The 288358-nt window shown below is 40.6% G+C and overlaps 7 protein-coding genes and 2 long non-coding RNA genes across 32 annotated transcripts in view; 3 read left to right on the plus strand and 6 right to left on the minus strand.

The window, feature by feature from the left end:
- Positions 1-5008: 5008 nt before the first annotated feature.
- NPNT (nephronectin) lies at positions 5009-54515 on the minus strand. Of its 5 annotated transcripts, XM_065836548.2 has the most exons (13): positions 54272-54514; positions 52784-52884; positions 43654-43704; positions 36340-36432; positions 29572-29691; positions 28647-28766; positions 23934-24068; positions 22576-22698; positions 20264-20665; positions 13146-13241; positions 12681-12779; positions 9231-9487; positions 5009-6967 (listed from the first exon to the last, which is right to left on the minus strand). In XM_065836548.2, exons 1-13 carry the CDS (start codon positions 54340-54342, stop codon positions 6872-6874), a joined length of 1764 nt encoding a protein of 587 aa, XP_065692620.2. In that variant the 5' UTR covers positions 54343-54514; the 3' UTR covers positions 5009-6871. The 5 variants fall into 5 exon arrangements, with proteins under 5 accessions (XP_065692620.2, XP_071664326.1, XP_065692621.2 ...); XM_071808225.1 differs by lacking the exon at positions 29572-29691 and having other exon boundaries at positions 54272-54515; XM_065836549.2 differs by lacking the exon at positions 43654-43704 and having other exon boundaries at positions 54272-54512.
- A 1817-nt stretch (positions 54516-56332) lies between these two features.
- LOC139827852 (uncharacterized) lies at positions 56333-59653 on the minus strand. Its single transcript, XR_011738930.1, has 3 exons — positions 59065-59653; positions 58349-58521; positions 56333-56401 (listed from the first exon to the last, which is right to left on the minus strand). It is a non-coding gene; the product is annotated as an uncharacterized lncRNA (long non-coding RNA).
- A 10151-nt stretch (positions 59654-69804) lies between these two features.
- GSTCD (glutathione S-transferase C-terminal domain containing) lies at positions 69805-116134 on the minus strand. 9 transcript variants are annotated; one of them, XM_071808219.1, is made up of 13 exons: positions 115918-116005; positions 114281-114432; positions 110498-110929; positions 108250-108708; positions 102470-102724; positions 101651-101744; positions 83088-83203; positions 82826-82870; positions 82291-82419; positions 80141-80274; positions 78427-78457; positions 74191-74296; positions 69805-70869 (listed from the first exon to the last, which is right to left on the minus strand). In XM_071808219.1, the coding sequence occupies exons 3-13, from the start codon at positions 110906-110908 to the stop codon at positions 70733-70735; spliced, it is 1917 nt and encodes a 638-aa protein (XP_071664320.1). In that variant the 5' UTR covers positions 110909-110929; positions 114281-114432; positions 115918-116005; the 3' UTR covers positions 69805-70732. The 9 variants fall into 9 exon arrangements, with proteins under 9 accessions (XP_071664320.1, XP_071664322.1, XP_071664317.1 ...); XM_071808221.1 differs by having other exon boundaries at positions 74227-74296; positions 114281-114466; positions 115918-116001; XM_071808216.1 differs by having other exon boundaries at positions 114281-114466; positions 115918-116001.
- Positions 116135-116171: 37 nt separating this feature from the next.
- INTS12 (integrator complex subunit 12) lies at positions 116172-161773 on the plus strand. Of its 12 annotated transcripts, XR_011738927.1 has the most exons (16): positions 116172-116205; positions 119254-119439; positions 122271-122434; positions 124382-124534; positions 125074-125261; positions 127705-127864; positions 129184-129342; positions 130941-131629; positions 132076-134426; positions 136027-136133; positions 136516-136710; positions 142507-142577; positions 142880-143334; positions 144251-144405; positions 153268-153411; positions 155969-161773. XR_011738927.1 is itself a non-coding variant. In XM_065836550.2 (8 exons), exons 3-8 carry the CDS (start codon positions 122279-122281, stop codon positions 131520-131522), a joined length of 1398 nt encoding a protein of 465 aa, XP_065692622.1. In that variant the 5' UTR covers positions 116172-116205; positions 119254-119439; positions 122271-122278; the 3' UTR covers positions 131523-131910. The 12 variants fall into 12 exon arrangements, 1 of the variants encoding a protein (XP_065692622.1); XR_011738922.1 differs by having other exon boundaries at positions 136516-142990; positions 143261-143334; XR_011738926.1 differs by having other exon boundaries at positions 136516-142577.
- Positions 139995-149783, minus strand: LOC136101286 (rho guanine nucleotide exchange factor 38). The gene is made up of 8 exons (XM_071808367.1): positions 149606-149783; positions 148957-149090; positions 146149-146268; positions 144197-144397; positions 142423-142563; positions 141371-141569; positions 140934-141193; positions 139995-140180 (listed from the first exon to the last, which is right to left on the minus strand). Exons 1-8 carry the CDS (start codon positions 149781-149783, stop codon positions 139995-139997), a joined length of 1419 nt encoding a protein of 472 aa, XP_071664468.1.
- Positions 156938-173180, minus strand: LOC139827851 (rho guanine nucleotide exchange factor 38-like). Its single transcript, XM_071808230.1, has 4 exons — positions 172985-173180; positions 163647-163837; positions 161348-161471; positions 156938-157089 (listed from the first exon to the last, which is right to left on the minus strand). Exons 1-4 carry the CDS (start codon positions 173178-173180, stop codon positions 156938-156940), a joined length of 663 nt encoding a protein of 220 aa, XP_071664331.1.
- Positions 173181-182997: 9817 nt separating this feature from the next.
- PPA2 (inorganic pyrophosphatase 2) lies at positions 182998-217193 on the plus strand. Its single transcript, XM_065836639.2, has 12 exons — positions 182998-183238; positions 184907-184971; positions 186650-186694; positions 195562-195615; positions 197550-197669; positions 199340-199426; positions 200642-200768; positions 208420-208547; positions 210300-210385; positions 211501-211570; positions 215943-215982; positions 217015-217193. Exons 1-12 carry the CDS (start codon positions 183013-183015, stop codon positions 217041-217043), a joined length of 1077 nt encoding a protein of 358 aa, XP_065692711.2. The 5' UTR covers positions 182998-183012; the 3' UTR covers positions 217044-217193.
- A 3-nt stretch (positions 217194-217196) lies between these two features.
- LOC139827853 (uncharacterized) lies at positions 217197-257051 on the plus strand. The gene is made up of 3 exons (XR_011738934.1): positions 217197-217376; positions 217879-218009; positions 256967-257051. It is a non-coding gene; the product is annotated as an uncharacterized lncRNA (long non-coding RNA).
- The window catches only part of TET2 (tet methylcytosine dioxygenase 2), a 72741-nt gene continuing 31622 nt past the window's right edge, over positions 247240-288358 (minus strand). Inside the window, exons 2-10 of the mRNA XM_065837868.2 lie at positions 268427-271811; positions 266128-266218; positions 262547-262640; positions 261226-261434; positions 260275-260425; positions 258047-258136; positions 255378-255515; positions 253283-253643; positions 247240-252007 (exon numbers count right to left, since the gene is read on the minus strand). Of these exons, the coding sequence (XP_065693940.2) occupies positions 250599-252007; positions 253283-253643; positions 255378-255515; positions 258047-258136; positions 260275-260425; positions 261226-261434; positions 262547-262640; positions 266128-266218; positions 268427-271811 (5928 nt within the window). The 3' untranslated portion in view covers positions 247240-250598. The remainder of the gene's footprint in view (positions 252008-253282; positions 253644-255377; positions 255516-258046; positions 258137-260274; positions 260426-261225; positions 261435-262546; positions 262641-266127; positions 266219-268426; positions 271812-288358) is intronic.

Here is a 288358-nt window from a genome sequence, read left to right on the forward strand (position 1 = left end):
CATCCATCTCCAAAGCGCGCACACGTACCACGGGCAAGATAAAGAAATGCTCCAGTTCTCAGTTTGCAACCATAACTACTTACTGCTCCATCTGTTGTGCTTAGGAACAAGGCCAGCACCGCTCTCTTGCTGTGGGCCGGGGGTAGCAGTCAGGATCCCAGCCGCCAGCTATTACTGGAACCAGAGGGAGGCGGCTTGAAGGTTTGCATTCTGCAGGTAAAAGTGCTGGTATTTCAAGTGCAGTGCTTGTAAAATTACTGGTAGACCTGTTGAAGAGCTTTTGACAGGTCGGTGTCACTGTGGGCTCTGCTGGAAACTGCAGCAGAACTGGGATGTGCTGAAATGTGGGGCTGTAAGAGCTCGTTCTCCCCATGTCTCGCCTGATGCTGCCCTGGTTTAGTGTTGGTGCAAACACACTCTGCGAAAGACTTTGAATGTTGGTAGCAGTTGTTTGGAACCTTGTAGAGCGGTTTGCGTAGGAAATAGGAACAACACGTTGTCCTGAGGTAGGAAGAAAAAAAGCTGTAGCACAAAGTAGAATATGGTGGAGAAGGGAGGGATGTTGCATTTCAGATATTTAATGTAGTCAAGAGAGTTTGTTTTCAGTACAGGGGAAATGGGATTTTACACAGCAGTTGTTACTTGGAGTAAGAACTCCATTTACTAGATCCGCTTCAAATGCTGCTTTGATGTTACTGGAGCACATGCAGCTTTTGCAGTGAGTTTCCCAACTGGTTGGCAAAGAACAAGGGAAATGCCTGTTAAAAATTAACTAAAACTGAGATAAATCGCCTAGGAGCAGCCCGGGCAGCGCGGTGACTCCATCAGCGCCTGGTCCGCTTGCTTGTCCCATGGCTGCCCGAGTTCCTTTGTAACACGTGTTTGGTTTTCTCGGCTTTCTGCACAGCGGCCTTTCTACATGGCCTGCTCAGCAACTCCTTCAGGAGAGAGTCAGATGTGTTTCTTAGAGCAGCTAAGAGGGTTCGTTTTAATCAGAAGCAAGGTGTTTTGTGTGGTGTTAATGAAGGACCTGATCTGCCACAGAAACCAATGGCAGCTGGGTCCAAAGTGTCTTCAGCGTGTCTCGCCTGACACGGTGGCAAAAGGGCAGAGCCAGAGGTCCAGGCTTCTGGAAGTTATAGACAAATTAAACTTGTTTCTAAGCTTCCCCATTTAGTAATGCTGGATAATGGAGGCTTTTAATTGTGCTGCTGCTTTTAACCATCTGCTGTTGTAGGTTAAGCTAGGGGAGGGCTCATTTGTGTAGTCCATATACGTCCCCTCAGGGACTTGTTGCCCATCACTGAGATGTGACGCGTGGGTTGTCCGTGTGGGGTGTCAGGATGCGGCCATCATTCCAAGGATGTTCTTAATAACAAGGTTTGAAAATCACCCTCACGTATTATTTTGCCTGCCCCAAGATTACCTTGGGGTTGGAGATGCTGTGTTCCCACCTGTCCCAGGCTGTCCAGCCACTGCAAAACTCACCAGCTGAAGCATGTCAATGCATTTCAGGGCCAGAAATAGAGTCCAGCTGTTCTGCAGTCCCATACTGGTGAGTGCAGCTGCAGGATCATTTGCATTCCCCTTTTATGCCTCCTGCGGTTTCACCAGTAGTTGCCTTTTGAAGGGTCATAGTTCAGATGTGTTTGCCACATGCTCAGCACATTGCCCTGTTTGAGTGTTTTGTGCAGTTTGCTACCTGCAGAACGCAGCGGATTCCAGCTGGAGCAGCTGGTGCAGATCGTGGTAGGGAGTGGATCCTGCTGAGGGTCCCTCGGTAGGAAGTTTGAATTTGCTCAATGTCTTTATTGGCACAGCTCATACCTCTGACAAAACTTGAGAGACAAATGAAGAGAGTTGCCCATGTTGGGACCAGCCGGTCCAGCCAGTCGTGCAGAGTTAATCATTGGTTCTGTGTTGCGATGCCAAACACACTCTTTGGACTGAGTGGCATCCCGGGATGGGGTGACTGGATGGAAGATGAGGAACAGTGTTAGAAAGAGCCTGAGCAAGGGTCTGTGGGCCTGGAGCTCTGTGGCTGAGCCGTATTTGAACCCAGACAATTTGTGTCGAGCTCTCTAACCACTGTGTAAGCTGATCAAATGCCGTATGGTGGTGAAGGCATCCCTCGATGCACTGTGTCCTTTCTCTGCCTGTTTTTCATATTAAGGAAATATTTTTCAAGCCCCAGTCACGTATCTTTATTTGGCAAACAAATTACTCCAATAAAAGCTGGCGGAGTAGCTCACAGTGGGTTTCCCAACAAGCGTGAGAGTGCGCCAGGGCTGCTCGCTAATACACAGCTGAGGTCTCCCAACACCCCACAAAACTGCCTGGGGCACCTTGTGGGTAATTAAACATCACTGGGTTTTGGTAATAGAGTTCAGCCAATGAAAATATGTTTTTATAAGCTAGATAGAACGAGTGGCATATGACAGGAGTGTGACTGAATTGCTGACAGCGTAGTGACACCTCTAACTGTGCAATGAAGGTGCCTGGTTTCTCTGTCAGTTGGTGTGCACTGCAGGGTTGTGGGGTTTCGTATTAGTGAGCAGTTTCAGCATCTTCAAGCCCTGTTTATACACTCCAAGGCACAATCACTAAGGGGATCTCCTAGACTATTAACAAGAGTTATGCATATTTGGTATTTAAGAGAGAACACTAAATGCCCTGTCTGGACATAGAAACTTTGAAGAGCCTCATGGGATCACAACTTCTCCTGTCCTCTGGCTGGGCCAAGAAACTGAGGTGAGATGACATTTCCTGAGCTAACTCAGAACTTCAGAGGGATGGAATTCACAGTGTCTCTCTTGGACACCATTCTGGATCCTACTAATCCAATGTCTTGCCTTTAGACAGCCTTCCTGTTGTCGTCTTCATTTAAAAGCATAACTGGACTGTTGAAATGCACGACAAAGAGAAACCTGGAAGAAGAGGACTGAATAGAAGGTAAAAAGTCACAGAGCAGAAGGTTAACAAAAATCACTGGCAAAGTGCTGCAGTACCTTGTGCTCAGAGGACAGCGGGACCTCTGTGTCGCAGAGAGGAGCGTCCTTGTTCTGTGTGTTAGATCGATACTTGGCTTCCGTGCTCAAACACTCAATGCTGGCCTCAGGCTATTGGGTGCCATACGCAGGCGTGTGCCCACAGACAGTATATGCAATGACACGTAATGTTTCTGGGTCCGGAGATGCTGTTTGCTCTGGGGATGAGGTGTCTGTGAGACCTGCAGGAGGTGGTTCGGTGGCAGTGGAGCCTTGTTCCTGGGTCTTGGGGGATCCTTTAATATCCAGATTACAGGGAAACAGTAAAGTGGCAAAAATCTGCCACTATAGAATGAGGTTAAATATTACTAAGAGTAAAGACAGAATTTGTTAATTCTTAAAAGCTTTTGGGAAACAATCTGAGGAAAGGTGATGACGTAGTGCCTGCTTTGTAGAGCAGGGAATTATTTGTGTCTTTATCCAGAAAATTCAAGTCCATTTTGCTTCATTGTTTGACATGTTCTCTCTGCTCTTTCAAACCACTACTGGAACTTACCGCTGAAATGTCTCTTATTTCTTTCTGAAGTCGCAGGTTTACACCAATGCATCACTTAACCATTTTTTATTTGTGTGGAAGAATCAAAAGTCATAAAACCTTGTGTGACTACAGGACAGCACGGTAAAACAGCAGGTGAGAAACTGATTTAAGTACCAGGAAAACTTGGATAATGCGGTGTTTGAGATATAGATCTATATACATAAATTTGCATGGGATTTAACGGGGCGTCAGTGGACATTTGATGGCTCATCTTTCAACATTCACAAGTAAAATTTTAGAGGCAGACAGCTATAGTTCATCCTGTTGCATGTCTTTAAATGTGCTGTTCACAATGCAAAGCTTCATCTGAAGTCTCTGATTTTTGCAGTCTTTGAGACAACAACAGTGCCTCAGGTGCAGGAACAACCTGTAACAGGGTGTACAGAGAGATCGGAGGTGGGTGCTCCTCTTGTGTCTTTTCCCTGGAGGACAGAGTAGGGTGATGGAGGCTGCTGTCACCATCATTCTTCTGCTCAGGGTTGTCCTCCCATAACTAATCAGGCTCTTATCAGGGTGGTTATGGTAATCTCCAACTATTAATATATTAAAACCAAATGTTTTGACCTTTTAATATATTAAAACCTGCAGTTTTGACCTTCCAATTTATTGCAGGAAAGCCAGCGCAGCTTTTCTCCAGAACAAAGAAGCTTTATTGAAAGCCCTCCCTAGTGACTTAATGCGGTGGTGCTGATGGGAGGTGAGGTGACTGCATGGAACGGAACCTGGAAACAAAACCTCGTGTCGGTCCCTTCCGCTCTACTCACTTTGATAAATGCAGTAAGTGCACGCTGCCATTGCCACAGTATGTAATCTATGAAGAATCTTTATTTTCTGTCTTTTGGGGGGAAAAAACTTTAATGTGTCTTTTAAAAACATGAAATTCCAAGCTGGCAAGAGGTTATACAGTACAGTTGATTGATGTTTTCCTGTTAATTCAGTGTAATTCATTCTGCTTGCCAAAGAACTTAAGCTCTTCCAGGTTTGCATAGGTAGGAGAGAGATGTCTGCTTGAACCAGGGAGTCTCCACCTTAGGAAGCTGTAGTGATATGTGGTAAAGACATCTTCGTCCACTGGAGACCAAAATGTGTTCATCTTGAGAGGTGCCAAAGAGTGTAATGAATGGTGCAGGTTGGGCCGTGTGTGGAACTAACGGGAGCTGCTGCTTCCTGTAAAATGGACATTTTATATTGCAGAAGCTCTTAAATTACCTGTGAAACTCTTCTTAAAGCAGGGTTGAAAGTTGTCATTCTTCCTTTTGAGTACTACATACAGTGCTCTTGTCATGCGACAGGGAAGTGTACTTTTATGTTTAAATCTGGTAACAAGAGCTACTTCACTTTGATTGAACTGTCATCTTTGGTTCCTTTCACTGCATCAAAAATGACACTTGTGTTCCAGAAATGAAAACAAGATTCCAATTAGTAGCAAGTAACAGCCTCCTTTACTGCTTACTTTAAAATAAGGACAAGGTATTTCAATTATTCACAAATATTTCTGACATATTACAAAGTAACGTAAGAGAAAAAGATCACGATCATATTTGAAGCAAAATAGTTTAAAACTGTTTACAAATGCATTGTTTTTTCCTTTTCAAAATGTTTAATACAGTTTTGCAGGAGACTGTCTGTTTGGTCAAATATTAACTTTGCTACACACAGTGTGCTTTGTCCTGGGGGCCAAATTGGAAGAGTATTTCAAAACAGAATTTTGTCAGAAACAGGGGTTTGGAAGGTGACTTCTAATGGGCTTGTGATTTCATTTCTGTGGACTTCAAGCAAGGCTTAACATGATTGTTTTTTAATGATGGCTTTATAACATGATATGAATCTGACGTTTAGTTTACAGTAAGTATTTAAAAGATCTGAGACTTATTTCTTATATATATACATTTTTGAAGCTTTAAGGCTGTAGCACTAACAACATTTTATCAGTCTCTTGTCATTTTACTGAATTTTACAATTTGTCCAATTTAGAACTGTTAGCAGCAGTGGTGATTGATAATGTTCCTCGTTTAAAAAAAATCACCAACCAAACAGAAGAATTCCCTGGGAAACTGCACTCCACATGCATTAGATACATAACTAAAGAATTAGTCCAAAGTTCTGATAAATAGTTCCAGCTAGAGATGAGAGTTGTTCTAAAGAATGAAATGTTTATTATATACAGGAGGGTTGGCCGGAATAGGGACATCTGACAGAGCACTCGGGGCATTTCACGGTGGGGATTGTCCGTACAGCACTGACACAGCTGCCCCGTTTGCTCATGCGCAGGTTTGTACCGATGGCGGGAGGGAGCGTTCCTGGTGGTGCCACCAGGAGTCAAATTGTCTTCTCCAGGCTGCTCCGTCCTCGGCTGAACCAGGAGCTTTTGGCAGGACCGAGAGCCTCCGAGCTACATACAAACTCGTACAGCGTTAGCAGACGCCAGTTTACAGCAGGTAAGGGTTTGGTCTTTTGCCTTCAGCGTATTACAGCGTGAAAAACTGCACCAGCGTTTTTCAATGAGCACCATTAACGTACTTTGGTAGCGCATCTATTGGCACGACCAGCGGATCAAAGGATGTGCTGAACTCCTGTCTTGTACAATAAGCAAGCACAGCTGCCCCTTACCTCTCAACTCTAAATATTAAAACCATAAATACGTTACTAACCATACACATATACACAGAACACAGCAGGAGCAATATTACAGGATGCAGGGCCTACTCTATAGAACAGCTTTTTGTTAATACAGATAATAATAATACAGTTAATACACCAAAATAAATGCTATTTAATATGAAGCAAACCCTTCTTCAGAGGCCAATGACAAGAAGCCAAAGCACAGGTCCAGGCTTCTGTTAACCTGAGGTGACTCAGAAGCTGGATCAATGCCACTGGCTGTCACATCTAATCAATGGAAGAGTAGCACTTAGAGGAAGATAACGACTATCAGCTAACTCTCAAACTTTCTGAGCTGGAGCTTGCTGTTGCCAGCATTTGTAATTCTCCCTTTTTCACAAGAGCTCTTGGTGTGAGCACTCACCGGGCTTAACAGGGGCTGAAGTTATTACACACAAAATATGATTTCGGGCTAAGGATTGATAGAAACAACCAGCACAGGATTGGAGTTCCTGAATCCTGGGAGGTGCTCTCCATGTTTTTCAGTGACGTTGCAGTGAGATTGCCCTTGGCAGACCACTGGGAAATTGCCACTCTCCAACTTGTTTTTCATGCCGTTCTGTTTCCAAGAGTGGTGGGGATAGCACGAGAAGGGCGAGAGAAGACTCTGCTGGTCCAGTCTTTGCTATTGCTCCTCAGAGCAGCGTCCTCTCCTCAAGATCACATCGTCTAGTCCAATATCCCCAGTTCTTCCTTTCCCTTTTTCCCCTTTGAAAATAACCTGGGAAGAGAAACAGAATGATTTGAGTGCAAAAATAAAGTACAATGGAAGCAGCTTTGAGAGAGATCTCAACAGTAAGGAAGCAAAAGCAGAAGAAAGCTCAGGCAATTTTAACTGACTCCCAAAAACCTATTTATAATGGCTGGTTTGTTTTGGTTTTTATTTCTATTTCTGATCCTTTCCCTTCTGCACTTTGGCAGGATCTTTGTGAAGAACCAGCAGTTCGGGACAGAGTTGCTCCAGTTGCACCATCTGCTGAGGTGAGATGGTCTTCCACATAAGAGGATCTCGGGTATTTACTATATATCATCTCTGCACTGTTTTCATCGTCCCTCATGCCAAACACTTCAAATCCCCTGGATTCTGAAAAATGTTGTCTAATAGAGGGGCTTGCTATTGCTAAAGCACCTTGCAGCTGCCTTCCTTGTGTGAACTAGAAACACCCGTCTTTTATTTGACAAATTCGGGCTCCTGCAGACTCATGGTCATCTGTGGATGCTTTGGCTCCTCGCAAAAGGGCAGTGGAGGTTTGGGCCTGGATCTGAGCAGATCATTAGCAGTGCAGGTTTAGCCTGAGTAGGAGAAATTCAGCAGACTTAAATCTTGAGTAGGACTGGAGCATAAATCAGAGGTGATATACAGAAACACCTCCCATAAATCACAACTGCTCACCCGTGCTACGGCTGTCGATTCAGAAGCCTGAGCTGTTTAATATGGTTGCTGGTTTTGACCATAGCTTAGAAATTACTCCAAGCTTACAGCAAAATGTTGTAAGAGTCTGCTGTTATCACTGAGCTGGAGTTAATACAGATTCATAGATCACAATTTCAAATGTGTAGTTAAACGTAATCTGGATGCTGTCTGAAAGCACACTTTTAAATAAGGAGTAGGAATGGAGGAAGTCAGATAAACTATATTGAATAAATGAATTCTTTCTTTTTTTTTTTTTTTTTTTAGAAATGAGTGATTTGGGGATATATTTTAGAAATAATTTATACAGAGCTAATTCACTAGAAGGTGTGAAGCAGCTCTGGTGTGTGGTTCTGGGTGGCAAGTCCTGCTGACAGTGCTGAGGGGCCGAGAGAGGCAGGGAAAGCACAGAGGGAACTGCTGGTCTTGCCTGGGGTCTCTAGAACTCATTTCCTTTTCTGCCAGACAAGAAATGAGTGATACACACATTTAATGAACTGCTCTGTGAGGTGAGACAGACCTGAGGATTGCCACAAGTGTTAAACTAGGCAAAAAAGGGTAAGAGTGTGGCAAATATATTGTTCACTTATCAATTTCCATGTTCTTCATCTGACATTCATTTACAGCTAACAGAAGATCAGGCATCTCTGTTACTATTCTGCGGCAAAGCTTTCAAAAAATTATCTGTGGTAATTACAGCCTTAATATTAATGTTAGCACTATATACTGTGTGTGTTGGAGCTTGCTCCCACCATGAACATGATGATGTGTGAGCTTTTTAGAACACCTGATCTATTTCTCAGCGCACAACAGGCCCTGAAGCAGCCAAGCCCCTTCCTTCAGATCTGAAACAGAAACCACCTTCAAAGCCTTCGCTTTGAAGAGGATGAAGAAAAATGCTGAGCTTCTCATATCAGTCTGTCACCCAATTTTTCTAACGTTTCCAGGTATTAAAAGATTCTCCATCATGGCACTACAGACAGATTGCACTAAATCATTTTGTGTTATTGGCATAGTTAGGTCATCATTTGCCTTCTTGGCCAGATCAGCCGCAGGTATGCACAAAACCACGTGAGACTGCACATGCAACCTCCCCACATTGCCGAGAAAATTACTTCTTTTCAGTATCTTTGCCCTGGTTTAAGCCAGTTATTAATCCACAGGGAACAATTCCTCCTATTTCATGACACTGTGTTATTTAAAACATTGTTTATGAGGAATCTTGATACAGGCTTTCTGGAAATCCATGTACAGTAAGCCACTGTCCATCAGACTGCTCTTTCCGCCATGGTGATCCCCTTAAAACAGGCTCTACGAGGTATCTCAGTACATGGTGTTCTGGTTTTTCCTGTGTGTCTATTGCTGTAGGTAGGATTCTTTTGGCATAAAACTAATTTGAGAAAATGCACAGTGACTCTCTTGTCCTTAATGTGACTCTATTGGCAGGGAACAAAGCAGTAAAACACAGGCTGAAATCAGAGCCAGAAGACAAACAGACCCGTGCTACACCAGCTAAAGTGCCTTCAGCTTCTCACAGAAAAAGACACACGACAGGACACGCATCAGTACTTACACTCTTGATGCCCAGTCCTCGTAAAGTTATGTGTGTCTGTCTCCAGCCGTGCCCACCATTTCTTCCCCAGACGGCTGGTCCGTGAGCTCCGTTTTTCCTTACGAAGACGTGGAGGGCACCGGAATGCCGCCCGGGCACCTTGTGCCTAAAGGACAAGCACAAGTCGCCAGCCTGAGCCACGGGACCCAGCGGCAGGATCAGATGTGCAACTCCTCCTTCTCGGCCTTTGGGCTCAGAGATGGTGAGATACTGTCCCCCTGCAAAAGAAAAACTGTTAGTAGAATTTAAAAAAAAACCAACCTATGTTGCGAGACCAAATGCAGTAAAAAATACAAAAAGGCTCCACAAGGTCCAGCGAGTCTTAAATAAGGCAGATAGAACATGAACCAGAACTGATGCTTCTGCCTCCTGCAGAGTAAGATTGACCGAGCTGCTCTTCTCTTCACATTAGTACAGGTTAGGTCTTGCCCATCTAATTTCTTTTTACAAAGCCAATAATATGTATTTTGAAAATGAACATTTCAAGTATTCCTTCATTTCTGACAAGCCCTTGGTGACTTTAAACCCACAGTGACATTAAAGCTACTGTGGATATTCCTGCACTTTGTGAGCTGCAGTTTTTGCTGTGGGGCAGATGAATGAGAACACCAGCAGCAATGTTACCGTGTAACTGAGCTCTCCCTTTCCTTTGGGAACTGTGCTCATGGGTTAAGTCTCCAAGCGTGTCCATTTGCAAACACAGCCTTTTCATTTAACTATAATTTAAATTTTTAATCTGGAATAGCTACAGAAAGCTGGAAACATGATGGTTTCTAAATGGCTGTTAACTTGATACACTCCCTGAATTCTTCTCTACCAGCAGTAATTTGTCAGTGAGCACACAGACTTAATTCGAGACCCTGGGATTATTTCAGATCATGTATGAAGCAAAGATGCCTTCATAAAAACACCCAGAACATGGAAAGTAGAGGATCTAAGGTATGGCAAGATCCATTAAACCTTAAACAAAAAATAAAGGCATATGCTTCCATAAGAAGTCCCACACCCCCTTTCACAGAGGCAATAAATGAGACTTCACATCTTGGAGAAAACCCACACCTGTAGTTTTTCAGTTGTAGTTTTCATTAGAACTTTTGCAAGGCTGATGATAACTTTAAAATTTGAAATGACTAAAGGACAGAGGGTTCACTTTTTAAAAAATAATTTAACTCTGAACCTAAGAATCTTTTTTTTTTTTTACAAGATCAATTATTTTTAATTAAAAAAAAAAAAAATCTAATTTTAATTAATTTAAGATAAAGGTGGTATTTAGGCTCCTTAGTTGAAACCAGTGACGGGGGTTTCTAATGTTGTTGACATACACAGTCTTTACTGAATAACGGAATCAAACAATAGTTTTTCATTTAAATGGTTGCTCTGCGCTTTCTCAAACTAGAGCTTTATTTTTTGAAAGCTTCTTTCTGGAAGCCACAATTATTTCCCTCAAAAGCTGTGAGATTTCATGACAATGCAATCTGTGGTCGCACACAGAAAAGGAAAGCAAACCTTGCCTCCCGTTCACTCTTCTCCGTGGGCTTGGAAGCTCTTTGGTCTCAATGAGACTGAACAAAGCAAAGCACTGCGCTGCTGTTGGGGGCCATGGGTCTGCACCTGGGCATGAGCTGGGATCCCCCTGCCCAAGGACCTGGTTTTGTTGATGCATTGTTTTTGCATCATGCTAAAATAAGCACGCTAGAGTTTCAATAACTGCGCCTGTTTGTTGCAGATACAACTATATCACTACAAAATTACTGACTTATTAAGTGCATCTGTTGCGGATCGTTCCAGTGACTGAATCCAATCAATAAGAAACAGATTTAGGTGAGCACAAAGCCAACGTATCTGCAGGCAACGGTCCCCTCAGATCAGCATTTTCTGCATGCAAGATAAGCTCATAAGGCTTCAACACAGCACCTCTCAAAAGGCACATTCTGATAAAACCAATAAATAGCAAACTTGGAAAGCTGAAAGCAAACACTCAATAACAAGCTGTGAAAATAAATCCTTGCACCAAGGTATTCCAGACAGGAGGGAGTGGGTGGGTGACTTCAAGGGACTAGTTTTCACAGGTTATGTCAACAGCAGCAGAATGTACACAGGAAACAAAAAGCTGAGATTGTCACTGATGAGGAGAATAAAAAAGTCTTTAAAAATTTTAAAAAAATATCATAGTTCTGGAAGTTAATATGTATTAACAACAATTTTTGAGTACAGATAAAATTATTTGAGTGACTTACTTTCTCGGTTTTAAATCCGTTGTTTCCAAAAGCGGTTTGAATTAGGTGTGATCTTTGTTGAAGTGCCCGTCTGCAAGCAGGAGACAGCTGCCTGTTCTCTCACCTGCCAGAGGACCCAGCTCTGCCCTCCGAGTCATTCACGGGGTGTTTGAAGTGTTGTAAGGAGCATAGGAAATACCAGGGCCTGCACTGAGCCAGCTGCACAGCCTGGCAAAGGTGCCAGGTCACCGCTGCGGTGGCACAGGACCCACATTGATGACAGGGTGGTGCATAAGGAAAATGACTCGCAGTGCCCTCACCTTCCCTCAACTTATTTTACGGCCTGAGAGCGCGTTTCCTTCCCCTCGCACAATGGGACCATTGTGCACTTCAAAGGCTGCTCCCCTGGGTGTGAAGTAATCCCGTGTTACCGGGAGCCACAGACGTGTGTCTGATCCCCGGCGCTGTGGGGTGCGTGGGAGCACCCAAAACCCCTCGGTGCCATATGCTAAAATCTTGAGGGGACTGGGCACAGCTGGGGTTCAGTGCCGATGCTGGTCTGCCTGCCTGTATGGGGGGCTAGTGCACATTCCCCAGTCTCATATTCCCTGCAAGGTCACTTTTCACCATCCCAGACCCATCCACTTTGAGAAGTCTCTGCATGCCACCACCTAACTTGTCATCCTTCCAGTTACTTAACAGGTTCCCTATATACAGGTTGCTGTAACTTAGAGCAGAACTCAATAAAACCAAATGGAGAGGTTAAACTAGAACATTGTATTCGGCAGCAGAACAAAGACTATTGCCAGCACTTTCAATAATTTTGCTAGTAATACGGAACTAATTATGTTTGTATGGTGGTTTGAAAAATAAGCTTTGTTTCCCCAGAAAGAAAAGCTATTGTCTAGTCCACATTTTTGTTCTTTCTGATTGAAGACAGATAATATTTTACTGAATACATTTACTGCTCCTTCACAGACATTCCTATTGTAAAGACACCAGCTCTGATAAAAGTGCAAACTCTCAATTGCTCTTTCAAACTGGGAATTCTCACTTTATACACACAGGAGGGGTGGGTGTGAAATATATGCTGGAACCAACGGGAACAGAAGCTGTGTAAATTCATCATGGCATCATCAACCCCAAACTGGCTGGTTCTTCAAGTACAGGATGCGATCGCACACAGGTCGCTTACCTGACGCATCTCTCACTGGTTCCCAGTGCAAGTCGTCGTCTTTGTCCTTCATCCATCCGCACAGTCCGCTGTCGAAATCACAGCTGTGCACCAGCACTCCTGGGCAGAACAGGTCAAAACAAATAAAGTGATGATTTGGATCGTTCTATTTGGGGAACTACAGCAGTTTCCCTGCTGGCTGACACTGGGAAAAAAGATGAAAATTAAATGCAGCAGGAGCACTAGGAAAAGAACCTACAAAAATACTAAATAAAAGGGATGCTAATGTCACTGTTAACAATTCACACTATTTTTGTGCTAATCTGTTAGGGAACAAAATTATAAAGGTTCACTTATGTTGTTTTTTTTCTTTTTACAAAGCATCATTTAAACATGAGATGCAGGAGTCCTGTAAAAATGTATAAAACCCCAAAAACCTCAACGAGTCCTAAACCCTGAGCCCTGAACAGGAGATGTGATCTTTACCTGGGTCATCGTTTGCTTCAAATTCATCAGCGGTAATCCCCCTTTCGATTTCAAGTATTTCAAACAGGTTATTGCTCACTCCGGGCTGCCGTGGAACTGTGAGAAAAGCAGGTTTTCAGAAATAAATGAAATAAAGGTAGTTAGTGACCTACTGCCTTATCTTGAATAAAAAATCCCAGCAGAACAGCTCTGGGTGTTGTGCATCTCATGGACAATTCAATATATTGTATTTGACATGACGATTCATAAACTTTATGCCTATGTGATTTAGGATTTACGGTGTAATGTTTATCCGAGCTCTGTAAAAGGTGATTCCAAATCTGCTAAAGCGTCTTCAAATCAAAGCTCTTTTTTAACCAAGAGAAGGAAAAAAGCTTGAAGCACAGTATTCCCCTCCAAATGCACTGTAAAAGGTAGCGGTTTCTCAATAAAATGAAGCCACATTAAAGTCCTTGTGCAAACTTGCTGATCCCCTCACCTTCCCCAGATGTTTTGGGTGAACCTCCAGAGCAGGCAGCTGTCCGGGAAATTCATCTTTTAGAGACAGGTCTAACACATAATTCCTACCAGTAGTAATGTGTTTCAAACGTGTCCTTCGATGCTATAGACACCTCTGACACCTACAGGATCCGTAAGGGCCTTATCTGTTAAAAACTTATCACGTTTTCCATTTGCGGTGCTAAAAAAAGAATCTTAATGTCTCTACAGCCTCCTTGGGCAAGTGAGAACAAGAAGAACGGCGATGACTTCCAATTCTAAACCAACATAAAGGACTGTGGTTTTCAATAGATCAAATCAACGGTAAGGAGGAGCTTTTCTTGCACCACGACAAGGTGGAAACAGCACTGCTGGAGCCAGAAAATGAAAAATAAGAATAATGTAGCTCCCTGCTTTTTGGAATAAGCAGCCTGATAAGAGGTCGACCAAATGCTAATGTATTTTTAAAGTAATATTTTTTTTATAATAAAAATAAATAAATAAAAAGCTTGATCTGTAGGAACTGATTGACTCTTTAATATTACAGTATATTTTTTTAACCTTTTTTTAAATTTCAATAGTTTGTAAATTTTGGGTTATATTTGCAGTGTAGGATATTAATGCGCAAACAGCCTTAAGACTTTACGCTGGCTTGGGCAGTAGAGGCCTGTTAATTGTTAAGGATACATTGTAATAATACTTTTGCTGCTTTGTTTAATCTGGTTTGTTTGTGGGTTTTTTTGCGTATGTGATTAGAATTTGGAGATTTACCATGAAAGCAGCCTTACGGATGTGTGCAGGCCAGGCCATCTAGGCCAATACTCACCTTGCAGTACATTTCTGTACAAATGCTACATTTAAATATCTTCTTAGACTGCACTGAAAATTAAAGTTTAAATATTTGCCTATAGCTAAATCTCTACAATAAAATATTTCCTCAAAACGTTTCTCTAAACACTGTTATTATGAACTTGTAGCAGAGCGTGTTTTAAAACCACTCACTGCAGGGCTCAGACCTAATTAGAGGAATGTGCACTTAATATGAAACAAGAGATGCAGGACTCTAAATAGGATCCATGTGTACACTTCTTTTTGCTACATTGACTAATAACGTTGAGTGGCGATCGTGGGAGAAAGTATTTGGCACAATTATTTTCGGCAAGCTTTCCAAGCCCTTTCTGTGTACTTTATATAGCGTATCAGTGTGCTTTTCACTTAACTTCAATGATTCGATAAAGCTTGTTAAATATAAACTTGGCTGCTGCTTCTTGGAGAATTTTATAAGCTCTGAGGGAGCCAATACATCAACAGCACCATATTCTCAAAAGTTCATGGGCCAAGTTCTTCATAGATGTGTGAATATGGGGGGTACACACTCAATAACTGTGTAAGACTGATGCCTTTTCAGCTTTTTAATCCTTTAGGAAAACAGCAGGACTTTTTTTTTCACTTACTTGCTAATTGCTGAGTTGCAGAGTATAAGAGATGGTGTGTACCTATGTCAAGTTATTTGCAATTACAGAATAATCACTATTTTGCTGTACAAAACCAAAACAAAACCTTGACTGCAGCTTCATGTTATTAATAACTGTTAATAACTGTTAGTAACTTACTATTAATAATAAAGTCTTCTGCCTTACAACACGCACTGCATTCTTGTACACTCCGTTCCACACATTAATCGTGACCAAGTTCCTGTTCGTTAAAAACAACACCCAAAAACCCCCAAAGATTTTTTTTACTAAATAGTTACAATTCAAAGTTGTTCAATTCAACTTCCAAAGAAACCCCCGCAAGTGATGAGGTCTCCTGCAAAACTAGCAGAACATCGCTAAAAGGAAGGGGAGTCCCAAGGTCGGTCAGACTTTGTAAACAAGAATAAGTGGTGTTTTCCTCCAGGGAAGACTTTGATATGCGCTGGGCTAAAATGAAGAGGTTCACTTCACCCTTTTATCTGGACACCAGCACTATCCATTACATGTTGCCTAAAACTGCACAAATTCAAATTCTGCAGTGAGAATTATTTCAAGAAGGGCTTTCCTGGGCTGTCCCCCGCCCAGAGCAAAACTTGCATGAGAGGGGAGCGATGGTGCTGGTGTGCGATCACTCCCATCTTGCCTTTCTCGGGCAGTTACAAGGCTCATGAGCCTGGACCTAAATCAAACACCTTCCCAGAAGACTTTCTGAAAAGTAACCTGCTGGCTTTTCTATGAGCAGAGGTGCGGGTGCCAGCCGAGTTTCTGGGAGGCACAGCTCACGTGGGGAGTCTGCAGAACCTGCAAACCAGATCTGGGACAAAAACAGCTGAAAGATCAATGGTGGGTGTGATTTGTAAGACTCCTGATGATTCAGCTGCACAGCACAAACAGGAACAAAGCCTATCTTAAATGCTTCAATATTAAGGCAAATACATTTTAATAGGTGGCAAAACGGTGCAGATGGATGAAATGCTACTGTAAAATGATGCTACTCTAATGATGTTAAGGAACAGAACCCACACTCTGCTTGTAGCATTTCCCCTTTTTCAACAGCTTCAAGGATCGCAGAGCTGCATTTACTGCCCTAAGGACTTTTCAGGCATTCAAAAAGGGGAGCAGAAAGAATCAAGTTTTAATCCAATCTTTAATTTTTTTAATAGCTGTTATAAGAAAAGTCTCCTAATTCCAATCTTTTCAGCTGGCTAAGAAAGAAAATTGCTAAACTATCTTTTAATACAGATAAAGGGTTTTGTTCTTGCTCTGCTGATATGCAGTATTATGCTTTTAATGCTTATTACCCCGATCCTGATGGCAGCAGAAATGTATAGTCCTATTGAGAAGTACATTCTATTTGTTAGAGACTTTATGCATCTGAGTAACCAGAAAAGATTCTTCTGTACTTCACCATAGTTTCTATCAGTCCTGAAACAGTTAAATATTAAGCCATCACTGCATTCCTCCCTCATTGCCATCCCCCCCATATCCATATCAGGAGAAGATTATCCTTGGTGCCAGATTCCACTGTCTGCATCTGACTAAGTGGTTCAAAGGCCAAGTGTAGGAATTCCTTTTAAAAAGATATTCTTTTTTTGCTGTTGTTCTCTGAAAAAGCAGCTCCCCAAAGAGTCACTGCAGCCATTTTTAAAAAGGGGGTAAAGCATCTAAAGAAAAGCAACAACTCGATACCTTTTCAAAATTGCAAAGGTATTTAAATAACATTATCAGCATGATTATCATCTGCACTCTGTCAGCACTGAACAGACCGATTTCACCAGCCCTCAGCTGATTTCAAGCTGAGCACCACATTCAAGAGTGCTCCAAAGTGAAAGCTTAGGACAAGTTTAGTCAGCACGCGGGACGGCAGGTCAAATAACGAGAGAAAACAGCAACAAGTCACCATGGGTAAGCTCAGGAAAAGGTTAAGTAATCAAAACTTAAAACTGGAGGGATGATCTGGACCTATCTTAGACCACCAGTGTGTTTAAAGGGTTTGGTGTAGTGCACTAGGACATCTATCAGTGTCCAACGCACCCGCTGCCCCTTCGCCATGGTTCCCTGACAGAGGTACCACCTGTGCACACGGCTGAGCAAAGCAGCATTTACTGCTGTGCTGCGTGGACAAAGTCCGGCTAAAGCTTCAGAGCCGGAGGGAGAAAGAAGGGAGGAAAAAGTCCATGCATCACAAGATACCCTAGTTTTAAAACATAACTTTAAATATTGAGGTCTTCAGCAGATGCTAAGGGCTGGAAGATCAGGATTGCCAGTGGTTGCTTGCTACAGTGCCCTCAGTGCTGGGTTTTGCCCGTCCTTGTGTGATAAAGACCACCCTTCCGTGACTCTTTGGGACACAACAGCCCTTAGTGACACACAGAGGAGACACCATAACTCTTCTGAAGACTTTACAAAACTGAAGTTAAGTCCTGCTTCATGATCTGAGTGGATCTAACATCAATCTCCTCCTCTGTTTTCCAAGACAATGAGTGTTATAAGGTGCCTGAATTGCCGCCTGCATTCTCCCATGGGAAACATAAAGGGAGCAAGAGCGAGGCTTTCTCTTCTCTTTTCAGGCAGGCGCATGGGGACCACAGTGCAAATTAATTTTTGAGCTTCTTTGCTGCCTCAACTGGAGAAGCAGATGATGTGGGGAAATGAACCTAAAGAGGCTCAGTATAAGCCAAACAAAATTAGCTCATATCCACAACCCAGGAAGACTGCAAAGACATCTGATGCAGGTGAGATTAAAACAGCAACAGTTTTAAAGAAGCTGGAGGAATTAGCTGCCAAAGCCCCTTCCCTGAGGAAATACAGAGGCAAGTGAAAAACCCACAAATGTTTTTGGGGTGAGGGAGGTTTGATACATAACAGAGAAGGAGGACATCAGAGGTTAGCTAGATGTTACTAGTTATTTCAGTTTACAATTCTGTATTGACTTAACGCCGTGGTTGTTAACACCGTGTTTGGCTGTGAGGAACGTTTTAAGAGGCCCTGGCTGGAAGCGTTGCCATCCTGAGCTTGTTGTGGTGCCTGAACCCCTCGTGTGATGGCAGCTGGGATGACTGAGTATCTCTGCACTGGCCTCAGAAGTGCAGGTCTCAGAGCAGGCGAGGACAAGCTGCGTGATGCCCTGCACATCCCATTGTGGTAATGTATAATATGTGGCTATAACTTTTCTACCTGCTTTTCTAGATGTCCCACATGAAGAAATGTAACTTCTCCCCTTCCCCACAAACTCCTCCAGTAACAGGATTCCATAGGTGAAGCAACACCTTCCTCTACAAGCAATGCTTTCCTTGACAAGGTAGCATATTCTTCCAGAACATAACTGGTTTGCACCCAACTGTAGTTTCCAAATCCTAAACAAATGCTTCTGCACACTCATTCATTAAACATATCTAGACAGAGAGAAGGTGGGAGGGGACACCAGTGTCCACTACCTACATGATACTTTCAAAGTAGTCATGAAAGAAAGAAAGGAGATGATCTCAGCTTCATTAAGGGTCACACTACCAGCACCATGGAAATTCCTACCATCTAGAGCACAGGTGGAGTGTGCCTTCAGTCACAGATATGTCACACACATATGTACATCAAGTATAACTTTAGTAGGGAATAGTAGAAGTAATACGGCATTAAAGACACCTATCTATTGACTTGATCTGGCAGCTGATCTAAATAGCTGATAAACACTTAGCAGAGATCAACTTTTTCTGTGCTTGTTGGATGTACCATAAGGTAAGATAACAGTCAGAAAACACTTTTACTTTCCTGCTTTCTAAACCCCTAGATCTGAAGCATATGTATTGAAAGCATTAGCTTCAATATCAGGCCTCTGGGGACAACATAGAAAGACTATTTGTAAATAATAAGCTTTACAGGGATGATTGTTACACAAGATGCCTGGGAAGCACAATGTTGAAGTCTAGAATAATTTCCACAGAACTCCATATTTTTAACTATTGGTTCCCATTATATGAAATTTTGGGAGAGTTTACTATATTTATTTTTAGAATTTTACGTAACAATGCTTTTATATTTTTAATTGGCTACAGATTGTTTCAAAAATAACCTTGAAAAAGCCCACATCGCACTCCTCTGAGCAGTACCAGGATGTATCTTCCCAAATTCTAAGTCAGCTTTTGTCTCCACTTTAAATCTATCAAACTGTCAGTGACAGAAAAAACATCAACAGGGAAAACAACTATTTCACTGTGTAATGATCTAAGAGAACACAGCCCAAGGAGTCACCACGCAGATGACAAAGCAACCGGAAAAAATCTCCCACGTTGCTTGTTGACCTGCTCAGAGACAGCAAACTCATCCTCTTCCTACATTGCTCCAGCAATTTTATTGTACGGAAAGCTGAAGGAGAAGGGCTGATCCAGCACACCCTCCCCGTCTCTAAAATTAGCGGCAGAACTAAAGATTAAATCGAGTGTTGAGTATTTCTTGGCAGACACGGGTAACTCTGCGTGTGCCAGTAATGCCTTCTGTGGTATGCACTAAAGCTGGTGTAGAATTGGTGCTGCAGCTTTCAGAGCAGCTTTTAAAATGACACGTGTTCATGCTATGAGAAACTTTGCTATCTTCAGCTTTTCATGTATCCGTTTTCATAGAAGCAGTCTATAAAATTAGCCCGTTATTTTTAGGTAATTTTCCTATTGCTTAGTCATAAACATCCAAGACTATTTGAATTCATACAATAAGGTGACGTAACAGAGTCTTTAGGTAATGAGACATGGTCCTGTTTCTTACCATTCTTTAAGGAAATATGCTAAAGTGACTCTCAACTCCATGAATTTGAATCCATTATCTTTTTATCAGTTATGTTGCATTTCAATGTTTTTCAATAAAATGCCTTTCATTCTCCAAAACTTTTGTCTGAAAGCATAATTAGGCTAAGCATTTATACAGGACAACACACTCACAAATAACTTCAGGAAGAAAAACCGACATCTTTGCTTGAATTGATCCAGAACTTCCTCCCCACATTTTTTTAGGTCATAAAATCAATTATTTTTGCAGCTTTACCATATGAACACTTTCAGTTTCATGTCTTTGTTCCTACTGATAAAGTGTTATAAAAGCCCCAAACAGTAAAGTGCAAGCTTTCACCTCACTGCATCCAGAATTCTGATAAACGAAAGAATACGTAAAATTACTTACTGAACACATCTCCTCGGGGTTTCTGAGGATCTACCTGGATCCTGTTGTCATCTGCAATTCCTTGGGAAGATGTAGTTTCAACAGGAACATGTGAAGGCTCTTCAGTTGTCATCAGAGGAGTTCTTTCTGGTGGTAGCGTGGGTCTTAACGTTGTAGGTTGAGGTGGTGTTGGCGGTGCAGGCCTTGTCACTGGCTTTGTTGTCACCGGCCTTCTTGTCATTGGCATGTACCTAGTGGTTGGCCTTGGCGTTAGTCGACTTGTTGGCTCGGGTGTAGGACGAGTTGTTGGCCTGGGTGTAGGACGAGTTGTTGGCCTGGGTGTAGGTCGAGTTGTTGGCCTGGGTGTAGGTCGAGTCGTTGGTGCAGGTGTAGGTCGAGTCGTTGGCCTGGTCACCGGCCTTTCTGTAACAATAGCAGGTACATATGATGGTCTGAGGGGTTGCCTTGTGCTTCCAACATCAGGAATCCTATTGGCTATACCACTGTCTCCCTTAGGGAGCGTGCTGTTGCCCTTGAATGTATGATATGGACCAGATGGTTCAATCATAACATTAGGAATAACTGCAAAGAGCATCAAAATGGGACCCAAATGGGCATCTGACTCTGTCACTCTATCTTAATAGATTTCATTATGACATGCAGAGTCTTTGCTGAAATAACTTCTTCTAAATGTTTCCACTAATTAGAAACATACTATAGCACCAGCACTGCTGAATTATCACATCCCTTTAGATAGTACTTCTCATTACAGCAGTTTAGAGTTGATTTAGAACGACTGAAGAGACTTCCATCCCCACCTCCTCCAAGCATCAACTCCCTTTCAGAGGGGGTAAAACTTACCAAAAGCACTGTTAGTAAAAAAGAATGGACAGGAAGATGTGTGTTAAGCAGCTCTCTAAACTGGACAAGTTTGCACTCAGGAGCAGAGGCGAGTTTAGTAAGACTCAAGTGTTACAAAGGGATGGGGCAGATACTTTTGTCTTCAGAAAGTTATCTTTCAGACCTCTCCACTTCTTCTAAACTTTCCTCCCTGTCAAAAAGCATTAAGCATTTTGCAGAGATTGAACCTAAGCCAATACCCTTCATTTAGATCTTTACCTTTGCTAAACACCAGGAAACTAAGTAAATGGCACTTTTTTAGCCTTCACAAAAAGGAGAAGGTGAACTGAGCACCACCTACACCACAGTGACAGTGCCTACAGTACCACCTGCCCCAATATTTCATAAGAAAGGGCAACAAACCTAAACTTGGTTTCACAAGGGGAGTTTCTGGAGACATGAAATGCAACATCTGCTTTGTTATTTATAACTTTCTATTTGTTAATAAGCCTTTTATATCTCACTGGAGATCTTAAAAGCGCCAATAAGAACTCTAGTCACATATTTTGTGTACAAGTGTTTCAAGTCTAACACACTGCTAAGATGAAGAACTACTGTTTGTTAAACAATGAATTGTTTGATGACAGCAGGTAAGAAGGTTCTCTCTCTGGCCACCTGTTTATTACTATTCTTTTGAATTCCCTGTGGTTTTTATATTGTGGTACAGTTAAATATAAAAGGCACCTTAGGCCTGCGTCTCAGTAACGCATGTGAAGTGCGTCCACATAGAATTGCAGGAACTCAGGTTGTGAAAGATGACCTTAGCTACATCACCTTACCACGACAGCTACAGCCAAAGGACCAGTCCGCAGTGGTACTGCTCTTCAAAGAGATCAGTGAGTCACCAAAGACCAAAACCCACCCAAGAACACAGGGTCCGCAAAAAGACACAGCAGATGTCACAGAGCTGCACCATCCCGAAGGATGTCAAATGTCCCATGGCCTATTCTGTACCAAGGGGGATGGCTGCTTCTCCCAAGAGAGGTGAGGAAGGGAACTCTCCAGCAGGGAATTCCTCCAGGGAAATCTTCCCTCTGGGCTCTGCTCACATCTGGGGAGCACTGAGGAGCAGATGGGGTGAGCTGCTGAAACAGGTCAGTGGCGGAGTGTAAATAATAACAGGGTATGAGTAATGTGTGCTGTCTGACCAGACCTACCCTGCTCACTCAGCTGTTCTCATCAGGAAGCAATCTCTAGAATGAAGCTGTGAGCAGGGAGAGGTGAATTTCTTTCTAATTATGAAAATGTCTATGGGAAAGGTATTTTTACCAAGGCATGCTAAGACTCAGAAAATTCTAACTACATTCCCTGGTCTCTTATTAAGTATTAAAAATAATTAGGAGAAACTGAGCTTGATAGTGCTGTAGCTCAAAATTTACAACATGGGACACATTTACTTTCAGAATTCCTTTTTTAAAAGGAGCATTACATACGTATGCAGTTTGTTCCATTGTCTCTGTATCCGTCTTTACACTTGCATTTGTAAGATCCTGGTGTATTGTAACATCGTGAAAAACTGCCACACTGATGGTAGCCAAGGGAACATTCATCAATATCTGCAACAGAAAGTTACATAAAGAAAACCATTTACATCAAAGAAACTTGACTTCCTGCTTATCCCTGCAAAACACGAACAGCAGCATGGCCATTAGGAAAATATTATTAAATCTGAAATACTGAATAAAACTGAATGACTAATGGGAAAAGGAAGACAGTCACAAATTCATGTGTTGATACAAATGTCAGGGTAAAAGGGACTATTGTGCAACCCTGGTATTGCTCGGCTTACACCTTAACATCAGCTCCAATAACGTGCTGTGGGCAGGTTGCAGTTGAGATCATGAAGATCAGAATTTTAATAACCTCTTCTTAAAGGTGACTTGATAAGTAAAACTGAGTGTAGGAATAAGAGTGTTCTTAATCACACAGATATTAAACTGTTTTTTCATAAAATGCTTTCTCTATTATGCATCTGTAGAAATATTTCTACATCAAGTAGAAACTGCTTCAAATATCTTACATGGCATTTCCATGTTTGTTGTTAGTGATGCAAGCAGAAATCTCCAAATTCCAGCACTCTGCCTAGAGATTTCTCCCCAAAATATACACTTAAACAAACATAAAACAAAGCCTCATTATCTCCACATGATCCTTTCCTCAGTGAATGGATCATAACCAGTTGAGGTCCTGGGAAACTAAGCCAGTGGGATGTGGGAACACCTTTGTTGAAGGGCATAAACCAGTCTCATGTCCAGACAAGGACAGGTTATTTCCCAACCCCAGCCTTTTCCCCATCTGTCTTCAGGGGAAGGAAAGCTGGGCAGCCTGGGTTGGAAGGAGCTGGGCTGTGCTCTAGCCACATTTTCTTATCTTATGTTGGGGCATGCTATGGAGCACAGCTGCATTACAGCTCACACATCACCTGAGCTCATACACAGCCCCAAACCTACAACTGCCTGTGCACAGTGAAACCTGTGGGGACAAAGGCTTTGGAAGGGACTTCCTGGGGTCATCAGCTCTGCTCTCCCACTGGCTTCCACAGAAGAACCAGTTACAAGAATGGGAGTCAAATATATGCTTTCTTTTTCACAGTCTATTTCTGTAATCCACTCTTTCCTAAAATACAGATGCAGTGCAACCTAAAACAACCTGCTTCAACATTTCAGCCATAATAAGCAAAACACTCTTCTTTAAACCATTAATTTCACGTTAGAATATGCAGCTCTATTACATGCATGTATAATCACAGAATTCTATGATGCTATGCCCATAAGAATTAAGTCGTAATTACCATAGCATTGGTATTTGCCTCCAATGTACATTAGATCAAAGCCTTTATGACACCTGCAAATGTAGCTTCCAAAAGTATTGACACAGTGCCTAAATCGTGGACAGATAACTCTCCCAGTAGCACATTCATCAATATCTGTGGAAACAAAAGAACTGTATTATTCTTAAAAGCAGTAAAAAATATAATCTATACCATCTAAATTAAACTGTTTTCACACAACAAAAAATCAAAGAAGAATAGCTGAAGTGTTTTTGATAAGGTCCTTTTTGGCTACGAGCTGGTCAGGCAGCAGTAATACCTGAGCACTTCTTGTTGTGCCATCTCAGTTCAGCTCTTGGTCACACAGCCCAGTTTTTGTACCTCCTGTGCCAGAAGGCTTTACAAATACTGTGGGTGACACAAGAGACACAGGCATAATGAGGATTGCTACTACATTTGGAACGCCTCCTCTATGCTCCTGCCATCCTGGTACCCTTTCCCTTGGAAAGGAGAGGTTCTCTAATTCCCCACAGAATACACAACAGCTTCAAGACATCAAAATCCCTAAAACTGTAACAGTATTTGTCCAAAGAAAAGCTATTTTGTGTTTTTGTATAACTACTTTGTTCCACCAAGCCCTACCTGGTTATGAAGACAGTACCTAGATGCACAGGCAAGGAATAATAAAAACCACTCCAGTAATTCTTCTTCTGAAACGTCTGAAATATTGTTCCTGTAGCACAGGTTATACGTGCATATTCAAAGTACATCTTCCTGCAGCAGGAAGCGGGTTTGATTTGTTTGGTTTGTTTTTAATCTCAGGTGTCCCTAATCCACGACGTGCACAATGAACCTATCAGGAAATGTTCATCTGTTCAGGACTTGCTCTAAACAGGGAGTTCAAGTTAATGCCGGGGTGCAGTATTTGTGGGTCACCTATACAAGCTAGTTACCATAGGCCAAATGCTTCTGGAATATCCGCTCTTTGCAATCTCTTACCCTGTAGTGCTTGCGCTGTAGCTGACCCCTCTTTCATGGGGTTACCTAAGTGATCTTAAAATACACCTGAGATACACGGCTCTCATTTGCCCCGCCATGGCCTCCCAGCAGAACCTGAAGCCGTGCTTCAGTAAGCAACATCCAGGCAAGGACAGAGAAATGGGAAGACACTGGTGATGCACGGCAAATGTCTGGCACTCCTCATCTCTCAGAAGATGCTGTTCTTCATGCCGACTAACATGAAGACTAACAAGTCAAGCAGAGGCCCAGGGAGCAGCTGATGCTCACCCAGGGCTGCTTTCACTGTCTGGGAAACTCTGAGAAGAGGTCAGGCTGGTACACGAAAGCCACTTGTGCTGCCACTCTCTCTGTAGCACTTGGAAACCGAGCTGAAGTCTGCTGAGTGCTTGAACCCTAATTCTTCACTGAGGCAGAGACCTGCCGTGCATGGCTGCCTCTGACGCACGCTGCTGCTGCTGTTTGCTAGTTATCTATGGGCCACAGCTCAAGCCTTTGCTCTGCAGCTCTCTCAGGCTCTCGATCTACGGGAAAGCAAGATTTTGCTCTCCAAACAATTCTTTTCCCAAAAGGAGCACTTCAGGTGCAGGTGTCAAGAGTGCAAAACAAAGCTGAGTGATTCATGCCCTGCTGCTTGTGAACAAGGCAGAGAGAAGCCTGAGTCTCGCTCAGGACAGAAAGAACGTTACCACAAACCTGCTGGTAGCTTCAAAATTCTTCAAGCTGTGTTTCCCACAGCCAAAAGGAGTGAGCTAAAGCCATGGATGACTGGCTAATGGGCTCTCCCAGTAGCTCCTGCTGGCACTGTCCTACCCTGCATGAAGAATGACTGAGGACAGCAAGGACCCAGCCCCTGAGCTCCCACACTCCTGGCCTGTCAGACTGCTCCAAAAGAACGGCCCTGCTTTCCTCTGGGCTGTGAGCACCTGTACGATGCCATGGTAAAGGCCTGAATGAGAAGCAAATGAGACCAACACTGGGCATCTCTCCACGTGCCTGAAACCCCCTATAAATCTGCCTCTTGGTTTGAATCTATCATTAGTCAGGCTTTGAGTACCTTATTAACAGTTTTATAAATTCTGCTGTGTTCCTTACTAGTATTTAATTTACAAGCTGCAATTTTCTACCCTTTATTAAAATATTATTTCAAAGCTGCAAATTTCAGGCTCTTGATTACTATGAGTTGGTTGGGGTTCTTTTTGTTATTATTATCCTTAAACCACAACTTCAAACAGCAATTCAGTAAGAAAAATAATAGCTACTGAATATACCTCATCGTGCCATGGATTATGTTCTTTAAAACCTAATATAGCTTGTCCCACCTTTCCCTCTGTACATACTCAGGTGTTCACAAATTCTCATAAGGCAAAAAGTACGTCAGATGATGAGAACACTGTAGTGGTATCGCTTAATTTTCTAGGCAATTACACATTCTAAAGATAAAGACTTCGCACTGGGGCAGCACATTAGGCAGACGGCACCCAACATGTCTGATGCACGGTGGTCAACAGAGAAGCACAATTACACAATAATTACAAAGCCTCTCTCTTGCTCTATGAACACATTACCATTTTAAGCACTAACTATGGGATTCATTTAAAAATAGTATGATATTTAAGTTTACAAGGCCCTATTTTCAAGTTTCTACACACAATCAAAACAACCATAATTTCTTTTACAGTGAAAATAATTGTTTTTAGTCCTCAAATAATTTAAGACCTTCTTAAGCCAAAATGTATTTAATTATAGGAAAATCCCAACGCCAAAAGCTGGCAGCACTGATTTATTGATTTAAGAGCCATTAATCAATCAGTTAGTTAATTAATCCATATTTTCACTGAATACTTTGCTGAATTTTTTTTCAATTTGTTGTTATTTAGTTGATATGATTTACCTTCATGGCCAAATTGTTTGGTGGCTCTCTACTGATTCTCTAGAAGGAACATTTTACCAAGAGAATGATCAGCACGGGTTAAACCAAGAATAGAATAATGCCTAGAGGAATTTCCACCTGGGCTAAAAATAAGCTTTACATTCCCAGCTGTCTTTCAAACTCTCCTCAAACAAGGATTTAATGAGCTGCAGCCAATGCACACTTTTAAACATCATCTCCACTTCTATTTGTACCGCAGCAATATCCAGACCCTTGCTGGAGCTGACAACCTCCCCAACAGTGATGGGCTTGTACAGGTGCGAGGAAAAGGCACAAGCATAGCCCCAAATTACTTCAATTCTTGGAGGTATTTACTGGTTTTAGTACAACTCAAACTTGATAGAGAAATAACACAAACAGTGTGCGTGTTGCTATCACTTCTTACAAAAAAGGGGAGTAGATCATGTTACGGCCCACAAAGGGCAGACACCGCTTGCTGTGACTGCTTTCTCTGTATTGTACAAAGCCGCTCTGACATTTTTGTGGAAAATCTTTAAAATAGGCTATGAGATCAACCTGGATGATGCACACCCAATTGAAATGTGGTACACAATTCTTCACATTTCTGGGCAAAAAAACCAGTTCTTTGAAAACTGCACTGAAGAACTTACAGTGCTCCATCTAACTGGTTTGAGCGCTAGCCTTCGGCATTAAAAGTGCACTTTGTTTATTTCAATGTATCAAGTTTGCCTGAATAGAAAAATGCACGCTAAGAGAATCTTGCAAGTATTTTTCTAGCCAATTTCTATACTTGGTATAACTTTCTTGAATTTGTACTTAAAATCACTCAGCTCACTATGGCATTGCACAAGTCTCTTCCAAAGATCTGTCCGCCCTAATGTCCACAGCATGATTAATTACAATTCAATCCCTTCGGCATGTGACAACGTTTTTTTTCCTCCTGTTCTTTTGTATACATAGATGTCCCAGTTGTGCACTTCAGAAAGCTCCTCACATCAGAAGATCTAGAATCTGTCTCTTGCTCTGCCAACAAATTCTTGGTCAGCATGTGTCAGCCACTTAGAGAACCATCTCCCCTGTGAACAGCCATGATACCCAAAGGGAGGATCAGGGCATCCAGATTCTTTTACATTCTTTCAGTGCAAGTGTTGTTACTGGTTATGGAACTGCAGCACTGCATAGGATATAAATAATAAAATCACTGGAGCATCACGTCCATTCAGGATGTATGGTTAATGACTAATGAAATCACACGTCACACTGTTCTTGAGACCATACTAGAGTGTGGCACAGTACAGTCTGATTAACCATAAGCACCTTTTCCATGTTCACAAACGTGAGAAAAAAACATTTCACTGTTATACAGTCTAAATTCCTGAGTTTATTTTAACCTGGAGTTTTCACAGCATGGAAGAAAGTAGCTTCAATCCCATTAATACTGGGAGCATGCACAGAAGACCTTCACCTTGTCCCAATATAATCTCAGCAATTTGCACAAATTACCTCTTCACCCCCTCAGCCTACACATCACCTTGCTGGGTTTGAGGGAGAGCTGACCTTCCCATTCCTTTATTTACATAGGCAGGTATTTTGGAGTCTCCATTAGCAATAGTATAAAATGACCCAGTACCAGGAGGAAAACACCAGTGACCTCTGACACAGACCACTTGAGAGCCCCTGAGCAACAATGCCTATCCCAATTCTCATTAGTAACACCTTCAAACTACATGTATGACACACTCTAAATACATCTGATAAACTCTCTTGAACTGCCTCCAGGATAAGGATAAAAAAAAAAAAAGAATTTGCATTGGATCACCTACCTATGCAAGTCCTGCCATCGGGCCCCAGCTGGAGACCCGGAGAAGGGCAGCGGCAGCGGACTTCACCTTTCAGTACATCGCAGCCGTACTGACAGTTTGCCATGGAGCAAGAAAGGGCATCTAGGGAAAAATAATTGAACATATTTAGATAAGGACTCTGATCAGTACCAGAAGATGACTGAAAATTTGGAAGAATTAAGATGTCATATAATTACGATAAAAGTGGAAAAACACTTGTTGAATTTGACAAGTATTCAGGCTTTAAAAAGCACAGTAATTATTTTTTTTTTCCCACAAATTGCATCTCTAAGAAAAAAAGAAAGACAACCATCATAATTGTAGCAAGTTCTGTCAGGGAATGCAGCCCCTATGAGGAATGTAAAGCCCAGTATGTACTATAAACCCTCCTGGACAACACTGCCATTTTAAAACAGAACCATCTCGAACTAAAGGTAATTCCTTTTCCCTTCTCTCTGTCCACTTCTCTCCAAATATCCACTTTTATGGGGGCAAGTAGGAACCTGATCTCCAGGGAGACGACAGCACAATTTTATACCAGTCAAACAACCAACATCTGCAGCTTTAATGATTTTACATTCGTAAGGATATTAACAGAGCAGAACCGCAGGTGTCTTGCTGCAACGCAAACCTCAAGCACTTGTCCTGGAAGGCCAATTAACAGTGATTTACAGCACTGAAGAATGCTTTTGGGGAAACTTGTAATAGAACTAATAAAAACCAAAATATTTGCTCTTGTTTTGTTCAGCCTGCTTTCACTAGAAAAAAAGCACTCATCTTATGCAACTGCCTGATTTCCATCAAGATTAATCTTTTACTTTGGAACTCATTTCATAAAAGTTTCCCAGGGAAACCCAAGCAGGATTTTGAGGATTTTGAAATAAGCAAGCAACAACCCTTGCCGTACTTGAGCACGTTCCATCTGGCATAAGCATGTAGCCGTTCAGACAGTAGCACTTGTAGCTGCCGTAGGTATTCATACACCGGTGTTTGCACGGTCGCGGCTTTAGTCCACACTCATTTAGATCTGAAATGAAGGGCACAAGGGAAGCGGGTGGGAAGAGAAAATATATAAAGTGGAAAAGCTGCTAGTTCAAGTGCCTGGAGAAAGAAGGAAAAATATGGCAATTAGCTTTTTATATGCAGTTCAGCTGATAGCAAGTGTCCATGAAGAAGCCCCTCTGCCAAGTGGAATGTTTTCCTGCGTTTCACAGATATCCTTTCAGAAAGGACAGTATTAGCATTAGGTTAAGTGCCAACAGCAGTTTCGTTAGGGAAGGCACAAGCTCAGTCTGCCAGCATCTCGCCACTATTCACACTTATGCTGTGTCCAGGAGCAGCCAGGACTCTGGAGGAGGGAGAAAGCAAATGTCACTGCCGCAATCACTATCAGTGACTCTGACAGCGACTCAGTGATTCACTATCATGCTTCAAAATTAGTCGCAAAGGAAGGTAGGAAAGCTGATGCTAACCTGCTCAAAACAATCTCACAGAGAAAGTGTATTTCTTAGCATCTAGAAAATAGTGAGAAAAAGTATCTAATGTCAGTAATATTTGTCAAGGACTAGCCATGAAGGCTAGTACTTCAGATTTACAATCTAATACAGAATTCATGACTGAAACTGAGAATATTCAACCCACAATTTTCATATTAGTAGACAAGGCTTCTAACAAGAAGTAAAGACTGACTGAGGAATTCCTTCAGAATTCTCTTTCAAGAATACGTGTTGGTTTTATCTGGGTAAAGCAGAATAATTTGTCACTTAGTTATTTGCATACAGATGAGTAAAGATGACAACAAAGGTGGAAATAAATAAATTTATTCACAAATCAAGTCAGCAAGTACTTCAATAACTGAGTTACTGACCCTCATCTCTAATACTGCACAATGCTGTCTGTTACAGTGAGAGAGTCACAATTATTTCATTAGAACAGAGAGACAAATATACTTCTGTATATTTGAATGAAGTCAGTAATTCATTGATCACTCAAGACATTGCAAGTAGAAACCTTAAAAAGTTCTGTGTTGTAAATGGTGTGAGATAAAGTTATGCTCACTGTGGAGAAGTTAGAGAAAACATTGTTTCTAGACAGCTACACCTGGAATTCTTCAAATTCCTAGGATTTGGATTTCAAATTATCTTGAAACATTGTAATCACTTACAAGGTCACCATTCTTCATCTTATTTTCAGGCCAAAGTGTTTTCAAATTACATTCTAAAATGGAGATGTGTTTTCCCTTTCATTATGACTGATACAATGCAAAGTAATCAAGAGAAAATAAATGTATCAGACTACAAGTCACCGATGCAATCCAAAACCAGCCACAAGGATTTTGCCAGTGCCTGTAATGAGCACCCTGGTAAGCCACTGCTGTTCCTGAGAGCTCCCAAAAGTGTTTATGTGTTGTAACATTTATTATGTTCTGATCTACTTCGTTCCCATCTCCATGGAGCCAAGGAAGAATGAGCATCATGCAGATGGGTATTTGCCTGTCCTCACAACCCTTCCCCTGACTGTTGGATCTGACCTTTCCTACTTCATTTTCCAAGGTCTCGGGAAAAGTAGTGGGTCTAGGGATAAGAATTCTTCCTGCTCCCCTGTACAAATAGGTAGGTCCTAACAGACATTATAGCTGCATGAACGTATTTATTACACATGCAACATGTGTTAAATAAGTCATTGCTAAGTTCAAAAACTCTGTTAGAGTTGATTTCAATTCATAAAACTATCCCCACAGAGCCCACACTAGTGACCATTCTGAGATTTACGGACAAAAATCATTCTGAAGTAAGAGAAAGGAAAGGCTTGTAAGTCTAAAATATCTGTATTCTTTCTCTTCTGTACAAAAAGCATCACTTCACAAAACAAATGCATAACAGAGCTAAGGATAAAATACTTCACTAGAGGAAGGGAGAGAATGAGGAAAGGTAATGCTGAAATTGAGCTGACAAGGCAGGATTTGAACAGTGCCTGTGTTAACTCCTATTGCTTACATCCCACTGCACTTCCGCCCCTAAGTTTAGATACTCTTGAAGACTTTACCCTTAAGAACTGTCTCACACTTATTTCCAGAGCTACAACCACAGATCTAAGGTTGAAAGCAATAAGAGTTTATGACTGTTCTCAACTTACCATCCTGCACAAAGTATGGATTATATTATGAGCCTTAAATAATTAGATCTTTCTATAGGACTCCAAGTACTACACCACCATTCGGTATGAAATATTCTTAGTACAGAAATGAAAGCTCTGGCACTGACAAATAGACACCTGTTAGTAACATACTCTGAGAATAACCTGGTATTAAAAAGAAGGTGCAACAACTGTATTAGCATATCACATCACACGCTTTCTGTTTGTGGAATTTCGACTAAATTATTTCTATGGTTTTTGCTTCATTCTGTTTCTGCCTGCCTGTGAACAAATGCTGTCACATCAGCTTTTGACTCCTTTGATTCACATCTTAAAAAAACATACTGAAAGTAAAATGTCTGTGCCTTGGAAAAAAACATCATGTTTAACCTTGGCTAACGTAACAGAAAGCTAAGGTCAGCGGAAACAGGTTGTTAGCACAACTCTACTTAAACCTAAGCCTCACATGTCATGGGTTTTCACTTTTGCCTTGGAAATTAGCTATTAAGAGAAAGATGTTTTTAATCTTAGGGACTCAGAAGGAATGCTACTGTTTAAGAAAATGAGTCCTAGCAGTGCTGTGGCTGCTTAGGAGAGAAGCCAGCCTGCAAATAGGTGAAGTGTGTTAGAGCGTACGCTCAGCTCATCTTTCTTCCCCAAAATGCAACTTCTCTTTGTCTCCTTTTCCCCCCGTGCAGACAGATACACACTTGGAAACTGCACGACAAGTTCCGCTTGGTTTCCTGGGAGGCACATCGTGTGGTTACTGGCAGGTCCCACAGGCTCCTCATAAAGCCTGCATGGATCTGCTATCAGCGTTCCTGCTCTGCCGCACTACAAGGCGGAACAGCGTGAAGAGCCTGGATGGACTGCACGCAGACTGGGGGAGCATGGAAACGTTCCTGCTACTCAGATACTCCACCTGCTTCTGTGTTTCTTCTTCCTTAAGCAAGGTCTATTTTTCCAAGAACAACCTGAGGCTAACGTTAGCAGTCAAAAAGTCAGCTATAGCAACACGCCTCTTGAACAAATGCTGGCTTAAAAAACACCAGGTTACTTATCATCAATTGTGTATTTCAAGCACTATCTACAAGGACGTCTCAGTATAAATGTCTATGCATCAAAAGAGGAAATAAGAAAACAGCATAAGTTTTCTCTTAGAGTAAGTGAGAGCTAAAATATATAAACTCAAAGGGTAATAAAAACAACACGTTCAGATCCTTTTTCTTTTTAATAAAATATCATAATTTCTTTTAGTCACTTATAATCTCACACTGGAATTTAAAATATATAGCCCAACAGATTGAAAAGTTTAACAAATCCTTTTAAATTTTTTTGTGGGAATGCCTACTCATTGTTCTGCACTTGACAATGTAATTGTTCAGCCCATGTTGCCTACAAATGTCAGCGTAAAAGCAGCACTCTTAATTTCAAACTAACATAAGACAGTACTGTACATAAAAACAGACTGACAACTTTGGGTGCTATGGAAAGCAAGTCCATATATAAGCGCCAACTGCTGAGCACAAGTATTTCGTTTTTAAAGAAATGAAATTGAAATGTGAATGGAATGGAATGAAAGAATGACAGTGTTATACTGGCAAATTTGGATGCGACTTCTTTGACTGCTGCACAGCATCACACATGATTCTGAATAATGACCAACTTTAGCATGCACTTAACAATTGGGCACTCTTAGGAGGATGCAGTACACTCTGTTATTTTCTTTAATTAGCTTCTGCAGAAGACTCCAGCACTCAAACCTTTCCAGCCTTTTTCTGCCTATTAGCTAAGGTGGATCAGGCAGCATAGAGGTCAAATATTCAATACCAAATTTACTCAGACTTCGAAAACAGAGACAGGGATTAGAAACCAAGACAAAAATGAAACTGTTGTCACCATACTATAAACAGTAGATCAGCTTCCATTTCCAGCAACTATCATCACACTACCATGTCAAACTTCATTATGAGAGGTTTTTATCACTCTCAGAGAGCTTTGTTCACAATACTTAGTCTGATTAATCAACAGCTGCCAAATGCAAAAGTTAACAACCCTCATTTTCTTGAACTTCCAACTTTATGTAAATCACAGTTTTGTCTTTATTTAACCTGATAAGCTATTTCTATCATCCTCACTTTACAAAGGAACTCAGAAACAAATAAAAAGTGCACGCCCTGAAAGAAGAGCAGAGGAAAGAAACAAAAGCAAATTACGACCATGAGTACAGTGGACTGCCAAGCCTTTTCAGAATCCAGACACGCAGCATCAAGGAAAGACAATCAGACTTTTGCTCTGCATGCTAATGGCACTGGCAGGTTCAGCCTTCACATCACAGCCATTTGTTATTAACCTCCAACCCCTTTGCAAGAAATTGTATTACTGTTTCATGCTGTGCAGGTAGAAGGAGCACGCCACCTGAAATACTGGACTCTCTCAGCCCTTGATGCTATATTTCTTGCATGATGATCCATGGGGTGGTATAGAAGTGCTTCACTGCTCTGACCACATGGACTTGTATAGAGTTGCTCATCTTCACAGGATGGGAAGAAGGCATAATAAAAAGGAAATGACCAGATCTTTGTAATATGCATTACTTCATCATTAAATATATATATACATATGTATATAGTGCTGACAAAAGTTGCGTTACCAAAAGAGAAAATAGGAAACTTTGCAACATGTTCCTGGAATAAACAGGTTAAGAGGACAGTAAGTTTCAGAAAAGTGTTGCGACATTTCCCAGCTGCATATGCTTTAGATTGCTACCAAAAATCACAGGTTTGCAACTATTCATATTGTCTGTGAACAGACATCTTATTGAAGGGCAGGTATCAATTTTCTGATGAACATATTTTGAAAGAAGTATTAGTTCTGTCATTATCACTACAAATTAGAGAGCTGGTACAGGGTATTTTCTTTCAAGTTGCTCAGCTTTTTTTCTTGACTGTTTACAGCTGCAAATGTGGAATCAAAAACTAGAAAGGAAACACTAAAACCGCTCAGAAGATTTGAAGGCTGTGAGGGGAGTACATGGTTAGCTCTTGTCCAAAGTCACTGCAATTCAGTTGCTGCTGATAGCAACATAGTAAAAGAGTACCAGATAATCCTGAAGTGTGAATGACCCAAAGCAAGGTCTAGATCGCCACAGCTGCTGCAGTGCCACTGGAAAAGGACACATATCTAGGCATCATCAGACAGTCTGGGTTCAACAATTCTGCTGTGAGGCCAGGTTCTTGTGTTGGATTGGTCCCTGGAATACACTCAATCCACAAAGCCCATGAAACGATGAGATGTAAAGCCGGTTTATCAATGCTTGTACTCTAAGAACACCTTTCACCAAGAACCTGAGCATACTTTACAGCCCAGCACCATTCACACATCCTAGAAAGACTCTGTCTCTGCAGGAGAACTCCAACATTTCTTCTGTCAACACTATTACTTTCTGTTATTATTAATCATTATTCTAGAAGAGAAATGAGAAAGATGGCCCATGGACTGAACAGGATACGTGCTATATTAAGGTATAACAACACAGGCCACACTTATCCTGTGTAATTTGAACTTCCTCCCAGTAGACTCTGCATCCACTATGCACATTCAGGTCTCATCCTAACACGTAATCAGCACCTGGCAAGAACACACACCCTGATCCCAGGAACACCCCCAGGGTCTCACCATATAATAGAACAGATATAAGCTGTAGCAACCTGAGCTGGGACACATTGGAGACACCACAGTCAGCAGCCAGCCCAGAAATCTCACGCACATCTGCTGTGGCAACTTTGCCACCAATACCATGCAAGAATATTTGAGCAACACCACCTAAAAGGCTTCCTTTAATCCTTTATCACCACAATTTTTTCCTTCCTTAGCATTGAGTGGAAAGTGAATATTTTAGTTTAAGACTGCAGCCTCCAGCAATCTGCACAGCATTCTTTTGATATTGTTAAAGTAATCAGTACACAGAATAATTATTACATATACACATAACTGTCAGTTCACTGCAATGTCATCTGAAAAAGTTCCAGACTGACCAAAGCAGGTGTAGAATAATAAAATAATAACAACTCTAGCTTTAAAATGTCTGCCCAGAGTAAAAGGAAAAGGAGACAGGGTAATGTGAGAGATGACAGAATAAATGGACTTAAAACTGAAAAATACAACATTCATTTCCACATCAGTTCGGGAAGGATTAGTAAATCTGAATATAAATACGTATCTATTTTTAAAGAAAATAATTCACTCTAACATGAACATGTCAAAAGAAGGTTAGCAAACATCACGGTGCATCTTTGAACAACAAAGTTCTAAATTTTCTATCATACTTCCTCAGTGCTCCAAAAACTTATTAACTTTTTCTGTAGGCTGAGACAACTGGAAAAGAACACAGTCTTATTGAGATACCTTTGTATGTGAATATGTCTTGGGCATCAAAATCTAACAAATCACATATTACAACTCTATTTATGATCTTTATACCATCACACGTTCTGTGATTTCAAGAAGAAATTCTCTTTCTTGGACTTGACTGTCTTACCTTGGTTGCAGGTTTTTCCAGTGTATCCCGGGTGGCACTTGCACTTGTTTGGCCCAACACATTCGCCGTGTTTGCATCCTGGCTGGCATATAGCTGCAAATAGATGAATAGTCGTTATCCTTCCACTCCATCCACAGCTAACAGTGCTTTACTTTGAAATAAATGGCAACGACCTAACAAACAGTACCGTTTATGTTCCTCCCTCCAGCATCATTACTGGCTTCAAATAGCACTGTTCAAACATCAGGTGCACTTGCAAAAGTAAACACCACCCCAATTCATGTGGGAAGAGTGAGATACTCGTTAGCAGTCTATTTTTGCACACCACTACGTTGTGCTGTTTCTGGGATATGAAACCCTCTTAACACCTAATCAGTAAGCTGGCGCTGTGCCTTCACTTGCTGTATCTGTGCATGTATGTACTACCATTCATGCCACTGAGCTGGGTAAAAGCGAAATACACCCCAGCTATATGGAAAATGCATACATCCATGTCACAGGCGACATACAAACAAAGTCATCGTTCAGTCACTGGCAGGCAGTAGCACAAATCTGTGCATTCACAGTTCTCCTCTATAAAGCAACGCTCTTTACCTGCTTATTAAGCAATGCTTTGCCTGAATCTCTCCCTTTTGGGCGATTGGATTCTAGCACAGGAATGACTTTTTTTTCTTTTGGATGAAAAAAGGACAAGAGTAAAAGTAAAAGCAGCACTGACTGTTACATGCTGCTTTAGCACTGCACACATCCAAGCCACTTCTACCCAGAACATTCCAAGCATTTATTACTCAGTCTGCTGTACAGAGCCAATCTCAGAATGTGAACTTGATGGTCTGTTCTGCTTCCAGAGTCACATTTGCCAGGTAATTTCTAATTCTCCAAATGAAGCATAAATACAGAACTCCAATAAGTAATAGATAGGAAGCTGGTTTTTGGTACTTCTCTCAATGGAATACCAATAAAATTCATAACACTAACTTAAAACTTCAATAATAGAATAAGCATTGCTTTTGAATAGAAGAATTCATGCACAAATGTATTTCTACTGATGTAGGATTAGCTAACAAGAACTTTCAGAGCACAACAAATCCTGCAAAAGTCTGGAAACCACTTTAAAGCTGAAAATTTTAAACAACTTTTCCAAGTCTTTTTTATTAGAAATGTCTTTCTATTAGTAAACATATTGTTTCAACCTACTGGAAAATTAAACTATTTACTATGCTCTAAAATGTTGTTTATCATTGTATGAGAAACTGCAGACACAAAATTCTACTGTTCAAGCAAGACTGGCAGAACTTGAATACTCTAATCAGGATTTACTATTTACCCTGGCTTTAAGTTCATTTTTTAAACAGTATCATTTGGAATCCGCAAACCAACTAACTAGATCCAGCTGCAATATTAATGAATCTGACAACAGGCTGTATCATAAAACTGGATACATTAAGGATGTAATTTAACCGAAATCTGTCAGAAGGCACTCAAAAATGTGGCTTGCATTCCAGCCAAGCTCTTCAACAGGGCTGAATAAACAAAATCAAAACAGAAACAATAAATTTGTTTTGGTTGTGGAAGAACTATGCTAATACACCTCTGATGTTCTAAAATCTTTTCCATAAGATTGAAAGCATCAAGAATCACCAGTTCCCACAAATGCATCTACAGAAGAAACTTAGTGTAGGACGAGTTTGTTCCAGTTTTAGGACTACATTTGTCCCTCATTATCAGGGTATTTTTTTGTTTAAACATTCACATACATATATACATGGTCAGTGATTTCCTCTGAGAGCATCATACCTTGTTTGAAATCTACAGCACTGCTCTCGATGGGATCATCCTAACACAACGGTGCAGCCCCCTTCTGACAAATGTCTTAAGGAATATCTTAAAAGGCAACAGAGAAGGATGTTTCTAGTTGAAGTTCGGGTTTTTTTTTCCAATAAACACTGTCCAGCAACAAAGAAATGGGATTCAGATTCAGAAACATCTCTTTGTTAAAGCATTAGGGAAAGGGGCTACTTAGACTACTAAAATGTATGTTTCAAAATGCACGCCCTTGGGTAACAGACAGATTTGACAGAAAAACAACTGATATGTCACTAAAACCTTCTAGAACATTGTACTTGAACACAATTACTGTAGTCATAAACAGAAAAAGATCTTTTGGTAAGAGCTCATTTAGACACTGACACTCACATCTTCCTGACGTCATAGACCCAAGACTAATTAGAGGTGATGGCAGCAAAATGAAGACGATGAAGACCAACTTCATGACTTTGAAGACACTGGGGAAAAAGATGTGATCTGAACTACAGTACAGAAACAGGAATGACTAGAAATATGTTTTTGAAAGATTCCATGAAGTTTCAACAGCACTTTAAAGAAAATCCATATTGTGGAGTGGGACAGTGTTAGGTAATAACGCTTTAAAAAACACAAAGCACCATGGGATCAGCTTTGTGTGAAGCGTTAAAGTCCAGTAGTTGAACCTGTGGCAACTTTAGTTTAGCTGACTTTTTCGAAGCCTTGGTCCCTCCCTCAATTGCACAGACTGTAAATTAGCAGCAGCTCAGACAGAAAAAAAAGACCTCACACTTGAAGATGAAAAGCCTCATTAAATTCAGTAACAAAATAAATGAGATTTAAATTTCATTTAGAAATGAACATGTTCCTCTAATTCAGAATGTCAAATACGTTTGTATTAGGAATCAGATGTTTTGCTTAATTCTCTCAGTTAACCAAGTAGGTCAGATATTGTACTATTATAGACAATAAATTATGTATTAGCGTTTGTTTAAAACAAATATCATACAATTGTCTACATATATGAAACATGTAACATAGGCCATGTTATTAAATCAAGCAGTTGGATCTGTGGGATCTTCAAGAGATCATCTAGTCCAACATATCTCAAACTTAGCTCCATATTATGCAGTTTTTAATGTCTTGTATGACATACAAGTAACTCCTAATCTAGTTTACATCCTAGTCTCAAGATACAATTACGAAATGCACTTAAATCACATGACAGATATCTCTCTCTTGTTTTTAAATGTCTTAGTTAAAGGAGATCTCAGCCCCTCAGCAGCGTGCAGCTCAAAAATCTCTGCTACCATAAGGAAAGTTAGCAAACCCCTATCCATAAGGTCAAAGCATCATACAATGCCTTATTTGCACATTAAACAGGTATCTGAAAACCTACGTCTGCTGCCAAATAATGTACTTGAAGAAATCCTGTTTATTAGAGTACATTCTGTGCACTTTGGCTACTTAAGTATTACACATCTTATTTATGCACAGCTGCTGAAATTCAATACAATGTTACAACTGAGGGATCTCTATACGCAGGAGAAAAGTGCTTTAGAGCAAGCGCCACAACATCTGTAACTCAGTCACCACCACAGATCCATTCCACAGCATCTCCTCTCAGGAACGAAGCCACTCATCAAGCCATTTGTAGAGTCTGAAAAGGTTGCCAAAAGAGGCAAAAAACTTCCTACGCTTTATAATAGTAATTGCTTTAAACAGGAGTTGAAGATTCACTGCTACAGACAAGCTTGCCACTAAAAACAAAACTGCTAACTTCTTGTTGAATCAATCTCAACAAAGACCTACTATTTGTCCAAGGATTTCTCTCTGGAAGCATTAAGCTGGCACTCCCGTTGGGTAGTAATGTGGACTGAGACAGAAAGAAATCCTAAGCGCAGCTATCTTCACAATTAGCCAACTGCCGCTTATTTATCTAGGCCATAGAATAAACTACAACTAAACTTTCCATTTCACTTTGTTGCCCAGTTCATTCAAGAGGTATTAGAAATAAACTCTGATCTCATGATTATTCATTTTAGTTTGTTCATTTTTTTTGGAGGGGCAGATGTGAAGACTTGCTCTGTCTGGGTTCCCACCAACTTCAGAGTCAAGGAAGGTATTCTTACAGCTTTTTATTTACCCATAAATCTATTTTAAAGTTTGGCAAAAACTACCTTTCCCTCAAAAACAAGACGATAAATACCACATTTAAATCTCACCTAAATTTCAGGGCAAATTCTATTTCTTGTAAAAATAATAAAAGGAACTGAAACATGAGTGAGTGGTTTGAGTTCAGGGTTGGTTTTTTCTTTCTTTTAAGGTGTGGGAGAAAAGGAGAAGGAATTCCTAGTGAAATGCACATGCTGTCAGCACGTGTTATGCTCCTGTGAAAGCCAGAAGCCACCCATCTTCTCAGTCACTAATGCTGTATGAGCCTGACTCAACCATTCTGAACTGTTATTTTTTAATTGCTGCATAAACGCAATAAATTAAAAACACATTCATTCAATTTATTATGGGTCTATAATGTCAGGTTTTTTTAATTTCATCTGTATTTTCTCCCTGCACACAGTTCCCTTTGCGAGTCCCTCTCCAGTTTTGTCAGTTCCCCTGCACCAAGTTGCCCACCTTTTGAGGACAGGGGTGACCACCACATGCTGTCCCCTCTATTCTTTCTCATTTACAATTTTCATGTTAATGACTTATTACTTGATTATCAAGCACTGTTTTGTGGAGTCCAAACCAGACGGTTGTACTGCCTGGTTCCTACCTGCCTAACTCCTCCTCTTCATTTGTGGCAAACAATGGAAATCCCTGAGCTTTCCTGGTGGAGTATCTCTATCAATTTAACTCTTATTGGGTTTTCTAACACTCCTAGCTGCATCTTCCATCAAAACAGCCTTGGATATAATTTTGTGTATAATTCTTAAATTATTTTTATCTGGTTTTCCACGTCCTTTCTGTTCCTTAATAGTTTTTTCTTATCCCTTGCATCTTTTTTCTTGTGTAATGCCCACAAGACTCTCTCATTGACAGAAGTTGCCCTTTGATTGTTCTTTCTGCATCCCTCCATTCAAATCTGCCTGAAAATGACAGACTGCTGATGTTCAACCTGTCCTTGAACTTCTATTTTCACCTCTCCAAAGGCTAAAAACATGCATAAGAATACCAGCATCTGAAAGAAACTATGCCGGCCACATGCTTAAGTGGCCTTGCTTCTGCCCTCTCTTCCCAAGTTACACATAGCCCCTTATTTATTCTGACTCTGAATCACAGCTCCTTAAAATTCTGTTTGCCCAAACACAGAAATTAATTCGTGCTTCAACCCAGAGGTGATTACATACTAGTCAGCCTCACAAACCTCTACTGGATCACCTTACATTGCTGAATACACAGCAGACTCCCAATCTTAAGATAACTACGTACGTTCCCAAGTGTCAACTTTATAAGAAGACTTGCGTGTTGGTGAAACAAGCTCTCGTCTATGCTTTGTCCTTCACCTGGAACCGGTGGTTTTTCCTGTGGTATTAACAGACCACAACGTCAAGATCTGTACTTCAGCTCACATCTATTTCTATTTACTTTTCTGCAATTCTTTGCAAATTATGTAATTGTATAAACACACACTCTGGAAAACAAATCTGCCTTATTCAGAGTAATTTTGATCTAGGACCTAAAGGTATGAGCTAACTTGTAAAATAAATCACTGCAGCTCTTTCAGAGTTACACATTTCTGTTTTGTTCAACTACATACAAATGCAGGAGAATGCATAAAACTTAACCTACCACAGTTACCAGTAGGTGGTAAAAACATGTCATGCCTGTAACTCACATTACAGAACTACTTCTGAAGAAATAACTTTGCTTCCCAAATTAAGTATGTTAGCAGCCACAACATATATCTCTGCAGAGCTTAATAAGCCTGACTAGGGCAACTGGGTATTAATTCTCAGATAATTTCATATGCAAAACATTCCTTATCCTATTTTTCGAAAGATAATAAATGTCCTTGACCAACTTCTGTTAACTAGAGACTGATAATGTCATCAGATAAAATGTTAGGATCTAATGCCTGAATATTTTTTCACAAATTATTTGCACTTATTTGTAACAAACGTCAAAATACATGCTTAAGCTTCTGTGTAAAACGTAAGTTCCATTAAGTAAGTGGCTCCTAATTTTTCATGCGCAACCACTACATTTGCCTGGGTAAATCAGTTACTCAGTTTGCACATATGATTCCAGTAACAGCACATTAACATGACAAACCGCAGCCAGTGTGGGCTATTCATTGCAGTGAATTCTTCGCTTGCCTACGACTGCTGCCAAATGCATTTCTAAACCGCGTACACAAATCCAGACCCTGGTTCATGAATGCCTTGCTATTCAGAACAGCACTTAAAAGCACGCACAACTTAAGTATGAGTAACACTGACATCAACAGGATTTCAGGAAGTCAGTGAAAGTTAATCTAACCCTTTTGCACTCAAATACTGTTTCAATATCAGTGAAAATTTGATCCAACACAAGGCAAAATTAGAAAAGCAAGAAATATTTCATGCTCTGTCAAGCTTTTCATGATTGCAGTTCAAGTGGCTCATGATAATTAGTGAAAGAATGGTGCTTTATCATCTCAAACGCCTCTTCGTTACCTGAATCTTTCTGTGTGTCTACTGAATTCCAGCAGGTAGGAGCAGGCGAGCAGGAGTGTGCCTATGTGTGGTGGCAGAAAATAAACTGGGCCCTATTGCTGTTTTGTTTAATAGAATTTTAATTTTAATAGAATTTAAAACTCACTGGCTTCAGCAGAGTAACTTGTGTGTCACGGTAGCAAAGCCGACTTTCACAGAGAGGTGAACAGCTGCTTGCTCTGCTCCCGTTTCTGAAGACTGGTGCTCCAGCCACAGGGATAAGCAAACAAGGCACATCAATTCCTGAGCAGCAGCAGAGGACAGCCCTGGGTACCACTGTAAACTAGTGCTGATTTTATTTTGCTCTAACGTACCAGGTTGTACACTGCTGGAAAGTTTCCCTGTTGTGGGAATGACAACCTATACTGGAGGTGCAAAGCAGGCAATGGGGGGCAATAAGTGCTTCAGCCACCCCAAAGTAACCTCCCACCACACATGATTCAATGCTGGGAAAGCAGATTAGGCCTCCTAAGTCTGACAGCTTGTAAATATGATGCTGGGAGTATAAACAATTCACAGGAAGGAAAAATATTGCCTGGGGCTTGAGGGTTAAGAAAAAGAGTGAAAAGGGAAAAGTGCAACAGTTTAGAAATTAAGTACCTCATCAAGTAAGCGACTGGCATAAAACAGCCCTGTTAATCTCCTTCACCCCTCATCTTCCCCAAATCAAATGTTTAAAAAAGGAAAAAAAAAGAAAAGCACATCTACATCTTCTTGTCACGTATTATAGTTTTCACATAAACTCACGACTTAGAGGGCATAACTCCAAGTCATAACCTTGTCAAAATTATTTCAAGAAATATGTTCAGCTAACCTTTGGGTTGGCACCTTAGGCTGGCTATTCTCTGCCTTAAGACGTAGAAAGCTGCAAAACAAATATCCAAAAAAAGAAATTCCAGCTTTTTTTTTTCTGTAAGGAGGATGGACTTGGCTGGGGTTTTTATCAACTTGTTACATTCCTGGAGTCTTACACACATTGAACATTCAGAGCCTTTCTGAAATAAAACAAAATTCTGGTACACATTTAAAAATGGAAATACCTTACATCAGTATTTCATTATGAGCTTTAACCAACACATTCTGATACGTAAGAATAATTCAATATAATGACGTGATGCTATTCTTATTCAATCAGTTAAGGAGCTACACTTTGTCATGTTTCATATGGTATGTAGTTGTAAAAATTCTCACGTTTCATGGTTTAGGTTCAACGCTTCTATCAACAGAACATAAATGCTATTCTTAAAGAGACAGTATCCTTCCATTATAATATAGGTGGATTTTTTAAGGCTGCATCTCCACAGAGCAAACGTAAAGGTTTAACATCTGGATGCTAATTTGAGAGTAATTAAATTACACCCATTTATAAGTACCCAAACATGTGCAATCAATAAACACACAGGCATATAAATTTACAGGTCATTTTTATAATGTTTAAATTTTGAATGTCATCTAAATTAAAACTAATGCTTAGAGACCTTTTTAGCTCTTACTACCATATGAAACTAGATATGCTACCAAAGTTAAATAAGATGGAAATACAGATTAATGTTTCAGGCTTATTTTAAATCAATTTAACTGCCAATAAAAATCATGTTAGCAGCATAGCTTGTTAGGCTACATAGCCTTATTATAAAAGACTGGGACTTAAGCAACAGCAGCTCTTTGTATTTTGAGTACTATGTGACCTACACTTAAGGGTGTACTATGACTGGAACTTACATTGGTTTAAACCAGTTTTAACCAGAAAGTCCTTTAGCATTTATTACAGTGGAGGAGGCTCCCCAAGCTGTCACTGGTCTTTGAGAAAAGCTCCAAATACGAATATACTATGGTTGTAAATGGTCAAATCACATTACTGTTGGGATTTCCTTGGTAAAAAATGTACTGCAAAACTACTATTCTATGTATATAGTACAGGAGGGATGCAGTGGAGAAGTAAAAAAGGATACTGTATCTTTAACGTAGTAAAGTCATAACTGCTTTAAAAGCATAAAGCTTCTAAATTGAAAAAAAATAACCAAACTGAATAAAAATAGCAAAACCTCATTTTTTTCTTGCAGAGCAGTATTAAAGCAGTATTGCAATTCTGTATAAAAGGTCTTTTCTTTGAAAAGTACCAGGGATGCACAAAGTTATCACCCATTTTATAAGTAGTGGACTTGATGCATATCAGTATTAATTAAACACTGCCAACACAATGCATTAATACAAATTGTATTCCTGCAACCACAAATTCAGTTACAAAACTCTTATTGACTTTAAGGAGGTTCTACTAGTGGGTCAGCCCCCTGGGAACCAGTATTTTCATGGCTCATTATTGACAAAATAATGGTTTATTTTTGTGCATCCAGGACTATACAGAATTGCCACTTCCACTGAAAGCATTGTTATGTGCAAGAAACAGAAGCCCCAAGCAGCTCATGGCCTCTTCTCCCATTGATGTACAAGATGATTTATATGGGTAAACTCCCATCAACGTTATCACTGGTTATACAAAATCTCCCACTGGGCATCAATGAGAGCACAGCCCCCTTTCCCCCCAGCTCCCGCCACCTCGTACCTCTGAAAACAGATTGCACAGTACAGATACACAGTCTTTAAGCTCATTAGGACAGAAGCAGCAGCACAGACAGTGTAAGTTTCTTCACAACTGTTGTAAGAAGGCAGCAGCATGCACAGTCCCCAGCAAAGCATTTGGTTATGCAGCTGCTACACCAGCTTGTACAAGTGCCCCTTTCTCTCTTGTTGGTCCTCTTAAGAACCTCTCAAAATACTACGCTTTGTACTAGGTTTAACTAAATCTAAATGCTAACCTCACATCCTTCAATTAAAGTTTTTAATGATGCAATGCTAAGGAGAGATGTAAACTGATGGCTTGACTTACACTTCTGCTAACGGGTTATGTTACTGTATAACTTCTTGACGGCTCTGTCCTTGGGCTTTTAAGCCAATTGTCATGGGTTTGGTGTAAGGTGGTGAGAAACTACTTTGCTGACTTACTCTAGTGTTGCTCTCTAAGCAGAACAACTTGAACCTCAGCATAAGGAGATAACCAGATGGAGTTACAACAGTTGAACACTGAAAGAGTGCACTCATCTTCACAACTCCTCAAGACAGACTTTATAGACTTTGTTATCATTTAAGGAGAATTTAACATGGAAATGAGTGAAGTAATCAAATAACATCACTGCTTGTAAACTCCATGATCACTGGGATTTTATTCCTGTTCAGCATCTTTTCTGTTGGTCAAACTTTCTGTCCACCAGACAAAATTGCAAAGTATTCCTGCTGACTGCCGAAGTCATGCAGACTCATGCCAACAGGGGATTTGATGGTAGATCTGCATCCACTTCTAGAAGCTGCAGATCCAACCTTCTGTTTTGTACCTATGTGTACACAGCAAAAGGAACCATTTTTGCCATCACCTCTAGCAAAGGAGTTGTCCAAACTGTAATGCAGAATAGGAACTGAAGCCGGTTTATACTGTTTTTCTTAAAAAAAAATAAAAAAAAAAACCACAACAAAAACCAACTTGCTTAACCTTTTAAATTATGTTTAAGTAATATCTTCTTCTATAGCTCTTTGCTGTTAAACTGCAGCTGAAATTCTGAAGCAAAAGGCAGCCTACATCTTTAGTGTGCCTTGACTACATACAACAAGCATACAAATCAATTACAAACGGACATACAGCCAAGTACAAAGCAGGTGTATCTTGTTCACGGAAGACACAAGCACATGGAAACCATTTTTATGGCTTTTGAAAGAACTACAGAGATATCTGTAAGCTAGCTTAGCTAAAAGCAAGGCAGGCAGACCATTAGTTCTAAAATAACATCCAGGGAACCAAGACCGGTTACTGGCAAAAATGTCCACAAAGATCTATTTTTCAGATAACCCCTAGCATGGCCTGTTGGAAACCAAATGGAAGAACTTCCACTTCCATACTGAAGAACAAAAAGCATCACACTACTTCTCACATAAGTCTCTGCAGGAAATGAGTGCATCTCTTATCCCATATTTTAGTTTTCTGATACGCTAACCAGGTTCCAGAGCTCAGTATGTGAGTATATATTCACAGCTGATTTCTGTACACGGTGAGAGTCAGTCAGCAGTGGTTTCAAGGACTTTCCTGCTGCTTGGTCTACCTCTGACCTAGCAGAGACTTGGACAACGAGGCCCAGATTACCCTTTCCTTGAGAAACGCTCAGAAAGACAGTATCCCTGCAAAATAATGTCACATCATGTTAGGGAGATGAGACAACAGGCTTCAGCAGGTCTCCTAGACTACAGTAGCTACAATACAGGAGGGGACACGACAGTTTTCTATTCTGCAGCTAACATTTCTCATCCAGCTCAAAGAACTGAGCTCCAGCCCTACCACTGCTGGACATTTGCTTCCCCCAGGCATTTCAAATCATGAAAATTAATGCTGAACAACACACTAAAAAGAAAAAAAAGTCAAATCAACTTTCTAATGCTATTTTTTTTCTGCTAGCACGTGGAAAAGTGTGTTTGTGCAAGAAACATGCCACCATGCATGTCCTGACTTGTTTTTCCCTGTATGCTTTAAAACCTACTGAAAGGGTTCTGGGTTAGGACAACACACTCAGTAGCACAGATACAGTTGCCTTATAATGCAAAAGGAGTTATGAATTAAAAATGTGCTGTTGATATCTGCTCTCACCAAAAATGTTCTGTCACAAGAAGGCAAAACCTCCTACTATGAGAAGAAATCCAGAAGAAACTCTTTCTACCCTCTCACTTTTGTTCTGCGTTATAGTTTTGCTGTGTCCACAATAATAACATAAAAATGCAAGAAAACAGCCCTATTTTTACACACACTTCATCAGGTACTTTATCAACATACCATTTTTCACAGAAGTAGGTTTTTGTATAATTATTCCCACTTAAGCTACTACTCTAGCTACTAATTATTATGGTGTAAGTAAATCCCACAGTTTGGGCAACAAAATGGGATTTCTGGACTAATTTCAACTGGGATATTTAACATCTAACTTTAAAGTACTGGTGTTGTGAGTCCATCAGTGTAAAGGATCAGTTCTGCCAATGATGAGGTGACTTCATATGATCTAAGAGTTATTGTTTAAACACCACTGCTGCTGCTTTCAAAACGAGCCCTTCTGTACACCAGGTTTTACCAATAAACCTGGTCTACATACCAGATCAAAACCTCAGAAATTTAACATTAGTGATGGAATAAATCCACCCTTCCAGATCTAGATTAGCCCACTAAATAAGTATGGATAGATTTTCAATTTAAGAGATTTGGAAATGTTAATGAATTTGAGTTACATCTGTTCAGCCTCTTTGAAAAGATGGGTATATTTGTAACAATCGCAAAATGGATCTAGTTGCCTTAACATGGATCTCACTTTGGTGTTTACAGCCTGAAAGGAAGAAAGAAAATTCAACCTGTTTCAAAGTTCTTGATTATTTCAGTTGGAGAGACACCTTCTAAGTGCATTTGCTGGAATTGGAAAGGGCATTTGTGGAGGTGCTTTCACGTCACTGAAGAGAGAGTACTGATACCAGCTGAGATGTTAGAGCTGACACTGGCAGGCTTTGGAAGCAAGTTACAGCTACATGCACTTCCTTACGTGTACAAGTCTTGATTGGTGTAAGTTATTAACTGGAGACAGAGGATGTTTTAAAGGAAGAGTATAAATTAAAGGAGGGGTCTGATTTCAACTTCTTCCTACACACTTATAAGAGTGAAAAAGACAGTGGAGTTATGCTGACTTGCGTTACTAAACAGCAGTAAGCACAATTATGCTCTCTGTGCACTCCTTTGTCAGTTCAAGGGACACAAAAGGAATTACTCCACACTTCACAAAAGCAAGTTTAGCTAACACAGTTCAGTTTCCATCTGCATCTCTGTGGATGGATTATAGATCGAAGATCAGGAGCACTGAGTTACCAAAGCTTAATGAGTTAGAGTTGTCAGCTGTCCCACAATCCTTCCCCATTGGAGCTGACTTAGGCTTAAACCTCTGTCATAATTAAACCATTGCCTTAAATTGCACAGTTGGCTTAAGCTAACATTTTTTTCTCAATAGCTGTGGGCAGAAGGCATGCCCAGGCATGTTTGATGGAGCAGCTCAGCTGGACACCAGAAAATGTATCCAGGTATGTTAGTGATTACTTGCCCATAACTCACAGAATCATAGAATCATTTAGGTTGGAAAAGACCTTTAAGATCATCGAGTCCAACTGTAAACCTAACATGTGCCAAGTCCTCCACTAAACCATGTCCCTAAGTGCCACATCTACACACCTTTTAAATACCGCCAGGATGGTGACTCAACCACTGCCTTGGGCAGCCAGTTCCAACGCCTGACAACCCTCTGGGTGAAAAATTTTTTCCTAATATCCAATCTAAACCTTCCCTGATATAACCTGAGGCCATTTCCTCTTGTCCCACCACTTGTTACCTGGGAGCAGAGCCCAACCCCTCCATGCTCCAACCTCCTTCCAGGCAGTTGCAGACAGCGATCAGGTCTCCCCTCAGCTCCTGTTCTCAGGCTGAACAGCCCCAGCTCCCTCAGCCGCTCCTCATCACACCTGTGCTCCAGACCCTCACCAGCTCCGTTTCCTCCTCCGCACTCTCTCCAGCACCTCAATGTCTTTGTTGTAGTGAGGGGCCCAAAACTGAACACAGTATTTGAGATGCAGCATCCCCAATGCTGAGTACAAGGGGATGATCACTTCCCTGGTCCTGCTGGGCACACTATTCCTGATACAAGCCAGGATGCTGTTGGCCTTCTTGGTCACCTGGGCACACTGCTGGCTCATGTTCAGCCAGCTGTCAATCAACACCCCCAGGTGCTTTTCCACCAGGCAGCTTTCCAGCCACTCTTTCCCAAGCTTATAGCATTGCAGGGGGTGGTTGTGACCTGTTACTTGGCATCAAACAATTGGCCTCAGCCCAATGATCCAGCCAGTACAGATCCCTCTGTATGACCGTCCTACCCTCCAGCAGATCAACAGTCCTACTCAGCTTGATGTCATCTGCAAACTTGCTGAGGGCGCACTCAATCCCCTCATCCAGATCATTGATATCACAAGATATTAAACAGAACTGGCTCACCATGGTTCAGAGCTCTCCACAAACTGGGATAACCCTGCCACATATTGGAGCCTATATTCTTGCTACACTCTGGCTCCAGCGTGGCTCTCACCTTACATTTGTTGTCAGAAAGATAAATTCAGAGATCATCAGTGCCTACGTAATAAACCATGCATGAGTAAGCAGGCGAAAGTCCAAAGGTGCTGTAGTACTTGCAAGCATACCAAGGATGGCTCAAACTAGTTTGAGAAAAGCAGTTCAAGCTCACTAATAAAGAGCTCAGTGTTATTGCCTGAATATTTATAGCTTCTTTTTTGAACTCATTTGTAAATTGGGTCTCACTACTAATCTTTAAGCAGGACTCTATACTTGTTTTCATTGTACAAATACAATTTATTCTAGAAACAAAAGAGAGAAAGTCTGACATGTATTTATACCACTCACTTCAGGGACAGGACTAAGAAGTTTGCCTTTCTCTATAGAGGAACCAAGAGAAATAATTGTGTGCATGGCTTTTTGGAAATTTTTCAGGGATATTCCTTTGTACAGTAAAACACTCAAGTTTTCCTTTGAGGCCAGGAATGCTGCCTTCTGTGCCAGGCTAATCCTTCATACCAAATGCCACATTCCCAAGGTGGAGAGCTAACTACAGATCTTCTATTTGGCTGCGAGCACTACAAAGATTCACTTTCATTTAGTGTACTCTCCCACTCTGTGATATGACTGGAATTTTCACCACCCACAACTGGGGCAGATTTTCTTGCTCTATTTTGCTAAGAGTTTGATTTTGAAAACTAGAAGGAGCTGCTAAGTTTTTAATGAGGCGTTCACCCAAATATCTGTGACTCTTCTGAATCAGCAATTCAAAAATTATCAGTGTGAAAAGAATGGGGGAAAAATGCATTTAGACATCTAAGTGATAATGGTATTCTTTTGAAAGTCTGGTCCCAGCTATTGGAGATGACCACAGAAAATCCATCTCTGCACTTCTTGGAAATGTGCATGGAGAACAAATCTGAGAATAAGGTGCAGTAGAACGAAGTGGGAATTCAGCTGGCTTTAGCCTTAGAAGAGGATGTATGGGATCTGAAAACGCTGGCACTACAATTCAACTTATTGACAAAATTCAAAGAGTAAAAAATTTTAAAAATACTTTCTGTGTATTGTGGATCTTGTTTTCAACTTTTAATTATTAATCTTTTGATAGTATCACTTTATCCTGTGCCTGTCTCCCAAGATCACAAAAATGCAAACCCAAATCAGACTTGGTGACAGTGAGAAACTGAAGGACAGATTTAACTGAAATTGACTTCCACCTAAACGTAAGCTGAAATTCACTGTCACAACACAGGAGACAACTTGTCTAAGAAGAGGGTCACTGTGAGCCTCTTCTACTGTTTCGGACTTTTTTAGTTTTGTTCTTACATTTGGTTGGGGGCAAGGGATGTTTGTTTTTGTTTGGTTTGGTTTTTGTTTGTTTGTATTTGGTTTTGTTTTAAACAATGTGAATTATTGATACTTACCAGTTAAGCCTTTAAATGCTCGATGATTTTCAAATAAAAAAATCTATGAAAGATGGACATAGATTCTATCACCTCTGGAGTAGCCTCAGTCAGCCTATTTCACATTCTCCTTCCTTCTCTATAAACACTCATCCCAGGGAAAGAACTACTTATTACCAACTACAGCCCTAAAAATCAAAATGATTCACAGTATGGCCGAAGAGATATCAACCTGAGAACTCTGCATCAAAAAACAGTACCAGGGATGTTATGTTCCAGAAATACTTTACATAGCTTTTTTACTAGTCATCTTATATACCTACTAAACATTGTGGGTTTTCAATACACTTGGGAAGGAAGAAGCCAGTCTTGCTGTTTACAGATTTGAACAAAACCTTTGCTGAGAGTCTACAGTTGGATTGCAATGCTACTTCTATCTTTTACCTAATATCTGCCACCTATAGTCACAGCCCTGAACACCAATGAACTTATAGTATTTAATATCTGCTTTGCATTAAAAATGACTTGGCAGAAAATTATCTAGTTTGCAGATATCTGCATTGAAATGTTAAATGATAAATAAATAAGAGAACCAATATTCATAGGTTAACTCCTGCAAAAGCTTGGGAGATATCACTCATGTATGCACTGTTAAGCACATGAGCAAGTGTTCCCAGTATCAAAGGCTGTAATTTTAACAAGCTGAGGTCCCTGTGACACTCCTAACAACTTTAACTTCTACACAGTGCTAGCTGCTGCCACCACAGAATACCTTTTGAAGCTGCAGTTAATGATGAAGACTTATCTCCTTGGTTATTCTGCAATTATATCAAAGATTCTAGATAGATGTGAGAATAGATGTGAGATGTTTCCTTTCACGTGTGACCCACTAAAAGGATGCTGTCAGGTGTATTTGTACCCTTAGTTTGAGGTTACTGAAAGAATGTTTGAACACCAACTGGGACATTTCCATCAGCTTTCTAAGTGAAATGTCAATAATTTGTGTTTCCTTCACAGACGCAAACGTTCTTGCCTTATAGTGCTTGTAACATGACACAGGGTAGTGTTACATCAAGCTATTAGACCACAGCACGAAATGAAGCAAAAAACAAACAGAAATTCCCAAATTCTCATTGCCCTAACTAAATTTTACCTTGCTTGATTGCAATACTTTTTAGTACTGTTCATGAAAGACAGAATTTTAACCTGACAACATCCTTTTAATGAATTCAGACTCACACGTGCAAAAGCCCTGCATTGTGAGGATGCGTGTGAACACGCGAAAGATGTGACTAGGTGTGTACAAGCCTTTACTACAAGTGACTAGAAGCCCCAGCAGCAATGATACTCACGTTGGCATTGCCCCCAGGACAACCGGGCCCAGCCCCAGCAGCAGTCAATTCTACTCCCAAACCGACACAGTCCTGGGGAGAAGACCATTTGTCTGGGCCACCTGAAAAAGACAATTTAAAAAAATCTGGTAAAACACTTTGGAATTAGATAAAATTGTTCTAGATTAAGAAAAACAAAAGACAAAAACCAGCAAAAACCTCGTCTGCATGGAGATCTATATAATTTTTTTTGAAAACAGTAACTCTTCTAAGGTGAGTCTATAATATTTTGATCATTAGTATTGTGTGTAATTCAGAAAATGTAAATTACTATAGGCAAAGAGGAAAAAGATATTTAGAGTAACTTTGTAAAGCTTAAAATAGACATGCTTTGCTATATGCTCACTGCTGCCACTCTCAGGCTATTACTGAATAATTTCAGAAATCTGAATCACAGAATTTATAACACAGAATAAACCACCATCGTAAAGTTTCAGCTTTGGTTTACTTCACAATATATGGCCAAATTTTCTCACTGAAACGTTAAAGAAAATAAGTCAAAACAAAAGCTTCCTGAGGTGTTAAACAGGAATACAAAAGGAGAGACGTATTCTTCCCTTGTCCAAGGAAAAGACACCACAGCCTCAAGCAATTACAAAGCATTGGCATAAATCATTAAATATTTTTCAATAACAAACTGAAATTCATGTGAACAAATTCTGAAATTAAATCCTTGGAGAGGGGATCATGTTGGCTGATTGATCCGCACACAGAACTGCTACTGTCCACTCAAGCAGTATCCATGAAGTGATCTCCACGGTGCCTCACAGCCGCTCGCTACACCTGACACGGCTCCGCACGACGCACACGCTCTCCAAGCGTTCATTTTCACCCTGATTCATGTCAAAACTTGAGCCGCAATCTTCGCCATATTCTGTTTCAAGTGCCTCGAGGCGTCAATAAATTAATTTTACTCTTACAGCACGCAAAGTGCTTTGTTTTTAATTCTTGCAGGACGCAAGCCTGCCAGAGCAATAAACTTTTTATACCTTAGCCCGTATTTAGGTTGCCGAGCAACGCGCGGCACCGGCTGTGAGCGGGCCAAAGACGGGGGGACGGGGAGCAGAAAGTCCGTCCCGGGGAGCCCTGGGAGCGGCACCGGGTTTCCCCGGCCGCACATCTCCACCTGCAGCCGCCCGCCGGACGGGGCCCTCAGCCCGCCGGCCGTGCCCACGGGCGCTTCTTCTCGGCTGCGGGGGCGGGAGCACCGAGACAAGTCCCGCCGAGGGCTCCGGGCGCCTGTAACGAGCCCCCCGCCGCCATTTCGCGCCCCGGCGCTCTAGTGTCAGTTCGGAGCCCGAGGGCCGTTTGCAGCCGGCGGAGCCCGCTGCCCTCCCGGGGGACAGCCCCGGCCCCTCCGCTCTCCCCGCGGCGTCTCCGACCTGCCCGAGGAAACACCAGCTTCCCTGCCCGGTCCCCGACCATCGGCCCGCGGGAGCCGGCGCCTACCTTCTGTCAAACTCCCCGGCCGCCCCCAGGGAGAGGCAGGACGCCAGGAGCAGCCGCAGGGAGAGCTCCATGGCCGGCGGGGCGGGCTGGCCGCCCAGGGAGCCCGGGCTGGGCAGCAGCGGCGGAGGTGCCCCCCACCGCGCCCTGCAAGGCGGACTGCGGGGCGGGAGGCTCGGGCTGCCGCCGACGCCGGCTGAGCTGCGACGGCTCCGGAGCGGCGGCGGCGAACCCCAGTGTGTCTGCCCGCCCGCCTGGCGGAGGAGGCGCCGCACGGGGAGCGGCCGCGCCGCCCGTCCCCGGCAGGGGCGCCCGCCGCACCGGGACACCTGGCGTGGGAGCCCCAGCTCCTCCTGACAGGGGCCGGGCGAGCTGTAGGAAACAAAAACCGAAGCCTGAAGACACCAAGAAGGGTGGGCTTTGTTTTTATGAGCTTTTCCAGCTTGAACTGCACGAAGTTTGCTCTCTGCACCTCTAAAGCCAAGAGTGTTAAGATTTGGCTTTTTTTTTTTGCCAACCAAACTTCTCCCAGAATCAAGCTTTTTGAAACAATTACAAGATGCGGTGTTTTGTTTTGTTTTTTTGGCTCACACACTCCTATCAATAGCTCTCAGACGTTGGCATGTGTGACATAAGGTGTCATAGCCCTCATCCAGAAGAAAAAAGCAACAAGTTTAAACATTTATCTGTGGAGTGACATCCTAGCACAACTACCAAGAGTGACAACCGCATCTGTACACCACATCAACATGGCAAAACACAGCAGTTATTTTTGTGTCGTTTCTATGATCTGCACCTCTTGGGACTTACTGAGGGACACTTGAAATAACAGCTTGTCACCAATTTAAGGTCAGAACTGATCTGAGATCCCTCTGATTACAGACAGATGGGGCCAAAAACTTGGACTAGGTCACAGCATTGGTTTTGATTTGTAGCTAAATCGAGGCTAAAGCTCATCAGCTGTTCTTACAAGGGTCTGGCTGCAGCCTAGAAGCAGAAAACAAAGATCAACTGGGCTATGTTGTAACACAAAGCCAAACCCTTTATAGAGCATTTGAATGCCAAATATAATTTCAGCCTTCAGATTTGAGCTGGTAGTTCTGTATAGAGCATTTTTCCATGTTCAGAACACTTCACAGATAATTCCAGCAACCCTACACAAAGGTGCACAAGATGCAAATTGCGCCATTGAGCTTTTGAAAATTATATCCTTCCCCAGAGTGGTTTTACCACTTTCTGCTCAAGTTTGCAGCAGAAAGCCCCCATCAATACTCCTTCCTCTTCTTTCTGTCATCTTTTCAGGCCCATGCGTTCCCTTTGCTTTCTGTCCACAGCCTCAACCAGACACAAACTGTAAAGCTACAAGGTGATGATTTTGCAAGGTACTCGTTACTGATGCGTTGATAACAAGCAAACCCCCTTAGAGGACTCAGACAGATACAAAAACTGCACAGAGGACCAAACTCAGTTCCCTTCATTCACATGAGAAGCTGACAGTCAGACAACAACACAGTGGCATTTGGGAAAGACAGGAGAGCATCTGGCTCCAATTAGATTCTTCCTGAAATATAGAGCTGATTTCCAGCTCTTGACTGATTGATCACATTTTTTTCTCACTTGGGTGCATGATGTGGAATAACAGACCTTGCAGGATGAAGTGGCAGTCAAGATTTTGTGGGCAAAGGGGGATAAATCCTGCTTGTGATAACCACAGGGATTTCTTTCTGCTAACATCTGCCTGCATCTTTCCAACTACTAGAAAAAGTGTCCACAAATTACACGGCAGCCAAGTTCAGGACAGGTGCCAAAGGCAACATTTGAACTTCCCTGTGAGTAACAGTCTAGGGCAACCTGACACTTTCCCAGTGATGTCCAAAGGGACATGTCATAAAATCAATTCCTTTCATGCAATGCTGCATAGTGGTACTTACATACACAACTTTAAAGCACATGCTACTCCTTTAAAGCATGCATACTCACAAACGATAGTAAGATCATTTAATGTCTCCAGACTGCACTGAGTATTTAAGATTTCCTCAGCAGCGTGTTTGGCACTCTCATACCTTAATATTAGTGTGCTGGCCTGATGTGGTGCCTGCTCCAATTAAGACTGTCTGCTCTTGGAAGATCAGCCTGAAAAAACAAGTTAACCAGCCGCTGAAAGATCACGTATTGCACTTCTGTACCCATCAATGGGACTGAACATCCAGTCATTTGTTAATTCATTTATTTTGGCAATGCTTTATCAATGCCAATGGAGTTTTCTTAATGATGTAGTTTCTCATATCCAGGATACTAGAACGATTACTGAGTGAGCTGGCAAAGAACCAAACCTCTTGACATTTCAAGGTGCATAAAGCTGTCTTCCACACCCCACTGCTGTGTGGGTGTGCATCAAGGTAATATAAAGAAGATGGAGATGTGCTAGAAGTATCACCAGGAGCACTTTTGTGCCTTATGTTTTGTGAAGCAGTATGAAAGCCTGACAAATGGTGAAACCCCAGGGTGGGCTGACCTGATGTTCAGCAAGACATTAGCAGTAAAAGTCCAGTAGCAATAGATCACGCACTTGGGTGGATGACATATACCCAGCTACCACAGAATGACAGAATGTCAGGGATTGGAAGGGACCTCAAAAGATCAGCTAGCCCAATCCCCCTGCCGGAGCAGGAACACCTCAATGAGGCTACACAAGAAGGTGTCCAGGTGGGTTTTGAGTGTCTCCAGAGAAGGAGACTCCACAGCCTCCCTAGGCAGCCTGTTCCAGTGTTCTGCTACCCTTGCTGAGAAGAAGTTTCTTCTCAAATTTAAGTGGAACCTCTTGTGTTCCAGTTTGAACCCATTACCCCTTGTCCTATCATTGGTTGTCACCGAGAAGAGTCTGGCTCCATCCTCATGACACTCACCCCTCATATATCTGTAAACATTAATGAGGTCACCCCTCAGTCTCCTCCAAGCTAAAGATCCCCAGCTCCCTCAGCCTTTCCTCACACAGGAGATGCTCCACTTCCTTCAGCATCTTCGTTGCCCTGTGCTGGACTCTCTCCAGCAGTTCCCTGTCCTTCTGGAACTGAGGGGCCCAAAACTAGACCCAATATTCCAGATGGGGTCTCACCAGGGCAGAGTAGAGGGGAAGGAAAACCTCTCTCGACCTACTAACCACTCCCCTTCTAATACACCCCAGGATGCCACTGGCCTTCCTGGTCACAGTAGTGAGGCTTTTTGCTGCAGATCAGCAATAGTGAAGCAGAAATAAAGAGAAAGACATAGTATTTTGAACAGCAACACTGTACTCTTGTGTATGAAGAAGTCAAAACACATGCAGCAATTGCTACTAGGAAGGTAAATTTTGCCTGAAAAGGTGTTTATTTTATGCAAGCATAGGGATCCTTCCCACCATGCTTATTTTACTCTCCTCCATTCCCCCATAGAAACCTTTATGTACCTTGCACAAAAGAAGCCACACTATCAGCCATGACCCTAATTTCAGACTTTCAGTCTCATGGATATATTGAACACAGGCTGAGACCCTTTTGTGAAAATCCAGACTCTAGTCTTGTTAAGATACTCTGTGTTGAGAGCAGAGGACAAGTTTAAAATACTTGCAGTTGCCTGTGCTCATTAGGTTCTGAACTATCTAGAATTTCCCAAAGGAGGAAGCCCTAGGTATCTATTATATTGCTGTATTCTACACCGTAAGTCATAAAGACACATCTGACTACACATAAAACTGAATTTTGCGATAAGGCGGCAGAGAGCGAAGAAATGCTCTAAAGAAGGGGGCGTGCCAATTCTGCTGCAAGGAGAGTAACAGTGGTGATGACAACTGCTGCTTCTGGGATGGCAAGTGTGATGAGAGTGGCGTCTGGCACACTACAGTTATACAATGCAGACGGGAATGTGTTGGAAATACCACTCAGTACAGTACCTGTATTTTTCAAAAAACCCAATACAGGGCAGCATTAAACTCCATTAAAGAACCAATGTCATAAGCAATATATATAACAGGTAATACATGTAATATCAACTAAAAAAGCATGTAAACAACAGGAAACCCCGTTCTAATGAAATGAAGCTTACATATAGTTTTCTCAAGTGAAATGAACTTTTCTTGTCTGTGTGGGATCTGCTCCTCTTGAACAATACTGCTTATTCACTTGGGGTAGGTTGTGCCTGGCAGTCCCAGGGTTCAAAACTTCAGCTGTAGGGCTAAATACAGGTTTCTGATACACTCTTTGTGGTTATAACCATTCCTGAGGGGGAAAAAACACAGAACAAAAACAGTTTCTGGAATACTCTCATTGACTGGACAGGCAATACTAAGAAAAATGTGCTGAGAAGACTGTATGCTGGACTGACAGATACTGGTAGAGATGGCAGACAGGACAGAAATCACACAGAAATTACTTTAAAATTTGTCTTAATTCAGTGGAATCAGGCAATACTGTTTGTAACTGTCCCATTTACATAAGCAGAAATTAACGAACAGAAAATTATTTTCCCGCAAATCAAATAATCTGTCATCAAACCAAAAATACAACTCCTGTTTTCCAATTTCATACTTAAACCACAAATCCATCCTTCCTCCCTTCTGAGTATTTCACCCTCATTGAGGCTAAGCAAGTTAACCACAAATAGCACACTATCCCAAGTCACTAAATCACACTATGACAAGTGTAAAAACCACTTGATTTGTAGTTACTGGTAAGCATGATCATATTCTGCATTTGTGATGCTAATGCAACGTGCACTTCTTGCAAAATGGAACAGAAGAAAAGAATCCAAGTCCAAATTACCTATGAGACTTTCAATGTCATTACTCTTCCCCTGGGGCTATGCAGTTCAGCTCTTCAACCAACTTTGCATATGGGAGATTTAAAAGTAGTATTTACTGAGTAAATATCTCCATCACACGTTAGGTAACAACCTCTGTCAGTCCCATGCTAGTAGGAAAACTGCAAGGTATCAAGAAAATCCAGCAATTCAGTCAGCTTAATCAGTCTTTTTAATCCACCTCTCTCTTTGTAGACCTACTTGAAAGGGTAGGAAAAACATCCAAACTATAAAACACTGTAGTATCAAATTATCTTCTGTACAGATAACACTGTGCTCTGGAAATACTAGTTCAAAATCTTCCAAATGCTTTTTCTGCATCAGGTCCACTGAATTAATTTGCCTTTTGCAATAAGCTTTTTTCCTCGCACACTTGATCCTTCTCTAAAAGCTACAAGTGGTATTTGTGTTGAAGTTTCCTGCATTTCATTACACTGTGAAGAATTTATTTTCCCTTATAAATAAACAATAATTTTCCCTTTGAAGCCCAGTAAAATTCCAAATTCCCTTTTGCATATGTCTTTTAAAATTATTTCTAACTGTCCACGTTATCCATTTTTGTACCAAAGGTGGATATGGGGGATATGAATGATAATCCCCCAAATTTAACATTACTCTGTTCATTAGGGAATCAGTCTACTTGGCCTTACTTGGAATACAATCACTATATGCAGAAAAATCTGCAAGCGATGCAAAAGACATCGTCAGGAGGATGGTGAGGGACAGCACAGCCAGCTTCAAAAAATGGTGCCAAACTGCCTGCACTAATCGCAGCCTTAGACATCCTGCACCTCTCGGTGATGCTGGCCATGAAGGGGATGCAACTGTTGGAAAACATGGGCTTGAGAAATTTCTTTGTGGACAAGACCAGAAATGACATGGCATCGATCCCTGCTGCAGACAAGCAACAGGGTTGAACTGGCGTGAATTCTGCATGTGAGTGAAACAATTGGGAATGCCTTTGTAGATGGAGCAGGAAAGCATGCACACAGCCCCTGAGGCTGTCTGCAAAAGGGAGAAAGAGAAGAAAGCTTTAGGAATCTGTTGAATGAATGACCGACAAACTTTTATGCAGTCAATATGATTGTCAGCACTGACTAGAATGCCCACACCACCACATTAGCATCATTATCTACTCGAGGTTGTTTCAATCAGTTAGTTCTCATTATTCAGTGCTCTAGTTCAGTCAGCCTTTGGGAAAGCCTCACATCAAACTAGCTGGGTTTGGTGAAAAGGAAGTAGGACTAAGTTTCCTAAGGAGCCTGGCATAGTCATGGTCCCGTATGAGCGTTTTCCATTTAATCTTTGTAAGGTCCTAGTGTTCCAATAATACACTGAGTCCAATACAACTCCTATAGCTTTATGGGGTGTGTTTTGCAGATTGTACTACAGCTCTTCATGTCCGGTCTTACACCATGCAGCCAATATCTGATGGTGTCTCCTCTCCTCTGGAGACCAGACACTTAAACACAAGAAAAACGTTCTATACATCACTAATACACTGTCACCTAAAGTACCATCATCTCCAGGGGCTTCATGCACTTAGCAGTCAGAGTGAAGAGACCAAAACCAATGCACAAACAAGACATTTAGCCTGACTGGAAATTACCAAAGAAATATTAATTATATGGTAAGAAAATACACATATTGGGCAACACTCAGAATCAACAGTATACCGTCTCCTTCATGGGCAAAAAGTGCATAAAAGTCTTTGTTCAACAATCTTAAAGGCTGATGACAGATTATTTAAAAAAATAAATCACAAAGCAAAAATCAAATCACCAGATAACTATCTATAACTAAAAGAAAATACACATAAAACAAAACAGGAAAAGAGTCCCATATGTCATACAGAAGATAACTATACAGAAAAGCTGTTACGAATCAAAAAGCCACAAGTACGTGAGCTGAAACCAAACTTAACATCACATTTTCTGCTGTAAGTCTAACAAAAGAAAAAGGCAACATTAACAGAAGAGAACTCCATGAAGATGTTCTTGACCACAGTTCTAATGTAAACCGATTTGAATCAAGCAGGCCAACTGTTCTGTATATTACCTGAAATAATTATCAACTTCACATAAGTTTTCTTTTCCATGAGCCCAGACTGCAAGCTAGGACTTCTTGGGCTATGTAAGCATTTTAACATATAAGAACAGCCATAAATCGGCCTGAAAAGTTACCAAAATTGTCTTTAGCACAAAAGAAGAAAATAATCTACTGCAGCACAGATTCAGTTGTTTCTGCTCATGAAATATACTCCTTACAGCAAGAAATACAGCGGGAGATGCAGAACCAGAAGGAAATGATTTACAGTAGCATAAGATATCGGTATGGACTACCCCACTGTTTTTGTAACTTTGTTTTTCCCCATGCCTTGGGCTCATTGCCAATATCAGACAAAGAAAAAAACAGGAGGTTCATATATTAATACAGGTATGCTGTAATTTATAAATTATAAAAATGACTTTCCAGAGAGAAATTATCAAGTATTACTTTAACATAATCCTTTGGATTTTTTTTTCTTATTGAACCTGAAAGGTTACACAAATTCTGAGAAATGGAGAATAAATCAACTGAAAATATACCCATCACTCGGGGTCCTGGTTTTTCCCTGTTTCATTTGGTTTCAGGTGCTGTAACTTTGCTCACTTGAGCTGAGCTACAGCTGTGTAATGAGATGTATCCTCTGCTACTGATTGCTGATAAATTGACATAGAACTACTTATATAAATGAGTTTAAGTCGCAGTTCTCAAAGGGAAAATGGGTTTGTCTAATTGACTGAATTCCTTAATTAATTTCAATCTTGTTTTGACATACAGAAAACTCCTAGTACGTTCTGAGATACCAAGGGGGACTAGTAGGCAAGAAAACCTACCGTGCATGCTCTGAGGGTGAGTTTTCATATAGTTATTTTGTTGACTCAGCTCCACTGTTCAACTCTATGTAACTGCAATCTCTGAAAGAACTTGTGGACAGCTGAGTATTTCTATCACTGTTTCATAGAATCACAGAACAGTTGAGGTTAGAAGGGATCTCTGTAGATCATCTGGTCCAAGCCCTCTCTTCAAGCAGGGTCACCTACAGCTGGTTGTCCAGGACCATGTCTAGGCAGCTTTTGAATAGCTCCAAGGATGGAGACTCCACAAGGGTGGAAAACCCAATGCCAGTGCTCAGCCACCCTCACAGTGAAAAAGCATTTCCTGAAGTTCAGATGGAATCTTCTGTGCTTCACTTTGTGTCCATTGTCTCGTCAATAAAGTTTTTGTTATAAGTCAAAACCAAAAAAGATCTGATAGAGGTATAGTGTGGTAATAGTTGAATGAAGCACACGACTGGTATGACGATTATCGCACAGCTGGCTGCTTGTGAGCCTTTCAATGCCTTTCAGCATCACAGATTTTGTTTGTGGTTTTCATTAGGTAGGATTTGAGAGACTAAAACGTGCATGAAATTCATGTCTTCAGAATACATTGTGAGAGATAAGAGAATGGAAAAGATTTAAGATGGGTTTAAGTCCTCAGTATGAAAGGAAATGAAGCAGTTCCAGGGTTATCTACAGGGTTTGGTAGACAGTTACTCATTCTTCTACATTCTGCTAAAAAATGCAGGAACATTTAATTTTACTTTGTACTATATTCTTCTTGAAGATTGAAAAACAGTAAGGTAGTCCAAATAACACTTCTAAAGACTTCTAGGGGTTTTCAAGGATATCTTTTGAGAGGAGACAATAAATTTGGGATTCAGTTTTAAAATGCAATTTGACACAGACCTGAACTGATGAAATAAACCTGATGAAATAAAACTGATGAAAAAAAAAAACTGAAATAAAACTGATGAAATAAACTGATGAAATAAAATGAATTTTCCTGAACTGCAACTTTTATAAGGTAGAGAAATACAATCGTTCCAGCTGAGATGAACTGGGTGCACCAAACTAGAAGCTTTTTCTATCAGTGATGAAGATGCTCTGAAGAAGGAAAAATGAGAAAATTTCAGGAATAGAAACCAAATTGTAACGGTTAGCATGAAAGGAGAGGGGAAACCTAAGAAAGAGACTGGAACAAATCTGTCGACGATTATAAAAACTGGTTTGCAGACCATATCAAAATGTCCTAGGACAAATGGAAAACAGTCCAAATTTTAAAGGGCCCTGTAGAGCTTTAAACAGCACAATCCACAGGTAATAGAATTAATGACAAAATTAATGAACAGTTCTATGGACAGACAGAAGATGCAACTAGGAAAGTTGGTTCCTGTCACATTCAGAAACTGAATTCTACTCCTGTCTTTTTAGTTCTAATACATAAATAACCATGAGAGAGAACTATGCTTGGTCAAATAGGGAAAGTATTAGAGTTGAAAAGAGATGGGAAAGTGTCAATAAAAAGCTTTAGCTTCTTTCAAGAACTATAGCCTGAACTATTCTGAAATATTTTGCAATAATATGAATAGTGTAAAAGCTGCACCTTTAAACTGACACACTGTCAGCTCTCAAAGACAGAGAGAAGCTATCCAGATAAATGAGGTGTCATTTCTCCTTTCAGTGCAGTTAAAGAATGTCAACTTCCCATCAGAAAATTAGACTGTCAAGCTTGCACAGTACTTGGTTTCTACTTTTACTGAAACTAAAGGCAATGATCATGTAAAGAAAAGGGAATACATTTTAAACAAGTTAAATCAGGAAGCAAAGGAAGTCCACTTAAACGATCAGTTTTGCTCGTACTGTAAATGACATTAACGATGCTAACCTCTAGTTCCTGGGTCCCAGAAGTTTATGATTTGGGGATTCAAACCAACAAATATTTGAAGACAAACCTAGTTATAATGAACTTTTACTTAGTCTATGAATCATATCCCCAACATTAACAGCATTACTGACATGAATAAAATATTAGATGTGCACACTTGTCGAGCAACTCTCTACATTACACACAGCCTCAAAGAAGACTCCACCACTGTGCACTAGGGACATGTTTCATCAAGGAGAGAGGTTATAGAAATGTAGAGTTCTCCTGTGTGTCAAAGCCTGACTGATTTTCTCACTCTTCACACCGTGACAGCAAAACAGGTTCTGGAGTATAGCTTAGAATTAAACTAGCATCTCCTGGCATTTGCTGCTCTGAGTAGTTTTTTCCTGCTTGGCTCATGAGTGAAACCTTCAGCTTTTATTTTCTTGGTTCAAATCAAATACTGAGTAAAGAAAGGTATTTTCTACTCTTTCTCAATGTGTGGAACGTACATACAATCGGGAGAGCCAGAGAGCACTCATAGAAAACCTGCTGTGCTTCATGTAAGGCATGAGTCTAGGGTATTTGATCACCCAGGAATAAAGTGTTACTGTTCAAAAACAGCTAGACAGCAATAGCTTAAAAACTTTGTCTTGCTACTTTCTGCACTTCATTGACTCTTCCCTGTAGAAAAAGGTAGGTAGTCAGTCATTGAAACTTTGCACATGTGTATGGTTACATTTTCATGGTTAACATGACATTTGGAAAGACAGTAACATTCTTCAAGATCAGATGCACAAGACCGACTATCCTGAAAGATTTTAAAACTATACTTTCTAGTGATCTCTACACAGAGCAGCAAATTCAGAATAAGGATGGCAGACACAGAATGGTGCTGTGTGTTATCCTCAGAGCTTGAATGCTCCCACTTCTTTCAGACAAAGTGCTAAAATCAAATTAATTAGATGATTTATGTCCATCAGGTTGACAGTATACGTGTCAATGGTATTTATTCTTTTAACAGCAGCTATTGTGTATACTACTAATATATAGATATCCTACAAATGTAAGATTATCAAGAGCTAAAAACAACTGCAGTTGCATAATCTCTCAGTAAGGATTATTAAGCTGGAACATGTTTAACTTTAGAGGGCTTTTTGGTATTTATTACAAAGCATATAAAAGTAATCCAATTGTAATAGATTCATAAACTAACCGAAAGTTTCAAATTGCATAATTGCTTTAAATAACTTTTAAAAGGATTTTCTTTTCCAGACTCATATTACACTTTGAACATGAAATGTTACTCCAACATGGATGAGGTATCTATTTATAACCTAATGTTTGGTTGTAATGGTCAAATGCAAAAAAGAGGAATTGAATGTTTACTTTAGCCTTGATTTTCATCCAATACTTTGCGTAATTTACCCTGAAATTCTAATTATATCCCTCTATACAAGCACTGCAAATATGAAAACTGAGAGAAAAATCTACTTGGTAGAGCTTTTTTTCCTCTTCTTTTTCCAAAGTAAAGAGATGCTTGCGGTCAAATTACTTAATGAAAAGAATTCAGTGTGTCAGCGATCATCCCAACAAAGAAAACATGTCCATTTACAGTATTGTTTAACTATTTCTATAGTCGGTGACCACATGAAACGGGTATTTGAATAGGAACATGCCAGATGAATAAAAACAACCTTCATGGGTGCCAAACATTAGCTATTTCTACAAAGCCAGCCAAAAGCATGCAAAAGCAATGTGCAAAATTACACACACCTACTATAACCACCAGCTTCTTAGGCAACAGGAGTAGTCTATAGCTGATGTGATTTTGTTTAAGAAAGCAACGTCAATAAAATACACGAGGAGTTATTACCAGCCCATTATGTCACCATCCAAATTTATATTGTACCGCAGCCATGTATATGCATTATAACTCAGGAACTGCAACACTGCAGGGGTATGAAAATGGGTATCTATTCATGAAAGAAATCTACAGTTTATGCTGAAGTACCTAAAAAAATCATGTCAGCTGGACAAAAACCATAATAACCAGAAGCTGTGCAGTTCAACAGCCTTTTAGTGGTCAAAGAATAGAAGTTAATTTTCAGAAGGCAGCCAGTGCAGACCTCAATTAAAGGAAGGCGCCTGGAATTTGCAACAGTGAATCAGAACTTTGATTCTTCTGGTTGCCAACAGCGGTCCAGACTGGAGGCCTCTGAGAAAGGAGTGATTATGTTTTCAGTGAACAGCAGTTGGCTCGAAGTTCTTGGCTTAGGTTCTAAAACATGAGGCTTCCATCCCCCGTCATCCTTCCCTACCATCTATTTTAACTATGGATAACTTCATTATCCTTATTTTAAAAACCCCTATTTAAAACCTGGCTCAGTGATAGTTTGTCATGGGGAATTCCATTGTCTCAATATAGATGCCACATAAAACCATGCGTGTTATAAACAAGATCACTTACCTTTAAGCTTACCAACTTATTGGCACCCCTAGAGTTCTACAGGAAGTTGGTTACATTATCCCAGACCACCACTTTTGTATTTTCTTTGCAAAATAATTTGATTCTTTGTATACAAGCTATTAAAATCACCTATATTATTTTCTTCACCTTATGCTTGTGTTTTAATACATATTTTTATAGACTAAATCCAACCAAATAGTAGGTCAGTTTGTCATAAAAACACACAGAAACAGCTCTTACAACTATCAATTCAAACAGCCATAGATAACCCAGAAATGCTCCACAGTCCAGGAAATACCAGATGAAAAACCTCTCTACAAACAAATGGGAGGGGTAAGGAAACTAAGTTGCTAAAGGGAGTGAGTTCCACAGCTGGAGTATCTCAAATAACCATCCGCCATTCAATTCACCCTTCCCTAGTTACACCCCCTGGTCTTCTCCACACGCCTGCACCAAAAGTACCCTGGCTGTCTTGAAAATATTGGGCTAAAACATCTGATAAAAGTCAGATGTGCCTCAGCAGAGTGGTTATTATGTGGTTTCTTGTTCTTTTTTTTTTTTTTAAATGAGTGAAGTTAATTTTAGACTTGTCATGTTTATTCAATAGGGGAGAAAAGTGTATGCATTTCCTCCATGTTTAACATTTCCCATCATATCACAACCTTTCTCCTCCACTTAGGTGCTGCTTTCTAATCCGAGCCCACAGCAGTAGATAGGACACATCTGAGAGGACTGGGAGAGGTGGCTGGTATGATCATGAGGCTTCTCTTTATTGTCTTTGAGAAGTTGCAAAGCCCAGGTAGGTTCACCAATGATTTCTGAAAGGACAACACAGGGAACTATATGCAGGTCACCCTCCCTTCCATCCCCCGGAAAATAACGGAGCAAGGCCTCTTGGAACGCCTCCAACCTGCTAAGTCTATGATTTTCATCTAATTTTGTAGCCTCCTAATAAAAAGAGGTATCGCCTCCCCACACAAGCGCTAAAGCTACAAACGTTCTCTCTCCTTTTTCTTATGTGCAACATCACTTTAGGAACATTTGTTCTAGCACGTTAATCCCTAATCATGCCAAAATGACACATCTGTAACTGGAGTCATGCTGAGGCCTTTGACATGCTACCGTTTGGGGATGAACAAAATGACAGAAATCCAAGGAAAAACCACCAAAAGTGAGAAACGCATCAAAAGTTGGGCAACAAGACAATGCTGGAGATAAGGGAAAGCTAATGTTTGAGTTTTCTGTTCTATGGCACAGATGAATTTACCGTTGTATTGTTTACCTTTGATATGTATTTTCCTATTTATTACTTTCATTTAACAGAGCTGCTTTTCTTTTGTCTCCTGTGTCCGTGACTGGACAATTGCATTTCTCTTGAATATAAACTTATATTGCCATAACTGAAGGTGTTTGAGCTACAACACAGTTGTAGTTGCAACAGTTCAAAGTACAGTTACCTACTCTATCTTCATAAATTCAAAAATATATTCCTTACAAAAGCCTCCAAATTCTCATTATCATATGGAATGACATGTTACAACACTCAATGTAGCAAATGCAATCAAATACAAATAAAAATGTTAAAAATTACCACAATCACAGAATAAAGGGCATGTTAAGTACACTGGCATGTTATTTTAAATTGACAATTTAACACTCAGAAAAAGCCGTTAGCGGTTAAAAATATGTATGGAATGCTGTTCCAACACATGCAAGGTAAAGATGTGGGTTCGAAAACTAGTACTGGAGAGGGGAAGTAAGAAAATGGGGAGCTGTAATAGCACACAAATAGGAAGATAAAACGGCAACCACTTAGAACTGACAAAAGTATTAGAATTTCAATGCAAACTAAGTTTTTTGATGAAGTGTACAAAAACGCTAAAAACAGTTTCTGAAATTAGACTTTGGCATATGAAGTGAATATAGCTAAGGATAAATGCCTTTTTTCTGTATGCTATATCTATTTCTAACCCTTTTGCAACTAGCAAGTTTTTTGCAGCTATCCAATTTCATGATCACATACACAGCATCCTAATTACTATTTTAGTTTTCATATGTGTAAGATTCTGTGACTTCACCACTCATTTAATTGCACTCTGATTCTGAAAGCAGACAGAACAGAGATCTTTTTTTTCTGAGCTTCGAGAAATTTAACTCAATCCTCACCAACACACCAACACCATTAATGTGGATGAATGGATTCCAAACTCAAAAACACATCCAGCAAAAAGAAGGAATAATTAAAAAAAAAAAAGCTGTATCAGGAGTAATATGATCAGCAATAAATTATTTCTATACTCCAATGTACTTGCTGTGAACTAAGCAAACACAGGTGGCAGAGAAGTACATAGGTACAGCAGATCTAAAAAGGGGAGCAAATGATATTACATCAGCATGATGTCACCACATCAGCAGCATCTTTCAACCTTCAGATTTGTTAAGTGGGAAACAGTAACGGTTCTTTTCTGCAGGTGGTTTATCTATGCATTTTGATCAGTGGATAACGTAAATGTTTTACAAGATTTTTACGGTGAATCTAATAAAATTGGGTTGCAATACATCTTACATATGGTTGTCCCATATATAGGTGCAGAATTTTACAACCTGCTGATGAAATGCTTCCTTAGTGCTGAAACAATTGAGTCTCCACCGCAAGCATGTTTCTGTGGGTGGGGGACACGCGTGGCACAGCTCTCTGGGCTGTCACTGCATTGTTACGCTTTGGTACTTACATACGCCATGACCCGTCCCTACTTACGTACCCATGACTTGTATGTCCGCTCCACTCAGCAACTACCAGCTGTATCTCCCTGGGAAAATACAAAGGGCTCACTCCAGGTATTTTTTGTTCTAGCTCTGCATTCCATACCCATTTTCCATTCTTCTGCATGCATGTCTACTGTAGCAACCTAGAGAATTCCAGAAGACACATTTTATCACTCCAGACATAGCATCTGGAGTTCTAAATAAAGTATTTTAACATGAGTAATGATCAGAATTGACATACTGCTATCTTAGACCCTGAGTTATCTTTGAGCAAGTATGAGAAAATCCTGGAGGTAATTGGTATTGCTTCATATTTTATATTTAATATATAGTCTCCCAACCTCCAGTTACTCCTGTAACTATAAAAAGTTGCAGAAAAGGTACTCTGTCATTATCTAAAGGTATGTATTCATAGCTACATGCTCACCTTCGTGCTTCCAACTAAGTGTGCAGCCTCCCTTCAGTCTTCACATTTAGACGCTTTAGAGATAAGTTTAATGAAGAACAAAATATTTCAGAATCCTTCCTTTTCCTTCAATACCTATTCTTTGTAATTCTGTTTCCCACATGCACACGTTGATACTGACCACAATTCAGATATATTTAAATTAATCCATGGCAGAATTCATAAATATATCAAACTCATAAGCATGCAGTAAAAATCTCATGAGGAGCTCTTTTCCATTGTGTTAGTGTCAAAAGATGATTTTAAACTAGGGTAGAAAACTGCCTACTATTCAGAGCACAGAAGAATATTTATTTTTGTTTTACAGTAACATGACTATGGCTGATCCTTTCAAATGCTTCCACAACTGCAACATGGCTCAAATTTTAAACTGAATATAAAATCAATGAAGACAACGCACAGAGACACATGAACTGTCCTTAAAAATTTCTTCTGACATCACGTTTCTTAAGAATGTGAAGCAACACACTTCCATTAGCAGCGGTGGCAGTGAAGTATCCATTTGCTGACATCGTACTAGCTCCCATTATCTGGTCAATGGATAATTAGAGGTTTGCTTTCTTTAACTAAAGACACTTTCAAATGCTTTGTTACAGAGTCCTTGTGTAATATTTAAAGAGAATTTTTAAGTCTTTTAAAAAGATTGGTAAGTTAGAATACATTTTTGGTATGCAGAATGATGCCCGAAGTATTCTGATGAACTTTGAGTAAAAATCACCTTCCTCCAGTAGTGTGGTATTCTTCAGCAAAGCCAAGCCACCACCTGTTGCACAGCCTTCTTCACTAACGCCTTAAATTTTATCTTTTCTGATGTGCATTGTTGGCTGATAACGGCTCTGCTTAGGAAGGCAAATGCAGTTTTGATCATGAATGCAATGTGAAAGCAGCCAAGACAGCACTTTCCCTTCAATAAGACCAACTCTTTTCTAAACCTTCACAGACAGATGACTCCATGCGCAGTCATTAGATCCAGAAACTCCTCAGTAGAACCAAAAGCTGCCTAATGACACATTACAAGTACAGTTTGTGATGCTCCACATGCAGTTCACTTTCTAAGCCTTTTTGTGCTGCTTCCTTTTCCAAACACAATGGCTTCAAGATGCGTGATGTCTGGTTCCCAGCTGTGCTTGTATCTGCCAAACGTCATTATACACTGAAGATTTATGTTCATCTTCAAATCAAATGCAAGTTTCACACTCTACATAGGGATGCCCACAAGCATATTGTTCTTTGGAGAACAACTCTCTGGCTCCATAGATATAACCTGCACAGAGTAGTTGTGTTCTTCTGCAGCCCATGCCCGATCCAGATCCACAAGCCCCATACACTGCTTTCCTAAAACAAGAGCAAAGGAGAGCATGGAAACTCTTAAAATGTAAAACCATTATCAGAAAAAAGTGCACTTTAATATTCAATGTTGGGAAAACACTTCAGTAATTCATTTAAAAAATAAGTTCCAAATCCACTTAAAAAAAAACCCTATCTTATCTGTTTTATTTCAAATACAGAGTCATTAATAGTTCTGAATCACATCTGTGACTTGTAACCCTCATTTAGCAAAGATCCTGAAAACAGTTATTAACTCTTTATATATGGAGAATCATAATAGGCACAACTACTTTTAAATATTCCCAAAACACAGAAAAATCCATGTAAAATGTAAAAGGCACAGAAAGTAAAAAAAATGCCTAGTTTATCCCTTGGCCTTCTGAATTGCCAAACTTCTACTCCCTTTAGAACCATAACTGTTTTCTTCCTGTACTTTAATCTAAAATTTGATTCAACATCAATAAAAGACTAAAATACCAAACAGTGATTCAGTGTAATTGGTTTGAGACATATGAATGGTAACTGCTTATAAATACTAAATTACTAATGAAAACTAGTCTTATCTCAGATTTATCTGAAGAAAAAATGGGAAGGATAAATTCAAGAGGTTTTTTTGCTTAGAAGTTTGTGTTATGATGCAGCCATGCCAAGATGATGAGGTCATTGTCTTTACATATTTACTCATTATAATAATTATGTTCTGAAATACAGAATTGATTTATCAGATGGTATTTTCAGCAGGTTGAAACTCTCTTGCAAGGAAGATTTAGCACTTCCCCAAAATGTTTTACCACTCACAGTCATGAACAAGGTACAATCCTGGATCAGTCTCAAAGCCAATGATTTTACCTCTTCCTGATAGAACTGTATAGATAAATATATTTGGGGGTCTAAGTATCTTCTCCTTCTCAGCTGAATTCCTTAGTTACAAAAGAAATGCACTATTTTGACTTCACCAATGCTACGACGTTTGGACTCTTGGTAGTCTGGAATTTGACTGGGGTAGCAATGGGGTAGGAGACAATTTAGAAATAAAATAATAAAGTTGAACCTGAAAAAGAAATTTCCAACTCAGTCTCGTATGGATTTGTATGTTGCAGGGAGAAATCACCAGTTTATATAACCAAACAAGGTGGATCTCTGTAAATTACTTCTTGTGGCACTATTCTACATTCGTAATTTCATAGAAAATCACATGTAGACACTCCTGCCACTGATGGCAATATAATTATATACAAAGTGTACACTCTAAAGGGATGTTGGGAGCGTCACATTTGGGGCCTGGTTCCACAGGTTCTCTCAGTAAGACACTGCGAAATACATCGAGCAGTTCTGTGATCAGACAGAATAAGTCAGGTGGGCTGTAGCAATGTTCACAACACCATTCAATGTTTGCACTCAGGTCCCACTGCTGCATCTAGCGGATAAAACACACACGTCCAGTGAAAATGGGAAACAGAATTTTGTTCATTTAAGAAGGAATTGCTGTGTGTGGTGGAACTGGGTCCAGCTGTGTATTTTTACATTCACAGATACTATAGGAATCGGTGAGAACTCCTTCAACAAACATATTGTTTCAGCCACGACAGTCACGGACAGAATGCTGAACTTCAGCGCTTTCAGGGGCTTACAGGCAATGAAACAAAATGATTTGTCACTTCGCTGAAGCTGCATAAATTCAGGGGTAATTGCTAAAATACAATTTACAATACAATCCTAAAATCTTCAAAAAGTAGCAGAATGAGTCATTTTGCCACCATTTACAACAGGGAAAATAAAGTCTCCATCTGTTCAAGAATATTTTCATTAAATGAAATCTACACAGTTTTCTCAATATCTCATCATGCATTGCACAGAATGAAATATATAATAATAATAATAATAAAAAAATCTCACCATGGCTGTAGCATTGATCTGATTAAATCTACAATTATTTGCAAGCAAAACCTAAAAGTACCCCAACAAGATTCCCGTACCACAAGCACCAAAGCTGAAACAGAACACTGAAACGGAAATGATCTTCATGGAAATGATCTTCATCGAAACAGATTCGCATTAACAGAACTTAAAGAAAAAATAACATTCCTTAAACCAGAAAAAGTAATGGTGTAGGAGAAGGGAGAGGAATAAGATTTTTGTTGGTTTATTTTTGTCGGAGTAAAGCACATGAACAGTTAAATTTGTGAAAACAATTGCAGTTTCAGAGACAAAGAACAGGTAAAAGTTACAGTCTTTCAGAAAAGATTTTTGGGTCTTTTTCCAGTTTTCAGTCCACCTGGCAAGAAGCAGGAGACAAGGTGGGGTGGTACACTGGGAACTGAACACTGCCCCTTTTACATTTCTTTTTCAAATACTATGATGATAGCTAATGAGCCAATACATTTATTATAAAATAGACAGTTATCTCAGAATCGATTACTTTCTTTCTGTGTACTGAGCATAGGAAATACTTTAAATTCTTCAAATGAAGTATTTTAAAAACTTTGATTATTTGCTACTGCTTCTTTCATATACTTTCTAAGTGTTTTTTGCAAACCAAAATTGCACAGTTATACCATGACAGTTTGCAGCCCCTTCTCTCTTTTCTCACCTGAAAGTTTGTTCATAGCTTCCATCAGAACATTAATACAAAAGGGTATAATATGCTCCTGTCTGGTAAGTCAAAGAATACTAGAATATTGCACATAATGAAGAAATCACTTATTCCAAATATTCGAAGTGGCATGTAATTTGCTGTCCTTGTGAGTAACTAATTTCCCACTATCTTAATGATAACTTCTTGCATTTCTTTTCCTCAGAAATCACTAACACTAATAAGGGCTAAGCCAAACTGTGTTCTTGGCAAAGTCTTCAGATTATAAATATTATTCATTGTTAAAAAAAAAAATCACAGAAAACCTGTGTTTTTCTAAAAATGATTGTGATGATTCTAATAATAATAATGTGGGCCAAATAGGTTTGTATGCTCTCAAACCAGCCTGTACCAAAGCTGGTCCAGCCTCTGCAATTTAGCCTGATTGTTTCCAGCTGCCATTAGATTTTGCCCTTCAAAGAGAGCTACAGCAAACAATTACAAGCAGGACAAAGGCTGCATGCTGAAAATTACTATTACAGATAGCCTGTGCTTTTAATGTAAGATAAACTGGCAACAGCAGGATTTTAGTGAACTTTACAAAGACTTCATTATTTTCAGAGAATGGTGGAAGAAAAAAAACAGGTGAAGCAACAAAACCCAGCAAAATGCAAACCCTCTATCTCGTATTGATAATTCTGAAAGAAGAAAAGCGTTTCTACACAGAACAGAATAGTAAGAGGTAAATTCATGACCGAGATAGTTTACACAACAGCTACAGAAATTCATACCAATTAGCCTGCGTTCAGGTGGAAGCTGAACAGCTGTCTGATCTGCAAATCTGCAAAGGATCATGTGCTCCTAGAAAGAAAAAAAGAAATTTGGTCCAGTAGCATTTCCCTCTTCCAAATAAAGTAAGAAAAAACTTAATTAAATGTTTAGAAGTATCAAAAATGCTATCATGTTGAAGACTCTATTTCTAGAAAAATTATTTGTGGGCAAATCCTAAATTTTGATACTGCTGTGGCTTGTAAATTTGCGTGTACATCAAGTGTTTGCAACCACAACCACATTTCTACAAATGAGTGCTTCTTGCTGAATTTTCTCTAATTCTCTGCAGCGGTTGAATTGGATGCAATGTATACACATAGTGTTCTTCAAAGACTTGGTGCAAACTAATTTTGCTTTCTATTCCCAATGAGCAATAGGCATTTCTTTTAGCACAGCCAACATGGGGCAGCATCTCTGCACCAATAAGCAGATGAGACAAAATTCTTAAATGGGTGATTTGAACTGTGGTACATTGCTCCCAAGCAGTGAGTTTGAATCCCAGAAGAATCACCTTGTGGGTCAAAATTCTTCTGCTCTGCCAAATCCATTCAGCCTCAACCCAAAAGATCCCAAAGGCAAAATGGATTGTGGCGGCAAAATACACCTGGCTGCGAATAGGAAAACTTCCCACATCAAAATAAGCACAATTCACTTTCAAACTATCCCTGCTCCACTTAAAAGTTTCTGCAGAGGCTTCTACAGAAGCTGCTGTTGATTTCTCCCTGTCTTGTCAGCCAAGGTGGGGTGCAAGCAGGCAGAATCCCATCCCCATTTGCCTTCAAACACCCCCTGTGCTATCAGAATGGCTCCTCAAGGCCCGGCCAAGCCAAGGAACGCAAGTTAGCCAGATGGTGAAAGAAAACGCCTCGAAGGTATAGCACTGAAATTAATGCTCTGATGACAGCTGTGCTCTTTGGGACAGCTGCAATATTAAGTACAGGATAGAGGAAATCAGAACCATTTTAGAACTGTACAACATTCCCAAGTCTCCTATAATGTCATGGGGAGAAAATAGAAACAGACAACAGCAAAAAGTGTTCTGCTAAGCAAAGCTTCCAGAGCTATAGTTCTCAAAAAAAAAAAAAAAGACATGTGTCTTGCATCAAAAAGAAAACTCAGGGTTTTTTTTTCTTTTCCTTTAATTCTTGCCTGATATAGAATAATGATTTTAAAGGTTTGGTTCCTTTAACAGATGGAGAGATGAACTTCACCTAAGGATATTTCAGCTTCCTTCAGTATCCTCAATTAATGATACTTACTCTAGCTTTTTATTAGGGGGACATAAACATCCAGAAGTCTTCGTTTCACACACACACAAAAAAAAAAATGAATGAAATCCCATCTTCATATTAAATCAAGATGGTAACTCCCTCCACAGTACAATCCATCCAATCCATAAATTTAATAGATACCTGACCACAAAAAAGTTTGCCCAAATATTATAAAATAAAATATTATCACTAGCTGGTACTCAGATATTACCCATTTAAATAAATCTACCATATGTTAAGGCACGGCTATTTGTTCCCTAGTATAGCTCATTCACATGAAGGTTCGCAGCTCACAGCTCCATAAGAAATACGCAAGCAAAATGAGAATATTTATAGCATGTTTAGGACTTAGACATGTTACACCTGGCCAGTTCAGTTCAAATATGGTTATTTTTGTAGTACAAAAGAGCTGAAAACATTAAACCCAGATCTGACTACTGGAGAATGGAGGAGGAATGTGGCTGCTGTTGGGTGAGAAGAGGGAGTGACAGGCAGCTTGGGGAGAAAAAGAGGGATGCGGAGGAGAGGAAGGGGATCCGTGTTAGCACAGACCCCCTCAGCAGCCTTCAGACACCCAACACAACCCAGCTTTTTGCAACATCAGGTCTCAGCTCATCCGACTAGAGCAGAGCCAAGGTAAAACCTGCACTGACTCTAATGCCTTGGCTTCCTACAGAGATGATCTAAAAAGTTAAACTAAGAGCTTAAGTTATGACTACATCATTTCCCCATGACACAGTCGTTAAATTGTCACATTCCCTGTTGGCAGAAATAAGAAGCAAAGCATTTCTAAGATCATGAAGATAATAATTATAAACTGACCAAACTTTGTATGTGCATAAACAGTTAACTGATCTACTAGAACACGGGCGCCTTCAATTCCTATTAAGTTTTCTAAGCTGTACATGCAAAGTTATTCAGTTTTACTTTCCAGTTCTCCTATAGGGAAAGTGTCTTGACAAAGAGTCTCAAAATGTGTCGTGGTAGAAATCTACGGCTATCATAACCTCATTCTTTGCAGCTATAAACTAATGAATTACAGCATAATGTCCTCATCAAAAAAGGTTTGGAATTGCCAGACTCCTGGATGTCTTTTTAGATCTCACTAAAATGAAAGATAAGAGAAATGAATTTAAAACAGGAACTGGAGGGGGGTGACACAGACAAAGTCTGGCTAACACATGGCAGCTTTGGCTACTAGCCAATAACCTGTAACAATTTATTAATATGAAATATAAAAATATATATAGCTAGAAGTATAACAAAAGTTATTTATAACTAGGATTATTTGAGGCACCAACCAGCCTAGACCACTTGTATAGACTCTTACATTATTAAGAGCAGCAATATTTTTTAGCATTGCCCTTGGCCCCTGTGCCCTTCTGCAACACAAATAATAAAATGCTGGAATTTCTATAGTGTTGACACACCTTGTGATTTAAGCCTCCATGGATCAGCAGATTGAGAAAAAAACCCACTGAGCTTTAATGAGATTATACACACTATCCTATCTAAGCATCTCTGGCTTTATAATTGTCACCATCTCCCTCTGTACTGTCAACAGGTCTACTTTAAAGAATACGTTAGTAAATGAACTTCTTCTGAACTGAAACTCCAGTTCTTCATGATTACGCATCCGAAACATATAAATGTCTTGAAAAGAACACTAATCAAGGGAAAAGATAACGGCAGGTCCAAATCCACCGTGCTGCTTTTATCATCTCAATCTATGGCCACTTATTTCCATGTAAATTAGCAAAGTGTACATAAACCAGACTGTCATGAAGGTAAGATTAGTGTATTACCAGATAACTGAACTTCCCTGTGTAAGATGGCTGGAAACTTTCTGATTTTTTTTAACATCCTCTTACTTGAAGATTAAAAAGGATCATGTCCATTTTCCTGCTACATCTTTGCTATGCTCACTGTCCCAAAAAAAACATTTGGATATTAGAAATACCATCTCTCATACTACCTTACAAAGGATTATTCTGCATATCCAAAACGTATTTCTACATTGCAAACACCAAGGCCCTTCTCTAGGATTTGACATGTAAACCTGGTGAAGTTTCTATATAGTCTTGCTCCTCTGAAATGGAGACATTTTCTTTCCATACCACAGTAAGGGCATCTAATCTTCAATTTTCGGGCTGCTTATCACTAACTAGTTGAAAAGCACGAGACAAAGCTTAACAGATCGGTAGTTGTCTGCTGTCCACCTCTCTGCTCTGGTCCTTCTTCACTCCCGTTACCTGTTATCTTCATTCTCTCAGATCCACATGCCTCGGTGATTCTTTATCCCACTTTTGTCTTTTTTTGCAGACTATCTCCACCCAGACCCTGGCTCCCCAGGGTCAAAACACACTTGTGTATTATTGAAATAATTTTGAGTAATGTTTTTTAAGAAATACTGTATGAAATTCTTGCTGTTGAGTATAAATTCTTCCTATTCATTATGTCCAATCTTCTAGACATAAATTAGTGGGAGAAATCTAATGTTTATTAGAAAACAATTTCTGTAAAAGCAATAATTTTACCTAAAAAATGATGAGACATTCCCATAGTATAAACAGTTGTATTTAAGACCTAAATAAATTGGTATCCTGTAATTGATAACTGATAAATGTTCCAGTATCTTAGGAATACCTCATAAATGATGATAGAGTTATTTTGTGGAGAAACAATTTAATTTTATTGAAGAATAAAAGCCTTAAAAATAGACAGGGGAGAGAAAGAAACACAATAACATCAGTGCTACTAATGAACATTTCACGTAACACAAGCTCATCCTTGCAATTAAAAGGCAACCACTTATTTGATAAGACTACTGATGAAATGCAGGAAAGTGCACATAACCCTCTCCCCATGCCCCCCCCTCTTTTTACATACCTTGTAGGACAATATTTCTTTGAACTGATGACTGAAAAATAAAATAGACCAGTTCAATTAATATCTAAAAAGCAGAGGTGGGAAACAGAGCAATCATTACATACTTGAACACATCTTAAACAAAACAGCAATATCTGTATCCTACGGAAGGCATTCAAAGAAAACCAGAAACCATTACAGTTCCAGCTCGCTACAAAAGGAAAAGTGCATTTGGTGTTGTTTTTTTTCTTTCCTACTGTATTATTCATAAAAATTCTCTCTTTAAACCATTATAAACGTTAGCACAGATTTACTGGCATTTCCACATTGTCACATAAATACTTTACATTACATGTAAAGAACCTCTAGACATGTGTATATTTTGTTTGCATCACAGAAGTAAAGTCCCTCTAGAATGGAAAGGAGTATAGAACACAGGCAATATGGGGTATGGGCAGGTTATCATGTTTTATGATCATATCAAATAAGGAAAAATAAAAAAATGAAACCCTAAAACGTAGCTCAAGTTGATAATTTTCTACATAGTCCTATGATGTCCCATTCAAAATTCTGGCAAACACAAAACCATAATTTACGATCTTGCAGCATCTGGAGCAACAAAGTTTTCTAACATAGTAAGCATTTCTGGTTTTCGTGATTTATGAACATAACTGGTCAAAAGTTAAACAGTATTCAGTCAATTTTAAAACAAGTCAGAGAAAAGCTATATGCCTGCTAACTTTAGAAGGCTGAAATTTTTATTGTCTCTGCCTTAAGAATACTAATTTGTTTTAGTGTGTTGTAAGAGAAACAAAAAAGGGACACACAAAAAGGGATGGAAGAATCAAATTGACTAAGAAACACTGTTAGTGCAAAGTTTATCAAACTGACAAATTCTAAATATTTGCTTGCCAGGCACTTCTCTGAGAGCACACTTCAATATTACAGGAAAACACAAAAAATATTTAACATGAATGCATAAGATTTTTTTTAGATTTGTTGATTCCTTTCAAGCCAGCAAGTTTCAGTTTCTTATTTAAGCAAATATATACCTAAGAGAATGTTGTAATTTCTAGTATAATGAAATCTGATTCATCTTGGACATTCAAAATGACACTCTATGCTTACCATCATTTTATTTATATCAAAGGCATTAAAATTCTTAAGCCTAAAAATACATAAGTATCTCCAACACGACAGATGAAGAAGAATACAAAATATCTACACAGACAAATGAAAAAGTATTTAAAATATGAACTGAAATACGGGAGAGCTTGTCTACTTGGGAATAAATCAGAGCGTTTCACAAGCAGTGAACTGTGGTATAAAGCAGACCCATTTCTTTAAGCTGATTGCTTACATCTTTCTCCAACATTAAAATGTCAATTCCCCTTCTTACAGTAATTTTCATGAGTTTTCTATTAACTTTGTGATTTCAAGGTAAAAGGTCGGCATATTACATAGATTCCCACATACTGTATCTACTATGTTGATGGTGTAAAGTCTTCTGAACTATGAACAGATAAATCCAGAAGAAAAATAACCCAGGAATTACCAGTCTGTCTCCCTTTCAGGACAGGATTGCAAAGAGAAACACGAAGAAACAGTTGCATCATAATTGTGAACCAACTGAGCCTAGACATTGCAATGATCTTCAATTGATTAACTCTACAATCTCAGTATTTTCTTCATTTAAGTTGATACTTTAAAGCTTATCTTGTTAGCTTTAGTTTACCTTTGTGGATATTTAAACTTCACTGTGTTCTGAATGAAGCCATAACAACAGGGGGAGATGACAAAGGCTGCCCGTGCCTTGATGCAGTGTTCAATCACCATGTCTGTTGCCACACCACATGCATGCAAAGCCACCTGAGTGTCAAAAACAAACAGGCAAATTCTTTATAGCAATATTCTAAATATAATCCCCTTGCAGCATTTTTTGGTTGACTGAGTTACTTAAATATACGAGGAAGTTTTTGCAATGAAAGCTGTTATGCCAAAGGCCTAGTCCTTAATTCCTCAGTTTTTCATTCCTCTCCTTCATACCTGAGGAAAATTTATGGTCCATTCTGTTAACAAGGGAACCATCAACACTGAACAAGGGTCATTCACCAAAAGAACTCAAAAGGTAGGTACACTGCATTGTGATAACAAATAAATTAAAAATGAAGTTCCAGAAAAATATTAAAAGAAAAACTACCGTGGAGATTAGTTGTGAGGGCAAAGAATCATGGACTCCACACAATCCAATGTGAATTTAAGCGAAGCCGTTTATCACTTGTTATAACTCTCCTTAAATATCTTTTGACCTGTCCATATGCTGTCCACACATCAGAAGGTTGCTTGTAATTGGTCAATAGCTACTGTTCACGCACCGGAAACTTATGGGTGATTGGATTATACAATTCTGCACAAGCTCTATTATTAAACAAAACGTATCTATATTCTAGCTGACTTGCTGACTCTTTTCTTCACTAGACAGTCTTTCTTTTGTTTTACTCAAGGTTGTACAGAGTCACATAAGACAGGTGGGCTGCTCGACTCTTGCTGTCTTGCTGGATACATAGGCCTCAGAGGCCTGTTCAGTCCAATTCCATACAATGTCCATTAACTTCAAGAAAATCACTCAAATCTCCCACAATTAGTCAAAAGTTCTCGTCAAGCAAAAAAGACTTAGAAATACAAAGAACTACTTCAAAACTGGATTTTGACTTAGCAGTAAGAGAAGTAACAGATGCACCTGAAGACCACATTTAAAGGACAACCTTTACCCATAAACTTTGATCATTTGATCATAAGGTGTTGAGTAAAAACTTCAGAAGACAAACACTGCGGGGGAAAAGCATCAAATACAACTTGCCCTCCTGTTTGTTTTTTTTTTCCCCCCCTCCTTATTCTTTTATTTCTTTTTCTTAGTGATGTGCTTTCAAACTAAAACTAGAATGTCATTCAAACACAACAGCTTGTTGTGCAAGCACTGATGTGTGTTTGGCCAACACACAGAGTGCACCCCAATTCTTTATGTTCTTCTCCAGAAAGGCAAGTTATTGCTGTACTCAATATATCGCAAGGAAAGGCAAGCAGCTCTCTCCTCTCAATACTTGCTCAAAGAATAGGCCTGGTGCATACACACTGCTGTATGTTTTCATTAAACTAAGGGCATTTTTGAAGCACATTTTTCATTTTAGGCAGCGGTGTGGATTTGTAAATCTGTGTTGTTTTCTTTGCTTTTTGTTCACTGTAAATTTAGAAAAAAAGGTTTAAAACTGCAAAGGGTTCAAAGTTGTTTTTTCAAGGTACAGCAACTGGAAGATAAAACCTTTGCTCTCAGATATAGATTAAAGCAAAGACTTTCTTTGCAGACTGCTTGATGTAAGCTCAACTGAGCAATCATTAATCATCAACTGAACTATCATGGTTACAAATATTTCTGTCTCAAGCAGAACATTTAAAATTAATAAGAAACTAAATTCACAATTAAAGTTTTCTGCTCATATGAATTTAACAACAACAACAAAAACTACTTTAACACTAGAAATAGATTCTTAATATCGCAGCTATTAGGTTATCATGGAATATAATTATAGTTACTTCCTCATCTACCCCACTTTTTCCTCAACATGGTCAGGCAGCATTCATATTTTTGTATTTGATGAGAGCAGACACTTCTTTCTTCACTCATGTAATACAAAAGCCATGCCAATTCGCAACAAATCAGAAATAGAAAACTTAATACAGATTAATATAAGAAAGGAGCTTCTCGTTGCATCAAAAATACCTGTCTGTAAGGACATACAGAGTATTCTTCTCCCTGATACTTTACTTGTATTAAGAATAATTAACCAGACGCTGAAGTTTTGAAGTGGAAAAGTTATAATCACTTACCCCAATGTTAAAAGTCCCATTAAAATAGTCTAAATTTGCTTGAATGAACCAAATGTTGTTTAAACCTAGTTCATCACTTCTGTCTTTAGCACGGACCAGAGACAACTCCTTATTTTCTATGAGCACCACCTAGATTTCATACATAGGAGAAAGTAAGGCAAAATAATACCGAGAAATCAAAGTACAACATAGTCAATAAGCACAAAAATGTGTAGCTTAGTTGATAAAACTTCTAAGTTACTTGTGGCAGATCTTCAAAATGATTAGCAGGAAATCCAGCAGCAATGGAAAACATTTAATACTTGCCCATATCAATCAGTTTGCAAATATTGTATATTTTCCTATAACTTATGTTTTCTCAGGAAAGCACCACACACATTTGGGATTATGCTAATAATGTGCATGTTTCGAATCTAAGTGCCCTGCTGAGCCAAGTGTGTCTTCATATTTATTCTCACTACACACACACACCTTTTAAAGATTATTATCAGAGACCAAAAGCTCATACCATCTATAATTTTTATTTAGAATTTACCTGACAGGATGGCATCATGTGAGCAAGAACAATTCCAACGTGACCCTGCAAAAACAAAAAAAACAAAATCTGAGTTACTTTCCAGTGTCCTGTGTTGTTGACTCATTACATGATAAGCATTCCCTAACCAGTGATAGAACCTTTGAAAGCAGCTAAAATTACAGCATTTATACTTTGGCTTTGCTTTGTGGCAGCAACCATCTAGAACTGCAAAGATGAAAGCTGAAAGAAATTACATAATATAAATTAAAATATACATTACCCCTCCACTGCAAAAATCCACAATCACATCTCCAGGCTTAGCAAGCTTTGTCACCGCTGCTACCAAATTGTTCAATTGTTGCTGCTTCCTCAGAGCTCGGTCTCTAGACATCTTTCCTGGGGGTGACAGAGAAAAATGATCAAGTAGTGATCAGCAGTTCTCAACACTGATATTTTCAAATGGGCAACAGCAAAGCATTGCAAATGAAATTCATGGCTGAGACTAAAAACCTTTGGGCATCCAAAATCTACTTTGAGCTAAATTCACAAATATTTGGTAGAGCTTTCTCTGTACCTTCAGCATATTTAAAAATTTACTTTCCACTTGTTGCTGTTAATGTATCTTCAGGAATAGACTCGTATAAAATTAACATAATCAAATTGGTGTAAGTTCTAACCTGATGATATTCCAAACCTATGAATCACGCCCAGGAACAGAACTCAGATCCGTTCACAGTAAGGCTGCCAAAATAAATCCTTATTTACTCTATCTATACTTTATACTTAAGCATCTTGTTTTTAAAAGTTGTACTCTTTCTCCTGTCAATTTTCAGTTTTCACAATAAGCAGCCCTCTTTATTTAAATGACTGTATGTGCAAGGAGGTACTTCTCAAAGCAATTACTCTTGTGTAGCAAAGCCTGGCTTTCCATCACATCTGTAACACAACCAGAAAGGGGAAAACTACTAATTTCTTTCAAATATGCTTGGAAAAGTCCAGCATACAGTTGCTTCAGATATAAGGAACAGGTTAGTCAGCATTTACATATTTGTAAAGATGTATTTTGTCTCAGTGGGGCTAACAGAACGCTAATGGATCCATTTAATATTCTTTTTGTTTGTTCAGGAAGCAGAGTTTGACACAGATATTGACTGTAAAAATATTCCTGAGCTCATCCTTACTGTAAGAAAAAAGGTACTGATCTCTCTTAAATCAGTTTTCGTGAAGGTTTAAGTGTACCAAACAATCCTAATGTTCTTTGAAATATTACCATATTTCCTACTTGGAGCACCATTTTTTTATTTGACTCTAAGCACGCTCCAGTTTTGTACTAAATTCATTAACTTTGTCTATCAAAAATAATTTTTCCTAGTACTGAGAAGTAGTTTAGAATAAAATCTACAAATTAGCGAAGTTCCCTGGTTACTAAAACAGTCATTCAAATCATCATCAATTGCATCTATTATACAGTTTACTGTTTAAATCTCTATCATGAAAATGTACTATTCTGTATTATATTTTATTCTAAATAACATTTCAAGCAGACACACAACTCCTGATCAGAACTGGATAAAATTTCAGGTTCAGCTAATACCAGAAAATTGGGCTTTCCAAAAGCACAACAGAGGCATAAACAGTTTTTGGGTTGACGGAATGCAGTATGGACTTGCCCTTTGAACCACATATGTGTATATATATATATATATTTAACCTATATATATTGAAGTATTACATTTTAAGTAAAAACAGTGTAGATATTAAACATTAGTTAATATAATATAGGTACACTAGAAGTATGCCAGTGTCTCATTGTTTTTCAGCCTGGGCTTCCTGCATTGGCTTAATATGATCTCCTCTTAAAACAGTTTTCCCATTGATTTAATTTCAAAAGTAACTCAGTTTGGTCAAAGGAAAAAAAAAAAATCTAGCTCTATTTCCCTTCTTCTGCATCAGAATTTTAATGCATTAATCCTATCACAAAATATCCTACTTTATCACAGACATAAGCAACAGAGCAAGATTTGCAAAAATACCGTTAGCACTTCAGGTATAAAAATCCCTTTCTCTCACACACACTATCTTGGTGTAGTCTACAAAGGTCAGATTGCTATGAAAATGGACCTCTGACAACCTAAGTAGGAATTTGGACTGCTTACTTTCTTGTATTAGAAGATTCGGTTTTGAATTGCTCATCTTCAAAATTCATCTTCTGAATATTCAACAAAAAGCAATGCAGACACAAAGAGCTAACCATTTTTACACATCTAATCTAGTATTTACACTATTTATAAAAAATTTATAATTCAATTATGAAGCCTCTATATGCACTCAAATTAACCACTGTTATCCACTAGTATGTACTTGTTAGAACCATGCTCATCTAAGTTTTTCACATTATAATATTGCCAGTAGCAAAATCTTTAGTATAACCATGTATAACCAACCACCTCTCTGAAAACACAACATTAGTTCCAAAATTCTGAGCTATAACACAGTTAAGCTAATTGCAATGTCTGTGCATCTTTCTCATTCTCAAGCCTTTGAGATTCATATTTTCAAGCTATTTTTCCAAAATCCCAGAGTCTAGGGAATTATTTTGTTTTCAAATAAAAGCAGGCAATACTATTCAATCATGGGATTTCAAGGAAGATATCAAACATTCTTACTGCCTGTAATGCTAAATATCTTGCTGAAAGAGCAGGTGCTGGAGCAAACACAGCACAGCAGACAGGTTTGCAACAGCTTTACAGCAGCGTCAGTCCGTTTGCCTTTATCTTCCACCCCTTATGTGCTCAAACCCATCTCTCACTTATAGAAAAGTGTTTGAGTAAGATGTGAGGAGGGACACACATCAATACAAACCTTAAAAAGTGAAAGACGGCAAAACTTTGGGGGAAGAATAAAGGCAAAAGGAAAAGCAACCTCTGCTGTGCTAATGTGGAAAAAGGTCTCCAACCCCAAGAGTTGTGCTGCTTTACCTATGCAAAATATTCTACCAAATGTCAGCAACTTACTGGCTTGAGAGGTAGGGACTGCTCACTTTCTGCAAGATTCCTTCCAATGAAGACATCACTGCCTGACAACAAAACAAGAAGCATATGGTTTCTTGCCTCTCACAAGCCTAATACACAGACTGACAGCTACTGGCTTGTGGGGAAAGAGGAACAGCTAATTCCTGCTAAACGCAGTGCTCACCAGGGCCTAAGTGCAGTTATCTCTTGCAGAAACAGGTGACCTCCTTCCCCAGCATGAACCAGAGACGGGCTGCTGTTGAGGTCAGAAGGAGGGCCAGAAGCCCTGTCTTTCATGCTCGGAGCAGTTCAGCAGGATCTTACCTCCAGGGGACCAACTCTTGGTAGCTGAGAGGCAGCCTGTTCACAGCACACGCAGAACACAGCCAATTTCACTTCCTGAGTTCCCTGTGCTGAATAGCTATACCTAGACTTTTAAGGAAAGGAGCTAACGGGGTCTATACAATAAGGTGTAGTCACCAGTAGTCACCAGGAAAGACCAAAAGACACCTTCTGATATATATAATCTCATTCATTCTCACCAGCCTCAAAATAAGCAAAAAAAAAAATTAAATTTTAGGTATAGTAATAATTTGGATTATTCCTGTCTCTGATTTGCTTATCAATAAGAGTGAGAAAGACTGAACTAATAATTCAGAAAGAGGAAAAGCTGGCTTAGAAGACAGACATGATTCATTTGGCCCTGAACAGCTGGCAGCAGGACAAACAACAGTACTTACAGCTTCACTTTACACATACCCTGATGAAAAGGAATTTCATCCTACATTTCAAACATTACAAAAATTAAATTCCGCACTGCAAAGGGTTTGATGACTGATAATTCACTGACATTTTAATAGGCAAATAACCACATCATTTCAGAATGGCTGGATATGACTTCCAAAACCAGGCATTCTGACTAAGGTTACAGATTTCTACCTTGTCTGATCTACACTGCAATTATCATACACTGTAGCGCGATCCTCGACAAATTAGGAGTTCATGAAAATTTCAGTCAATTCAATCAATGTTACCATATAAAATGAGTCTATCTGGTATACATGTGGTTTATGTTAGTTAAAAGTGCTGAAAAAACATTCCAGAGTTCATAGGAAATATAGGAATTACAAACTCCATCATAAGGTTTTAATTCAGTAATAGTAACTGCTTTATGACTTAACTGTTTTCCTTTCATTTCTTATTTTTTCTAATTAAATTTCTTAGCAAAATTGGGAGGTGGGGAGGCATCAAAATGAACTGCAGTTTAGCTAGTCTGCATAATTAATTCCCTGGAATACCTAGCTAAGTAGGATGTTTTCTATACAGTTTTGAAGCGAGCCACCGGCTTTGGCTAAGCACTCTTTGAATCTCTAAAGCTGAAGGTCAGTATCTGCATCTGCCAGCTTACCAGTCTCCCACTGACGATCATTATTTAAGTTTGTATAACCTCAAGAATTGCATGATATTCACTTTTATTATAAGAAGTACGTATGACAGATTTTGCAGCAGCGCAACACAGCCAAGTACAGTTACACAGTATTAATTTCTTATGTTTATCGTGTTCTGGGTAACCAATTTGGGTCAGAATCAACATGTTCTTTAGTATTCTTGGCTTTGCCTTTGAGGAGCTCGGTAACTACGTAAAACCAGACCACTTGCTAAGCAACTTCAACATTTACTACTAAGAAAAAAACAAACAAGTTTCACAACAAATGTATTCCTAGCCAACTGGTATTCCCACCACCTTTAGAGATGTAATAGATATGTTATTTATCCACACAAACAGAATCAGGGCATTTTGTTGAATGCCCCTGTTCAACCTGCTCCTTTTCATTGTTGTCATTAATGCAAATCAACCACTCAAATCCAGAATAAATATCTGCTTTTTTCCTTTAATAAAAAAATTAGTGTGATCATTTGGATCACACTTCATAACAATAGTCACCCATTACAAGCAAATGCTACTTTACTGTACAAGTTATGACGGAAAGATTGCAAAGTTAAAAAATCCTGCCATAAAAAGAAGTTTTTCATGATGGGTCAGAAAACATGCAACATGCAAACAACAACATTATATATCAAGTTTATAAAATGTAATTAAATTTCAACATGTTTTAGCACATTTCTGAAGGACTACACATAAGGGGAAATGCCCCTCAGATAACACAGAAGTGTCAGCTTTTGCTATACAGCATTTATTCACAAATAAATGCATTCCAAGAAGACTTTCAGAACAAATATAAAATATCGATTAGAGACAATTCAGATGTATCAATTCAGAAAGCTGCCTAAAGATAGAAAAGATTTTAATTCCGGCTAATGCAATGTAAAATCAGCACAGAAACACTGCTGAAAACCTAACTACAAACATACATGCCCTTGACAAAAGAGCAAGAGGGTTTTTCTTTACTGATTTTATTAGGAATAGAAGTACTCAAGCTTGCAGAGATTGTCACAGGTTAACTCATCTTCCTGAAATCCAACACAGAGGCAAAAATTGAGTTTCCATGACAATGAATATATACAATTCGTACTTGTGATCTAATCAATGGTTCTAATAACAATAAGAGCTCCTCTTACTTGTGTCTTAAGCAGCTTTTTGCTGGGTGGCCTTTTGTATTATTCTTACACAGTTTATGAAAGCAAATAGTCAAGAAAACCCATAAATCTCTTCAACCACTTTGAAACAGAGATCAGGATTTAAATGGAAAAAAAAAATAGTCGATGAAACTGCGGGCACCAGCCCAGTACTCTACGTTTTACATGTAAAGAATATTAGGCAACAAAGACTTGATTCATTTGGCCTTTCCATAGCAAGCAACTCCAAACAGCTGGCAGCAGGACAAACAGCTGTAGTTTCAGCTTAACTTTACACGTCACTTCTCTTTACTGTACAATCTATCAGCATCCTTAGGGTCATCTAACTAAACAGTAAGGTCATCCATAAACGTATCCACTACATGAAAACTCTGCATTAATTAATTTAGAGGATTAAATGTAGATAGTATCTTCCTGCTCCTCATGTCAACACAGAGGGCTTTACAAAAGGGAAAACGGTGCATTTCTCTCCCTCATCTCCCCAGTATATTTTAATTACTGTAATATACTTGGACAAAATGAGACATGCAGCTTTGAGGGGTTGGAAATAGATGGAAAATTTGAGTAGGATGGACTGAAGTCATTCAAACAGCTTGCTGAATTCCCATAAATATTTCAGAAATTGATCTGAAGCCAACAAAAATGACAAATTATTAATAATTTTCCAAAAATTTAATCAGTTCAGTCAACTAAACAAAGACTCAGGCTAAAGAAACATCTGCCTTCAAAACTTAAAAAGGAAATATACATCCTACTAATTGCCAGAAAGCAGGTTAATTGAAACATCTGCCTTAATGAAAAATACGTGAGTAAGCACAAGAAAATAGTAAAAACATGAGGTAGTTCAAGAGTAGTATAGAACATAAACTTAAGACTTTCAAACAACAGGCAGATGTTTGCATGGAGTTGTGTAAAAAATGATCTTATATAAAAAAACCAGCCAAACAAATCATCACAGTAATGCTTTTTTGGATAAGACCTCTGGAGATATTGTGGTACAAGTTCCTATTCCAATCAGAGCTATGTCAAGCCTTGGTCAGGTCTTGCCAGGTCTTTAAAAACCCCAAGCGTGCAAATACCATAGGTCCCTTAGTAACCCATTTAAATGCCATATCACAGTATCACAGTATGTTTGGGATTGGAAGGGACCTCAAAAGATCATCTAGTCCAATCCCCCTGCTGGAGCAGGAACACCTAGGAGAGGTCGCACAGGAAGGTGTCCAGGTGGGCTTTGAATGTCTCCAGGGAAGGAGACTCCACAACCTCCCTGGGCAGCCTGGTCCAGTGTCTGTCACCCTCACTGAGAAGAAGTTCTTTCTCAAATTTAAGTGGAACCTCTTGTGTTCCAGCTTGATCCCATTGCCCCTTGTCCTATCATTGTTTGCCACTGAGAAGAGCCTGGCTCCATCCTCGTGGCACTCAACCTTTATATATTTATTAAACATTAATAAGGTCACCCCTCAGTCTCCTCTTCTCCAAAATAGAGACACCCAGCTCCCGCAGCCTTTCTTCATAAGGGAGGTGTTCCACTCCCTTAATCATCCTTGTTGCCCTGCGCTGGACCCTCTCCAGCAGTTCCCTGTCCTTCTTGAACTGAGGGGCCCAGAACTGGACATAATATTCCAGATGGGGTCTCACCAGGGCGGAGTAGAGGGGAAGGAGGACCTCTCTCGATCTACTGACCACCCCCCTTGTAATACACCCGAGGATGCCATATGCAACAATCATCTCTTAGAATTCTTTTTCCTTCCCCAACATCATCTGTGGACAGAGTTGTGGTGCTGGAAAGCATGTGGATACTTTTAGTGTATTATCATCATTTAATGCTGATGCAAAAATTGACCTAATAGGTGCCCAAGTATCTGTGGCTATAGAGCTCTTCAGCACCTAATAAATTGTAATAGGGGATGTCCAGCACGGAAGAAAATGAATAGTTTCTATGCTTTATAGCAATACGTTTCTGAGAAACATGCCAGTGCATCTGCTAAACAATACCTCAGCTAATAGTTCTTAAAGATAAAATCTATTCTAACATACATAAACATACATATTTCTGATAAGCGACTGTAGGAATGCTTTGCATCATTTACAAATGAAGACACTAAAAAAATCACTACATAGAAGTAGAAAAGATGTTATTTTTGAAGTTATTTAACTTATCAAAACATATGGATAACACACAAAAGTTAAGCGACTTTAGCATCACTTCCTCCTTAAAATGTCTTCCTTTATATATAGAGTAAAATTATTAAGTTTTTATTTTCTCAGACAAGCAATCACAGTCATCGCATATTGATGAAAAAACAGTAATTATACTACTGCTCATTACTCTTCTAACCAAGGAATATTTGCTGTCGCCGTCTAACAGACGGCCAAATTAAATCAAATGGGAAATTAATGCAGTATGGAGCACTTGACTATGCAGCATATTTGTAATAACAAAACCGAAATAACAGGTTAAATAGTCTTAAAATGTATTTATTTAGCTTTGCGTATATTGCATAGTAGCAGAGGATGGTCCAGACTCCTTTCAGTGGTGCCGAAAGACAGGATGAGGGGCAGTGGGCACAGACTGAAACACAGGAGGTTCCATCTGAATATGAGGAGAAACTTCTTTCCTCTGAGGGTGATGGAGCCCTGGACCAGGCTGCCCAGAGAGGCTGTGGAGTCTCCTTCTCTGGAGACATTCAAACCCACCTGGACACCTTCCTGTGTGATCTGCTCTGGTGAACCTGCTCTAGCAGGTGGATTGGACTGGATGATTTCCAGAGGTCCCTTCCAACCCCAACCAGTCTGTGATATCTAACTGAATCACCTTAACGAACAACATAAAACTAAAACTGTGATTATACTGAAGCTCTTGTCACTCAGTTTTCACCTAAAGAATACTCCTACACTTAAACAAACTACACACATGGTTGCAGCAAGGAAGAATAAGCTCTACGAGTCACCGTAAAAATTAAATTTATTTTTTTTAAAAAAGGAAGTTTCCTTATATTTTCTTAACTACCTTAAGGAACTACTGGTTTTTAAGCAAGTATTTCCCTATAGTATTTATTAAAACGATGAACAACTTATGCAAAAAAAGTTCTGTATTCATAAAACACCTTGAACTAGATATGAGATATTGCCTAATTATTAGGGATTAACTTATCCTTGCAGGACCTCCATAAAAAATATAGCACAAAATCTGCTCACGTCCCTGATAATAAAATCATAAGCAGATATGTTTGTATAGACCCGCACATTTCAAACTTGACACAAAACCAGATGAAGTTGAATCTACAAACCATCAGTCTGTTCTGCAGAAAGTCACTGCAGGAATTTTCAGCCCTCCCATCCACCATTCCCACAGCTACAAAACTTTAAACAAAATTTCTGATGTTATGGCTCGCATAGGAGTTCAACATTCATAATCTCTGCCATATGTTTTACTTGCTCCCTAAAAGCAAGAATCAACTGTGGCTGTAATCTTAATGCCACAGTTAAAAACATAGAGATGTAAAGTGCATGGATTAGCCATGAAACTAGAGAAAAAACAGAGGACTCAAATATAGAAAGAACAATCTAACCTTTGTATACAAAGCAATTAAGATCCAAAATGTCAAGAAAGCTTGACTGAAGGTATGATTTATTTTCTGCATCACATCTTACTTAATGTCATCCAAAATAAGTTACAGAGGACTTATAAATCCAATGTGCATCAAGTGGGATCACAACTGGGCCAAGCATCCGGTAACGAGCACAAGCAGAGGAATGTCAAATACGTGCTGCAGATAAGATGGAAAGTAATCCATTTGGCAGATGGTTTTTTAATAGCATAGGACATAGGATTAAGAACTGTTCTGTCTCCACTCCAATTTTATTTTTTGGTTTTTGCTTTGTTTTGTTTTTAGAGAAACAGATTAGTTAAGAAATCATTTCCAATCTTTCAAATACAGATGAGAGCATAGTGAAGAGATTATGGTAATGCTTCACAAAAATTGTACAGCAATAGATTCCGCTCAAAAATAGAATACAGGGACACTAACAATCCTGAAATATTGCTATATACCCATTTATGCTGGCTTTCATATTTTTGATCAGGTAAACTGAGAGAAACCACATGAAAAAAATATTAGAAAATGGAGATACCCACAACTCTTTACTGAGTTCTACATCCTTATATTTTCTTCCTTGGGAAATTACTCTGGAAACAAACCAAGTGAAATCAAAGTACAATTCAATATATGGAAGAAATGGCAATCAGACTCTTCTAGGAAGAACAAGGGACATATTCTCCAGACAGCAGGTTCTTCTGGGACAAGGACTCTAACTATGGGCACATATACCATAAAGCACAAGAAAGGATTCTAGGTCAGGTGGAAGCTAAACAAGTTACTAAATCATGCTTCAGTGCTACTACTACCAGACCAAAAATGCTGCTTCCTTGTATTGCAGAGTGTTGTTTCGGTATCAGCTTGAGGGCTCAAATAACACTTCTAATTCTGCACACCCTCCACTTTGTTTGTTTTTTACATTCAACTTGTACTGAAAAGCTTTAATTTAGATAACATTTTCTCTATCTATAGCACTGTTTGCAAGCCAAGTCAGGTTTCAGGTGTCCTTTCACTGTTAGCATAGTAGTATCTAGGCACAAGTTCCAAATCGTGTGCTAATTTGTCACAAATACAGTAGCACGCCAGCGTCTAATTCAGAGCAGACTTGTACTGCAAAGAGAGCTGGCAGGGAAACCACTGCTTCTGTTGAGAAACTTAAGTACTACAGGAATACAAACAACAGAAAAGTCCCTGACCTTAGACCTCTGCAGACCAACAGATGCCTACTATGATTAGAAAACTCAAAATAAGCAAATATTCACAAACTGGAAGTGAAGAAGTCACAGCAAAGCCACTCCTGACTAAGGTCACGGTGACAGGCCTGAGGCAGCCTCTCTTATTTACCTGGATTGTTCTGCAGCATCCTACTGCTCTTTTCTTTATAAAGTCATGCGTTCAGGAAGACACATAGCACCAGAACAAACAATATAGAACTAAATAAATATAACTAAACAAACATTTTTCAGTGTTAGCATTGTTGCTTCATCCCTTTTTCCATTTTGCTAACTATAACAGTAAGCTTTTTCAAGGTCTAGAGGACACTCTTCACAGCAGACTACTAACAACAAAGAAATGGTTTAACTTCTCACTGCAGAACAAACTTTGCTTTTCCTCTCACATCAAGAAGAAAAAGTTTCCCGATTTCAGAATCAAAAGAATTCATTTCCATTCAACAAGTAACATCAACACCTGTGAAGAGGCATCTTTGGTGAACGACAGACTTCAGGCAAACTGTTAACTCCTGTTTCTGAAAATAAAAGTTCTCCATTCTTCACACTACTAAGTGCACCTATTTAAAAAAAAACATCCACCACAGGATCTAGCCAGAGAATTTGAAAATGTACTCACCAAAAAGAAAGAAACATGTTGACAGAATGTGGAGGAATATAGATACTGCAACAACCTCTAAAGAGCATTGTAAGGAAAAAAACAAATCAATTCACACTTAGATTTATAGAAATAATATGAAACTTGTTAAAAATAAAAACAATACCTCTGCCTATTACAGTTGACAAGTTCAAAAGAATACAAGTCAAAACAAGCCCAAACCATCAATTTAAAATATGAAAAACATTTAGAAATTTATCCATCTGACTGTCAAATTTGTCATTGAAGTCCACAAAACTTCTCTTGTGCAGCAAGTCAGGTTTCTCCAGCTTACCTATGTATATTTGATATCCTGGTTCATTTTCCAAGTTACTGCTTCTGAACAAAGATTTAATTACATTCCTTCCCCTGTATGAGGGAAAATGAGCTACAAACAGCAAACCCCTGTTCACAATATTGAAACACGCATTTTGAGAAGAGGCAACACATACACAAGCAGTTTCTGTTGATGATACAGAAATATAAGAATGATATAGATAGATAAATAAAACTTCAAGCAAAATATACCTAACATTAGTATAATGGCAAGGTAAGGCACGATTCAAGGTATTACACCTACAAATTGCCTTATTTCTTGCACAAAATAAGCCTGTCATGCTGCAAGTAACAGCACCATGTTTTTTTCTTGAGATCTTGGCCAGTTAAGTTTCATTGAACTTCCACTGAAACATGTGAACCCACCTGGGATGCAGCACAAAATGCCAGCTTGTGAAAGTCCATGACATACACCAATATTTCCCAAAGACCTTAACTGATGAAGGATACAGAAAGGAAAATACAGCCTAGAACCACTTGCAACCTGAGCTAACTTTTAGTGCAGCCTTCAAAATACCAGGTACAAAGTCTAGGATAGTAAGGAGTGTTTGTATAAACCAGAAGTTTAGGACTGCGGGGGTTTTTTTGCAAGAACATTTAAGCAGATTTAAGAGCACTTCACCAATTAGAAAATTTCAGGTAGAGAGTGCTGATGGAATGACTAAATGAATACTATCAACTGGTCTACTCACAAGCAATTTAAACATCAACACAAAGACCAACAACCCCACGATGGATCTGCAAAAGTTTTAAATTAACCTCGTTGGCACAAACTGAAATGAAAGTGTCATATTTCTCTCTGTTACCTCTGGATTTTCAGATTAGCGTTCCACAAGAACAGGGGACAAATTTTATTGCTTCAGGTTAGATTTGACTGACTTTAATATTGAGATTGTTCTCCAATTTTTCTTCACTTAACAAGATAGTTCTACAAACAGCTGAATTTCCTACTTACCTTTGCTCTTCTATACTTTAAAAGTTTCTAAAGGATGTGAATTCCTGTGATGTGAATATTCCTATGGTAAGATGCCAGAAATTTGACATGAGACATACACCAAAAATTAACTTTTCAGAAGCTATTCCAGGCCATCTGGAGAAGATGCATTTCAAATACAAAATGATTAATACCATCTTCTCAAAAACACTAAACATACAGTCGTGTGGCCTTTCCTTCATGCAACTAATAGCTCTGAAAGTATCAGGCTACTCAGAACAGCTTATGAATCACTCAAAATAATTTTACTGATTTTGTTGTTGTTGTTTTTCCTTCTTACACTATTAAGGTTTGTGGGGGTTTTTTCTTAAACACAGCAGCGCTGTCTTCCTTGAAACTTCCTTGTAACTCCTGACCACAACTGTGGCCTAAGAACTCACTTTTGGGAAGAGCTGAAATGAAACTTCTGACCTTATCCAATGTGGAATTGTACCCAAAGCAAGTAATACATTGATGGTTCTTAACATGGAAATCTAAAAAGCACTGAAAGTGTAGATGGCAACCGTAAGTAACTTCGGCAGAAAAAATCCCCATCTCTTGTTTTGTCACAAATTATTTATGGATTGCAAACAAAATCTGTACCTGAAATTTGCAACAAAGATTGGGGGATGGAAAGCGAAGGTCTATGCAGCGACTTGTACAATGCTGACCTTTAAGAGTTCACACAACACCTGTTTCTAGCAGAAACATCAGTTTCAAAGTATGTTTTATATACATAAGCCTATTGTATTGCCTGGATGAAATACGTTGCAATTCATAAACTCTTTATAAAATGTCAATAAAGAGCTTACACAAATTCACTAGTGCTGCACAAAACTTGACAGTATCTCAACAGTGCTATGTTTTTTACATTACAAAGAAGCAGTTCCATCTCCTCAATGTGCAAAACTAACACTGCAAAATAAGGTGGTTCAAAACATGTTTGTCTATGTTTCTGAAGGAAAATTTAATAACCACAAAATAAACCTCCAGTTTATTTATTATGATCATTTATGAATTTATATGAAACCTCAGCAATCACAAACTCTGGAAACAAGCAGTAGTCTTAAAAATAACTCCTTAAAGACAGTCAATACGAAGTAGGATAGAATAGAGTTGCAGTAATGCAGTAAAATAAGAAACTCTGAACTAAGAACGCAGGTTGAATTAATTTTCACAAATAATCTACAAATAATCTAATGGGTTCTCCAAAGACTATTACAAAAAAGACAATGCAAATCATTTTTGAGGTATTTCAACTTCCAGCTAATCTCTCCTACTTCCCTCCCAAATCAATAACAAAGTTTTTAAAGACCCTATTCCCAGGGAAAAAAAAAAAAAAAAAAAAAGAGTGAATGTCAGTAAACCTGAGTGAGAACAACATATAAACTTCTTCAATACATTTGCAGTACTTCGTTACCAAGGAAGAGGAGAAATCAGGCACAATTTCAGTTGTTCTCTGGGCTGCAGTTTTTTCTGTGCTCAAGCACAGAAACAATACTTTCCTCCTCATGTTTAGCTAATCTTCTGACCTTAACTTCTCTGTAAGTTCCCAGTGCCTACATTTCCTTTTTTGAAAGAAAGATTATACCAGGAAAAGAAGTTGTGAGAGGTTCAATTAACAGAGAGAATATTTTTTTTTACTTGTCTGTGGGGAACATTTTCAAACATTTACATAGGCTAGACAGCTCTTTCACATTCTGTCTACTGACCTCCCCTCCTAATGAAGAAAGTCACACATTCTCATGTGCTCAGAGTGCTGCTACAAAAAAAAGAAAAACAAATTACTGGTTTTTAATCGATCACTTGCACAATTCTTGTCATGTTGTTATATACGTGCCAGGGAAAAAATCCTAGAAATTTCTACTGAGCTCCTCATTCTCTTACAAATATCTTTCCAGCATTTTCCTTTATTCCAACGAATATAAAACTCCAGCAGAAGTTGACCTGATAACTTTCCAACACTCCCTGATGAGCTGTTACCTCTTTTCTTAGACTTGAGAACATTGAAGGCAGACAACATAACTCTGCTACATGTTTATATAGCACCTAGCACAATGGACTCTGCAATTACTGCTATAAGGTCCTCCTCCAACCCAATGAATATGTCAACTGTTAAACCACCAATTAATTTGAAGGAAGAAATTGTTTCAAATCACATTTTCCAATAGATGGTCTCAAATTTGGGGATTAGATGTTATTGAGCTGAGAACTGCTCCATAAAAAGCATTTTTATCCTTAGTTGCAGAGCTCGGCTCCATCCATCCAGGTAGAGTTTCTTATCCAAGCAGATTTTGCTGCCCTCTTGTGGCTTACGAAGATTTTAGGTTCCAAAAGGCACACACACACACCAGTTGCACTGCAAAACAGCAAAGAGAACTCCGATTCTGCTCAAGCAGTTCACATTTTTGTCTTGAAAGACAGATTGCACAACTCCGTATTACACTTTGAAGAAAGTAAAAGAGCCAAAATGCTGGGTAACAAAGGTCTCCTGGTGCCTTTGCTTGAAAAAGCTTAGGCTTTGTAGCAGAAATACAATGATCAGTCACAATCACTTAACAGTTAAGCTGATAAATTTAAAACTCAGCTGTCCCTCAGTTACAATGTGTAGAAAACAACGCTGTGACCTATGAAAATACTAAAGGAAAACAAACAAACAAAAAAAAACCCCTACCTTTAAATGCTTGCACTACATGGTTGCACTACATAGCTATATGAATTATGAATCCCCATCCTCTCAGCTATGGCAAAGGGATGACATATGAAATAGCAAAAGGACACAAGCTGTACAGTGGTTACATCCTAACATCAGTGTAGTTGGGTTTCAAGTCTAATGAGAAAACCTACAGAACAGTCTTCAAATAAGCACTGAAGAAATTCTACAGCAAGAAATACCAGAATACTGAAGTTCTCTCTTTTAAAGATAATGCTGGTGCTACAAAAGATCAATTTGAATTATACAGCAACCAGAATACTAAGATATTAGTATATTCTGGAAAAAAAATTTGGAAGACTTATGCCATCAACAATTTAAGTTTTTATTCAACAGCATATTCAGAGTATCTGGAGACAAAGGCATTAACTCCCCCTCTTCCTAGATATTTGTAACTAATACAAATAGGCTAATCCATATGGAATTCATTACTACAACATTTGAATGAAATATTTAGAAAGTTAAAGCAGATCTTTAAAAAAGGGAAATATTGGCCCCAATGAAGCATTATGCTTACGTGGAAACAGGACAAGATCTCTTTGCATATCTTTACAAGTTTTTAGATGGAATCCGAAGGTTCTTACAGGAATTCATATTCCAAAACCAGGCACATCACGACAAAAGCATGCTGAAAATCAGGTACACACAGATTTAAATCAGTTTAAATCTGCTTAATCAAGAACATGCTTTATTTTAACTGTCAGAACTCAGACGACTGTGAATTTACAAATGCAAATCATTAAGAATTGCCTTCAGTTCCAAAATTATACATCCCTAAAACATTTCAACTGGCAAATTGCAGCATTTAATTTTAATTCTTTAGATATGTTCAGTAAACAAACGCAAACCACAATGGGACTAAAAAAAGCCTCCACTGCACTTTATATACTGTGTTCTGTAACTCAGATCTCTCAGAAGTCTAATAAACTCATAATCAACACGGACTTCTGAATTGTGAAACCATATCTCTAGGGATATTCAATAAGAAGGGCTAAGGCTTCAGTAAGTCCCTGAGGATTTACACTTATTCCACAAATCAAGACACTAACACAAAGGTGACACTTTGCACTATGCATAGTAGCAATATGGAAAGTCCATCAATCACTCCCACCATAATAATTTCTTACAGAACAGACCAAACACCAATGAGAATATGTCCTAATGGAATCAAAATGTAGCTGTTTGAACGTGGTATTATTCTTTCTAGTATGATTTTCAATACAATATGCTAGCAAATGTTGTTTTTTCTTTGCAGCTTTTGAATATTTTAGAGGCTGTTACGCACGTTATTTAGATTAAAACATCACTTAAAATAATGCAACAGACTCCAAGCAAACATAAATGTACTGAACTTCCGTGCTTCAGAATGCAGATGCCTTGTTTTCATAAGGCATACAAAACGTCTCTGTTTTCAAAAAGTATTCACTTCAGTTGAACATCACATCAAAAATCATTATTACATACTAATTTAACTTAGTAATATAAAGACTTTGCCTCCTGTCCCCAACTAGGCATCTTAAAAATATAAAATAATGCATTCCCTTTGTTCAGTTCGGTAACCAAGACAATCACAAAAGAAAAATGGAGGGAGAACACAGTAATAGTAGGAACAGCGTATACTGCCATGGACAAGTTACCTGGTTCGGTGGCATGCATGATGTATGGTTTCCAGCTACACATACAGAATTTTTGTCTAAAAATTACTAATTCCATTCAAACTTCCATCAAAACTGTCCTCAGGCCAACTATGCAACACTATATCCCAGAACAATCAAAATATCTGAATAAGTTGCATATGAAATCTAAAGTTTTGCAAGAATCCTCTTTTTAATATAAGCCACATAAAAGAGTGAAACTGCATTAATAGCTTCCCTTTTCTTATACTTGCCACCTCAATTACCAATGTTGCCTACATTCTCTGTGTAACTGAATATCACTTACTTCTCAAGTATTTATTAAGAATATGAGGCAACCTGGCTCCATGGCGATCGCAGATTTTCTAGAACTTGAATTGCAAAATACAATACAAACATAAACATAGTTTAAACTTTTAAATGAGTGCAGCAAAACCATAAGTTTAAGGACAAGTTAATGAGAAGCAGCTTCAGTTGAGTTTCCTTTGGATTGTTAACCATGTGGCTTGCAGGCAAAGAGCTGTCTGATATGGAAAAATCAGTTGAAGAAGAAGGATGAGTTCCTGCTTCAGGATGCTCAAGATCCCAAAATAGGATACAAAACTCTTAAAAAAACTTCAAAGTCTTTCAAAAAGTTCTGACAGGTTTGGAAGGGAAATAGAGAACTTTAAAGTGCTTCTTTTAACTCTTTTTTTTTTTATATATATATAGAATAAATGACTGCCTGGATCTCATTTTAGAAACACTGTTGTTTTTAACATGTAAAGTAAAATGCATAATTTACATCTCTTCATTAGCAAATTAATAAAATATCAGATTCCCTAAAACAGCTTTGATTTTTAAGCATCATGTATTCTCATCTCAGAAAACATCTCTTAAGTCCAAAATATTCCAAAGGTAATACCAATATAAAAAGCAGAAGAAGATAAAAATAACTGTGACCTATCTTCACAAAACAATCCTAGAAGCAACTTGGATATATTGAATCAATCTCAACAACTATTTCAAATCAAGTAACTCTCCATCTAATACAGCATTTATTCCACTTTATTCCACAAACTTTTAAACTGGTTAAAATATAATGACATAATTTAATGCTGTTTTCCTTCAATGTTGTAAAAATATAAATGCAGCAACCATTAAAACATCAGTAATCTCTAATCCTGTGAAGTTAGAGAATGGTTCATAGTCATTTGCTATGAAGGTAAAATGCAAGAAATCAACATTCTGGACAAACTACAGGGAACTCAGTGGGAAGCGAGGCTTTTCAGCGGTTGATGGATCAAATCAAGAATCTCGTGCTAGCTCATGGATGTCTCCTCCTTCCTTTCATTAAAACTTTGTATATAATAAATGAGAGCTGAAGAATTTTCAGCATTTTCTTCTGCTGAGAGGCCACACTACCTTACTCTTTCACTTAATATCAGTTCTGGAAGCTGAAGCTAACACTGATCCTCCAGGATTGGTGTCTGGTGTACCACTAAGGCTGCTTAACCAAAACATCAGTTAGTTCCACAGAACTGCAACATTATGTTCTGTATTACTGATGCAGTAAATAATACGGTAAAATCAGTTTTTTCTTTGTAGAACTATAGCCACTAGGAAACACACTGCCCTGCAATCCAGCAAAGCAAACAACCCTTACAGGGCAGGGAACTCTGCCACAAAAGGGAAGACTCACTCATATGTAGCTACCAAACTTTGCTAATGAATGTTATTTTCAACAGAATAAAATCAGCTGCTGCTGCTTTGGGAGACACAGTCCAAATACAACATTCATGCCGATCATATTAACATCATGTAGTCAGAATTTACTGTTCTAGATATCAAAAAAGTTTAGGAAAGTAGGAAACAGTGGGGGAAAAATGGTTCAGGAATTGAGAACAAGCTTTTATTCCCAGTTTGGTCAACAGCTGTTGATGAGCTGAGGGAAGTCATCTCACCATGCGTCCCAAACAGACTGAATTTTAAAACAGACTTAAAACTGCTTACCTGTTTTAGAGAGCTCTGAAAAATACATTTAAAAGTTACATATTTTCCTATGAAAGAGTTAAGCAACTACACCAGATGAAGGTACTGTTGAATACATACACACGTACATAAGAAGTCTTACCTTCTCCAGGATTGACTGCAGATGGTAGACTGGTCCAGTCTAGGGTCCAGCTGGGACATGGATGAGGAGAAAACTTTGCTTCAACACCATTTTCCTATGTGAAAGGGAGAGGGAAAGAGAAAATAAGGCCCTGATGCTTTTCCCACTGAAGCTGGTAGTGAAATTCCCGCTGAATTTAACAGCATCAGATCAAACTGTGCACATTTTCAGTCTAATTGAAATAGGCACTTGACTCTACATTTTATGGGATTCAAATTGTGTATTTCTCTCATTTTCACAGGAAAGACCTGTTAATTTTCTTTAGGAAACTCATAAAACTCATTCATAGAAAGATGTCAGCTGCTAAGCAAAAAATATTATGAGTTATGGAACATGATGGAGAGTTTTATTTAATAAAACTCATTAGGGTTCTCAAAGATTCAAAGCTGTAATCAAGCAGAGAAATAAAAACAACCAAACCACAACACCACACAGAAACAATAATGAAGCTAAACATAAAAGCAACAGTTTCTGACATCCTTTGTATAAATATCTTCAAAAGAGGAATCAAATATTGCAATTCAAACAAAAAGTTACTTTGATTATCCATAATTATTAATAGGGGTTCCAGCAGTCCTATCTTCACTCAATTCCTGAATCAATCAAACAGAACAAAAAAGTAAAATCACTTCTAAGTCAATGAATATCAGACAGGAAAGTCAAAGGTATTAAATCGTTCAAGGCTGTCAGACTTAGCTTCTGCAATTCTAGTAAATTTCATCTACTCCAAATCAAGCAGAATATCATTACTAAAAATATCTCATTAAAAAGTTTACTTACCATTAACTTAGTCATAGTTGGCCTTGGACCACCTATAAAATGGCTATCTTCATTCTCCTCTTCTAATTCATCAGGAACAGAAGAGAATTCTTGTAGCTGTTCCTTTGGAGCAGATGTCAAATCCGGAAGCTGGAGAAGCTCCATATTGCATTTGCCAGCAGCTTTCTTTACTCCAGGTACTTCTTGAACTCTTCGATACCAACTGGATATCAGAGGCAAATTTACCAGATTTTTGCCTTGGTTTTTGCTGGAAACCTAAAAAAATAAAATGGAAAGGTTGCTTGCTACTGTAAATTTCTTCCTACAAGCCACAAGGCGGCATGAACTACAGAAATTAGCTTGGTTCCGTGCTGAGAAATGTTCACTCAGAGCATGAGGCTAATGCAAAAAGCTGGCTAGTTAAGAGCTCAGGCCTGCAAGGGAACTGCCAGTTGGCCATTTAGAATTTATCTGCAATTCCTATTTGCTTAACAGGCTAAAAAGGTTACATGACCAATTTTAATCATTATTTCAGTCAGTAACAGGAAAACACAACTGAAGTAACATTCTGAATCATCTGCTATTTCCTAACAAGAGGATGATTCATTTTGGTTGGTAAAAGCACACACAGCAAAAAAAAAAGGCAACACAAAAATCCCCCACCCAAACAGTAATTTGCAATGAATGCTGAACTCTAAGCAAGACATAGTGGTACCTGAATGCTCTTCTTCTCCAGAGGCACCCTGCTGCCCTTAAAGCTCATCCACTGACAGCTGTTTAGCTGGTAACTGCAAGTCTGGAATACCTTTGACTATGTAGCAAAACAGGCACAAGCATACTTTGTCCCTGGTCTGTATTGAAGTCTTTGCACTATATCTGTCACTTTTTTTTTACTAGCACTGAATCCAAAGCTTTTTTAAAAATCATATATTTATTCAAACTTTTTTACTATCTTAACTTCATATTTTTATACAAAAATGGTAATTAGTATTTTTCTTTTCTGAATTAAGTATATATGATGGTGAGATGAAGTGTCCTCCAATAGGTTCCCAAATGTTTTAGAACAATGAAGATCATCCTCTAACAGGAGAGGCTGCAAAATCTCCATCCTTACAGACACTCAAAATCTGACTGGACACAACCCTGCTCTGAGCAAGAGAGGTAGACAAGAAGATCTCCAGAGGTGCCCTCCAACCCCAACTACTCCAACCTTGAGTATTCTGTGCTGTCAGGCCTGCTTTAATCAGAAAATTAAAAATCATGATTACAGGAAACAGCAGAAGAGGCCATGCATAAGCAGTGCTCCTCCACACATCTGTCCTCAGTGTGGAAACAGAAATTGGTAAAGAACACCTGAAATGACACCAAATTTCAAGCATTTCTTGCATGCTGTGTTTATAATGTTCTTAGGCTAATCACAAATAATTATTAATAGCTAAAGGAGCAAAAGGAGGATCAACTGTGTAATTTTAGTATCTAATTCAATATCCTAATAGTAACACAGGCATAAATACATTAATTCAGTTACGGAAGAAGTCTTTTGGAAAGCAATTCTAAGAGGCACTGTTACACTTGCTAACAAGTGTTTTAAATGTATTTTTAAAAGTTAATAGCGGTTTCTCCCAGATGGAGAACAAAGCTTTTGTTATTCTTCTATTAATTTTAAACAGCTACAACTAATAGAAAGCATAACTAAGCTAACCTCAGAAAGATAACAGAAATGGAATGAGGTAATGAAAAACAATTCTTCAGCTTCATTATCTTACTTTTGGTAATTATAATTACAATAAATATGAGGAGACCTGACTAGCTGATTGTATGATACCTTCCAGATACATAACCATTGAAGACTTCATTATTATTCACACTCATAGAACAAAGTGGAAGTGCAACTATAATGATTATTTTAAACACAACGAAGCAAGTCCAGTTATGTAAATTATAAATAACATTTTAACACAGAATTAAACTCTGGCACTTCCATCCACAAGAGTAGTTTCAAGCCTCTGCCTGCAAGAAGCTTTAAGATACCAATTACTCAATCTTGATGATAACTGTAGGAGTTAATGTATAAATGCTTAGAAAACAATCATTCACCAGAGAACAGAAATAAGGCAACATTATTGCAGAGGTCTTATGATTTAGGTAAAAATGAAATGGAATGCCAGTTTTCTAGGACAATCCTTGGTGTGAGCTAACACAAATATATTACTCAATATATAGTTCATAAGCTGCAGACCACCAGGGCTCAAGGGTCACACGTGAAAAGCAAATAAATACAGCATTCTCAGCTGCTCACGGTACATCTAACAGAACCATTTCAATTGGATTGCTGAAATCAATTAAGCATCTGATCCAAGAATCTTCTCATGCCTAGCACCAGTAAATCAAACATTACTGTAAAAAGTTATGCCCTTTTTATTTAAAAAGGCCTTGGAAAAATAAAGAATACTGAAATACGTTAAAGGTTTTTAAATAGTACAAAAGTATTTTTGTCTTACTACTTTTGTTTAGTATCATCCATACGGAAGTTGCTGTTAATACTAAATTATGTAATTTGCAAAAAAAACCCAAACAAAAAAACAACCAAAACAAAAACACAACACCAAACAAACAACAAAGCAGAGATGAATTAATAACCATTACTGTAAAATAACTCATCATCTTAATTCAAAGGTAGCCACATAAACCTACTTCTGGACTCCTATACTGCTACCATCATGCAAAAATCCATTGAGGATGTTAATCTTGGTTAAAGAAGTGATAAATTGGACATTTGTCACATATTAATGTTCTCTGGTAATCTTGATTTTACAGATTGTTTCTCTGAATCTGACTGACAGCATCTTCTCCAGGAGTTCCATTTGTTTTCAAACACCGTAAGGCAAATTCGGCAAACCAACTTGCAAACTTGAAATGCAAATACCAACTTCAGTCAGAGATCTTCCTGACATCAGCTTAGATATCCATCTCATAGAGTAACTGCAGGAATATCAGTAGTCGACAAAATTGTATCATTTTACTGTCATGGGAAATAGAGGCACAGTTGTAATTTCCTTAATTCTTTTCTGTGTATACATCCTCATAAAACTAAGTACACAGATCGTGCTGAGCAAGACTCTCACAGTCTTACCACAGCAGCTCTTCCACCTGAAAACTGGTTTTGAAGCTGAGCTCAAGTCACTTGCACTACTAAGCCCTACCTCTTTCCAGAGGTCAGAAAAGTAGAGGGAGAAAAGAGTGGCCTGGGGAGGGTTAAAAGAGAAAAGTAAATAAAAATCAAATTGCACGGCTTTATTAGGCTCAAAAATATTCTGATATACTTTCCTAATTCCACTGTTTAGATATTTGTACAACAGTTACTAGAGACGTGCTATAAAAAACAACCAAGACACACACACATGGAATCTCCTTCTCAGGCCCAGATAAATTTTGTAAAAAGTGAGAGGTTCACCACAAAAGATTCAATACTCAGGTAAATAAGGTTCTGCCCTACAATAGGGGTGAAATGAGCTTTTAACAGATCATCGATCTAAAGGTACAGAGATATGAGTATTTTACTGATTCAAATTACAGTCAAGTTGACACAACCAACAGCCTGGCAAACAGAATCCTGGAGCACAGGAACTGCTAAAATCAGCTTTGCCACTTGCGACAGTGTTTTTATAACAACATTCTCTGTTAGGGAGCAAAGATTTATTCCCCATTTCTACACATTCCATGTGGTGCCCTGACTGCCAGCTGTGTCAGTGGTTTTCCTGTTTTATCTAGGTGAAACTCCTGGAAGGTTTCAAATTCCTCCATATAGAGACTGGGAGATCTTTTGCAATTTCGAAACACATCACAAGATGCAAAATAGTCCTATGCTCAAAATGAAATTTGCTTATACCCACTATATACAGTGTCAATATTACTTTGCTAGCATACATCGTATTTTCCTCATTGTGCTGAGAAAACCTCTTGAAAAAAACAAGGACTAAGACAATTGAATACAGCCCATTGGTGTTTGTCCAGGATCGGGAATATGCTAGGTTGACTGCAAAGAAAAAGAAAGACAAAGGCACCTTTGAATAGACCACACTCTCGGCATTTCTAAAATACTTGCACAATCCGATAGGAAACTACTCAAATCCCCTAAAGTATGGACTTTCTATCAGTATTTTATTGAACCATCCAGTTAACACAGATTCTATTACACACACACAAAAAAAAAAAAGCCAATCTCATAGGACTACAAGGAGAATCGTAACTTAATCATAACTTTTCAGCTATAAACTTAACTCCAAGAGCTTCGAGCAAGGTAACCTTTTCCAAGGAACTTCTTTTACTGCAGTAAACAAAGGACCTTCCACAAACTGTGGAAAACAGTTTAGTAGCAACAAGACTATGAATAACAAAACTACAGATTATTGAAGTTTCAGGTGCTGAACCACATCCCAAAGAAGCTGGTGCCCTGGACACAACCCTTCATTTCTAAGCAGGGTCACAGCAATCAGTCCTTGCTTGAAGAAGAATATAGACTAAGATTTGGAAAAACAAAACTTGCACAGAAGAATAAAAGATTTGCTGATATGTAGGTGTTACGCTGTCTTAGACACACATCTTTATCTACATATATGCAACTAAACTGGCTTATTTTGATAAAAAGCCAGGCTGGCTTCATAGGTATGTTTCCTCCCAAAGCATATTCATTCTAGGAACTAGAAGAAAACAATAGCAAAGATTAAGAACAATTAACCTATTTTGAGGAGAAATAAGCACATTGGAAATCATAACACACTGTCCATTTAGGAGAAATATTTGTAAACAAAAAAATATTCACAAGACAACCTCAAGAAATTACATAGCAGTAGCATAAACAAACAAGCTTTTGGAACTCTCCCCAGTCAATTCTTCAGGTCTTGTATGGGTAAGGAAAGCCAAGTATTTACACCTCTATGAAGCCACCACTGTCCCTGAATCTCTCTTTATTCACTGCCTCCCTAAAAGGCATCCTTACTTTCTTAGAAGCTACTTGTTTTCTTTTAGGCATATCTGTCCATGTCCAGATAAAGTCACATAAAGTTTAAAATCTTTCCTGAAAATAATTCCAATCCAGATAATATCCATGTAGTAAAAGTGCAACAAACTAGGTAGGAATTCATTTTGCCTTGTCCCTTAGTACAAGGAAACAAAAATTAAAATAGGCTCACACTTACCTACTTTTGCTTTATGCATATTAGGATGTCCTTTTTAATGTGTCCATTTTAAGTATTTTCATGAAGGAACTTTCTAGGCAATTTGGTAACAAAAATATTTCAGCATAACGTTTTAACAGTTAACAATATTTACTGAGTATTTATATGCTATGCGTTTAAAAGTAATTTGGGTGATCTCACCAATCCCTGTTTTTGTCTGTACAAAACCAAAGACTAATATTCTGTTTCAGTTTAAGTTCACATCACTAGCATCACAATACACAGGGTGTTTCAAAAAGATGGACCCGATTTCAAAGCAGTGTATTTCACAATGGCAACATGTTACAATTACACAAAAATTTACAAACAGTTTAATGAGGTATCTAGCAGTAAAAATTTGAAACTCTATGCCCTACCCTTTCAAGGGGTAAGAGTTTCATTCATGAGTGGTTCATGGTTGCAGAGAGATAGGGTTCATCTTTTTGAAACATCCTGTATGCTGCTTTGAAATTGGGTCCATCTTTGGAACACCCTGTGTTCTAAATTAACATATCTTGCAGCTTTCCAGTTCTTAAAAAAAAATACATACACACTACTTAATATTTGAAGAACTTGTCATCTTACCAAGAACTGATGGATGCATGGCAACAGCACTATATCTGCCAAGGTAAAATAAAGCCCTTCTGCAAAAACGTGGTCCAAAAGTGGAAGGTCAGAGGTTTTTGTTCTCCTGATGTGCGGTGCCTCCCTGTTGACTGCATCCGATACTTCCTTGTCAAGTAGCTTGGAGAAAGCGATGCTTAGTTCCAAACTTGGGAGTTCATGCATTTCCACTGGTTTTCCTTCCTCTGATGCTGCTGCTTTACCAAGTAAAGGCACCGCAGCCTTGGCAACTGCCTTCTGCTGCTGAAGTTTTTGCCTTCGAATTTTGTCATCATTATGTACTCGGACAGGTTCTCCAAGCTTCGTTTCAAGCTGTAAAATGTCAGGAGGAACAGCCTGACAGTGCTCAGGAGATGCCGCCAAAAATTCTTCAACAGCCAGAGGTATGCTAATCTCACAAAGCCTGGTCCACTGGCTAACCTGTCAGATAAATTTATATAATTAATGTCTCTACGAAAAGAGAAACAAAATCCATGGTACCATTCTGTCCCCTTTAAGTGAAGAAATTCCAGCTTTAAATACATTCTTCGATAATCTCAGAAGCTCAGATATTCTGTATTAGTTTTGCAATAGCAGAATTAGGAAGCTAAGTCTTACATATAACAGAATGAACAGTTATATAGTATAGTATATTTTTATTCCTTATTATTGGCATAAGATTAGGGTGGCTGAGTACCTCATAAGAAGCAAAGCTGTGATCAATTTGTGTATGCGATCTCTACCAAGTGCTGGTAATAAAACCAGAATACAGCAAACAGATTTTGAGCACATTTATTTTACAGAAATGTATTATTAGTGTTCTTTTAGCATACAACATAGATGAACTTTAGTCCAACCAAACAGCACCTCAAAAAAGATTACTTATCTTTTTCATGTTCTTATCCCTGTCCTCTTTTTCTTACTGTCTGTACTTAAAGATTTTAAATTTTTTAAACTCTTGTATTTTCCTATTCAGTTTACTCACTTTGCAGTCATCTCAAATACAGAATCAAGTTTTCCAGATGTTCCAAGAAGAAATTACAACCAGAGGTTCCTGGACGATGTCAGGGACAATTTCTTCATGCTAGTGCTCGATGGTCTAATACAGGGATATGCTTCCCCAGCTCTGCTGCTCACCAAGAGATGACCCAGCTTGGAAGCACAGTAACCAATGGCAGCCATGGATGTAGTGATGACATGGTAGACTCCATGTAGTGGAGTTCAACCTCCTGAGAGCAGTGAGGGAGCCAAGTCTAGATGGATGAGCTGCCAGATGAGTAAACTGCTATGTGATAAATGGGTTGAAATAAACTCAAATGGTAGTAATGGTTAATGGCTCACACTCTACCTGAAGGTCAGTTAGAAGTGGAGCTCTTTAGATGTCTATGCTGAGGCTTATCCTGTCTAATTTACCAATGACCTGGGGTGGGACATGGCATCCACTCACATCAAGGATGTCAGTGAGTTAAGCAGAGCCGTCAACAAACTCCAAGAAAGAGCTGCCACTCAGAGGGACCTGCACAGGCTAGAGAACAGGTCAACAGGAACTGCCATGTAACTCAATAAAACATCCTGCACCTAGGCTGGACTAAACACCACTAATGGCACAGGCTAGGGACTGACTACCTGGCCAGGTAACAGCTCTGCTAAAAAGACCCTGGACATCCTGGTGTGCATAAGCTAAACATAAGCCAGCAGTGCACCCTGGCAGTGATAAAGGCTAACAGTATCTGGTGCTCTTGAAATCACCGAATGGTTTGGGTTGTAAAGGATCTTAGAGATCATCTAGTTCCAACCCCCTGCCATGGGCAGGGACACCTTCCACTAGACCAGGTTGCTCAAAGCCCAGTCCAGCCTGGCCTGGAACATCTCCAGGGATGGGGCACACAGAGCTTCTCTGGGCAGCCATCAGGTACTCCTTAGTTCACTTTAAACTGCAAGAACTGTACTTGATAACTCATTGAAACTACACTGCTAGACATGAAACAAAGAACTGACCTATTTTTTTAAGATTCTTTTTGTGCTGCCAAAAAGTAGTATCTTTAAAAATAAATATTTTTCATGTTTATATCAAAACGCTGATACTTCTTCATTGAGAAAATTTCTTTTTCGAAGTAAATTAAGTTTCTTACCAAAATAACTTAGTTTACATCAATATTAAAAGTCTACTTTAGAGTATTTAATGCTTATTAAAAACCCTAATGTCTCTAAGAGAAAGAGATGTACTCACTTCAGCACAGGCTTTTAAGCAGGTCTTCTTAAAGCCTAAGAGTTCCAAAACATCCTTTTTAGATGGATCTGCCTCGTATGTTTTCTGTATTATATGCCTTAAGACAACAGAAAGCCCAGCTCGGCAGAACTTGCCATCTTTCACAACAACAGCAGGTAAACAGCAGCTCTGCACAACCACTGGAAGCTGATGTCTGGAGATTAAATGGACCTCCAGATCAACAAGGAAGTTTTTTGTCACAAGCTGATCATCTGGATCTTCACCACTTGGCACTAAGAAAATTTTGAATAATTTGCAGTCACAGTAGGATAGCAAAAACAGTGAAACAGATGTATGAAGAGGGAAGATAGTATCTCTGTACTGATGAGAAAAATCCAAATATAAATGTTCTTCAGCAACACTATCTTTCATCTTCCTCCTGAACTGACGTTCCTGAAATAGAAATCGGAACACAACATTCATAAAAGAATACAGAATTTAGAACAAAAAAGGTTTGAAATAGTGCTCCCACTACTATCTGATAAAACTGATTTTAACATAAGACACTATTACAGACATCCTGTCTGAATAATTGGACTGCAGGCCCTTCTTGAGAGAAGAGTTCCATATATACATTATTTTTGTCACATAGAAATCACTGACAGGGAAATGATCAGAGTACTTTTTTTTTTAATTTTAGCACGTTTCTCACATAAAACAAAACATACAAAACCAAAAGAAAATATTTGTTCTTAGTTTTTTTAGTGTATCAACACTTTATAGCAAGGCTTTTTTTTTTAATCAATTTCCTACAACATTAACCACGTATTATTGAAAAAAAAACAAGTTCCTGAGCACATATCTACAACAGTAAGTTTCCTAATGCACACATTTGTCTTTCTGTCACTGTTACAAGGCATACATTAGGGTATTTAGGCCATGGGAAATAATACTGGTTTCCATATTAAAAATTAATCTAGACCCTGATGAGATACTAACTGAAGGTCAAGAAGATGTGTAAGTAAAAAAACCAAAAACCATTCATTTCAAGAATGCTACATGAACACCTTCAAACACATCTTCTTTAAAGCGGTTAAATACAACAGTAGCATAGCTGAAATTGATGTCTTCTCATTATATTAAAAGCTTATATTCATTTTCCTCATAATTGGCTGAAAATTACATTTTTCCTATTAAACTATTCCACACTGGTTTAAGATAAAACAATGATGCAATAATTTTTCTGCTCCATCACTCAAAAAAATTGACCATTAACCTATAAATCACAAGTCATATTGAAAAGCTTTAGACACTAGATGGCACTCTTAAAACAATCATTATAGTAGAAAACTTTATTATAATATGAGAAAGAAAATCGAATGTTGCTAAGAAAGGCCAGTACTGTTTTTTATATACATACATACATATACACTAAATACAAATGACATTAAAACAGCATCAGTCTTTCAAATAACTGTCTAGATTAATAAGGTCTCTGTACAGTTACATGAATATGATGTAATTATTTTAAAAGCAAAAAAGGTTTTCATTTGATAGATCTAGATTATTGATTTTTTTTTTTAATTGTAGATGTGTATATCAAATTTACTATTTTATATCATCCATTACTGGGGCAAATCAATTGTCTAAAAAGAGGCAGTAGAAGAATAAAATCAAGTCCACCTGACATTAAAGATCATAACAATGTTTGTTATAGTGAAATATTTTTAAATCATTACATGACTTTGAGAACAAGAGTGGCTCAACGTAATAGTACTGGTGCTTTTCTTTAATTAATACACCTGCCATATAGTTCCTAAAAACTAATTTTTTTAATAAATCTTGACATCATATAAGCTGAGACAGATTCAATACCATAAGTACAGCTCTGTGGAAAAGTTATATAACAAAGATGCCATTGAGGAGATTAGTCAAGAGTTAGTCTTACCTGCTAAATCCATAGTTACTAGTACTAACTATAGTACTTCTTTCAATATTAAATAGTACCTTCATATGCATTTGGGTTGTTTTTATTTTCCAAAGGAACCATCTTTTCCTAGCCACTCTAGCTACTCAGACATACACATTCACCTTAAATATCACTTCACCACTGAATTTTTTCTTCTGGTTGACCTTACTGGACGTAATCAGCTTTTTTGCTCATTATCACGCTGTGTAGAACTGCTAAATATTTAGGTAAATTCTGAAGAGGTTTCTGTCTCCAAAGTATATTATTGTGTAGTTTCCATCTGTTAAACACCTGTTCTGACAAATTATTCCAAATCCATCACTCAGGACTGCACAAGTAAAACATTAACCTTTTCACCACACTGGCACTCTCAATAGGTACACCAGCCCTTGCCCATTTTCATCCAGAGTAGCAGCTCTGAAGCACTGTTTCCCCACACAGGATAATAAATCATTAGACTAAAATAAAAAATAAATATTTGAAAAATGCCCAAATAGAGGTACTACTTAATTAGGTAACTGATTAAAATTACAAATATAGCCTGCCATGAAAACTGGCAGATGAAAGAGTGAACACCATCAATGTGAATTCTCCTCCAATCTGTTGAACCAATCTATTTCTACCCAGTAGCAATGAGTAATAGATAGCAGCTGTCAGTCATTTCCACAGACAGTAACTGATTGAAAATAATGACTTTTTGGTTATTGGTCTGCTCTGTATTCAACCTAGTAAATGCCACATCTGACAATGCTATCCTATTAATCCATCTGTCTCTTTGAAGCTTGAAATTCAACTTGAAATTTGTCTGGTTAAGCACAACTATTCTTACTCTCATGTATACAACTATCACATACATAAGTCACCAAACCAGATAAACCAATACTAGGATCTTGCCGAAACAGAATAAGCAGATGTTGTCCACAGCTTCACACTCCATTCTCTTGACAGGGTCAGAGAACAGAAATATGCATGCAGCCCACTTCATTTAGTTCATAGTATCTTAATTAAAGTCACTCCTCTCAGTCATTTTTAAGTAAGGCTCTGGATTTTAGACTGAAGCAAAGGTATACTCTCCCTACATGGGAAGACTAAGGAAAAATCCAAATATATAAGTTATGGTCAATATTAGAGAATTTCCTTTTTAAGAACTCACAAAAACAGAGACTGTATTAATACAGAAATAATAAATCATTACAGTTAGCAACTCTGAACCAAATAAAAACAAACTGCAAATTGTTAATTTTTTAAAATTGTGCAAGCAACTAATACCTTACACTTAGCAGAACAAACTCCAGAGGAGGAGGTAACTCCAACTCTTATCACAAAAACACAAATGTCTCATTTCTTTGGTTTTCAGGGAGATTTAAGAACGTTGCACATTTCACAAGATCAGGTCTTAAATCTGAGAATAGGTACTCACACCACAAATGATTTCCAGACCCTGGCAAAGCAACCTGTCATTTCATTATAAGACAGTGATTCATTTTGGTTCATACAGGCAACCAGATCTCTCTCAACTACGGATCCTGATAGTGTTCATGGTACCTGACTTGAAGGTGTCTTTGCAATACACTACCCCATTATTTTCAAATATAGTTCTAAATTCTTCTCAGATACTACACTACTACTAGTTCTCCTGACAAAGTCCCTTTCTCTTCTCAAATTTGCAGTGCTGGAACACTGAAATTGGTTTCCCAGAATCATACACCCTGTTCTGCTACTGATATGGTCAATTTAGATCTGAGTTATTAAACTTACTCTGTGGAGTGGAACAAATTCTATTCTTTATTACGGTGCATTTAAGACAATAATATTTTTCTGTTTTCGTAACTAACCTCCAAAGGATTAACAGATGAGCTTCACTCAGCAGGAAAACAAAAGGAATGTTGTACTTTAAGCTCCTGTTTGCATCCTCCAGCTGGTTCTCTCCTTTGCTATGCCCAGCGTGGTGGTCCAGGGACACGTCTTCTTTACCATTGCCAAAGAACTTGCATTTAAATTCCAAGGAAGCCCAAACAAATCTGTTAAATTATGTGTCTTTGAATTCATGATAGTTCAGGCTCAAATACCAAACTAAATCATTACTATCAATGACATAAAAGTTAATGGTTCAACAAAATAAAACATAGGCTATGAAGAACAGAAGCCAAACTTAAGAAAGACAGCACATTAGAATTCACTTATTGCAGAAAATAATAGCACTGACTTTAAATTTCTTTGCAAACCTACTACATAAAACATCTACTCCAAGCTTCTCTCAGCAGTTTGTCAGCCCAGAAAAATGGGATCTGATAGTCAACACTGAAACCTTCTGCATATTTATTTATTCCAAAAAAAAAAGCTTAGCCATAGAATCATAGCATGTCCTGAGCTTGAAAGGACCCAGAAGGATCATTGAGTCCAACTCCTGTCCCTCCATATGAAAACCCCACATTCACACCACATGTCTGAGGATGCCATCCAGACTCTTCTTGAACACCGTCAGACTTAGGGCCATGACACCTCCCTGGGGAGCCTGTTCCAGTGTCCAGCACCCTCTGGGTGAAGAACCTTTTCCTGATGTCTAACGACACAAAGGCTGCAAATCACAGAATGTCAGGGACTGGAAGGGACCTCTAAAGCTCACCCAGTGCAATCCCCCCACCGGAGCAGGAACACCCAGATGAGGTTACACAGGAAGATGTCCAGGCGGGTTTGAATGTCTGCAGAGAAGGAGACTCCACAACCTCCCTGGGCAGCCTGGTTCAGTGTCTGGCACACTCACTGAGAATAAGTTTCTTCTCATTTTTAAGTGGAACCTCCTGTATTCCAGTTTATACCCATTGCCCCTTGTCCTATCGTTGGTTGTCACCGAGAAGAGCCTGGCTCCATCCTCATGACACTCACCCTTTACATACTTAGAAACATTACTGAGGTCACCCCCTCCGTCTTCTCTTCTCCAAGCTCAAGGACCCCAGCTCCCTCAGCCTTTCCTCACACGGGAGATGCTCCACTCCATCATCTTCGTTGCCCTGCGCTGGACTCTCTCCAGCAGTTCCCTGTCCTTCTGGAACTGAGGGGCCCAGAACTGGACACAATATTCCAGACGCGGTCTCACCAGGACAGAGTAGAGGGGAAGAACCTCTCTCGACCTATGTTTTTGCCGCCATCGACTACAAGTCGTATTCACCGATAAACACCTCAGCAAGCAGTTTCCAGCCAACTCTGCTTCACAGAAGAGAGAACTAACGGCAAAGAGGAGTGAGGACGGGCGGGCAGGAGGCTCAAATACGGGACTGCGCAGGGGGGCGGCCAAGCCCCAGCGTTCTCAGCCGGGGAGGACGCCGGGCCACCCCCTGAGCTGCCCGCTCCCCCTCAGGCAGCCCCTGCGAGCGCCGCCCCCTTCCCGCGCCGCACTAACAGCCACGGGCGCCGCGAGACAGCTCCCAACCGCCCCGTCCCCCGCGCGAGGCGGGCGCCAACGGCCGCTTACCCGCCCCGCCCGCCGCGCTCTCCTGGTCCTGCCCAGCACCGGCACCGCCACTTCCGCCCCGTCCCCGGCCTTTCCTGCGCGCTTGCTAGGCCGGGCCCCGCCCCGGTTCCGCACGTTTCTCCCCGCCAACAGCGCCTGTCCGGAACCGCCGCCTCCGGGACTCGGTTGCGTGGGGGAACCGGTGAGGCGGCGGACCCGGCTCCGGGCGGGGAGGGTGGAGGTGGCTGTGGCTGTGGCTGTGGCTGTGGCTGTCCCTGTCCCTGTCCCTGTCCACCTTCTTTCTCTCTGGTAAGAGCACGGTGGGTGTTTCCGCAGGGGCCGAGGAAGAGGGGAGCTGTTTCCCCCAGTTCTGGGGCGAGCGCTGTGTCTCCCTGTCGTGTGGGGAGGGCCCGGGCGGAGGTGGCTGCGTTGGCCCTGTGGGTGTTGCGGTTCCTCCTGCAGATGTCTAAAGGGAGGGATCCTCCTGGCTCTTGAGAAAACCGGCCGGGAGGGTCCCCGGAGCCGTTCCGGGCGTTGCCGGGGCGGGAGCAGCTGCTGGGGGGCAGCGTGTCCGGTGGGCGGTTCGCCCCTGAGGACGTTGGGCCGCCCGGAGCTGCCCAAGGCGGGAGGCGCCGGGTCCTCGCGCTGGTCTCCGGTGTGAGAGAAAGTCGAGAGAGGTTCTCCTGCCCCTCTGCTCTGCCCTGGTGAGACGGCATCTGGAATATTGTGTCCAGTTCTGGGCCCCTCAGTTCCAGAAGGACAGGGAACTGCTGGAGAGAGTCCAGCGCAGGGCAACGAAGATGAAGGGAGTGGAGCATCTTCCGTGTGAGGAAAGGCTGAGGGAGCTGGGGCTCTTGAGCCTGGAGAAGAGGAGACTGAGGGGGTGACCTCAGTAATGTTTCTAAATATGTAAAGGGTGAGTGTCCTGAGGATGGGGACAACCAATGATAGGACAAGGGACAATGGGTATAAACTGGAACACAAGAGGTTCCACTTAAAAATGAGAAGAAACTTATTCTCAGTGAGTGTGCCAGACACTGGACCAGGCTGTCCAGGGAGGTTGTGGAGTTTCCTTCTCTGCAGACATTCAAACCCGCCTGGACACCTTCCTGTGGAACCTCAGCTGGGTGTTCCTGCTCCAGTGTGGGAATTGGACTGGATGATCTTTTGAGGTCCCTTCCAGTCTCTGACATTCTGTGATTCTGTGAGAGACTCAGTTTTGGTGCTGTAATGAGGTGGGGGTGATAACAGGAAAAAAGCACCCCTAGACCTAATGTAGCAAGACCAGGCATAATGTAAAAGAAACTGAACAGAGAAACAACGACATGAGGCAAACTGGGATGTCCTTGGCTTGCAAGCTTGGGAAGCAGAATATTCCGCCAAATGAAGAAAGAGCTACATGACTTTTGCTAGGTAGCAGCATAAAATGACAACATGTATGCTCAAGAAATTAGGCCAAGAAGCCAACACTGGGCGGGGCACCGGTCTGTGGAGACCCCTGATGAAGACTCTCAAATACCAGAGATGGACTACTGGTGAAGGGTGGGGTTATGGAAATAATTTATGTTTACAGCATTAACTAAGTGGTAGGGACAAATGAATGTGCAATAGGTGTATGTAATAAATACCAAGAATCATGCGTATGCTCGATTAGTGGCACGCTGTGATAGAATGCTGGTTTTTAACACTTTCAACACAGTGTTAAAGAGTCTTTTTGCTGACTTTTCGGTATCATTTTCTGGCGACCCAGATGGGACTCGAACCCAGTTTTTGGTGCTGTAATGAGGCGGGGAGTTCCACTCCTCCCTTGCAATAGGGACTGGCACCAGGTGCAGCTCCAGAACAGAGTCAGCACTTGCCTGCAGGTAGGTATAGAAATTCAGAAGGAACAGGCCCAGCAAATAGAAGTGATGTATGTGCAATACAGGATATGTAAGTTTCAACCATAGTATAGGATATTTTTAGATTAAAGTATGGTGGTGTTTCAGATTAGAGGCTTTTTCTTTATCAGGGAGAAATTTGTGGAATATATGATGCAAAGGATCAGGTTGTGGCTTTGCTGTAGCTAATTCAGAAACTCACTTTTAACTAAAGTTTGGCTCTTCCACCAAGAAATCACCGGGAGGATGATATCTAGGGAATTTGTAAACCTGATAGATTTCAGTAGGCATTAAATTAGGGAAAGGTGAAAACAGTAATGGAGATATAATCACTTTACTAGTGACTTAAACCAGCGAACAGTGACATCTGTTTGAACACCATCTTCAGGTCTGTTTTTGCAGAATATTGACACTTGGTGGTAGCAGGCTTTAGCGAATCTCGATTGCATAGGTGTAATTATCTCATTTATTTGAATAAATGTTTTTTTAATCAAACTAATGTTTGTGGCAATACAACTGATTAATAAAATTGTTCCAATTAATACAGTTGTTCAGACTATCTAAGTGTGTGAATTTTGAAGTGTCCCTCATGGGAGATAACTAAGAAATTTTATTGTCATGAATCAAGTCCTGATTAAGATACTAAAACAAAAGCTGAAAATGGAAGTTCAGTTTTTCCTACTTTTAAGATTTTCCTTAATGTATTATATCAAGATTTACAATAAATCTGAAAGTGATCTGGAAAAGGCATTGGTAAGTAAGCAAAATCTGCCACTATCACTGTTATTAGATTAGTCAAGAAAAGAGAGAATCTTGAGCTACAGAGGAATCCAAAGGCGGGGAAAAAAGGTGAATTGATAATATGGTTGAGTAATTATTAGTTGTTAATGAACACAGTGTAGTGCATTGGAAGGAATTTTGTGCTACTGATTCACATTACTGGGGTTTAAGTTAACTGCTGAAGATGTTGAAGATAGCCGAAAAGGATATGTGACTGAAAGTCCTTTTACTCATTGGTGTCAATGAAAAATACAAGTATTGCTGAGTTTATAAAAATGGGTTTGATAATAGCGTTGCAATATAAATTAAACGTGCTGTTCCTTGGAAAAATATCTTCAGTTGTACACGTCTCAGAAAATTATAGAAACAGGAATTCAGAAACAAGTTGATTAAAATACAGTCATACCTGAAAATCTAATGTAAGTAAATCCATTTAACTGAAACTGATGGTGAATAAGATAATACATTCATAGGCATGCAAAATAGTTGCTGACAAATAAAAGAAAAGGGCTCTGACACACAGGAAATCAGTATTAAGTCTATTAAACTAGAAGACCACATATTCTGTATAGTGCTCAATTAAGTTTGTATGTATGTGGCAGAAGACAATAGTATGCTCAAGAAAGAGACAAAAAGAGACCAAAATTCTTAGGCATTTTAAGACAACCCACTAATTAACTTTTTTTTTTCCCAACAGGGATTTAAGCCACTCAGAGTAGTCCATATTGGAGGTTACTCGATGATTACCCACTATAGGATTTTTAGTATCGTCTCATGTGCTTCAAAGAGTTTTGTTGCCTCGTATTTGGTCCTGTCTACCTATCAGCAAGCAGTTCTTACACAAGAGTGAAGAGGTGTCAAAAAGAGACATAAGTCGAGAAAGGTACTTTCTGGGCTGGGCTGATGGGTTAGTGCTGAGTTGCCAGAGGCTGCACTTGAGTTCCTGTGTGTGCGCTCCTTCCAGTTATTGCTTAGTGCAAAACCAGTTCTGCGCTGGGTTCAAGTTTTATAACACAGCCCTCTCATCTCACAGCTGCGTTGTGAACAGCTACATAAAATGATGGTGTCATGCTGACTTTTTTCCTATTTGTTTTTGCTAAACAACATTTGAATTATTTTGTGTAGGAAGATCCCCCTTCAACAAGGAAGTCAAGGAGTGCTCTTGTGCAGAATAACCTATGGCGTCATCATTAAACCACTGCACTATTCTTGCTCCAAGGCTATCAAGTTGTTATATGCTGACTTCACCCCCAGAAGAACATGAATGAACCAGAAAAACATGAATGAATGTAATTGGGTCTCAGGTTTATATAATAAGTATCAAACCACTGTTCTGATCTGTAAACATCTGGAAAAGGCCACTACCAAAAGCAGCAATGTGCTTTTGGGACCAGGCCAGTTATTGGTATTAGCCTGTTTGATAGTTGTGTTATTGTAGTCTAGTAAGGAGAGCATATTTATCAATCTACTTTATTTAGATTATGCTATTTTTAAGACAATATATGCCCAAACTGAGCATACTTGAATTGTTTAATAAGTCCAGTTCCCTCCCTTCTCATGAAAAATTTCTTGTGATATGTTAGCTGTAACTGCAGTAGGCTGTGAAACTAGTTTATTCTTGAGAACAGAGAAAAAATTGCTGCAATTTCATACACAAATAAAAAAGTAAATACAGAGAACCCTTTTGAAATTTGGATTTTAACAGTTCCTTTACAATGGATATCTTTAAAAAAAATAGAGCTAGTCGTAAATCCAGGGATTGTTACCTTCAGAAAGATGAAAATGGAGTTAGTATGCTTACATTTGTTCTCTAAATACTACAGACATCCTGAGTTGTTTGCTAATGACTGTTGAGGCTACCCATTCTTTATGTACACAAGTATATATTCCTAAAAGAAGCCTCAGAAAAGAACCTGAAGGATTGTTATAGCAAGAAATCACTCCAAATTTTTGAAATTGGTGGTTTAATTCTGCTGTTTTCATTAAACAGAGGGTTTAGCAGAGTCCTAATTTAAGATTAAATGGTACTGAAACTTGGAAGGCATATTCACAGAACAAAGAAATAGAAGAGACAACCTACCCACAGAACTCAGAAACAGCCTGAAAATTTATCAGGGATAGATGCATAAAAGAAAAGAGGGTGTGTGCTTTCGACATACATTAAATTCACTTTCTGTAAACGTGAGAGACTGATTTGGCTGGATGGGGCTTGCACCACAGTCTCTGCTTGATCAGTGAAAAAGCAGAGTAACTGATGTGTGGTACTTACTAGCAGAAGTTCTGTGGCCACCAGAGAATGATTTGACAAGTAGCAAAGATTAAGGAAGAGGCTCTTTAAGAGGATTCTTAACTCTCTGCTGGGTCCATTGATAAAAATCCCTATGAAGTCTACTGTATGTCAAACGCCTTGATGATCTTAGTTGAGCAATTCTCTGGTGTCTCGTGAAAGCTCAGCATGAGATAAAGGTTCCTGGAGACTTCTAGGCAAGTGTTGAGGGAGCAGGCTGCCACTGCTGGTGTTTTGGCCAGAGAGGTAAAAGTTCACCATGTTGAATATCAAAAGGAATTAATCAGACAAAACCCTGAAAGCGCCAGCCGTAAAAGCTGTCCAGGCAGTGCTTTTGAGCAGAACTGATAAAAGCCTTTTCAAGAATGTCTTCTAGATTGCTGTATTAAAAAAAAAAGTCCTGATGTGTTTCAAGTGAGATTTGAAGGGATTATTATGAATACCACTTCTCATCCATTTTGGAAAAGAGCAGGAAACTTCCCTTTCTATGTTATTTCTTAAATTATTACTTGTTAATCACTGTTCAGGCTAGGCAGATATCTATCTTTGTAGGGACAACTTCTGATGTAAATGCGATTTCTTAGAGCTTTTGTTAAAGAAATTAACAGAGAAGGCTTTGAGGTGCAGGATTGTATTGCTGTGAAACAGACCTTTTTTAAACTCACTCTACCCTTTTCCTCACCTTATTCCTTCTACAATGACACTGTGGCCTCTTAGAGTTCTGGATAGTCATTACTTGACATGAAAACCTAGACTATCACAAGGAGCCTTTGATAAATCACTATCTGAGTTATAAATTTGCTCACTCTTTCAGCTAAATTTAAAAATGGACAACATATTTTTTTCAGGTTTTTGAGATATATATATAAATATATATAGTTGTATACTAGATGGTTTATATTTCTTTAATTGTATGTTACAAAGGGCTGTTCTTTTCAAAGTTTCAAAAGATAATTTTTCTACAATAAGAGTTTTTCTTTGTTGTTCTTAAATGACCAATGAGATAGAAATCACTGTATGTGCAAATTATATGAAGAAGAAGGGTACTAATTGCTTTTCCTGAAGTTTATGCTTATTTGGCATATTTTTCGATATTCTGTATGTATGGAATATTTGTTCCATTTATGTAAGCATAATTAGCCTAGTTTTTGAACATCAGATATGCCAAAGAGCAGATTTGACAGCATTTCAGATGTAGAGCCACATTCCAGTTCTATAGCTCTGAAGTTCACAATCGCTCATCTTCTAATGATGATAATTAATTCACATATTATCCTTGCTGTGACTTAATGTAATTTCATTTAAAAAAAAAAACAAAAAAAAAAAAAAAAAACAAAAACAACATTCTGTGAGATAGTTAGCCATATGCTGTTTATGTTCCACATTAATGTAGTTTTCATTGGTTTTGGTTTTTTTTACCTCCAAAGATAACACTATGGCTGCTACAGTGAACTTAGAGCTTGATCCCATTTTTTTGAAAGCCCTTGGCTTCTTGCATTCGAAGAGTAAGGACTCTGCTGAAAAGCTGAAAGCGCTTCTTGATGAGTCTTTGGCCAGAGGAACTGACTCAAGTTATCGTCCATCTCAGAAGGTATTGGTGTTAAAGAGCATGGGTTATTTTTTTATGCCTTTTTAAATCTCCTGCTATTCCTTATTCATCTTTTAGAGCTGAAAAGTTAAAAGAGAATCAGAAATCGAGGAAAAAGAATAAGTAATTATGGAATGTCCATATTCATAATTCTTCTTTTATGCAACATAATCCGATTAATTGAAGTTAATGGAAAAAAAATGTCTTTACTGTGGTGATGTGCCAAGACCTGTAAAAGAGATATTCAACGCTGTATTGCAAGTGTCACGACTTTGTAATAGTACTTTTTGTATTCACTTTTGTATTGGTTTGGGCATTTTTCTTAGTAAGCTATCATACATGCTATCTAAGACAAACCCAAAATTATGGATTTCTCCAGTTACAATCAGAGCAAAAAGGTCTTTAAAATGCACATTATTTTCCCCACAGATAAATATGAAACAAAACAAGGTATTTACTCATAAAGCTGTATCTCTCTTTTTGAAGTTCTGTTGATGAATTTGTACAAGAATGAAAAACACCAAATGGTTTAAAGCAGAAATGATTTGCAGGCAGAAACCATTGCCATCCAATAGACAAACTTTTTTTTTTCCCATCTTCTGAAAATTGCTGAAACACCTGCTAGAGAGAATATTTGAATCGGAGACATCCTTATAGTGTTATATACTGCCATATGGATAATGAGGTGGCATTTTCTCCTAGGATGCCTAGAAGTCAGCCTGGTGTGTTTTAATGATGGTCCATACGCTGACACATTAGTAATACCTAATTTGTATGTGTTTCCAAATAACTAAAAGGCACTATTACTGCTACTGTATGAGTGATGTTTTTAGTGTCCTTTCTGTTCGAATTGTTAGCTCCCTTAAACCTAAACTGCAGTTCCCTCTAACACAGGTCTCAAAACTCTCAGGGGCACTCTATGTCAGAGGTCAAAGAAGCATTAGTTTGTAGTTTAAAGAGGAAGCAGGGAGCTAAATAATAGTACAAAGAGGCTTGAGCAGCCAGTTCTACTAAACAGTTTGGCTGGTAGTCGCCTGCCCTCAGGTGAGACTGAGACTGAGGTTCAGGCCAGAGGAGGAAATCTTTTGTTCCTTTCTTTTCAGTGTGTCTCCAGTATCAGCTGGACTTTGCATCCCAGTAGTGGAAAAAAGTACAAGAATTCCTTCCCTTGCATTCTTAGAAAACAGGATTAATTTGTGATTTTCCATGAAATGCAAGAACAGAATAAGGAGTACAGGATTACCACAGTCAGGCAGATGAGGAGATCAGCAAACTTGGGAGATCTAAAGCTTAGGGCTCAAGACCCGACCCAGCATTCAGCAGAGAATTGCCCCTTCTTACCAGGCTGGGCAGGCGGTACCTTCCTAATGCACATTGCTGTGGTTAATCACTCATTTACAGACTCACTTGTTTATTATCCAATGCTGACACTAACGCATCATTAATAAGAACTACTGATTTCTGTTGAGATCTAAATGTTATTAATCTGATAGGTGAGTATAGACTGAGATTAAGTGGGGATCAATAGCTTTCTCAATGAGGGAATGAAGTATTGATATCTAGTGACGTAAGTGTCAATTTATGTTTTCATCTGATATTGAATTTTGTCTTCAGAACTATCTGAAAATGTGTTCATTGCCTCTTTGAGTTTTAAAAGCAGAAAAGTTATCTTTTTTAATTAATGTTCCAAAGAGCATCTGTAGTTGGAAAAAGAGCACCTTCTCCTCTAGCAGGTCAGTGATAAGGGGAAGTTTAAATAATTGACTGCAGCTTAAACACACTAATTTGTCAATGTGATGTGAAAATATTTTAGAAATTATTTTTTTAAAATGTATGTATAGGTGATCAAAGCTGTATGACATTTTGTTTGCCTAACCTGTCACCTAACTAATTGTAAACTAGGAATTAACTCAAGTGTGGGGTTTGCCTTCAATTCTTGTCTATTTTTAGGAAGTAGAGCAACCAAAAGTATCTGTTACCAAACCTATTTCCAATAAGCAAGAGGCTAAAGCTGCTTCTAGTTTGCCTTCTGGCAACAACAATGGCAAGCCCACTGCATCAGAAAAGGTGAAAAAAGAAACAGAAAAGAGACCTGCTGAGAAAGTAAGTAATTTTTGTTCTCTAATGAAATAACTTGGTTAATAAACTTGAAGATGTTTTAGACAAAAGGCCTCCTTTTAACTTGTGTGGGTCAGCTCATCTAATTGGGCATAGCCTGTGAACTGCGTTATCCAACCATGTTGCCATTTTGGCAATCCAACAAAAGTCTTGCTATAATTCTTCTGTGAATGTTTTCCCTGGTCATTGCAGAGGGATTGGACTTGATGACCTTTAAAGGTCTTTTCCAACCCAAACCACTCTGTGATTCTATATTTTAAATATCCTGATAACAGGAGGTTACAAAAATGGAGCAAACTGAAACGTAGGATTCCCAAGCTTTTTCAAGGATTTTGATGCGAAGTACAAAAAGTGAACTTGAGCTTCTAGTTCATAAATGTTTTGAAGAAAATTTGTTGCGTTTGTTCTGTGTAAAGTACACCTTCTTATACTAATTAATCTCATTGTTCCAGTCATTTTCTCATTTTAATAATATCCATTAGCTTTTTGCAATTTCACATTCTCTGTGTGTATGTGTGTAATAGATCAAAGGGGATAGCACTGAAGGAGCTGATGCACCAAAGAAGCCCAGACTAGAGAAGCAAGAGGCTCGTTCGTCTCCCATCACAGTTCAGACAAGCAAGGATTTATCCATGCCTGATTTATCTAGCTTTGAGGAAACCAGTGCTGATGACTTTGCTATGGAAATGGGATTAGCCTGTGTTGTTTGCAGGTAAGTCAACATTGCTTCACTGCAATTGTGTAGCTACGTTTCTTTTTTTCTGTGTACCTATTAAGTTAATGCTTCCTGTAGTTTTTATCTTGGAAATCACTTAAGCACATAAAGAAATAGTAATACCTGCAAGCATCCTTCATGAATAAGAATTGCTTCGTGAAAATGGAACTTTTAATGAGAAAACCAACTTTTCTTCAGGAAGGGTCAAATGACAAATGAAAAACTAGACAAGGTACAAAAACCTATCATGACAAGTACAGATGACAATGCTAATGACAAGCATTTATAAAAAATAAAACCAGTTCTATAGTGGAAACATTTTTAGTGGCATTATTATGAGATCTATATGTGTTGATCCTCTTTTTGTAATCATTTGACATTAGTTTACACATAAGCATATTTTTCCAGTTGATAGCGTAAATGTGTCTTGCAGTCAAGACAGGTTCTTTTTCCTTTTCACTAAGGACTCAAAAACTGGATCTTAGTAACATTTTGCTAACAATACATTTAGTGTTAACAGAAGTTAAAATATACTTTTGGAGGCATCCAATCACTCAAATCAGGATTTGGTTTCACACATGATTTCTGCCCTTATAAGTACCAACTGCTGCCAAAAGGAGCAGTTTGGCTCTCCCAATTGTACATCTTTCCCTGTCCTGTTCAGAGGGTGTTCATAGCCAAAGGTTTTATATTTATATTACTTAAGAAGCCACATTAACAACAAGAACCCAGCTGTGGGTTCACAAATGCAAAAAAGTGCATTTGAATATTAGCTGTTCATTTTTTATGGATTTAAGAACTAGAGACATTAATGGTTTCTTCAAGATTTGCTAAGTGTCAAATGTATTTTTAAAGTGATTGGGAGTATTGAACATTGATGCCTATTATGTTTTTCTTGTTCTTTTATATCAAGTTAGGCTTAAGGAGAGAAGGAGTATTAAAATAACTTCACCCTCTCCAATAGCTGCAGATCTTAGAAAAACAAGACTCACTGGTTATGAAGCTTCTCAGTTATATGAAGAAGAAAAACCATGTGTAGTTTGCAGATGAAAACTCTGGGGAAAAAATCTTTTAAAAAGTCTGATTTTGAAAGAATAATTTAGTGTTTAAGAATACTTTTTTGTTTTCTGAAGGTTAAGAAGTCATTGGGTTTGTTTCTTCGTTGTCATACGATTTAAAAATAAGTCTGGTTTAACTTGTTTCTGTGCATGAAGAGTTTGTGGTTTTTTAATCAATCTGGGATTGTTCTTCGCCCTTTTAAAACAGGGTGAGTCTCCTCCCTTGAGACAGGGGGTTGAAACATCACTGCTTTGTTCTGACCCAGTTTATTTAGGAATAGGAAACAAACAAAACAGCTTTTGAAATATCCTGCGTCTAAAATAATGGGTCCTGGAATTTCAGAAGGGTTTCTCCCTCTGTTTTTAAATAGCCCATGTAAAAGAGAAATATTTATTAGAAAATGTCCTAGCATCCATATGGACAATATCCACAGACTTCATTTTCCTGTTATGTGAAGAAATAAGTTATTACCTTTCGCCACCCGTCTACAAATAGAGTTTCCATGGTTACCTGGGTACCTGCTCCTTGGGGATATGAGCAAAAGCAGCTTAGCAATTAAATAGCCTGATCTGTCATCTGAAATAAAAAATCATTAGGAAAATGGTATTTGGCTAATTCACAGACATACTCCCAGTCGTGTGTATCACTAATTTGTCATTTATACAGCATGATTACTTCTACCAGAGGCCCACACAAAATTAAGTCCTCATCACCAACTTACATGTTTGCTTCAAGGTAGTATTGCACAGTTAATCCTTTCTATTTCATCTTGCCATGATTCTGGTATTAGCTCAAATTCCAAGTGTCTGGTTGTGTAGTAGGGCCCAAAAGAATGGCTAATAAAACATCTTTCTGTAGTATACAGCTAGGATGATGCTGCTTTTAGATCCTGTAGCAGAAAGCGCTCTTACAGGCCTGTTATTGAGAAATTGTTTGTTCTTGAACTGAATTGCTCTTACAGCAAATTTATTCAAATGTAGACCAGACTTTTATATGCTAATATAATGAGGAAGTCATAATTTGGTATACAGCAAGGTATCTATAAAATACCCAGGTAAAGCAAAGCAGGTGAGACTTTAAATTTCTAATACAAAAATCAAACAGGGCAATCAGAAGTGTCATATATACACATTTAATAATCCAGAGGTTTTAGATTTTCTTGAGATAACTTGCCTTTAAAAAAATACAAAAATTCTAAAATATCTGTTAGAAAGAACTCATACAGGAAGAAAAGGCAGATGTTCGTTTGACACAGGTAGAAAATATACGTGAAAGCAAAAATATTTTTAGTTTTCATCTTAAGCCTCACAAAATTTGCAACAATTGGTTAATCCTTTAAGTGCTTTCTCTCCTAATCTGTTCTTAACTGTTTGCTCTGCAGGCAAATGACAGTTATTTCTGGGAATCAGCTAGTGGAGTGTCAGGAGTGCCATAATCTCTACCACCAGGATTGCCATAAACCTCAGGTGACAGACAAGGAAGTGAATGATCCTCGACTTGTATGGTATTGTGCCCGCTGTACCAGGCAGATGAAGAGAATGGTAGGAGTCAGTTTTTTGTCTTATATGAGCACTATTTGAATCCAGCAAGCTATTTCTAATATGTAGATTATTTCGTAGGTCTCAGAAATCTTTGGAAGCATGTTGGAGAACAATTTTTCTCAGCAGTGCTTTTCTTGCTACAGCTGTGTTTTTTAATGTAGCATCTCAAAGAGTACTCTGTAATGTGCTGTTTAAACAATACTTTTTAAAAAACGGAAATTGAGTGAAAAAGAATAAAATAGGATTATTTTCTGCTTGGTAGGCAGCAGTTGAAAACTTATTTCAGGTGATTAAGTTTTAGTACGTGTCTACCAAATAGCCCTACAGTTTTAGTTTTCATCTTTGGACATGAGTAGTTGTTTTCCTGTAAGAACAGACCGCAAATTTCAGTCCAAATCTGAAGTGCTGAGTGTTCTCAGACTTGACAATGAACTGATAGTAGCATATTCCAGAAAAAAAAAAAAGTTCCTTTAGTTTGATTGATCTGCGTGTTAATTTCTTGACTAAACAGACTCATTGTTCCTGATCCCACAGGAATCCCACTCAGCTCATTGTAAGAAACAAACATCAGAGTAAGAAAGCATCTTTGGGTGCATGAAACACTAACCATTAATTTGCACAACTTTAGTTCTGACATTTTAAAATCAAACCCTTTTATACAACAGAAAATGTGTTCTGTTTTGGAACTGTTCTATGATAACTTAGCAAATTGTTATCTGTTGAAATGGCTCTACTAAGAAACAGGAAAAGAAGGCAATGTAAGATCCTGGCCTAGGAGTTATCTTCACTGACTGAAGTACATGATTATTCTGATGATCATCAGGCCTTGAACTCAGAGGAGTGTTTGCTTGAGGTCAGTTATTGCACAGGATAGCCATTGCAGCCATTCAACGTTTCCCTTCAATAATGCCTTTTCCTTTTTTTGTTTCGACATAAATTCTACCATTTTATCTACCACTACTTAGCAGATTCCTGCAGCCTGCATCCCAGTACTGCTGGATTATGGTCCTGTCTTCCTCCAGTTCACCTGTCTTTGCCTTATTTCTTTGAAGGCCCAGTGCTTTCCCATTCCCTAAGTGTTAATACTGCTGCTCTATCCACGCTGAAATAGCAAGTCCTATTCAATATGCTTTTTGGCTGGACTCTGTCCCTAGTACCATACTCAGCACTACCTCCACATCCCCTGTTACCTTATTTCTCAGACACTGTTCAGCTTGAAATTGTAAAGGCTAGATTGCAATCTGATAATGCTCATGTTGACAGTCAGGGCAGTCAATATTTTAACTAGTTTGGGGCATTCCTTTCTACCACTTACACAGGCTCAGAAGACACAAAAACCACCTCAAAAACCAGCTCCTGCAGTTGTTTCAGTTGCACCAGCTGTGAAGGATCCATTGGTGAAGAAGCCAGAAATTAAGTTAAAACCTGAGAACCCACCAACAACTTTTCTAGCATTTAAGAGGACAACAGAGGTCAAGGTAAAGTAGCTTAAATTTTCCAGAGTAAGAGTTTATATTCTGCTGCATAGATAATAATTTTTTTCTATTAGACCAATCTTTGCTTACAAGAACCATGAATGAAAATAGTCTGCTATACTATGTGTCCTCAGTAGTACTATGGCATAGTGGGTTTGCATTAACACTAAAAGAGTGGGAAGTAAAACCTTAGTTCAACTGAGTCCCTAAAGCATCCAGCTCTTCACTATATTTTTATTACAAAGAAGATAATAGAATTTACTGTAGGGATTTTTTTAAATGGTATTTTATACAAGTAGAAATCCTCATAATTGTATAGATGATATGATTTGCTCTCTGTGGTCAAGTAACATATACGTGTTTTGGTAGTTAGAAGGCTTGTCCCCACGGTAACAGGGAAGCTCTAGCTGACACTGTGAGAGGTTTCTCCTTCTCATATGTTACCCCATGTTTCTGATTCTCAAAATTATTTAATAAATATTGTCACTAGTTGGTCAAAGGTGGTAAACCAGAAGCAGCATAATAAATAACGAAGTAGTCTAACAAAGCATGACCCTAACCTAGGAAAGCATATCTGTAACTCAGAGTCAAAGTAATTTTTCATGTACTCAAAGTTATGCCTGCCGTTTTTCTGTCTGGATGCAAACCATCATGAATAATATTATATGATGGCTATTGCTCAAGCATTTACACTTAACTTTTTTCACCTCAGCAGAGTTATTTATTCCTATGTGCCTAGTGGGTTGTAAAAGTGATGCCTGATTTCATCCATCATCTTTACTGTTTAGAAACAGTCTGGATATATATGGAAAGGGTATTACTTGAATAGAGGATTTTGATTTCTGTTTTGACTCTGGCGTTTGGTGTAACTCTTTTAATAATTTCATGTGTATGTTATCCTCAGCTGAAAACTTGGGATGATGGGGTTTGAGGTGTGGGAACTGAAGTTAATGTGTACCACTTTGCAGGCAAAGAAAACTATGTTTGTGAGAGGTTTGTCTTTTGCACTGCCAGAAAGGGAAAAATAAAGGAAAGAAGTCAGTGACTTTAATTTTCTGTGGTACAGGCTGCTAGAAACCAAGAGGGGGAAAGGGAAGGGAAGAATAGGATAAAGTTTAGATGCACCCACTTTAACCAAAATACTGCAATAAATGCAATAACTGGGTGCTTAGGGTCTGATTTTTGTCTGAGCATCTGTCATCTTGTTAAGAAGTGACACCAAGTGATGACACTAAACAATAAAAGGTGGTGGGTTGCTTTCTGTTTTTATACTTCACAAATTTGGGCTTTTTGTAGTTATTACAGTTAAACCAATTTTTAGAGTTTACAGGGGTTTGCAATGCCATATGATAGCTTATTAGCTCTATAGAAAAAAGGGATAAGAGGTAACCCTGGTTTTATGTGACTGGGAAATTAAAAGGTGTCTGCACCTGGCATCCTTTCCTTTTCTTGTTAATACTTTTAACTGTAGTGATTAGTGATTAAATATTGCCCACTGGGTGTTCCTGGGAAAATAACTGAAACAGAGGCTGAATGTATTCCTGCTGCAATGTGTTACACAAGTAGATACTACTAAATAAGAATGCTGTATTTACTTTTAGACCTCAGCAGCAGTGTCTGGGAACTCAGCCAGTACAAGTGTTTCCTCTTCAGCAACCAGTGGCCTTACAGGATGGGCTGCTTTTGCGGCCAAAACCTCCTCTGCCAACCCATCGACTGCCAAAATGGGATCAACAGCACAGAGCACCAGTGGGAAACCTGCAGCTTCTTCAAATAACCAAAAACCTGTAGGTTTGTCGGGGCTGGCAACTTCCAAACCAGGACTAGGGGCAAAAATGGCACCTGCCAACAACAGCACGAGCCCTGTTCAGCCAAAACCTCCTCCACCTCTGACACTGGGGAAACCCACTCTTAGCCGGTCGGTGAGCAGCGACAATGTCAGCAAAGCAGGTCTTCCCAGCCCCAGCAGTGCGGTGCCGACCACCAGCAGCCAGGTGAGCGGTGGGAATGGCAGCACTGGGACCGCAGGTAACAGTGGGGGCAGCGCGAGCAAAACTGTGGCAGATACTGGGAATCAATCGACCTCCCTGAAAGGCCCGACTTCTCAGGAATCTCAGCTCAATGCTATGAAAAGGTTACAAATGGTGAAGAAGAAGGCTGCTCAAAAGAAACTCAAGAAGTAGTATGGCTGCTTGCTAAATATTTTGGTTGCGTTCTGTTAAATAGCAGCGTTGGTGATTTTCTTAAAGAACGTCCCCTCGTTACTGGACTGAAATGGTGGTTAAACCAGGTAAGCCAAAACCTATGTTATACAGGAGGTCAAACTTTGATGAGCCTAGTATTCTTTCTGACTTGACAAATCTGTTAATTGAATATGTTGGAGGAATTCACTATTATGTGCTCCTGTTTTTCAGCTCGAAGCACTGGAAGTTGAGATTGTAAAAGTTGGGTATTTTAGAGTTAAAAAAAAAAAAAAAAACACAACAGATTTATGTGGACATTTAACAAATTGAACGTATGGAAACTGTCATTCTTAAATGTTATTAATAAAGGTATTATTAATCTGGGAAATCATTTCTGCTTTTCTTTCACGCCATTTTCCAGTACTTAGAATGCTTCACCTGTTGAGTGTTGTCTGTGTTGTGCAGAATTAATGAAGTTATCCCAAATTAACTGTTAAACAACATATTCTATTTAAAGTGAGAATTTTAACTGGCCTGGTTTGTTTTTATACAGTGAGAAACTTCATGGATTATGGTGGTGATGATGGTGTTGTAATTCTCTGTGACAAAAAAGAGCATTGGCAAAAGATAAGTAGCCCCTAAACTGTAAAAAGAGCAGAAGAGAGCCACAACAGGATTTTCTTAATCTGTAAAGGACCTTAATATTGTCCTGTTGAATATGAATGGAAAATAGGTGGTAGGCAGTGTATATTTACTTAAAAGCACAGTCCGATTGAACTGTGTTGCCTTGATGTGAGAGAGGAAGAAACAGAAGAAAAGGAATTGTCCGAGGTGTCAGTAAGTTAGCTTCCTTTCTGGCATACCTGAAACACATAAGCCTTTTTAATCAGCTAAGTATTCCATGCTTTTAAGTATTGCTACAAAATTCACAAGCCTTGCATGTGTCAAAGTAGTATTGCCTGCCAACCTGTCTTAGAAAATGAAGCCTCTAGTCTCTTAACTGTTCTACCGTAGCCTGTATGATTATTATTTAAAATCACTGCTTTCTCACACAAGAAAGGAGCAAAGGGAGAAATCTCTGGAGTAGTTAGTGACAGTGTTGGTCACCATTTAACACTTTGTCTAGCTCTGTCAGCTACTTTGTAAATGACCGAGCGGGTGTTGTTTCTTTTTTAAAAATACACGTTAGAACCTTTTCCAACAATTTCTGTAGATGTATACATCTACTTCTGTTTATAAGTGCGTGTCTTCCTTCATGATATTTAAAGTAGCAAACGAGTTGTGTATATTCTAAAAGTTCAACTTCTTTCCCCTTTCTCCCCGTGATTTGTGTTTCATAGGAAAGACTCTGCTCAGGCGTGCTTTCCCAAATCTGCTGGAAGACCCCATATTTGAATCTACCAGCAAGTGTTGCAGAACAGAGTCACTATGCACTGTGTCGATGTGTATTAACACTAAGACTTGTGGCAAGCTCCCTGCTGGCCTGCCTAGAGTGTCTGAAGGTACAGGGCCTAGGCCTGGAGTTTGGGAGGCCAAAGCATTACGATCTGCATTGGTAATAGTCCACTGTCCCTCCCATAGCATTCATGGGACAAAGGGTTGGTTTGCTTTGGGCAGTAGGCAGAGGTATTCAGAAACTATTTTCCTTTCTCCTCAGCTCTTTTCCCCTCTACTAGTTCCTTCGTGGATTTGCAAGTGTCTGAAATAGTAATATATGGTATGTTAGCCTTTAAAATATGTAAAAAATATCTGTACTAGCATGGACTTCTAAATAGAAGAGGTTGTTGAGAGATTTGAGTATATTCCTTTAGCCCTTCATGAAAATGAGGGTTCATATTTTGCATTCATAAAGAATAATGAAAAAATAGGGTTTTTTTTAACACTGCATAGGAAAAGTTTTCTCTTTATGCTGGCTGTTGTATCCCACATGGGAGCTGCCATATCTGTGCTTACATATCTGTGTTGCATTGTTACTTGGTGTCTCAGTTCCAGGAGCAAATGAAGGAAATGCCATGAGATTATTGCATGAGAGAAGCTGTGCAGGGGCAGTTGCATCCAGCCAGCAGCAGAGTCCAAGATGACTTGTATCCTCATGGTATCTTGGGTCTTTCTTCCTAGCTGCTAATAATTCTACAAACTTGGAGGGCATGGAGGGAGGAAGAGGAATTTGTCTCTGTGTGTGGGTATTTTTCAAGCCGAATAAGTTAAGTTCCTGCTTCCAGGGCCTTGGGTGGGATCAGTTTTGTCTCTCTTCATTTCCATAGAATCATTTTGGTTGGACGAGACCCTCAGGATCATCGAGTCCAACCACAACCTAACCTAACTCTGGCAATAAACCATGTCCCTAAGAACCTCATCTAAATGCCTTTTAAAGACCTCCAGGGAGATTTTGCAGACGAAAGTCCCTTTCACCACACAGCCCCAGCACAGTCTTGTGCTCAGCCCATCTGCTGTTGCAAAGGAGGTTTGTAAACACCGTGACTGCCTCTCAGGAGCTCCCTATGGAGACATTTGTGGCTTTTTCGTGACTAGACCCAGCTCTCACACCCACAAGCCTCCATTCAGCTATTTCTGCATACCCTGCTGGATTCTCTTACACTCCTTCAAACTTGTCCCAGCCATGTGCAGGTTACTCTTAATTCTTTATCCACCACAACTAAGACAGGTAGTTGAGGAAATCGGGTCTTCCAGCTCTCCACTCACACCCCATTTGACAGCTTGTGCTCCCTCTGTTCATCCCAGCCACTCCAGGTTTTGTTCAACTCTCAAGAACTGGCTCAGGCTGAGCACTGGAAAAGGCTCTTGAGTCTTGCTGTCTGTGACCAGCACTCAGCAATCCTCTCTCCATTCCTTCCGTGGCAAGGGGAACATCTCTAAACAAGTAAACATTTCAGACTTTCATAGGTAGGTGAAAGCTACAGCTTTTCTTAGTCATTTTGTATTTTTAAACACGTGTGAAACTGATACATGCAGCTATTTTCCATACCTCTTTTCCATAATTAAGGTTTAGGCTAAGGTTCCTTAAACATCCAAAGGAACAGTTTCATTTACTCAGGATTGCCTTAGCTACCTGGAGAATTTACATACTTTTTCAACTATTATTTCCTGTGGAGGAAAGCAGCAAAGGTTTTGTCTTTATTGTGCCTGCAGCTTCCAGGGCAATTTTAAAGTAACAGCATGGGGAGGAAGAATCCTGAATTTTTATTGCTTTTCGATCAGCCTATCCTTCTTCCTATCTAGCACAGGTTTTTAATAGTGGTATAGCAGGAAAAGACGCTGAAGCAGTTTCCATTAGCAGATAGAAAGCATATTTTCTTCCTAAATGTTAATCAGAAAAATGTTGCTTACTCTATAAAGCAGAGTGTGAAGATAGATTCTTCTAATGGCTGGAGTGCTCCTAAGTAAAGCGTTCACTCTAGTAGTAAAACCTTTTCCCACAGGAAGGTTCAGTAAACTGGCTACCTCTGTCTTGCCTCTGAATATACATACAGTTTTGCTTGTGAGAGTTCAGGAGCTGACATCTGAACTGTGCGTTTTACTTCAGGTACCACGTATAGGGTGAACAAAAGCTGGAAAAATTGATCTTTGTTTTTAAGTTGTGAAAGCTAGTGCCATTTAGAATACCTCTGAGACCTAATTCAAGTGTATCCTGTTTTTATATCTATAACTCTGGCATGGCTTGACTGTAGGTTAACTTCTATTCATTTAGCATAAAAAAATATGTTGTACCTTTTACGCATGCCGATCTTCTCCCTCTAACAAGACCAAGTCTTGCTGGACTTGCTGATATCACTATGTTAGCGAAATCTGCAGTAGAGCTGCAATTTGTATTGGCAAAATGCTTTCTTCCACAGGAACTTCCCCAGCTTCCTAAATGAAATATAAAATCTCCTTCTTTTGGTATAAAAATGTCAGTTAGGATTGTGATTCTTTGAAGTATTATATCAGGAAGGATTTATAGCATAGACCTGGTCTTTTAAATCAAGTGTTTAGCTTGAATATGTAAGATAGGCACTGCTGAAAAATTGAGTAGATTGAAGGGAACATTTGCTTTCTGCTTTGAAGTTATAGTTAGGATGGAATTAACAACTGTATTTCCAGGAAAGGAGCCTGTTCTACAGTATTGTTGGACTGAATTTGCACGTCAGGTTGAGGAATCTGGTGTAGGGCAGAAATAAGGAAGGCTTTTCTGAATTTTGAGTAGTATACCTCATATTTAGAAAAAATAACTGGAAAATAGTCCTGTGGTTTTTCTATCCCCAAAGCAAATGGCTCTGTGATTTAATATTACGTAGCTTTCCTTATCCATGTTATAAATTGGTATGATAATATTTTACTTCCACTTAAATATGGTGTCATAGATGCCCGAATTCTGACACCATAAGTAATGTCAAATGCTAAGTTACTCTGGTTCCATGAGTGCTTCTTCTGGCCAGATTTGGGGATGCTGGTGATATCTGGGTCTAAGGAAAGTTCTAATGCAAAGTTCTGTGATTTATTTTAGTAACACAAGCTTTTATCTATGACAACTCATGACAGACCTCTGGCTGGACACAACAGTAAATAATTGTCACACGACCTCAGGAGCAGCTAGAAAAGAACAGAACTAAGGTGACACTTGGAAACTTGGAGTGTATTTTGAAGCTTGCTCAGTATTTTGATAATCTTTGACAAGTTCTAATATGTTAATAGATAAGATAATGTGCATATTGGAAATGCAGGGTTTTACCTGAGGCAACTGTCTATTTCTTCTGCTCTGCTAATTTTGCAGTGACAGAAGGCAGATCTTGGATTCCACATAAAGCTCTTTGCTGCTGGAAAAATTCTTGTTAAAAAAAATCAAAACAAAACATATCTTTACAAAAATAGATTTTTATTGTTACAATAATTTAAAAGATTTTTCACCATTTCTGAACAAACAATATTGTAAGAGGAATTATCAGTAATAGATCTACAGGCACAAGGATTGTCATGGCTGTGTTTCCCATTGCAGGTGTTAGGTTTGCTTCACTTATCTGCATTTTTGCAAGCTATCCTAAAATGACAGCAGAAGTATACTTTAGTCTTTGAAGGAGGTAATTACTCAGTGAAGCTTCCGAAGATGACAAGTCAGGAAGGAATAATTCTTCATTCTGTGTGGACCCAATCTCAGAAGTACTTGCACGTTTTTGTTGTCACAATGGTTCAAGTAAGTAAAACGCACATTCGAATAAATGCAAGATCATTCCATTAAACCACGGCCTGTCCCTGCTTCAAAATAAATTAATTTTGTCATTAATTAGAATAAGAAAAACTCTTAGAAAAGTGTAACCTTCTCTACATTAAAGAAACAGTTGCAGAAACATTGCATATTCTTGGGAATTTCTGGAGACCCAACATAGCTCAGTTTCTAATATTTAAAGCACTATTTTAAAAATATGTCTGAGCAAGTCTAATATGAATTGGTCTAAATTTCTTTAATGTAGGAAGGCTTTAGATTCAAAGAGCATCTCTTAATTTTCTGCAACTGTAGTTTGCATTCATCTATTTACAAGAAAACGTTTGCAATGCATCTGTAATATCAAATGATAGCAGCTAAAACTTTGGATCTCTGAAAGGAAGCAAACCAATCCACCTGGGTACCTCATAAAGTACTTTTCATGGATCCCAAGTTGCAAGGATGTAATAAAGTAATATAAATTATCCCGTAATATAAAAATTATTATAGGTCCTAGCTATACACTGTGATTTCATATGGCCTACCAGAAGTTCCCAAATCCCACAGAAGTTCAATGGAATTTAGGTGACCAACTCCAGTAGATTTCATCCTTCATTTGTGTTACTTCAGGATACCTAGTGAATATTTTGGAGAACAGCATATGATTGCACTTAGAGACACATTCACAGAGCCTGATTTTTCATGGGCAATGTACTAACACTCAAAATCAGAGCTCTCCCAGTGACTCAAAGCCAAGTTCTCAGAACTAAGACTTCAGAAAGCTCTTTTTTTTCCTGACTCTTGCCCTTAGTTAATTTCTACTGTCTGAAATACAAAACTTCATCATTGTGCTTAAATGACTGCATTAAGCCTATTAAGTACAATTCAGTCATTTCTAAAACTGTTTCAGGTATGGCAAAATGTAGATCATCTCCAAATAAAATGCTCTAAATTATAAGAGAAAAGCTTCTTGTGTGCATCTTCCCCATAATCTTAAAATATTAAAGCCAAAGCAGTGCTAACTTAGTAGGGTAGAATGAATTGCAGTCTTTCAGTCTATTATTCTGATAGTCCATTTCCAAAGCTTTATTTTCTTCATTTAACTAAAGGCAAAGTTTTCTGTAAAAATGGCTACATCCAGCAATAAAATGGATGGAAACCTTTTTCACTTGCTATGGAAACAGCAAGGTTTAAGTGCATGAGGTGATGTACAGTTAGGCAAAATAACGCACTATCTATTATTACTGCTTATTGGATTGCAGTGGCTCACAGAGTTTCACATACCAGTTTCTGGATGCCAATCTCGGAGAACTGGAAAAGTTTCTCTATCATATGATTTAATCCAGAACAAATTTCAGGTTCTCAGCTCTGTGATCTACTGCATTAATCTTCCAAGGCAGACTGAGAACTTTCATTACCTTTTTAAGAAAATCATATGAAAATGTGGGACACTAAAGAAAAAGAAACTAGGTTCATTAGTGTAGCAAAACTATTTTTTGCATTGACTGCCCTAGCTTTTCTCGTCTTTTCTTTGCTGACAGGTAATTTCCTATTACATCTTGGTAAGGGTTTTGAATAATTTCATTGTCATACCCTGTACTTTGACTATAGGAAGTAGAAACTTACACAAAAGCTTTAGAACAAATTCTGTATACCCTTGGCCAGCAAAACCCGCCCGTGCCCCTAATTCTAGTAGCATTGTAATTTTAATGGTCAGTTGCTAATGAGCAATTACACAGGAATACAGAAAATACCAGACGGGCATTTACCTTTAGTTACGCTGCCTGCTGTAGGCGTAGTCATTTTTTTGTTTCCTTTTTGTGATGTTTAGCACAAGACGGTCCTCATTCATCACTAGAGGACCTGGGCATTACTGTGTTCAAATAAATTGCAATGAAGGCTCAGTTATCAATGATGGTAATGATACGTTTTTAGATCGCTGTTCAGTCTAGCTCAAGTGTAGGGCACCAGCCCGACCTAAGGGTCACTGCAGTTAGTGAACCTAAAGTAGTACTACTTGACATTCAGATCCTTCCTTGGGATTTTTTGTTTTGTATGCTCATTGAGGATGCAATGTGAACTGTAATAATTTGTTAGAATAACCTTGGCCATTTTAAAAATACTTTAGCAAAATGCAGGCCTTTTGACTCTGAATTCTGCAAACAATAAATCATCTCATTGATATTCTTCACTGTTCAATCTAATGTCAGACACTGAGAATGCAAATTGATTATTTTTATATTTTTTTTTCACCCTGGAAGAGAAATTTTGATCCATCTTAAGTCGTAACTTATTCACTAGACACTGTGATTCCTGTATCTGACCTAAGGAGTCAGGCAGTAAATAGTCATTGAAAGGCACTGCTTCACCTTACTCCGCCCCCACCTCTGCAAATCTTAATAAATTTGCCAAGTCTTTTAACACGGGTTTCATTTCACTAGACTGATCTTGTGCTATAAAGCAGTTAGTGTGGAGACGTATGTGGAATTTCAAACCTGAGGTGCATTCATATTGCTATAAAATGTCTCCTACTGTATGAAGTAGTTGTGTAATTAAAAAAACCCCAAACAACTAACTTCTATATTTCACAGTACCTGTTTCTTCTGCCCCCTCTTCCCCTTGCCCTATTTCCATACCTTCTTCCCTGGAACTAGCCGCTCTTACCACCAAATTTGATATGTTTAAAGTTGAAATGTTCCCTACAAAAATGAAACCCTTTTTCTTTTCCCACTCCAATAATCTCTGCTGGAAAAAAAAGTTCATTACAGGAGTGTCCAAGGATAAAAATAGGCAAACAAAAAGCTCAAGTTTTAAGATGTTTCTATGTTCATTGAGATAAGGGTTCAGGAACAATTCAGCTTGAACTACAAAATCCCTGAAGACTGTGTTTTTCCTTTTTTTGAGGCTAATTCTCTTCATCCTGAATATTATTTGCTAAGTATCATAGAAGAAAAACATAATTTTAGCTGTGACTTGTACTTGTAGGTTGATTTTTGATGTAGGACTCTTTGACAAAAGAGAAAATGATGGGGTAGTAGAAAAGCAACCTCTTCAAGATGTTAATCAGCATCAGTCTTCCTGTTAAATATTTCCTCCCTCGGGTCTTGAAAAGGTGATGGCTTTTGGAGGACAAAGGTTCTCAATATCATCTGTGTGCTGTACCAGATACTGTGGCTTCTGTCAATCACTTGTGAGTTTACCTTGCTTGCTACAAACCACAATAGATGATTATTCTGTCTGCTTCAGCAAAACTGTCTCAATGGGCCTTTGTGTTCCTAAGCGTATGTCATCTTCCCGAGATAATTAGATGGTACATATCCTTTCTGACCTTTTGCTTCTGCTAGCCACCATTCTTTATTGCCACTCAGGTCAGAAAACCGAAGTATCCTAACCTTCTGGTACTCCTGAAGACTGAGTTCTTGATCATTTCTTGCTTGAAATGCGTAAACGGCATAGAAGGTCTGAAAAAGGAAAGCCACAAACCTCAAAATCTTAATTCAGAAATGTAGTCACATCATGCCCTGTCGTTGTGTATTAGTGTGAATTCTACATACAGAAAAATTGTAATAATGTATACAAACCAGTGCATAACTGCATTGTCTGTAATTGCTGGGCAAACTACAATGACCAGGACCAAAATAAAAAGTAAAACTGAAGGATCTAGGGAATTCTGCAGGGGGAGGAATGAACCAAGCTCCAAATCCTCATCACTTTACTACACTAGTAAGGTTTTCAGCTCACACCAGGTGCCTGTTTCTGTCACACCAAGCAGCCTTGGACTGGTCAGAGATTTTTCCAGCAACGTTTCCTCAGGGAGAACCACCTTTCCTAAAGCTCCTGTACTGAAATGTAGTATACAGGTCAGTTCTGTGCCTTGCTGATCAGCATTGCCACATCTTTCTCATCAACAGTAAGTGGAAAATCTCCCAAATCGAGCTATTTTGCAGGTTCCTGTTTCATAGGAGAACCCTGAGGTGTCATACGTAGTGTGGGGTAATGCAATGGTGTGTGCGACTCACAGTTTAACTGGTAGTTTTCCTACCTTGTAGCTATCTAGGAAGACAAAGAGCAGAGGATAATGAGTTCCCATGTCATACTAACAGATTAGTGTATCTTCTACAGTGTAAAAGGAAAGCGTTTAATTTATAAGCAGTATAGTTCTAGATCTGAAACAGGAAAAACAAGAAGACAGGCACAGTGTGTATTATACTTACATGCTGATCATCCATATCCTGAAAAACATCAGTCTCTGTGCCATTAGTTGTGGGGTTTTCACACAATTGAAAAGATGAGCCGCTGTCACTCTTCTTGTGCCCCGGACTACTTGTGCTGCTGTCAGCAGAGGGCCGTGAAGAGACAAAGAGGCTGATATTATCAAAATCGTCATCACCGAAGCCGTTTTCTGCTATGTCCTTCTGCGCTTTGGCTGGATTGTAAGGCCTCAGGAAAGAGGAATACACATACCCTTTATGGACTAGACACAAGAATAAAAAGAGAGAAAATAAACAGCAAAATACTGCTAAAACCATTTCAAAACCAACCATGTTATGCAGTTGTCAGTATGACAGAGGCAAACAGATGGGGCCAGAGTGACAAGAAATCAATATCCCAAAGGGAAGCTGCTATTGGGATGTTTGTGCGGAGAACTTACTCCCTGTGTCAACAAGCCATCTGCTTGTACTTCCGAAGGGGTCCTTCTGCTCCACAGCAGCCACCAGTTCCCCTTCGTGCAAATCAATATCGAATTCCTGTGTGGCGTTGCACTTGCGCTTAGCTTGGTATAGCGATTCTGTGCTGTACGTAGACAATAGTTTGGACCTATGGCTTTCTGTTTGATGTGGGGATTCGAGCTGGAAAGCAAAAAAAGCATTCATTGGGAATGATGCGGAGGCCGTTTCTAAAGCAACACGGATGCATAAACACCAGCATGGGCTGCATGTGGCAACTGACCCAACATTTTTACATATACATCAAAGAGTGACTTACACAGCTGTATGTAACCAAATCTCCTCTGCATATGCAGCAAGAACCTGTCCAACTACTATATTAATCGGTGGACAACAAAGGGCAGATTTTAAAGAAATGTAGGAACTTCACTAATGAAGCATCTCTTTTTCTGCTGCCCTCCAAGTACCTGTGTTCACTATGAGAGCTGTCATTTGCTTAATTGTTTTTCTATAGCAATGATCTTTGAATTCATACATAGTACAACAAAAACAAAACAAAAATCCAGAAATCGGCTGAGGTGTCGTAAAGTCACATGTAAACTGGATATTCTCAGTCTTCTGCTGTGGGGGTATATGTGTGTATATGTACATGTGTATATGTGTGTAAACACTAGTACACGCAGCCACAGCTGAGGGTGGGAAACAAAATGTTCTGAATTAGAAGACTAAGACAGACTGTAAGAGTATTTAAGAAAAGCGATCGAAGTTTACATATACAGCCTTAGACTTAACATGTGCTTAAAGACCTAAGGATAATCAGAGATAATTTCAAGTGTATTTTCGAGATAATAACATGAAAAGAGAGTGAAAAATCTTCAGAAGTTACCAGTCAACAGAACAGCTCCGTTCCAACAACCCAATTCACAGCTCCAATGAAGAGACCAAGCCCAAACCTCCAGGTGGCATAAAAATGGGTTTGTTTCAGAAGTGATCAAAAGATGATGCTTCCTACATGATTTGGATGTGTGGTACTCACTGGAGAAGGGACAGGTTTCTTTTTATCCCAGCTCAATTTTCTCTCAATAAAGGTTGCACTGCTGTTTTCTTTTACAAAATTCAGCTTCTGAACCTTCTCCATCAACTGGTTCTGTACTTCACAGATGCTTGAGGAAGACAGCTGCAAACACAAAGGTGGGTTAGATCTCATAAACAAGATAGTAAGGAGATTTGAGAGTGCAGATTTGGTTTAATGGGCTGAATGCTAGGAGTCAAGAAATCTGACAAGTTATTGCTATCTTCTGTAAAGCCCTCATTGTGCTAGGTACGAGTTGGAAAGAACAGTACTTGCTTAAAGAAAGTTTCTAGTGATTGCTATTAGATTTAAAACATTGCAAGTTAAATAATTGAAAAATATTCTAAACAGTGATGAAAATGATCAGCCTTGCACTCAGGCTACTCAGCCACCTGCTTTCACAAACAAATGTGCATTTCAGGAGCTACAGGAGTGGCCAATGTGCTGTAAGGCTTGGAGCAGCTTACCCTACAGCCCTGTGTTTGCAAACAGGTTGAAAATAGTTGGATAAGCTGAAGATCTGTGGTGTTGAGTAAGTGCTTTTGGTCTATGCCTAACCCCAAATGTACTTGCTGATGTAAACAGGAAAATTTTAAAAATAATTTTGTAGGCAGAACCTCATAGAAAACAATGCTTGATACAACACCTTTCGAAACATGTAATGGTCAAATTACAACAATGCAATTTCTTTGTGCAAGAAAAGCCTTCATTTTCCCATTAAACAGCTCAGCTCTATGTTTCGATCCTGACCTTTCTTTCTTAATTTTTCATCTGCCCCTGACAATGAAATGCTGTGTTCAAGCCTTGATGGAAAGGAACGCTCCAGAATTGCCTGAATCCAATGGGTTTCCTATATAGCATCTTGCTGCAGTTCAGGTGAGTGGATTTGGAGGTGTGGAAGGCATTGCCCTCAGGGGGGGTTCAATTCCTCTAGGCAAAAGTACAACAAAACTGAAACACTGCCTGATTTTCATACCAATTCAGAATAATTTTTCAATCTTCAGGTAATTATCATAGTGCCCAGAAAGAGTAGAGTGGGCTGGAGGAGTTAATGCCCTTCTGTGTAGCTCAGGCATCTTTGGTATCTTTGGCTCAATAAAGCTGTTCTTTACGGGCCTAGAGATGTCTGCAGGAGCTTCTGGAGCGTATTTGGTTTCAAAAGCAACTTGCTTTTGATTGGAATTATTTAATCAGATCTCCTAACCTGTCTCTCTTTTGCAGATCTAGCAGTAACAGGAGTCTTAATGTACTTTCTTAGAATTCATCTTCCCGTGTTTTCTGAGCTACTCTGAGTAGATGCTAAGAAACAAAGATTAGGATGCTAGCAGCTGCCTCCTTTTGGCTTTACTGTAATGTTCTTGCCATTACTATCTCTGGAACAGCTGCTTTAGGATCATTTTCAATGAAAAGTCCAAGCCTGCCAAAAATTAGGCTCAGAACTTAACCTTTGCTGAGCCTGCGAGGAAAAAAGAAAACCCCAAACCTGACTATGCTCAGCAGAGCAAACAAAATCAGTATAGCTCACAGGTGTGTCCACCACATAACCATAGTGAAATCACACAGAAAGAAAAAAGACAAGTAAAGGCAGAGCTGCATCATCTGTTTCTAATGTACTTACTGGAACAGGCACCACGACAGCAGAATGTGATTGAAGCGCTGCAGACATAATATTCCTGAGGAGGGTGATGAAGAAATACAAGCAGTTCAACACAATCTTTTTGGCCGCTCTGTTGAATACCTGAAGTTCTTCCACTAGCTGTGCATTTAGAGCCTCATATTCTTTCTTCGCCAGGTCCAGCTCTTCTCCTGTTGACCTCTGAAGGCAGCTGTTGTAGTCCAACAGCTTGTCATAGCGCTTCTGGATGAGCTTCTGCGGGCCTGGAAACACGGCTTGTAGTGCTGAGAGAGGAGTCAAAACAAGCTTGTCCAGCTGAGCCATCTGGAAAGGTATAAACCAGGCCTACTTACCACTTTATTCATGCCGTTCTTCAGACCCAGGTTAATCCTGATGGTAGCCTGTCAAGTAATCAGTTAATGACTCTTCCCAAAGCGTTGCTGTCAAGTGGAGTCCAGTATGAGCTACAGTGGTCCAATAAAACTGGGATTTCTATAACTGGAAGGACCATGCCCGTATCCAGTCTAGAGGCAATGAGGTCCCATTAAATAGCAGTATTGCAGTCTTGAATGCTAACAAAGCCCTTTGTTTTATTTTATTCTGGAAACAGCTGTAACTCAATTCCTTTTTAAGCAAACACAAACCATCAGTTGATTCGATTAAATTACGTTATGCTTGTTGGTTTTATCTCTAGTAACCACCAGAATTAGACACCTGGTAAAATAAAATAAAGTCTTTCTCAGACTTTTCCATTAGTCTCTAATTGTCTCAAGGGATTAATATTGCATGAAATAAAATTTATTTTTTGTAAGTCACTTATTCAAATACATCAGAGGCTTGCAGTGAGTGAAACTCATCAGCATATTAAAGCTCTTGGACATTCTTTGTGATTTAAGTTGTTGGGCTGAAAGTGAGAATAAAAGAGCAGCTGTCCCTCTACCCTCTGTAACACACCACAGTAGAGGACACATCCATTGTAGCACTAGAATTGTTCTCCCAAGGCCAAGATGATGTGCAGTGAGTATATATATATGTATATATTTACATGTATAACATATATATACCCAGAATAGCTGGGTCATGAGCCAATAGGAGTTACAAATCTTTTTCTGAAAAAGTTTTCTGTTTCATCTTTTGTGGAATTGCTTCTACTTTTCGTGGATGTTTCTGAAGATGGGGCATCATCCAGACTGGACACACTCACCACTGCAATGACAGAGGGGAACTCTTCTGCTCTTCATGCACTCATCCATTGTAATGACATTGAAAATATCTTTCTGATTATTGAGTTTCTTAAATGCAGAAACTTCAAAGGAAAGGAAATACATCTTACTTCCCTGTCATTATCTGGGAGGATGTGGTCTATCAAAGATCCTTCTTTTTCTTGGCAGACTCTATTTTCAGTGTTTGGAAAGGATTAAATGGCTACATTTTAGTCAGCACAAGCATAGGAAAGTATAAGAAAACCTCCACCTCTGAATTTTTCCAGCTTGAGCAGCTGTTTGGAGAAGCAGCCTACCCCATTTGGAAGAGACATTTTAGTCTATCTTGGTAGGGCCAGGCATTATAGTTCATTTGGACCCTGAAAGCAACTGCTTTTTAATTCCTATGAGCTATATCCAGATTTTTCATGGTTTCCTTATATGAAGGATAGTAACTTACCTGAAAAAGTAATAAAGCTGAGATTTTCACAGATCTGTGATTCCGGGAGGTAATAGTTCATGAGCATCACAAAGATCACAGAAGTCACTCTAAAACCAGAAGTGTTGGTAACAGAAGTAGCAAAGCAGAGATCTACTGCTCTTGGTCGAAGCTCAAGTGAAACGTGCAAATTTGGCACAAAGATTTCAGAATTTACCTTGAGAAATTTTCTTCAGCTCTTCTAGGAAAAGCACAGTGCACTTACGCTGAATTTTATCTTATTTCTTACAGAAACTCAACCAAAAACCCCACTCATCTTTCCCAATGGATTCCTATTTATTTTTCCCTCTTTTCTGTCCTGAGTATTCCTCACACACACCTGTTTTCTCACACATACAGGTAGTTGTGTAACACTGGATAATGCATAAACTTACAAGGTCTTCACAGAGATTTGCAGAGTTGTTCTGTTTTTTCAAACATTCATCAACTTCATCTTTGTCTTGCAAGATTTCCTGAAGCCCAATTATATTCTGTGCAGCCAGATGTATGGAATCCTAAATGAGAAGATGGTAGCAAAATTAAACTTTATTGCAATTTGTTTTAAAATACTGCATTCACTCATGCAGATACTGCAGTAATACTGAAATAGAACTATTTTCCGTGTCTGATACCTGTGCAGTTTCCAGCCGTTGTGGGATTGTTTACTATGAAAACATTTCCCTGTGCTTGGTATATTTTCGATGTGCACTATTTAAGAGTGAAGTTGTTAATGTTCAGCTGAAAAAATTATGCTCTCTCAAACAACCTTCTTGTCTGTTTTGGGCAAACTTATGCTTTGAGGGGCCTCGTGCATCTACTATGTTGTAAGTTGTCCAGAAGAGGGACAAGCAAGTTACAAGCCAACCCACATCTTCAGAGAGGAGGAATAAAGCAAAGACATTTACAGCACCTGAGCACTCTGCACATCTAATTCCAGCCCTCAACACAACCTAGCAACAGGATGAAGGAAACAGTCCTCACAGCCAAAATATATGTTTTAGGACATTTTAATTCACGTGGCCGCAACTCAGTTGTTCCATTTTTAATGGGAAGCAGCTGGTGATGCACTGCAGCAGATGTGCGGGACCCAAATGACAGCTTCATGCAGTGACTGAAAGTAACTGTGCCACCAGACAGCACCTTCTTTTCTGCACTGCACCCATGGGTCTGTGTGCAAACAACTTGTGTAAGGGGGAAAATGCAGAGAAGCGTGGCATTCGAAACTTCTTTACCATGGGCTCAGTAATGCAGGAACACCACAGCTCGTTTATTTAATACTGTGATGTAGACAGGCCTGCTTATAAATAAAGTGGTGTTGCCTAACCAGTGGCAGATACGTGAGTTAAACCGCTTACAGACATGGTTTGTGGCCACAGATTTCAAAAAGGCCTGTACCCACCTGTAGTTGTTGCGAGGAGAGTGAAATGTTCTTCACGCACGATTTCACAGTCTTCTCTAAGCTTTGGAACAACTTTTCTTCCTTATTAAAAGTTTGATCTTTTACCTAAAATAGATGTTTGTGCTGTTACTTTGGCAGCCTGAAAGAGCCTGGTTAATCACAGAATCACGGAATGTTAGGGATTGGAAGGGACCTCGAAAGATCATCCAATCCAATCCCCCTGCCTGGTTAATGAAAGAGATGCCCAGAGCACTTTTGGAAAAAATCCCAAACCTTCCCTGAACTCCTCCCTTTGAAAACAGAACAGATTGGCCTCTAATTCTCCCAAGATCCAGTTTTAATCCAAGAAAAGTCAAAGGCACAGGGCGACATGCCAGAGGATTTAATTTTTAGTTTTTGTGGAAGCGGGGAGTTGCTTTATTACAAGCACACCCACGTGTGCCAATGAAACTCTTCATTTTCGATACGCTGTTGCTCCATTTGAGGAAACAATAGTGAAAATGGTAAGATAATTTTCCATCGTGCTGTTTTGTGGGTGATGGGGAGATTTCCCCCAGGCTGGCTGCAGGTGGAGCTGTTACCTGCTAGAAACCTTTAGCAGCTGGAAATAGGCTTGGGCTTGCTAATGCTAGCTGAAAAAACCCAACAAACCAGCCCTGAAAATGCGTTTATTTCTGCCTACCTTTTACTTGAGAAATTTGAGAAATGTCAAGTCTCTTTTTCAGTGGTCACAGCATGTTTCAGAGATGTGAACTGAGAACTTTCTTAGTCTAATTAAGCAGGAGAGAGGGCTGAATCTTTAACAGATGTATCTTGGTTCTTAAAATGCTTCTCAAACCAAACAAAACAACCCCCCCACAAAACAACAGAAAACAGAAGCTTCAACAGAAAAAAAAAAAAAAAAAATCACATCTCCTCTTAATGGAATTTGATTCCCTCGTTTTTCTTGACTTTCTAGCCTTGCCCATTCAGAATACAAAAATTTCCACTGTTCAAATAAATGAACAGAAAAAGAAAATGGGGGTAGTTTGCATCAGAGAAAGGGGGAAACCACTGATAAAAAAACAAACGGAAAAAAAAGACACATATCTTCTATAGTCACATGTAGAAAGGCAAGTGACCTTCTACAATCAGCCATCTAATGCGGTGAGGTGCACTGCATGTCATTTTCAAGGTCAGTTGTAATTGATTTTCTTTGAGATTTAGATTTAAGCTTTCCTGAAAATGTTTATCCTGCTAGGTTTTGAATTACAACATCAAAATTATGAAGGAGTGGGGGGTTTTTTGCCACCTGACACCCGTCAGACTTATCACAATGTTCTTTGCGTCTGGTAGTTTTGACGGTTCCTGTTCCTTACACATGAGGCAAACCCCATGGCCTTTCCTAATCAGAAGTATTGATCATCTTCCTTGGCGGATTCAGAACCTGAATGTTATAACGTGGAGCAAGACGGATTGAATGTTTTCTCCGCACTAAGAATAACTATTGCTGGTCTATTGGCAAAAAGCTGATCTCAGGCTGAGTTTCACAAACCTACCGGTCGCTTCCTCTTGGCGATCAGATCAGAAGTCTGAGAAACTCAGATAAAAAAGAAAAAGGTGAAGAAAGCATTGCGTTATTTTCTGTTTCAGTCACAAAGATCTTTCCTGTCTTCTGTGACAGTCAGAAAATGACTTTATAAATGACGCAGAAAATAAAGCAACACCACAAGCTCCATATCCAAAATGTTTCAAAAAAAAAATACCCAGTGCAACAGCAGAACTGAAGCTGTCAATGCAAATCTGCATTTGGATCAGTAAGTACCTGAGGTTCTCCCCCCGTCAGTATTTTCAGGTGGCTGGTGACCCTCTTGGATTTCTTGCTAATGGAGTGGATATTCAGTCGGGAAAACTTCTCTTTAAGGGTTTCATCATCATCATTCCTCTTATACTTCAGCACTGCAGACAGAGAATTTCGTGAGACTAATAATCTGTATTTGCAGGGCTTTTTACAGGGATGGGCACACAGATATGAAACCATTTGAGAGCAGACACTTTGATGTCACTTGCTGTAATCCTGTGTGAAAATGCTTGAGGTGATGAAAACCCTGTTATCAACACTAGCCTTGGGAAGAGTGAAGTTAGGGCTTCAATGTGGCAAGTCTGTAAGAAATGTTGCTATCACTGCGTCTTAATTATTATCAGCGTTTGCAACTGCATTGTGGACAATAAACATAGATATAGCATGAATTCTTTCATCATTTTCATATTTCTGGATTTACCGGTCAGATAACACAGCTGGCTGAGGACAAGTGACCTCAAGGCATCTGTTACCTTCTTGAAACCCAGAGTATTACACAACCTGGGTAGCACCAGCCAAAAACTGTTGTAGTGATATGACTGGAGTTGAAACTTCTCTTGTAATTGCCAGCCCAAACCTACAAAGACAGAGAACTTTTTGTGCCTTTTCTTACCTAAATCTTTCCTCCTTTTAAGTTCGTTGATGTTCACATTAATATTTTTCATAGCAAAAAGGGCATTTTCTAGTGCCTTGTGGTCAGGGTGAGAAGTAGGAGTTGAATTCAAGAGTTCGCAGAGTAACAAGGGATATTTCATCACCCGTTGTACTGGTTTGATCATCAGGGATCCCATGTCCATTAGATTTGGCTTTCCTCTGTAATTTATACAAAAACAATGTCACATAAGGATAAACTCCCTGAACACAAAAACTTCTTATTTTTGTCTAGCGATTGAAGCTGCTGCCTTTTATATCCTTCAGTTGAGCTTTCAACTACAAGAAAATTTCAAAACCAGAGCGGTGCTTTGCACTGAGTCACAGAAACGCAATTACCACTTAAGTCAAAAAATAAGATACATCTGTCAGGAACACGGGCCGTTGTAAACAAACCCCTCCGTTCACCCCCTCAATGAGAAACACACGCCAGATCTCAGTTTTCTGTATTTTCAGCAGTCTGCCAGACTATTGCTTAGACATCACCTCTGAAACAGTCCCACTCAGTCTGAGGGTGCGTGTGGTGCAAGTTACACACCGCAACACCCAGGAAGGGACATGTAGGTGGAAGAACAAATAACAGGAAGTTTGAGAAACACATATGAGTGGGGACATTACATCTTGCTCTGGCCCCTCAGGCTTAAAACTGCAATATCTCTGCTGCAAGTAACTGGCATGCCCGTTCATGGCTGCATCGCTTCCCACAATGTTTCTCAACTCACTACAGCGACTTTTAAGCTTTACTGTCATTTACCTGTGGGTTTTCTTTGCTGGCTATTTCTAACAATGCCTGAGCTTCCAAAGGATACCAGATCTGGCTTGGGGAAATGCTGAACAGAATATTCACCCAGGTTTGATCCAACCTGCTGGAAGTCACCTTACACCAAGGCAGGAGCCTGGGGTGGCAGAAGGATGAGGGTAGGAAAGCCGCAGCTTCCCCTGCGGGCACAGGGATGCTCTGCAGCTCCAGGCTTGTTCCTTTGCTCACACTCTCTAGGCTTGAAGGCGAGAGGCTGTACAGTTTGCAGGCCATCACAACAGCCTGGGAGAAAACAGGAGCCAAGCCACACATGCCTTCATTACCTTCCACGTGGATGGTAGAAACATGGAGCAGGTAACACCAGGTGGCCAAGCTCTAGAGTCAGGCTCAGTCATTACTGAGGGTCCAGCAGACATGCCTTGTGTCTCCTCATTACAGCACGTTCCTGAGCAAACCAGACAAGGCTCTAGCACCATCGCTGGTATGAACTACCTGTGACGCCCAGACCTCCCCTTTGCAACTGAGCGTGAGCTGGTGGTGACAGAGTGAAGGGCAGTAAAGCAGAGCAAGCATTGTTGGGTTTGCACGCCCAACAAGGCTGCTTCGGACATGAAAAGCTTGTTTGAGGTTAACCATGCAAGAGCTAATGCTAGGAGAAGAAGGATTCCTGCATGTGAAAAGGTGGAATAACACAATGTTGAAGGAAAGCACAAAAAATAGGGAACAGCCACTAGGTTTTGCAGGCTGACATCTATTGTTTTGTGCAGCAGGAAGAGTAAGAAAAAAAAAGCTTTCATTCCCACTTTTATATGTGTAAAAAGTACAAGAGCCAATCCTTACTGCTGACTAATTAACTAACAATTTGAATGCCTTTGAGAAGAGACATCTGCATATTTAAAGCATCTCTCTCGCACAGGCATTATCTGGAAAAAAGTTCTGCATGAAAAAAATTAACAGTAGATGCCTTTTAAGGCTTCTTGATGTCCCCAAACCTTCTCATCATTTCAATCCCCCTCATTTCCCCTGTATCCTACATTAAATATAGAGAGCTATTTTCCCTTCTTTTTAGCTTCTGGCAGCAATAATGAAAAAAAATCTTAAATTGTTATTGTTTTCTCTGAAAAGCCCCATGAATGCAAATCTCTAAAAGCTGCCTCATGAATGGAAAAATCTTCAAGTGTCTTCTTTTTATATAGTTGCACTTTGGACAGCTGCCCAAGTGATAAACAGCCCTCTGTTCGCGTATCTGCATGACACAGTCTTGCAATATGGTTCGAGAGATAGTAGGTTTGTTATAAGATAATGACTCCCTGGGGCACTAAATGCCACAAAGTTCAACTCATCTAATTCTCCCCAGCAAGATGAGCTGACGATAGCCCCTCTCCATGGCCGAGCCCCGTTTACAATGCACCCCGTTGGCAGGACATGGCCTTGCCATACAACTGTAATGGGCGAGTAACGGCTTGTGACATCTATTGTGCAGAAAATGGAGTTGATAATTCATTTATGATGCTACTTCAGCCTCCCCCCCCCATGTTATTGTGAATTTAGCAAGTATTCTATGTCATATGTAGCTGTACTAATCTCATCCCTAATTATTACCATAGCACCACAATAAATGCAGCTCAGTTAACTGCAGTGAGTTTCACAGCATACCCTTCCTCTCTCCTCCCAACAAAACAAAGTCACAAAGGCAGAAAGATTCCCACCTGTTTAAAAAACACATTGTGGTGAGCTATGCAAAGACAGGTGATTCAGGATTTAATTTAATTTGCTCTCATTACCCAGCACTTGGGTCCAGTGGCAAACAACAGTGAGTGTGGTACAGCAGGGCTGATGCTGGTGGCATATTCAGCTTGGCAGTTTTGAAATGTTCCATAGGCATCATAGGCTGCAGAGCGACTTAAAGGCTTTGGCTTTGTGGTTTACTGTGTACCAGTTCATTTTAGTACAAGACATGCAGGGCAAATAATTCACTGTTCCTTAAGACCCTCATGCAAACCCAGGGAATTCACTGAGGCTGCACAGTTGTTAAGCCAAGCAGAATTTAACCTATCGAGCTGCTGGCAAAGGGCAGCACTGTCTGGTATTTATGTAATTGTTTTCTTGATCACGCTTGAATGAAAAGCAATCTCAGAGCAGCAACTTCACAGACCCTTTGGGGTGACTTGCACCGTATTTTCCGGTTCAACGTTAACCAGATTTCTGGGTGCGGTCCTGCCCGAGGGTTCCCGAGACTCTGCAGCCTCTAAGCAGGGTTGCAGGTGATGGTGTTTCTGAGTGTCCCCTCGGTCAGCGGGGAAGGCAAATGCCACCACACTGGCCAAGGTAGCCAAGCTCAGGGAGGGCATTGTAGCTAAACTGGGCTCATTGCACTCTGCACAGCTTTATAAGAGCCAGTTTAAGCTCAGAAAGTGAGATGTATCCTACACTGTTTGAAGGAGAAAATGGGGTGTTCATTTCTGATTCAGTTACACAAGGCAGAGCTGCCAGTATTGTGCTATTTCTATATGTGTTGCTGTCTCACATGATCTTATTGTGGCTCTCTGGGTACTTTGTCCCTCATTGGGAGACAGGAGTATACAAGAATGTCCCTTACCAAAACAAAATGCAGAAAAACTATTTCCTAACATTGACTAAAGCTTGAAAACCCCAACATGCAAATCCTTTAAAGTCTATTTTGCACTGATCTTATTTATGACCCGTGATCGACTGACTGATTAATGAAATCTCTGGCTTCACAGGTGTTCCTCACCTACCAATATAGACCACACTTGCTCCTCTTTTCTCTCTTAACATTCCTGTCTGGGGTTGCAGTCATTTTCTTCAGTTCAGCTAACCCCTCCTCTGACCTCTCCCTGCAGGTAACTTCAGGAGATGCTGCATTTCAATGATCCCAACCTGCTGGATGTCCAGAAACCACCACTGTGAAAAACTCTCCTTTATAGCTTTTCAAAGATGTCACATTTGGCACAGAAGTCCCTTAACCACAAGTTTTCAATGGCTGGGTGAGTATTCTGGCAAAGCTTTGCAATGAGCTTGTTCTTTTCTGATGTTCTTCCAGCCACTGTCATGGGGAAGATCCTAAGGTGGGCTTCTCATACAGGGCTACCGAAGAGGTCATCACCTTAGAAATAGCTTTACCTGTGAATCTAATGTGTGTTGTAGCAGGTCTACAGAGGCCTATGTAAAATGATTTCAGAGCATCTGCATTTCAGAGACTGACACTACATAGCTTCATCAACCACAAGTTTTGAAAGATACTGCAAAGCTAGTGCAGTGGTAATTAGAAAACTAGACAGGCTTAGGGAAATTAAAACTGAGAGTCTTTATCATGTATGTCCTGGAAAAATCTGTGTGTTATACTGACACAAAAGGCTCGTGTTCTTAAAATTTCCATGTGTACAATTTTAAGCATACTGAAGATAAATATATTTTAAAGATTATTTCACATGTAAGAAAGGCATAGTACTTACTCTTCCTCGTATATCTTTCTGCAAAACAGAAGAAAACAAAACATAGATTAGATTCCTCCTAAAAGGATTTATACAGATCAGGGGCCAGATTCCCAGGTACACTTCAGTGACACAGAGCAGCTGTAACTGGCCAGTTAACTTAGGTTTATGGCTGCTGTGTGTCAGCAGAACTGCACAAAACAGCCAGAGGGTACCGGTGAATCTGGCCCTATATCTTTTTGAAAGGACAGCCCCAAATGAGAAAGGATTGTCAGAAACCCAGCTTTGGCTGTAAGACCCAGCTTTGTCCTAACACTGTTAGAGAAGGAAGTTTGGGTCGCTGTGCTAACAATAGTAAGTAACATCATGTCCTTAATACGAAAAGTAAAATTAAACCTGTCATTCTTACACTCTGCATACATTCTTATCTACTTTCTTTAAATAGAAATGTATTTCTAAATGAGAAATAATACACTTCAGCCTTTTAAGATACAGAATCAACGAAGCTGTGAAGTGTTTTGTAGGCTACACATCAACTGAAACCTCTTCAGAGTAGGATGGTGTTGATACATACACTGAAAGCAGCAGGGATGTACAATTATAGTTTGGAAACATGCAAACATATGCATAGAATATTTTCCTTATGCTATGAATTCCCTCAGATGCAAGGGAAACAAAATGTCACTCCTTCTATGGGTTAGGCTTTCCTGACATCACATCATCAGTCACTGCTTCCTGACTCTTATCTCCTTGCCCACCGGTGCCCCACTGAGCATCTGGAAGCTGGTGCTTTCATTGCCTCTGTACTGTCAGCACTTTGCATGCTTATGATGTCCCTCTGCCCCTGCAACAGTTGACCAAGCTACTTCAGGCTGAAAGCAGAGCAGGTAGTTGCCAGCATCCTTTCATATTTACCAGCTGCATTTCCTTGGCTAAGCTAGCAAACAACATCCCCAGTTTGCATAATCGCTGCTGAAACACAGGACTCCGCAGAATTTGGATTTGCACACGTCTCCAGGGCAGACACCTACATTTTGGGATGGAATTTCTCCTCTTCAGCCAACAGCAGGAACAGGAATCTCAGCATGGCTAATTAAATCTGATTTGTCTGTGCAGATGTGCAGAGTGCCACTCTCAAATTGCTCCTGATATAGAAGTTGTTTTTCACATGAGAGATGTTACTCAGCTGAGGAACAGAAGCCCCTAGTAAGGTGGGCCCGTTTCAGTTTAAAAAAAAAAATGGAACAATAGTCTTTCGAAGGGGAAAAAAAATATTTAAGAAGTAAATATTTTTCAAGTAGTCACCACCAGCCCCTGCATTTATTGTCTCTCACAATGGCCTATAGCTTATTTGGTAAAAATGCTGCATAATTTTCTTCCCAGGAGAAGTATTCTCCAATCAGTAGTAACAGGTTTACGTGACCACAGCTCTGTTTTTGAGTGTGCTCTTTCAGGCCTCAATATTTGAATTGGCGGCAATCTTTAGGCACTGGGGAAAAACTCAACATAGTAAACACGCACCAGTGCTTTTTTCGCTGGCTCCCGTATAAAGGCTAATCAGGAAAGAACAAGACAAAACAAGACTTCATTGTGGGGAAGGTTTTGTCACTTCCTGCTAGCCAAGGCTACAATGGCTCAGCAGAAAATAACCTTTCTCTTCACAAATCCCAGCTGTGATGTTAGAACAGTGGCTCCTCTTGCTGGCTCTGGAATTCAAGTGGCAGCATCCAACCCTAGCATGTACGTGGACACTGTCTTTTTATCTTTATTTCCATCCATGTCCCCTTGCCTTAGCAGCAGGGATGAATGAACAACAGAAGCGGCTTCTCTTGATCAGCTGGAAAAGAATATTGCAGGCATCAGCAACTAAAGCACCCCTTTAGGGGAGATACTTGGCCATCCATTAGCCTGAAAACCTGAGTTTATAAGAAAATCTATTTTTTAAACTTCCAGGGTAGCTAAAGGCTAAATACCCTGCACATATAGTTTGTTATGTATTTAATAACTGAACATGTTGCACAAAATAAGCCTTATTTTCAGCATAACCTGTCTTCAAAGTGAACATTTCTCTCTTAATGCTGTTAATATTCTCCTCCACTGTTCTTTCCAGATTTCACTTGGACATACTTCCCACCTCCTAAGTCTTAACACACCTCTGCAGACTGATCACTAACTGGGCTATGGTTGAAATGTGAGTTGCTGATGTATGCTGCATTATTTGTGACAGCTTTACATCCCTCCTACAAGCATGCAGCAATGGACCTTTCCTGCAGCTGGGGCTGGATCTCTCATCTGAAAGACCGTGGTGGGTTCCCTCCTGACAGGTCTGTGTGACACTTTTGAGAAAGTGAGGGGGCAAGGGGATGTATGGGTGGGAAGAGAAATATTCTCTGTGGAGTGAATGAGCTAGTTCCTGAGACTGGCTGCAGGAAGAAGCCAAGCTGGAGGAAAGATGGATCTGCTATTCTGCAGCATCCCCCGTTCTCAACACATCTCCGCAAGGGGCTGGCACTGGAGCTGATGGTACAAAGCACCTTCCACTGGTGGGGCCTGGCATCTTGGGCACAAAGCACCTTCCACTGGTGGGACCTGGCATCCTGCTCCAACACTGATCCCTCTCAAACACCCCCATCATGAGGGGTCCGGCACCACACAGCTGCTCCAGATCCCGGGGGCCCTGCAACACGGGCCCAGAAACACCAGTGTGTGTGAATAGCTTCTTCACGCGCTGTTTTAATTCACGCAATAGCGTTGCTGAAGATGGGGGCAGCAAGTTTCCTGGGAGCTGGGTAAGGTGTTCCAAATTGCCCGTGATATGATGCAGGATTTTTTTTGCCAGTATGGGGCACTGAAGCTAAGGGAAGAGCAACCTTTCTTCCTCTATTTTTGGCCATCTTAGAGAGAAAGAAATCTAATCATGGCCCCTGGCTTGTCATCTTTTCATGAAAGCAGCATAAGCCAGAGCTCCCAGCAAGCCTCATAAAACTCCAGATTTACAGGGGACCTTTCATCTACATCCATTTAAAATGTTCCCTGCCAGGCAACTGACTATGGACGGAAATCATCATTTGAAAAGATCTTACTTTAAGGACTGTACACAGTGTCTTAAATGCTGCTTCAGTTCTTCATCCTTTTCATAGGATTCCAGCATGGTGTGTGCATCATCGTGGCGATAGCAGTAGATTTTATATGTGTCTTCTAGTGGGCCTTTAATCTGCAAGAACACTTCCCCTGTTAAGGAGAAAAACAAAGCGTGTCAAGCCAGACAACAGCATCTCAGAAGGAGTTTTATTATTCCACCACATTAGCCGTGAGCTAAAAAGGCTGGCTTCCACTTTACTTCCCTTAGAAACGATCTTGCGTGTTTATGTGCATTATTTATTACATGTATTTCTCAGCTGCTCATCTTTGTCGTAGCCAGGCACCATTATATCAGTGTTAATGCATAAAAATTCCCCCAGGAAAAGGCATGAAATCTCTACACTCTGCACCCCTTCATACACAACCCCCTAATTCACTGCCCCAGTTAAATGCCCCTTCAGTGGAAACCACACAGGAGAAGCTTAACTGCTAAGGAGAGACCATTTTTGTGCCGTGGACTGGTAAGAGGGATGAATGTAAGCCTGTTAATTTTCCTTTTGACTTTTTTTCCAACTGAATATGAACTTAAATGGGTTATAACAGGAATAATGACTCTAACTTCCATTAGCCATTTCACTTTTATCTGTTTTGCAAAATCCTGAAATGGCAATTGTTATGGCCTAGAATAGAGATTTTTCTTCACATTGACAGAGGAACAACCTCCTCCCCTAATTAAATAAAACTGCCAGGATTACAGCCATTTTTATATAGTATCTAGGTTGATATACAACTGAAGGGGGAAAACATTTCCATTTCCTGTCCTCCACACCACCGTTTTTCCAGAAGAACAGTTGGGAATTTTAGAGGCACTAAAGTAGTCCTGCACCCATTTCCCATTTCATTCTGGTGCCTAATCCTTTCAGCTGAAAACTCCTGTATTGGTTTCTGTGTATGTAAGAAATATTATCTGAGCAGAGAAGACATGCTTCAGCTCTTCTGCTGGGATATTCACTCAGTTCTTACACCGTTATGTAGCAGCACGCTGATCAGCATCCATGGAAATGCAGATAACAAACAACAGGAATGGTGAAAACTCCTGTCTCAGGCATTTACTGAAAATTACACCTATGTGGCAACCAGTCCAATGTTTTATAAACATTCTGGCTGAGTTATGGTAATGATTATTAAAGTTAAAAGCCGAACACCACATTAATTGGGAGCTCTCTATTCATTCACAGAGTGCCAAGCTGTCAGGCATCCTGCATGTTTCATCCTGACCAAAGCGGGCTGTTTCATAATACGTTGCATTGAACTGCTCCGTCTTAAAGTGAAAAATGATTCAGTTACCACAGTAACACAGCTCTGGGTTTTTTCCCTTAGCAGCGAAGGTTAACTGGGCTTCTAATGCATGTTGGTTCCAAGGTGCGAATAAGGGAACAACAGTGACAGAGCTAAGACCATGAGTTCATTTTAGTTACTGCAAGGCCACGGTCAGAAAAGCACCAACACACTATAGTTAAATGCTCTTGAGCTGTCTGTCTGCTCTGTCTTGTGCTTAATGCTAATGCAGATGGCTACCTACGCGCTTTGCATCCTGACTTTCCCATGAACTCACTACACAGGCCTTTATCAGCCACCGGGGTAAGGGGAAACCTTAACAAACTTTCTCTTGATCCTGCTCCCTTGGCACCTGATTCACAGCTCTCATGCTTTTCACCAACATTAAGCTGAGCTCCAAGTGTTTAGCACGGCCCATACTATGCTAAGCCCTCAACTGAGGCTATGTTTTGAGTAGCAAAAATGCAAGCTGTAGACTTACAGCTTATTTCAGCAGATACTGGAGGCTGGAAATTATCATTCACTTCTACAGAATGAGAGAGATGAGCAAAATCTGTTCACTGATGTATTGTGCCATGATGACAGATACTTTCATTGATGCTCAGTGATGAGAAAAATTATGTGCTGATTTCACGGATAAGGCCTTTTAAAAGCAGACAGATTTCTTAAGCCTGAAGCCCTTCTTGATTCTGAGCCATACGGACCAAATTAGATGAGCTTTGGGCACACCACTGCGGGAGCTTGCTTTATGGGCCAAAACCACATGGTATTTCGGCACAGGTTTAAAAATGCTGAGTCTTTTACACATTCTGATGGATCCAAAACTGCCTGATGCCTCTTCTTAAGTGTGGTGGTCATCAGTCTCAAAGAGAAAATCCGAGAAGGAAGGCTTAAACAACAGAAAGTTTCTCCCTGTGGCTTTCAGTGGTGCTTCCTGCATGGACAGCAGTGGGAAAGGGAGAAAGAAGGGGTCTAAAAGCTAATAAGGTTACTAAGTTTTCATGTTCCTCTGTATACAGCATCCAGAACAGAGAGCAGAAAAAATACAGGAGGGAACTAGAAAGGTATTTAACCTCAGCGGCGTTTAAGCATCAGAAGACCAAGCACCAGAAAAGGTCTATCTATATTAGCACAAAACTGGACGCACAAACTGGATCCTTTTGAGAATGGAAATTACCAGAAGTCACACTCTGAGGGCACATTTTATGCATCCAACCATAAAAAGTGTATCTCAGTCTACAGGAACAGCCTATGGCCATCTGAAGTAAGACCTCTTGACACATGTTGGATGGATATCAAGTCCTTAGCACCAACTGTTCCACTTTACAAGTCTGCTCCTATTAGACGTTATTCCTCATCAAGGTGGACATAGCATAAGGTACAGAGACGATTGACTAAAATCAGACATGAATACGAGCAACCACATTGTTTTGGTTTCAAACCAGGTGATTAGCAGTTCTCCTCAACCTCACCAGGGCTGGGTTGCCTTCCAAAGTGGGATATTTCAGTGCAAGATGTTTAAACACCATAAACATGATAGAATATGAAGGGAGTGTTAAACAGATTGTCAGTCTGCTTTTTCTATAGCCTGGCTTTAACAATTTTTACACTGATTATGAAGATCCTGGAGACAAAAATATCGCCTTGCTGTACTTTTAGGGGATGACAAACTTACTAACTTATTGTTTATAGTGATGCAGTTATTCTCCCTGGTTTTGTCTTAGCATTCAGAAGAACACCTCACACCTTACTTGCCATCTTTTTCCCTGCTATAATTTAGCAAACTTTGTGATCCAGAGTCCCATACATTTTCATGGCTCTTTGTCTGATTCTGGAGAAATACAACCTAATAGATGGATGGAACTGTTCATCTTCACTTCTGGATGTGGCAGGGAACTAAAAGAATGATTCTCTTGGCTGTGAGCACAGCACTTCCTGCTAGAATAGAACGTTGCTTATTAAGGGTATGACTCATCATGATGCACTTTAATTGAAATACGGCCAAACAACACAGTCGCATCAAACTACGTTAAGCTGTTGCCTTGGCAAACCAGACTGAGACTTGCTAGGATTAATACCTTTCCCAAGCCTCATATACTTTAATGTTATGTTTCTTAGTCAAACAGCAACTGATAATTTTTTACTCCCTTATTTGTGAGAAGAGGAGCCCTTTCTATAACATGTCACCTGTTCTTTGTGGTCAGTTTAGGGAAGAAAGAACCTCTCTGACCTCTGAATCATAGCTGGAAGTTTTTTAAACTAAACTGGCTGACTTTGCACTGAAGCAAGTTAAGAACTCTCACCTGATCCCTTAGGGTGGATCGGGTACTGCCCCTGCACTGAAGAAGCAGTTATGGGAGAGCCGGTGAGTGGTAACTTCTTACATCTCTCCAGCTGTGCCAGAATGTCAAGTGAATAAACAGATCACAGTCTTAACATTCATGGTCTCACCTGCAGAATTTGTGACTGGTGACATATTCAGGAGCAACCTGTTTGCTGAAAATACCCGTGATCCCTACGGACATTCCTGCTCAGACTCTCACAAACTTCATAACAATTACAGCTTTCTTGCCTTTACTGACCATGTTCCTGTTAAGCCTTAATTGTATTGCCAGTAGATACGTGTTTACAATGTTCAAGGCAGGTGTCATGTGTTTATTATTCCAATAATTTTTAATGCTTTTCTTGAATGGTACGATTCTGAGTATGCAATATAAGAGTTGGTGGGCAAGCAGAGTTAGGTAGGCAGTATCAAACTAGATGAAAGGGATATTATCAGTATGTGGCATAAGCCAGTGCTGCAGTTTTAACTCATGCTAAACTCACTCTTCCCTTCCTCCCTTCCCCTCAACATCCAGATAGATGGAAAAAGAGCATCATGATCATATGAGTACAGTAGAGCGACTGGACAGGGTTCACATGTCATTTTTCCGGTGTCATTATGGACAGCTTGTAGCATGTTAGCCACCGGGAGCAGTACTAGTTAAGTCTGATGAGGGTAGAGGACAGGAGACTGTTATGTTTATTCTTTCACGTAGCTTTGTAGAGCTCAAGAGGACAGTAAACATACCGATTATTTGCATGGGTGGTTCCACATCTGTCGTGGCTTCTTCCAACAATGACAGCAGGTTGGCTGATACCTGATGGACCAATTCGATGTTGCTAAACAAGCCATCCACGTCAAAGCGAGCAATCTAATGGAATACAAATATTAAGTGGCTACTGACGAAGGATAAAGGACATTGTGTATTACAGACCTTCTCTTGCTAAACCCTAAGTATTCAACACTCCAGGAAGCACCACTTCTGCAAAACCTCATATAAACATCCTCCTTGTGACTTCAAGGACACATATACAGTTTTCAGATTAGTATAATATGGTTGACGCACTTAACAAAGGGTATGTTATCAAGTGCTTTTAACCTTATTTTGAACTATCCCTAACCTGAAAGTGTTTGCCTAGGAAGGAAATAAATATTATCATCTGAATTAGAAAAGATCCTTAGCTGGCTTTAAAATACTTGTTTGCATTCCCACTTAGGAAAAGAATTGCTGACAGTAGGTTTGATTCCATGATTAGCAGTTGCTAACAGCAGCCGCTACATAAACTGAGACCTTGGTGCTTTGGTGCCAGCTACCAGGTACAAAGACTTCCAGATGGTGGTACCATGTTAAATTAGTTCCCTATAAATCCAAAAATACAATTGAGATAGTACAATTTCCACTAAAAGAAACACATTTACAATTCTGGGTATTAATATAACCTAAAGAGCTTCCTGCAGATCCTGGGCACACAACATTGACTTGGGTGAACTGCATCAGTTTACACCAACAGAAAATTTGGATCCATGTCCCTACTCATTTTAAAGCAAGTAAAAAATTTCCAGGACCCATACTTCTCAAGCAGTAGTTAGTTATTCCTTGCACAGCAGAGCAATAGTTAATATTCGGGCACAACTGGAGATAGCCAGTGGTAATGTGCCGATACTGAGAACAAAGGCAAGATTGATTTCGACATCCATAATGATACCCTCTGAGTGTATCTCTATTAGAAATAGAATTGCTGACTTACATAGCAGCTTACCAGATGCCAGGAGGATCAAATTGCATGCCATCGTAACAGAATCAGAAATATATTTTCAGTACTAATGCAGTTAATTTCTTTGTAAGTATTATAGGGGCTAAAGCATGTTTTATCCATTTGGAAATATGAAACAGATTCATTGCTAGGTCAATTTTCTAAATGCTATCCTTCTCTAAACACATTACAAACTTTCAGTACAGTAGTTTATCCGCCAACTAGCCTTAGAACCATATAACATTCTTGAAAGCCTTTCAAAAATGCAGAGTTTATTAAATTAAGACAGTTATAATCTCTAAATTGCTTTTCCTGTATACATCTAGCACAGGACTTCCGACCTCTGCTCCAGTACAATGCCTACATAGTATTTGGGACTACGCTGTGCATGGACACTTGAACACTTTAATACAGTGACAAAGGGCAGAATCGAAATGTATGTTTTCAGTTGGCTGGAAAAGAGCAAAGGAATACAGCACACTTGTCAAAAATCTCAGCACGTTCAACCAGGGACTCCTCTTGCTCAGTGCTGGCCAGGCTGGGGAGGGACTCAGGTGGAGAATACTTCTAAGTGGATGAACAAGTGAGGAGGAAGAAGTCGTCAAGAACTCCTTAAAGCTATGTCAGCGGATGCCGGGTCTTCTGAAAACAGCTTGGAACAAACTCTGACAGAGCTTTAAGGAAGAAAAATGGTCCTTAAACAGCACAAGCTTCAGCTGGCCACAGTGTTTCCCAAAGAGGCAGTGCCAACGTCATCTAAAGACACTTTGGCCTCTGCACCTCTATTTTGTCACCAATTTCATAACAAACCCTACATACAGAACATTTGGGTTAAGGTCTGTTTCAAATTATTTTTATTCTGTATTAGCAGCAGACATCATTTGTGCAGCCCCTATGTTGCAGGCCACACAAATACGAATCTTTCTCTGGACAACCTCTCCTTCTATTCCCAGCTTTCCGCTGCACAATTTTTCTAACAACTGCAATATTGTTGAGGAAAAGGTGCTCTTTGAAGTCTCATCTGAAAAAGAAAATAGGTATCATTGGCCTAATAAGATCTTTTGCCTGAAAGATAGCTTATGAGCCTTCCTTCTTAAATGTACCTTTTCTGTGTAGAATGCAAATTATGAAGTGCTCACTGGGCTGTTAGACATGGTATTTCTCCACAACAGCTGTCTGCAAGGCTGGATAAAGTTCTCTGTGCTTGCATTAAGGTTATCTGTGAGCAGAACGTGGGTGAGTGGAGACCCTGACATCACCACCTCACCTCCTCCGCTGCCCCTAGTGCTCACCTGCTTCTTTCTCAGGGGCTGAATCACTTCCTTGATGCAGAGATCCAGGTCGCTGATATAGTCTTTCTCCGTCTGCATGAGTTCTGCGATGATTTTCACCCTCTTGGCCATCATGCGCCTCCTGACTTGTTCTTCATCCTCCTGCGGTGAAGTGGCGGGGGATGAGGACCCCACTTGAGGGGACATCTTTTCTGTTTAAAAGAGGGAAATCTGTGAGGAGCATCAGTGCTTCCCCAATTTGCCCTGCGTGACCACAGGGGAACGCAAACAGTGCCTGCTGGAAACTCCAAAATCACCATGGGGAGCAGGAAAAGACGCAAAAGAAATGGCAATCCCAGATCAGACTGGATGTTGTCTCATCGCTGATGCCCTTCTACATCTATAATGATTTGGAGGATGGGAGAAAACATCTTCCTCTGGAAGAAAAAGGCTGTGTTTACCATAAATAAGCTTCATAAATAACCTTTGCTCTGTACAATGTAAATGTTACCTCTGTTCATAGAAGGCTGAGGGTTGTAGGTACTGGAAGATAAACTTTTAAATTAAGACAATGTTATAATGATGATGAAACCTATAATTTTGTTTAAAAATATTTCTTTGATAGAGGCAAAGGAATTACAGGAGAATATGGGAAAACCTTTAATGATCAATAACAAACACTTATTGGAACAACAAATATCACCGGGATCAAAGCATTTTTAACTATTTTTCCACACTTCAGACCTAGAATATCTGATTTCTTCCAAACACATGGAAATGCAAGCAAGTCTTCTACAAACAGGTAATTTATGTGTGCTACAGGACCTACTTATCTGATGGTCTTGCCTTTTGCTGGTTTGTAAGCCAGCCTGCAGACATCCATGTCATCTGTACGAAGGGCACCAAATTTTATCTGTGTACACTGACAATCTGTATTTTGCATTAGGAAAAACACACATAGGGAAAAAAACAAGGTGAAATATTTCAGAGGCTATTGTGGATTTTTTCTGCTAGCCACAAGATGGTGCAGAGCACCAAGAAAAATGGACATATCATTACCCTACTCATCTTCGCATTACCCAGGCCACACTTTGACAGCACGGGCTTTTATTGCTTAGCGGCCAAGGATGGAAATCTCTGCTGAGGATCAGAACGCTAAGCCTTCGTGTCAACTTCTCGTAGGGAGCACACTGTATAATGAGGCAATAGCAAGCAGTATCTGATGCTTTGCTTGCTGCGAGCCAATACGGAATATATTGGAGTTTTTATTGTCAAGGCTGAGGTCATGAGCACTCGAGTGAGCGCCAAGCAGTGTGTGTGTCTCACCAGTACAACACCAGCCAAGGCTGTAGGTGACAACCTGGACGTGTGGGAAAACCGAGCAGCTTTCAGAAGCTCTGAAACTCCTTCCGCTGAGAGCTGTGAAATGTTGTAAAGCCAAGAATCATCATCCTCAACCCCTTCTATGAATCTGCTGGCCACTGATACTCAGAAAGGACAGATTTGTTATTGATCCTTCTCCCATCAGGATTTCTATGAGACTGATGTGACCACAGCTTTTGTTTGAAATAACTGCTTTTGGGACTGCATCTCTGCCTCTGTACTGATAGTTTTAAAGAATCAGGACAAGGAACCCAAACAAACTGGGGAGGAGGGGCTGTTTTTTCAGATTTTTTGTATTTAGGGGCACTTTCTACTTTTGAGTTTTTAACCTTGAAGTGTCTGCATAACACAGGCATGAACATGGACAATAAAATAGAAACATGATGAGAATGTCTCCCCTCTGCAAGGCTTGGCCTATCATAAGAATTCCAAGCTGAATCTCGCCCTAGTGAGTCTGTGCTGGTGGGAGCGCACAGAACCAAAGGTACTGTGTTCTGGAAGAAACAGACTCTGCCATTATTTTAGTGAGGAAGAGAGTGAAATTGGTACTTGCACCACTCCACAGCTCCCTCTGAGCCATTTTCTGCTAGGGGTGGAAAATGACAATACTTTACCTGCTGCTTACATGCTAAAACAGCAGGTACTTTTTCCTCTAAAAACTTACAGTATGTTATCACACTCATAAATCACAAGGAACCGCATGAACAATCAATTTCTGTTCCAGTTCTGCACCAAAATCAGCATTGTTCTTGAGATCGGGTGTGAAAATGTTTGCATGTGTGTGTCTGTATGCAAGAGTTCAGGGTGACTCCTGAGAAAGTGCAGAGAGGACCAAACGTCCTGGAAGATGTTAGAAGTGTCATTTCATCTCAAATGCAGCATTGTTACGATATCAGATGGAATCTGAAGGTAAACACAAGATTCTTTGCAAAAGAACTTTCTTATCTTCTATACTGGAACAGGAGAGGGCATTATATGCACAAAACAAAGCCGCTGTTATCCCACTTCAGGCTCGAATTTGCAGTCCCTTGAGAGGCTGTTCTTTCAGTTTATGTCACTAGATTGCCCTGATCAAATTTGATGCTTGAACTATGTCAGGGCTCATCTATTATCCTTATTGCATGATAGATAATAATGCCAGGAAATAAAAACTGTTCTCAACAGGAAGAAATAACCATGAGAAATGTCAGGTAGGTGCTGTTTCCTTATAGAAAACATGTTTTTTAATAAATGTATCCTTTTGTTAAAAGTAATATAATTGTCCATTTTCACTCAATACATTAACTTTTTCATTTTCAGACATGTCTGTCTCTATAGAATGCAACATCAAGATCCTGAAGTGATGATTACAGCCAAAACCTGTGATTTCGTGTTCAGCTGATTGCTTTTAACCAGTTTGAGAACATTAGTAGCTTGCTGAAATCCTTGTGGAGTAAGTAACAGTTTCGTGAATGCACAAACAGCAAGTTCATTTCTGGAATATAAGCAGCCTTGTTTCTACCTGGTAATGTGTACCAGCCCCAGAATTGTTCAAGAGAGAGGATTAGCAGGAAGAGACATTGCTGAAGATTAACTGTTACAGTAAGAATTTGGCTCTTTCATCCTTGCAGAAGCCAGATTTAAGAAAAACAAAAACCTGTCTGTTGAATGGTTTATTAGACAGCTACATCTTAAGACCAGTTTACAAAAAAAAAAAGTAATTGGTGCTTTTAGTAGGCATGTAAATGTAAAGTAGAAGGTAACATTTGCAATTGTTGCTTTGCGGTGTCAGTTATCTGCAGGAGCCACCTTTCTGGAGGACTTTGCTTTGGAGAGGAAGACGTTGACTTTGGTCTTCCAGCTGTGTGTTGAAGTACACAGCTCTAGTTGCACAAAACCGGAGGTTCACTATGTGGTGGCATGGACAAAGCAGCTGTGTGCCTTACAAAAGAAGCTTCTTGCAAGTGTGAAGCCTAAAAATATCCCCCCAACAGTGCAGGGAGAGCACAGGGGAGCAGAGCCTGTGATGTCCCAGTGCCGTAGGACCCAGGGAGGTATTGGGGGATCCACAGCAAGCGACTGGAGGAGCAGCCAGAGCAGGTCTGCAAGATCTATGTGTGCAAATTTCCCTGGCTTTCCCACCTAGAGACTGAGCAGTTCCAAGAGGTCTGCTCTATCCATCCTTCCTCCCAGGTAAGATGCTCGGTTTGGATACTACATTTGCCCTTGGGGATGGGACCCAAGTTTCTCCCCATCTAATGCTTTCCATCTGGAAGTGAAGGTGCTGACATGGAATGTAGCAACAAGTACAGTGATGTCGCGGCATGGGATGAGGAACAGGCCTTGTCATTACTTGGGTAGTGTTTGGAGGGCACCAAAGGAATGCAAGTTCTGCACTCGCGCTGTGCAGGTACAGGGATTTTGTCTGGCACAGGCGGGCAGGGAAGGCAAAAGTTATCAAGCTATAACAAACAAATTACAGCATTACTGTGTTTTCATGTGTGAAACCTGAGTCTCACACCACCCTAGATAAAATTACTCATCCATGAAAACAAGTCCTCAGATAGCCTGCACCCTCAGATAACCTAGTGAATACAGATGGGAATTTACACTGGCTTTTATCAGCTGGATTTGGGAGTGAAACACAGGCAGCCAAGCTCAGAGACTGCTGCTGTGGCAGCTTTCCTCTCCCCACTTGTATATCCCCTCACGCTGTGGCTCTGCCCCTGCCACCCCTGCTTCCACCGCGGATGCCGGGACACAGGGCACTGGGATCCTTGTGACTGGGGCAGTCTGAAATGGGAGCACCAGGAAAGGATGGAGCGTCCCACTGCGTGCGAGACAAGCGCATCACATGAGCTAACAACACACAAGGAGATTTACTGCAGAACCACTTCCCCTTGTAAGGGACCACCTCACTTGCTAGGGCTGTCGTTACAGTTTTGCAGCAGAGTTATTACAGTGCAACGCTATGGTGCAGATTAGATCCGCTGAACTCCAAGTCGGGCATTGAAATGCAAAAGGATCGGGAGAGGGTTGCGGAAAATGCTTTTCCTTTTCCTCACAGACGCACACAACAGCAGCATTGTTCAGAAGCGAGTTCGTCGCATGTGCACTGTGGGTTACACGTGCAAAAAGCTCCTTTTCTGAACACAGGAGGAGAACACCACAGGACCACCATGACCTTGCACCAGCCTCCCTGGGCAACAGGTTCCCTCATCAAATCTGCATCAGAGACTTCCTTGCAATTAGGTCGTTCAATCTTTGATCATTTTTCTGTTCCATAAGGTACAGAAAATATTTACATTCAACACACAGGATCTTTCTTCAATTCCTTGACAGCAGACCGCTTTAATTATACGTGTGCTGACAGGACTACAGAGAGATCCCATGTGACCGCAGTAGAAGGGAAGAAAGCTTATCATCAGGTGACAGAAGAATGCCCTTATTGTTAGCGCCGATACTTACAAATAAACCTTTCCAGTGTGTCGTACACCGGTATAAATATCCCACTCCTGTGGCATTGAGCTAATATGTTAATAAAGTAAGAACCAAGGATGGGCTGCATCTGAACCGCTTCCCCTGAGACACACGCACCTCAAGATTTGCCACGGATTTGCCACATTGTGACCCACAATGTAAAGCATCCCAATTAATAAAATGTTTGCTAATACGCTCAGAGAAGGATCCATAAATCTCCTTGGGTCCTAGTCTCCTCTCTTACCCCGGTTGCTGTTAGTAGTTGTGCTGCAGTAGCTCCTAAAAGCCCTAAGCCACACGGCAGGACTTGACTGTCGCAAGTGCTGTGCAAACACAGCGGCACAAAATGGATTCTGCTCTGAAAAGATGAGCTCGTTTCCCAGCCTGACTGACGCTACAGTAAGTTCATGGAATAACCCCGGCTTTATCACAGTGCAAGTTAACAGAATTAGATCCTCCAAGCTTATATTTGGACACTATAAAAGAAAAGTCGTCATTAGATTGTGATTTCTCATCACAGGGAGGTTATTTTCATCAAGCCATCTCCTGCACTTCAGGAAATAGTCCTGACTTTTACTTTAGCCAACTAGCCACTCCAAAGATTAATACATTTTGCAGTGAAATAGGATATTCCTTGCATTGTAGTCCACAGAAAGTTAATCAGTAAGCACAGCGCTAAGCAAACAAGGAACTGGGGAGAGGTGTGGAGGTACCAGGGAAGAGCAGCGTGCTCTGCGGGCAGGGGGAGGATGGGATGGGACAGGACGGGACGGGACGGGACGGGGTGGGACGGGGTGGGATGGGATGGGACGGGATGGGACGGGACGGGACGGGACGGGATGGGATGGGATGGGGGAAAGTGCCCTGCTTGTGATGGCGTGAAGGGGGATGAGCTGCCTCAGACTTGGCTTTTTTACACGAAGGAGTAGCAGCTTGCCAGGAATTTGTATAATTTTGTAGGTTTCTCCTTCATTTCCGCTATTGATTATTTCTCATAGCTACATCAGACACAGGCAAAGTGTGAAATTTGAGGTTCAGATATGAGCTCTGAGGCCGTATATTGTGGTAGCTGTGTGATTTGAGTCACTGTATCTATTACATGTATGTCACTGATGTATTTTAAATTGAGGCATGTGCAAACCATTTAACAGTGCAGTTGACCCATTCACAGCTAAAGTTATTGAGTTGATATGTGATAGATTTGCAAGACAAGGAGTATTCTCAAAGCCTGTGTTGTCTTGCTGAACACTGCAAATGTGATCTCTGATTCCTTCTGGAAACCCACCATTTTCTATAACGCATTTTTCACACCAAGCACGAGTTCGGAATATGATTATTAACAAAAACCAACAATCTGTCCAAAACCTAACAGACAGTGAACTACATTTTAAATTCCTTTTCATGGTCTGCCTTTTTTGGTTGATAGCATCTGTCCCCATGATACAAACATTTATGTGCCAATAACTACATCTCCTCTTACCAAAATACATAGGTACTCACAGAATGGTAACTTCACATTAATTCAAAGACTGATTCCAACAATAATGCAATACATAGATATTAATATAGTTAATGTATCTTACTTAACCTCATTCTTCCCTCTTTAGGAAAATGATGCTTCTGTCTAGCTGATGGAGAACTATGGAAGAAAAAATATATATGGCTTGATCAAGGTATGTCTGGGCTCATCTAAGAATGAGTTCTAGATGACTGCATGGTTGTATCACAAACCTGTCATTTGATAGCAATCACCTTATTTTCCCCTGTCTAAAACGGGGCTGCAGGCATCTGATTATCTCACAGGATGAGTTGAAATAAATGCACTAATGCTTGCCAAGCTCTTTGAGAATATAATGGTTACTTTGCATCTTGTTTCCTTTTTAAAAAGAACAAAGCCAGGAGGTGTTGCATGGCCATTCGCACCAGATAAGGTATTGAATAGAAGTCTCTAGTACAATAATTAACAATGAAAATACTTTGTGTTTTTAATGAATCCTTAATTTTAAAGTGAACAACACTTGCAGAGGTTTGCACCTTTGACAATGCTTTTGTGCTGATGTTTGTAGACTCAGCAGCACAAACCACCTCAATTACTCTGGAGATCTGCGTGGTATGTACCCTTCCCTATTCTCTAGAAAATATTTTGGATTCTGTATAAAACAGAAAAACTTAAGAGAAATTCAAGGGCATAAATGGAATTGTCAGGAGTTTGTATGCCTGACTGCTTGTTCACATGCTTTTGGTTTGTTGGTTTGTTTGTTTGTTTGTTTGTTTATAGGCTTTTATTTGGGGACCTATTTTTCTAGTACACTGAGCTGCACTTTGAAAATGTATGTACTTCTGAGCTGCTGGAAATGGCTGGCAGGAGGAGGCAACAGTCTGGTTTCTACTCAGAGAACCCAGCCTCTGACTCTCGGCTCCCCAGCTCTGCTGATGGGGGATTCCGTTCTGCAGGGTTTGCTCCTGTCCTAGACATCATTGTCCATGCTAATGCCAACCACGGTTCTGCAGACTGTGTGCTAGAAAACCTATTAACAGAAGAGAGGCGCGATTGAACACAAGAGCTTTTCCTCCAATTCATATGGGAGGCAAGTGCAAATTATTACTATCCATATATTTCTGCAAAGCATTTACCATTCTAGGATGATGGGAGAGTCCCGGTCTGGTGATACAAACCAGGCCATTTATGTCTCCAACAGATGTGTTGGGTTTTCTTAGCAAGAATGGAGAACTCAAAAGCTTTGTGCCAAGAAACCCACTTCCCTCACTTTGGAGTAAGCTGGTTTGCATCCAAGCGCTAGTGAGAAAAATGAAGAACATAACGGCGTTCAGTCATAGCACATCATCAGCGCTGGCAGGGAGCACGTTAGGTCTGGGATCCGTGATCGTTATCAGATTCAGGCACATCTAGCTCAGCAAAATTTGATCCAGATCAGGCCTTGGCACACAACCATTTCTTCCTCTCAAGACCGTAAATACACTTCATAGGAATTTCTACCGACTTTGTATTTTCACTCTGAGGACAAGCGACCTCTAATCCAATATAAAGCCTGCCGGTACCTTGTTAACTCAACACCATTTTTCTTGAACAAACATGAGCAAGCAGAATGAGCCATCACCAGACCAGTGCTTTGCAATAGGTGGCCGTGGCAGTCTCAGCTGGTGGCAGGAGCTGTAAAGCTGGATTTACCGTTTCCTTGGACTGCTGCCATAAACATAACCTCATGCTCTGCCGTGACTACCGAGGCTTCCTCCTCCTTTGCTCCAGATTTTAAACAGGAGATGTTCACGGCATAAATACACCTGACATGGGACAGAAAATCTCACCCTTTTGCTGGATACTGCTCTGATAACCTCAACCTCACCTGGGCAACCCCCTTCATGAGTAGAAAACTGCTATTTTGGTGGGACGTCTGCCAGGAGGTTGCCTGCCCAGCCATGGCGATCCATGCTCGTACCTTGCAACACCTCTGCCAAATCCCTGCAACACACACCTGACTTAACCGACAATTCTTCACCTTCTCATTGATTAGCTATCGCAAGGAGGGAACAACGTAATCGATGAGCCGCTCTGCTGTCCTCAGTGTATGCAGCCCCCATAGAAACCCTATTATTTTAATACTTATTATTTTATTTTCTGCTTTTATTGTCTCTCTGAAGTAATGCTACTTCCTAATTAAATGCATCAAAACCATAATACAGCAACCCGAAGTATTTTCCTATTTTATTTCCCCATAAAGGATGATTGCCACAAGAGTGACTGTCACTAGGCAGTTAAATCACTATTAGTGATACGCATATTATAATAATAGTCAAACCCGGCATTTGTGACGAGACCCTGGAAACTAACAGAGATTCAGAAGTCTGTGTTCCAGAGTACATTTTTCGTTGACAGGCCCAATACGGACATAATTTGCCAATTTCCGGTCCAGATGCAATTTGGTTATTTGCAAAGAAACCCTCTCTAGAATAATGTGATTTGAATCAGCATATCCATCAAAACATGTATTTGGATATACTTCAGTTCAGGTTCAATCTGAACAACAGATAAACACATTATAGATCCTGGTATTTTTAACGGAAAGACAAAAACACTCTTGATGCTTCTAATTGGTTAGTGTGTATATATATATATATGTATATATACACGTATCTATCCCACTTGATACGACAACTAAAGACAGATAGGATAGAGCCATCGTATTTTCACATTACTGTTTGCGTTGCAAATACATCCTGGTGACAAAGGAGAAAGATCCTGGTTGCATGTGGGTTTTGCAGGAACACACCAAACCCTTCGATTTTGCATCCTGTCTACACGACATTATATAGAAAAACTAGGGGAAACATTTCACACCCTGGAAGCAGCGGGCAGGGGTGAGAGGGGGCCGTTGTTCATTCCAGCTATGATCGACATGCCCTTCGTCATCTCAAGGCTGCAGGCTGGAGGGCGTCGAGATCCCACCCCAGCCCAGCGCATCCCTCGCAGCAGAGCACCAACTAAGCGTCCCCTGTACCTTGTAACTTCTGGCTGTACTCTGTCCTGTCTGACTGACTCCTCCTCAAGGCGCCGTGGTCCCCGGTGGCAGCAGTGCCTTCCACCACGGGCTCCGTCCTCCTCCTCTCGCCCATGTACAGCTTGTTTCTCAGCAAGGTCAAATTCCTCCTCCTGTTCCCCACGCCTTCCTTCCCCGGGCAGTCTGTGCTCGCCATGGCTTGGTGGTGGCAGTGGCCGGGGAGGGGGCAATAGCTTGGTTTTTAGGGAGGTGATCTCACTGCCCAGGTGAAGGCTGGTTGCTTTGAGCTTGGTTTTGGAGCAGGGCTCCCCAGGCAGTGCAGGGCCCTGGGGCTCAGCCCTGCCACCTGTGCTGGAGCAGCTCCACCCCCGGCAAGCTGCCGCCCCGGGCAGTGTTTGCATTCACCTGCCTTGTGTGCAAGCGCGCCCGGCGGGGCCGGTTTCAGAGCCAGCCCCAAAACAGCGGCTGTTCCCAGCCCGCTTTCCCCACTCCAGGGTACACTCCTCACCCTGCCACAGGCCCGTGGGTGCCAGCGCCCTGAAATGCGGCCATGGGTGCCGGCACCCCCAAGTGCAGCCGCATTCTCACGGCCCTGCCTGGGCTGCCCCTGGCGTGCGCTGGCAGCGCGGTGCTCAGTGTCACAGGGCACGGCCACGCTTTCATCGGACGCCTTCCCTTTCTGTGCTGCCAGGACAGCAGGGAAACAGAGGGCAGGCAAAGGGGAAGAGAAGAGCAGCCACCCCCTTGACCCTCGTTCCTTCTCCTTCCCTGAAGTGCCCAACCTGCAACCTGGCCAGGACACCAACCCCGCACATATCAAACTGCATTTACCAGGCTCCCCAACAAGATAGGTAGCCTTCAGGCTGGTAAATCCTGATCTACAGGTTTGAAGGGACACCGGTCCACCAGCACAATGAAGAAAAGGGCTGGGAGGGAGATGAAAACCTCTCAAGCAGCACGCAGCCAAGGCTCATTTCAAATCAGGCTGTGTCCTGTGTTACACTACGCAGAGAGAGGTGACACGAAAGCCTGCCAAGGACCCACGAAGGCTGTCGTAACAAATCACTGTGCTTAGATGGCTGAGGAACTGGACACCATAACACCTGCTCGTAATACCTCTGGATCAGCCCCTGGAAGAATCTTATTATCCTGTCTGTTAGCCTCTGGCATGCAGGGACTGTCTAGTGATCCTCCGTAGCGCCGGTCTAATCAAGCTCATGTTAAAACAGCAGGAGCTGCTGGCATCTGAGCCTGGATCAGACTTATCCTGGGAAGAGCCCCAGCAGCCATCAGTAGCAATCACTGCTGCTGCTGTGATACCCACCCCCTGCAGCCCTCCCTGCCTGGCGGGAGCCCCGTGGCGCAGCCTAATCGGTGTCATTGTCACGCACGCTCATTGCCACAGCATCTGCCAGGGGACACGATTCACGTCCCCCTGACATACGCTGATTCACGTCCCTCTGACACACGCCGGCAGAGCGTATTGCTTTAGCGTCGCCACGCTGTGTCCCCAAAGGACTGCGTAGTAAAACACAACAAGCGGGGATGCGATGTAGTAGCGTAACCTCCTTTCCAAGTTTTATTTGTCTCTAAGAAGCTGGTCCTGTGATGCAACCTCCTGATGAAAACCCCACGTTTCAACCCAGCAGTGAAAAGAAAAGGTTACGAAACTGGTCATCAATTTACGACGTCAAACTGCAGCGCTGTGCCAGTGCAGCACAAAGTGTCCAGCCCAAACACAGCCTGGCAGAGGAATAAAGCGGCGAGGGCGATACTGGGAAGAGTTTTGTGCTCGCGCAGAAAAGTCACATATTACGTAGGCAATTCATGTGTTACGTCTCGTCTCCTCTTTGATATTCCCTAAGAAACTCTTTCTGTTTTGCAAGGCAGACCACAACAGTTCCTTGAAAGGCAAAGCAGTGGTGGCAGCGAGGAGAGGCATACGCAGGGACTGACCCAGTGACATCCTGTGACCACCATCAAAGCCCCAGCAACAAGTAAACAGATTAAGGTGGGTGCTGAGGGAAATCAACAACCTCATTTCCTTACGCTGGGGACTTTCTGAGGGTTTTTTTCCAAAGCAATGGCTTAGCATTCAGCAAGGGCGGTAAAACAGGTTTAAACAGTCACCACCCCGATGGCCCCCCTCCCCTGGATAATTCTGTTCCCACAATTGCTGCAGAGTGTAAACACCCGCATTTGAGATGAGATGGAGGAACTGATCTGGCTGAAAACTCCCTCCCTCCACCCTTTCCCCTGGGCTATTTTCCATCTGGATCTGTGCTCCTGTTTAGTTCATCTGCAGCTACACAAATAGTTGTGGCAGCGTGAGGCAGGGGACGGTGCAGGACACATGTGGGCAGCTGGGGCTCGGGCTGACGGCTGCTTGTGCCAGCATTGCTCAGAGAAGGTATTTCCCCCAGCCAGGATTTTACGGTGTCATGCTTTTCAAGACACAGATCTCACCATTTATATGAAATTTCATTCTGTTTATTTAAATTAAGATGGTTTGGGGGAAGAACTGGGGAATATATTTTGGCTGGGTGGAGGTTGAAGAGCAAACTTTATACATTCTTGGCTTTGTAGGTTCTCTGCCACATACGCAGAGTTACAGCCAAGATAGCATATAGTAAAGTTTGTTCAGGTGTTTATTACGACAGCAATCTGCCCACATGCAAAAGTTGTCTTCCTCTTCCTCCTCAGCTCAGTTGTGGAGTGTGAAAAGGTATGTGTTTGTTCAGCAAGGGAATGGTTGCAGGGAAAGCTGGCTGTGGTTTGCTGCTGCCTTGGTACTTGCAATGGTTCGCCTGGCTTCAGCAGTGCTATTTCTGAGGCAGCCAGGAGCCCAGGGCCAGCTTACACAGCAGTTTGGAAATGCAGATGAATACTTTCCCCAGCCTCCAAACATCTCCTCTGTGCCACTCAGCATGCATTCAGGACTGGTGCCTTCTCTATCGCCTCTGGAGGGAGGGAGGTTTGAGACATTCATCATGTTCATTGAGATATCATCTGGTTCATTCATCATCATGTTAAACCCAATGATCATTTTACAGTAATGACCTGTGCCCATGCAGTCAGTGGGAGGAATATGTAAAAACAATCAGATGCATATTTGAGCAAGATACCCCTATAAACTCTTATTATTGTTTACTGCACTTTACCTGGACTATAAGAAACGGCACAGAAAACATGATCAGAACTGCATGTGAAGTACTCTACTTCAGCTGCCACTCGCAATAGTACGAACAACCCTCTTTCAGTTTCCAAATCACGCCTGCTCCGTTCTGGCTCCAGTAACAACTGATGGTAAAGCAGTATCAAAGTCCCTAATCCGTAAAACAAGAGGCAGTACTTGGCATCTAAGCAAACAAAACGCTCTTTTTACAATTAATGTGAAAATCTCTTTAACCGCTCTATGTTGTGCTCATTTCATTCCACAAAGCCAAGTGGAATCCAGTTGATGCGAGCACTCACATAGGAGTTATTTGCACAGAAGCCACCCTGCTTAAGGGACGGAACAGGTGCTGGTGTCGACACAGAAAATATTGGCATTGTGTTCCCAAGCAACTGTGTTAGTCACATATAAGAGGTTATTGTTGCACGGTCAATGCTAACCTTTATCTCGGTCTTGAGCTGTAAACCAACTGGGAGCGCCATGAAGACTGATGGCCATTAAGTAAGCAAACAGTTACTTGTTTTCTTATAATACCTCACAGCTGTTACAGAAGGTTTCTTTATAACTTACTATCCCAGAGCACATAGGAAAAATGGTGCTGTGGGGTGACTCCAGTGCCTGCTCCCATTTCATGGAGGCACAGACCATATCAATCATATCAATCATAGCAAAGATATCTTCCGAGGGACAAAAAGTTGAGGCTTTGATAAGGAGAACCACACGTAAGGCCCAGCGAGGACTTTGAGCACTGTTGCTACACCCTAGCTGCTGCAGCTATACTGAGAAGGTAAGAACAAAGTGACGGGTGAGGATAAAAGCATTAAAAAGGAAGGCTTGGGGACAGGTAAAATGGGAGTCTACACATTGATATTTCACAATGAATGAATCAAAATTATTTTGAAATATACACAGAAAGAAAAAGAAAAATCTTCAAACATCTTTCAGTAGTACCAGAAGAGAAAAAAAGCCTGTCTTGTGGGTGAAAAGTTACTTAGTGTGGCAGTGTCACCTTCACTCCTATTGTTGATCTTGCCAGACTGGTGATTCCTGTAGAGAAACAGGTCTCTAGAAGTAAGTGCACAGCGATAATTTCTTTTAGGCCTGTCTGTAGTGTTTCTTGTCTAAATATTTGTAGGAGAAATTAATAAAGCAGATGCCTGCCGGGGCTCAGGCGAGGCTGCGGGTATTTTTAGGAAGGGATGGCTCAACCTATCAGGCTATGCAATCCATCTCCTCCAACTGCTGCAAAGCTTTCTTACTCCGAACAAAGGCTCTGCCCAAGTTTACATATACAAAGGGTGATGAGTTTTCTGCCTAGAGAGAGAGATCTGGCTCTCAAAATGAAACACCTGCCGGAGAGGAGATGCTGAGAAAAGGGTCGGCAGGGCTCAAATTGTCCTCACAGCACCAGTGGATCCATCAGTGTCCAGCCGGGGCTTTGTGTCAGTCTGTGCAAGGGGCCGGGAGGTGCTGAAGAGGCGAACTGGCTGAGGAACCCAGCAGCCCTTTGATTTCTGTGGGGTTACAGCCAGGCAGTTATTTCCTAAGGAAAATAACCTGATTCTGTTGATCAAGTAGATGGCACTGTGATATCAAAGCTAATGAGGAAAGACAAGCAAGCGAGCAAGGCACAGATAAAAGGAGAGGAAGATGAATCTTCATTATCGTTCCATTTCAATGTAAAATAGGGGGGTGTAGAAATTATCAAAAGATGAAAAATTTTCTGTGGGATTCTTTGAGAACCTTATGTTTGGCAATTCACAAATCATGAGGAGAATGGAGCCTAAAAAAGACTGTCATGAGTGATAGGCAAGATTTTCCTTCTAGGTCTCTGTTTTGAGTGATTATAGATTTGCAGCTTCGCACTAAAACTTCGTGTTTCCAGACAGTAGTTTTACAGCTGAACTGGAATAATCTTTCTCTCTCGTTTTGTGTGTGTGCACGTACATGAAAGAACAAATGAAAGGATGAACGGGAAAGAAGACAATTTGGTGATTTCTGCTTTGTGATGGGGAAGTTGCTTTGGACTAACAAAGAGAAGAGTCTTGAAAAAGCAGGAGTTTCAGTTCATACTCACAAACAAGTTTTGGTGGGAGTTACAGTAGGCTGAAAATCCTTGGTTCACGGGGCTTAAAATGAACTCAGTACAGATGCCCAGCAGGCAACAACTGAGCGTATCCTATGGAGCTTGACTCAGCCACAGTGTCCTGGCTGCTTGACAGGCAAATCACTTTTTAGGCAGAGGTCCAGAGAAGTTGATCTGGCAAGTGAATCCTGACATACATTATGGGGAGCCTAACGAAATGCATGGTTAAAAATTAAACTAACAGCTCAGAGAAACAATTTATTCAGATAAAAACGGAGTGTAAACTTGACATCTTACTACACACAGTAGCAAATATTATGACTAAAAATGTTATTTGAATAAATACAGAACACCAGCCTTTTTAAAGCAACAGGGTTACTGAAGCGAGTTTATCGCTACAAAGAAGGACTCACAATCTGTTTGAAGGTCCTTAGTTTCTTTGGGATAGGAGCTTCTGTCTTTATTTACATTGAGATGGAAACTAACAGAATCACAGAATCACAGAATGTCAGGGATTGGAAGGGACTTCAAGAGATTATCCAGCCCAATCCCCCCACCAGAGCAGGAACACCCAGCTGAGGTTCCACAGGAAGGTGTCCAGGCGGGTTTGAATGTCTGCAGAGAAGGAGACTCCACAACCCCCCTGGGCAGCCTGGGCCAGGCTCTGTCACCCTCACTGAGAAGTTTTCTCTCATATTTAAGTGGAACCTCTTGTGTTCCAGTTTGTATCCATTGCCTGTTGTCCTATCATTGGTTGTCACTGAGAAGAGCCTGGCTCCATCCTCCTGACACTCACCCTTTACATATTTAGAAACATTACTGAGGTCACCCCTCAGTCTCCTCTTCTCCAAGCTCCAGAGCCCCAGCTACCTCAGCCTTTCCTCACATGGGAGATGCTCCACTCCCTTCATCTTCGTTGCCCTGCACTGGACTCTCTCCAGCAGTTCCCTGTCCTTCTGGAACTGAGGGGCCACAACTGGACACAATATTCCACATAACCTGATAAACCTAATTCTGCTTCCTGAAATACACTATTTGTTCCCTTCAGTTAGATGATGTAGTCTTTTTCTGCCATCAGGCATTCGTCAGCGTGTAAAATGCAAATAGGTTGTGTGAGCAGGCTGCACGTAGACACCCTCTCCCAAATCCAGCCGTGCCAATGGAAGAGGTTACTGACTCCAACACCTCGTCATCCTCCTCCTGCTGCAGACTGTCAGCGCAAAGATCCGCAGAAGGAGTTGTTCACGCTCCTTAACTTCTTTTGGCCATAAAGCAGCCTGATTAACTCAGCCCATGTCCCTACGCTGCCTCGGCAAGTCTTGCTTGGCTTGGTCTGCACTAGGGAGCGCTGACACGAGCCGACCCATGAGCATCTCGGTGACGCGGTGACGGCTGAATGGTGAGCACTGGCAGGCAAATGTGGGCAGTGACCTCCTCACTGAGGTGGCTGGACAGCGAGGACGGGTGTCTGCGGCTGCTGGTCGTCTGCACCCAGGTAGCAGTCAAATAGAAGGCTGCCAAGAATTGATTCCTTCAGATTAATGGTCTTATAAGCCACAGAGATAGAAACCACATTACAGCACAATTTAATGGTAATGATGTGATCACCAGTCAAGAGCAAACGCACTGAAATAGCCCATAGTGGCACTAATGGAATTCTTCAAAGCCTTATTAGCTGAAGAGATGAAAATTGTTTTCATTCAGGAGGAAAAGAAACTGTTGTTTGGTTTTTTATGTGGTTTTCTATTATTTTTTTTTAATTATAATATGGATATTTTCTGCATTTAATTTGCACAACATTTTCATGGGCAAAACGCTAATTTTATATATACATGTGTATATATATATATACACACATAAATACACATAAAATAAATGTACAGTGCATAGTACAAACTTTTAAAGTAAGGATGTCCTTCAGGCTTAGGTGATTATGCTGCTGCTAGTTTTTGCTATACTCCAGTGGCATTCTGCTGGAATGAGATTCACCCCTGCACAGAGGGCAAGCATAAAACCTAAGTACCATGTAAGGCCTACTTAAGTCTTAAGGACCTGGCTCTAATTCCATTGAAATAAATAGCAATATTTTCATTGTCTTTCAGTGGGAGCTGTTTCAAGGTTAATAGATGGGATCACACGCATTTTGCTGGCCCAACTGGAATGCTACTTCAAGGAGCTGGATGTAAAATGCTCGGGAATAAAAAGAGGTGAAATGATATCTTGGTAGTAAAAGCCTTGGTAATTCTGGAGGATTTGCTTGAGGTAGATATTGGAATCAAAACATTCATTTGTTTCAAAGATTCAAGAATGTTAGGGAAATTTATTCCCACCAAGAAGCTGGTCTTACCCAAATCTGACCCAAGGAGTACTGTGTGTACTTCTGCCATGGTCTATATAATAAAATACATAATACTGAGAAATACAGTCAAATCTATTTAGAGCTTTATTATGTTTTCTGCAGTATTAGGAGAATTTTTGATACCTTAGAGTACTAAAACATCATGTTGTCTGCTCTGGCAGCATTAACAGGGCTTCTGTGTGGTTTTCTGCTGCATCATCTACTCTTGCTATGTAACACCATGGCGTCTATTTATGCCTCTAAAAAGTGCCTGCACAGAACCTCATTTATATTTCATAAATTCCAAGTGTTTCACAGCTGATTTCCCATTACAGGTGGGAAAACTTTAGATAAGACCACACTGACAACACAAAGCAGTAGAGACTTTGTGCATCTTGCAGGGACTCTTGGCCACAGCAGTGTATTTCACTTCCCAGCTCCTACAGGGAAACAAATACATATTGGAGTCCTTCTAGAATAACCTTACACCCAACTGCCAGCTTTGCAAGTGTAAAAATTCTGTGTGCGTGCTCAGTAAGTGATTTTCAAAGGCTCTGATCATCCACAAATGAAATCCAGATTGCTCCGAACTAAGCAGAGGTGGAAAGCAAAGCCTATGGCATATGTTTGGTTTTAACCTTCCCTGTTTCAGCAGCTGGCCAACTCAAAGAAAGCACAGAACAGATTTCTTTTTATAACAGAATTTGTTTTTTTTAAATTTTATTTTATTCTTCCCCATGACAAACAAATTACTTGCCCCTTTGACAAAAAAATTAAGAACTTCAAACAGAGACTGTACATCCGGAATTTCACCCCCGCATTCCCAGCTGAGGAGGTCACCCCTGAAGGCCTTGCGTTTGCTGAACTCAGTGAAGAACGATGCCAGCTCCTCTGGTGAAACACCAAAACAATAAGCACTATTTTGTAGCTCCTGTGGAGCTGGGTAATCGGCCTGCCAAATAGCCTCTCTGCCTGTTCTGCTGGAGATAAGTCTGTTGTGACAAATATAGCCATCAGTGGCATAAATCAGAGGAGACCACTGTCAGAGGAGTACATGGGTTGAACAGTGACTGAGGCCATCAGCACAATACCCCAGTCTGGTGTAAAATAATTCTGGGTCCTTACTGCACACGCCAAACAGACAATTCTGATGCATTTCGGGTCTGATCTACCAAACAGTAGAAGGGACAAATAAACGGAAGAAGTTATATACTGTTTAAGTCTGATGGAAGAGACTGACATAGCCTTTCTGCTGCAAATACAATCATTCCCAATAGCATTTAAAATAATCGTGTAAAATAATCACAATAACATGGAGTTATCTTGCAGGTTAATCTCTGGGGATCATCCTCCACAAGTGCACAAAAGACTGGATGCTCTTGCGTTGGTTATATTCACATAATTATTACATATGTATTACAAGTTTTGAAAATGTTGACATACAATACATCTATACTAAGAAATAATTGATTATGTTGGTTATAATTGTTTCGTTTCTTAGTTACATCTATTAATTATTAGTTAAATATAAACTAAGCACTCTACTTCTAAACAGCGTATGACTTAATCTTCTGTTTCCCTCTCGTCATGCAGAAGGATGTAAAACTTGAAAAATATCCCATCGTTTTGCAGGTGGTCAGAGAGCATTTATCACGTCAACTGGGTAACGATGGGTACGTCTTCTGTAACTTAATCACAGTGTACATTAATTCAGCAGCTTCTGTTCAGAGGTGCTGGAGGGAGTGCAGAGCAGCGAACGAAGCTGGTGAGGGGCTGGAGCACAAGTGTGATGAGGAGCGGCTGAGGGAGCTGGGGCTGTTCAGCCTGAGAACAGGAGCTGAGGGGAGACCTGATCGCTGTCTGCAACTGCCTGGAAGGAGGTTGGAGCATGGAGGGGTTGGGCTCTTCGCCCAAGTAACAAGTGGTGGGACAAGAGGAAATGGCTTCAAGTTCTGCCAGGGGAGGTTTAGATTGGATATTACGAAAAAATTCTTCACGGGAAGGGTTGTCAGGCATTGGAACAGGCTGCCCAGGGCAGTGGTGGAGCCACCATCCCTGGAGGGGTTTAAAAGCCGTTTAAATGAGGTTCTTAGGGACATGGGTTAGCGCTGGAGTTCGGCTGGGTTATGGTTGGACTCGATGATCCTGAGGGTCTCTTCCAACTGAAATGATTCTCTGGTTCTAAGCAGCCACCTCCCGAGGCTCGCAGGGAACACTGGGCTGCGTGGGGGCCCGGCGGCGGTCACCCCGTCAGGAAAAACCACCCGCCTTTTCAACAGGGCCCGTGCGGGGTGACGCCGCCATTTTGTGCCTCAGGGGGCTGACGGTCGTGCTTCCCTCAGGCGGCAGCCCCGGCCGCCTCTCCCTCTTCGCCGCCGAGGCAGGAAGGGACAGGCACAGCCCGGGAGCTGGCAGCACCCTCCGCCGCCATGCGCGGTGTCCCGGCGGAGGCAGGCGGGGCGGGGGCCGGCGCGGCGGCCACAGGAAGGGGAGGGCAGGCGGCGGGCGCCGCCATCATGCGCGCGTCGGCGGGGCTGGTCCGGCTGCTGGCGGCGGGGTGGGGGCGGCCGCCGTGCCGCTGCCTCGGCGCCATGGCCCGGTACGGCACGGAGCGGCGGGGGCGGCCCGACTCTGCCGATTACCGCCTCTACTTTAGTAAGTAGCAGCCCCCGGGCTCCGTTAAACGTCTTCTGCCCCGCCTCGGTGCGCTGCACGGCGGGGAGAGGCGGTGGCGCCTCCTCGCTCCCGTCGAGGCCTCTCGGGCTGGCTGAGGTGTCGCCACTGAGCCACCCCCCCCCACCCCCCCGGCTGCAGGGGGCAGTTCTGTGTGGAAAGACGGAGGATTTCCTGGTAGATGCGCTTTTGGAAGGGATGCTGTGCCCTTCCCCAGGGCCTCTGCTGGGGAGGAGGTGCTGGGGATGCAGCGCTGGGGCAGCCTGGGTACAGTGGCCAGGGGGTGCCCTGGGACCCAAGGGCAGCCTTGGCTGGGGCACCCTGTCTTCACCTCACGTTTACGGTGCTGACAGTCCTGTCCCTGTGTTTGGCTGCCACCCAAAACGTGGGGTTGCAGCCCTCAGGGGCCTGTGGAGCAGCACCAGCGAGCGGCACTGGGGGGCACGGGCAGCGCTCCAGTGAGAGCTGGGGATGTGCAGTCTCAGTATTACACATTCTGTTAGCAACGTTGTCTATTTGTGTGCCACTTCTCCAGCAGTGGTTTTGGTCCATTGACTTACAAGCGGTTAATTCTGACGTCTGCTGGTGCGAGGGAAGCGGAGGAGTCGTGTACCCTGTGGGCAGGACCCTGCCAGGGATCCCTTGTGCTCAGTCCCTGGGGGGCTGCCGGCGCAGGGGTTCGTCTAGAAAACGTCACTTCAGTTAGTGGAAATGAGCAGCCCACCACTAAACTTGGTTTTATTTGTGAGGAGCATCTGGGAGGCTTCCAGGAGTTGCAAAACAACGGCCGTGTACTCCTCTTTGCTGAGGTGGTTCAAGTACAGTCCAAAGCTAAAAGAAATCTCTTGTCTGTTTTTTTCTTTAGTGTGAATAGGGGTGCTAGCAGAGGAGAAACTCCTTGAAATGCATTAGTACCTTATGTTGGTGTTGATGTTTCTGTTTCGATGCAGTACTTGGCCTTTTGATATGTTGAAAAGTTTCCGAGTAGTTTGAAAAGGTTAAACCACCCACTCTGGTGAGTCTTGTTCCTTTCCACAGTGGGAGCAAGGCTGAGGTGCAGATTGGGCCTCCCTTTAGTTACTGTCAATTTCTGGTGTTTTGAGGCATGGTGTTTCATTTCTAGGGCCTGAGCAGTTATTCATTTATCCACTTATTCTCTTGACTAGACTTTGGCCTACTAAGTTGAGGATTTTGTTTTTGTGGTCAAGAAACTCAGTTTGTTAGAAACATGGTGAATTCACAAGGGCAGCATTGCTAGAAACCCAGATGAATTCACTGATTACTCATGGAAAGGATCCATTGGTATTTTTTCCTCCCTTAATGGTTGTCTATTGCCAGGGAGGAAAAGAAAAGGGAATCAAAGGATCTTCTTCTCTTTACATAGTTTGTATTGCTAGGTAGTCAGAAGAGAAGTGTGGTATTGAATACTAAAACAACAATTTTGTTTCTAATGAATCCTTGTGAATCAGTCAAATTTCCTGTTCTGCATGTAGGTTATTTTTCAGTCCTTGGAATTAAACTTCAGGAAAAGTTCAACTCATGCGTAGTTGTGGCATATAATACATTTCCATAATGCATAATAGTTAGCAATACCAACATCTTATGGCATATCTTTAGATTCGTAATGATATTTTTTGTTTTGTTTTCCAGAGAATGCAGAGGGTAAATATATTTCCCCATTTCATGACATTCCACTGTTTGCTGGATCTAAAGAGGTATGTATTTATGCCTTGAAATACAGTTAATTTCTAAATGATAACTATTTTGTAGAGAATTCTTCAGGTAAAAATGCAATTTTTAATTTTTTTATTTTTTGAGCAATTAACAGACAAGTGTGTAGCACCAGAAAGGACAATTTTAACTCACGCTGATTCCTTATGTAATACAGGCATGATAAGCACTAATTTTTCTCTGCTGAGTTCAGTAACTTGCAGTGAAACATAATGACTACTGTGTAGACAAGCCTAGGTGTATCTTTAAGTCTCCAAGTGATTTAGGGCCATGTGATTGTTCCCCTGTATGTTTTAGGTTTGTGTTTATGTGTTCTTGAATTCATTTTCTACTATTACTTTTGTTAAAGTGGTATTTTTCTATATCTGCAATTAAAAGCGTGCATTTCTTTGCAGTAGGAGTTGTACAGCACACACTTATGTAACTTAGGGTGTATTTCTTTAATTCCCAAAAGGAGCATTACATTGGATGCCAACAATAATGCCCAAGAGAGAAGTGGTAATCGCACCTTTGGAGAATTATGAGGCGTGAGGTGCAACTGAGCACTTTCACGTCTTGTTAGCCACACTCCCTGGAGTTTCATTATAGCAATAATGAAACGCCTGTTTTATGTGTCACTGGTGGAAACTGCCAGTCTTTGGTTTAGACTTAAGTTTTCTTATTATGGTATGCTTGTTACACAAACAGGTTGGGAGGGTTTCAGCTGTTTTCTTGATTTGTTGCTGGGTCTCTATGGCTGATATGAATGGTGAGAAAGGTCAGCAGTTGTAACGTGTTCAGATTGAGACTTCTGAACTAATGAACCAATCTCCTGAATTATTTAAAATGAGAGATTAAAAATATGCACAAAACCTTTTTGTGCAGCAGACCCTAAGCATGTTAGTCAATGGAAGAAGTAAGTCTCTTTCAGAGAGTCATTACTAAGATGCTCTGTTCAGCGGGTGCTATTGCTGGAAATGCAATGGGTATTTTCATCACACATTCCCTGGGGCATTGTTGTCCTTGCATCTATAATCTGAGATTTGGAGCGGTGGATAATAGCCTGTGATTTTTCTGTAGTTTAAAATGTAGTATAGTGATGTCTGATCAATGTGGAGAGGCTTTCATTTTGTTCTGTGAGCAAAGAAAGAGCATTCCAGAGGATGTGGGGGCCTGAGCGGGCAGCAGGAAAGGAAGTAATTGTGAAGGTCTCTGTTAATTTTGCCTTCTTTGCAAGAGGAAGACGTAAGGGCTTGTGTGTTATATTCTTTCCCTCCTCTAGTCTACCTTTGTAGGCTTTATTTTATGATGGATAACTCCAGCCTTATTTTCTATAATGATTTTATTTATATTTTTTCTTATCTTTTTCAACCAAGCAGAAGGATGACTCTGTTTTTAATCAGTTGAGGACAGGCCTAAATTGCTGCTTAAATTTTTTAGTACCTGGGAGAAAGTGGATGTGTCCTTGTACATTTTCATCTTCGTGTGTTAGCATCTGGATGGTTATAATTTCACAATGAAACAGAACTGAATACTTAGTTTTAAAAGTTATACTTTAGGCTTTTATGCTCACAAAGGGATGTTTCAATTGGATTGAAAACTACTGTTGTCTATATTTATGTGAATACTGTATTGCTCTCTAGTGTTCTTTATAAAATTCTTTACTTCTCTTTTTCACTGTAGGATAAAGAGATTCCTGCAAAGAGGTCAAAGACTATTGGAACTGAGGTATTGATAAGCTCTTTTTTTTTTTAATTTTAACTATTCCCTGTATTTCATTTCCAACGTCACTTGGCTATTCTGCAAAGCGAACTTGTTCTCACTGAATATAGTTGACATATCTTCAAATGCAAGTCTTTTAGGAGGAGAAGGCTTAAAGGGATTTAATGTTCTCTTATTTGAATGAGCCAGAAGTGTCAGCATTCTTTTATTCATCAAGATGTTCTCAGAGGCAAACACTTTTATACCACTCTTTGAAAGGTTCATTATGACTGTTGCAGTATAGATATGTTATCTTTTTTGCTGTTGTGTTCAGAAACATTTGCCATAAAACCTCCATTAATGAAATATTTGTAATGCTCTGACTGTGGGTAATCTTTGGTATATATACAAAACTTCAGAAATCTTAAGTATGTTCAGGCAAAAATCAGACTGAGACTTTTTGAACTGAGCATGTGCTGTTTCCTATGCTCATCTGGGAAGCCCAAAGAGAGAAAAATCACATCTGCTAACAGTTCAGCATTAACCACCACTGAAGCTAAGCTTAACAGAAGCCTGAAAAACCATGGAAGGTCTGCTCAGACTTTTTCTGTGAAACAAGATTTGTTTATGCAAGTGTCTTTTCCCAAAATATAGCATTTTTGCAGTGCTTTCCCTGGCACAGGGGTACCTAAAACTTAGTAGAGGAAAGTAAAAGTAAAAATGAAACTATGCTTTAAGGCCCTGGTGTGTTGTGTGGGCATGTGGCAGTATGCGTGTCCCCATCTTTGGCTCCTCTTACCCGTTTGGCCAGTCATATTGCAAAACTGATGCTACCCGTCTGATGTGGAAGAACTGTCCTAACTGTTCTCAGAGTTCTGCAACTAGTGCATGGTACACTGATTTTATACTGTGCAACAGTCCCCATGCAGTCCTGCACTATGTATTTCCTCTCTCTTTGCTCTGTGATTCATTCAGCCTACATTGCCTAGGTAACACTTGTTAGATTTCCTGTTGCTTGATGCCCATTTAAATACTGTTTAGTAGATGTTGAGTCATGTCTGAAGATGAATTGTTGAGGATAGAGTATGTGCTGGTAGCCTTTCTCAAAAATCATTGATGTGCAACATTGCCCCTCATCATAAGAAAGATATTGAGGTACTAGAGAGAGTGCGGAGGAAGGAGCGGAGCTGGTGAGGATCTGGAGCACAAGTGTGATGAGGAGCGGCTGAGGGAGCTGGGGCTGTTCAGCCTGAGAACAGGAGCTGAGGGGAGACCTGATCGCTGTCTGCAACTGCCTGGAAGGAGGTTGGAGCATGGAGGGGGTTGGGCTCTTTGCCCAAGTAACAAGTGATGGGACCAGAGGAAATGGCTTCAAGTTGCGCCAGGGAAGGTTTAGATTGGATATTACCAAAAATTCTTCCTGGAAAGGGTTGTCAGGCATTGGAACAGGCTGCCCATGGAAGTGGTAGAGTCACCATCTCTGGAGGGGTTTAAAAGGTGTTTAGACAAGGTTCTTAGGGTCATGATTTAGTGCTAGAGTTAGGTTAGGTGGGACTTGATGATCCTGAGGGTCTCTTCCAACCAAAATGATTCTTTGGTTCTATAAATTCTTAATTACTGTTCTTGCTGGAAGTCAGGTATTCTGTTTCTTACCTACTTATGAATACTGTGACAAAACCTGCTGGGTACGAAGATGCAAAGTCTATTTTATTCAGTGCCTAAAGCTGTTCAAAACTGCATTTGTCTGTGTAGTGGGAAGCATGTTATTTTGTTGAAAACCATGTTTCTAGTACTCTTTTTGTGATATCTGCATCAGCCTATGGAGCAGGGGGCAAAAATGCCAGTGACACTGAGCAGCTCTTGCTTCCTGGGCCAGTGCAGACTCCAGACATGCTTCACATAACTCCTGCTATGAGAGAGAGCTCTGGACTGTGGTTTAATAGAACTACAGAAAATGAGCAAGGGCAAATGTACATTCCAGTTTTCATGGGCTTCTGATGCAAACAAATGTGCAGGCTATAGGCTTCCCAAACATGCTTGGTCTTTACTTAGTGAAATGTGAGAACACAAATCGTTCGGGAAACTCTTTTTCATCATAATTTTTGGGAGTTGGGGAGAAGAAAAATAATAGAGGGATCTTTGTATTCAGGAAAGCAGTTTCTTCTTATACTGGGCTCTTCAGCAACTCTCCTTACCTGGGCCTGGTGGAAACACATCCCTGTGTGGTTGTATGTAGAGAGAGCCTATCTTAGGGGATAAAGGGAAAATGAGGAATTTAATGCTACCTGCTGATTTCTGAAGACCTTTGAAGCACTGTACTCCTTACTCTCGTCTAGGGATGCAAAGGCTATTTCTGATACCTGGTGTTCAGTTGATACTTGCACTGAATTTGGCCAGAATTCAAATGTGATAGTGCCTCTTGGCCTGGACACACAGTGACATCTTCAAAACTTGTTGTTTTAGGGTGACAGCTATTTGTTACTCTCAAGAAGGGCAAGGCCTCTTAAGCAGGCATGCTAAATTACTCTGAACTGGTATTTATCAGATAGCAGTCTAACTATGGAAAATGAAGATAATTCTGCATGAGTTTCCTCAGTCTGTCTGATCTGTTTTAAATTGTTCTTGGCATTACTGATACCAGAAAAGAAGGTCTCAAGGAGTTTCAGCTTTCAACATTCATGGGGTAAGGGAGTGCACATGGTACGAGTCTCTGTTAGCTGTTTTGCAGTCTCTGCTTGTAGTTCTAAGGCAAACACTGTGGTGTTTCTGCATGAACTGTTCTCAGTATTGCAGCCGTTTCTTGCAATGTGTTAGACCTTCCCAGGTCTCAGTTAAATTTAGCTTTGCAGCCACTGTTGACAGCTGATTTTTTTGATTTAGCAGATGTTTTTTGGCTGTTTGAAGACTAGAGAGAAGGTACTTTGAGGGAGAAACTATGCTGAAAGAAACCATATTCAACTTCTTTCTCAAAATTATTACCAGTTTGCAATCCGAACCTCTGCTTTGTCTTAAGCATTGCAAGCACTCAGAAGCCACTTGTGCCCAAGTAAATCATTTTGAAAGGTGTGAAGAGTTTCACATCTCTGTCTGGAAGAATGGATGTTCCCACCGTGGTTACAGTCAAAACTGTCAGAGGCTGATTATTGAATATGGTCTTCCATGTCTAGTGGAAAGAAGGTTTGCAGAGGTCATAGTTTTCTATTCAAGACAAATGTGACATGTTGTTTCCCTGGTGTAGTGAAAGGGTTTCTAATCTGCTTGTCATTGTATGTCTTTGGTAAAGTATTCACATGTCATCTCATTCAGAGCATCCAGGTGTTCTTGAATACGAAGTTTTATTTCAAATGTTGGCCTTGGTTAAGGAATCTGTCCAAGCATGTAGAGATTATAGTCCTCTAACTAGCAGACACCTGCAAGAGCATTTGAAAAAAAAATACAAAGAAACAAGATGAATTTTGTTTTGTTGCATCCTGTGGGTTGTGCAGTACTGGAGTGCCCTTGTGGACTTGAGTTGAATCGCTTTTATCAGGAAAAAACCGCCGATAAAGTAGTTAGGCAAGATATAAGGGGTCATCAGAGTGGTCGTGCCATCTGAATAGGTGATCTGAGAGATGGCCTCATGCTTGGAAGCGTTCAAAACTGGTGTCAGAGTTATGTTATGATAAAGTTGGTATGTTTCATAAGAAAGGGAAAGCTGTCATCATTTCCAATGCAGTGCAGGTGCAAACGTTGTACTTTGTATTGTGTGTGCTACCTACAACCTCTATAACCTTCTTTGGTCACATTCAGCCTTTTTTTGGTATATGTAACCTGGGCTATAGTGTGTCCATTATGTATGTTCAGGGTTTTGTGTGTTCCAAATTTTAGATGATCAGTGAAGTTTTCATCCTGATGCTTGAACTTGACCAGCCTTTTGCTATGGATGTGTCCAGTAGCTGCAAGCCTTGCTTTTTGTGCTTGTAGATTAACAAATACTGAGAACAGAAGTAATCGTCACTCAGTGGTCCAGTTAGAATCTACTGGAGTAGAGTTGGTTTACTGAGAGAAAGTTGTGTCAGTGATTTCGTCAGGCTTAACTTCAACTAAATGGTTCATGAAACTTGAGAAAATCAGTGTTTTGTTTTCATTCAGGTCATGATTGTACACTGAGTAGTTTTGCAGGTGAATTTGTCCTGTAATTACTTTATCAGAGAATACACCTGACATCACCTCTGCGATGCCTGTGGGTAAAAACCTACATAGTATTCGTTATTCCCTTTTCACTATAACATGAGGTGAGTACATTATGAAGAGGCTACAGACACTTTGCATTTATGCTGGGCCCTGCATTCCTTTTTTTGCTATGTGGCGTGTTAATTTATATTGGAAAAATTCCATTGACTTCTTATTTAGATACAGTATATTTGATCTCCAGATGTCGCTAGCATCTGGTTTGTTTTCATTGGGAAATGCCTTATAGCAAGTGTTACATTGGGAATGCTTGTAACGTGAGTACTCATTTTATAAGCAAGCCCCTCTCCATTTCTGAGTATATTTCATGATAATACTTATTTTCCTTCTCTTTTTTTCCTTTTAAACATCATCTTTTGTTCACACTGCTGCTGGACTGCAGATCATCTGGTTTGTTCTCATTAGTCCTCAGGTGCTTGCTGCCAAGTTTAGTTGATGGCTGATGAGAGTCCCTGCAAGATTGCAAATGAATGATAAATACTTTTTCTTCTATCTGTGTAGTGAGCTCAGAGCTTCTCTGTGAGATGCTCAGCAGCCCCCAAATGCTGCCTCTAATGCTTTCAGATTTTTAAGCATTCTACTATAAAAATTATTCAAGTAATTGTAAGATTTAGCATATCGCTTCTCCCAGTCATGCAAGGGTGATGGCAAATGGCAGTCAGGCCTTAAAAAGTGGTGATGTTTGTCATTTTACGAAATTATACTGAGTTTCTGTTCCTCTCTTATCTCTCTTGTTTTGTTGCTTTCCTTGCTCTGCAAAGGCTACTCCACTTCTGCTTTGAATTAGCTGAACCTTCGGAGTTGAGCATTAAGTGTTGCAACCTTTGGGTAAATGGTGCCGGTTCAAAACCCTCCCCTCAAATGCACCAGTTAAGGAACTTGGGGATACTGGGAAAGGAAATAGTTGAACAAGAAAGGGCAAGTTAGGTAAGGAAGAATTGTTTCTGAGAAGTGTGTATGGGAGGAAGGTTGTAAAAATAGTGTAGAAATGTACATACTTTTTTTTTTTCTTCCTGTGATATTCAGGTTTGTAATAACAAACCCTGATCAAAATGGAGTTATCCTCTATAGGAATCTGTACTACAGCCAGAGCCAGCAGTTATTTTTATCCATTGCTCTCAGTGGAGACAGTGCTGACTCAGAGTTTACCTGGGCACAACAGTCTATATTTTCCTTGCTTTGATGTTAGCACTTGCGTATGAATACACTGAAGTGTATTTGTATATCTTTTTCTGTGATTTTCTTATTTCAAAAAACAAAAACTAGCCCTGTTCTCTGTGTGAAGAAGAGGTGTTTGTCTCAGCAAAATGATATCATGATACATGAAAAATTATGTTCAACTGAAATGGAATGCAATCAGTTGCCAAGCAGTGTTAAAGAAAACACCCCAATTAAGCAAACACTTTTTTATATCTTACATGAGTTCCCATTTTGTATGTAGTTCTTACGAAACAAAGGATATAACTTAGATATATTGCTTGTCCCTTCTGATGTCATTTTCTGCTGATTTTCATATTTGGTTTTAGGAATTAGGAAATTCATTTCTCTGTGTTGGGCAAATGGATCTTTCTTTTCCCAACCCTTCTTCAAGGTGTAATAGAACATAAGTACAAATGTCTGTCTTGCGTTCACATTAACCCAAAGTCAGACAAGCTGTATTATACCATGAGTTGAAAGTCCTTCTGGGCTCTGTCAGGTCACTTCCCCTAGCATATGGATTCTGTCCCTTTTTCTGAATATAGGAGACATTTTCCTCCTCTTTTCTTGCATGATTCAGAAGACTATTCTGAAGGAACCATCAACAGAGTTGGTGTGAGACTGGTGTGTAGGAGCTGCTCCATCTGCCCTGGTGTGGTGTCTGCATTAGGCGCTTGTGGGGTTGGATTAAATCTGGACTGCAGCACGCAGCGATGTCATAGGCAAAACAGTTGACTGCTGTCATACTAAGGCAGTTAAATGGTAAACTTTCCGAAGCAATAGTTTTTGTTTCATGAGAGATCTTTCTTTTTCTGTCACCGGAAGGTATGTCAAAGGCCTGTTGGAACAGTCTCACCATTGCTTGAGGGGGTAGAATTGCTCACTTGGGGGTTTGGTGAGGTGGAAGTTTTTGCTTTACTGATTCAAAATAAAGATAAAAAGATCAATCATCAGATGCATTCACCATCCAAAATTAATCAATGAATGGCATATGCAGATGGTAATTAATGTGTGAAGACAGGTGGTGTCTGACACTTGCATTTCTGCTTGCAGGTGAGGCAGGGACGGTTTTGCAGCAAGGCATGGGGGAGAGCATCCAAGTGGTCAAAAGAAATAGGTGATTGGTCTGGGAAAATAAAAGTGATGGAAAAATTCCTGGATGAAGGAAAGAGGAGGAAAAAACCCTGGAAAAACAGAGGAATATACTACTCTCTATCTGTCAATCTATCTAGTATATGTTCTCCTTTCCACAACAGTGAATCCTGTGTCATCACTGTGAAAATGCAATTGACCTATAAATTAAACTTTTTAAATGTAAGCACTCTATGAAGTTATTAGTCTCTTTTAAATGCTGGTGGCAGCTTAGCATTAGAGAGAGTACTTTCGGGGATTTTTTTGCATACAAATTAACCTGTCCAGCTGTCACATTTAAGACTCTTTGACAATTCACGTTTGATTGATACCACAAATTATGAAGGGCTGCTCTTAGAGCTGAGTTAAATCCAAGTGATTTTTTTGTTGTTTTTGAAGCAGCATTGTATTCAATTCATTCCTGTTGTTGTCCAGCCCTGAGAGTTGTTTTGATGAAGACCTGGAATAACTTTTGACCAATTTAAAGTCAAACCCAAGATTTACAGGCTACTGAAGCCATTATATTAGACATGGTCAGGAAAATGTACAGTGGCATCTAAACAAAAAAAATACAGGATTGTGATGGAGGGGAAGATACGGTGTATAACTCCAGGAGTAGTTTGTAAGTTTTCTGCTTGTAGCTACCAGTCAGAACATTTCTTTGACCTGCTTGGCAGTTCCCTAAGAGTTTCTTGTCAGCCGTGGCTTTCATGCTGTGCATTTTTTTCCATGTGTTACTCACATGGATGTGCAGGCTTTATTTGGCTCGCTCCCAGCCCTTCTCTTACCTGCTGCTGCATGCATGTTGCTTTGTTCTGTCTGCTTCCTTAGTGTTGACATCTCTGTTTCAACTGTTCTTATATCCATAAGGTGTACTTTATGAAACTTATCCGAAGCACTTCCCCCTCCACCCTTTTTTGTTTTCTTCTTTTATTTGGTTATGACCTGATTGGGAAGAGTGATTTCATCTGACATCCCACTGATTGCAGTATGCACACAGTACTTATGGATGGTGAATTTAATTTAAAGTTACCGGGAATTTGCTATCAGGATTACATGGCTTGTGATCTCATGGGAGAAACGCTGAGTGACAGTTGTGATTTTTCTTTTGCTTTCTTGCATTCCATGTTCCAGGTTTGTTTTGGAGAAGATCATAGAACCTTTTGAATTACTTTAATCAGATTGTGGCATTGACCCTGGTAATGGTATTTACTTGTTGCAGCTGCAGGGTACAAGGAGCAAAAATACAAATATTTAAGAGTCTGCTGGAGCCTTAATTGCAGTGTAGTTAAAGACTCGGTGCAAGTCTTCAGTTCCTTCAACTTTGTATTTTTTTCCTGTAAACTTCTGTAAAACATATTTTGTCTCTCTTGTATTGTTGTGTTTTTTAATCCCAATGCAGGTTTTCTTTGCCTGTGAAGATATGTCTCAGACAATGTGATGTTTTGGGATTATTTTAGTAATCTAGGAGAAAATAGGTTGTAGACATCGCTGGGTGGTTTGTTCAAATAACCATTTTGATTAATACTCTAATCCTTGCTAGTGCTTACCTTTTGATAGCTTCAAAAGAAGAAACCTTATGACAGCAACATAGTTTTTCTCTTTGGAAAATGTCGCTTTAACCTCCTCAGTAAGAAGGGCATAATTAACTTTTTTTTTTTTTCTAAAAGCGTGAAAGCTCATGTTTTAGGTTTATTCCCACCCTCTTCTTAAAACAACTTTCACTTTGTTTCTGTTAGGAAGAAGACTAACGCAAACATGAGGTGTCTGTGCCCATGTCCTTCCTCTGCCATCAACTGTGGATTCATTTTGCCTCACTTCAGCCAGATTTGACTGAGAATCAGAACTGTCAGTGGTGGTTGCACTTAAAAAAGTGAATGAGGCAAAAGTGGAGGGTCTGAAAAAAATCAATCTTAAGGGGAAAAAACCAAAACATTTTCATTTCCAGTGCTTGAGGGAAGCTGACTCTGTTCTATAGAAACATCCAGTCCTCTTTGAGGAGTAGACTGAACCACTGCCTTGTTGCAAACCATTCCATGGCCTTTCTGAATATTTTTTGAAGACTAATGTCGATACAGGAATGAAAAACATCATGTAGATTTCCACTACTTGTAGTTGTTCATATTTTCAAAGGTGTGTGGTGGGGAAAGGATGAACCAAGGAGATTGAATATTGTTGTATAGAAGTAAGTGAATTGTACTTACGGTAAAAACAACTGGAAAAGAGATGTGATGTGTGTTGCTGCTGAATGCACAGGAGAGAATTTGTCTTACTGTAAAATGCTAATTGCCAAGTAGATTTTATTTTCAGTTCTGTCTTTTGTTTGTTTGGTTTAGGTCCTGCTTAATATGATTGTAGAAGTGCCTCGTTGGACGAATGCAAAAATGGAGGTAATGAAGAAAACTACCTTGATTATATAGGTATTTATGAAAGTTCCAACAATACAGTGGCTTCTAATAGTCAAAGTTCAATCAGAGTGTGGATTTCTCGTTACACATGAAATTTACCTGTTAAAAAATTAATGCGAAGTTGTGCATACAGACACTTTCCTCGTGGTTATAAAGTGTGGAGACTCTAATTTAGTTTCTCTTCTGCAGGTGGGCACTGCTTCTTGACAGCCCTTTGACTGCAGAGTGCAGCACACCTGCAGCAGAGTCCTAGAGCGCTGGCCTTCAGGACATTGTCCAACATTAGGTTTACTCTTGCTTGTTCATACAGCATTGCACTCAGAACAGTTCCTCTCGTTTCTGATGTATAGTGTGCTGACAAATGGAGTTTCAAATGAAAAATTTCCGTGTGACAAAAAAAATACCTGGGGACCTCACTGATTGGAAGTGTCTACTCCTGGAGGGAGATATTTTAAAAATAGAGCCTACTGAGTTGTTCCTCTGCAGTTACGATATTGGAGCTGAGTAATGCTTCATCTGTAGCATTCATGAAGCAACAGATCTCACCAGGATATGTCTGATCTTACTGAACATTTGTATTAATTTTAAGCATGCTTTCTGGGTACTTTTAAGGAAGTTTGCGGTTGAGCTGTTAAGTATTTTGTTTATTAGAAATAACACCAAAGAACCTCCCCAGCCTGTTATTTTAGAATTTTGTTTTCTCCATTCCACGATGTTGGAAAATAATTTGAACTGTGTTTACCACCACAGTTGTTATTCTGCAAGCAGTTTTACCTTGGATATTTACCTTGTATTTTAAGATTATGATTGTTTTGTGGAAACTGAGTTCTCTTTTGCAGAGTTTCCCTTTGACAACACTATTTGAACTCTTTGTGTAAAGGTCAGATTGCTCTCCCTCTTCTCAGCACATTATGTCAAGCGTAGGAAAGTTTGCTGTCCTGTTAGGTTCAGAAATCAGTGGGTTTAGACTTTCCTAGCTTGATAGAGGAGACCAGATGTAGTTCTCTAATCTATAACTTTTAAAATACTTGAAATTTCCTGAATTAATCATTACAGGAGTTGTCTTGCCTCCCGTTGTGTCTTGGCAGTCCTTCAGTCCAGACTGTGGTAAGATGCTAATACCAGGTCTTCTCGGCATCTCCACTGAGATTCCCTGTAGGAAATTAAACCTTGCCTTAGGTGGAATGTTTCCCACAGTTACACCTCCAGTGGTCAGATCTCCTGCACATCAGTTGTTTATATTTCTGTTGTTCTTCCCTTGATTTTACTGAAGGTGGTTTTTATGAGACCTTTGTCTGCTGTTGTCAGTTACTCGTCTTCATCTTGGTTTACATCAAGAAAAAGCATTGCTGAGCTCCATTTCTGTCAAAGCCTCAGGTGGCATATTTGAGGTCTTCACTGTTAGATTATGACCAGAAACAGGTAGAATCAAGTGTGAAACCAGAAACTTGTGAACCTCTGTCTCAGCTCTTGGGGAGAGTTTATGCAGTAGGAGAGCAAAAAACTGGGGGCGAGAAGATGAAACATTTTCCCTGTTGCTGTCAAAGTCCCCGTTGTCAGAAGAAATTGTGCCACCTATTTTGTATGTCTGTTGAACTTTTACTATAAAGTGCAAGAGCTTCCAACTTAAGTTCCTTTCAATATTTATGTTTGACCATGACAATGTCCTTATAAATTTATGACTTTCTCTTCTAGATTCATTTTTTCCTTGCGTACTTCACATTATTTAAAACCTTAATAAACTGCTTTTTGAACATGACCCTTGAGATTTTGAGTGAGGCCATCATACTTTTAATACTTCTCAAACAACAAGCACATGCTCCCAGATGGATCTTTGTAACTGGTTGGGTACAGAATGAATTGCTTTCCGTTTTACCATTCTCTTTTGGTCTCTTTCTTTTTCATGATCTGCTTAGATTGCCACTGAGGAGCCATTGAATCCCATTAAACAAGATATAAAGAAAGGCAAGCTTCGATATGTGGCAAATATCTTTCCTCACAAGGGTTATATATGGAATTATGGTGCCCTCCCACAGGTAACGTTTTTGTTATAATGGTGAAAGTTTTCTGTCTTCTGTGTAAATTGCCTTGTAAATCTTGGGTACTGCCTGAATGCAAATCAGTTGCAAGAGGGATGTTTGTCTTTAATACATTTGTAAATTAGGGTTTTTTAATGTTGAGTTTTATTGTGTCCATAAATTTTGACCACAGTTTGGGTGTGGGTGTAAATACGTGCTGTGTTTCAGGAAAGAGTTAAATGATCAAGAAATCTTGAATCTTTAGTGTATACCTCTGTACTGTATTGACAGAACTAAGCTGTCATGGCCTGCCATTCAAGAATACTTTGTTAAGTAGCACTTTTCTGCTTAAACAAGGCATTTAAAAAAATAATTTAGGATTTTCATGTATTGTAGCATAAATTTTAATTGGAATTTCTTAATATCTTTAACAAAGGAACACAAGGGCTGTTCTTTTTTAGATTAAACCTCAACTGCCTTACTTATCTTTTCTCTGAACTGAGACTTTACTGATTATGATGCTCAAAATTTTGCGCCTTGAAAAAGCTCAACTAATGGCTGAAACTTTAAGTGTAATGGAAAGTTTTAAACTGTTTTCATTTCCGTGAGTAACACATTGAACTTAAATTAGTACTGAAGAACATGATGGACCTTGAAAGTAGTAATTTATTTTCTTTACATTTAACTGCATAAGCAATGAAAGTTTACTTCTGAAAATCTGCTGATGTGATTAATTCCTGAAGAGGAGATACCAGGCAGGTGCTGGAGTGCAGCAATGAAGTTCTTATTCAGTCAGCAGTCTCAGTAGACAAAGTTTCTGAGGATGTATAGTTGGGAACCAGCAATTCCATCTAATGTTTTGAAGTTCATCTGTGCCTTAGTGCAAAACCAAAATTAAACATTGGAATATTTTCCTGCACGAAGTGCATTGTTTTGGACTGACGACACTTCCCTCAGGAGAAGTGTTCAGCTCCCTTTGTTACCTTGTGACTCAGAGAGGACTGGAGATAATTGTAATTTTTATTTTCTGTAGTGACTTTAAAATACCGGTTGGATTATTACACCTCCAGTTGTTGGAGTCTAGGTGATCCTGCAGATTTGTACTAGCAGGTGTAACAAACAAAATCCAATTCAGTGTCTCTGTTATCACAAGAGGACTTTTTGCCTTTTAGTATCAGTCAGGTTCTCAAGAACAAGTTTGAGGTGGAGGTTTGGCCATGGACAAAAGGAGTTGACAATGTAGATCCTTGTAAAAAAAGTTTTCTAACACCTTTTCAAAAAAATTTCTTTGGACTCAAAATTGTTACCAGGAAACTTTCTCAGCTTGTAATGAGTTACTTATTCCTAACCAGTAAGAGACAAAACAAGTACTGGTCTAGTAATTAGATTAGTGTAACTTGGCTACGATTTGTTGCTTGTACAGAGCTCAGAACAGCAATTTGAACTTGCCTCCTGGAGAAGCTTCTTTGATTTTAAACTGTTGGCTGTTCTTGGGAATGTACACGTCTCAAAATACTGAGAAATATTTCATACCTCAGTGTCAATCCATTGGCTGTTTGTTTTTCTTTTCCCATTGAGCAAGCTTGTTCTCAGAAAGCTGATGTTTTTATTTGTGTTTTAATAATTTAGGTTAGACAAACTGTAATTGCAGATCAGCTGGTAAATGATAATTCTTTCTCATTTGACAGACTTGGGAAGATCCAAACCATACGGACGATGTTACAGGATGTTGTGGAGATAATGATCCTATCGATGTTTGTGAAATAGGTTCAAAGGTTTGTTTTTATCAGGATTAATTTAATTTATCAAGGCGAATTTAACAGTCTGGTAACAACTCTTGAAAAGAAGGGCAGATGGAAAACAAGAAAAGATGGTAGTAGTCTCGGGGAATGACAAACGTATGAATAGAGGATCTGGGGAGGGAACAGGTAAAGAAATGGTGGATTTTTGAAAAGGAGAAGAAAAGCAAGGTTGGGTAAAGCCTGTGTACTACATAAAAGGGAAAATAAGAGAGCACCAGCCTCTTAGCACTACTGGAGCTAGAAGTGGGGTTTTGAAATATGAGGAAGTATGGCTGCATCATGCACATAAAATTACAAGGTCAGATCCACTAAGGTGGTGGGTTTGAATTTTCTCCTGGGTGCTAACAGAAGTCGATCCCTCTTCTCTAGAGGAGAATACATGAACCTGTTGCAGAGTTATGAGATCCGGAGTGTGTGAATGAAAAAGAGGTGCAGCAAACACCATTAGTAGGTATAGCAGAAAGGTTTAGCTCACTGAAATAAAATTCTGTGTATCTGGAGGCAGCAAAGAGTGCAGCAGTCCTCCATGGTATCACAGAAAAGACAGGGTTATGAAACACATGAGTTTGGAGGAGAGATCTCTTGGGATGTTTTAGGTAAGGGGAAATGTAACTGACGACCTCAGTGAAGGTGTCTTTATTTGAGGAAAGGAGCCTAAAGCTGAATTTCAAGGGATCCAGAAAGAGTTATAAAGGGAGTATTAGCTGGTTCCCAAGAAAATGCAAAAAAGAATTGTGCTGATACTTCTGGGGAAGGGATGTGTGTTTATGTGTGTACATTGGAGTCTGGAGGAGGGAACAGCAAGAGAGAGATTAAGATCAAGAGTTGAGAGAGCAGAAAGTCAAGAGACAAGGAACGATTTAAAAAATGAGTATGAGATACTTTTGACTTACAGTTTGGGGTGAAGATCAAGAAGGAGTAGGGGAAAGAGGGTAGAAGAGAATGAAAAATTTTCTAGCTTGTGTTGCCTCCTTAAATAAATGCTGACTGGAGAATTGAGGGTTGAAGAATAGCAATGGTGGGAGAACGACTAGTAATGTTAAATAGATTTGTATTGAGTTTACAGGTCTGTCTTATGATTCTGTTAGTTGTTGTTCAAAAATGTAGTAAAACCTTTTTGTCTCTACAGTAGAAGAGAACTTCTATGTAGTATTTTCCAAACCTTGGTGAGATTATGTTCTGTTTCAGATTCGTTCTTCTGGTGAGATTGTTCAGGTGAAAGTCTTGGGTGTTTTAGCCCTTGTTGATGAAGGAGAGACCGATTGGAAGATAATTGCTATCAGTGTGGATGACCCAGAAGCGCAGAAAATCCATGGCAAGTGTTTTTATCTTAATGCACGTTATGTCAGCAACTTGCACAGTAGAATGGTACCTGAGTTTAGGCTACCCAGGACAAGAAGAAGCAGGCAGTGGTAAAGCAGGACTTTTTTTGTTGTTGTTTAAATCAGGTACTTCCTTCAAGGAGGGCATATGTGCTTTGACATTAAGCATTTCAAAAGGTTCACTTGGATTTTCAAGAGGACCCATCATGCAGAAAGTCTTTTGGCTTCTGAAACACAACTGCGTCAGTGACCTCTTAAAATCACAGGCTTATCTCCTGTGTAATAGCGCATGTTTGCCCACCAAAGATTATGTAGCACACTGCTATTTTACTTGTTGAAAGTGTTTGTTCCTTTTATATTTGCAGACATTGTGTTACATTCTGAAAAGGGCTGTACATTTCCAATGTTTTGTCACTTAAAACTGGATTACATCCAGGGTTTGTTGCCTAATATGAGTGATTAGGTGTCACCTTTTAGCTTGAAAATTCACCAAGTAAACTGCTAATGCAGCTCACCCTAATGTCAGCCTTGATGATGACTAGCTGTGCAGGGGAAAATGTCCTGTCCAGACTTGTCCTACTTGTGAGCATGCTTCTGGTATCCAGATGGAATTTGAGTACTAAAATGTCTCTGTGTGAATAGTACGTGAGGTGTAATTCTGCTTGCAGACTGTTTAAGAAGATGGTACAGACGTGTTTAATCTGCAAGGAGTTAGGTTTTTACAGCATGGGTAATATGCAGCTTTTCTCTTGATAAATAGGGGTTCACTTCTTCAAAAGCAATGTTACTGGGAACCATGAGAATTAAGTGAGGTTTGTCTAAAACATAGTGATTGTTATGAGTCCAAAAACTGTACATACCATCAGGTATGTATGACCAAAGCCTCCTGTTCATTGGTAGGGAGCACCAAGTTACAGAGTGGCCTTTCTGTGGGAATAGGGCTATCCAGTAGCTTTTTAAGAAATTGTTTCTCGACCATTGAGGCTTTTTCCTGGTTTCTGAATGTAAAGTAAGTATATCACTGGACTGGCCCTTCATTCTGAGTTTTCTTGCAGATGGCTTTCACATGGAGAATACTTGGCTTGTGGGGGAAGAAGGGGAGAAGAGGAAATGAGGAAAAAGAAACTCTTGGGTTGATGCTGATTGAAATCATTGGGCAGATGAATTACTACATAGTGTTTATGACTCTCTAACTACTTTGACAGTTAGAGACTAAGAAGTTCAGCTTAAGGAAATAGTAAGTAATAGTCTGCTGTAAATGTTAGTATCAATTTAAACCTTTCTGTAATGTGAAGTGATATACGAAATGAGTGTCAGTAGTTAAAAGACAAGTAATTAGCTCTTTATTTCTATACACTGTTCTGTTTAACTCTTACCTTTTTTCCATAGCAATTTCTGAGAGTTCAATCAAAAAAGTAGATGAGTGAATTAAAAAGAAGTCCACTAAGTAGGGGTAAAACTGGGATAGTTTATGCCACTGGGTTAAATAGCTCTATTTGAAAGCCCTCTGGGTTTTTGTTGTTTTTTGTTTGGTGTTTTGTTTTGTTTTTTGGGGGGAGGGCGCTGGGTGGTTGGTTGGTTTTTTAGGTTAATGACTGTTACAACTTTTGGGAGGGTAGCAAGAGTTTTAGTCTTGTTTAAAAAAGGAAAAAAAGCCCTGCAGATCCTTGCATGTAGTTGATTCCTGTGTGTATCTTATCAGAGAATAGGTGCAAAACTTCAGGAAGAGAACTGTCCTTCTGAGGTTCGGAGAAGTGCAGAAGTATTTATCCAATTTAATATGTTTTCCCTTTGGGATTGGAGTTGCAGTCCAGGGTTTACAAAAGGAAAGAAAAAGGAAGAAAAACAAAACCCCCATCTGCTTTCGTAAAACATGACTCGCTTGCAGTGTTTAACAGCAATCCTTCTTCAGTCTGAAAACAAACAAATCTGTTGGAGTAGGCAGTACAATATGTCCTTTTATATTTGCTTCTCCCCCTTCCCCAAAATGTTAATTATTTCAGCATAAATGGATAGCAGCTACAGATAAAACTGGTATTTCCCGCAATAATTGACATGCTGCTGTGTTATGGTGGTGGCCTCCTAGGGAAAGATGAGGTGAAGTGTTGCCTTCTAAGTCTGTCCAGCCATTTTTGTATCATTTCCTGAACATTTCGAATTGGACTGAGAATCATCACATTTGCTTTCAGCTCAGTGTGTGCACAGCCCCCAGTGAACATTTGGAAAAGATAATTCCGAGACAGCAGAGTGGTGATTACTTGCAAACCCCATCCTGAGCCCACGCAGTATGTTAACTCCTCTTGATGCTCTAAGCACACCCCAGGTACTCTGTAAATTTTTCTTCTGGGATTGTGATCATTCTCATAAGTGCAATTGATTTTTCTGAGACTTCACAGAACTTAAAACTGAGCAGTCCCAATTTCTGAACAGTTCTCATTGTTTATTCATAGCACTCCACTGTACTGTGTCCTGCAGGCATTTATTGATAAATACTGGTTTAAATTGGAAACCCTGCCTAGAACTCTCTCTCTCACACAGAGCAATGAGGAACTCCAGTTTATAGTGACAATACCCAGGGATGATAAGCAATGCTTAGCACCTATTCAAGTGGGAACTGTGTCATCAATGGGAATAGCAGGGGTTTAGTGTCTTTTTGGACCGACTTTGGAAGGTAGTGTTTGAAATTATAGCACTTAATACTGGTGGGCCTGGGGACAATCCCACTCCAAATACAAACTGTATGTCAGACGCAGGTATCTGTGTGAGAAAGTTTCTTTTAGATTAAAACTGGACACCCTCAAATTTACCTGTTTCAGTAAGATCTGTCTTTGTGGCTACCTGAAAACCACTGTGTTGTCTTTCTGCTCAGGCATTTGCGAGGGCAGATGGCCATTAGCGGGCCAGCAAAGCAACTTCTGACCAAGCAAGCCTGGGAAATGGCCTAGAAGTTCCCTCTCCACCAAAATGCTGAATCTTGGTGGTATATTAATAATAGACCTGGTTGCTTTGTTGTTGTTGTTTCTTCTTGTTTGTTTTTTTGTAAAAAATCTGGCCAGGAGAAGCAGCAAATTCTTGGAGTGGAAAAGCCACATGTCTATCTCAAAATTTGGGTTGTATTAAAAACATTGGAATACGCGTATGTATCTGATGCGCTTAACAAGGTTAGGCTCAGAAAGGATGAGCGATATTTTTGTGCTGTAATTTGGTCTAAATGTATATGGCATCTTCATGTTAGGCAAGAGGTTTTGAAATCACTGGCAGTTCAATCAGGAAGCATGTTTAAAGCAGCTTATGAAAAGTCTGGCTCTCAAAAGGTCATCTTACCTTCCCTTAGCAAATTGGAGAAATCATGGATGCTCCATGGTGTTTTGGAGGTGATTTACTAGCCTGGAATCTTAGCAGCCCTTTTTTGCCATTGCTCACTGGAAAGATGCGTGGGTATATTCAACAGCAGCTGGTGATTTCCACTGGTTTTGTTGCACTACCATTTGCTGGCACCGGTAGAGTTAACTGTGATGTGTTGCCATTCTTCTTTTCCAATGTGCAACTCAAGATTGGCCTTTTGAGTTAAGTGATCAAACCCTACATAGCAAAAACAAAGCATATTGCATGCTTTCTACCATATATTGTTATAGATCCTTGCATGTGAGTGTATTTATATGCAGAGCAGCAGCAGAGGCCCTGAAAACCTTTATTGTGGATTTGTGTAAGCATTCAATATAAAGAAATTAATTATCTGTACCAAGGCTCCCCTCCTACCCCCTCACACCATGCTGCACAAAATACACCAAATGCCTTTATATGGAATGTAGCTGCTGCTTCCTGTAAATGTTTATAAGATGTTATTAAAAACATATGTCCTCTCTTCCCACAGACCTTGTTTAGAAAGCTTGCTGCAAGCATGTTGTTTTAGCTTTGCTTGCAAGAAGCAGCATCTGTTGTACTAAAAATGGTAGTTTTGTACAAATGCCTTTGTTGCTCTCTTCTGTAAAGCCAGATAGAACTGGGATCTGCGTTTGCATTGGCTCACTCCTTTGACAGAGAGCTAGCAGCAGTTGTTTGTGCCAGCCTCTAGAGATTTTCAGTCATTAACCATTTATTTTTAACCCTTGATGCTTTAGTGCCCAGAAAAATGGGACCTATGGTTGTACTTAGACAGTGTAAAGAAATTACTGCCTGGAGCCCAGTGGGTACATGCTGATAATGTAGCTACAGGAGCCTCATGTCTCTGCTCTTGTCACTCTGAGCAGGTCTTGCTTGTGGAGATGAAACTCTGTTAGATCAGGTACATGCTTGCTACTCCCATCCTTGCTCAGCCCCTTTTGACCTCAGCCTGAGTACATAGCTCTAAGGGAAGGTAAGCAGCCAGGATCAGAAAAAAGTGTCTTAACAGTGGCTGCTGTGGAAAAGACACCTAAATGTTTTCTTTTTTAGTCATAATATGCAGCTAGCTTCTATAGATATTAGTGCAGTAAATCACTGTACTGCTTATTGTGATCTTTTCCTTTTCTTTGCCCACTCTTCAGTCTTCTTAGTATATTTTTCTCCTCACCCTGATATCCCAAAGATGCTGTTTTGGATTTCAGAGTGGAGGACAAGCTGTCTTTCAAGCTTTTCTATGGTGCCTTTTAGTGAACTGAAGAGGTAGCTGTTGAGTGATGTGAGAGCTGCTGTTTTCCTTGTATTTTGTGCTAAGTGCTGACTCCACAGCAACTGGATCAATTTTATAGTGTTGTTTCCCATTTTCCTGCTGCTTGTGACCAAATCCCATTGTAATATACATGTTTTGGTTGCCTTCTTTTTTTTTCCAACCATCTGAGCTTCATTTGGTGTCCAGTAGCTGTCCTTCATACTAAAGAATAGTGAAGTGAAGCATGGAGATGGTGAATAACTTGCAAAGAACCAGGGAAATGAAAGCAACCCCTTCTTAAGTCCTCAAAACCAGAATATACAGTGGGCAGTACTTTAGAGGCCATAAAGTGCTGTTAGCCTGGTTCTCTGGAGTCATTTTACCTAGGCAAGGTAGGTTCCAGTAGAGAGAGTGTGAAATTTAGAGATGATTCTGTCTGTGAAGATGGTCATTCCTATTTTAAGGAGGTAAGGAAAGCCTGCCCCAAAGCCTATTCTAATATTTGATTTATTTAAAGAAAAAAGTCTATAGATAGGAAATGCAGATGGGGAATGGCCCAAGCGTCAGTCAGTAGACAGCAAAGCACTTTTGATGAAAAGTTTTTATGGAAATAGGAGGCAAATAACCAAGTAGGAGGAATGTAGAAGTAGAGTGAGAAGAGAAGATTTTTGGAGCAGGAACCAGAAAAAAGGAGCAGTGGTCTGAGAAAGTATGCTTGAATTTAAACAGTGTCTGGAGATAGAGACCTGTAGTTCATGTGCTGCCTGGAAGTCAGGAGATTTCTTCAGCAGTCTGGTTTGCTTTACAGACTTGAGGAGATACTGTCTTTTAAACAACTACTGGAAATTGTGAGTTCAAACCTCACAAGAGGAGGAGATGACAGGGGCTCAAGATGGGAGGAGGGATGTTCCCTTGCTTGTCGAGAACAGGATGATACACTGGAGCCCTGAAACTGATTTGAATTGGAGTTGCATTTTTTTAGGGTCCAGATGAAGCGTTCTGCCCCTCCAAAGTCCCCAACCTTTTCTAAATCATTCCTTTTTGGTTGATCTCACCTCCCACTCCAGTGAAAGGGTTCTTGTACTCTTAAACGTGTATTCCAGCTAGAAGACTTGCCTCTAGTGCAGCCTTATGTGCCCTTGTTTTTTTCTGGGATTCTGTCAACAAAACTCCGTAATCTTTTATGGGCAGATGGCCAGCAGCCAAGTTCAAAATGTGTTTTACTCCCAAGTCCATAAACACGTAGCCCCATTAAGTGCATGCAGAAGCAAAAATTTACATAGGGTTCTTCAAAGTTTAATGTTCTATTCTGTGGATAGTGCATGATCCAGTGGAACTGGGGAGTGGCATCTATCAGATGCCTGTGAACACTCAGCGTATCTTCTCAGACAGATTTGGTCTCATAGTTCAGTCCACACGTCATCTCTCTTGGTGGTCTGCAGATGATTGTATGGTCTGTAGCACAAGGCTTTTCCCCTTCTCTTACTGTTCTCTTTAGAAATACTTGAATGTCTTTGTTCAGGCTCACAGCCTAGATTTTACAAAGGCATGTAGGCACTTGAAGATGGAAGGCGCATGACTAGGTGTCGATTCTGTGGACTAAGCAACTCTGAAAATCTGCTTTATAGGACTGGATAGACAGAATAGTATCCATCAGGAATCGCTGCCAACTAGGAGAGGTCAATGAGTGAGGCTTACCTATGGGAGAAGAGAGTGAAGTAGCCAAGCAGTAAGGAGAGAGAGAGAGAGAGAGCAAGGGACAGGATGAGATGCCAGGGAATCAGGATAGGAGAAATGAGCTAGTGACTTACAAACACTAGAGAAGGAGAATAATGCCATGGAAGGTGGCCTGGGCAGAGTGAGGTTGTGAAATAGCCAGAAGACTGCATGCAAAACACAGCAAAACAAAAGTCAACTCTTATTTTAATCAGAAGTGTCTGCAGGAGGGAAATAGATGGAAAGAGAAGCATCACACCAGCTACAAAAAGTACTTGGCTTCCAGAAAGGACAAAATCCTTTATTGTATCAAAATCAATTAAAATTGTATTGAAGGCACATCCATGTAAACATATTGCCAGAGAGTTAATTTGCCAAGGGGCTAATAGGGCTACCTTATTGCGAGTGACAGGAGTGATAGCGGTCTCACAGGACACCTGGTAAAGTTTAACATGCACATCAGAAGTAAACGTTTAAGATCATGAACTGCATATCTGGTATAGCAGTATAGCCCTTGAGCAAAATTTGTGTATGACTATGTGATTTCTCTGTACCCACTGGGGCAGTGTTCATCGCTGCCTTCTGGGGGTGTCCTGCAAACGGTGTGCATTCCTCCTTGTGTCCTGTTCTGTCTTTGCACAGTAGGATTCCAGAGGTAAAGGTACAGCTGGCTTATCACTGTGAGTATGCAGATATCACGGGGTTATCAGTAGAGTTAGTGTGTAGAGCCCCTGGCGCGTGTCTGTCTTGCATCTGAAAGGTTGAATTTGGAAGTAATATGAACAAAGGGACGCCTTTACTGTAACTTTGAGAAGTCAAGCCTGTATTTTGTTTTGAGGTGCTGGTTTTAAAATCCATGTGTTAAAATTGTTACTACTGGCTGTTCTTTCATTATCAAAAAATGCCTGTAGTCCCTGCAGTTGCTCAGGAAATGTATACCTCACTGAATAATCTTAAGTATTGCAAGAGGTACCTACTGAGATGAAAGCCTATAAATATGGAGTTTTCTTCCTCTCCTGTCACAAGTGTGGTCCTTTTATTCATTGTCCCTTTGGGTCTTAATTAATGAAGAGCGGGAGGCAACTGGTTTACCTGTTTAGTGTGGTTGGGAAATCATAAGGTATCAACTATGGGCAACTAATGTAATAAAGTGAAGTTCCCCAATGACTTTGAAAGTGCTCAGTGAAATCAAATTCCTTGCAGATCCTTGATGATATTTGAAAAAAAGAATGTTACAAAAATTGTGAGTAAAAAATCACTGGTCCTTTTCTCTCTCTCCTTATTTTTTTAACCTACAGATATTGATGATGTTAAGAAGTACAAACCAGGTTACCTTGAGGCTACGGTTGACTGGTTCCGATTGTATAAAGTCCCTGATGGTAAACCAGAAAACCAATTTGCTTTTAATGGAGAATTTAAAGACAAGGTAATGATAATCCAAAATTAAAGATGTACTTTCTTTCATATGGAATTGTAAAGGATCATGTTTAAAAAAGAAGAATTTTTATATGAGGGATATTTGAATACAGTTTGTTAGGCTAGCAATAAATAATGTTTGCTGTCTTCCTTTTCATTCAGGCAAAACCTCATAGATTATTAAAGGAAGTCTGCAAAAAAAAAAAAACATTCAGTCCTAATCCTGGTGAGGCCTACACATACATCTATATGTTTGTAGGTTTCTTTTTCCAAAGCATTTTCATTCTCTGTCAGAGGAGTGAACAGATTGTCTTTCCAGGTATTTTTTCAGTCTTGATTGATAAATTTTCCTGACATTTTCTTAGGACTCTGCAGTTTAAGGCAGTCAGTAGGATGCAGATTTTTTTGTATTTGGTGTTTGCTCAGGATGTACTTTTTCCCAGTAATTCTGTGTAAAAGCATGTGAGCTGTTTTGGGCTTGAAGGCTGAAAAAATGGGGTTTCAGACCATCTACAGTAAAAATAGCCAGTGTTTGAAAGGAGAGTGGACCTGGGAATAGACCTTGCTGAAGAAAATAGCTGGATTTTTTCAGAGGAAATTGGGTGTGATTTGAGTAGAAGTGCTTTGTATTGCACACTGTTTGTAGACTACTTCTGGCAAAGAATCACAGGTTCCTGATGAATGATGTCCATGTGTCATCTAGCTCAGCCTTTGCAGTGTGCTGTCGAAGTTATAAAATACCTTCTATCCAGCACAGATAACTTAACATGTTTTGTCTGGTTAAAGAGATGCCCTGGCTCCCTTCTGCGCTAAAACTGTCTTTTAAATCAATCAAATGTAGAGCTGTTAAGGCTTGATAACCTGATCTCTCCCCTGTTCTCCCAGGAACTGCTCTGAGACATTTTTCCTGCTCTGTAAAGCAGAGTGTTGCTCTGTAGGGACGTTTTAACAGGGTGTATCCCTCTCAGGACATTGGAGTTTGGGCTTGAGGCACTAAATGTCCTTGGGTAGCTGCTTTGGACCCCTTGAATGATTCTCAGCGTTTCTAGAGACCCAGGATGTGGGGAGGCGGCCATGGCTCTGCTCCAGCAGCTCTGGTGAAGTTCACAATGTTCCAGTGGCATTTTGCCAAGTCACTCCTTGTTAGGAAATGTGAAAGTTCTGTTGACAGCTTTTTGCAAACCAGCCTAGATATCATCATCTGGACACTGAGGGATTGTTTTACTTTATTTTTTTGAGGCTTTTTCGTACCCACCCCCAATATTACTTTTGTTTTTGAACAAACTGTTAAACAGCTGACATGTTACATTGTTGCAAATGCTTAAGGGTATGATTGGGCAATTAATGAAGTAAATGCAAATTTTGCCACTAGAGGGGAAACCTGAACTCTGACCCTGATGTGCACGTGTAACAGAGGAGTCATAGTTCACACACTTTGTCCCATTTAGGACCTGGTACAGTTTTCTACAGCTGTAGGTGTCTGCTTAGCATCTAGTGCTGATTTAACTTTTTTGTGCAGTGTTCGTATTTTCTGGCTGCAGACTGAGGGAAAGTCCTGAATGTGCTGCCGGTGTATTTGACAGATAGTGAAGTTTGTTTCTTTTCATAAAAAGGGTGTTATATTTTCCAGAAATCTAATGAGGCCTCAAAGGAGGCCACTTAAAGTAACACATGAAACAGTATGTTTTAATAAACCGGTTCTGTGGCCTTTTTCTGCATAACAACATTTTAAATAATAAAACTTTTCTTTAATGTAAACTAGGATTTTGCTCTTGAAATTATTAAATCCACCCACGAATACTGGAAGGCTTTGCTTCATAAAAAAGCTGATGGAGGTACCATTCAGTGGTAAGTATTCAGTCATGTCTTTTCCTCTTTGTATTTTGCTAGTACTGGAGATATTTAACCTGTGGCAGCTGTGCATGAAACACTTAGATTTTCTTAGTTTGAGATGACAGGAATACTCATGATGTTGATTGATAATTAATTTTTGCCTGATGCTCTCCAAGTGCTGTAGATTGCCATTAGCTAAACCCAGAGGGTAAAACCTGTGGGGGAAGCTGTGCTCAGATAGTCACTGTCATCTTCTGCTTTATAGGGAAAAATGTGGCTTTCTCTTTCTCTTGAGAGATTGAACCATCTTAGCAGTTGTATGGATTGATAGTTGTACTTTAGCATGGGAAGAATACTGTAGGATAATATTCAAATGTTCTTGATCATATCAGAGGCACTTTGAGATTCATACTGACAACATTTAAAAAATAACTAAAATTGCAGTCTTGCTTTGAGGAATTGAACTTCTCACTGTGTACTGTGTAGGACCTTAAAAACTCATGACCAGCCTCACTTTTGGTGTGAAAGGATGTACATTCGTAGGGAACATTTCTGCAGAGTGTTTCGTTTCAGAGTTTGAGTGCTCTCTAGAAACAATACAGGTATTTTCTGCTTGATGTAGGAGCAGAATTTCAACCTGTTTTTTCCTTCTTCTTACTAGATACTGCAGGCAGGTTACTGCAAACCAGGGGTGACCTACTGCAGAATCAGGCCATTTCAAGGCACAAGGGTCAGGGGGATATTCACCCCAGCCGTGCTGGCCATCTGGGTGTTCTTCAGCTCCCTCAGGAAGGGCCAGTTTATCCCTGACTTTTTGGGGGCGATTCAGTTTCTTAACTGTGGTCTGCTGAACTATATCCAAGTTAGCTGCCAGAAGCACTGAGTGTGAGCGCTGCTCGCATTGATATAGAATGTGTAGCCTAAAAGAACCCTCAAAAGAAACAAACAACACACCTCCACAACCCCATTCCCTTCCAGCATTACTGGTTAGTTCTTTGTCTGACTTCCTTGTTTCTTTCAGATACACATTTCTGAGTTCTATGTGTGAAGATATTTTTTCTGTAGATGCTTAATTATGTGTGTCTTTTTTCCACTGATTGATAAAACATGGTTTTAATTTTATTTTTCAGCACAAATGTTTTGGTGAGCGGCAGCCCGTTTTGTTGCAGTGAGGAGGATGCCCGATCGATTGTGCAGAAGGTAAGGATAATGTTTACTTTTTTCCCTCCTTTTTTTAAAAAAAGCGTTTAATAGGAAGATTTGGAGCTCCGAAAGTCAAAGTAGCTAAACTGAAGTGGTCCTTAAACAAAAATTTAAGGCACAAAGTAGAAAGAAGAGCACAAAGTTTATGGGGAAATGTAAGCGTTATAATAATAACCTTTCATTGCAGTGGTCTGTTTGTGCTTGTCTGGCAGGTTCATGACTGTTCTGGTGGGGTGGGTTTTTTGTTTTATTCCTTGCTCTGCAGTGCTGTTTCTTCTAATCTTGAATGGCAAGATGGACTGCTATTTGTATCTAGCCTGCTGTCTCCCCTGTTGCCATGAGTTACCACCCAGTGTTAGAACTCATTGACTAGCTGACTGAAGTCCCTAATCACTAAAGGGATCCTTTGTTTGTCTACTTGCATAATTAAATGCATTGCTATAAGAGAGGGGGATGCTTTTTTGAATGTTTCTTAAAGAATGCCTGTCATATTCTGAAAATTAACATAAAATTAAAACATGCAGGTTTCCTGTTCAGGCGAGAGGAATGTCCTGCAGGTCTGAAGCTTTCATGTGCAAATACTAGTGAAGGAGAATTTCTTTCATTTTAAAATATGCTAGTTTGGATGCTGGAAATTAAGCAAAGTTACTAGGAATTACATGGCAAAAAGCACCCTTAAGTTTCACTTTAAAAGAAATATATATATACCATGATTGAGCCTGTGACCACATGAGCGTGGCAGGTACTTTGCACATGTAGCTGGCTGCCTGTGCAGCCACTGTTTTGTCCTGGTAGTCACAGTGATTATGCAGGTCTGGGTGTCAAAGAGATGCCATCGGCTGTCTGTGCAGTTAATATTCCAACAGCACTTCCTAGTAAGAATGTGCTGTCCTGGGTGGTATTTTGTCACAAGTAAATAAGACTGTCAGTTGCAAAGAAAATTTGGTTTGAATCGTAAAGCAGTGTCAAACTTAACTGTTTTTCCTATTCAGGTCTCTTGCTTTCAGCAGTTCTTTAAAAATACCTATATGGTTGCACTTGCAAATGTTCATTAATGGGACTGTATGTTTTAAATGAAGGAAAAACTCATTTTGGAATTCAAATATATTTTTATATATATATGTTTTTAATATATATTTTTTTCACAGCTCTAAGCAAATACTTACCTCCTCTATACTTTCAAATTTACAATAACTTTTAATGAGTGTTTAAATGCAACTAAAATTTCAAGTTCAAACATATTTACAGGTTGACAAACCTGCAAAGGAATATTTCCTTCTGCATTCTGTGCTGTTCAAAGCATGTAAATAATCGCCTGTTTAAATCAGCAGTATCTGTTATTTTCTCTCTTGATAACAGATCTAAAATTTTCCTCTTTTTTGGGGGGTGGTTAGTAAAACCAATTCATAAAGTAGGTACCTTGTATCAAACTTAGTCTTTCTTATTGTGTGTGCATTTCTATCAAAAATTGTCACTTCCTGGCTTTTTTGTGCCTTATATTATTTTCTTTAAGTCATATTGTTTTTGTGAAGTTGTTATCACAGACTCCATCATTCTGTTTCAGTTCAGTCTAAGTATCTTGTGTCTTGTGGGCTACTGTTTCTTGGTACTTTTCAGACAGGGAAAAGATGCAATGCTCTTTTAAATACTGTTCACACAATTTCCAGTCTACAATAACTAAAAAAAAAAAAGGTAAAATGCTCTTCACATGTGATTGGTGGGCAGTCAAATTCTAAATGTAAGCAGGGAGACTGACTTGCACATTTTAAGCAGGTATCTTTTTGTCTAGTACACTGCGCCACCCACTTTGGTTGTCAGGCATTCATCTCTTTCAAACTGAAGTGAAAGTACGTGAGTGTTGGCTGCAGAATTTTAATGGCTGTGGTAATTTTAAATGAAAGCTGCCACTGTCTGGGGTTTGTTTGTTTGTGTTGTTTTGGTCTTTTTTTAAACTAAAAGCAGATACAGTTTCTTCTGATATATGTCCATCTATTAACTTCTGGATAAAAAAGAAGAATGAAAGCTGAGGTGGAGATTTGCTTTGCAAATACAATGAGAAACGTATTTCAGCTACTGCAAAATTTCTGAGTTGCTTATGCAATGAGAGCTGGTTCCCTACAATTCTGTTTTCTGGGTCACACTCCAGTTACGGAATTTTTGAGTGAGTGATAATTAATTAGGTATATTGAGTTCTCAAAAAAACAAAACGTAACACTTAATATTATTATGAACCCATTTTTATGATGAGAGAAATATAACTATGAACCAAAAGGAAAGCAAACAAATCCTTACCAAATGCTTCCCAAATTGTGCACTAATCAGAATTTCATATAGATTTTGATTGGGTAGTTCCCAAGATATTCCTGTTGATTTCAGTAGGATTTATTGTGCTATTATTGACTTTTCATTATTTTACAGATGTTGTACTAGAATGGCTTATCTCTAAGGAGTTTCCACTGAGTTGGGTTTTACACACTGGCCGTGTGTACTGTCATCTGTAGTGGTGGCAAACTAGGAATGCTTCTGTAGCTGGTGAAGTTGCCATGTCCAGTCGTTCTCCATCTATGGGAACACACACTGAATATTTGAACCAGCCAAAATTATTGCAGCCCCCTCCAACTACAAACGCAGCTGAGTTTTAACGCTAAGGTGGTGAAAATGTCTAGTGTTCTCTAGCCTGAAAATTGTTTCATCTCTTTCTCAGGTCCAGCGTTAGTATATGTTGGAAACTAAACCCAGGAGGGATAGAGCTTTGTAGCTGAATGTGTTACTGCTAAGATGTACAGTTTATTTCAGGCTTTTAAGTGTTGCCATCTGTAAAACTGCCCAGGACAGCCAAACCTTTGTTTAACATCAATCCTGAGAATTGCTTGCTCACTTCTGTGAAGAAGCTGCTGAGGACTTTGCAAGTTGGAAAATGTCCAGGACAATCTATATGTAGTTATTTTAGAGCAGTGTTTCTCAGACTTATCACATCATTGTTCACTTATAATACTGAAAAGTGAACTAGGAAAGCTTTGCTAGATGAGTTCTCTTTTGATAAAATGCAGAACAGTGTCTTACAGAGAAAAATATTTGCCTCCGAAGGTCCTTTCCAACCCAAACTATTCTATAATTCTAAGACCTGGATTACAGTTGTTCTGTTGGCACATCCTTTCAGACCAGTCACATAACCCCCTGTACAGGTGATTATGCTGGGTAAAGAGGGAATTTCACACCAGTGCTGCACTGAGCTGGCTGTGTGTCTGCTGGGTCAGTTTGTCTGCCTGCACAGTACCGCAAAGGCTTCAGCAATGTCTTCACGTGCAGGAACTTACACCTCTTGGTATGGAAGACATGGGTGGTCACTGCGTGGCTTTGTTCTCCTGCAGCTTCAAACCGCTGCAGACCCTGCCTTGGATGGTTCTTTTTTTGCATGGTTCATCTAAGTGGTTACTCCTGGGGTTTTCTGCTTGGGTAGGCTTAGTTCGGGTGGGCTTGTGTCATGGCAACATCCACATGGTTTTTTGCACTTGATTTGTGTGTGCAGGTGAGCGTGGCAGAATTCCCCGTGCTTGAGGTGCTCTCTGCTGCTTTTCCATCAGTTATGGCAGTTGCAAAACTTGTCTGTTTATGAGCTGATGGAAGGGCGGTGGAGGATCGTTGCTGTGCAAGTAGCCAGCACCCTCGCCATGAGGCGGGTTGCTTCCTGCTGCTGTTAGAACTGGCTTTAATATTGCCTTTTAAGTAATAGGACAAGGCATGCTGTGTAATACTGTGATTGAATAGTGGTGTATCCATCTTTGAAAAGACTGGACTTACAGACCTACACTTTAAAACTATTTGTCACTTTCCACAGAACTGAATCCTACTCTGTCAAAATGTGATTGTAAAATACTTTAATTAGACATATATTTTAAAATGTTTGCATATATGCAGTGTAAATTGTGTGTGTTTATATATATTCACATGCGTACCTTTATAATGAAATGTGTATAGAGTAAAAATGCCTTTCCCTTTATATTACTAGTATGTAAACAGCAAATCCTGTTATCCTCAAAGACAATACAGTAGGAAAATTTCCTTTACATTAGGTAAGGTGTTAATCTATCACCCATTATTAATGTGCTTGTTTTGTCATTTATGAGCAACCAGGAAATTTGTATGGTAGTCACAGGGGGTGGAGAAAGGAAAAATAAAAAGGAAAGTCTGTAAGGTAGAGCATTTTCCTGTGGGGGCAACAGAAGTTCTGTTTTTAGTAATATCTCTTGACTTCAGCAATTAAACAGAACAGCTTTAAGTTTGGGTGTTATGTCTGAAACTTTAAATGTTGATATTTTGCGGGTTTTTTTGTTGATGTTTGTTGTTCTGTTTTGTTTCGTTTTTTTAGGCACCAGTGCCTGTGCCTGGAGATTCTGTTTCCCCACAAGGTAAGGTTTTCCCCAAATGCCATGTGATTTCCTTAATCTTTTGCTTTAAAAATTGACATAAAAACAGCTGTATTAGAAAAAGGTGGTTTTGTGCATGTGAGAATGAGAATAGTTACATTCTATCAGACTGTAAAGCCTGTCTCATGTTAAATAGAACATAGGCAGAAAATCATGGACAGTTGGTGGGGGGAAATTACTTTTGAGTATGAGTGGAAGTGTAGTCCACATAAAAAGATCAGAAGACTAAACTTTTCCTGCACTGATCATGAAGGCCAAATGCATGACATTTATCCTTTTTAAAGGAGAAAGGTTACTTTGCCTTAATTTTTGTCATTCTTCACAGTAGCTAACTCATCAAACAGCTCCTTTTCTGAAGTGACATACCCATACTTAATTTTCAAGTGTAAGTTCTAAAGACAAACTTCTCTTTCACTGTTGAGACTGTTTTTCATGTTAACAGAACATGTGGTTTTTGTCAAGAAATAAGAATGCATCCTACATTTTCATTTTTGTTGACTATTTAAAAACATAAGATTTTTTTTGCTGGCTACAACTATAGGTAAGACATCTGTACTTTTTTGGTGGAGGGAGTTACAGAAACACTAAGAAAAACCTAATCATGAGTCGAGTTCCAGATTGTTTGCAAAGTAACATCTGTGTAGTCTGTGTCATGGGAAAGCAAGTTGCATTCCATTTGCCTTTATATAGCATGCCAATAAATAGCATTTATTTACTGAAGTATTACATTTAAGACCTCTGACAGACAACTGAACATAATCTGCCTCATCTTTGATGTTTTCCAGGGATGGTCACGTCACTGTTGTAACTTGTTGCAGGATTGTTTCAGCCAAACTGTTAAAGTGAACAGATATTATTTTGAGGCTGTGCTCTATATAGACTGGGGATAGGACTCACCCAGACGTATTATTGTGGGAGACGGCTGAAAGGGCACAATGTTTCTTTTACAAGTGTTTGTGTCTGGTTAGTTGTAGAGAACTAATGTCATCCTTGATGTATATTTTTTTGTTTTAGTTGATTCCTGGTACTTTTTTCCCAAGTGATCGTCAAAGTGTTCTGAAGCTGCATCATCAAATCTTAAAGTCATCCCTTTGAGAAGACAGGCAAGGACTGTAATTGTTGGGTTCCTGTTGAAACAACTTTTCAACTCGTGTAAACCTTCCCTCATGTAAATAAACACTGACGTTATAAAATGAATGTTTCCATGTCTTTCTTTGTGCAGGGTGGAGCGGAGGGAAGAGGACTTGCTTGTTTGTTTCTGAATCTCAGAACTCCAGAATTGCTCTTAGCCACTCATGAAGCGTAGTATCAAATGAGATGGGAGATAAGGTATCTTCAACCTTGTTCTCCGGATTTTGGAATAATCCAACCATCAGGTGCATAGAAGACTGTGTTAATTTGTATTTTAGGGCTTGTCTGGCCACCACGACTGTAATCCTTTTCAAGTAGACAATAACCTTTATACAATAGGCTGAGTAGTTTACCATGTTCTTTAATATGACTGTGCACTGTTTCCTGAGTTGTATTCACTTTTGTGCCCAGTTGTCCTTGTGTGCTTCGTAGTTATGAGCAGAACATACTCGCTTTAAAAAAAACAAACACGACTTCACTCCAAAGAGTAATTCAACTAGGAAGGGCTAATGCCATAACAATTGAAGTAAGGATGCACGTGTGCACTCTGCACCACATCCTGTTGTGGTAACTTGTGTGATCCATCACACAGGCAGGACTTTCCTTATGGAAAGCTTCCATTTTTAGAACTGTGTGTGCCTGAAGGCTTTTGATAGTTCTTTGTTCAGTGAGACAAGATGAATAAAATGTATAGAACAGAGCTTTGTGTTTGGATGGTAAAAATATTTGCCACTTTTTCTACTGCAGGATTATATCTGACCTGTCTGTACCCACAGTGTTCATTAAAAACAAAACCAAAAAAGCCAGCTGTTGAGTAAGAGTAGAGGAAATGATAATACAGACAGATGGCTTTATCCAGCTTGTTACTAACACCAAAGGTAAGCATTGTCTGCTTTGTACGATGACGGAAACAGAAGGTTAATATTGCTGACACATGATGGAAATGGAAGATAACTGAAAAAGCTGGGCTGTGGCTTGCCGTAGAGGACTAACTTTTCCTTACAAGAGTAAGTCGTTAGTAAGAAAGCTTTTGCTTTTCAGAATGTTTCTTTGATTTTAGGAGATCATTTTCCTGATTTAGAGACTCTCTAGAATGTTGTCCAGTGCATAAGCACCAGTCACTTGGGAAATCTCAGTTTGGGCCTCAGCATTTACAAGTAAATGGAGTTCTCCCATCTGCATAGAGTTTTGAATTGCTTTATACACAGTTTAGGTGTGGTATGAAAAATGCAATGTAAACCTCAGATGTTAAAGTTTGTTTTTTTTAGCAAAGAGATACGTTAAATCCAACCTACATTTACAGTACTGATTTTCTAGACTTTAGAGTTTTAAGTACGTGTAGCATTATACCTAGAGGTATATAATAGCTTTTTTTTTTTAATGAAGTAAATGCTTTCCTTGTGTCTTGGGTTCATGTGTAGCCTCTGAGTATGAGATTACTCTGGTTAGAGGTGAGCTCTTGTTGCTAGATTTGCCTGTGTGGTGGTGTATCTAGGACACTTACTCTTCTGTAAAGTGCTTGGGGACAGCTGGACAATGAATGAAGGCCACTGTATAAAATCAAATTCTCTTCCTTATATAGTGGTCATTGCTGTCCTTTTTTTTTTTTTTGAGACATAGAATGATAAGTTCTAGCCATATGAAAAAAAAAGTACCCATGCTGAACTATCAAGAATAGATAGAAGTTACTTCATTTTTACTTCCAATCATTTTAGTAGTGTTTCTTTCATTTATAACTGTGTTGATAGGATGTGGTTAGGAATTCAGAAAGAGAAAGAAATTTCTTGATCAGATTAGACCTTGTGCTGGAAAATAACAAATAGTACTTGGGAAAGCTGAAAGTTGAAGTGATCAGAAAATGCCCAATACTTGCGTAATTTGAAAATGGTAAAATATTTCTTACATATAGAGTATATTAACAGCTGACCTTCTTCAGACTACTTTCAACAGGTGTTTATGTACATTTTCTAGAGGTTTTTCCCGAGTGGGATAGAAAGATATAACATTATGTGTAACCTTGCTACTAAAATGTACTGAATGCTACTGACATGTAGTGTAATGAAATACCTGTGGAGAGAGGATTAGGCGGATGGGACAAGAGAAACTAGAATATATTTTTCAGATCTCAGGAAAAAACTGTGCAATAAACACATCTTTTATTTTGCAGGCTTGGTCTTCTGTTTGGCTGCAGTTATATGCCTATATTGTGTTTAAAATTGCTTAATTGTAGTGGGAAGCTTAGCGTAGCAGTGTCCACTTCTCGGTAGTTCTATGAAAACAACTTTTTTGTATCTGATACTAATACCTCCTGGAAAGAAGTCTTGAAGGGAAATAAGTTTAGGGGTTTTTTTTAATTTTCCATAGGAAATAAATTGTCTGAACTGTATTTTCTGTGTTCAATATATATCTTTCAAGGATAACTTTAACTTTGGATCTTGATTTCCTCTTTTTGTCTGTTTTGGAGAGAAAGGAGAGGTTGCTTCTCCCTGCCCCGCCTGCTATTGTGATGGTGAAGGTTCTTTTTACATATATAAATCATTAGCTGCTGCTCAAAATAGTACGTATGACTGGCATAGAGTCCATACTATAGTCTCCCCAGTCAGAAATGGGTTTGAATTTTACTTAGGTGGAAATAATGTTCATTATTCTTTAAAGTGTGAAAATAAAAGGATTGTGAAAATAGTATGCTATTGTCACTGTCAGGATGTTATTTCATGCTGTTAGTAACAACAGACAGTCTCTGAAAACCCCGAAAAGAATAGAAAGTAATTCTGAAGTGTGTTTGGGAGAACTATTCATAGATGTTATGCAAGGAGAGTGCCTCACCATAACTTGCCTGGGGTTGCCGCTTATTTTAACACTTGAGAGCTATGGTGTGAAGCGATCCTAAACTGACCAAACTATGATTTCATGCTTCTCTTTGCTTTTACTGGGATTGAGTCTTTTAATGGGTTGTAGTTCCATCTTAGTCCAGTTAAAAGGCAAAACCAATATGAAGTCATTGGGTTCAAAATGGTTTGGGTGTTTTTTTTCACTAGTTTGTGGATTGTTGTGGGTTTGTTTCTTTGTTTTCTGCCCTTGCTGTAAAGCTTAAGGTGATTTCTTACCAGGTTTGATAACTTGGGTTCCACCCTCTGAGGACAAGAGATCTGGGATTTACAGAAGCAGGGGTGAAAAAGCTGGAAGAATGGGAGTCAGATCTAGGAGGTTCAGGCAAAGTAATATTAATATCAGTTAATATTAATTAATATGAAATAGGAGTGACTGAAATGCTTTAGAACAATTTTGCCTGCATACTGCAGCAATATTTAATGATGCTGATTTCACATGACTGGAGAGGTCAATAGGATGCATTTGCAAGGAAGAAGATGCTGTACCTGCCACACAGAAGTTGGGATTGCATCCCCGAGCTCCTGGAAGTCGTGTAATACTTTAATCTTTGGTCTCTTGTGTGGGGGAATACAGTGTAAAGCAACAATTGTATTTATTGCTGAGTTGACTTTCTGGGTGTTTTTTGGGTTGTGCAGCCACAACCTGGGTGCTCAGCAAACCTTGACTGTCTGATCCAGGCGCAGCCTTTGATCTCTTGCAGCTCCTTGTTCTGGGTGTACACAGTGCTCTGCTGCTTCATCTACACGTGGGGTCTAGAGGGTAGACCGAAAAAAGTCAAACTCACTGCAGGAGGTTGTCGCTTTGTGATTATTTGTTGGCTTTGGCTAATACATTCATTCCTAATTCTTGCAGCAATAGCTTTTAAGAGCTATGGGCAGAATTCAGATACTGCTGCATGTTTTCTCTCATTTGTCTGATGTTACAACTGAAAGTCTTACCAGTGATTCCGTATGCTAAGTCAAATGTAAGATTTTTGTTGATGGGTTGGTCTACTGGAAGGATCAAAAAAGGGTTTCCCTTTGTAAAATGCAGAAGCTAAAAAACTACAGTATTCTGGGCATGAAGATTTTATCTTCTGTGCCAGAACACTGCTGCTCATTAGCTTTTTCCCTTGGAACATCCTCAAAGTTTTTAGATTCTTCACAGATATCACAAAGTTTAGGTCTAACTTTTTTGTTTATTACCTTTGGAAGAATAATACTTGAGTTATGTGGATATTACAGCACACGTGCAAAATGTATGTGTTTGGTTGTACTCCCTGTGATTTGCTTTTGTATATGCATTAATGCTTGCCTGGAAATTAAGGGGTTTTTTTCAGACCTGAAGATAAGGGTTTGTGTGCAGTGTTCCATGCTAGTGGATCACTGGATGGTCCTCTAAGCTTTTCTTGCGGGATGAAGAGAGTAAATGTAGTCACTGAAATAGCTGCGCTTCATAGCCGTTATTAGCTTTATGCTTATTTATTGGTGCTTACATTACATATTGGAGCATTATGAAACTGCTTTATCAGTGTATCTGACTGCTGTCTGCTACTATTATACCAGCTACAGGGGGTTTTCTAAAGCATCTTGTATTTCACGTTTTAAATATGCTGAAGAGTAAACATCTAGCTGGTGTCAAAAGCCCTGGGTTGGAATACAAAAAATTAACTTCAAATTCTGCTTTTCTGTAGTGTACCTTGTGGGCTTGGACAGACCACGTAATCTTTATGCAACTTGTAAAATGGGTAGAAAGATTTCTTCTGTGAGTGGTCTGATTTCTACCAGACAGAGACCTGATGCTTCCGTGATATTGAGAAGGGAACTCCTTCAGTGTTTAGGAAAACGCAGGATGCGTTCAGTTTTGTGTACAGTGAGAAGTTTGGCTATACTGCCAGGCTTTCTGTAGGACTTAAGATGCAGACCGATCTGCCCGAGGCTTGTCTGATGGCGTAATTATCTTAAGAGTGAAAAGAGCATCAATGGTAGTGAAAGTGCAAGGTGTAAATTGGCATCTTCGTCCTTTTGAGTTGTGCAGGAGACTAGACTCAATTCTTAAGCAGGTCTTTAAGTGCCCTAATGGCCTGTGCGTGGTATTTTGTGAGTGCAGAAAAGACAATTTCAAAGTGTAACTTGTGACCACCTGGGAGTTTTGAGCATTTCAACTCTAAATCATAGAAGGCCTGGGAACAAAGCTGGTTTAAGAGTCAAAGTGAAAATAACCTGCTAGTTCCTGCTATTCAGAAGACCTACTATGTGATAAAAAGTTGGGTTTGGCAGCCTGCTTTCCCTGGAGGTCTGGGAGCAGAGAGAAGGTGCAGTCAGGTGAGGACAAAATTCCCCTGACAGAGCTGTTCACTGAAATTTACTTCTTGCCTCATTATTGCCTTACTTTAATTAGATTATTTATTCCTTGGATGTGAGAATTTGGGAATTGAGAATTTAGGAATTCCTACGCCTTTACCTGGGCAGTTTTCTGACTTGGACAAACCGTATAAATCTCTTTTTGTGTTTGTCTATAAATAGGGACAGTGTCTGTTTATGTTACAGTAATGGTGTGAGCGTTAGTTGCTTTAAAAACTTAAACATCAAGGAAGTCTTATTACTAACAGATGTCGCTCTGACCCTACAGGTTGGCAGCATAAAGCTTCTGAGTGTTCAGATGAAGAGTTTTGGAATCCTGTCAAAGTTCCTATAGCTGTGTGAGCACAGAAGGGAAATCCTGCAAAAGAAAAGGAGTCAGGGTAAGAGCAGGGCAGCTGAGCAAGGGTCATCGTGAAGTGTATGTGAAAAGTTGTAGCTTGTCATGCAGCTGACTGGGTGAACAAGAGGAGAATGAGGGAAAGGGAAATGGCATCTTCTGTCCAAATATGAGATTTGAGATTCGTGTTTCTGTGGACCTAAGCGTCATCAGAACACCTTTCTTATCAAAAAACCTTGTACAGGTGTTGCTGCCTGATTATGACAATCTGCTTTATAAAAGTAGCTCTCTTGATTACTTAGCTGGAACTGAGCTGTCTTGAGCTGGAATGGTTTGTGGGACCTCCAACTAAAATTAAAATGCAAATTAGCTTTAGATGTCTCTTTTCAATTCACGCTTCTTGGAAGAAGTGACACAATTCTTGAAAATACCATAATGATGTTTCTATGATGTGCAAACTCTTGATTATATATGTAGTATAGCTCATCTGAATCATACCAGTATGCTTATGGTCTGCCTGAAAGTGTAATGTATGCAAGTTGCACAGCGTGTGATCTTTGTCACTGAATGCATGATCTGGTGATCTCACATAACAAACCAAACGTGATTTTTTCAGAAAAGCGAGAAAAATGGGGGAAGTGCCCTTTAGCGTGAAGGGACCAAGTAAACTGTAGCTGTTAATGCACATCAGCACCTAAAACTTCAGGATCTTTTTTCCTTGTAACTTTAAAGTCTGATCCCTTTCTAAATAAAGGTTTATTAAAATAAGTGTAGCAAAAATTGTTTCTTTATGATGATTAGTTGCCTAGTGAATAGGAATAGCTGACTCATTTCCAGTTCTCTTTTGTAATAATTGGGTTTTACATTCTGAATGCTCCAATTGTAAATTTTCCTATTTAAAAATGCCTATTTTAAAATGCTTGATTTTGAAACAGTTTTACACTGATGTCTTCTGAGCCATTGAACGATACAGAGTATCCATAAAAATGAAATACTCATTCCATACTACAACTAGGAAGCTATTTTTTCTGATTTTAAAGATACTGTTTTCCAAAATACAAATAGTGAAAAGAACAAAGCAAATTTTGCAGCCATAAGCATTTTATTAATCTATTAGAACTTGGAATCATGATCAGGAGCTTTGTAGTAGGTATATTGAAATACATATAGCACCTCAAAGAGCTGACAATCTAAACAGAAAAGACAGATAAGAGATGGGACAAGAATAAAATGCAATTCCTGTTCTGCTGTAGAGAGAACTTGAGGGGAGCATTAGTGGGTTACTTACATAGGGGCAGTGGCTGATATGTGAAGGGAGTGAACTCTACAGAGGCTTATCCTGACTCTTCAACCTCTGTACTGTAATATCACAATGTTATTGTTTGACAAACAGCTATATATTATATGGAGTGATAATGGCTGTTTGTAACACAAAGCAGTCACGGAAGCAGGACCAAAGTTTAAGTGATAAACGTAGCATACTCTAAATAGTAAAAATGTAGGATATTGGGACCTTAGATCCATGGTGTTGTATCTCAGTGTGTTGATGGCCTATGTACCATATGTTGCTGAGGCCCAGAAAAGGCAGCCTTGTATTCACAAAGGAGGCAAAAGTAAATGAAACATGACTCACCTTGAGGAAGTACTTTTCCCTGGACTAAAACCTGTCTATTGTGTCCTTTTGCCAACTGAATCTTAGAGCTTCCACAGATAACTCCAACCAACATGTATTTCTCTAATGTGCCACCAAACTGTGATGAGGTGCTGCTTTTTGGGGGTTAAGCTGGCATCACTTGGATTGTTTTCACAAACCCTTTGAGCTGGCATTTGGAGATTACTGACCTACACTATGTTACTGCAAAACACTTTTACAGTGTTGACAGAGACCTGTCATCTCACAGCTGGTGCCAGGGACGGGAGGTTAAAATCCTTTATTACATGAAGGAACTTCTGTATCTAATGCAGACCCGCCGAGGTCTCACTTTCTGCTTACTTCCAATCTTGTCACCAGAGGCAATTCCTTAGGCAGCGTGACTGAAAGTACTTGTGATGGGACTGTAGCCATTTCAGTTAAGTATTCATACAGTCCCAATAATTAACTACATTTGTTAATAGTTTTCCATTAATAAGAAATTCTGGTTTAGGAATGTGTGTATTTGGCTTTTTTATTCAAGCTGATGACGTTTATTTCAGTAAAAGTGTGGTGTTTGGACCATATGTTCAAATGTTAACATGTTTAATGCCAGCAGCAGAATATTTATGTTAAAGGATGTGAAGCCAAGTTAAACTCAATTGCAACTTCATTAACTGGATTACAGTATTATCAGCAAAAACCAGCTGCGATAATCAATTGAGTGATCTCTTGCTTTTTTTCCTCTTTAATGTTCAGAACAGGCTCAGGCAGATCTGCCCTTGTTGGGAGTTTTGATTGTATAACTGAGCCAAGGGCATTTTGCTAGAAATGGCTAACGGAGGGATAACCAGAGTGAAGAAGTCAGCGGGTTTGAGGAAGTGGTAACTCTGGACGGTTAGTGATGGATGTCTCTTCTGCCCTCTTGCAGCCAGGAGAAGTGGTCTGTTCATAGATAGTGTCAGAACTGGGGCTGCAATGCAGGAATAAAATCTCTCTGCTTTGTTTTAAACAGTAAGAAAACAGGTTGTTCCCTAGTAGAGTCCCAGCTACTGTTAGGATGATGTGACTATGGAGCTCAGAATCTTAATAAGTATTCATCCTTAAAAACTAAACAAAACAAAACTAACAACAACCGCAACTCTGGATGTTCATCATGCCAGTTTGGAAAGAGGATGAGAAAAGTCTTTCTTTTTACAGTTCCTCTTTCCATCTGAAAAAGAGAACCATCCGAGGAGCACAGAAAGGAGAAGTTCAACCACACTTTTATGGTTTGTTTGTTGGCAAACACGAGGCCATTTTGTTCTTTTTTTTTCCCCTCTCCTCTTTCCCCTTCCAACTTTGTTAATTCTGGTTAGGCCCATTGCAGATGATCTTGGAGAGGGCTGGCAGGCAGTTAGCATTGTAGTATGATCCAGCCACAACCGATTTCTGCATATGATGGACATTTGGCATCCCATGTGTATTTCATATGCCATATGGCTGCCCTCAGAGGAGTTCTGCCTTTTTGTTGAGACAAGAAGTCAGCAGAAAGGGTGCACAGCGGAGAATGAAAAGCTAAGGAACTTAGAGGAAAAATTGGTCTGCCACATGGGATTAGGCAGCCATAGAGCTGTAGACAGTTTTCTTCTTGCTGAGGCTGGGGGTGGTGGGTGTTCAGGCAAGGCGAGGGCTTGTGCACTCATTTTTGGAGAGCAAGGATTTGCAGGAGTGTTGGAACTGGAGTTGTCTGGGTGCTCAAGGTGGGAGGAGGTGACATGCACTATGGAGGGGAAATATATGAAAAGGAGAGAGAGAGATTGGGGTTTTAAGGAGACTCTGGAGATGGAAGAAATAAGTGGGTTTTTTTGAGGGATCTTTTTTCCCACCGTGTGTGTTAACTGCTCTAGTTTTATACTCATGAGTGGGAGCGAATGAAAGAGACCCCTCTTTCCCTTGTTGTTTTTTCTCGGTGCCCATCAGCTTTTCTGTATCGCTGGGCAAAACCCCAGTGACACATACTTTGACCACGGTAGCTTGTTTCTAATTCTGAGAATATGGTCAGACTGTGGCGATGCTTAGAAAGGGTTTATACAGATGGTAGCCTCAGCTTCCCCAACAACTTCTGAAAGGAGGATGAGCTTAGGGGGAACAGTTGATTCATTCACTTCTGAAAGCCATCGAGCTCTCAAGCCATCTTGTGTTATTTTCCTAGTTACTGTGTCTTCTCAAGAAAAGATCCTGTACAATGCAGGCACTGACCCAAGAAGGAAAACAGTAGTTGGAAATGTCAGGAGGAACGGAAAGAGTACTTCCATGTTTGCAGAAACTGTAACATTTGGCCATACATTTTCCATGCTTCTCCAAATTTTTTTTTAATTATTTTTTTCCCCCTGTATTCATTGACTTCGTCCAATTCCTTGTAATGAGTTAGAATAGGCAATGTTTTTTTTTTGTTAAGGTGATTACATGTAGAAGTTGGTTAGAAAGCATAGTTCAGGGATGCAGGCAACCTTAAGAAAACATGTCTGGGGGGAGAGAGCTGCATAAAGATAAAATGAAAACATTATCCAAAACAAACGGGGCTTAAGTCTGAGTTAATTTTTCCTTTTAAAGTAGTTGGAAGACTGCCTCTTGTGTTCCAGATCCCAAATGTAAAGTGCAGTCATGCTTTGTGAAACTGAAGACTTACTACAGATGTTGATTTCTATATGTGATTTAGTGGTTACGGCAAGCAGCAGACTTACGGCATTGGGACTTTCAAGTTTAATTGCAGACTGAATAATTTAGTGACCTTTGGGTGACTCTTGGTTAAGCACCTACATGGGGAGCTTGATCTTGAGCAGTGAGGGTCGGCTGCAGCTTCCCTGGGCGCCCCTTTGGCTTGGCCAAGACAGGCACAGCGGTGACGAGCTGGGGGTTCCTGTGACACCCCACACTTCTGCCTGCCATCAGCAGGGGTAGCTCAGCTGCTGCCTTCCTGGTGGCCCCTCTTCCTTCCCTTTCCTTCCCCTTCCTTGCCTGGCACAAGGGGCCAAGAGAAACCACAGCGCTGGGATGGGGAAAGGGGAAGTGGTGCAGTGTGTCAGCTCAGAGGGTGGCTTTCCTGGAAGCTGCTTCCCATGGAGGGCTGTGTGTTACTGTCATCGCCTTTTCTTCCCCCACTGATGCAAGAATTTTGGTTGAATGTCCTGCAGTTTGCTTTCTGGATGTTGAAATGAGTTTGTGAGAAATGTTTCAATACCCTGAGCGGGGAAATGCCATTTTAATCTCTAGGAGACTTACAGGAGGTGAGGGAAGAGAGAAGGTAAGATGAGGAGAATTCACAGCTTCATCCAGACTAACTTCCAAGTTAAAACCACATGGCAGTCAGATGACTGAGCACAGCTACATGGTCACATTATCCTCATTGTCATTAAGTAGTTTGTTGATTACTTCAGAAGGACAAGTCAAGGAAAGGAAAGGCAAAGATATTCCTGGGACCCACTGTCATATTGCACAGGAGGGTCTCTGGTGTTGTGCTCCGTACTGGGAGACGTGAAAATAGTGAACAGTGAAATACCTTTGTGCACAGAGCCTAATTCTCTGAAAATGCAGGCTGAGCGGGCACAGCAGCATAAAGAATTATTGTGCAGATGAGTAAATGCTCAAAGATTGCTAATTTCCACCTGCAGCGGTGACTTTTTTTGTACAAAGGTGGTGGCAGGTCCGAGGCTGCTGGCAGGCAGAGGAAGAAGCATTCAGCAGCATGGGCTGTATTTACTGTTCCCATTTTCCCCAGAGAAACAACCATGGGCAGGTCTGGTTTTAGCGCCTATCTCTTCAAACTGGCTTTGCAAATTGTGCGTGGGGTGCGTGACACAGCTTGAGAAGCCGGGACCTGGATGAAGGGAACTCAGCCCGTTTGAAACTGTGGTGCCAGAAGTGAATGCTGCTTTTCAAAGGCCTTGTTACCAGCAAGGTGCAGCAGGCCAGTGGTGGTGCTACTTCTCTCATTATTAGCAGTCCGATGCTGAATCGGACCTGCTGTTTGCATTCTCTAAACTTAGTCCAACACTAAATGTAAAAATCAGGTAGAGGAGGGAAAAGCAGACAGGGAGTGGCTAATTTAGTTCTGTTGCTGTGATCCTTTGGCTTCACAGAATACATCAGAAAAGGACAGGAGGAGCACGTGTGGCTGGATATGGTGATGGAGCAACTCCTGGAGAAAGCGTGTGAATCTCCAAGCTGGGGAGTCATTGAGACACCAGCTTCCCTTCCCATAATTACAAGGAGAGGAAACTGGAATAAGGGGTCGGACCCTGGCTAAAGGGGAGTCTGCCTTCCAGGAGGCAAAGGGGTATCCTAAAGAGATGATGAGACTGGGCAGAAGGGCAGGATGCCGCCCTACCATGTTGGGGTGGCCGTGGAAGGATGGGAGAAGTGAGTGGCTCTTTGCAACTGGCTATGTAATATTTTTTCTGCCTTTCTCTGGAAATGCTCCAAGACTTCAGTACCTTATGCCGAATGTATTTAAAACAGCCTTGGTTATTTCAAGAGGCTGTTATGACATGCCTGCTCTGCTGTGTTTCATGAAAGACTGCTGTGTTTTTGTTAGAGAGGAGTGGGATTGTATGAATTGGAGAGATCTTGAACGAGTTGGTTGTGAGCTCTGCAGCTTTTTCTTCTTTCTTTCTTTAAAAAAAAAAACAACACACAGAAACAAATCAACGACAACACTCCCCTAACCCCCCCCCCCAAACACTAAACAAAACCCCTCAAAACACAAAAACCCCTCAAAACAAAGGTTATTTTTTTCATTGGGGAATTTTGAAATGTTCAGATGAAGCAGCTGTTTTTTCAGCTGCCGCAGGTATTAAACGACAGCAAGAAAATCCTCAGCTACGACCTGTCACAGGAAATAATCCTTTCTTGATCATGGGGAACAGCTGGGTTCATTGCTTCTCCTGCAGTAGTAATCCTCAACTTCTCGACTTGTTACCTGCACAATGGCTCATCAAAATTTTAAGCTAATGGTATAAAAAAAATGAAATAATGAAATTGCAGATGTTTAAGTACATCCTTGGGACTCATAAATTACAGAAGCTACAGTGAACTGCTATTAGGGATGAATTAGGTGTTTGGAAGTGACCTACTTTGAAGATATTTTTCCTTTTTTAAAAGCGCTAAATGGTTTTGACCTTTCTCCCCATTGCAGTGCAAGTGACCACCTAGTAACACCACTTCAATGTTGTTGCTTTTTTGTGATAATAAACAACATTTACTTTTCAATGGTGATACTTGAATTATGCAAATCAAATTCTCACTAATAGCTTTTTTCAGACCCCATAAATCTGTAGTGTAATTTGTTCTTTAGTAAATAGATCAGGAGAAATGCAACAATGACAAGGGTGGGTAGACAGACGCATTTTGGATCCTCCGTTTAACTATGTGTGTGCTGTGTAATGACTTACAAAAAAAAGCCCCAACTGAACTCCAAAAAGCCCAAAAAACGTTAAGAAATTAAAATAGTGATTGGCATTGCTGTATTTTGTGGTGTTATTGTCAATAAAGGGGCTGCTGCCAGTTTACTTCACTTAACAGATATCAGTAGAACTAATCCTGAAAAATCTGACTCTGAGAATGTCCTGTAGGCTTCCTTTACTTGGAGACCAACATGTTTATTTCTGGCTTGAATCTGCTTATTGTTTAGATTAAAATCTGCTTTGCATGGTCAACATAGTTGAAAGCGAACAGATTGCCTTCTGCCTCCTACATTATCAACACAAGAATAATTGCAGTCACAAATAAAAAGACAGGAAATAACATGCATTACTTGAAAAGGAACACACAACTTTCATGTTCACAGATTTTTTAAGGTTAATGGTTACTTTCTCTTCTCTTTCTCCTGCCTTCAAATCAAAACAGAACCCTACCCTGAAAAACACTGAAAACTCAGGAACAAGCAAACTACCCCAAAAGCTGAGAAGCAGGTAGCTGTGATCTATAGCTGCAGGGACAAATAAAAATGGGCTTCTGCTGTGTCATTTCTAGAATAAGATTTGAGATTGGAACTGTGATTGAACCGTTGCTGCCTTAAAGAAATAAAAGTGCAGGGACATACTGAGGCAGAGTTGCCAGACTAGAAACCCAGAGCACTACAGATACGTTTAAATTCTGTATGTGGCTGTCCAAAGTCGTTTCTTGATGATGTCTGTGCTCTCACATGCATACCAGCGAGGCCATTCCAGCTGCCTGCTTGCACGCAGTGGGAGCCTGCAAGGTGATATGAGGAGAAGCGGAGACAGCAGAGGCACAAGGAGGGGACTTGGAAAGCGGGTAGTGCTTCGCACCATGCTTATATAGATAGAGTGACAACCATAGCCAAAAAAGGTGCATTTTAGCAGAGATGACATGTTCTCCGTGCCATGTGTTAGGAAATAGCCTGCCTTATAACACCCTGTCCCTTCTCTTTACCATCCTTTCAACATGGAAAGCTTTTATGAAGAAAATTGGGGTGTAGGAGCCTGAGACACCCTGAGGAGTCGGTAGGTGAATACCAGTTCTTTGAAGATAAGCACAGTCTGTCTCAGAGGACTTCTTTATTATCCAACAGCAATTTGATCTCATGCTCTGTTAGTTCGGTGATTTGACACACAGCGTTGGCATTGTTATTTAGGGCGTTTTATGTAAACCAGTATGAGCTGGTTTATCCTGTTTAGAGTGTACGCTAGTTCTCCCATTCCCGCAACTGAATCTAACAATTCCATTACAGTGAATGCTTTCCTTATTTGTTTCTCAACTCTTAGCTACAATCACAAACAAAACAGCTATGACCTCTGTCTTTGATGTGAGGTTGTCAGACTTCTCTTAATATCAGACAGGGGATGCTGCCTTGCCTTGCTTTGAATAGCTGTTCCCCATTATCTTTGGAAATGAAATATATATTTTTAGAAGGGATGGTGGTATCTGAAGATCCTTCATTATGTCAGTGTTTGTCAGGTTATGATCCTGGGTTGCTGGTCAGTCATAAACACGGAAGGTTATCCCAGGGAAGATGCAAAGTAAACTGTGTCGTATGTCTGCTCTTACATATGTCACCTAATCAACAAGTCCTTTGATTTATTTATTTCTCGTCTGTTGGGAAGCATTGTGCTTGGGCTCTGTTCTGGTGGGTCTGCTTATCGTAGACAAGAAATGCTGCCTCTCCCTGCCTCTAATTTGGAGCACTGGTGTCGCAGGCACTTGTCTGGAGGAAGGACCAGCACACCTCCCATCGCAGCCAGTTTGTGATCATCTGAGCTCAAAACCTATTTGATCCTTAGCTGCAGACGGTCCTGCTGTTGCCATTCTCAGAAGCCACCAGCCTTTTCTTCAGGGCTAAGTGGTGTGGCACAGCCACCTCTCACCTGAGCTGCGGCCAGGCTGCTCTCCCTGCAGTGCTCCATTCAGGCAGCTTTCGGACCTGTCCTTTTACACGACGGCTCAGAGGTCAGCGTTTTCAGGCCTCTAATTTCCGAGAAAATTCAGCTGCTGTGAAGCTGAACAGATGGAGCTGAGTCCCAGCAAGTAGACAGGGAGCTGTGTTTAATTCCCACATCCTGAACGAGTGCTCCAACCGCTGAGGAAGGGCAAGGAAACTGCTGCTTCCTCTGGCCACGCTGCGTAGTAAAGATGTTGCCCTTCCTCATGAGAGCAAAGGGGCAGGCAGGGCAGAGCTCAACATGCTGAACTGCAGATGAAGAAGAGCCTAAGCCCCCCAAAGAGGTGGGTTTCAGCTCCTCTGTGTTCCCTGGTTCTGATTGAAGCAGCTTATCGTGCAGTGAGTTGTTTTGTGTGCATCACGCTCTGAAACTTCGAGCCCTTTCCTGCACATTGCACGGGGAACCTACTTGCTGAAATCACAACAATTGCTTCTGCTGCAGAATCCACAGGCTGGAATAGTTAAGTGCTTTTGTGTGGCTCTGCTGTGCCACAAACCTGGGTACGCAAGTAGATCAATAGCTTGTTCCTTAGGGGGCATTAATACTTTTGAAGAGCAGTATGTGCTTGTACCGAGGAAAAATAGTGTTTGGTACTACTTTCTTCCCAAACATTCCTCCGAGCAGTCTGCATATTAAATATACATTAACCCCCCAATAACTACACAATTTCAACAGTTGAAACAGAATTAAAGGAGGTAACGTAAAGCCAGAGACTCTGTTCCATCTGCACTGCACCTGTCAGTCATGATTTGCATCTATGCACAGGTTTCTTTCCTGAAAAAGAGCAAAACAAAAAGCAGAGTTCCTTCCAGACTGCTGCCCTGATAAAGCTTATCAGTCATAGCAACAGCGAAGGCACAGTGAGGACGGCTTATAACGCTTGCATCGGTTCACTCTTAGAAGCATAGATGACATAGCACTGAAAATCAGTTCCTTGCATCTTGTTGCACTTTTGCTGCAGGTGGGACATCTACCAGCAGTTACAAAATAAATCCACCTGTAGTGTATGCAAAACCCGCACTGATGCTTCTGTGAACCTAATAATTTCTCAGCATCCTGCTTGCATATAAAATTTGTAATGAAATTTGTGCAAGAAAACGAAACAAAATAGTCCAGTTTCTCTAGAAAGCTCTAAACTGCCTGGGGTGGTTTAATGCCCAGAGTCCTGATGATCTACACATTACCATAATTCAAGAATGGATGGCATCTCTGTATTGAATAAGCAGCATGCTTAGCAGGAGAAATAAGAAAAAAGCACCTTTCCAAATGGCCAATATAATGCATTGGCATTTTCAAAGATTTTTCTGGACTTGAGCATTTACTCTGGTAGCCCTGAACTCTGAAGTTTCAGTATATTGCACCCATTGCTTTGGATGGATGCCTTCTTTCTAAGCCAAGACCAAGCACTGAGGCAATTCCAGTTTCAAGATAATAATGTCTTTAGTTAAATAAACCCCAGACTCTGCCATTTTTTTTAAATGTAGCTCTAACCCATTTGTTGCAAATTATGGCTTTCTATGTTTGCACTGCTGTGACTATGCTGGTTCCTCATTAATAGATCATTTCCTTGTTAGCTGTAGGTAAAGCTTTGACCTAGAGCTGATTAGGGAAAAGGACTTCTGTGTCTATTATTTTTTCTCTCTCATAATTAGTAGAATTATGCTTCTGTACCCTAGACAGAAATCTCAGACAGTCTGCTGTGGAGCCACAGAAACCGTCTGGATGGCAGGAATGGGAGTTCGCTGTTGAGCAAGGGATGGCGCGTTCTGGAGCGGCAGGGAAAAGCTGAATTACAGCATCACGCAGAAAGTCACCAAACCAGCAGAGAGTTCCCTTCCTCCCCACCCAGTTAAATCCAATTAACTGGGAGGAACACAAAAAGCAGGTTCTGTCATTTCTACTTTTTTTTTTTTTAGAGATAAATTGGCAAGCTTATGAGGCAGAATCATTTAAGGGCACAGTATTTCAACCCATAGGTGAAAATCTCAGTATTGAGGAGGGGGGTATCCAAATGAAACTGTTTTGGTACAGTGCTACAGCTTTTTATTAATGAGTTCACCTGTGCCCTGATGACTTGGGCTGATTGAGAGTGTTTACAGCTGTGCAGGGTGGGTGTAACTGGGACTAATGGAGGGCTGGGGTGGGGGCTGCTGTGCTCAGGTGCAGTGGGTTTTCTCTCCCCAAGGCAGGCAAAGGCCAGCTGCCTCTGAACAGAGGCTACAGAACAAAAGCAAAGGAGAGAAGAACTCTTTTCAAGGTAGATCTGAGCAGCCTTTAGGGGGAAATGAGTTAAGAAGGTGAGTCTGGTTTTACTACCTTTGGTTTTCATAAAGCTTCAATGTTTTTTAAATGCAATGCTCTGCCTCTGAGATCTCAAATAAGCCTAGTTAAAGCTAACATTTACTTTAAAAAGGATGTGACTAAGCTACTGGTGTGTCTAGAAAGCACTGAGCAGCTTTAACTGGCAAGAAGTCTTGAAGCTTAAACTTGAAGAAGCTGAAGTGTATGTTGAAGGGCACTAACAGCTGCCTTTTTGTTGTCTTACTCTTCCCACCACATTTGTACCTCAGAGCATGTGTTGCATTTCTTTGTAGTGCAACTGGACTGACAAGATTTAACAGGACTGTTGGTTTTTTTGCGACCATCTCAGATATCATTGCTGTGGTGCTACACAAGTGTACATGGGCATTTCCCACTTGGGCTGAGGGGTAAAGCTCAATAGAAAAAGGGAGATTATGATAGGTAATTTTGGGAAGTGTAGAAAGTGCCATTTCTTCCTTAAGCTCAGAGTTTGGAGTCCCCACCTTGTGCCTCACAATGGAGTTCTCTGATGAGGTGGGAATGGGTTGGAGAGGAGAGGGAGGCTCTGGTGTTTTATGCTCTACTTTATGTAGTGATCAATGTATTAGAAGCACTTGGAAAAGAGTGGGTATCTCAGCTCTGGGATAGCATTAGCTTAATTGTGAGGATGCCTTCTTGGGAACTAAGGATTACAAATTTGCATCTCTTCCAGAAAAAGAGGGGCTTTAAGGCTTAGACTGCCACATCTCAAATGCCAAACTAGCTATGGTCTGAAGGAAATGAGTCTAGCGCTAAGAGTAGAACTAGAGGTGCTTTTAATCAGAGGATATGCATTGTGAACTAGTGATGATGCTGCTTAATAAACCCTTGAAGACCTCAGGCAAGCTGTAAGAACTTCTACTGCTTCTCTAGCCCTGAATCTCCTCTTGGGGTACCTGATTATCCCTGGGCTTTGGGTAAGCTCAGTGGTTGTGTTAAAGCAGTCCCAAGTTCCACTCAAGGCCTGGTGATCCGTTAGATTTTGCAACGTGGAGCTGCTTGAGTCCCTGTTTGGGCTAAATTCCTTGTTGTTAGCCATCAGCCCTGCCAGGGGAGAAATCACTGAAACATGTGAAAATACTTAGTGCAATTGAGTGTCTGGCAACTGATTTGGCATAGCTGGGTGGGGTTTTTTTTTTGCTTGTTTTCACTATATAATTTATATTAGAAAAGGGGGGTGGTGGGGTGTGCAAAACATAGCTTAGTTCATGAAATGAAAAAATAATGTAGTTATAAATGACAAAAGCACTCTGGGTTGTGCTGCTTCATCCTGCGGTGTAACTATCCACGTTCTTTCTGTGTTCCATGTGTGATAAAATAACCTGGGAGAGAGCTGGGTGTCTGTAACCCCTGGCTCCCTGCCTGGGGCTGTTCCATAAGCAAAAGCAGAGATGAGCTGTGATGTGTGTCAGGCATTAGGGTTTGATGTGAGGCTGTGATTAAGGCTCTTGTGATACACCATGAGAAAGTGAAAGGCTTGTGTGTGTTGGTGGAAGCAGAAAAGGAGCTTTGTGATGTATGGAAGAGTCTGTCCCTGTATTGAATCCAGTGATTAAATACTCTTACAGCTAATGAATGCCTGAATTTTTTAATGCAGCATTGATAGGAATGCTTTGTTAGTGTAATAAATTAACACATTTTGGAAGTAAATATGTGGTTGAGCACAAGAGCTTGTATGTCCAAACTAGGTTAGTGTCTTGGGGCCCAAGAAAACAGGTAAAACCTCTTGGTTTTACCACCATGATACTATTTAATCGTATTAAATCTGAGATAGTAAACAAAGGAGAAACTGCCCGCGTCTGGAAACATTTCAGGCTTCAGCTAAATTATTACTAATTTTAAGGGGCTGCGTTCCAGCTAAGAAGTGTGGTTTACTAACTGGCTGTTACTGACCTTTCTTTCTGTTTACTTCTCCGGCTAATGCTTTCTGTGCATTACAGCAAGAAACCGTACCTTACACTTTCTTCCTGTGCAGCGCACAAGAGTTTACTTTGCTGTGTGAAACTTCTTGCTTTGGCTGATAAGGAGCAAACTGTGTTGGAAGGGCAGATATTCAGACCAAGACACAGCTCCAGTTGTGCTGGGTGGAGGCTGATTAGCAATGGTTGGGTTACCCCACGTTTCAGCAGGGCAGGTGGAGGAACTACATGTTCTTAACTTGTTTAGACAACTTAGGGACAGTTTACTAACCAAATAAATAAGCTTGTGTGTTGACTGTATCCAGAATGAGTCAGGTCATTTTGCAAAGTGTCTATTTTGGTTACAGAAGCGTTTTCTTCTTGTGAAAAAGAGCGAGACTGACTTTCTTCTCATGTGTGTGGAAGTTGTGGCATTCACTCCTGGGGTTTCCTTACCTCCTGTTTGCTTGTTACCTTAAAGTAACTTTTTTCTAGACTTTGTGAATATAATTTATTTTTATTGGTGATTTAGTCATCACACCATCTTCAAACCTAAGGGAATTAGTCATCCTCCAACTCCTTTCTTCCTTTCTCATCTTCAAGGTTCCTTAAAATCAAATATAAACCACCACAGTTTGGGTGTGGCTCCCATGTGAGAGTACTTGAAGTGAATTGTTCATTGACTTTCCTTTGAAAATATCCAAAGTGAGGAGCTTTAATGTTTGTATTTTCATGCTTCTTTTAAAATGAAAGGGTCAAAATTAATTTTGACCAGTGAATTCTGACCTATACAGGGCATTGTTTTAGATCCTGTTCATTGCCATTCTGTGTGAAAAGCCTTTCTATTAATTTCCTTACAGATTACAGCTATTCTCTTTATAATGCTGGTTTTTATAGGTATGATAAACTGGTTATTGAGTTGCTATAAAGGGAGGTAGAGAGGATAAAAAAAAAAAGGAAGGGAAATAGAGAACATACGTATGATTTCTGGTCTTCTGGAACATTTTGAATCACAAGGACCAAGAGCTGCATTTCAGTGACTCTAGAACCTGGTAGGATGTTCCATTCTGAAGTCAAGTGTGTCAATGGCAGAGATATTTTGTTCATTTTCTGGAATTGGTATAGGTGCTCATAGTAATAAAGCTCCATGGCAGGAAAATATCATGAAGGCATAAGCAGGTTTTTCTCTTGACTGATGGAGTGTAGTGGACAAGTATACATAGCAAGGCTTCAAATCAATTTACTAAAATAATCTGATAAAGAGGGGTCATCTAATAATTCTCATTATGCCTTTAAAAAAAGAAACAACTCTCTCTAAATTTGTTTGGCAGCTGTTGCTGTTGAGCCAGTCAGGGTGGTGAGCTTCACGGAAGAGCGGAGCGTCCTGCAAAGCTGCACTCGGTGTACAGTGAGGTTTAAACTGCTGAGACTGAGCGTGATTTCTTAGTAAAAAGAAGAGGTCTTGTTACTGATGCAAAGAAGTCTGGACAGTTAAAGAAATACCAGCCTGGGTAATGGCACTGCCTAACTTCTAGCACATTGAGCAAATATTAATAGATCCCATCAGCACCTGAAGATGCAGAGAGGCAAATCTTCAAATCCCTTGGAGGAATTTGGAAACTGCAGAAACTGCTGTGGCACCGAAGGACTGAGGGTTTTTGCGGTCATTATAGACATCTGGGTACTCCCTCACTAGATGTGGTGCCAGCTCTGAGATTTGTATTCTGGCCACTGAGATCCATTTCTCTGCCATTCCTGTGGATCCACTTTACACCCAATCTTCTTGTGCTCCGTTCCCAGGGGCACAGTTTGTAGGTGGTGTTGTCTGGTCACAGTTTGTATTCAGGTCCCAGCTTGTGGAGTGTATCAGAGGGAGCACTATGTTATAAATGAGACCCCGGACTCTCAGTAGATTCCCTTTGCTATGTAAACGATCCGCTTTGTCTAGGTCTCACTTCCTGCAGCATTGCAACAGGCAACTGTAAAATCGCATCCACAGCAAGAAAGTGTTGCAATCTCTCTCCTCAGACAGTCCTTCCTCTCTTCACTCCTTCTGTATTATGCCAGGATTATGCTGATTTTTCACTATTTCTCTTTTTTTTTTTTCTTTTAAGGAGGAAATTGAATGAGATGGAGTTTTCTCCTTTTTCTGTCTCAAGCCAGTCTTTCCTCTGTCACATATGATACATCCAGAAATCCTCAGTCCATGTCTTGCTTTGACTCGCAGCAGTTACAAGGTGGTCCTTCTTGTTCAGTATAGCTTGTGTGTATCTTGGAGTAAAATCTGAGAGTCTGGCTACAGTCCTGCAAAAAAAATTACTCGGTGGTTCTATTACTGACAAATAGGCAAGGGTGAGGGCAGCTCACTCACTTTCGGTGTCATTTCTTACACCTCCAGGGTTATTCTGTAGTGCTCTGCAGAATGATTGCGTTGTGTCGCCTTGAACTTCCCACAAGTCCTATATCCAGTGCAACCATCATGCTTTAAAACTTTATGAATCGCCTTTTGGGAAGGACCTTTGGAGAACTAAGCTGTTGTGAGAGTTTCTTGCATCTTGAAAAGGCAAGAGGGTCAGGGCAGCAGTGTCTTGAACAGCTCTCTTAGTCTGAGCTTAATCTTGTAAGCCAAGGCTTTGAGAAAACCATACATTTCATAAAGCAGCTCCCAGAATATGTACTACTCGCATCCCAGGTTTTGCAGTGTACCATAGGCTATTTTGTGAGCAATCACAAATTGTATGAACAAGGTGTACCTTTCTAAATCTGTAATTGGAGGAAGAAAAAAATAAGTATGGATATAGATGTTTATGTAGTGTGATCTAGAGTTGATCTATGCTCAAATAATTTTCAAAGTGGCTGGCTGAGTGTTGGATGGTTAATGTGAGACGTCAAAAAGAAGCTGAAGTAGCTGTCTGTATTCCAATATCAGGCGGCTTTAAAAGCTTTCATGCTGTGCACTCTGAAAACCTCGCAAGGCTCCAAGAGCTTGTAGCGTATTTGGCCGTGTACTTTCTATAGACTTCAAGATGTTGCTTCTTTCTTTCCCTTAAACTATAGTGATAGTGGGAGGAAAAAAATGCCAAAACTGGGGGGTTTACTTTCCACATACATGGAGTTAAACTAAAGGAAGAGAATGTAAATATCTTCACCTATGACCACCTTACCCCAAGGGACTAGAAGAGTGGGTTTTTTTATCCTTGCAGGTAGCCAGTACTTAACATGGTATGATTAGAATTGGAAAATAAATCATTTTGTATGGATTTTTACTGACTTTTACAGCAGATCTGCATCTCTAGTTTTTGGGGTGCGTGCTGTCTTTTGGGTTTTGTTTTTTGGGTTGTTGTTGTTGTTTTCAAACATGGCAGCATCCTTCCCATCTCTTGATGATGCAAATAGGATTGTACGGGTCAGAACAAAATATTTTATTGATCATATTATGAAAAATCAATTAAAAAGTTTCCCTGGCTGTCAATTCTGTGCTACCTACTGTATGTGCAGTGACAGGTTTGACTGCTCACCATTGTGGCCGAGAAGAGAAAACCTTGGGGTGCCCAATTACAGCAGCAGCAAGAGGAAATTCAGAAGAGTAATTTTGGCTTCCTTCATTGCCTTCGTGTTGGCCTCTGAATGAGTGGCCGTTCCGTCCTTTCAGATTTCACAGCAGCAAGAGCACTAATGGCTACTCTGTGCAATTTTGACTTCTCATGTCCATGAGATTGAATCAATGCTTTTCCTTCCACATTTAGTAAAACAATTTTCCACGCACGCTGAGCAACTATTCTTGTCTATACCTGCTTCGAGATGGGCTAGATGAACTGGAAAGTTTTACAGAAAACAGTCTCTTTCATTCTTTCTTCCCTTCCCCCCCCTTTTATTTTTTTTAATAAACTGCAGATTAACAATGGAACAGTCTTCTAAAGGAGGTATTTTTAAGGTGAAAATATGGAAAAGCCAAGTGTTTTAATATGGCCTATCTCATAAGGGGTGGAAGTTTAAAGCAGGAAAGAAGAAAGTTAACATAAACAGGAAAAAAAAACAGTTGAGCTCTCCCAGTTCAAGGATATGTAATTCAGGTGCAGTTGCCATAGTATCCAAACACCTAAATTGTTAATGTCTTTATTGCTAGAACATTCCTGTGTGGTTTGGAAGAGATTCTTTTGCAAGGAAACTGTGACCCAAAAACACAGTAAGGGGCTCGGGAGCCTAAAGCAGGTTCTAAGCACAGTTTAGATGCTGAAATCCATAACTGCGGTCCCTATATTGCTTGTTCAGTCGCTACTGGAGTGATGCATCTCCCCACCATCTGCAAACAGCTGGATTTTGCTTTCATCCCCCCGGGACCGCTCAGAATGGGAGCCCTGCAGCACAGCTCTTGGAGGAGCGTGACCTGACCCCGCAACCAAGTGTTCCTCTGCCTAAGTGCTGATCAAAGCTTAGTTATTGCTCAGGGGGGCCGAGCTCCTGACAAGCATCACGTCGCTCTTCTGGCCGTTTTTAAAGTATAACTGGGGAAGGAGAGAGCCCACTGGGGAAGGGGCTTGTCTATGAAGAGGAAGGCAGGGGTCAAGTGCTGTCTCTGAGCACTGCCTTTTAATGTGCTGTTTAATATTAGCATCACATCCATGAGCAGAAATGAGAACAGGCAGCAGAGCTCTCCATTCCTGCACTACAAAGTCGTGCTTTCCCTTAGGCAGTTCTTTCCCTCTGGCCCAGCAAATACATTATTATAATTTAGGTTGAGTAGTGGGCACAATCTCCTTCCTGCAGGAGCGGACTGTCTTGGACTAACGCTCTTGCTTTCACCCCTGCACTAAAGGCCTGAATGACTTCTGACCGTCATTTAAAAACGGTGACCATGCTTCCACACAGGAACCCAGCTGCATTTTTGGAAGACGTTTGCATGTGTGATAGGCAAGAGATCTCTTTCTGGACGGTGTGGCAAGAGGTCATGTGTAATGTATCGTCTCTCTTCTTAACTGTAATTGATTGATCAGGGTTAACTGAACAAGCAAGAACTTTGTTTGCTCTTTCCCAGGAGCTGTTTGGGAACACTCACTAGCAGCAGGGCCCTCCACGGATCAAAGAGTCTGCTTGCTGCTCTGTCTGTGCTCTAGATGCAAGCAGGCAGACATCAAATAAGCACCAAATCTCTTTGGTTTGTTTTTATCAGCACAACACATAACCCCTCCAAAAGAGGGCAGTGGCTTTCCTAGAGCCATAGTCAATAAATTACACTGTGGAGATCTATCTACAGAGAAATCTAACAGCTGGGTGTAACTGGTGACCATCAAATGGCAGCAAACTCTGCTTTCTTGGGAAGAGGAGGAAAACAGTTGCTAAAGCTCCCCACTGGTCAAATGTCAGCTATACCTGTCTGTGTGCATACTTAGCTGTGTATTTGAGTAGTTCTATAGCACCTTACTACAAATATATGAGGAGAGCACACAGGAATACTTGCTGGATTCAAGAAACTTGTCAGGTCCTCTTCAGACTTTGTGAAGTTTTCTTCTTTCCTGTGCACTTAAAGTATGGGGTGGTTTTGGGTCTAAGTATGTGTAAGGAAGCTGCTTGCCTGCCTTGCCCAAGGGAACAGCTGCTGCTGTGCAGCAATAGTGAACGTGGAGGAGGAAGAGGAGGCACTGCTTTCTTCACATAACAGACATGGCAGCAGCAACTCTGCTTGATCTGGTTTCCTTAACAAAAGCGCGTCTGGTTTGCAGTTTTATTTAACCTGGAAACCATGCTTCTGCCTGTGCCGGGGCTAGGTGTCCTGAGTCACAAATCCTCCTGTAAAATGACAGTGTGCTGCTGCTGGGAAAACGACCGAGATACCAGACATAAAATGTTCCCTGTGCCCTCTTGGCAGTCCTGTGAGGGAGACTCACCTTTGCCTTGTCACCTTACACATCTGGGATTCGCACCTGGCAATTTGAGCGCTGCGGGGAACTCTCAGACCCCCTTTGCCTCCTTGTACTGCTTTGGTTTTGCCTGTCACCTCCTCACAGTGTCGTCGTGATACCGGTGAGTTTTCTGAGTGCTACTGTTAAATCAGCTGTAATTATTGCCTGGGGATTTGGACAGGAGGAGGTCAAGGCGGCCTCTGCAAGGCATGTGTGTCGCGCCATGGCCTTGGCCCCTGTCTTCCTTGGCACAGCTCAGCTGAGGAGTCTCTGCAGCTCGACTGAGGGTGCTGCACCACCTGGGCCAAGGTGGGAATGGGCTGCTCTCTTTTGCATCCTGTGCCAGAGACGCCGGAGTGCTCCAAGAGCTGGGAGAGTAAGTGCATGCAGACTGCAGCCCTCTGATAAAATGCGTGCTTGCATCTGGTGTGTAGAGTGTTAACAGCAGAGAGACAGAGGGGAGATTTGCCAGGGTTACTGAGTATAAGACTACATAAATTCTTGAGGAGCAGGCAAGCTTGAGGTTTTAAAATTCTGCCTTATACGGTCCCTTCCAGTATCCTGTCCTTCTGCCTTAGGAGGCTGTGTGGATGCTGCAAAGGTTCAAATACAGATCCAATATACAGAGTCTGGATGTCTGAAACCAGGGCCTGAACTGAAGGGCTGTCATGCAAAACAAATGTGCTGGGGGTGGTGGTGGAGGAGGGGAACAGCTAATAGATGTTTTCCCCTTGCTTGACATCTGTCACCTCCCCCCATGCCAACCCTTCCTCTGTTTATAGCAAACCGTTTGCTCCCATTAATTAGAACTGGATTCCTGCCATCCGACCAGCTTTGTGCCTGTACAAATGTCAACAGAGCCAGGACTACACAGGTGGGGAGAAGGGCTAGTCAGAGGAGATATGTTGCATCTGTTTAGGGAGGAATAGATGGGGCAAAATGCCACCCCTGCTTCCAAATTGGGCACATTAGCTACAACAATAATTGACAATACAGACTTTGGGAGCCCCAGGATGCCACTTTCCCCATCCCTTTTCAGAGCAGACTGCACTTTAAGCCATCCCCTCCAGTTAAATCTCTTTACCAAAGTGGTCTGTACGAAGGCTTACATACAAGAAGATAATGGTGCTGTCATTTCTACAAATAATCACAACAGGAGCAGAAAAATAAGAGGAAGATGATTATGCCTGAAAATCCAATGAGGTTCCAGTTGCTAATGCAGTGGAAGCTCCAAGGAAGCTGAACTGCAGTCCCAAGCTGCTCCTGCAAGGCACCGGGCTGGCTTCTCTGCTCTGATTTAGGAGCATACAGCTGTGTTGCTGTGACATTGGGAGGAAATGTGCTTACCCTGGGATGGTTTTCCTTGTGTAAAATACTATGAAGGCAAAATATTTGATGTGCTAGTTGAAGCAAATCATTACCAGGAAAAATGGGTTAACCTTGATTAGCTTGGCTGGGTTGGAAAAGAAAGACCTGCAAAGGCTCTCTTGGCCTCTTCCAGCAGCGAGTGCTGTGCTTCTGCTGGGACCATGAGCCAGGAGAGGGGCATGGGTTTTACCCCATCTTAAAAGGAGGTGGGACAGCATGTTCTCCCTCCTCCCACTCCTTTACATAATGATTTGAAGGGTTTTTTAATGTGATGTGGAAAGGAGTGGGGTGATGGGATGTGCCTGTGTGTACCCCAGGGTATTTTAAGCCTTTTGCATCCTGTGAGGAGGTCCTCTGAATTTGTTCAGACAAGGAGGACCTGGATGTCAAGGTTGTGAGCACTCAGACCGCTGAACTAAGGACCAAATGGTCTGGGAGAGAAAGTGTGGTGCCTCATTCCTACATTTGAAAGGAACGGGGGGAGGTGTCAAAGCTGGAAGGAAGGCAACGTTTTGCAGTCAAGAATAAGGAGATCTCTAAACTGAAAGGCTCTGCTCTGGTTGTATACCATGTTGTGGGAAGTACACAATTCCCTTCCCCATGGCCTGGCATCCGGGGATCCTTCCCTTGTGTTCCCTGCAGGGGCTGCCAGCAACGTGCCAGTCAAGTACACAGCTTCCAGCCGCAGGTTTCTCTGATCAGAAGAGCAGCAGTAGATCTTTAACAGACCTTTGCCTTCTTTTTCCTCTCTTTTTTTATCCCAGTGCAAGGCTTTTCTTCCCTTGAAACAGAGGATTTTTTTCTTCTTTAAATCAGCAACCCTTTCGGTGCTAACTTCGTGCACGTCACTTATTCACTTTGCCAGTTGGAGGTTGAGACAAGTAAAACATGGAGCTGATGGACTCATTTGTAAGTTCTGCAAGAGTTTTTCCTAGTACAGTATTTGTTGTAATGAAACTAACTTAGGGAATCATTTACAAGTCAAAGCAACTTAATACATAAACTTAGTTGAAAAATGAAATGTCTCACACAGGGTTGATGGAGGGAGAGCTGTTGTTGTAGCTTATGGGGTGGTGGGGGTAAAACTGTCAGTCCTCTGAGACAAAATGCTCATTTATCAAGTGGCTTAGAATTATTAGTTGTGTGCAACAAACTTGGGAGATGCATGTTTTTCTGAAAAAAACCCATGTTATTGTGTCAGTTACATAGCAGAGTATTAATTTACTGTGGAGGTGATGATAGCTACCCATTCTGATGGTGGTGCTGCTGGGCTATCAGCAAGCCTTAGTGAGTCTGGTGTGACACTTGTCACCAAGTGTAGAATTAATGGCAGGTTCTGCCTGGCTCTGCTGGCGGACACGGTGCCGTGTGCTCCTGGACAGCCTGCGGGCCATAGAATGAGCATTTCTAGGGGCTGTGCTTTGCAGAGAGGTGTGAACCACACGGTTCACATTTAAATCTAAGGTCTTGTTACCCTGCTTCGAGTTTTACTTGAGTGAAAAGATTTGAGGTTTTTAAAATAGTTTCTGATTTGTATTTGAATGTAGTGGTGAAAACTTGCATGCGGAGGAACCACCATTATCCACCACCTCTGAATCCCTGCCTTCTTCCGTAAGGTGTTTTACCTCTCCAAAAGAAATCCTTTTAAGTGTGTGGGGTTTTTGGGGTTGGTTGGTTTTTCTTTTCCCTCTTTTCTATGCTGGATACTTTCCTGTATTGTTGGCCACCTGTTCCTCTTCAACTTTGCCTGGGGTTTGTTCACCCTGGCTTGGCTTGTCATCACAGGCTTTTCAGTCATTTCCATAACAAAGCTGTATTGTCCTCTGTGAGATGTCCAAAGGCAGAAGATGACAGAACAAACGGGTAAGAGGGAAGGCAAGGCATCACCTCTGGGAGCTGGATGCTCAGCTGGGCACCCCCAGTTGTAACCAGTATATCAGGGCTGGCAGCCTGTGGTCTGGGTAGTGATGGTAAGCTGAGGTCACTGCCACCTGAGCCACATGAGGAAACCACCTTTGTCTCATTTGGGGACAGCGTGTTTGTAGGGGCAGCACGGTTGGCAGGGTTGGTTTGGTTTCCTGGTGTGTTGTGCCGATGGCAGCACCGCCTCTGCAGTGAGAAGTGTGGAAGTCACCCAAGAGAGAGCTGCTCATGTTAAAAAGTGGCTTGTGGGAATGTTCATTAATGGCTGGATTTTTTTCTGGGGAAAGCTGAAGGGGCAAGAGGTCTTTGTTAAAGTGAGCGCACCTGTGGGTTCCAGCTGCGTAACGCGGTAAGGTGCGCTCAGAGCAGAGCAGCACATGGCTGCGCAGGGTGCCAGCCTGCCTCAAAACCTTCCCATCTGCGAATATGCTGAGAGCTGGGTGAACATCAGTCATCTTAGTTTTAAATCATTGCCTCCCTGGGACCCTCAGCTATTGAACGCACAGAGCAGGGCACCTTCCCAAGGCGTGTGGCATTGATGGATGGACTAACCAGGGCTGACAACAAGCTCAGGGCCTTTAAAGAGAAGAGAGTATTTCAGGATTCCCTCCTTATATTCCTTGAAGTTAAAAGACAGGACCATGAAAACCAACGTTTGCCTGATGCCTGCAAGAATCTATGTCCTGGTATTGGTTCAGACACTCTTACTGCTTCTGCTTTTGTCTAGATTACATGTCATTTGGATTATGAGAGGTTTTAGGCTTTTATAATTTTGTTTTTTTTTCTTAATTATGGAATCATTTAAGTTGGAAAAGACTCTTAAGGTCGTTGAGTCCAACCATTAACCTGGCACTGCCAAGTCCACCACCAAACCGTGTCCCTAAGTGTCACATCTACGTATCTCTTAAATAGCTCCTGGGATGGTGACTCCACCACTACCCTGGGCAGCCTGTTCCAATGCCTGACAACCCTTTGGGTGAAGAATATTTTCCTAATATCTGATCTAAACCTCCCCTAGCACAATACTGTTGGAGCATCCCACCATTTGGCAATACTTTGAAATCAACTGGAAAAAACCCGCATGAACAGGAGGAGATAAATACCCCAAATAAACCAATGAACCCCTGGAGTCTCCCCCTTGTGCTGCCTCTGCCGGGTGTGCATTTGCGGCTGCTACTCGAGCAGCAAGGAAACGCCAGCAGTGAATGTTCATCTGTGTCCACAGACACCAGCAGGAAACCAGCAGTGATGCTCTGCACCCTCTTCCTCCCTCCTTCACTGTCAATACAGATTTTCTTGAGCAGTGGCCTGGGCTGGGTAGCTGCTGTCCCAACCTGTTATAGGCAGAGTCAAAGCAGAGCTGGGAATAAATGTGCTGTCTAGAGCTCCTGTTCTGACATCCCTAGTGATGCATTTTGAGTGTGACGCTGGAGTTGGGGAAGATGGGGGTGGGGTGTGTGTTGGCCTGCTTCATTGCAAAGTTTGGGTTGTCCTGGTCTGTCGGTTGATGCTTTCAATTTCTAAGCTGCTAAAGTATGCAACGTCCTCCATTTCTCATAACCCACTTTGAGATTTAAGTTTTCCAGACCAGCAGTTTCCCTGGCTTTACAGCTGTGGTCTGGTTTCTCTGAGGCTCTTGACCCCACAGCTGGTACTAGAGGCCACATTTCACAGCATGGTTGGGGTTGGAAGGGACCTCTGGAGATCATCCATTCCAACCTGTCTGCTCAAGCAGGTTCACCAGAGCACATCACACAGCAAGGTGTCCAGGTGGGTTTGAATGTTTCCAGAGAAGGAGGCTCCACAACCTCTCTGGGTAGCCTGGTCCAGGGCTCTGGCACCTCAAAGTAAAGAAGTTTCTCCTCATCTTTAGATGGAACCTCCTGTGCTTCATTCTGTACCCACTGCCCCTCATCCTTTTGCTGCACACCACTCAAAAGAATCTGGTCCCATCCTCTAGACACCCACTCTTTCACTGCTCTGGCGTTGTTAGCTGATGAAAATGACAGGGAAAGACAAGTTTCTGCAAGACAGACTTAGAGTGCATTAAATAAATATAAATTTTATTAAAAACACCCACATCTCAGCGTTATCAGGAATGATATAATAATAAACAGCTTTCAAATAACCTGCATTACATTACAATACTTACAGTATTTATAACCATCCTCAGATTCTTTTTATAGACATACCAAACATTTCATGAAAATGAATGAAGCTAAAGTAAAAAAAAGTATAACATAAGCATAGAAAATGCACACAGAAGTTCATTACCTTAGTGTCAAACTGCTAAAGTTTCCTACACAAGTTAACCACTAGCTTTAGAAGTGAACTTTATACCACTGTGCGTCAATCAAGATGAAAAATTCATTCAAGTAAAGTTGACACCACTCAGAAGCATCTTCAAGTATGGCTATAGTCAACCTGATAATCCTATACAAGCAATCTTATGTCTGCTTTGTCATTCGTTCCAACTGAGGCAGGGTTCTGTACACCAAAAATTACACTTCAGGTATTTACAATACAAAACTGATTCACCAACAAAGCTTCCTGCTCCTGCTGCCAGCAGTTTGGCAAATGACAGTGCACGGCATATTAACCAAACATCTACTATGAATTACATGAATAATATAGGACTTAAAAAAGAATCATTGAAAGATGAAGATTTATAATGATTTAATTAATCTGACATATAACCATAATTTCATTTTTTTAAAGGCAAAACTTTAGTTTCAATGCAATGGGTAAAGTCACAGACTGAGAATTCAAAACAAAAATTTCCATAATAAATATTTGACCGTTAAACCCAAAGGCCTCCTTTGATTTGCTCGAGTTAGGTTGTGATTCTGTTAGATAAAATTTCTTTCGACCAAACTTAATCTTACAGTATATTGCACAAGATACATCTGGGACATGGAGGTTTGCGTGTTTAGGGAAGCCCTTGTACAGACTGTACCTTTTAATAGTTTATCTTATTCATTACAGTATCCAAGAAGCCTTGTTTAGAGAGTGACTTGAACAACTCTAGCAAACAGTCACTTGCCAAACCCCTGCCTTACGTTTTTCCCTTTAATCAGCTCAGTGCATTCTACTTTCTTTTTGTTTATTCGTTTGAAACAGGCAAAACATTCTAAATCTCTTAAACACTTTCATCACAATAAAAAGAGCTAACGAATTTACAAAATTAGTTTTAGTTACATCAATACAGGTACAAGAAAAACTTAGAGAAAGGGATTCAAAAGAAAAGCGTTAAATCCCTGAAAAGAAAACCAAAACAAAACGAAAAACCCGAGAATAAAATATTTAACCTACAACAGCTTTACATACACACAGGTGACACGTTGGCATAGGAGAACATGAGCTGAAATATCCCTGAATTTTTAGAACCAAAAAAACAACAAAGTTGCAGTTCAAGTTGTACTTGCTAAAATGTCAAGTATTGAGAGAGTTTTTTTGATTTTTTTTTTTTTATTTTTTTATTTTTCTTTTTTTTCTTTGTTTTTTTTTTTTTGAAGGCTATTGGGGGGAACAAAGATGGTATACAATATATAAATTTTCACACTCAGTTCAATATCCTATTGCCAAACTAGTGTTGAGGTATATGACAAGTAGGAACATCACTCAAACCTTTTAATGTATTTTTTTAGCTCACATTATGATATATTTGTAGCAGGCTGAGTAGCACCATGATGTGAATTCAGCTCAAAACCCAAATATATATAGATTTAATATTTTTACAGTACTAAAATACTAAAGCATTGCGTTAAAAAAAGTTTTGTTTACAATTTAATTTACTATACAACTCTCCTGCTTTTTTTTTTTCTTTTAATAGAAATTAACCATTTAAAACCACCACAGCAAGCCAGCTGCCTATTTTAGTTTTAATTTTCTATTTAATCAACGGAATCACACAGAACTAACCCTGTTTCGTTCATCTCGTGTAGGCATCGGTCTGCTCAATCTTCCTGGAAAAGAGGCCACTTGCACCCAGAAATGACTGACACCACATAGTATGTCATGGGGAACACAAAGCGATCTGCCATTCGGGATTCAAAGAGCGTACAGGTCTTTTAAAAACAGCAGAAGCCCAAGCTAACTAGTTGTAGTCTGTCACATGCTGCTAGTTATTACCTGTGGTTAATAGAAAATTCTCTCCTTAAAACTGTACATATTTGAGCAATGAACTTGTCATAATAATTGTAGAAAACAGTTTACAGTATAGCTGTGTGAGATGAGCACCAGAAGAACGTGTGTTTTGTGTACTAAAGTAATTCCCTTATATCCAGTAAGCCCCATTTTTACCATAACTGACTGTATTAAAAATGGATATGTAGCCCACTAGCAGATGCATGGCTAAAACAAAAGTATTTAAAAGCTTTATTTTTTTTAGTTTAAAAAAATTATCTTTGCATTTTAAAATCAAAGTAAACTCTTTTTTTTTTTTTCTTTTTTTTAATGTCTTAGTACCTTAGCGTTGTTCAAGTTGCCAAGCTTAGGTAGACAAAGTGCTTTTGAAACACTATTTAAAAAAAAATATCTCTCTATTTTATTGTCCTTTTCTAGGACTTGACTGGATGAGCAAAATCCAGAGGTCTCTGTAATTCCCATATGTTAAAAAGTAAGCTTATTTTAACACCTGGTAAATTCAATACATACATGAATGAAAAGGTCCTCCCTGTTGTTGAAGAACATTTGACTACATCATTGACATTTTGTTATAAAGGCATTAACTGTTTGACTTAAAATAAAGACACCATTCTCTTCGATAGCACCATGGTTTTAGAATATCCAAACAAATTCAGTGTTTTGCTGTCTACTCGTTATGTTATCTACTTTGTTAAATAAAATCAAAAGACTAATAAGATTACAGTAAAAACTGCATGTTAAAAAGCCATAATTCCAGTATTTCAGTACATCATAGATTCAGCACCAGATGTTATTTTAAGATTCCTGCAGTCGTAATACTACAGTATTATTTTTGTAAGGTTTTTTTTGCTCCTGTTCCATGACTACGCAAACTCGATGACATTAAAAGTGGCCACAGATGTGCAAAACTGTAAGGAAAAAAAAAAATCCATTTGCAGATTCTCTCTTTCAGTAATGGAGCCAGTGTTTTCAAATGTAAATTGTGAAACACTTGTTTTGTTTTGTTTTTGTTTTTGCATAGGATGCTTTGGTCTGGTTTCCTACGTGCCATCTGTGACCACTTAAAAATCAGTGGCAAATAAATGCGCTAGCGAGATTACCTCTTTTTGCTGGTGTGCCGAGGCTTCTTCCACTGACGAGTTTGGTTAAAACACTGTTTTCTTCTCCACCCTTGCCTTCCCCAAAACCTAAAGAACTACCCTCCTGACAAGGTGTTTTTGCAAATGAGGTAACCAACAAAGGTGTGAAGTTAGATATATCGGTTGTAAGGCCCTGTAACCCGTGTAAAGGCATATGGAGATGTAGTTACTGTGGAGTCCGTGGTGACCGACAGCGTCCTTTGTGCAAGAGACTTGATGAAGCGCACGTACGTTGGCTCCGAGGGCTCGTGTGGCTCCGCAGGCTCCCGCTTGGCTTTTTTGCCGTGAGATTTCTGAGGCACGTAGTCCGGACCGTACTTCTCGCATTCCTCCTCCTTCTCTCTCGCCTTCTCAGCCATCTTCGCCTCCCACAGAGCCAGGCCGTGTTTTGGCTCGTTCATGCTCTTGTGCTGGTAAAAGACAAGGGATATTCTGGTGGGATGGTTCCTGTTGGGGTTTTTTAAGGGAGTTGTTGCGTGGAGCTCACGTTTTGCGCACTCTATGAGAATTGACCCGTGAGATGGAGCAACTGCCACTCCTCCAATTTCTGGGTCCAGAAAGCTCTGCTCACTATCTGACCACACTTCATCGGGATCCTCTGCTTTTTCTGGATTCGGCACATCAGTTTTATCTAAACCACCCTGGGGAGTAGTCCTATCATGGTTTTGACCTGGAAGCATGTTAGACAGACCATTAACTCCGTGTGAAATCATTTCACTCTCCTTATTATTTTGGAGATGCAGTGAATTAGGAGGACCGCTAAACATGCTTGGAACCGAATGGTAGTCATGTGTTAAATGTGGAGGGGGTTGCACTTGATGGTGTTCACTGGCTTTACTGACGGAGGCATAGTCCATGCTCGAATTGCTCAGATTGGATTTTAACCTTGAGGCAACCTCCATAAAGTGGCCATCAGCCTCATGGGTGGAGTAGGAGGAAAAAGACCCTACGTGATGTACATTTGGTCTGATGGTGCAATTACTGAAGGAGTCTACCTGCATATTTTGGTTTCCATAATTCAAGTACTTGGGACCAAAGCTCTGGTTATTCCCAAACCTATGCTGGTATAATGTTTGAATGGGTGGTAGACTTAGCTTAGACATAGGGTCTTGGCTCTGGCAACTATACAAGTCCATGTGCTGATGCTGGGAAGGGTAGGAGCTCAAGTAAGAGGGGCAGTTGTCCACAGATACGTTTCCATTGCATTGGTAGGGTGGATATTGGTTATTTTGACTTAATGATCCTGAATAAGGGTTCATGGGACTGGAAGAATTCAAATAAGACCCCGCAGGCTGTGATGAAGTTGTGTAGAGGTTCATGGGACTGGACCCTCCATAGGGATCTGAAGTGTATGAAGAGCTTGGATAAGCAGTGGCTGGATTAGGCAACCTTACATAGAGATTTGCAGAACCTGAACCCGAGTAAGAGTTCATAGGATTTGACTGAGGGTTGTTGGGGAGAGTGCGCTGTGGGTGTTGCTGCTGTTGTTGTGTGGCTGGTCCTGAAAGGCGTAAGAGATCTGTAGATACGAAAAGAGAAAAAAAACATACAAAACATACAAAAAATTAAACCCAACAAACCGCATACTTTACAAGCTTTTCTTAGAAATGTCATAAATATGCATCATGAAAAGTATCTCATATGACATGTTAACAGAGGTTCCCTTTCTTGTATCTCAAATACCATCCTTTAAGAAGCCGAATAAATACTAAAGCTACTCATCCTTTTTGGTAGGTATCCAGTGAGATCAGATGCTAATGGCAATGGGGAAACAGAGGACAGTGCAATCTGTTCAGAGTCACATGCACAAAATCCAAAGAGTTGAATCATCATTTAAGTAGCCCATGAAATGGAGCATCAAAGTGCTCCGAAACAGCCGCACACAAGGTGCCCTTCTTTTCCCCAAGAATAAATAATTCTTCTCATCTATATTAATAGAACCGTCTCAAAAAAAGTCCCTAACTTTATGCAAAAAAACTGATGGTGACATTCACTGATAGAGAGAACAGTTCAGTAACAAGTGAGATTAACTGAAGACATAAGAGCAAAACCACCATTAATTAAAGTGAAACAGGATTGTTTAATGGTTACAACTCTTGGCTGGGTCATGGGACCGCTGGCTTTTACTCATAGGTATTTCAGTGACCTTCTGGGTGGCGTTGGATGTATTGCTTTACTCCTGAGGAAGCGGCTGTAACAATAAAATAGTCATGATGAACTCCTTTGCTCAGGACTCTCAGATCTACTGATGAAAACTGCCAGCAATTGTTAAGTGGATTTTTGAACTCCTACTCTGCTATGGAAAAACATGCCCTGCTTTTGGTCTTGAAGCAGAGTATAAGTAGTGGTGAAGAGGTTAAGCTTGAATTCCCTCAAATTAGGAGGTTGTCTGTTACAGCAGCACACAGTGAGTGATGCGCAGGTTATTCTTTCTTTGGCAGCAGCATCATACACTTCGTGGCTTCCAGCACTACAGTCTTTTAAAGATACTTTACAATCGACTGGATGGCAAGCAGAGTTTGCAAAAGCACCGATTTCTACAGGTGTTAACTATCCAACAATAAAGAATTTCTCATACAACATCTTTTTTTTCCTCCTTCAGAGCGTACCACAATTTGACATGCTGTTTATAAATATACAGTATCGGTATCTACTGTCAAGAATTCTATCCTTTTTACTTTAAAATGTTCTTGGGCTGAGAATAATGGTTTTCTTGAGACTTATTACAAATGGCCCTAATTTCTAGGCCGCTTACCACTGTTAATACAGATCGCAATCAGATCCATGTGTTTACCTGCTAGCTGCTTTGCATGACCCGCCGCCTCCGAATTGCCTTGCTTGTTGCGTGCTGCAGCAGACTTCTCTCTTTCAGCTTTGCTAGACCCATTCTCCAGGGAGGAAAGCTTTTCCGCAGCTGCCTTCTTTGCTTCCAGCTTCCTTTGCCGACACGTCTTAGCGGGCTCTGCTAACATCCTTACTTTCCGGCGAAAGGAGGTAAGGACCTGGATGCTGCCGTTCCTCTTCTTTTCCTCCTGGCCTTCAGTGCTTCCGAACTCATCCACATCAGAGACTTTGTACAACGGGAGCACGTGGAGCTGCTCGTCTTCTGGTGTTTGGCCGATTTCGCGATTGTCTTCTCTTGTTAGTGTGCAAACCTGCCGGAAAGGTGCGTTAGAGTCACCCTCTCAAACCAGTCTGAGAAGAGATCTGAACCACTCGCTTGTGCATTTTACCTTCCCTGGCCACTGTCGCTGTTGGCACCTGGCAAGCTATTTGTAAAATCTAAGTTTCCGTGCAGTTTATGCATATCCCGACAAGCCTGCAATTTCATTTCTTCCATTGTTCTGTCACATGGAGTTAATAGAAACAGAAGGTATTTATGTGTATATTTGTTGTACTGTTGCTGAAATGAACAGTGTAGGCAGGGATTACCCTAACATGAAATCCATCATACCATAGCCAGAGAAATAAAACAGTCTTCTTGGTGACAACCAATGATAAGACAAGGGGCAATGGGTACAAACTGGAACACAGGAGGTTCCACTTAAATATGAGAAGAAACTTCTTCTCATTGAGGGTGGCAGAGCCTGGCCCAGGCTGCCCAGGGGGTTGTGGAGTCTCCTCTGCAGACATTCAAACCCGCCTGGACACCTTCCTGTGGAACCTCAGCTGGGTGTTCCTGCTCCATGGGGGGATTGCACTGGATGAGCTTTCGAGGTCCCTTCCAACCCCTGACATTCATGATTTTATGATTCCATGAAACCTGGGACTTTGTGCTCACCTGAAGATTTTTTTGCTGTAATACATTAGCTAACTACCTATTAGAAATAGTGTGGAATATAACATAAGTGCCATTGCATTTCACACCCCTTTAGAATGGCAACTTTCAGGACTTTGCAAAGGAGCAAGTCACCGTAATGTTAATAATAATCTCTAAGGAAGTTCCTGTTGTATTGTGCAGCTCACTCATTGTGTTAGCTTCAGTAAAACAGGTATTGGGAGGATCTCAGTGGAAAAAAATATGCTGATAAAGACATATTATGTAGCAAAATCATTGCATCAGCCAGTTTTAGGAAGAAAGCTCAGCTAGGAATATATATTGATGGGTGGTGGTTGACTTCTCCAGTCAGACCCTGGGAACAGGAAAAGTTTAGTTGGCATTAAAAAGAAGTTATTCTCTTTGGTCATAGTAAAAGCTGCACTGTGAATCCAGTTTCTTCAAATGACAACCACGATGATTATTCAAAACTGAAGATTATTCCTTCTCACGTTTACCCCAACTGTATTTTCAGAGAAAGAGTATGTAGGGAACAGAAATTATCCAATACACATAGAAAAACAGCTTGTTTTTCTGGTACCTTCTACAGAATCTTTGCTGTACACTCTAGAGATGAGAACTGAAGAGTAAAGAGTGCGTGTACAACACAACAGATGGCAAGGCTTGCAAACTTTCTGCTCCTCCCAAACAGGAATGAAATCTACAACTTCCAAAATGCTTCTGGAAAGAAATTATTTGTTTCCATTTTAATTTTATTAGAAGATATAATCCAAAATAGTTAGGGAAAAAAGCATTTTGAGGGGACAAGTATAAACCGTTTTGTTCCAAGAAGGCTGAAACAGGTATTTCCACCTTGCTGGGATCTTCTTCCCATTGTCTCCACCATTTCTCTTTTACCAGTTCTATATTAAACCTTTCTTTAGTACACCATAAGTTTCATTCATCTGAATGAAAAATTGTGTAGGGGGTAATAACTTAGCTCAATTACCGCCTCGTGTTTCTTTTCTTGGCAATCTGTGTTATGCAAGTGCAAATTTGAACAGACGGGAGATAATGAATTGAATACATGAAATTAGTGCTGGAGTAAGAAGACTATGAATCAGGGACTTACCAGTGTACTCCCATTCTGCATGTTGTGCAAGTCTCTGTGAGCATGAGCGCAAAAATCCAGGCAAGCAGTGACCCCTGAGAATGGGCGACCTTCTTTTAAACCCAGGCGACACTCGGGTGCTCTGTGTTCATACTCAATCTGGAAAGAGATGACAAGTACCACTGTGACTGAGCTGGGTGCTCCAGTACGTGGAATTAGCACTGAATGCTCCGCTGTGACCACATGTACGTCTCCTAACATCTTGGTGGTGGCAACGTACGCATCTTGAAGGCAAATAAAATCAAGCTAGTTGATGGCAATTTTGTGTCCATACTTGATCCCTTGCTGCTTTGCTCCTTGTTACCTCCTGTCTCTGGTGTGATTGGGAAATAGGCCAATAATACTTTTCCTTGCGTGTTACTTTTGATTCTTTGCCAGTGGTTGGTGTTTTCACATGACAAATGCAGGTGCTGGCACTGTGAGACTGAGATGTTTGTGTAGCCTGGAAATATACCAAGCTATTAAGGTAAAATGGCTTTAGAAAACTGACTTCAGGATGACCTAATGAAAAATAATAACCTGCTTTTTGATTTGTAATATTTTGGCACGCTAAATGTAAATTTCATTAGCTGAAGTACAACTCTAACCCCTGACCAAAACGAGAGAGAATTCAGTTAAGACAGTACTTTCTACCCATGTACTCATTATTTAAGGAGCTTTACAAAGAGTTGATAATGCAACAATAAACCTTACACGAAAAGATTTTTGTAATAGAAGATCAAGCCTGAGACAAATGACAGTTTCATATTTTACTCAGGAAATGAAACCACACTGGTAAAACGCTTTGCTGGAATTCCTGAACTTTTCAAGTGAGTGCAAGAAGTCTATGCCTAGTGGATCCCATTTTAAGTTAAGGTGAAATCAGAAGTTTTGTCAAGTCTTGATCCAAGATCACTGAAAACATAGTTTGCCCGCAGAGCTTTTTTTAAAATCTGGAATACTTACTTCCCTGGAATCTGAAAATAAAAGCAACCCAAAACTTGAAATGGGTAAAGTACTTTGGAATTAAATGAGAGCGATCTGAAACAACAGCCAGACTGTAACTGTCTGATGAAAGTATACTGGTGCAACTGGTCTCTCAGATGTTCTGCTGGGTCTGGCTGGAAAAACAGACCCTTTCCAATTCTAGATTTTAATCCAGCAGTAATCCAGACTTGGATTACAATAAATCCGGGAATTTGGATTTTCTTTTCAGGATTCAAAGGGGGATTGGTTTTAGAACCCTTTACAATACCATACAAATTAGGCCTCAATCATCTCTCTTTAAAGCCACTTACTGTAGCTTGATCAGGGATTCCCCACAAACACAAGCTCTGTGTGAAACTCCTGAAATAGGCCAAGCTATGCACACACCTTATTACACAAGGGAAAAACTGCAACTTGTAAAAGCATGGTATGTGCCACAAGTGTTGGGCAGGACCGCAGCTTGCATGGAGAAAAGTTCTTTTGTGAATTTTTGTGGGAAAAGAAAAGCAGCCCAAGCAAAGAACCATTTTATTGTTCACCACCCCCTCATTCTTTCTTCTTCCTCTTCCTTTCTTCTCTTGCAGAACGTCTTGCAGATATTTGGACAGATAACCACAGCTTGTGGGCACATGGCCACAGTTTCCTCCAGAATGAGTCTCCAAACATTATCTGATCAGGTAAGTGAAACTGGGTAACTCCATACTTGAATTGGTTTATCCTGTGTAGTTGCTACTAAATATGCAGCATAGGAGTGATTTTTACAGCCAATAAAAATGGACAGTTTTATGACAGGTTACTGTTTCTGTTACAGTTGAAAATCTGTCTTGAGCTGGTTGCTACAGCATAGCGCTGCCAACAGGGAAGATGATGTCAGAGTTTGCAGTGATGCTGATCGTTTGGAAACTCTAAGTTCTGTGGGCGTTTGTAAAGGTAGTGAACCTTAGCGGTGAAAATGAAGGCCAACAGTTATGTGTTTGCAAGAGTTATGCTGTCAAATTTTGATGTAAATATCTGAAAGATGTTCAATAAATGCAGATGAGAGACAGTCACACTGGGAGCCTCATAAAAGCTTTGAGTGTTTCTGTGAACGCTTTGTCACAAAAAGTGTGCGTGCACGATCCCCTTGTGCAAGAAGGCTGGTACAGGCACTCGTGTACATATGCAACACTGTGTTCAAACATAAACTTTGCTTTAAAGGCATGATTGTAATGGCTGTTTTGGTGAAATCTAAGTTAATCTGCTGCTTGAGAGAGCAGAACTGAAACTGTGGCTTCAGGACTCGAGTGCAATATGATACGCTGCCTGCTGACACCGCTCCCAATCTCACACCATCTTCATGGCTGTTTTGCTAGCTTGGCTGGTGAATCATGCTAAATCCAGACATTTGTGTTGTAGAGCTGAAGAGTTCTGCTCAACTGTGAAGTAATTTTAGTTTTGATGTAGATGGAAAGATTAGTTCTATTTAGCAGACTAAATACTGCTAGTTTTACTTTTGAAAGCATTTTAAGTGGAATTGTTAATTGCCATTCGTCTTTACCCTGATGTGAAAGGAATGCTGGCACAAAACATACATAATAGTTTGGTGCAAGGTTGAAGCGTTGGGAAGTGTGATAAAAATCAGGTTATTTGCATGAGTGCTCCAATTCCTTTTTTCCCCAGCGTACCTGGTTGTTATATGCATCAGGTGCAAGCTTCTTGTAGGTAGGTGCCATCAGGGTTGACAGGTTCTGCAAATTGGATTCTAGTTTTTCTTCCTGTTAGGAGATGAAACAGAGTTCAATGACACTTCAATATTGTATGTATGGGATCTAAGAAGTTAGAGTCTACACAATTCTGTTTATACTGACAAGTTGTGTAAAGGCCTAGACTGTTACCATTCTCGTTTAGACAATAACTGTTGTGAATCTACTTTTAATTTTGTTGTTTCACAGCCTTTAAAGTAAAGAAGTAGTAAAGTGGTGTAGTGTGATCTTTACACATTCTTTAACAGGGAGATGTTTTAGATCCAAGTGCAATGATCCTCATTATTTTCCCTGTTGCAGTTTTGGGAAAATGAAATACTCTTCAGAAAGCTTGAGAAAAATATGAATAATATCAGAGCGGTCTATCAAGGCAATCTGCCTATTTTAAGGATTGTTCACATTGCAACAACAGTACCACAACACACTGAAGTATCTTTTCATGCAGTAACTTATTTAAATATTTCAGACTTCACATAGTTCCCAGTCTTCAGCAATGAGGAACTGTGGACATGTCTCGCAGTTGGTGATACAGAGGCAGGAATGACCACACTTCTTTTTTACTGTAAGGAGAGGTACACCCTCAGAAAATGAAGGGCTCTTTAAAAATGAAATACTCTAATAACACACTCCAACGTTGTTCTCCTTCCTCTCAGGATGAGAATTCCAAATTCAAAACCTCGCTTATACGAAGCCCTTATATTTTAATTTCAAGGGCATAAAGAACAGTGGCATACTGGAGTGGTGTGCTTGTGTTTAGGAGTTTGTGTATTTTAGAAATATGTGAAGAGCTGTGGAAAACCTATGGGTTTGAGAGAGGCTTGTTCGGTGCACTCAAAGTTTGTATCTCCCCTTATGGGACTATACCTTAGTTTGGGGTTCCAAAATGACATTATCAAATTGTCAAAAATATCTCGCTGTGACCATGTGGCTGCTGCCAGAACTTTGGAGCTTTTGTATGGCCTGTAGGTTACCATTTTTAAGTGTTACTTCTATTTTTTATTAGTGAGGATCCTATTTGTGTTGTCTATCAAGTGTGTCTATGCTGTGCTTCTGGATGCATGCTTTGGCTGCCCTGACTTTGTGTGGGAACAAGACTGGAGGGTAAAACCATCTTCCTTGCCCAGCTCTGGCTTCCATGGGAAGTAAATCCAGGAATGCAAGTTGGAAGAGTGCCCTGGTGGGCTCTGCCCAGGTATCCAGCTTCGAAAATTTAGGGGGTTTAGGATTGCAGGCTATGATAAAGAAGGCTTTGTGTCACAACATGACTGAAGGGGAACTATTCTGTAATTCTCGGGGCTGTAGAAGAGCAGTGGGGAGGAAACACTGTATGTTGATTATGATGATATTCTGAATAGTGTGCTACTATCAGCATAGGCTGCAGAAGTACCTGGCTCTCTGATCATGTGAAAGTAATGCTTAGATTTGTGTAAGACACCAGAATAAACTGAAAGTTGTGGGCCTCTGCATCAGTACACAAGCAAGAGTCTCAATTTGCATGTGCTTGCCAAAAACCAGACTTGGCCATTGGAGCCCCCCAGACACATGACTGGCTGGGGGTGTCCGGGAGTTGCTGCAGTCATGACTTCAGAGGTATCTTGTGCCCATGCTAAGGTCAATGCTTTTATTACTCTGACTCTTTTTAAACAGTTGCCAGTTTGCTGTAACACAGAGACCAGTCTGGAAATATTCAGCAGGGTGGAACTGTATGTAGAATGGGTCTTCCTATCCTCCTCCCCTTATTGTCATTTCAGACTTTCATCATGTGTCTCCACGCAGTCTGTCACTGGTTCCCAGCTGCAACATTATGTGCCTTCAGTTGGTAAATTTCCCGCTCTGACGCTAGGGAATGCCCCGTTGCGGGCCTAATACAGCCACAATTATTCAGGCTGTGCCCTCTCCCCTAATTGTAGAAGCCTGCAAATACAGTTTCCAAGTCTCAGGGCTTTTACCAGCTGTCAGAATTTGGACAGTCAATTCAGCTGGCTCACTGACTGGAATCAATCAGTTTTGACTGGCAGTTATTTAATTACCCTACATGTATGCCACTCAGGCAGGGCTCTGGCCCCTGGTCTCTTGGACTGTATCTCTACTTGCAGAGTGACAGAAAACATTTCCTTGCAAATGAGGCTCATTTAGAAATGAACACCAACCTCTTTCGGGTCATCCCCCATCAGCTTAAACTTTCTTGGAATCTTGCTTCTGGCAAACTTACAACCATTGTAGTACATGCTCCAGGAGCAACCAAAGGAAAATGAAGCACCACAAGTTTCAGGGTCCAGCCCTTGACATGCGCAAGTCCGTCTGAAACAATAAGAGAAGATGGCTGTTAGCTGCAGGTGGGTCACCCCACGGCAGTCCTGCTGTGGACATCAGTGTTCTGCCAGCTCCCTGGGGAATCACTGCTCTTGGATCGTCTTCCATCAGTGAATAATGAAAAAATGAAAGATGGAGGCAAACACATTATGACAGAAGAATTTATCGGAGTGAATAGTTTCATGGTTGCAAAGCAAGGGCTACGAGGTTTCTATGCTTCTGTAAAAACCCTGGCTTTGCTCCAAAGAGGGTATGTGTGTGCTGCCTTGCTAGGCGGTGATATTCGTGGGACATGAAAGGGGTACATGCTGACAGCACTGCAAGAATGTGGGAACCCTCTGACAGGGGCTAAGCAATAATTCCTGAAATATAACTCTACACAGGAGGCCAAAGTAATGTAGAGCAATAACTATGTTAATTTTGGTCTAAACGTTCTTTGCTATCAGAAAGACATGGGAAAACGATATAACGCAATTGCTTTAGATTCAGTCTGGCTTCTACAGGCTTATAGTATGATTTAGCGCATCAAGATTTTATTTCAAGGTTGAGGCATCTGCTGTCCTGGGCCATGCTGAGATCTCTTCCTTTACATACACAGAGATGCTTCACAACTCTGGGAAGATGGTTTTCCCTGATTTTTAAGAATGTTTACTTTCTTTTCCTCACAAGGTTTGTGGGTTTTCAAACTGCCTGAAATAGTGGGAAAAGATGCATATTTCAGGGTAATAGCATGAGCGAAGGTGCGAGGTCTGAGGTTGAAGGTGGGGTTGCAAGCTTGTTCCACTTACTCTTCATTGAGGGCACAGCGCCGGTTCGTGAGCGTGCCGTACTTCCGCAGGGTGTCGGTGAGTTCGGTGTAGAGCTTGTCAGCCAAGCTTGTTGGGATTCCCTCCCATACCAGGATGAGAATCACAATCACGGCCGTCTCACACGTGTGGCCCGCTCGCTCGCGCACCAGACAGAGTAGTTTTTCCTCCTGACTGCTTCTGCGGACTACCTGCATGCACAGCAACACACACCCCCGGAGCCCCAACACAAACAATGCACTTCTTAATGTGAACAGCAAGAGAATAGGAAACCTCAGTGTTAGCACATGTGTGGGGAAGTTATTTCTGTCTTCTTCTGGCAACACGGTCCATTTTTCCCATTTAGTGATACAGACCGGGGCTACCCCTTCTGTTTAGTGAAGCTGAAGAAGCTAAGCTTGACTGATGGCATGGAAAGCCATGGTGGCAGAAAGCAGCTCTGTAAGGTATCTCCCACGCTTTGATTCAGCAGAAATATTCTCCTGAATCTGCGCTACGGCACAAGTGGCCCAGTTTGACTAGTGGCCAAAAAGAAGTGAGCTGTGAGATGCCTCCCTGCACAGAGCTGGATGCTGCACACCTGCACTGAGGGTAGGAGCCGTGTGGGGAAAGGCAGGCAGTTAAGGAAGGGACTAAATAAATGGACACGGAGGTCTCTCCTTTCTCTCCCAAACTTTAGCAGTTAAACATGTAATCAGCCACTCAGTTTTCACTTGCCCTTACTACATACAAGCATAACAGTGATGAGAGGAAACCAGTAGATGTTCAAATATAAGAGTGTCCTTGCTTGTCAGTGCTTGTGCTACTGTGGGTATGTCTGAAAAAAAGGTGCAGTTTGGCACAGATAAAGACTGTAATCACGTACCAGTTTTTCCTCATCCTGTCTTTCCCCAGCCTACCCAAACCACTCGGTAACTTGTGCCAAAATACGACAGTGTTTGCTAAGAGGGTGTTCTAATGCCTCTCTCGACCTGGGAGCACGTTTTACAAACATCACAGTGGTGCACTTACTGGATTTATTGAACAGCAATGAGAATGTCTGGTGTGCATCTTAAACCTAAGCGAAACTCCCTTCTTTCTCAGGTTTTCATACCTTTAAGACACATTTTATTCTTGCTGTTCTCCACACAAGAAGTAAATGGAGTGTGAGAGACGGGTGGCAGCAGGCGTCCTGTGATACTGCTGCCACTGAGCTATTTTAAGTTTCACAGTGTCACCTAACAGAAGGACATGTCACTGCTGTCTGCTTACAGGAACCACCACGCTGAACTAGATTACTCTTAAATTTGTGTGCATCACTTACCCATTTAGCAATTGGACATCCTTGAGAACTTTTGCCTTCTTTCCCAGTGTAGACAACCCTTTCAATCCTTATAGCTTTACCCTTCTGTCCAAATCTTAAACAAACAAAAATATGTAAAATAAGATTTCATTTGGTTCTGCATGAACACTAAAAAAATGGAGCACATTTGCCAGTCTTATCTTAAAAAATAAACACTATTAATTACAGGGAGGGATGTGCAATGCAGTTTATCTTGCTGATTTTATTACAGTAGTGGATTGATATGTTAAGAGAGGCAAATGTCTTTAATACATCTCAGATGAGTAAAAATTATCCATATGACATTAATATTTGCAAACCCTTTAACTGTTTCTGTAGAGAATTTGTTATACATGACATTTTGAAAAGTGGACTTGCAGGGTCTCTATTTTGGAGAGGAATTTTACATTTTTCTTTAATTTCTGGGTTAAACTTCCAGTTATTACTCTGAAATTTATATAATTAAGTTGTCATGGAACAGCTGGCATGCAGTAGTCACTCTATTAATTTTCTGCGCTTGTTTCTGGCTTAGATACAGTGTCAATCAGTTAAGTTGTGATTAACTTGCATTGTATCTATTTACTTTATCATCCACTCATAAATTGTTACTGATTTACTTCTGCCTGACTTCTGAGTTAGAATCACAAGCTTTCATCAAATGACGCTGTTTGTGTGTGTCTTTTTGTAACTGAGGCGGGCAAGCTCGGCTCTCACTGAAGCATTTAATCAAGGTGATCGTGCCATCAAGGCACAACCTAGCGCCAAATGCAAGTAGTGGGGTTACCCAGAGCAAAGGGGCTCCGCTTGCCACGTCCTCTGATGGACCAGGTGGAAATAATGCAGCAAACACTAAGCAAAGCGAATCTTGACTCAATAAGAAGCGTCAGACCTGTTAAGCCATTTCCAGACATGTTCTGTGGTCAGGTCGTGAGTCTGAGACCTCTGTGCCTGCAACTCTACAGATCCAGCTACCATGCTGACCTGGCTGCATTTTGGGGACTGGGCAAAATCCATTTCCATCACTATTTCTTGAATTCTGCTGCTCCCATTTGCATTGCTTTTCTTTTTTCTTAATAACCATGTGTGGGGACTAAATCACCATCTCCTTGTTCCTTGCCTGTTACCTACAGAGCAATCAATACAGTTCCTTCCTGTTATGCAGCAGCTTACTGATGCCTTGAGAACTTTAGACCTTTCATCCCTCTTGTTTTTGCACTAAAATCTCGGTGAGGTATTTAAGAGCAAATATTTTTATTTAAGCTTCTGTCCTGTAAAGGAAATGAAAAATGCTTATTTTTAGATGTGATCTCATTGTGAAATTTCAGTGTCACAGGAAATCATACAAATAAAATCAAGTCGTACTACACATGTTCTGCAGGCAACTGTTGGGTCACTTTTTCCTACTTAGGCTTGGATGTTAGCATACGTCTGCTTCTTTAATTAACCACATTAAAAAAATTAAATCTTAATGGTTTCTATCAGTTCACTAATCTGGATTACAGGACAACTATTTGGATGCTGCTATAGATGTTGTACATTACACACTGGCAATGAAATGGACTTTGTCTCAAACCTTTTCAGCTGTCACAAAGGAATTTGTGCCTGATGTCTGTCATGTTTGCTTTCAGGCCAAAGCCGGTTGGCTTTAAAACCAGAGCAAAACCTCACTGAGCATAAAGTAGGGATTGGGAGAAAGAAGAGGTAAAATATATGTACCCACCATGGATTCTGCAAGAAATTCGTTCTAGTACAGCTAAAATATTAACTGCAAGTCTGAATCCGAATGCTGGTTTGTTTGGCAGTGCCGATACCTTAGACGTCAATCCATATTAATGGAAAGCCAGTTTAAAAGTGCTTCAGTTGTGATTAGAGTCACCAACTGCACACATGTGCTTGAGAGTAACTTTATAATTAAGTGCTTTGTTTACTTAGAGATACAAAATTAACAAGGAGGAGTTATGGAATTCTTCGGTCAGGGAATTGCACAGTTCATACCATATAAACAGTTGAAAACTAGCCATTATTCCAGTGGTGCTGCTGCTCTACTGTGCTGAACCTGGCTGAGCAGATGCATGTTATCTATAATCTCTCAGGATTTCCTTTTGCCAACATGAAATTAAATGCCAAACAAAAAAAAAAAAAAGAGGAAAAAAATGGTGAGGTCAATATTAAGGATGAAAAATTGCATTCCAAAGGAAAGAAATAAAGTTTCATCGCTCATAATTGACATCATGACAAGAATGACTTTCCAATCTTATTTATTATTTGTAAATGCTAAAGAATTAACCAGTCAACAAGGGCTCTGGAGATAACAATTTGTAAGCAGCTTCTCAGAGGGTCAGTATTTGCTCCCCCTTCACAGGAAGAAGCTGATTTATGTCGCTTGCATGCATGTGAGCTGCTCACAAGGCTGAAAACAAGTCTGGGGACAAGCCCTGCACAGCAGCGCCAGGGAAGGAGGTGCTCAGAAAGAGAAAGGACCTGAGGGTTTGGAGGTGGTGAGCACAAATGAACAGACCTTGCTGAGAAATGCGGCTTGCTCAGCTCAGACCCAGCACTGCAAGGACACCCATGTGCTTCTGGTTCTGCAACCAGCTGGAGCTTCTTTGCAGTTCTAAGTCCAGACTTTTAAGGTATTGACAAATCAAATTCCCATCTGTCTTTGACTTACTGGGGAGCTTTTTGCTCGCTTGTTGGTTCAGAGCGGAATTGAATCCCCAGATACCTCTAAAAATCTGTCCATTAATGCCTAAGCACACCAAAAGCTACAAGCAATGCAGAATTCACAGCGCAGAAGTCACTTCTGTGAAAGAGTTTAAAATTTAAATACCTCAGAAGGGCTGTGGGGTTTGTGCTTACACATATTTTTAAATAGCACAGATCATGTACCCATTCTGTGCTGTTCAAAATTCCTAGTTTGGTTGGCTTTGGTGTAATAAATATACCACAGAATGCAACACGATAGAGGGACTGTCCAGAATCAAGATAAGGCTGGTTTTGTGCAATACTCTGAGAAAAGGGGACGTTTTTTTCACAGAAATACTTATCAATTCTTGGGCAGAAATCCCATTCAACAACATTGTGGCACTCCTGGATGCGACTGAGTTAGATTTAGCCCTTTTTAGGGCTAAATAGTTAGTAATTTGGGAAGAGGGTTGGGAGAAGCTAATTTTGGAGCTTCTGGAGTTTGGCATTCTGCTCTTCATTTTCCTTCTACCTCGGCATTCTCCTCCCCAGAGGGAACGCCAGGCCCGTGCCTGCTTTTGCAGCCATTGCCAACCGTCCTGCTTGGCAGGCTGGTGACTGCTTGTTCCTGCTCGGCTTTGCTGGCATCTGTCTCAAAGCGCAGAGCCCATGCCAGCCAGCAGACTATTAGCCCTGTCAAATATTGTGACTCTCTGGTGAATAGCACAGCGCGTAATGTTGGCAACACTGGAGTGGCTAAGCCTACAAGTAATTACTTGGTTTGCAATTGTTTATTTCTTTATGTGCAAAAGCTGGAAAAATTCTGACATCCACAAAAGGCTAAACAGTAATCTGCCCTGTGCCTTTGCACTAATTACCTTTCTTCCATGATTTCTCTAATAGCTGCCACATTAGGACCGGCTCCTAGATGGGTATAGAAAGGACCTTCATCTTTTTCAATAATTTGCTCTGTTTAAAACAAAATAAAGGTTATTACTTCGAAGCTTAATTCTTTAATGTAAAAAGTCACATTGCAAAGCTTACATCTAGGTTGTGTGAATACTGCTGTATGGGTCTGGGGTCAGTTTTCAAACCCTTCTGTCTAAAATATGCCCACGCAATTTGTACAAAACATGCAAAGCACGTGGCTAATCCTGCAAATAGCTGTGATACGGACCATGTGCCATTTGCTACCACAAACAGTTGTTTCACGTCTCAGGCTCTACACTGAAATTTAAAAGGCATTTTCCTGTTATCACTGAACAATTGTTTCTCCTTCTCCCACTTCCTCCTCTCCCCGTATCTAGAAAGGAAGACAAATGGGATAACAACGGTAAATATTGATATTAGCGAGCTGTACAGTATTTGTTTTTCAGCAGACATGTTACAGTGGAGGAACCTGCAGCTTGAAAAAGCGGCCAGTAAGTTTACATAGGGAATGTCTGCCATCCTCAGAAAGATGTTGTGAAATGAAAAAAAGCAAGTTTGCTGTAAGAAATCCCGCGCAAGGCTTACTCAAATTACTTGTATGCTGTGAATGTGGCCTCAGTTTTCTGTGTGTAGGTAGGACCGTGTCAGCATTCCCAATATATGCTGCATGTTTGGTTTGGTACCGGGAGCCGGGCTCCGGCAGTGCGGAGGGTTCAGGAAGAGCTGCTGCAACTGTGCTGACTTGTCTGAGGGCTGATTTTATGCTTTCTGCCACCTCAACTCCAAAGGCTGGATGAGGTGATGCTGCTCTCGACATAAACCTCCAGAAACCTGATGGAGACGTGCTATAAGCCTCAATGTGTCAATGGGGGAATGGCTTATTTAATCTTCCTAAGGACAAGTATTGGTAGGAAACAGCAATAAATCCTATCAATTATGCTCTGGCACTGGGTTCTTCAAAGACGACAGGAACTAAGTTTCATGTTCCTTTATTTCCTAGAGAGTCTGCTTTGATTGAAGAATTAAAATGCAAGTGGAGAATAAGCTATTTTACTTAGTTTGCAGTTGCAGTGCTGGCTAAAAAATAGTGAAAATAATGAAATTATTGTCGGAAAAACTTGTGCCAACTACATTGGAGAAAAGAAAAGAAAACAACTTCAGTGTTTTTAAAAAACCCTGTATTTTGTAGGTTGTTTCTTAAAAAAAAAGCAAGGAACATGTTTCCAGTTTTTGCTTTGGAAATCCACTGCCTCCTGTTTTAGTTCCCATGGATCATCTCTGAGACACAGCCTCGAACCTTCAGAAACGCAAGAAGTTCCATTTTGCAGTTTTGGAGGAGCATTGGTTTAACTTTCCTCTCTCATAGTTGGTACAAAATCCCAGTGAGTAAAACTATAACAAGGATTATTATGTCTACCCCACTCTTCCACCCCCCCCCCCATTTTCGGTGCTGAACCTTTTGCTTCAGCCTTAATAGTTTATTGAGTCTGAAAGTGCCTGTTAGAGCTGTGCAGTGTCAGTGCTGGATGGTGGAGGCTCAAGCTACAGGGCCACGCTTGTCACTCTGCTTTGCTTCCCTCTGTTCCATTCTTCCAGCTTTTGGGGACTGGGAATGCTATGAAGAAATACCGAGGGTCCCCCTTGCTGCCTTTTTAGTGCTGCTTGTGTAGCTTCTCTAAGAAACTGCCGATCCCTTTAGCCTTGCAGGAGACAAATGTGTGAAAGGGAGGATAAACTCTTGCAACAAGTGCGAAATAATGTGTCATCCCTTCTTTGCTGGGGCTTTACTAAGGAAATCTTCAGCAATTTCACTGTCAGGGCAGAAAGTGGTGTAAGGATCTCAAGTTTGGGACACAGGACATGTTTTGGAAATGCTATATCTAACCTTGACAAATAGATTATAAAGTTAAGACCTACTTTTTATCAGCATGTTGTCATTACATGCCTGCTGCTCAAGGAGAATGGATGTGAGGGGACACATTTCTGGCCATAAGCATTCTGACTGAAAAAGCAAATAGGTAACTGCTTTATGAAATATAGAGAAAGGGCACATGTGTAGGGTTGGATAAGTGGAGTAGGGATAAGTGTGTAAAACTGCAAGTTTATAAGTATTTACTAATTACTGTTCTAAAAAAAGCAAACCAAAAAATCTTCCAAGAAAAACATCCATCTAACCCTGCGACCCCAACTTGAAGGCTCATTTCCTTCCTGTGAACTAGTACATTTTTAGTACATCTCAGCACTTACCAACACAGCTGCAAGATGGAAAATCATACTGGGTTTTGGCAGGTGTGTCCAATAAATTTTTTACAGGAGTATCCAATAACTTGGAAGGTGAGTCTAAAAAATTATTGAGAACAGTTCCAGCTGTTCTTTTGGTCGGGGTTTTCTCAGCAGATAAGTTTGCTTGCTGATCTAAGGTTGAGGTCTGAGTGTCAAAATCTGCAGCACCAGTATTTCTTGATAGGATGGTAATAGGGCCTGCTGTTTCAACCTTCACATGTTTAGGTGATTTGATAGTAAAAGTCTTATGATCAAACAGTGATTTGACCTGTATCTGTTTTAGCTGCTGTTCCATTGTCTCGATGATGCTCTTTTGTTGCATGTTCGCACAGCCAAAGTGCTGATTCTCTTGTTTAATCGTTTTTTTCCACATTTTGTTTTCCAGTTGTCCAGCCGATAGACGCATGCAGACATTAGACTTTGTGCCAGCTTCAATTTTTATGGGCTTGCGCGCTGCGCTGGGACCAATCTCTGTTTTGGGTTGCTGGTATGCTTGTTGCTCCTGTTTTTGCAGGAGATGCCACCTTAGAGCAGCATGCTTCTGAAAATCCTTAGGGGTCTGGGACTGCAAATGACAGCCTCTCTGGTCTTGGGAGTGTGGGGCAGTTTGCTGGCCGTGTGGTAAGTACCGCTGAGGAATCTGTGTAGCTTGCTGGCTCGGGAGATCTTGGTTCAGGCTACCACCATAGCACGGCGTCTGCTGGAGTGGTGGTAGCTGTATAACTGAGGCTTGTTGTGTCTGCTGCTCTTGTTCTTGAAAAGAGTGATTCACATCTTGCTTTGCAGTCAAGTTTTTCGAAAAATACTGCGCGTGCTGCAAGTCCTGCACTTTGTTGGCTACAAAGCGTTCAATATTCCCAGCGTTTTCTTTCTTCTCAGAAATCGAGTGCACGTTGTTTGGGCAGGGATGCTGCAGATTAGCGTTTGCTTTCTGGGTGTAAAGGGGAGCTTTGTTGTTTATGCTCTGTACCTGCTCCAGGCCTAGCTGAGGGTTATGCAGTGGGAATGCAGTTGATTTCATGTACTTATTCCCAGTTTGAAAACATTCATCTGCTTTAAGCTGACTGAAGGATGTCCTGTCTAGCGGCTGCTCAGCATTGCTTTGGGAGTGGGAAATGGTTTGAGGCAGGTCTTTATTTTTCATCTGCAGAGCCCGTTGCTGGTTTGGGGTTAGCTGCGGATTGCACGGCAGTTGTACCTGCTGTGCCTGCTTTTGAAGCATCTGTTGCAAAATGTGTGAATGCAAGAATTGCTCATTTTCCCCTGGCTGGGGATTCAAGTGCTGCTGTTTCAGCGGGACCCCTAAAGGCTGTTCGGCTTGTTGTTCCGCTCTTTGCTGGAAATGGAGCTGCTGCGGAGGCTGTTGCTGCACTTGGGACTTGAGCAGGGAATCCACCTTTGTGAGCTGTGGCTGGGGTGATTGTTTCTGGAACGGCAGCTGCTGGTCAGCTGCGGGACGCGGCTGCAGCTGGGAGGTCTCGCTTTTGTACAGTGGAGGAATTTGTTCCTGTTGCATTATCTTCTGGCTCTGGGGCTGCCCTGAAGGCCCCTTTAATGCATCAGGACTTCCAGCATACTGTTTTGTATAGGCTCTTTCGGCTGTGTTTGCCTGGAACTGAAGAATTGATCGCAATAATGCTTCTCTGGGCTTTTGGGGAGGCTCTCCCTGGCGGAACTGGGTGGAAACCAGTTCTATCCAGGCTGTTTTTGAATGATGTTGAGCCTGTTGCGCAGGCTCTTTCGCTTGGTCCTTTTCTTTGTTGGGAGGAATCTCAGGTTCTCTCTGTCCTGGGAAATGCTGATAGTGTTGCTGCAACTCACCCTCACTTCCGCGCGCTTGTGGGTTTTGGAGCGGAGGCTCTGATGCCGGCGGCGTTTCTTCTGGGTGCTGCTGAATCAAGGCGGCCACAGCAGCTTGCGGGCTGCTTTCACTGACATCTTGTTGCGGCGTTTGCGCCTGCTGCGGAAGTCTCTGCTGAGGGTGAAGTTGTTGTTGGCCGAGGCTGGGACTTTCTGACATTGGTCCCTGCTGTTGCGCTTCGTTCTTTATCTCCCCAGGAAGAGTTTCATCACATCTGTTGCCAAAGGAATGGTGTCCTTCTCGCACCGTGACGGGCAGTGCACTGTTCATTTCCGGAGCAGGAGGGGTGGAGGAATCTTTGTGAAACGTTGAGTTCTGTGTAAAGAAAGCACCATTTTTTTCTGCTTGCTCAGAAAACCTTTCCAGAGCGGCACTCTGAGCTTGCAGGTTACTGCTGGAACATAGAGAGAGGTCTGGGTTGGGAACCTGCCCTACACTTCCATGAACAGTACTGTTCACTGTGGGTAAGTGGTGTGGATCATAGCCTGGAATCTGTTGCTGTAGCTCTGGTTTCTGAAACGAACAGCTACCTGGCAATACAGGTGGTTTACTGGAGTCTTCTGCACTGTAGACCTCAGTAACCACTACAGCTGGCACTTGAGGCAGCTCAGAGTTTGAGGTCTGTGGGGAAGTGATCTGCCCTGAGGTATGGGATGAATGTGTTGTCTCATAGGACAACTCATTAGTAGCCTGACTGGTAATGGCATTGATATGAGATGTGTTCTTCTGCATTGCTATGGAAACATGTTCTGGATAATATTGAGACAGTGTTTTCTCCAGGAGTTCACCATGCATACTTTCCATGGAAGAGGCAGAAACTGTAGCACCATTAGGCATTGGCACCGCCTTGTTCTTAAGTAGTAAGACAATGTCCCTGTTGTGGCAATGAACGTTTTCCCGCTCCTGCTCATCCTGGATCAGGAGGTCACGAGGGTTTTCTGAACCACCACTGTTGTATCTTGTAGGCTGTATCAAATCCGAAGCTTCATTTTCGTGTCCTGTAAAACTCTCGGGTTTCTTCTCACTATAACAATTGGAGACGCTTGGTTTTTCATTATTATCCTCTGGCTCAGCTTTTTCTCCATTTACCTCTTTGTCTTGTTTCACTTTCTTGCTCTCATGAAGTCCATACAGAGAGGGCTCACTAAAAGTGCGTTTTATCCCACCATTTTGCATATATTTGGAATAGACTTTCTTTTCATGTAAAAGGTCGGGGCTAACACAGTTGTTTGGGCTTCCCTTCAGGTGGGGCACTCCGTAGTTGCTTTTAATGAATAGCTGCTTGTGGTCTCCATTGACTTCAACTTCAGGCCTCTCTGTTGCTGGACTTCCATTCTGTAGCTTCACCGCAGAAGGCTCTGCCTGGCAAACGTGAGAAGATTGCGGTATTAGAAACGGACTCAATCTATTGCCGTCAACATGGTTGGTTCTGTCCTGTTCCATCTGGCCTGCTCCGGGGCCATCCACAAGGCTACCCCCTGAATGTATCTGAAAGAGAAAAGAAACCAGAGAGAATCTAAGTCAGTTTTAGTTTCCATTGATGGACAGCCAGTTACTGACAATTCCTGCAGTATTTGAGCACCCCTCATCCTGACCAGCGCGAATACACGTGAGCTTGCATGAGCACCCGAGGGCAGTTTCACTGTCCTATCACATTTTGCAGCCCTGTGCCTCCCTTTTTCTTGAAGGCTTGTTCTTCAAGGTGAAAAGAGAGTGAAAATACAGAGCAGCTCCTTACCCCCGTTTAACACAGAAACAGATATTTTACAAAAAAAAAAATCTCTCCTAATATTGCAAAAAATATTCTCTGCTTTTGAATGATGTACCTAGACTCCTGCGTTGTCACTTTTTTTCCCTGGTAAAGCAGAAAGTCATGCCGAAACCACGGCTCCCAGACTTGGTGCTAATCCCATTATTTGATTAAGTGTGCCAAACCTCTTTTGTATGAGTAGAAGGGTTATTGTCACCAAGCTTGCCAATTAGAGGGGAAAACCTCCTTTTTTCTGTCTTCAGCTGTCTGACAAGGTCTTTTAAAACTGGCATTCCTAAAGACCACGCAAGTGGCTTGATCCTTGTGACACAAAGCCATGCCTGACTGCTGTCCATGGGAACTCCTGCAGTTCATCAACTTCTTGGGGATGTTGACAGAAACAAGTTGAGAGACTTCTGAAAGGTCTGATGGAAGTCATGTTTTTACAGGTATTAATTTCCTTTCAAATGTACAATACAGACATCAAGCATGGATTAATCTATGCGTTTGGGTTTTGAACTGAGCCCCACAGCTGTGGAGCCAGGATTTTTTTCTTCTTTATTTGGATGGAAAATCCCATTTTCTCATATACCCTTTATATTTTATTTATAAAACAAAGTTTTTAGTTGGATAAAAGTACTGACACTGTGCAGCGAACAAATTCCATGTAATGACAAGCTAATCCTGTTCACATGGATGTTCCCAGGATTCACAATCCCAGTTAACATAGATAAAGCCCTTGTTTGACTCTGCTTGTAATTTATTTGTTGTTGGCTTTATGGTTCTCAACCAGTCACAAATGACAGAAGACAGACCAACAGAAGTTCTTACAGATGTGAGACTGCACAGAGGAAATCTGGACTTGTACATGTCTTTGTCCTGAAGCTTTTATTGTCCCTCTGCACAAAGGGGAACCCAAAGGGTTCTCCATCCCCAGGTCACCCCTGGTTGGAATGCAAAGTCAGGAGAAGCACAACACGTGGCTGGTGTTGCCACAACGTGGGAAGAACTACTATACTGAACCATTTCTCCTATCGTGGTTGCTCTGCTTATGTATTTATCCTACGCTAATATTTTGTTTTTCTTTAAATGCTAAGGAACATCTAATTTATACAGTTTTTAGTGTAGTATTGCCTTACTCAGTTGAGTAATATGCTTTTAAAAGTAATCGTAATTCATGAGATTGATTACATCCAGCTGAATCCCCTCTGCTTGCAGCTCAGTATCAGGCAATTCAAACAGATATTTTGACTGGAAAGCACCTATATGATGATTTGTCTCCACTTCTTCCTCAGCTCAAACCTGGTTTTAGATTTACTTTTGACCTCCTGGAGTTTTTTTTACTTTCCTTCTGTACTCAATGTATGTTTTGTATGACAAGTAAAGAAGTTATCTCTGCAAGTAACAGTGCTTTAAAAAAAGGGAAAGCTAAGAACAGGGAGACGGAAAAGAATGCTTGTCCATCTTACCTGCTTTTTTGACAAGGTGAGGTAGACATATTTCAGTATATTTCCCAACCTAGCTTGAAAGTACCACAAGACACAAGCCTTAGCAGCTTTCCCAGAGAGACAATATTCCACGCTTAACAGAAAGCAGTGTGAAAAGGACTCCTCTGGTGTGTCAGTCTAGGCCAGGTGGAAGAAAGATACTCCCAAAGTGTCTCAAAAATAAAATGTCAGCCTAATTTGGAAACCGTTCTTTGCCTTCACACCTTTCCTACCTAGAAACTGCAGCCGAACCACAACTCAGACATGAGTGTGTAGGCTGCTGTATTTCACAAGGATGAAATGAAGTAAAAGGCATCATAGGAATGAACACTGTGCTGTCAAGCTGCTTCTAAAGTATTTATTTATTTTAAAGAAGTTTTAGTCTGTGTGACTGAGCCACGAGAAGTTTCCCACTGTCCTCAAAGTCTGCCTTGCTGCTTGTGTCCTGGTGTGCCGTGTGGGTTGCAAGCAAATTCCTTCCCACAGTTCCCAGACAATCTTCTCGACTCCTCACTGACAGGTAAAAACACCTTTTGTTTAGAGGTGGGGGCTGCCCGACTTCTCTAAACTTAGCTACAAACTCCTCGAATGAGCACAACTGTGCTTCAGAAAGGTCTTAGGTTCATGATGTCCTCAAAACCTGTGAGGTTATGTTCACATGGATTATTCACGATATTCTCAAAGACCTTGTGGTGTGAGTCAAACAGTTCCCCCACATTCTGATCACCTCCAGTGTAAAAGACACTGGTGTTAGACATTGCAGAAGACAAGGGAATAATTTGGGTTTTTTTAAAATACAAAGCTAATTCATTGATTACAAGTGCCAGATTTGCATTCTTTGAAATGCATCTAGGATCGCGGTGGCTTTCTGTTATACTTCTTTCTTTTCTTTCTCTGTCTACGCTCAGTTATTTGCAATCCTCAAGTCACACCTGAGTAGAAAGCTTGCTCAAGCAGCTACAAATCACAGCAATTATTTGCAATATAGAATTGGCAAAAGACAAAAAGCAGCGATACCTTTATTACTGGTTTTAATTGGGACACCATGAAGATATTCTTGATGCTACTACTAAGCAGACCTGGTCGCACCTTACAAAGTCTCTGTGCTCTTCGTTGTAGTTATTGAGGGGTGAACTGTCAGCCTCTCAAAGGAAATCTGCATTTCCCTGTGTCTAGCAGTTAGCCTTTTTTCTCTTTCCCATAACTGTATTTTATCCGGAACATTTAGTAGCTCCACATATTTTTCTTCAGCTATAATTCATTAGAAATTCAAGTCACATCAGCAGCATCTGTGAAACAATTACTGCATGTAGGACTGACTCTGCAGTCTAATCCATCATAATTATGACTGGCCTCTTTGAAGATGCCACGATGCGTGACTTAAATATAGCACATTACTGTGCAAATGGATCAGCATCTCATCCCACCAATATGCATTCAAGTAATAATTCAGTCCACCACTGTTTGACTTTTTCAGATGCAAACCATGTATGTACATTTATTTCTTGCCATGTACGGCGCACAAACTGGAAACCAGAGACTGAAAGAGAGTTTGAGGTTGGTTTTTTTTTTCTGTTTTATCGTCAAGTTTGGCATATTCCTGACAATATGGGAATACTGAAAGGACTGTGGAAGGTGTTGTTAGGAGCACAACATTTCTGCAGCAACAAGAGTGTTCTTGGTGATGTCATTTTTCTTCATGGAAAATCTTTCTTTACTTTCAGCCAGTTCTAGTGGTTCATACCTTATTTTATATAAAACCTGTATCTGGGGAGTTTGTGAATGCAAAGCAGCTCAGATGAATGAATGGACGAATCCATCCACTGCAGGGTTATCTGCAAAGCTGGCGAGATTCCCAGTAGAAAAAAAGGTGAGAGGATGCTGTGTTAGAGCATCTGTGGCCCTGAGAGGGCCAAAAGGTGGGATGTCAGGGGGGCTGGTTCCCCTTCTGGGGTTTGCTGGGATAGAAATGTATCTCCCTGGCAGAAATACACCTCCTCAGATCATGACCTCAGCTGACTTGTGCTCAAGTGATTAGCAAGATGAGACTGAAGAAAGCAGAAGTCGGATACTTGGGAGCTTGTCAATGGTTGGCCGGGTTGTTCCTGGAGCGCTGCCACAGCCTCCGTCCTGCTGGCACCTTCTGCCACTGCCAGATGACACAGAGGTCTAAATTGCTCCCAGATAAGAAACCTCTAGCACTTTCTAGACGGCAGGTGAATTTACCTATATGCCTTGCCAAACTCCAGTTTGGTAAGCTGTAAGTGTGCTTGCGCTCTCCTGCTCCTATCGCCTGGGTACAGTAGTTGACTTCACTTCTGGCTTAATTTGCTACGTAGTGTTATGTGCTGTTGTGTAGTTGCTTCTCTTCTCTGAAGCTCATGCTGCTGGCAAAGAGCTCTAAATCCTGAACTTTCAACAAGTGAAAAAACTCCTGAAGAGAAGGGTTTGGGGTTTTTTTTACTATTTCAAGAATGAATGAAAATTCAAGAAAAAGCATTACATTATAATAGTCCTAAGTAAGGACACTCATACGTGGCATTATCAGAAAGATCAGTTTCTGCACTAAAACCGTAAATCTTTTGGACTCACATACATGCAAAATTGTTTCTGATTAACTCTGTGTGTCAAAGTTTTCTCTTTATTAACTATGGAATGAGATGTGTAAGCAGTTATGATGCTCAACACCATGTTTTATGACTGTGTGGTTGTTATGGGATGTCATTTTCCTCTGGCCTAAGTATCAGTTTCTTGGGTTCAGACCTGTAAGCAAGCTGCAAATGTCACCAGAGGAGAAAAGATGTGCGGTTAACTCAGACAGTTATTGGGCCATGTAACACATCAAAGCTTATCAGTGAGACATTTCCATTATTGCTGGGATAAGATGTTGCACACATGAAAACTGAGGTATAGTTTAAGGATTTTGTGTATGTTTCACACTGAAGGTGCACTGTGTTTACACAATGAGAAACAAAACAAGCTTCCCCATGGAAACTAATGGGAGAGGTAAGCCCAGACTATGCCTCCAAAGCTCTGGGTGGTTTGCCATTCGCAGAACAGCCTCTTCCCAGGCCAGGCTTACTGGTTGTTTGTAATAAATACAGTATCATCAGCAAACAAACCCTGTGTGGGCCTATTGTTTAAATATAGGTTTAACACACTTTTCTGAAACCAAGGCACCCGTGACAGAGAATTTTAACGCTGTAATCCAAAGGAGATTCGAAAGAGAGATTGCATTCATGCCTACAGCGATTTGAGGCTCTGAACCCCACAACCTGCCCTAAGGATCTGCTCTGCTCCCCCCAGCATCACTGCTGCTCTGCTGCAAGTGTGGTGGCTGAGGAAAACACGGGGAAACTTGAAGGCAGACATGAAGGAGGCCTGAGAAGGACAAGGACACTCTGTTGTTAGCTGGGCTCTGTGGCTTACAATAGGGTCCTTTTGCACCGCATTCAGCTGTCTCTTCTTTTGGATAGTGTATTTATTCAGTGCATTAGCAATGCTTTGGAAAAAACTCACATAAGGATGCTGTGCCTTCTCTGTCCCTTGAAGTTTTGAAATTAAGGCTGTATTTCTTTCTAATATATATCGCTTTCTCATTGTAGTTTTAAATAGCAGTTAGGGGGTTAATCTAGAAAATACAGGATGAGACTCTGACTGTATTCTGCAGGAGGTCATGTTACATGAATATCATTGTCTTCTCTGGCATTTAGATCTACGAATAATCTGTGTCAAACAGAAGAGAAAATGTGGTATGGCTAAAATTTGTTACCTAATTTATAGCTAATTTATCCTTAATTTGCAGGGAAAATGGTGAGTAGTGAATATAGACATAAGCAGACATAAGGGAATGAAGAGCATGAGATTTGTGAAATATAAGGATTAATAATTCATTAAATCCCCTGTAAGCCGGAAGCCTCATAATTCATGCATTTTTAAATCAACTAGTGCTACCCCCTCCCCCCCCCCCCCCCAATTTATTGAAACCAGTTCTTGCATTTTAGTGATGCAATGATCTAATTGCAAAGCACTTGAATCAGTTTGATTTTGTTGACCTTAATACAGAGAGTAAAGCTAAACTGATCCGCACAGTGGTTTCCCCTTGCTACATTACATTAACCATCAACAAGACTGGATGCTGCACAATATCTACCCAGACATGAATAATTGCACTATTTTAACAATTGCATAAAATCGAGGAGAGCCAAAATTAAGTGCCTCTACAATATAGGTGGAAAAAACCAATTATGTGAAGGAAATGAATTAAGGAACATAAAATGTGAGTAAATAGGAATTACAATGTTGCATCACACAGCTCTCCAGTTCCTATTTTTTTCTGATTTACATCCTGTACAAACTTTGCGCCTAATTGTACCATGCAGTACTTCTCCAGCAGAAGAACACAACTCTTGAAGTTGCTTCTAATGCCACCATAGTATGACCAGATTGGAATTGTTCCTCAAAAAAGCCAAACTTCAGAACCAGGTTGTATTTAAGAGACAAAAGGACCTTCCTGCTCAAGCAGAGTGCTCAAGATGAGGTTGGTACCTATGCTTGTCCTTGCTGTTGTAGGCTCATTTCTGTGGTTTAGATTTGCAGTGTGGTGGATCCAGGTGGTTTACACCACCAGGCCGCCACACAGATCTGTATTGCTTCCCCATTAGCCTGTTTGACATTACCTTGGGTGTCAATATGCCGACATACTCTAAAACCAATATTGCTCAATTTCTTAAGCACCACCTTGCCTATTAATACATGTTTCACAAATACAAGACAGCTGAACTACAGCACCCTTTTGCCTTTGCTGTTTTTGAGAGACATTGCAGTTGATAATTGTAATAGGAAGGCTGTGGGGATGGAAGTGATTCTCAAACATTTGGGATGCTCAAAGAAGCGTGCGCTGAGATACTTGTATGTCTGGGTATAATAAGAAACTTCTTTCGTGTGCCTGTGACGTTCGGACTAGCAAAATTGTTTCAAATAGCGACCCACACAGGGCATCACTTGGGTAATTCATCAGTGCTTGTGAATCCAACACTGGCAAACATGTTGGGTTAGGAAAGCAGAACCACGTCTCTTTTTTTCCTTCATCTCAGCCCTTTATTGAGCTAGGTTAGGTGTCCTGAGTAAATGCTGGCAAGACAAGAGCAGGCTCTGCTATCAGGTGCACAACCGGTACTCAGACATATATTTGATTCTTGAGAAACGGTAGAATTTGAGGGATTATTTTCCTCTTGGTACTTCAGCTACCCCATATGTCAAACGGTAATGATGATACTGGCCGCTGATTAAAATCAGCTACCCGAGAGCAACAGCGAACTGTTCAGGCTCTTCTGACCAAGCTCTGTGTGAGCACGCCAGAATAAGCAAGCCTTGGTGGCTGAACCGTTCTTCGAGAAACACTTGATGTTATCAACCTGCCGCTTAGGGAAGGTTACCCAGAGGTCAGCATCATCATTATCTTCCAGTTTCTGTGATCTTTCTCCATCTGGCTTCGGACCTGGATATAGCATGGATTTCTTGGGTAGATCACTTCCCAACACCAGCTGAAGGTCGGTTATCCGTGATGATTTCATCGCAGCTGTTGGCAGAGTTAAGTAATTTGCTATTAAGTAGTACATCCTCCTCGAGAACTAGAAGCAGTGAAACAGATTCTCTTGGCTCTTTTCACCCCATACTACAAAGAAATGGAGGAGCCAAAGGAAAAACCGCTGGCAAGCTAAAGATTTTGGCGTTTCATCACGTTGGGACAGTAACATTAGAAAATAGGAACAAAAGTGGTCCTGTCTGGCAAGTGGATGGAAGAACGGGTAGAAGAGAGTAAAACATGGGCTGCAGCATTGTCAGAAAGCCTATTCACACAGCTCTGTTTTCCATTATCCTTTGAACTTCAAATAGGAAATCCTGTTGGTCTCCCATCTCTGACGAAAAGAGAATTTTGGATGAAATTCAGTGATCTTAAATTTCTTCTTCAAAAGTTGAATGTGAAGGTTCTGCCAACACGGGAGTGGGGAGAATACAGAGATGAGGGATGATGACTCTGTTGCTCCTTCACCAGTCTCACTGTGGTCGCCTTTACACCCCTGTACACATTTCTACCCCGTTTTTCTCATGTCTCTGCCACACCTAGGCTGTGATCCTGTAGTGAACTCAATTTTGGACTACTAGTCTTGACAACTGAGAAATGAGAGACAGCAGAGAAAGAGCTCCCATGCTTGGCAAACCAAACCAATCACTCATAAACACATGGGAAAAATAGGTTTGCTAGGGTCCTGAGGAGACGAGTGCCCTGTTCCTTGGCTCCAGGGCACCACCCAGACCTATACCAGCCCAATCCAACCTGTTTTCAAAGGTCTCTAATGATGGTTACCATCGCTTACTAGAAAGCTTCTACCATTTAAAACATAACCCTAGATCATCTCTTCCCATCTACCACAGAGTAGTTGTTTTTTCTCTGTGCTATGGCTTCTTTCTCCCTGTGTAACCGAAGACTGTTATTAATGCCCTCCTCTTAGACAGAATAAACAACCCAGTTTGTGACATCCGATCTCCTCCTCGAGTGGATCTATATCCATACCATTTGTTCCCTGACCAGATGCACCAGGGTCACAAAGCAAATGAAACAGTCTGTTCTTCGGAGACCTTATACACATGCCACACACTGCTAGATTTATATACAAGCAGCTATAATATGTGCCTATATAACATTTTAAATACCTGTATGAATTAACTTGGCTTTGCCCCCAGTAACTAAAAGCAGTTTTATTCCCTCAGCACAGAGAGGGAATGTATAAATTACATTGAAATGCACAGGACAGGCTCCTTACTTCTAGCAGAGCTTTACAGAGAAGGATGTTTCCGTAAAACCTCTAACTTCAGTGTGTTAAAGTCTGTGAGCTATTGGCACAAACACCTCTTCTGACTTCCACTGTTGCTGAGGCACTACAGAAGATAAGAATCTAATGCATTTTTAGATGTCTATTAGAAGATGCCCCCTGGAGCTACGGTTGCCATTCAGCTTCTTTCTGCCTCCATGTGTGGTCTTCAGTAGCAGTTTTCATGTGGGTTATTGCAATCTACATGTAACAATGGCACGGATTATCGTGTTGAAATCTACATCTGAGAAAATAGTTCCATTTGCCCCTCCAGATGTACAAGAGATGAAAGACAAGGTGTTTCTGATGACCAGAGCCAGCTGATGACCAAAGAGCAGTCAAGATCTAACCCGGATAAAAGCACAGCTCTGCGAGAGGAACAAAATCGCGGGAGCAGTGCTGCCTTGCCACGGTTCTGAGCATGGGTACTGTTACCATCCCCTTCAGTTTTACGTTGGAGATGAAGACATAGGACTACTTTTTCAGTTTGAATATTCAACAAACTGTAAGTCAAGAGACATCCAATTCACATCATGCCAGCACCTATCAAGGAGTTACAGCCTAACTTCTTAAGGCTGGCTTGAAAAACAGATTTTTCTGTAGTCACCATCTTGGCTACAGTAATTTTCTCCCCTTTCTAATTCTAGCTGTTTATCACTTGGCAAGAAAGTGTTAAGCTTATTCTTTAGAAGGCCACTATTAACCCTGTTCTGAGGCTTCAGTTCATGCTTCCACACAATTGCAGCCGCTTCTGAGTTCCTTCTTGTTAGATCCTCGCTTACAGTGAATGCGGTTTTTACCTATAGCAATTTAAAACTTCTTAACATTTAAGCATAAATGGGCAGTAGACCGGGAATTTTATGTATATTGTATCAAGAAAAATTTAGTTAGAGAGCAACTACAGAAAAAAGCTTGTTACAGGGAAACAGGCATTTTGCCTCTCTGTGGAATCTCCCTTTGGTGTTTCAGGGAAACTGGAAACCAACAAAAAGACAAGATTTTGCAAATGGGATGTTTGTTTAAAAACACAGCTCTAATGTGAAGGTTTCTCCCTTTAACTAAATTACGAAACTGGATAAAAACCTGGGACTGCTGTGCCGAGAGAGGGTTGGGATCCCAGAACGAGCTGGCATTCCTGCTTTAATTTCCAATAATTCAAAGCACATTCTTTCTCCTGTTTAAATTTTCCTCTTTACGGCGAGATGCAACATGAAGAGACAGAAAATGTGCTGCTGCCAAGCTAAAAGGGGTAGGAGGAGGAAGAACTGGCAGATTGTGTTTTAACTCTCACTAAGACTTTCAGCCTCCCGCAGCTGACACTTGGAAGAGCAGCATTTGAGCAGTCCTGAAGGGAGCCGCAACACTCCTCTCTCTGTCCTTCCTTTTCAAATATTTTCGAAGCTTTGAAAACAGTCGGTTGTTCTTCGTTCTGGCAACTCGCCATTTGCTGCCGGCTCACATCAGTTCATAGTTTTCTGAGGTATCCAGTGGCCCGCGTGGATTTGAGAGAGTCTGAAGCTCTAATGAAAGACCTTCGCTATTTCGCGATATTTAAGAGACGTGCAGAAATGGGTGAGTTAAAAGAGCTGTTGTCAGTTCCCGCAAAGCCCACTTCATGTTCTCAGTCACGAGATACCGTTTCACTAATTGATTATTGTCTGTCCATAACAGTCACGCTCTCGGTGCACAAAGAAGCAGTGTGGATGAAAAGCTCGCCATTGTAAAGTACACACTCAAGTGGATTTAGAAAGCTGGGAACTACAGACAAATCTAATATACAGGACTGCTTTGAGTGAAACTCATAAATCATAGCTGACGCTTTTTTCAGCTTAAGCAAACATCTTTACTATAGATGGTGAAATTTAATGAAAGCAATTTAAATGCCTCTCTTCACTCTTCCTTGGAAGGGTGGCAGGTGAGTTCTCCTCAAAAGGGTCAGGTGACTTTTCGTTATTTAAATCCACACCTCCAGCAACAAGGACCTGATCCCGCAAGCCCTGCAGAACGGCTCCTCGCTGGCAAAGGTATGCGAAGTGTTTGCCAGGCTAGTCCTTCAGCCAGAAAGTCTAATAGCTGTGGTGGTCTTGAGCTCAGGAATGCAGGTGAAGGGATGAACGCCTCGCATTGTGCTGGTTGAGTTCCCGTAAGCTTATGTGTGTCCTTGTATGTGAAGTGTGATTGTGCAGCACAGCCGCTGCTTCTCTTGCCAATACAAACCTTCACTCCGGCTGGCACCCTCCTTCCCCAAAACACATCAGGGAGAAAACAAGATTGGGGGAAAAGTAAGGGTGATATGCATCAAGTTCTGATATATACAACCAGTTTTTCTCAGAAGAAAATGTAAAGAAAAAGGAAACTTCTATAGAGCCTTTGGGGGCAATGAACAGCTGTTTTTCCTTGTGGAAAAACATGGGGATTGGGAGAAAAGAGGACAGCTATCAGGATACTAAATCTCTAACACAGTCTTTTAACCCAACATGCATGCCACTGTTGAATGCACCTCAGGACACTTTATCTTTGGTTTGTTAACAATTTGAGTGTCAGTCAGGTTGATTATGAGAAAATGAGCTAATAATTTTACTGTGGGAAGGGTGGGGGACAACGATGAATGGCAAAGTTTACCTGTGCATTACACTCCCCAGCAAACAACCCTTCCTAACAATATCATCTAGCTCCCAAAAGCTTGCGTGTAATTGATGTGTAATAAATCAGAAGTATGCCTCAGCCCCTCAAACCAAAATGATATTAAACGTTTATGATAGGTATTGATGATTAAGCAAATGTTCTGGAAAGATAGTTTGCACTTAAAATTAGAATTAAAAATGAGATGGGCAGAAAAATATTCTGGAATACCTGCAATTAACCTTGAAAAAAGCATGTAGAACACTTAAGCAAATCAGGTGATATGTGTTCCCCTACTGCTGTGCATCAACTTTGCATCAACTCCTTCAAAGAAATCAGGGCACGAAGCTGTTGAGAGTCCACGTTCAGGGTGCTGAGGCCTCCCAGCTCATCCCACCTTCTCCCTTTGGCACCGTTAAGGTCCTTTCACTGGCTAGTGAAATTCTTCATACGCTGCAATATAACCAAGCAGCACAAAGTCTCAGTCTATGCTTCAGTATTTCTGGCTTCGTTGAAAAAACTCAATGTCTTAAAAACAGCTGCTACTACTTAATGATCTTTTGGTAACTAAGGCTGATTTCTTTTGTTATGCTCTCTGAAGATTAAATTTTGTTCTGGAGTCTATTGCCTGAAGGAGGCTATTGTAAAGCAAGATACTCAGAAATCAGCAAAAACAAAAAAACCAAACAGAAAACAGAAAATCAAAACACTTTAACTCTAGTGGTGCTGCTGCCAATGAGTCTGAGAAAAGATCCTGAGATTATGCTAAAAGCAGTCAGGTATCGTGGGCTGGTGGCTGAGGAACTGCTTTATAACAATGTACACAGCCTTGCAAAAGAAGAAAACTTCCATGATATGAGACGCTTCTTTGATGTTAGGTTTTAAATCCTGCTTTGATTGAACAGGCTATCTGGCAAATAACTAGATGCTAGTAAGCATCACTATTGCTTTAGATTGGGAGGAGGGAAATACAAAGCTCAAGGATTTGCAGTCCCTTTTACAAAGGGACCTGTTGGGGAGAGTCTGCATCTACCGAATACTGAAGAGCTCGATGAGCATTACAAAGGAAATTGCTACAGAAGATTAAAATATGTGGTCAGCAGTAATAACTCCCTCTCCGTTTGTTGCCTCAGATTGTATCTGTGTTGGAGGAAAGATTGGTGTACTTCAGATAGCTGCGAGGAAGAGGGAGAGAGGTTTTGAGAGAGATTTTCCATGGCAAGGTTAACAAGAGGAAGTGATGGGGACGGGGGAATGCAGGAAGCTGGAGGAAGACAGAGCAGTGACTGGAGCTAAAGACTTTGAGTACAAACACTGACAGTAGCTTTTGGAGATGAAAATACCAATGCTTCCACTGGGCAGGCAGTGACCTTCGCCGGGTGTTTATTACAGAAGGCTTCTCCCCTGCTCAGGTCAGCTAGGAACTTAGTGCATTGCTTCACATTCACTGTGGAACTAAAAATTACCACTATTTTTTACCAGTTATAAAAGCTTTGGTTTTAAAAGCAGTAAGGGATACCTACAGAATACATGTGTCTGCACAGGAGTCAGAGGACTGTAATGAAATTCTGGCTGAAATGACTGCAGCATCATATCTTGTGCGCTGTTTGTCTGTTGCTTAGAATTGTAACAGTGATTCAAGGGCCCAAAAAGGCAGGAGAATCAAGCAAATTCCTCCAGATATAGCTGATGAGAAAAGCTTTCCTTCTTAATTGGAAGTTTAGGCACATGCTTCGCAACTATGGCACTCATTTCCAAGTAAGTGAAATAACTTTGATGCAAATCAGGAACTGGCCCACAGGACGCCCTGTATCTCCCAGTGCAGACCAACTCCATACATTTCCCTGATCCTGCCCACTTGCTCTGAAATCCTCTCTTCTGCTCTAGCCTGGTACCAGGAAACACGCTCATTTGACCCGAGATACCAACTGTGGGATTTATGAAGCCCCTTCTTTGAGGCCGGCTGTCCCTGGGGAGCCCTCCTGTTTCCCCCAGTGGGTTACTGGATGATACTGGGGCTTGCATGTGACACCACTGAGCCTTCACTTTACGTCTAGGCTGAAACAGCATCAGCCTTTGCTCATTATTTTGCTCCTATCGGTCACAATGGCAGACACAGATTCACAAGGAATTACAGTAACCAATATGTAACAATGCGCAAAACTTAGGAAACACGTTTTGTAAGCATTTTAATTACTGTTACCTCTTTCAGTTAAAGGTACAGAACATATTTCTATTATACAGAACCGGGTTAATTAAGGCAAGTACTGCAAACGTTATCTTTTAAGAGCTGATTTGCATTTCACGCACGAAGGCATGAGGATGGTAACCAGTGCACGTGTAAAGCTGAACTGTAACCCTCCCTGTAGGATTTAGGGTGGCCAGACTGCCACCGCATCCCAGACTGACATGGCTGGGAAACCCCAGGATCTTTTCCATCCCTGGGGAAAGCAGCTTGCAGAATGCTATTCCCACCTTTGTCTCCCTTCTGGACACCTGGTAGGCACCGTATCTGTATCTACACAGGTTTTTTCGTTTCAGTACTCAGGAGGCTTAGGATCTCACACGAGCAGCGGGAAGCATCTGCCTGTTCAAATCACAGCTTGCCTGTCTGTAAAACAGCGGCCACAGGCCACTCACCTGGCACGGCAAAGGGCAGAGCACACAGGACAGGATACAGGGTGGGTTTATTTTCAGGGATGAACTATTCATAGACATTGTAAAAGAAACAACTGTTCTTTTAACTTTTAAATGAGCTTTGTTAGCTTGAGATTTAGCATGTCTTCAACAGGAGCAGCAGTAATTAGTTGTTAACTTTTGTTGTCTTTCATGGCCTTATCATCATTTAAATTTAGTTTCAGGCACAACTACTTTAAAGTAATAAATCAATTTGCACTTATTTTTACACTTCCATTTACATGTACTATACATGGAAAAGCAGACCATGAACTTTTGCTTCCATTGCAATGGACAGGAAAACTGGCATTGACTAGACTAGAGACCCGAGTTTACACAGAATTGTTAGAGGCTCTAGAAACTTAGAGGTGCTACTTTCAAGAACAGGAAAAGCAGCCATTGGTGGTATTTTTTATATTGGTCATGCCCCAGTAACTCCGGCAGTGCTTTTCTTTTGTAATACCGAGTCTTTCATTGCTTGACAATGTTTATTTGCATTCTTTGTAATTTTTGCTTGAAGGGAAACACTTCTGTGAGACTTTTTTTTAAAAAAACCCCACACTTTAATTTTGAGTTCTAGTTTCTGTATTTCTCACCTTCTTAAAGGGAAAAATAGATTTACAGTATCTGAATAAAGAAAAAATATGGATAATATTAAGTACTTGATGCTGCAAAGATCATCAGCTTTCTCCTTCAGTGTTGCAAAGTTTATGTGACAAAGCTATGTTGTCAAATAGATCATCTGCTGGGAAGATTTAGGCAGCTCTCACTTGTTATCTTTTAGTCATGACGCAAAGCTTAGTTAAGTCACCACAGATGACAAATGAGAAACTGTGTTTCTGCCCTTAAAATCTTTGGCGATATTAAAATGTACAAAGTAGTTGAATTAGTTTCCTGCCCTGTACAATGTTGGTCCTGAATGCGTTTCCAAAATCCCACCCATCTGTGTTGCTGCATTTCTGCTTGTGACAATTTAGCATCTGAGCATTTGTGTCAAAGCCCGGGAAAGTCAAAATGACTTCACTTTGTAGTAGGCAATACAAGTGGTGTAGCAAGAATATTGTTTTTGCAAGGGTAAACTCTAGTTCTGTATATCAGACATACAATAGGAATCTTTCTAGATCAGGAGCAAAAAGGAGTTACAGAAATACATAATCCTTGTCACAGTTGACCTTTTCTCTCCTTGAGCTCATGGGTGTTTTCCCAAGAAGCAGAAATTCTTGTTCTTGCTGTGCATGGAGGAGATAAGGACAGTATCAGAGGGGAGGCAGTTGTGTTTTCCTAAAAGGTAAATTACTATGTAAGGAGGGAGGAAAGGAACAGACAGAAACTGCTTGGGGGGGATGTTTTGCCCAGGGGAATGAGAAAATAACATAGTAGCACCGCTAGGGTCAATTACACCAAAAAGACTGTAAGAAAAAGAGATGGAGAAAGTGTGTGTGTGGGTCCTGAAGTTTGTAGAAGGAAAATGCACCCACCAAGGGTAGAAGGGTAGAGATCAGCATTCAGATGCTGGTTTTTTAGATAAAGGAAGGGATGAGGTTTATTGGTTTTTTTCATCATCTGATGAAATGTTTATTCAACAGAGAAGAAATATGCAAATACGGGAAATCTTCCTGTGCTCGGGTTAAGAAAACCCTCAGTCACTAACACACTGAATAAACCCTGGTGTAGGCAGGTAGTGACTTGAAACTCCCCGCTGAAAACAAAGGTGGTTCACAACGATGCATGACAGATGCAGAAGCAATATGACTGTGAGATGGCACAGCTACTCCCGTTTCAGGGACGATGGGAGTTTATCTAAGGATAAAGGAGGAAGGGATTCCCTGTGCAAGGTCAGTGTGGGGGAGAGATCCAAGGGGAGACCAGCTGTCTGTACTTACTAACCTCTAATCCAGGAGGACGGCTTTGTTGTGCACAGATCAGGTTAGACTGAATGCCCTATAGCGGGTACCGGCCATCTAGGAAATCATTTTCAGTTTCACTGATTTTCGGTTCTTGCTGTTTTGTTTTGCCCTCTCTTTGTATGTAAAACAGGCGTTCAAGGAGTTCCTGAACAGAGGTCGTCCTGCCCGTCTGTAATAAATGCGGCTGCTGCTGGCCCAAGGGCTGGCCAGCACTTCACAAAAAGCCCCGATAGTACATAAATTCAGATCCTCACCAGATAGATAATTTTATGTGGCCCGCAGAAGAATAGGCCTTTGTCAGAGTGAGATGATAGCTGACTTTGTTTGGGAGGGGGAGGGGAAGGAGGGAGGGAGTTTTCTCAATTTCTGTGTCTTTCTATTCAGCTGCTGCAGAAACATCCCCATCTGCTTTGAATCTACATTTCAATTCCAAACCCTAGCAAGAAATGAAGCAAGCTGGCTTGCTCTGCCTGGCAAAGCACACGCATAGCAAGTTGCTGAGCTGAAAGCTGTTCCAAAAACCAGGAATGTAACAAATTTAAAAGCCAAGTTACCTGGCTTTGTGCTCTGTTTAATCGTACAATGATGATAATCAGAAAATGAATTTTATCAGTCTGTCCTTCAAATGTTGTCACTTACTCAAGAGTACGTGCTTGCTTTGCTATCTGCTCTGTCCGGACAATTTGGTTTAAGGAAGTGACACTGTAAGTAGGAAAAT

Source organism: Patagioenas fasciata, chromosome 4 (genome assembly GCF_037038585.1).
Source record: "Patagioenas fasciata isolate bPatFas1 chromosome 4, bPatFas1.hap1, whole genome shotgun sequence".
In the NCBI taxonomy this organism is placed as follows: domain Eukaryota; kingdom Metazoa; phylum Chordata; class Aves; order Columbiformes; family Columbidae; genus Patagioenas; species Patagioenas fasciata.

Coding starts and splice junctions, on each gene's coding strand:
- NPNT (XM_065836548.2), bottom strand. CDS start 54,342: ATGGAGCTCTCCCTGCGGCTGCTCCTGGCGTCCTGCCTCTCCCTGGGG. Junction 12,780..13,145: donor TGAAGCAAACGATGACCCAG/GTAAAGATCACA, acceptor TGTTCTGCCCAG/GAGTGCTGGTGCACAGCTGT. Junction 6,968..9,230: donor GAGGACTGGGCATCAAGAGT/GTAAGTACTGAT, acceptor TTCTCTTCCCAG/GTTATTTTCAAAGGGGAAAA.
- GSTCD (XM_071808223.1), bottom strand. CDS start 110,908: ATGAAAGATAGTGTTGCTGAAGAACATTTATATTTGGATTTTTCTCAT. Junction 83,204..101,650: donor TGCAGTCAATCCTGGAGAAG/GTAAGACTTCTT, acceptor TGTCACCCCCAG/GAAAGATGTCTAGAGACCGA. Junction 74,297..78,426: donor AAGAAATATTGTCCTACAAG/GTATGTAAAAAG, acceptor TTTTCTTTCTAG/GAGCACATGATCCTTTGCAG.
- INTS12 (XM_065836550.2), top strand. CDS start 122,279: ATGGCTGCTACAGTGAACTTAGAGCTTGATCCCATTTTTTTGAAAGCC. Junction 125,262..127,704: donor TTAGCCTGTGTTGTTTGCAG/GTAAGTCAACAT, acceptor TTTGCTCTGCAG/GCAAATGACAGTTATTTCTG. Junction 127,865..129,183: donor CCAGGCAGATGAAGAGAATG/GTAGGAGTCAGT, acceptor CCACTTACACAG/GCTCAGAAGACACAAAAACC.
- LOC136101286 (XM_071808367.1), bottom strand. CDS start 149,783: ATGGGATCCCTGATGATCAAACCAGTACAACGGGTGATGAAATATCCC. Junction 146,269..148,956: donor TGACGGGGGGAGAACCTCAG/GTACTTACTGAT, acceptor CTTCTCATTTAG/GATTCCATACATCTGGCTGC. Junction 141,194..141,370: donor ATGGCTTGTTGACACAGGGA/GTAAGTTCTCCG, acceptor TCTTGTGTCTAG/TCCATAAAGGGTATGTGTAT.
- LOC139827851 (XM_071808230.1), bottom strand. CDS start 173,180: ATGGCGAGCACAGACTGCCCGGGGAAGGAAGGCGTGGGGAACAGGAGG. Junction 163,838..172,984: donor GTACAGCCAGAAGTTACAAG/GTACAGGGGACG, acceptor TCTTTTAAACAG/AAAAGATGTCCCCTCAAGTG. Junction 161,472..163,646: donor AGCCCCTGAGAAAGAAGCAG/GTGAGCACTAGG, acceptor GTATTCCATTAG/ATTGCTCGCTTTGACGTGGA.
- PPA2 (XM_065836639.2), top strand. CDS start 183,013: ATGCGCGGTGTCCCGGCGGAGGCAGGCGGGGCGGGGGCCGGCGCGGCG. Junction 195,616..197,549: donor GGACGAATGCAAAAATGGAG/GTAATGAAGAAA, acceptor TGATCTGCTTAG/ATTGCCACTGAGGAGCCATT. Junction 197,670..199,339: donor ATTATGGTGCCCTCCCACAG/GTAACGTTTTTG, acceptor CTCATTTGACAG/ACTTGGGAAGATCCAAACCA.